Source organism: Lampetra planeri, chromosome 10 (genome assembly GCF_965212315.1).
Source record: "Lampetra planeri chromosome 10, kcLamPlan1.2.h2, whole genome shotgun sequence".
NCBI lineage: Eukaryota > Metazoa > Chordata > Hyperoartia > Petromyzontiformes > Petromyzontidae > Lampetra > Lampetra planeri.
The window spans coordinates 6,204,170-6,406,461 of record NC_136116.1 but is presented as its reverse complement, the minus strand read 5'-3'; the positions used below and the strand labels follow the sequence as shown (position 1 = coordinate 6,406,461).

The 202,292-nt window shown below is 47.4% G+C and overlaps 5 protein-coding genes across 10 annotated transcripts; all 5 read right to left on the bottom strand.

Moving 5' to 3' along the window:
• Window positions 1-9,023: 9,023 nt before the first annotated feature.
• Window positions 9,024-15,416, bottom strand: NIFK (nucleolar protein interacting with the FHA domain of MKI67). The gene is made up of 7 exons (XM_078598092.1): window positions 14,925-15,416; window positions 14,192-14,320; window positions 13,062-13,170; window positions 11,942-12,153; window positions 11,243-11,275; window positions 10,629-10,754; window positions 9,024-10,315 (listed from the first exon to the last, which is right to left on the bottom strand). The coding sequence occupies exons 1-7, from the start codon at window positions 15,042-15,044 to the stop codon at window positions 10,067-10,069; spliced, it is 978 nt and encodes a 325-aa protein (XP_078454218.1). The 5' UTR covers window positions 15,045-15,416; the 3' UTR covers window positions 9,024-10,066.
• Window positions 15,417-16,066: 650 nt separating this feature from the next.
• LOC144720922 (F-box/LRR-repeat protein 20-like) lies at window positions 16,067-55,302 on the bottom strand. The gene is made up of 15 exons (XM_078598091.1): window positions 55,125-55,302; window positions 52,196-52,260; window positions 45,173-45,227; window positions 44,468-44,542; window positions 37,727-37,821; window positions 33,853-33,921; window positions 31,647-31,742; window positions 30,813-30,939; window positions 28,596-28,670; window positions 23,155-23,285; window positions 22,731-22,791; window positions 21,680-21,724; window positions 21,130-21,186; window positions 20,092-20,304; window positions 16,067-19,343 (listed from the first exon to the last, which is right to left on the bottom strand). The coding sequence occupies exons 1-15, from the start codon at window positions 55,158-55,160 to the stop codon at window positions 19,236-19,238; spliced, it is 1,308 nt and encodes a 435-aa protein (XP_078454217.1). The 5' UTR covers window positions 55,161-55,302; the 3' UTR covers window positions 16,067-19,235.
• A 3,705-nt stretch (window positions 55,303-59,007) lies between these two features.
• Window positions 59,008-110,859, bottom strand: GLI2 (GLI family zinc finger 2). Of its 2 annotated transcripts, XM_078598088.1 has the most exons (14): window positions 110,668-110,859; window positions 109,805-109,840; window positions 94,302-94,407; window positions 82,653-82,861; window positions 81,903-82,169; window positions 78,798-79,011; window positions 77,667-77,838; window positions 76,628-76,741; window positions 76,028-76,186; window positions 71,451-71,600; window positions 70,125-70,289; window positions 68,134-68,472; window positions 66,237-66,582; window positions 59,008-64,971 (listed from the first exon to the last, which is right to left on the bottom strand). In XM_078598088.1, the coding sequence occupies exons 1-14, from the start codon at window positions 110,768-110,770 to the stop codon at window positions 62,171-62,173; spliced, it is 5,181 nt and encodes a 1,726-aa protein (XP_078454214.1). In that variant the 5' UTR covers window positions 110,771-110,859; the 3' UTR covers window positions 59,008-62,170. The 2 variants fall into 2 exon arrangements, with proteins under 2 accessions (XP_078454214.1, XP_078454216.1); XM_078598090.1 differs by lacking the exon at window positions 109,805-109,840.
• Window positions 110,860-150,656: 39,797 nt separating this feature from the next.
• Window positions 150,657-157,605, bottom strand: C10H7orf57 (chromosome 10 C7orf57 homolog). Of its 4 annotated transcripts, none has more exons than XM_078598084.1 (8): window positions 157,480-157,605; window positions 156,575-156,636; window positions 155,524-155,676; window positions 154,889-154,991; window positions 154,323-154,482; window positions 153,438-153,541; window positions 152,790-152,996; window positions 150,657-151,995 (listed from the first exon to the last, which is right to left on the bottom strand). In XM_078598084.1, the coding sequence occupies exons 2-8, from the start codon at window positions 156,603-156,605 to the stop codon at window positions 151,944-151,946; spliced, it is 810 nt and encodes a 269-aa protein (XP_078454210.1). In that variant the 5' UTR covers window positions 156,606-156,636; window positions 157,480-157,605; the 3' UTR covers window positions 150,657-151,943. The 4 variants fall into 4 exon arrangements, with proteins under 4 accessions (XP_078454210.1, XP_078454212.1, XP_078454211.1 ...); XM_078598086.1 differs by having other exon boundaries at window positions 155,524-155,673; XM_078598085.1 differs by having other exon boundaries at window positions 157,433-157,557.
• Window positions 157,606-185,985: 28,380 nt separating this feature from the next.
• On the bottom strand, window positions 185,986-198,046 carry LOC144720918 (contactin-associated protein 1-like). 2 transcript variants are annotated; one of them, XM_078598083.1, is made up of 7 exons: window positions 194,077-198,046; window positions 193,388-193,509; window positions 193,011-193,160; window positions 191,610-191,764; window positions 190,844-190,970; window positions 188,906-189,094; window positions 185,986-186,739 (listed from the first exon to the last, which is right to left on the bottom strand). In XM_078598083.1, the coding sequence occupies exons 1-7, from the start codon at window positions 194,343-194,345 to the stop codon at window positions 186,720-186,722; spliced, it is 1,032 nt and encodes a 343-aa protein (XP_078454209.1). In that variant the 5' UTR covers window positions 194,346-198,046; the 3' UTR covers window positions 185,986-186,719. The 2 variants fall into 2 exon arrangements, with proteins under 2 accessions (XP_078454209.1, XP_078454208.1); XM_078598082.1 differs by having other exon boundaries at window positions 185,986-189,094.
• Between the last annotated feature and the right edge of the window lie 4,246 nt (window positions 198,047-202,292).

Below are 202,292 nucleotides of genomic sequence, written 5' to 3'. Positions count from 1 at the left end.
TCACTCTCCCCTCCTCCTCTCTCTTACCCTCTCTCATCTCCCCTCCCTCTTCCTCTCTCTTCCCCGTGCGAGACACAGGGCGGCTCAATGAGGTCACATTTGGTAGCACGCACATCACAATCGCACGCGCAAGGCTCTGCCTATTTCGACGATAACACGAGGATTTTATATGTTTTATATTTTACTTCTTTCCCAGCGCGTTCTCCGTCTTGCCAAAGCCCAAAGCGGGGAAGGAAACGAGAGGGGAGAAGAATCGATGCCCTTCGTGCGTGTGTTGCAGATTAACAACTGCAATGCCATTGCAGAAACATTAGCATTTTTGTGGAGGGGGGTGAATTTGAAAACGAGCCATATACCTACCCCAAGACGGACAAACAATGTCAGTTTGCAGCCCTAATGATACATACAGCTGTACCACAAACGAGAGGATGGAATGAATGAATGTTGCTTGTGCGTGCTGAAAGAATGGTGTGGTGTGTGTTTATTTTTGTTATCAATTAGAAGCACTGTATTGTAAAATAGCAGTGTCTTGTGGAAATGAACACTCAACATTTACTGCATACATGTACCGCTAAAGTAAACACGCAAGCAGTGTGTAATTTCATATTTGCTGCGTTTATTGATATGTACCCACGCATGTATATTTGTACTCAGAATATGCACGCATGTTGTGTGTATACTACATGCAGTATATATGCAATTATATACTGTCTGTGTGCTTGCTTCAGCAGTATCCAGCATGCACACATCAAACACATGCAGTATATAATGTTATATGTTTACTGTATTTGTGTATACCTTAGCAGAAGGTAAGTACGCACATATGCAGTATATATTAAATTATATACTGTCTGTGTGTTTGCTTGCGCGGTATCCAGCATGCACAGAATTGACATTTAACTGCACAGAAAGCATGCAAATACAAATGCACTGTGCTGTATATTCATTTGTATACTGTCTGTGTGTTTACCTGTGCACTAAATACACAGCGGAGTAAAACACCCACACGCAGTATATTATTTAATATATTCCACATGTATTCATACACACTCAAGCATACATGCCTGGTGTTTTATTGACGTGTGGTGCATTATGCAAACAGCAGGCTTATGTATAGACATACTTATTTGAGCAAATATGCAACAGTTTGAAATTCCCAAATAATATTTATGAAAGCTGAAAATTTGCTAATCCGTCAGTATATTCCATATGGATCCCCGCCCTCCCCACATAACTTTTACAGATGTATTATTTACCATCAAAGGGAAATACATCTATTAATATAATCTCCACATCACTATTTAATTAATTTAATTTCCAAAAATGCCACGAAGATCGGTGGAGACGCGAACCCGAATTTGAATTCCCGCCTGCGCCTAACGTCGATGGTCAAAGTTGATACCTGAGCCGGCTCTGGTTAGGGGGGGGGGGCTCCTGCCTGGCCCCCCAACTCCCCCAACTTCTCTCGACAACCACCGTTCTGGGGTGGTGGGAAGCATCGCCAAACAACCTACTCCGTGGTGCCCTGCACGGGAGCGGTGGTGTCACGGTGAGCCATCATCGGCAACACCAAAATCGGCCCCAAGGGTGGCCGAGTTTCAAGTCTCAAGCAAGCCGCACCACAGACCCGGCGTGGGGAAACCTTCATCCAGCGGTGGATTGATGCTGATTGTTATGATTATTATTATTAGTTACCCTACATATTTTATGGCAGTCGCTTCGATGGTCACCGAGGAGGACGCGTGTGACCGTGGAGACGTTAGCACTACGGCCAAAGCGAAATTTCAGAAACCGGGTCGGATACCTGTAAAATATTTCGCACCCGCCAACCCACATTAAGTATATATTAAACATCAATATATTAAATACACACACACACCGCTCGCTACCGCTGTGGCATATTAGTCGCGTGGCCCCTTGCACGTTCAGGCTGACACCAAAACAAAAGCCGATGGACGCGTGAGGTCGCCGTTGATGACCAACGTGCGAGTGACCTCGGCCAAAGCGTGAGCGATAGGGGTCCATGAGCCCGCGGTGGCTTTGCGCCGAGCGTGCCGACAGCTGCCACAGCTGCCACGGCTTTCTGCGAGAATGGGGGGGGGGGGCAGGCAACACGGGATCGCACACGCGGCGTGACCACTGCAGTGAGCGGTGGTGGCGGTGGTTGTGGTGGTGGTGATGGTGATGATGATTTCGTACGGCCAATGAGAAGCAAACTCATGGTTGGATATTCGGTGCTAAGATGCCGGTCAACACGGGCGCCGGAGTCACGGTACGGAGAAGCGTGGGAAGCAGCGGCAAGGGTTGATGATGACGATGATGTTGGGAAAAGCTGAGCATGCGGCCAGCGCGCATTAAAAGAGATTAGGGGAAATGCATTTGCAGGGAGTTGTGCGTGGGGGTTAGTGGTGCAGACGATGCAAATGCGAGATTAAATGAGATGTTTTATTTATTTTATCGTCGTAATCGTCATCGTATGTCATTATGTACATGTACAGCCATTTTTGTCAATCCACTGCTGGATGATGGACTCCCCACGCTGATTATTTGAATCACCAGATGCGAGAGTAAATGAGAATGTCTTCATTTTGTTACGATCATCGTCATCATCAACACCACGTGCACAATGCCGGTGACCGACATTGCAATCCACATATACATCATTGATATTTAAAAGTGGATCATTACAATAATCATCAACAGGGTGGCGGGGTCTCAGCCTCCTGCAGGCCACCAGCGCTATGGGGTTTCAGATTCTCAGAGCACAATTATCTCTGCTTAATCTGTCAGCACAACAGTGCTTTCATGCATGTGGCATTTCGTGAAGTGACCGATGCTTGTGTTTAGTGACGTTTTTTAGCTTAGCAATGTGTATACATTATCCTATTAGGCAATTACATTTAGTCTAAGCGGTCATTAGAAATGCCCCACAGTCACGACCCAGATATTGTTTATTGACGTATGCTCCCCACCTTCGTCAACCTGAAGTGACCATCGTGGTGAAAAATTGTCAAAATAACTCCCACGACCCACACAGCGTGGGGAGGCCCGCATCCAGCAGTTTGAGTGACAAGAGAGCTGTGTGTGTACACAGCATGGAGCGTTAGGCTCTATGACAGCTACCAGCCATAGAATGTATGTGGGGGGTGGCAGTGTGCTGAGAAAATGTCAGTTGTTTATATGTACAGCATTTGATTTTCTAAGCATTTTTTAAAGTATATTTATAGTGAACATTACTCTTAAAATGTCTTGGTTAACTCAGGACACCAAAGTTAAAAGTTAAATCGCCACCTATAATAAATCAATATCACCTTGCCCTCTCGTTTCTAAGAGCCCTAGCCCAAACGTCAACCGACTATATATGTGTATATTACAAGGCAGTGTTTATGATTAATGTCCCTCAATCGTTTTTGTGTCCAAATGGTTGAGCTGCGACAGCTCGATTGCTTCTGGGGGCTCGTGTGCGGGACTGTGGAAGCAGAACAGTCAAGCGGAGGCGCACCATGATGGGAGGTGATCAGACAGAGGTTGGGGTGGGTGGCTTTACCCAAGGCAATTCCTTAAGCGGTGGCGAGCCATCTGCACCAGGCAGACGCTTACCTGCGCCGCTGACCACCATAACTTCGTCTGGCTTAAGCAGCTAATTGGATTTGGCAAAGTGGAGCAGACAGAAAGCAACAATAGCTGACAGACTGTCCTCAAATTGTTGAGCGGTGACTGCATTCGCATTATGCACCGCATCAAGAATTCAGCTCCAGCTGCTGCTGCTGCACGAAGGGTAGTTCTCTGCGGATGAGTAATGCATTTGGATACTCCAGGGCCTAATAACTAGAAATAGTCCTCACAAAAAAGTTAACTCTTGATTAGCAACTGTATTGACAATTAAGAACATTATGAGACCTCCTTTGCCAGTAGCAAGATGTAGTAATAGGTTTTTACCCTTTTAATCTGACACCAAAACTGACACCTTTATACAAGGAATCATGTTTGCAAATTTCAAGGACAGTGCAAATCATTATCAGAGTGTCTCTTTTTGTTTGCATTTTGACTGCTTGTGTTGTGGTTATTGCAAACATGATCCCCTGTATAAAGGTGTCAGTTTTGGTGCCAGATAAAAGGGTAAAAACCTATTACTATATCTTGCTACTAGCAAAGGTCTCATAATGTAAATGCTTACCCCGAGCTCTCAATACTCTGATAGTGCGCTTTTTTTGAGTTGTACGCCTTTTAGCGTCATCTGGTCCAACACTAGCGGAGACTAGGCTCTAAGAAAAGCCGTCTCGGGTGTGGACCAATCAACTTCAAGGACAGTGCATATCATTATCAGAGTGTTTCTCTTTGTTTGCATTTTGACTGCTTGTGTTGTGGTTATTGCAAACATGATCCCTTGTATAAAGGTGCCAGTTTTGGTGCCAGATAAATGGGTAAAACCCAATTAAGAACATCTTTAAATGTACACGAATCAAATAACAAATGAACTCCTGCTAATAGTTGACATGGTAAACAATGGGTTGGGTTTGCAGTCTACAACAAAATCACCATGAACTTTCCCGGTCTCATCAGATCTGGGAAGCGAAGCTGCGTTCAACCTGGTCAGTACTTGGATATGAGACTGCCTGGAAATACGAGGTGTTGTAGGTTTGAACTGTGAGCTGGCCAGATGACAGTGCAGAAATGGATTCTTGAATCTGTGTGGTCGTTTGAATGTCATCTACTGGTATGTACGGTTTTTCTCTGGGTACTCCGGTTTCCTCCCACATGCCAATTTCTCAATATTGGAAGAGGATCAAACATCCCAATGCAGAACCATTTGGACAGAATATTCAGACTCGGTGAGTCTTTCCTGGATAAAGACAATTACAGAGGCTACATTTCGTATGTTTTATGTACAGGAGAAAAAACGATGCTATTTTTGGGGCAATTCATGTTCAAGTATTTTACCATTTAATCAAGTTGCATTGCAAGGTTTAAAATGTAAAAACTGTACATCGTGTAAAAAACAACACATTCATATGTATTGATATTATAGCGAGTGCATTGCTATAGTTTTTCATTGCCAGACTTTTATCCTAAAGAGATATTCGCCTTGATACAATGACCCACTTGCACATATTCCGATGCGTGAATGCAGGCTATTTTGAGACTGCAGCGCATCAAATGGTTGGGTGGCACAGCGCTGCTTAGATCCTGGGTTTAATGCAGGCAGGATCCACCTGTAACTAAACAGGGGTTTCAAGTGTTCAGTCAATAATCGCATGTAAAAAAAACCCTATCACATTGCATTACTTCCAGCTCGGATAATTTAAAACGTCATCGGTTTGAATGAACATTCCTCTGTGCCAGAGCGGGTAGTGAAGTGCTGCCCCCTACTGTGTCAGTGGTCACTTGAAGGGATCTTCGAGGTAGCAACTGGTACTAGTAGGAACCTCCTGGTTACACCAGCCCACATGGAATTATTGTGTCCGTCCGTCGTGCAGGGAGGGGCTGGGTGGGTAGGGAGGGGCTGGGTGGGGGGAGCTGGGTGGGGAGGGGCTGGTCACCCCGTGGTGCCCTTATAAAACTCAACGTTTAACCTACTCACGCCGACTTGTGCCCGCCCTCAGTCGGGCATATTTGCGGAATACACCACGCCGCCGTTGACCCTGGCCATTGACCGAGCAACCCAACGTTCCTACCAGCTCCCTCCGCAGGAATGTTATCCAGTTCTCTGGACCATTCCGTAACATAAAAGGTTGCCCTCTAATTGGATGGAAAATATTGAATGAACATTGCAGCACATCAACCACATGTTTTTGCTGTGGCCAGTAGTCACCTGCGTAACCAGTGGTGTAACATCCCAACGTGGATATGGTCAAGGCTCTGCAAACATCACAACGGACAAGCGAATAAAAAGTTAAAGGACCTTTGGCGAAGTGGGGTTTAGGTGTAGGATTAATGGGAAGGATATTAACGTACGATTTAAAGCATTCGTGACTGCAAGGATTCATCTTCTTGGTTCTTTCGGTAAAGTCACGTAGAATAAAAATAATAAAATAATAAAAATAAAACATAATTAAATAATTCTCACCTGGTGCCAGGATGTTGAGTGGAGTTTGTCTGGTGCCAGGATGTAGAGTGGAGTTTGTCTGGTGCCAGGATGTTGAGTGGAGGTTGTCTGGTGCCAGGATGTAGAGTGGAGTTTGTCTAGTGCCAGGATGTTGAGTGGAGTTTGTCTGGTGCCAGGATGTAGTGTGGAGTTTGTCTGGTGCCAGGATGTAGAGTGGAGTTTGTCTGGTGCCAGGATGTAGTGTGGAGTTTGTCTGGTGCCAGGATGTTGAGTGGAGTTTGTCTGGTGCCAGGATGTAGAGTGGAGGTTGTCTGGTGCCAGGGTGTAGAGTGGAGTTTGTCTGGTGCCAGGATGTAGAGTGGAGTTTGTCTGGTGCCAGGATGTAGAGTGGAGTTTGTCTGGTGCCAGGATGTAGAGTGGCGTTTGTCTGGTGCCAGGATGTTGAGTGGAGTTTGTCTGGTGCCAGGATGTAGAGTGGAGTTTGTCTGATGCCAGACAAACTGATGCCAGACAAACTCCACTCTACATCCTGGCACCAGACAAACTCCACTCTACATCCTGGCACCAGATAAACTCCACTCTACATCCTGGCACCAGACAAACTCCACTCTTCACCGTGGCACCAGACAAACTCCACTCTACATCCTGGCACCAGACAAACTCCACACTACATCCTGGCACCAGACAAACTCCACTCTACATCCTGGCACCAGACAAACTCCACTCAACATCCTGGCACCAGACAAACTCCACACTACATCCTGGCACCAGACAAACTCCACTCAACATCCTGGCACCAGACAAACTCCACACTACATCCTGGCACCAGACAAACTCCACTCTACATCCTGGCACCAGACAAACTCCACACTACATCCTGGCACCAGACAAACTCCACTCAACATCCTGGCACTAGACAAACTCCACTCTACATCCTGGCACCAGACAACCTCCACTCTACATCCTGGCACCAGACAAACTCCACTCTACATCCTGGCACCAAACTCCACTCTACATCCTGGCACCAGACAAACTCCACACTACATCCTGGCACCAGACACACTCCACTCAACATCCTAGCACCAGACAACCTCCACTCTACATCCTGGCACCAGACAACCTCCACTCTACATCCTGGCACCAGACAACCTCCACTCTACATCCTGGCACCAGACAAACTCCACTCTACATCCTGGCACCAGACAAACTCCACACAACATCCTGGCACCAGACAAACTCCACTCAACATCCTTGCACCAGACAAACTCCACTCAACATTCTGGCAGCAGACAAACTCCACTCAACATCCTGGCACCAGACAAACTCCACTCTACATCCTGGCACCAGACAAACTCCACTCAACATCCTGGCACCAGACAAACTCCACTCAACATCCTGGCACCAGACAAACTCCACTCTACATCCTGGCACCAGACAAACTCCACTCTACATCCTGGCACCAGACAAACTCCACTCAACATCCTGGCACCAGACAAACTCCACTCTACATCCTGGCACCAGACAAACTCCACTCAACATCCTGGCACCAGGTGAGAATTATTTAATGTTTTATTTTTATTTTATTATTTTTATTCTACGTGACTTTACCGAAAGAACCAAGAAGATATTAACGTAGTAGCTGGTTGGTTAGAGTTAAGGTCAGTGGGAGGGCGAGTACTACCGGCAGGTTGGTCAATTGGTTCATGATTTACGTGGGAAAGGAAGCATTGGTGGACAGCTGGCTCGTTGGCCAAGGTCAGTTGAGGGCTCCGATTACCGACTGGTTTGCGCGTTACGGTCAGTGAAAGGGATAATTGGTCCCGTGTTTGGTGCTCGTCCATTCCAGCCCCACACTGCTGGCCTCTCCTCCCCTTTGCAATGCATAATCTTTTCGGCGCTTTTTGCAGTGCTCCATTGCACGCAGATGCCTACTCAGTCAGACCAATTTGATGCTCACAGTGTATACAATTTGGATCGTTTCGTTAGAATATATCCATGCAGAGTTTTGCTTACAGACTTACAGATCAGTGGAGCCATCACTGGAGGCCGCGTTCCCCGTGTGTACTGCACGTGGCAGCAGAAATTAAATAATGAAACGCACGAAATAAAAAATGCAATGTTGCACTTTTCCGAGACCATATCCTAATCATGAAATAACTTTCACCCCTTTGCAAATTCACTGGTGGCTGAAGGCATCCCGCACGCGCGAGGCAATTCCACGTAGCTCCTTCTCCACGACGGCCATCCTGTTGGGCATGTTTCCTCCTTCAGCTGCCAGTCCACCATTAGTCTTGACCACCGGCCCCCATCCTTTCAAGCAACGTGTTCTGCCAAAGCCCACTTTTCTTAACTCAATAAGTCTTGACACTTGTACAGTCTTGCATCTATCCATTCTTGTCAGCATGTGCGTCTCTAAGCTTCTTTGCACTGAATTTCGATTTAAAGCTTTCGTGACTGCAGGGATTCATCTTCTTGGTTCTTTCGGTAAAGTCACGTAGAAGGGAAGTAATAAAATAATAAAAATAAAACATAATAAAATAATTATCTCGACATTTCGGCTACAACGCAAGCAGCCGTCCTCAGGTGAGGAAATTCTTCATTCTTCACATGAAGAAGGCTGCTTGCGTTGTAGCCGAAACGTCGAGAGAATTATTTTATTATGTTTTATTTTTATTATTTTATTACTTCCCTTCTACGTGACTTTACCGAAAGAACCAAGAAGATTCTTTGCACTAAGTTTTTGTTCTGATGAATATCAACAGACCAATGTGGCTCTCAGCTTGTTTTCAGGTTGTCTGACTTGTGCCAAACACAAGGTAACCCAACACGTCCAGAGCTATAGAGCACAACTGCAAAAAAATCTAGGCAGCAGTAACATGCCGACGTGCCTAAAAAAACTTTCAATCATTGTATATTATCTATGAAATATTCATCATGAATTCAAAATACCGATAGAAAATAAGCTGCATTGACGTAACATTGTTGAAAGACATTTAATATGGGATACGTGGGTTGGAAAATGAGCAAAGTTATATATAAAATAAGGAAATGCATTCTATAATTACTGTATCATCATGTGACTCATCCATGACAAGACTCGGTATTACTCAGTGTAATTATTGCCTGGCACATGTCGGTGACACACACGACTACACACGAGAGGGAGTGCGGAGTTACAACTATGGAGAGCTCATGGCTCCACCTATCAGCTGAAGGAGGAAATGTCTATAATGCACTTGAGATGCGCCAATAAAATATCGTGCTTCAAGCCTGAAATGTAAAGAATCTTTTATTTTTAGCCTTGCTGCATACTTTAGTAAAAAGTAAAAGTAGATTTCCGCAAATTCATTTACACTGGGTATGATACATTATTCCAGCTTGTATTGATATGCTTAATCTATAACTCCATCACTTTTACACTTGCCAAACTTAGATCTGATTGATACATTGAATGTAGACCACAGTAAGTTATACCAAAAGTAACCGATAGAGTAATTCGGAGTCAGAAAAACATGAAAAACGTATGGTTCATAAAAAAATGGTTCATGCCAGGCCATATAATCTAAATTACTATTTCAGTCCAAGCTCAACACCTTTCTTTGTTTACTCGGCATATGAACAATTTTTTTTAATACTACACAATCAAACTTTTGCTGGCTGGTGCACGGGCAAACAATTGCACGTTGATGACATCACCCACATCCCTGGTCACGCCTCCACCAACCCACCCTCTACCCAGGCTGTGGTATCACATGCAAAATGCACTGCCAGTGCGAATCTCTCCAAAATAAATATGCCCAGTTTCTGTATAGTGTGATGAGATCCGGTTACATATACGTGTCACAGAAGTACAAATTATAATTGTAAGGGGCCTAAAACCTACGAACTACACACCCAAACACGTGGGATTTTTGTACACAAAGAGCAGCTGAGAGAAAGTAGAAGAAATTATCTTACATCAAAGATAGATTTTTTTTGCAAATAAAACTCTTCCCAAATCACACTTGAGCAGCAAAAGTTTTAATTTACTTTCTTTCCCTTCCCCTTGCGATTCGGAGTCTTCTTTCTTTGCATCGCTTTAGGTTTGAGTGGACTCGGTGACGGAGGTGTGGGTTCCTCTTGGGCTGGAGCGGCTTCCTCAGAGGTGCAAGGAGTCGATACGGCCACTTTTTTGGGAGGAGAGCGGAAGGTGATCTCGTCATCGTCGTGGCCGGCTAGCCAATCCATATCGATCTCGGCAGGATCCACCGTCTTCGATGTTTCCAGAGCCTACACAGACAATATTTCATTAAATGTAATATTTTGAAAAATAGACGTCATATAATAACTAAACAAAACCTCAACAATATTCATCAATAATACGGATGTATCGGACAATCACCCTCTTCATACTCAATTGCTATCAAATTCAGGTCTATCACATTTTAGATTTTTCCTTTTAAGGTGGTATTATTCATGTGTTGAGGGTTTTTTTTATTATACTTGTACAAAACTGCCAAACACAGCATCAAACAATGTGATAGATTAATTAAAAAGTTACTATGTAAATGGACACTAAATAATATATGAATATAAAGATTACTTTTTCAGTTTCCTCTGTCTCCTTGGATTCTTCGATGTCTTCAGTTTCATTCCCAGGTACTTCGGGTATTTCCTCAATGGTTTTCGTACTTGTCTCTCCTTTACTTTTTTTTGCTTTCTTGCCCGCCTTGAAGTACAAAATCATGTTTAGAAAAATATTAAAAATCACACACATGCAAACAAGTCTGGCTCCAAGTTTCCCGGATGGGGGCCCAGAGTAGAACCAGGGGCTGTGGGAGCCACTTTAATAATCTTATTTCATATGGCAGGAAAAGCTTACAATGAGATGCATTTGTTAGCAATGTTACATTCTGAGTGCCACAGAGTGCCAAGACATCACACCACGCATGCCATATGATGTCTTTAGCTTAGCCACTAATTCCTTTTGTGCTGGGTTTCCCACCATGTTTTGGACAACCCGTTTGATCAACTTATCCAGTTTTCTTTTCGCATGTCCTTAATAGGAAGACAACTTTACCCTAAAATTGTATTAATTGTAATTTCCTTTATCACAGAAAGACAAAATTGAATGCGTTTACACAGTGAATCTTAGTGAAAAATAAATTTCTACATTAATCTAAAAAACAGGAATATTAAATAACGAAATCTACTCACCGCAGTTGCGAGAATCTTTTTTGCATCCACTGCCTGAAAACGAGAAAAGGGTTAATGCTTAAAACATAAAATACAAGGCACATGGGATAACTGCTGAACATCGATTGGTAGTTTTGATCCACAAGTGCAAGTTCAAAACTTGCTCGTAAATGATATTATCAATATTATTTCATGTAACTTTTTATTCCCGATATTTTACATGAATAAAAAAAGCCTTGACGTGGCATAAAGTGACATTTTAGTTGAACTACACAGCACTAATGTAGTTTATATCGGCCAGCTTTACGACTACAACATTGGGGGGGGGGTGTAGTTTAACTATACCATTACATGAACGACGTCATATTAACATGACAAAAATATTAACCTAAAAATAGTCAACTCCCAATGATCCAGGAAAATGGTGGAAGGGGTGACCCAGATAGAACACCGATAATTAAAACACATAAATGAGACAATAGAAATATTTGATGACATTTGAATGACATACATAGAATGTACCGTCTGCTTTTTTTAAGAAATTGGTTCACTTTCCGGTCCCGCAGGCACCGAGTCACTGTCCCTCGACGAGCGAAGATTAACCCAGCGAGCTTCAAGATATAGTTTTTACTTTTATGCAAGCACGGTTAAACCGCGACCCAAGTAATCTGACCATAAATACTCAATTTTATTTCATTAAAACGATTGTAAAATACGTACAAATCCAGGGAAGTCATAGTCGATGCCACAGCTGGCCAGCTTCTTGCGTTTTTTCATCTCCTTGCTTAGAAGGCGCTTTGTCATGCGGACAGCCTGCTCCGGTGTACGTTGACGGTTGTTGCGCTTCACGGCTGGGAAGGTTGGCATGTGAAACTTTCGGTTGGCTCCCACAAAGAGCTTTTCGTGCACTTTGTCTGGAGGGATGTACTCGCCTGTTCAACATACAGAAACAGGACGCGGGTTAGTGTTTCCTTTAAACGATGTCGCGCAACATACGTTAAACTTCTTTCACACTGCAGTAGCAAAATATATTTTGGGAATAACGAGCATGCATCTCTGAAGGAGGAATACGGTTCTTACACTGTTTGCGACCGATAAAAACATATTAAACATGCGTGCCTTATGCAGATGCAAGAATCACATTTCACTCCCGTCAGCGATTTTCGCTGTCGGATTCACTCGGTGATCTGAGCTCAATTCCCGACCATGGATAACACCAGTTGCAAGTGATAGTAAAATCGGTTTCAGGTCCCCCCATTCACCAAACTCCACTTAACCTACTTGGTTAAGTATCATCGAACAATGTCCGATCAATGGCAGTATAAATTCTAAAATATGGCATTTAGGCCTTCTGTCAACAGGTGTCCCAGGCGTAATCACAACAAATTACTCCATTGCGTGTCCACCATCCAGGTCAGTTCACACCACCTAACTTTTTTTTTTAAACACGTGTTACAGCTAGTTTCATAAAACAAATCAGGAACTATCATGCAAATGTATTAAGTAACGCTTTCCAACATACGTTTGTTTTTGGTAATGGCAGGCTGGACGTTGATGCGTAGCCATCAGGGGAGGCAAATAGTATATTTTTTGCTCTGGTTTGGCTATCAAAGTTCTGACCAACCCTTCGATCAATTTGGTCAGTTTTCAAAAGGGCACGTCCCTCATAGAAACACAAACTTATACTATACATTCACTCATATTAGATCATCTTAATGGGAGTTACAGTGCCTTTCTTGTTACAATCAGACGAAATACAGCACATGCATTAACACTTTCAAACAATAAATGGAAAGCGTTATACAACAGTATGAACAGTCATTTGGAGCATCAAACTTACACTTCAGCAGGCGCTCGTAGAAAAGGTAGTTGTTCATAGTGTTTGCAACAATTTTGGCCACTTCTTCATATTCAAACTCCACGTAGCCATAGCCCTTGGGCTGCCCAGTCTAAAAGGAGAAAAACAATACATTTCTACAGGTAAACAACAAAGCATTGTGACATCCACGCAATTATGATGCGCTCTTGACACACACATACAGATTATATATACTGTAAGTGGTGCAATCAACAAAAGCTTAATTCCATTATATAAAATTCTCTATTCACAAAACTCAACTCAGAACCTGGCTGGAGAGCAAACAGTATCATTGACGCGAGCTACACTGGGACAGTGTTAAGGAGGATAGGACAGTACCAACATGTACATTGAGCCCAATTTGTACTGCGTTAATTGCGTTATGTATAATCAATATTAAATATATACATGTTCCCTTAAAGCCTTGTCAGACCCTGGATTGAAATTATTTTTCAGTACAGAAAAACTCGGCATTATGGTATTATAAATTCACGTATTTACTAAAATCCGTATGAAGTGACCATCTAGACGAGCAACTCGCACGTGCTTGGGATGAAACCATCCATCTCTCACAGCAAACAAGTTATATAGCCATGTCTCTCTCCACTTTTCTCTTGCCATTTCTGTGCTGTATATATGCTTAAATGCGGCTAATTCCTTGGCAAAAGCCGACTGGCCTATTCTGAAAAGCCAGAAATATCAAATCATAAGCTTTGTATTCCATGGGGGCCCAAAAGTAAATTTTCACGCATAAATGCATACCAATCAGGTGGATGAGTGGGGCATTGGCTAGCTGGAATCAAATTTCGATTTAAAGCTTTCATGACTGCAGGGATTCATCTTCTTGGTTCTTTCGGTAAAGTCATGTAGAATATTATTTTATTATGTTTTATTTTTATTATTTTATTATTTACATTCTACGTGACTTTACTGAAACAACCAAGAAGATAGCTGGAATCAATTCCAAGCCATGGCTAAAATCAGTAGCGAGTTAATTCTGAACCGGTTCTGAGTACCTCCTTCAGTATGGTCAATCAACCCCCGTGACCGACATGGCGTGGTGGAGCATTCGTCCAGTATCGGATTGATGTAAATGCATGAATGACAATTACCCGCTTGCTTCTTGAGAGGCGAATCCGCGTCACTTTGCCGAACTGATTGAAGAACTTCTTTACTTGAATCTCGGCGAACCCGTGTGGCATGTGGCCCAGGTAGACCACGCCGCGCCTGGCTATAGCGCCCTGCGCACCACACATTTCAAAGTGCACAGTTCAGCATTTGACACAGCGAGAGATTAATTTCTGCCAGCTATGCCTAGATGGGTGAGACTTGAAACATATTTCAGTATCTTACCGCTTGCGACGGCAGTGAATAAACAGACTATGCCCGTGCATGTTTATGTACGTGCGGGGTAGCGAGATGTTTAACGAGCAAGTTAATATAAACACATTTTTTTGGCTGCTTTCAGGGCTACGTCGTCAGCAGAGTGCATTGCAGATAATTCCGCTGCTGTACAGTATCAATTACTCTCGTCATCACCAACCCGCACAAGACCAGCATTAAGTTTGATCATACCTACGGCGTGGTGAGGCCCTCATCCAGCAGTGGATTGACAAATGGCAGTAGACACGTAACCAAAAAAAACCAGCACGTTTAACCCTTCACAAGCCAGGCAGCGAGAGCACGTTCAACCCTTGACAAGCAATACATTTGCAACATTACTCAAAGAAAATACATTGCGAATATACGATTCTAAAGGCCGCCCCCTAGGATCAAGCCCAGTCGGGCTCAGGGCCCGAACTTGAAACGCGCGGTTCGCGAGCGACCGTAGAGGGGAGATCGAACCGTGGTGGGGGGAGTGGGCTTCATCGTCTTGACTCTTCTCGAGACCTCGCGCTGCCGGTCGGGTTTCGGCGCCAGCTTCGCGTCTTGAGCCACGGAAGCCTCCTCCTTATGCGTGGCCATGGCTCTACTGTACAAGAACACTGTACTCCACGTGCTTCCCCGCCGCGGTGCACGCCGGGATTGTTCGGGCCCAGAGTGGGGGAGGGGCGGGGGCACCCGCGCCCTTCCCTGTGATTGGCTAATAGAGCCGAGGCGACTCGTGGTTGGCCAATCAATAGGCGCGGCTAATATAGAGATCAGTGATTGGCCGATTGCTTTTACGAGCCAGGCGTTTCATAAATCAAGAGGAGTTGTGGAACCGATATAATTAACAAAGGAAAAATTCTGACTTAAAAAAATAACAAAGGAGAAACAGACAATCTCATCTTCTCAATTACTCTACATACAAATAAAAGTCCTTACACGATCCGTCATGATCGGTTCTCCGGTCAGGATTATGTTTGTGATTGGACCACGCAAGAGGCCGCCCCTCTTGACTGTTGATTCGCTACTCTGACGGTGGATACACCCCCCCCGCCTCGTGAAGCCCCTCCCCTCCCCGACGAAGCCCTGCCCATTCCTCCATGAAGCTCCTCCACCACGAAGCCCTGCCCACTCCACCATGAAGCTCCACCCCCACGAAGCCCTGCCCACTCCACCATGAAGCTCCTCTCCCACGAAGCCCTGCCCACTCCACCACGAAGCTCCTCCCCCACGAAGCCCTGCTCACTCCACCACGAAGCCCTGCCCACTCCACCACGAAGCCCTGCTCACTCCACCACGAAGCCCTGCCCACTCCACCATGAAGCTCCTCCCCCACGAAGCCCTGCCCACTCCACCACGAAGCCCTGCCCACTCCACCACGAAGCTCCTCCCCCACGAAGCCCTGCCCACTCCACCACGAAGCTCCACCCCCACGAAGCCCTGCCCATTCCTCCATGAAGCTCCACCCCCACAAAGCCCTGCCCACTCCACCATGAAGCCCTGCCCACTCTTCCATGAAGCCCCCCCCCCCTCTCAAGCAAAGCCCCTCCTCCCTGGTTACACAATTCATGGAGCCAAGATAATTGTTACGGTTAGTCCCAGAAAAATAACCTACATCATTTCCGAAAGCTTTTTCTTTACTTTCCATTCATTCATGTACAACGCATTATGCACTCATGTTTGCACTTCCAAAAAAAATAGAGAAAATAAAAAATGCAAAGCTATTAACATAAATACAGCTACCAGTGTAATCAAATCTAATTAAATGAGTACATGTATACAGAATTGAAGTACACGTGACAGCAGATGCGTCATGGAGGGGGGGGGGGGCTTGAGCCCAGGCCACACGGAGAGCCAGTGCATTTAACATTTCCCTGCTCACATCATCATCAATCCACCACCAGTACACTTGACGATTACTTGATTACCACACACAAAAGGCATAGGGCCCACAAAGGACACTGGGGACTTCAAAAGCCAGCCAACCACCACATGTAGTTTTGGAGATCAGCGGCAGGTGGTGCTAGTGCACCGGAGTACATGGGCAGGGTCCCTAAAAGGAAAAGTTGGACGGGGGGAGGGGTTCTCCAATCAGTCCTTGCACAAAGGTCAATGTCATCACTGTTGGAGATGCTACTTCACCTTTGACACAATCTCGGTCGCTCCGCTTTAAGGGCGATAATAGTTTTGCGTCCAGCTGGGATGATGTCTGTGAAAGGGATGGTGTCAGCCGTGCCTGTAGCAGCTGTAAAGGGCTCTCAAGTGGCTTCAGGTAGTGGGTGGGCGGGCAGGGGGGAAATCGCTTTAAAGAAAGGTCCGCTCGGAGAGTAAACCCTGCCAAGTTGTTGACGGTGGCAAATGTTACTGCTCTGCAACATTCTTCACATTTTATAAACGGCGCTTTTTTATGGCTTGCAATGCTTCCCTCCTGTTTCCCCCCCCTACCATAAACCAACAGACGTAACAACACACCTTCTCATATTATAAAGTACTTCGTTTTGGGGAGCGTTTATGAACTATTTAGACGTGACATTCGGCAGTCAATGGCAACAAAGTGGTCGCCCCCACAGGATGTGTATTAATGCTTGCGTGTTAACCTGTGGCACAAATGCTTCTCCCCACCACCCCCCTATCTTGCATCAATCCAGTTGCCTGTTTAGAGCACTGCCTGGCCAAGGTGAAAATGAGAGATGGAGACAGCTCGGACATATATACAGCTGTTACACACCACAGTCGGTTTATGTTTTGGGCGGTCAGCTGCAGGTTTCATGAGCCAAACAGTTAATCTACCCACGTTGACTCGTAAAATGGACAAGTACTGTGCATGCCCGTTGTTGGTTTACATAAAAATGTGTCTGGCCATCACATGCAGGACTACGATCACTGCACGCCTCGACGTTCGAGTGTCCGTCCCCCGTCCCCCCAAGTCCGTGCTGCTCTCAACACAAATGTCTCACAATTTCCTTTGCTACCTTTTGATTGTATATATTTTTTTTACATTTGTTTGTAACATTTTATGGATTCCATCGTGAATGCTTGTGTTGGAAGAGTTTTTTTTGCTCACAAGATGGGCTCTCAATCTGAAGCCAAATGGTCCACACGGCATCTTAAGTGTTATATAAAAACTATAAAAATGCAAAGTGTACCAACATAAAACAGGATGAATACATGATGCTCGATGGTTCTTTTTGTTTGCTTTGAATTAAGTTCTATCCTGGCTTACATGTTATCATTGATGTTCAAATAATGTATATTTGTACACAGAACACGGTGCCATTGATTCAGAATGAGGTACCAAGACAGTAACACGGTCGTATTGTGCTGAATTTCAACACGCAGGGGATTGCGAGTGTCACATTATATCAGTCGTGCCACATTATTTCAGCAAGTGGCACCCTGCACACCAACATCAGCTGAATTTCAACTGCACAAAGCATTGGTTTCAACCAAGCTGAAAGTCAAGGGCATTGGAAGCCCTTCCACCACACCGTGCATCAGTAAATTGGCTTACCAAATGCTTTCCAGAATTACACGCCAGTATTGCAGACCACTATTGCATTAGTGACTGCTCTGAAAAGAACATTACGATAACTGCTCTAGACAGAACATTGAATAATCAATACCACCCGATAGCTACTGGGCCAACATAAGTTGTGCCGAATAAAACTCGCCCTTTCCTCCCATTATTTCAACACTAAATTTCAAGTTTATTTACTTCTCGTTTAAGGCTAACTAAACACATTTTATGTTTAGAAAAAAATGCAAGAGAAAATATTTTCTACATTAAATAAAATAATTGTCCCGTATATATTTGTTTCTAGTCCAAGTATAATGATGGTTTCTTGAAGCCTTAGCAGCATCTGATAACCAAGTTCGAAGTAAAAAAAACACACACATTTTACACACACAAACCAACAAACCACTGCTGCTTTTACAATGTTTACAGCTAAAACCACGTTATCCATCCACACTAAACTCTACACCTTAATGTCACTGTGCCTACTGGGACATGCGCATTAGCACATGCATTATTGATAATCTGAGCGAGTATGTTTAGGGTTAAAACACACGCGTGTGGCACCGCGTGATTCATTTGGACCAATTGTGTAGCTCGCAGTCATGAGCCACAGCCTTCAAAAATAAAACTGTATTTCTCAATCGGCATAATTACAGTTACACATCTCACAGCAGCTGTTAATGACCGTGATTTTCGAAGATGTCGGCAGACAGCTGTGTGTGCGAGGTGCTTTTTGTGCGGGTGAAGTTGCTTAAAGGTAAGGGAATCTGCTGTGCTACTTCGCAGTAGCATCAATTATTTCAGGGTGGCAAAGAAAGGCTTCCTTCACATTCCCTCTCCTCCTGCTTCTGTAATGGTGGTCACTTCAGCCAGCCATGATGTCAGTCAGTCGACAGTGTGCTACACCAATGACACATCGTTCTCAAATACTGAGACCATCACAGCACGGCCAATGTCAAAGACCGCTCTTGCGTGCACACAGGGCTCCTCTGTGACAAACCATGTTTGATGACAAACGAGAGCGCACTTTCCCAAGTCGGGGTCCCCCTCCTATCTTCGCAAAGCATCCGGCAATGAAGCGTTGGTGGCAAGAGTAGTTGTGCAGAATGATGCATAGTTCCAGATAACGACCACTGTCCTTTTTCAGTTCTTAATTTTGTCCCAAAATAAATTAAGCCGGTCGTGGAGAGCGCGCGGTGGTGGTGGTGGGGGGGGGCAAGGTGTCGATAGTATGAGCGCCGTCAACAACGCCGACCGCAGAACGGCGGCGATCAGAGGATGACGCAGCAGCGGCACAGGCGGGAGCGAGGGCCGGGCACCACCTGCGGGGGGGTGCTGGGTGCAAAGTACGCGTGCACCTTGATGTTGGGCAGATGAGCCTGCAAAAAGGGAGACAGCGTGGGGGTCCACGGTGAGTAAAAAAAAGAGTGAAATGTGACGCGACAGCTGCACGAACGCGTCTCCACATCAACTGCGAATGACTGTGACAGACTGGACACTCGCACTCTGACGGCATGTCAGTTCAGTAATTACTTCAACAGTGCGCACAAGCAGGCTCAGAGCTAGGGATATGCACCTAGGCTGTGATTTGCTTCAGGGTTGACATTAGAAATAGGAATTGTGAACAGTGGTTATGATAAAGATGGCATCTGTGCAGACTTCACACTTATAAATAAATAAAAATCACTGGCAGTCTATAATGTAGACTTATTCTTGGTTCTTTCAGTAATAAAAAATACAATTAAATAAAAATATATAAAAAAACACGACATTACAGAATGCCAATATGCTCACCAAGCTTAAAAACCAGGCTACAGTCTACATTATAGACTGCCAGTACACTCACTCCAATTAAGAACCAGGCTACAGTCTACATGAATGTTTTTTTTGTTTTTGATGTTATTTTTATCATTTTTATTCCCTTTACTCGTATTATTATTTTTCTATCTATGTGACTTTACCGAAAGAACCAAAGAATATGAATAGGGCTAAGATAATTTATAATCCTTTGTTCATCCACTGCTGGATGTAGGCCTCCTTCCACCGAGTCCCTTGGCGCTGGGCACTGCATGGGAGGCGCGGTACGAGCATGAAATGACGGTGGTCACGGTGAAGGTGGCAACGCACCCGCAGGCGTTTGATTCCGGCGCGTGTGATCTGCTGGCAGTCGTAGAGCTCCACGCGCTGCAAACTCTGGCACCCCTTGAGGTGCTCGAGGGAGGCGTCCGTCACCAGCGGGCAGTTGTCCAGCTCCAGCACAGTGAGCCGCTCGTGCGAGCACGCGCCGTTCGTGAGGTGCCGGATGCCGTCGTCCGTGATCAGCTCGCAGTGCGACAGGCTCTGCGCGGTAGGCGTGTAACCAATCGGGGATCAATTTGTCACCGAATATTTTCCTCGGTCACTGGTAGATTGGAGTGGCCGGAACATGACGAGTAGTCACATCCATAGCGAAGAATATGGATGCGGTGTGTTGAGTGTGGAAACATATTTTCGGATCGCTGACCCAGACAGACCTGGCTGAGATGAAGCCCTCTGTGTTACAGGGTAATTATTTGGAGATTTAAATCAATTATTATGCTCACAATATATATGTCACCATACAGCCCTTTTGTCAATCGACTGCTGGATGAGAATCTCTTCAGGTTATTTGATCATATTTCACCATGCTAGTCAATGCGCGTTGCAGAACGCGGAGAGAACAGACGTACAGTACAGCGATGCATTTGGCTGAACCACCCTCTGCTGACTACGCAGCCTTGAATCAGCCTACGCATGTCTTATACGTGGTGGTCAACCATGCAATCACTCTCCAGGCTGCTTAGCTTCCAAGATCTACCAAAGTAAGGAACATTCCAGGTGATTTGGGTGAAAACAATGCGCATGAATTGTGCGTGAATCGGTTATATTCCACTAGAGTGCGTTATACGTAAAGGCTTCACACGACCTCATGCAGCCACTGGAGGTGCTACATTCACCAATTCACCGACCCACGAAGGTGGCGATTCGTTACACACCTACTCTGCGGAGTGTGGTGCGAAGGAGACGAATGGGAGTGAAATCATATAAAAGAACCCTCACAAGCAGAGGGTGCAGATATATATTTGTCTCAATAACAAAGCCAGAATATATGGTCAAGACGTATGCAATTGGAAATGTTTTGCTCACCAGCACGGTAAGGCGAGGACAATTTATGGAGAGCTGCATCAGGGTGGCATCTGTTATCTGAACAACAAAAAATAATCAAAGTACAGACCTGAGATTGAAAACAATGAGGTTAGAATGTTTTGGTGCGATTCTACCTGTGCACAAATTTAATACATTTGGTAATCTAGCCATTTTAATAGCGAAAGGCTAAGGGCGAAGGTGCTGTTTCTCAGACATATATAGTCGGCTAGTACAAGGCGATGTTGGTATATGGTTTTTACCCAATTAAAGTGATTGTTGGTGTTTGAGAAACCAAAAATTACAACAGCAATTAACGTTCACCAAGCAAGCTGAAGAATGCATTTGGTACTTCCTGAAACAAAAATCAACCAAAAGGTGCATTTAGCACCGACTCTGAAAGGACATCAGTGGCTCAGTGCATTACTCCAATGCTCAAGGTGAAACATGTATCAAAGTAAACACATGTTTAAACTGTACTTCGGGGCTAATGTTCTTATCAGTTAAGTCATTGCTGTTCAAAGAGGCATGCGAGTTCTGTTATAAAACATACCAGGATACACTCTTCCAAGTCCATCTTCTCCAGCTCGTGGCAGTTCTGAAGCGAGATGAAACAAGTCATGTGGTTTACCATCATCCAAGTTGGAACAATCAATCCATCGTGTGACGGAGTAACCTGCGATAGAAATGTATAATGTGCTATTGTGGAGAGACGTTATGAGCAATAAATCAACCTCTGTTCTTGTATCTTTACAGAGGTATGTTTCAGTCTACGTGCCTATTGTTCTCTACCCTTGTTAAGCAAAAGCATCTAAACACATTCAAACACTCTCCTGTAAATGATATACTCTCATCAGGCAAAAGAGTGGGCGCAGGCTATAAACAAAATGTAATAACACACGCAACAAGGTGATTTCTAGACTAAAAAGGTCAAGTGACAATTACACAGGTTCTCCGATCGTCCCTTGCACATCATGTAAACTAAAGTGAAAACTGAAGTGAAAACTAAACTATTTCCACTGAGCTAAACTTCTCTTTTTCAGAAGCGACCTGGTCACAGATGATAATCAGGTGGAAATTTATAGCAGCCAAATACTCTAAAAGAATGTTCCTAAATGGAGTGAAAACTTGACGGAGAGAAAAATCCATGCGACCACGAGGGGGAACAGACAACCTCGAAATTTACAGGTGTCAGGGTCGGGATGAAACCCATTACTTCCTGTACACCGGGCGAGGTAGTTAATATCACGCCATGGTGGCACCTAGAAATCATCATCATATTGTGATGATATATACATGGTGGCAGACTTATTTTAGATCACCCAATCAATAGCCAAACACTAGGACTATACTTTGTACAGCAGCAAGACAAACTAGGCTGTGTGCATTGTACATGTAGTTTGGAAATTCCATGCGACATTCAAGACTTGATGGGAGGACTGATCCATTGGTCACGATCGCACGTTATGCCATCTATAAAGAACCTTTTGCGAGCACTATTACCAGCAGGATTTGTTGAAGCAAGCAAACAGTGGACTAGTTTTGACATACAGAGACTCATGAACAGTCAGCCATGCTGGTTTAGAACAATGGCACTGTCTTACCCGAGCCAGGACCTGGAAACCAGCGTCTGACAACTGGGAACAGCTGGACACCTCCAAGATCCTGAAACACAGAGCCAAATCACTCAGCCAGGCAACGTGTGGATAAAACCAGACCGTTTGACAAGCAATGGACAAGCAGCCGAGATTCTGTGCCTGTACCACAAGCAAAAGGGATGTCGGGTCGACTTTGATTTGATTGGTAACACACGTGCTCTTCACGTGGCTTTTTACGTTAATTGTTCATTAATGGGACCACCGATTCCGCCGCTCCCTTCCAGAGCGCCCAAGTGCTTCGAGACGGTGTTCTGCAGTCGGTGCCATTTACAGATTTCTGTGAAAGGCGTCATACGCGTAAACAAAGTGAGGACGAGAAAAATAAACTGACTTCGGTATTGGGGGGGGTGGCGGGGGTGCGGGAACGAACCGCAGCTGTGGGCAGTTGTGTCCCAGCGCGTTGAGCACGGCGTCCGTGAGGGCCGTGCAACCCGACAAGGAGAGCGACTGCAGCTTGTGGCAGCCCCGGCACATGGTGATCACGCCCTCGTCCGTGAGACGCTGCACACAGACACCGCCGCCACGCTCCGTGACACACCACCACGCACGACTGCATACCACATCACACCGCCATATGCTACGACATACCACCACGCACCAGCATACACCAGCACACACCACCACACACAACATACCACTACACACCACCATGTATCATACTGCACCAGCATGTACCACTAAAAACACACTACGACATACCACCATGTACCAACATGTGCCCCGATGCACCATGATGCAATACATAACTTAACATGACGGCCCGCCACTCGCTCACAAGCACGTGAGTGTCAGTGCATGACCCAGCGGTGTAATTTTGCGATGATTTGCTCACCACTGGGTTGGCTCTGACTGCCCGATTATTCCACCACCCACGCATTGTTGTGCAGGTTAATGCAGTGTCAACTGTGAGCCACGTGGTGGCACCAACGCAAGGCAAGATCCACTATCACTGCAGACATCGTAGTCGGTTCGTGATTATTTAGGGGCGACTTTGAAATGAGTTGTCAAAATTCAGGGTCACAATTTGATTAAAGAATCGATTCTTTTTTTATGACATTGCGGTAAATGTAGCGACATCTAGTGGTTGGAGAGTTGACACGAACCCGTAATATATTATGTGGACCAAAGGGAAAACATAACTTAAATCTTGACTCAAAGCTTTCGTGACTGCGGGAATTAATGTTTTTTGGGTCTTTCGGTAAAGTCATGTAGACCAAATTTTTTTTACAAAAAACTACGACGTTTCGATCACAACACAAGCAATCGTCATCCTCCTGGGCCATAGCTAACACGAGTGACGAGCGAGATATGAACCTAACCCTGACCTTCCACTGATGACGATTGCTTGTGTTGCGATCGAAACGTCGTAGTTTTTTTTATTCTACATGACTTTACCGAAAGACCCAAAAAATATGAAAAACATAACTTGTTACACACGTGATCTCAAACGTGTATTTTGAGCAAGAATCAACGTTATTCCTCTGTAATGCACATCTCCTATTGAGTGTTTTGCATGTAAATTAAGACTGTCTAGCACTGCGTAGGCCTGAATACATATTTTCTCACCTTATCCCTGTATAATATGCATAGTATTATAGATTAATAGCTTAAACTCACAATACATATAAATACATATACAAGAATCGTTTACCCCAAGTATAATACCAATGGTGGGGTGTGGTGGCGTAGTGGTTAGCAGCGCACTGAGCCATAGCTAACACGAGTGACGAGCGAGATATGAACCTAACCCTGATCTTCCACTTAACCCACCCACACTGACCAGTGTGGTGGAGTACGGGGTCGACACGGTGTGGGGGAGGCCTTCATACAGATCGACAAATGGTTGCAAATGTAGCCAACGTCTCTCGAGCTCCCCTAGGTGGAAGCTCTTCAACCAGCAGTGGTGTGAGAAGGTAATTGCAGGGCTGCACCTTTACCACCACATTTGTGTGTCAACATTGGGCTATGAAAACACACAAAGAGCCACCACGCATAGTGGCTCAGAGTGACTCACAATCGTCTTAAAGAACAAACACAGAGGCCCGCAACATTACTGCTAACCGAGGGCCAAATGTAAATCAGTGCCAATTAAAACTCATTAGCCTGCAAACCAATTACCAAACATGTTCTGTTCATGCCACGGTCATTATGGCTTTCACCCGCTCACTGGAGCATTGGTGAAAGTGAGAATTAACATACACATCGTCGAGCCTTGGAGAATAGGGGGGGGAAGAGGGTTCGTGTGTGCGGCGCGAGCCTCCGGAGCAAACCGACTGGCACCAGCTCTGCCATGTCAAGTCAGTTCGTTGGGTGTTCATTAACCTGGGAGCATTTGCGTGTATAAATACAGCTGGCCGTTCTGTTGACAAACAAGTCAGGTTCAGCAAAGGACATTCTCTCGTACCCCTGCTGCTGTGACTATGAAAGCAACAATTTCAGAATGTTTTAAGAGAGAAAAATGCTTAAATGTTTTATTTGTACCGTGAATTATTAACACTTTACACTGTGGGTGTGGAACACTGAGAAGTGGTACCCCTTTCACATAAACAGTCGACCCCTTTTAAAAGGTTCTGAGGCAAAAGCCATTGTATAGTTTGTAAGTTGGGTCTGTGTATATACACAGACATCCAAACCAGCACACAATAGCAAATTGTAGTTAGGATAAATGGGGCCGACATGAACTTCAATGGTAGACTCCCACTCCCATTCACTATTGCCGCGTTCACACAGCCAATGAAAGCGAGCTGGGTCCAGTTCATGTGCCTGGCCTGAATTCCCAAGGCAGCCTTACCAGACCAAGAGAACACTAACTAGGCCAAGTGGCTTAATTTGGGGTCACATGAAAGAAAGACTTCAAGTCAATGGTGTCTTCACTTAGGTCATCTTAAAGGCAGTCTCAAAATGAAAAATGTATTTGAACTTAAATCTTGTTAACAATAAAGTTGCTAACTTTAATACAATTTGAATAATTTCACTCGACTGTGAAGGTAAGGGAGATGTATGTTGAACTTCTTTCACACAACGTAGCCAACCATACCAATCAGAGTTGCAGTGAAAGAACAAACTAAACACAAAAAGCAGTTCTAAAGAAATTAGTTTTCAATCTAGATGTAAAAGTGCATAGCCCCAGTGGAAAAAACAGCATTCCAGACGGCCGCAGAAGCGCATCTGAAAGTGCGCGATGCAGTGACCATCTTTGTTCGATGGCGAGCCAAAAGCCGCTGCTGCGAGGATGACCGGAGTTTGCGTGATGGTTTATGTTCCTTGACAAAAGATAGAGGGGGCAGGGGGAATGGAGCAGGAGGGGCTGATTCCATAGAGTCCCCACATGGTTCTGGAAATGTTGCTGGGACCGTTCTGGGAACAGCTCAGCATGGCTGGGTCTGAATCCAAATGGTGGTGGAAAAACAGTGTGAGCGATGCACAAGCAGACCATGGGTGCTCAGCAATGACATGGGCACTGCCATGGCAGCTCTTGCTCCGATAGTACCGCCCTCCCTCAATGGCACTGCCTACACTAGCGAGTGCTTCGGGTGAAGTAATTGACCGGGTGGTGATTAAAAAATAGATTTATAAAACTCCCACGACGTAAATTTTTATCTAAACGAAACGTTATGGGTGTCCAAGCCTCTGTAGAGTTAAAACCTTAGAGAAAAGCAAAAGTGCGTTACCTCTGGCTAACCTTGCTATAAACACCGAGCAATTAGCCCAAGACTTTATGGCAGTGCCAAAAACTATAAAACTAAACAATATTTATTTTACCAGGTAAGGCCCACTGAGCTATATAGATATTTTTCCGAAGCGACCTGGCCACAGATGATAGCTTAACGAAGTGGGTTATCGTGTAGAAAGTAAAAGCAGCCAAAAACTCTAAAAGCATGTTTCTAAACGTGGAGGGAAAAACCGGCGGACCCGAAGAAAAATCTACATGACCACAGGGAGAATATGCAAACTCCAAATGTACAGGCATCAGGGTCAGAATCGAACCACTACCTCTCCTGTATACCAGGCGAGGAAGTTAACATTTCGCCACCGAAGAAAGATATTAACTGCACTGGTGCACCACAGCATACACCAGCTGCATCACGACAAGCACATAGATGGAGAATGATTTTAAAAAGTTGTTTTAGGACCACTGCTAATGTTAGAATTTTTAAGTTGAAATTTATTTTAACCAGGTGAGAACTGCAAGAGACCAGGATAAGTCTCATTTACAAGTGATCTGGGTCACCAAAATGTTCAACAACAACAAAGAGTTTAAAAAGCCACCGAGTGCCAGCATAAACAGTCAAAATGGATACTACCCTTTTTTAAACGACCTACAAAACTGCAATAATTAAGCAGGCACTTGTTAAGAGTGCTGTCGGGTTTTTTTATTAGACGAATAAATATGAAGGGTAAAAATATGTAATCTACAAAATAGAACCTGACAGGAACACTGCCTCATCACTTTAGCTTATTACACGGCGGCACGAGAGCCAAGTGTTGTTCTGCAACGAGCCACTCCAGGGCGGCTAATGAGCCTGCTGTGACTTTAGTTCGCACATTCAACCACGGCGGCTCCATCCATCTGCTTGTAGACTTGGAGGAAAGAAAATGCATTAGCGGCGAAGCTTCTTGGGCGATTAGTTTTTTTTTTCCTTCCCAGACTGGGTTACTCTATATCTCGGACAGGTCGTCAGTCTTGCACATGGCATTTGACAACCCTGATGCATGGAATTTCCAACGGAGTGGTATGCTCGCAGAGTCAGGGCGGCGCAGGCTGGGCAAATCCTTGTAAGGAAAGGATGCTTATGTTTTGTCCCATTCAGCTCCTTGTGTCTAAACTTAATGACTTTAATTGGCTTCTCTACAGCAATGCATTTTTAATTAAAACAAGATTGTGTGATGCATTAATCGGTTAAATGAGCCTCGCATTGGATCACGAGCTGTGATTTTTACACCGTTAATGAGCACACGGGGGTATTGGTGGTGCAATGGTTAGCGCGATGCGCTTTTGTGAACCTGGTGATTTTAGTTCCATTCCCGACCACGGCTAACATCAGTGGCGACTAATATCTGAACTGATCCTTGGCAAGACCTTTCACCAACCAGCACTGACTGGGGTGAAGTATAGTCACACAAGCTGCATGACAGATACGGCATGGGGAGAACTTCATTCAGCAGTGGACTGAAAAAGGGATGCAAATTACATTGCAACACAGTTTGCTTTTCTAAAGTGCTCTTCATGTGGAGCATCTCGGTGCGTTCATCAACAGTAATACAAATTCAAAAAGCTATTGACGAATGAATCCAGCTGAAAATCAAGTCAACTCAAATACGTAAAAAATAATTGGCTGAAAGGATTTGATTATGCCACTGATATGACTTGGAGTAGAGATGCAGAGGCAGTGAGCATCGCAACTAAAGGGCCTTGGTTTGGTGGTCATTCTTTCGTTGATAAATCCCTTTACCACTCATGATTTTACACTACTGGCTACGTGTTGGTGGTTGTGCTGTATATAGCTTCTCTGAAGTGTGTTTTCAGGTTTTCCACGTTGTTTGGCACGATGTCCGACGTTTCGGTTGGCATGCTGGGGAGCTTCTGTTCCCAAAGAGGCTCCCCCAGCGCGTGGAAGCAAAAGGCGAGACGTCCTCATGGCCAAACAAAGCGCGGTACAACCCGGATACACATCGGGGAAGACTACTACGCATTCTTAACCATCACCCACGCATGTGGACCCCGAAGCGGATCACCTAAAATACTGAACCGACATTGGCTATTTGCAACAGCTTTCGTAAGAAGGTTTGCATTATTTTAATTCAACTTACGGAGCAATTCTGCAGGTTAAGGGTGATGAGCCCAGGACTGTACTTGCCAACCTGCTTAAGAGCGCCATCATTCACCTTCACACAAACGGGGAACAGAAGGGTTTCATAGGAAACATTTACGGGTTACAACTAAACAAACAGCTCTACAAATATGCATGCTTTGCAGAGGAAATAATTAGTGATGTGGTCGCATTTTTTTATTCTGTTTATTCAGAAGAAGCCTGATTTTAAATATGTTCTGGATTTTATTAAAAAAAAAATCTTCATGGATCTGTATTTAGAGTGACATTCGAAGATGTTTTCCAAACATTGGATCGGAAAAACTAAGGCGTATACAACTCTAGAAATATTAACCATCTGATGATTGCCGATTGCAGTTGTGATGTTTAATGGGAATTACACTTCAGGAAATATTAGAAGAACGGAATAAAAATGGCTGCAAAGATGGGCTGAAGCTAAATACCGGCATTAACAAAAGTCATGTACGACAGGTTAACTCAACAATTGGTGAAATTTGTTTGAAGCAGACCAGAATAAAAATAATGAAAAAAATGTGGATGAGAGTAGGTTGTACTGCTTTTGGAGGACTGAACGTAATGATGAAGAGCAAATGTAAGTGCGCTTAAGGAATAATGTGTTTAGTCAGAGTAACCTACCCGCAATGACAACATAGATCGCATACATGGAGATTGGTGGAGAAAATGGAATAAATGCTGAAAGAAGAGAGGAGTTTAGCATGCTAGGAATACAGCGAGACAGGAAGAGGAACATGTGGACTTCATAAAATACGAATGTTAAAGACATCATATTGACTGTGAATAAGAACAAGTTGACTTGGGCAGAAATATGTCTAGAAGGGATGATGGCCGGTGGTAAAAATGAACAATGGAGTGGCAGCCAAACGAGAGAAAATGCCTGAGAGGACGTCAACTGCAGAGATGGAAAGTTAAAATCTGTTTGCGTACAGGTGCAAGAACGATTGTTATATCGCAAGACCATAAGAGATGGTGACAGCTTAGGGAGGCCTGCATCCAGCAGTGAATAATATATCATCGCAGATGTCCCTTATGAATAATCAGCCATAACACATCTCACAACTATTGCAAAAAGCAATCGGAAATAATAACAGCACACTGTGCTCATGGGAACAGAACAATGCCATGATCACTTTCCATATTACCACACCAGTTAGCGAGCGTGTACAAGTTTTCTGAATGAATGCGGTGCTTTTCTTCTCCCCTTGATCTCGCGCCGTTGTTTATTTTAGGTGATCAATTCCATCGTGCCACTCGCAATGCACCAAGTCATTTGTAATTATCGCCACTTACGCAAGAGGAGCACAAACCAACAAATACACTTGGGGCAAAGGCAACGGCATCGTGCCTACGGTTTAATTACAGTGCACAACACAATGGCAACGTGCTAACGTTTGTTCCAATTTTTTTTTTATGACAGTGTTAACTCGCTGATTTTTTTCTGCAGAAGGGGTTTATTTTATTAATTTGTTTTAAGATTTCACTGGGTGAATTTCACCCAATGCTGCATCTGATTTTAACATGGCAGTGTTGGAGCTGTGGCCGAGCGTATGCATGCTGGCACCCAATCGCAAGACAACCAACAGAAATAAAAACAAACACATGCGCACACCACGCACATGTAGTTTCACATTATTCAATCATACTAACATTACTATAGTGAGCCTGTCAGAACTTAGCCTGATTTACCTCAAAATAAAAAAATGGAGCTACTGTGATGGAAAGAGGAAGACAAACACAATAAACAAAAAACGTAATGCATTCGTCAATAGCACTGCCTTATACGGAAAAAATACATATCATAGGTAGTGACATTTAGGGCAATGACCCTTCTTCATAGCAGACATTACGGGTGATTGTTTGCAATCTAACCATATATATTTAACATTTTATGGCAGTATGATCGAATGTGTTGAGGCTTTGATCGTCCTCAAATAATGTCATCATCCAATGAAATGCAGTATTTTTGGTGAAATCGCCATGAAGATATCCAGAACGTTAATAACAAAATTGCAAAATTAAAAAAATCCTTCAATTCCAATTACATCCAAATGGGTTTCTTTCTGCTTGTATAGATTTTTTTTTCAGATGCTAAAAAACCATCCGAATTAACAAAAACATAAACATTGGTTAAAAACTGAATGACCTAACGAAGGGCAGGAAAATCCTCGGTGGGCCTCACCATGTGGCAGCCCTTGAGTAGCAGGACCTTCATGCCGGGGCACTCCCTCACAAGCGCCGTGATACCATCCTCCGACACGTTGTCGCACCACGACACGTTGAGATGCTCTAGTCCTTTGCAGCCATCGCTACACCAGGAGGGATAAAAAGAAAAAGAAAACAAAATCAGTCAGCAGGCGTGGTCGGGGAGAAATAAAAAAAAAAGATCAGCACAAGCAGCACTGGCATAAAAAAAAGCTCTCCTGATGGGGCACACGTTGTTTGTGCACATCTTTTCTGCTTACATTTTATTTTTCGAACGAAATATTCCGAGAACTATCAGCTCTATTGTACAAAATATTCCTCCTGGTAGCTTATTTGCAATTAACCTTTTGTGCGGACACGTAGATGCGGCTATAATCTTCATACAATGCCCCTCCAAGCACAGCCACGTCTGCCACCATATCCCTCCAGTCTTATTCGTTCCCTCCTTGCCTTGCGACAAGTAGCACTTTTGGAGAGCTCAGACTTTAATTGGCTTCATCCCTTGAGCGCTCCGCACCATCACCACCCCCAGCAGCCCATCTCGTATGGCCACAAGCCAGTTATTTTGTCACTGCCAATGCCAATGCCTATGCAGGCAAAACGGCACGGACATGAAGCCAGACATAATTTAATATAATCTTGTTAGGGAGAAGTATCTGCAAATTTAGTTAATTTGCTCTAAATGTCTTTTCCAATTAATTATTGCAAGCAATTTTCAAAGTTAGAGTTTAGCCTATGACACTTGGACACAAGGAGCTTTGCTCTTTTTTTGTCGATTACCATAAGAGCTGTGACAGGCATCGTGACTTGCCTGAGCGCTTTGAGCGAGTGGTTGGTGATGGAGGTGCAGGACGTGAGGTCAAGCTGCTTCAGTTTGGAGCAGAACTTGCCCAGGCTGGAGCACGTGCTGTTAGTGTCCGACACATGGCACCATCGCGGACAGGCACAACAGGGAAGAGCGGTCAGAGCTGGGGTTACGCGTCCTGGCACCAGACCAGGAATCCTGAAATTGCCCTGAATCTTTATACGTGTGCCGAGCCTGAACCCACTTTGAAAACGTTCCCCCGCCATCACCAACCCACACTGACCAGCGTGGTGAAGTATGGAAAAATAACCCCCACCCCACGAACCGCAATGTGTTGGGAGATCCTCATGCAGCAGTTGATTGACAAAAGGACTACACATGTACACAAATAAAATGTATTTACGTGAATTTGTGGACTTTTAATTAAGAAAAAAGACAATTGATTAGAAGAGTTCAAATTGAGATACTACAGAGAAACGATTAAGAAATGCCGAAACATAAGATGAACATATATTGAGGTGGTAAAATTACAAATGAAGAAAAGTTGTTAAACATTACCACTGAAAGGAAATTAACAAAATGACAAACTGTTGGCACACCGTATAAAAATAGAAAGGTCAACTTAAAAAAATTATGCTGGAGTGGGGGGGGGGAAGCAGAATAAAAATGAGTGGGAAGCAGCATCAAGCTTGGCTGGATGACATTGAGGATTAGTCAAAAAGGTAGCGACCAGAATTTATTGAGAAATGTAGGAATAGAAATGACTGAGCTCATAATGTTATCACCCTTAAAAGCGGCGATGGCACCATAATTTGATCAACTTCCAAAATGGAGATGGGCTCATAAAAAGTCAGATGATGAAAGCTATATTATTATCAAAATAGGTATTTTGCATCTGTGAGGAAACCAGAGTACACAGAGAATACTCCCTCGCACAAGGGTTTAAACACTCGAAGATCTGCACTGATGGGTTCACAACCAACTGAACTGCCATCTCCTGGACAACTTGCAGCCCAGTGGCTTTGAGAGTTTCACAAACCTACGTGATCCACCAGCGCCCCTTGCTTCGCCACCACGCCAAACTGAGGATAAAGGCAGCCGTCATACTGTGTTGTCGAAGGCCATTTAAAAGCAGCGAAACTCTTGTTGCTTTGGGACTTGCAGGACAAAACCCAGGCAGGCGCAGAGAGGGTGGAGGGACGACGCAATGTTACCCGCTGCATCTTGAGCCCATTGCATTTGTAATTACTCAAAGGATTATTTTTACAATTCATCGAATCGGTTTGCGGGGACGCGGAACTGTGAGTGCAGTATTTCCACAGCGTGGAAAATTACACAATAGGGTTGCATTGTATTTGACATCAGCATTAACCATGATCAATCAGCTGCTGGATGAAGGCTGTCCCGAATTCTCATGGTCTAGCGATGCGACAGTCCAACCCGTGCTCGCATACTCTGGGTCACCCGAATGCGAGTGGTGCGCTCCCCATGTCAGCGAAGTACATTAGAAAGATCCCTGTATAGCTTTAACAGACTGTTGGAGCAAGTACTGTTAGCGAGCACTTACGGAGGCCGGCACGGCACACGAGGGGGTGGGTGGCCAGCACCACACCCGGCCGCCTTTGTCTCCCCAGTGGCAATATTTAAACATCGCTCCATGTACACATTTGAGACCAAGTCGAACAAGGGGAAATCCAGGACCGGTTCAGATAATCGTCACCGGTGTAAATCATGAGAGCGGGAATCGAACTCGGGCCGCCAGGTTCGTAGCGCAGCGCGCTAACCGCTACATCTAGCATGGACTGAGCAGTGTGGCGAAGCACGGCCACGTATCCTCCGCCAATGGTAATGGGGGTCACGCAGGTCATTTAAAAAAATTATTATTCTTTTGGATGTAGGTATTGTTGCTAATCCATCATTTATTGCCCATCCCGAGTTGCGCCGAGAAGTCGGTGGGGCTGGGCCTTCTCCTTGAACCGCTGCAAGCCCCTGCAGCGAGGGTGGGGCCCACAATGCCGTTTGCCAGGGAGTTCCAAGGATTCTGACCCGGCAGCGACGACGACGAGCGTTTAGAAGCCCTCGAATTTACAGGTGGAACGAAATATTAGTGAGCAGAAAATAAGAGAGGTAAGACAACTCTGCTTGCATTACTTTGTCGTCAATCTGTACCGTGCCCCAACTTTGCATGTGAGCATTTGGCGTGCGCGCGTACTTGTCTGTGATTTTGGTGCAGCCGTTGAGATTCAGAATTTCAATGTTTCTGCAGTTCTGGGCAAAAGTCCTGCAAAAGAAGAAAAAGCAGAATGTGTTGGGGGGAGGGGGATGACTGATTATAAAAGAGATCAGCCCAGCAAATGCGCGATATATCAGCAATGCGGAGTGATCGGGCCCCGCTGCAGTTTAACTGCAACGCGCAATCCATCGAGGATTATGCAAAATCTAACAAATTCCAAACACTTCAACATTATTTAAGTTCATGTATTAAAGAACCACAGTAAATATTCAACGACATTTTTTAAAACGCTAAATTATTTTCCGATTTTTTTTTTATTAACAAGTTAAACTTTTGTTTGTTGTAAATTATGTTTAAAAAAACACACAAAAGTGCAACTGCTGGTAAAGTCAGCAAATTATGTGACAAGTATTACACAGATTTTTAAAATTATTTTGAACATAACCAAAGAATGTTTTACGTGCACGACATAAGTGGGCAAAAATATTAACTAATATGTAGTGGTTATGGAACTCTTTATGAACTAGAACATATTTATATGAAACCAAAACATAAACAACATCCTCCTTAAATCGGGGCCTCTATTGTCAGGCTTAGCCAAGTTCAAGCATAGTTTGTGATGAATTCTAGTTCAGAAATATGTAGCTACAACACTATTAATGGCCGCATGCAAATAATTCTTCAACACACCAACAAAAACATAATATTTCATTTACGGAGCTCGGAAGACATATTTTATAGCCGTCATCAGCAATCTCAACTTGACAGCCGCCTTTGACGCAGGTGACAATTTTTCTATATTGAAATTTGAAAGAATCAACCGGCAATTCAACAGCCGTCTATACTTCCGTAATGTAAATACAAAATAATGAAAAATGTTCAACCTTGAGTCCTGTTTAAAATTCAAGTGCAAACAAATAAAAAATAACCCCCCCAAAAAAAACCATAACCAGTGGTGTGCAGCGAAAGCTGGCTGCTCCCCCAAGAAGCGTGAATGAGCAGGCTGCATTGTGAATGCCAATATACTATTAGCAGGATTATAATAAAACTTTATATGGTCCAAATCTGTGTCAATGCTTCACATAATTACAGAGCACTGGAACACAAAATAGCACAGGACAAGTCCAATCAGCTAAGCCCACCATACATTTTGGAGAAGAGAAAAAAATTGCCAGAGATGCAAAACATCCCACTTCTGTAAGCAATTCAAATACGGATTAAGAGATGGGCAGTTTCTTACATTCGTAGTGTTGAATAACAAGGGTCATGTATTCCACTTACAAAGCCGAATGTAAGTAAACATGCTTTCGGATAAAACATTTAACCACGAGAGAATCCCTGTGTCTCAGGACTCCTCATCAGGAGGGTCCTGCATTGATTGGTATGATTAGTCATTAACGTGTGTTTTGAGTGATGCAGACAATTTAGAGCACCTCGATAAAAACCCAAGGTTGTAAAAAAGAAGTCACATTCAAAGCTCTACACAGATAGGCTCAAGAATCTATTGCATGTTTCCTGGCCACCTTGCAGCCCAAGCCTAAAACGGCTGGGATTCGCAGGCCATCTCCCATCCAAGACCTAAAGATCTATTGAAATTCGGTAAATTCGGTACATTCGGGGTGATCTAACCACAGGCAAAACAGCATAAACCTAGCCCGTCTTTAACAATTCAACCTTTATTAGGCAAGATACGACCCCCTTGTGCATGTCAAACAACGGATTAATTTGTAACCGCTCATTGAGTTTGGAAGCCAATGGATGGCGTTCCGGGGTCGCCAGATGGATTCAATTTGTACCTCCTGCAAAAGCGCATGTGGGACAATGATTGGTGATGCGAGTGATGGATTGCACTCCGCCGCAGTCACAATAAGGCGATTTTTTAGTTCGCCACTTTTGGAGGACGTAGCCTCACCTGCATGCATAATTTTAACATGGTTAAGTGCCATCCAGTGTCTTCGAGACAAGCAGGCAGGTAGTTCTTGTGTTAGGGCTTTGTTTGGGACATTACGGGCTGGCCACAACGTATCTCACCACTGGTTATGGATGTTCACACTGCTGTGGGTAAGCACTGCTAAAGACCATCAGCTTGACTGGCAATGTTCTGTGTGGCGAACGCACGCGAATCACCTGCCTGACATGATCACTCTGCACTCAGTCACGTGTAAAGCCCCAGATTAAAACGCGACATTTACAAGTCGATCATCCACAAGTGCACCATTGTGTTGCTTGCAAGAGCCTTTGTTAACGCCTTCCTATCCGGAGTCTACGGTGCAGTCTGCACTGTGGTGTAGAGCCAATGGTGTTCTTATTGTAGTTATTGCTGTTGTTTTTCCAGCAGAGCCAAAATGTTTAAGTTCTCACTTGTCTGAGCACCTGCAACCACATCTAAACACATTCTTCAATAGCAACGCACTAAAAAGAAAAAAATAGATATATGCACGCGGTGACATTTCAGGCAATGGTTCTGATCAAGTGTTTGTTATTTGTACTGTGCACAACTGCCAAAGTAGTATAACAGGAAATTGTTACATTGTGAGCTCTTAGAAGATTGGTCGATCTTCACAGCAGCCTTGATTTATTTTAGGAAAAATGTGGCGCAGGCACAATTAAATTAATGTTTCTGAAGAAATTATTAATTGCTAAATACGGCAATGACATAATATAGTTTTTATTAGTTAAATCGCGTAAATATAAATGTGTCGTTAAACCCGCCACCACCGGACACAGCCAATTAGTAAGGTTTGTACGTAAACAGAACATGCAAATTACATGTAACGAAACAGGCGGATTTCTCCACAAATGTGGCTGTCGCCTGATGATGCTAGTTGTAATTGTTGGCGAAACGTCGTACTCAGATTGTAAATGTTATGAATTTGCTCTCCAACACACCGGTGCTGTACTAGTGATGAATTGGCCACGTTGTGTTTACGTGACAACCCTTACTAGTTGGCTGTGTCGGGTGGTGGCGGGTTTAACGACACATTTATATTTACGCGATCTAATCCAAAAAAATAAATTATGGATGATATTGGTCGCGAAAGCCTACGCGTGTTAAACTGACGGCAATGACAGGCAATAACACAATTTAAATCCCAAAAGTTCCATCCAATTATATGTACATATGCTGACATTAAATTAATTATAATGAAATCCAAACCAAAGTACACATTTGAACAAAACAGCCAGTGATAATTACTGGAACATTGTGAATGTTCTATTTGTTAATTTATTATTATTTTTGGTTATTTCTGCAGCTTGCTCATAATGATAATACATTATTCCGGTGATCACAATTCAAGGCCCTATAGGTTAACATCAAATATAAACATCATCCTCGACTTACGAACACTGACTTAGTGAATGTGGCTCCGCAACAAGACACGTTCGCAAGTCGAGGAATATATGTAAATTAACTCATCCACATTGTTGTTCACCACTCATCAACACGACACTCACCGCCCCCGCTGCACATAAACACTACTGATGCTACACTCCCACGCTTACCCATATAGACAGAGCACTCCCACCAGCCAATTCGAAATGTCACACACACACATGCGCTCCCTCTCCCCTCAGAGATGCCTTCTCATCATGCTTCCTCCTCCTCGGGCCCACGGCCAATTGAAAATGACCCACAGATTGCGTTAATTTTTTCCAGTTATCCATCAAAAAGTTTATTTTCGACGCTTCCAACGAAAACAATAATAGATTAATCGCCCTGCTCCGCTCTGTTCCCCACTGTCATTTCATGGTCATGGTGACCACAAGATACCGGGGCCTTCCTCGAGTGAACTTTGACCATTCTGCTCGGGACGTGCGTTGGCAAGATTCCATAGCGAGCAGTCCTTGTTACCGCAGTGCGCTGTCGCCCACTCCCTGGCAGCCACGCAGGCCCAGCTGCCGGAGGAACCCGCCGCAGCGTTTGGAGATGTTCTCCACCACACGCCCCTGTGGGGGAAGGCACACACACACACACGTTGAAAGTCAAGCATGAGATGTTGGGACATCATAACACTCCAGCCTTAAATTGTGAGACCTTAACAGCTAGGGGTGGGGTGATACATCAATTAGTTGGTTAACATGAATTATAAAGCTCATGATTCCTGCACCGAATCAAGTACATTACGTAAAAATGTAATTCTTATCGAAGAAGTACAATAATGGTGATGTCTTTGACATGAAAATCACTCTGGAATATCTGTAATATATTTGCTGCTAAAGACACCTATTTGCATTGATATATATTATCATTGTAGATGTTGCATGTAATGGGTACATGCCACTCCTACAGCCACTAGAGGTGTTAACTTTCACTGCAATGTAAACAATAATAATTATAACAGAAGCACAACCAGACATGTGGTCAATTTCAATTGTAATTGTCATTAATAATGGATGGCAATCACAATTCGGGTGTAATTGTAACTTGAGCTTACAATGCTGAGCTGTAATTGTAATTATTATTGAACCCAGGTTTGACCACAACCCCGAATTACAAATCATGTCATTGCCAAAGGGGAAGGAAGGGGGGGTAAATTGTTCCACCAAATTGTTTCACCAAATTGTTTCACAAAATTGTTTCCGGGTTCCTGGTAGACTGGCCCGTGACTGGTAGCCACACACACGCATTGTGATGTCGTTATACTCCGTGCATAAATACATTCCAGGTCACCAATCGAACCAGACCTGGCAAAAATTTTGAATTTGTAACGCGTAGAGTTTTCGTTCACGCCGAGGAGGGAGATACTTATTTAGACACACGGGAAACCACAGACATGTAGGAAGGCAGCCAGAATTGGCAGCAACAATTGTCCAAGCATTTTGGTCCTTTATTGGGCTGTTTGGCCAACTCCATTGGTGGTCAAACTACTCAGACATAGCCCACAATGCCCTGGTGAGGCGGTGAAGGCGTACACGCTCCTGTCAGATACGTTGTGCCATACTCTGTGGTTCAGTCTGTAGTCAGCGTGGGGGGTAGGGGGCCCTCCTGAGGTCTCAGCAGGAACACAATGACACCAAGTGATGAATGATTCCCACCTTTGCACAGCAAGTGCTTAATGTGGCCATTCGAAGAGGACGAGATACTTTGTGGGAGAAAAAACCCAACATAATGAGAAATAATAAACTTGTGAAAAAGCCTCCTCAATATAATCCTGGTAAGTTGAAGCCCCAAATGTATGGACTTATCATAAAGAATAATCGGCACGTTCACATTTTGAATTTGCCACTTTGAAAAATAATGAAAATGATTTGTATTTGTGCCATATTCCGACTGGTACCTATAAAATCCCATTGTGCATGCAGATGGACGACGCCTTTGTTGAGACACATTAGGGGTGTAATGATCCGTCCCCTTGTCCCTGCGATCCAATGAATTGTGAAGAGAATGTGTAGAGATTTGCTTCCAAAATTGATTATTTGAATGTTGTGGTGAGTGCTGTGGCTGGAGGGGTCATATGAAACCACTACCGTACAAAATACATACCAATCACAGACAAGTTTAAGCTTACACACACGATTCAATGGAGTTAGCTGGGGCGTAACGGTCGATTTGAATCAATGCATCATTTACACAACTAATAGACACAGTGAAGATCTATAAATGTTATCTAAATATTAGACAAACATTGTTTATGAAATAACAGTGTAATGTGCCCGTATACGAGATGGTGGGTGTTGTAACAGTGATAGCGATATGTTGCCAATAAACCCGTGTACATTCAGTTCCCTGAACCCACTGCCACCGTTGTGCAAATGTAAAATCGACAATTACCACGAATGTAGTACAAAAACATTTGTATATTTTTGTCATCATCTGCCCAACCTAGCAGTGGATGCGGCTAAGTTGGTCGGCGAAGTGCCAATGGCATCGATGGTACCGGCGGATTACAACAGCCGGCGCGGCAACGCACGCACGTAATCCCATCACTGTCGCCCTCGATTTTATCGCCGAGCAGCAACGCATAATCTGCGGCGGCAACCTCAGCTCGATTCGTGGGAACACGGCATGGCCATTGAGCAAGGGACCAAAACATCCCGGGCAGATTTGCCGGTCAGTTAATAATAAGTAATATTTAAAAATGCTTTTTTTAAAACACGCTTTAATGAAATGTACCGTACTCGTAATGGCAGAACTCCACGATTCCAGGAAGTGGCCGCAAAGTTTGCCATAACGTAAGGGGCCCGTGGTGATTTACAACCAACGTCAGTTGAGCGTGGGCAATTAGACCCAAGCCGAAACATAACATATTAAAAAGAATGTTCAAAAATATTCTTTGTATTTTTTTTTATAGAATATAGTATTGTCATCAGTACGACATAAGTATACAAAGTTTGCAGTCGATACCACATTGGGAAGTGGGTTAAAATTGAGTTACAAAATTTGAGGAGATGCCAACAACAACAGAGTGAGTTAAATAAAAGTGTGTAAAAAGGAATGTGATGAAACACGAGTACAGAGTTGTTTTTACGATGTTTAAATTCGTTTTTGCTTACCCAACAAGAACGTTGAGACAGATTCGAGAAAATCTGTTGGGAGTATTGCTGCTGTGTGGCTCGCGATAATGGACGCTTTAGTTTTTGTCGCGTTATCAATAACTGTTGCAAAAAGGGAAACAACTATTTTACCATACAAAACTAAATATCTAACACATACCAAACACCCCGGTGACTGATGAGCCTTCCATACAGTTGCTGCAACTGACCAATCACATTGGAACGAGCCGTACGGTTTATATGTCCGCTGTGCCAATTACTTTCTTGCTAACACTAAACTGGATTCAATCATCAATTCCAACACTTCTTCAACGTTCAGGATTGTGAAAACGATTATCAGAAATCTATGATCTATCGAAAATGGATAATCTATTCACGACATCTCACAATCACCATCATACCCAATAAACTATGGATGCATTGAAACCACACACACATACAGGCTCTTCAGCCACCATCGAATTATTTCCACATATTGATAAAGATGCTTTGCTCTGAAAAAATCAAAGCTTAATGCAAATGTCCCTTGCTCTACACGGCTGTTATTCTTTAATGACATTGTGGTACTTCACATGTTTTCTTTTGCCGGTTAAAGAATTACAAATTTCAACCTTTAAATTGCCACTGGGCCACCAGCTGTTTAATGCATGGAGTGTCCCCTTTTATGTACCAATAGCTATTAAAATTCTGCCCCAGTGGGTGCTTAATGTGCTGGCTTGCTGCCAGGAATAAACATTTACCACTGCCACGGGTGTGCACACGTTTGGTGCAGGTGTCTCCGCATCAACACATACCATCCCATCGCACTCAACAGGAGTATTATCATCATCATCGTCTTCGGTCATTCTTACGCTTGCTCCTCCGTTTAATGCAAATACAGTAAATAACAAAACGTATCAAGAGGAAAGCAATAACCTCGGTTTTCGGTGGATGTACAGCCACTTTTAATGAATGTGTGCGGCCCATGGGGGTTATTTCCCCCCCCCCCCCGCTTCACCACACTGGTCAGTGCGGACGCGTGAAGGTGGAGTGCACAGACCGTGGGAGCATAGAAGAACAGCTTAACAATGAATATTTCTACACTGCCTCCTGTTTCTCACACAACCATCCAGCACAATATCCAGGCTTCAGGCCTGCTTAGGTTCCGAGATCTGACAACACTGGGCAGGTGATTTGGTCACAGCCAGGCCCTAAGTTCCTGGCTCAAACTCTGCGCAGTCTAATCCCAATATGGTTACAGCGATGTCGGCGGTACACTTTAGCAGGCTATGAAATGAGAGTGGGTACAATGAAAGACACTGCAATGCCCAAGCCTCGTATTGCGAGCACTCAAAACTATGTGGGCAATGTGCGCACTGCTATTATGTAAAAGACACCCACAACGTGGATATATAATAATAATGGCGAGAAACTACACCCAGGTGTTCATCATCACCAGGTGGCATTACGACACGTGTTCATTCCACCCCTTCCTGTTATTGTTAGATCTCACTGTGCCAAGTCGCTGTTTACTGTGTCTCACCATGTGCTCCTAGGTATTCCCCTTTTCCGTCTTCCCTGTGTCGGGGTTTCCATTCTTTCCGTTTTTGTGGTAACCGCCACTGCGGTATTCATGGCGAGTAGATGTTCGAGCCATAGGAGCCTCATCTTCTTGCCAATGAGACTTCCACTCGTCTCATCCTCTTTCCGACGTCTTCCGTTTTCTTCATTCACTTGTGTTTGCAGTGTCTAATGTGTTAGAGTGTTGCCCATTGTTCAATTGAATTAGTCAGCCTCCAGACACTGGTGAATGGTTAACCTAAACATCCAGTTTCACCCTGCACCGACCAGCTCAGCACTCGGCTATGTATAAAACAAAGTCAAATAGTTTGGCGTTTTTATACTGTTATGAACAATTCTGTATATTGTTGGTTAAAAGCATATGTACACAACAACGCAATTCACAGCCATGTTACGTGAAAGACCATGGAAATTAGGAGGGAAAGGCCTCAATATTTATTTATATAGTAATTGGACCCAGGAATGCACTGCCAAGGAGGGGGGTGGTGGGGTAGCTCCTCACAAAAAACAAACCTTCCCACATTGCATTGTGCCAGCAACATTTTATAAGTTTAAATGAGTTAATTTCGTAATATGTTTGCTCATTGAAGGATTTGTCTGGTACTCGATAGCTGCACTTAGGTAACCATTCATATGCCCATTTATGAACTGGTTCTTGGGAAAACATTTTTTAAATGTAATTCTCATCAGGCCCCATTGTGAGTGCAGTCACCCTCTCTGGTCTCTCTACATTTGTGCTATGAAGAAGGGCCATTGCTCGAAACGTCACAGATTTTAAAAATATTATTTTAAGGCAGTGTTGTACACCAATGTGTTTTTGATCCTTATATATCTATTTCTAACAATGAGCAGGGTGGGCAGAGACGCAATGGTTTGTACACTGTGCTACAAATCTGGAAATGTGAGTTTAATTCGTGGCCACGACTAACATCAGTGGCGTGCGATATCCGATCTTGACGTGGGCCTACCATGCTCATCACCAACCCACACTGAACAGCGTTGTGAAGTATGCTCAAATGATCACAAAGGTGTGGAGGGAGGCCCTCATCCAGCAGCGGAGAGCTGTAAATCATTACCATATAACTATAAATCATTAAAAAAACACCCAACCCATTTGGATACATTTGCAAAGAAGACCATGGAGCACATATGTCCATTTTCTATCATTATTCACTTGCCCCTGGCTGCAGTTCAGCGACCCCACGAGACGCTGTCAGGAGACCTTTTCCTGAGACCGTGGTGTTTGATGTTAGCCTAGCCCCAGCCTTGACGTGCATCCACATCAACCATACTATGCCAAGGTCGTTTCCAGTTCCGAGGTAGGAACATTCTACGAGGTTTATGCAAACGCTAATACAGGAAGATGCAACCCACAAAACAGCTCTCATCTTGTAGATACACACTTAGGGTGTGTGGTCGCAGGCTACTAAACACAACTGTGAGGTTTTGTTAATGATTGAGAACGTTACTGTTACAGGCAGGTGCTCCATCACAACACGTTCATGTGACAGCACTACCACTGATAGTGGATATGAATGTACACATCATGGCGCCTCCTCTAGTTTATAAACCGACATGCTTACCCCAAACCACCAACGAAGCTTTACGCTGTTGTCAAGCCTGGGTATGTACAAACTAGGCAAGTAGTGATTCACCATCCAGCAATTAGATATCATCATTATCAGCTATGACCTATCCACTGATTGATGATGCGGCAATCCGCCCAGTACCGGCGCATCAGCAGATTTAGCCACCCTCACCACGGTGGACGTCCTCTCAAGGGTGTTGGCTCGTTTGTGATTCTAACCGTTTTTTTAGGTTGCAAAATCAGTTAACAAAAAGCCACCCGATTAGTTAGTCTTGTTATTGCATCTGGTTTATATAGTGTCTCATTATTATTCCACCTGTGTGCTGCTCCATTAGACACATTTAAAAATTGGCACGAGATCTGCACAAACCATAAATCGATTATCACACACAGTAATTAATGCAGGTGTAGAAATTAGTTTTTAATTGATGAACGGATGTTTCGTTACACGCCTGTTATCTGTAAGAGATATTCCTTTTGTTTTGCATTTTAAAGCGGACAGAAGGTTTCTCACCGGGGTTATAAGTTTCTTGTTTTTGCACTATGGATAATCACATGCAAATTAACAATAAATAAAAAGCCACTGATTAGCATAGTGAAGCATATCCAAACAACCCTATGACCTTTACGGCATGATGAGACCTTCATCTAGCAAATGGACTGAGAAAGGACTAAGTTTATTTATATATATTGTATGCAGTGGGTTGCCGCCCCGTGACCAAAGCTATTTGAATACATCGTGCAATTTGAACGTTGTCACGGTTGGTTTCGATTATTGCTTCCATGACCTTTTTGAATTGATAATCGATTCCATAAACAAGTATACCAAAAGATAAATCGATTATCAATTCACAACCCCTAGACTCTTGAGGTGCAAGGCCACCAACGCTCCCTGGCGATTGGCTCACGGTGGTGCATGGTGGCGGTCACACGGCCCAGAAGGACACTTACCTCTATGTCCCTCTGAAAGTTGAAGAGGTCGATCCTCTGCCAGTTGCTGCCATCCAGAGCGAGGACGTTCCATGACTGGAGATGGGAAAAAAATGGTGAGAACAGCGCCGTCGATAAACATTTTTGCACGGTCACAAATGACGAGGAGGCTCCCTGGTTTGCTACGTGTTTCACAATGAGCAGGATGTTATTGTTATTACTAAGGTACCACTCTCCCGTGCTCTTGTGAGAAAGCTACCTGACAACGGTCTTGGTACGTAAGGACACAAATACACGCTCGTGCACTCCTGAGAATATACAATGTTGAAACCGACGAGCCAGGTAATGCTGTGCTTCTATTTATAAAAAAGGTTGTGCTTGAGAGGTTCTTTTGAAGATTGTCATCGGTGTAGAATTGCTTATATCAGTTTGTATCAAACAGCAGTCCCTGTGACCACCCATAAAGGTCACCCATCCAAGCATTACTCAGACTCAAGTTTCAAGTTTATTTTGTTTAACCAGGTTAGAACTCAAGGGACCAGGATACAGTCTTATTTTCAAAAGTGGCATGGGTCGCTAAAATAACCAAAGCATGAACAAAAATAGGACACCAATGAAAGAAATAGCAAGGTATCTATATATTGTATAAAACTGGTCGTGATGCTCAATGTTAAATCAGTCAAGAGTGACAGGTTGAGAAGCAACTAATGAAACGGCTTTTCTTACCCTGGACACCTGGGCACAGCGACAGAGTGTGACCACATCCAGGCAGGAGAATATCCTACAGAGAGCACAATCAATAATCATGGCCAGCACTCCAGTGGTGTCACACGCTGCAGGGCGGGTGGTGTTGTGCTCGCCGTTAAATCCCGCCTCTGTTCCTGTTGATACACGAGATTAAAATCCCATTGAATCCCTACGGCGCTCCTAATAGTGACAGGAACTTGAGAATGTCAGGGATCAATCACGCTGCACTCGTCACAGATGTGCGGAAAGGGGTGGGGCTCCCCACTCTCTGCTGATGATCTCAGAAGTCGGTGGCTGCTGGAAAAAAAACACATTTCACATTTAACTAAAGAAGTCTGCCCAAAAAGGCCCCATGGAGCTGTGTGTCAATCACGTGACTTGATGAATTGCAGGTCCATCAGCCTCTTGTCATGTGGATATATAAACTGTTCCTGATGATTAGAGAACTTAAAAATGGTCAATTTAGAGGTCAACCAATCATGAGGAAATTATATTTAGAAAACGTTTTTCTACCACGTCTACCACAAATCACACTCTAGAAGAGAAACGTATCAAATGCCACTATGTAGAGCTTTTGCAGATTACCATAAGGCATTTGATTCAATTTGGACTGATGCAATCACTTACAATTGATAAAAACACAAGTAAGGAACAGCGACAATGAGATTGCACAAGTAACAAAATAAAAATCAGAAGAGTCGGGCGAGGAGATACTACAACTAAACTTTGAATTTTACCAGGAAAGGCCCACTGAGCTATATAGTTCTTTTTCAGAAGCGACCTGGCCACAAATGAAGTGGCTTATCATGTTGACATTTTTAGCAGCCAAATACTCTAAACGCATATTTCTAAATGTGGAGGGAAAAACCAGGAATACCCAGAGAAAAATCCACACGACCACAAGGAGAATATTCAAACTACAAATATACAGGCATCAGGATTGGGATCGTACAAACGACCTCATGCATACCAGCCGAGATTGTTAACTACATCTCGCCACTGCAAAATGTTAACATCTCTCTCACCAAGGTAATTATAGCCACACTCGAAGACATGTTCCTTAAAATTAAAATTGTATTGGAGGAATCAAGGTACAGTAGAACCTCGGAGATCGGACGCACCAGAACTCGAACAAATCGGTGTTCAAACGATATCTCCGAAAAAAAATTCCCCCAGAAACCCAACGAAATTCGGAGGTCGAACGGGCAATCGCGACTTGAAAGAACCTGTACAGCTGAGACGCGTATGGCCAGCATTCATGATGCTTGCCCCAAGGTTTTACCGTATAAGAGGCTCAGTTAACGCGAAGCTCTCACCCAAACAATAACACAACCACCTCCTCCTCCTCACCACCTTCCACTCAAGCCATCAAATCTCCTTATTACAGGTATAGTCCAATGTTCATTTATTTCATTTATTCCATATATTTATTCATTTATTCCATTTATTTATTGTTTCTTGTTTTTTTGTATGGATTTATGCATGTAATTACTGTAAACTTCGTGTAAAAATGCTTTATAATGAGATTTCTTGTGTCTGGAACCAATTTATGTCATTTACATTAAATCTTATGGGGAACCTTAATTCGGTGTTAGAATGGCCTTTTGGAACGAATTAAGTTCGATCTCTGGGGTACCACTGTATAAAGAGAAATAGTGAATATCTTAATCATCTCAGATGTTACGTTATTATAACAATCAATGGGAATGAACCACAAGAAATGGATTGTGAAAAGGAAAAGTAGACCAAAAGACCTTTGAGAAGGGGCTCTCAGGAGCTCCCTGTAGTGGAGGACATTCTTGCAGCGGCAGCATGAACAATACTTTGCAGTGCTGCACCTTTACCTTCTATGGATACGTGGGTTCTCTAAATGCATATGACTTGGCATGAACAATGTGTGCGCGTGTGTGAGCGCATGTGCGATCGTGAATTTTCAAAGTGTCATCCTGCATTAAATGCCGCTTGTAAAGGCCCATCATCAGCATAACAATGCGGCGTGCTCGAAATGTTTAAAAAGACATTACCCATTTCAAACAGAGACAGCTCTGCCTCCATGTAGAAAAAAAAAATATCCATCCCACCACCCATTATTCAAATGATAAACAGCTCGGATATTAACATATCGTTTTTAAAACACCTCTATTCAGTCTCCCGATATTTATAGTAAAATAAACTGTGAGAAAAGCAAAGGGGCTAATGATTGAGCATATCCCTCATTATTCATGTTAATAACATTTTAAATTAAACATTGTCTCCTCGATTGCTGCCAAATGATAACATTTTGTCCCAGCGGGTGTCACAAAGAAGATGGGGGGGGGGGGGTAACCTCCCCCCCCCCGACACACACACACGTGCTCCAGCTGCTTGACGATTCAGGTCACCATCGCCGTGTCACTCATTCCCAGCCGAACGGATGGATTTTTAATTAATCTGCCATTTTTTCCCCCCATTGGTGCAGAGAGTTGGTTAAGTCCGGATGATAGAAAAATAAAGACCTCTCTTTCACTGCAATGGCATTCGAGTGATGGCTGCCCCGCAGGTCCGCTTTACTTCCTGCTTCCCTGCCACCTCATACCGCAGGCAATACAATCCGACGTGGTTTTTCTTCTCCTGCTCTCAGATGTATTATTTTCTTCTAAAAAAAAAGCAAGAACCCTGCAACATTTGAGACACATCGGCAAATTGATTAACATCGATGACGAAGCTTAAGGATACGTGCATCGAATCGCGAATTTAAGAATCAATGTTTTTGGATGTGTATGTTGTGTGTGTGGTTGTTCCATCGTTAGACGAGGATTTGATAATTGTATCAAGTCGTTGGTTTGTGAGAGGATAACTGCATCAGGTATTCTCACAATGGTATGTGAAATTCATTTGAATTTTTTTAGAATCTGATTGATAGTATGTGTTTGACAGCTTGCTGCCATTACTGTTGGTTGACCTGTAAATTGACCCATTACAGTATTGCACAAATAATTTGGCGATTCTGCATTGGCGGTGGTGCACAAGCACAAATATCAAGAATACACCTCACCGAAATCATCAATAACACTGCCTTCAGAGGAAAAAAGATATAATATGCAACATTTTGGGCAATGGCTTCTCTTCAGAGTACATAAACATTGAGACCAGAGAGGTGACCATCTGGCCTCTATTTACATGCTAAGAAGAAGAGCCATTGCCTAAAAGTCGCCTATTATATACATTCTTCTTTTAAGGCCACAGTGTTCTTGACGAATGTGGAGTTTTTCATGACAGTATTGCATTTTCTATTATTTTCCTGAGCACTATCTAGTTGAGTGAAATGGGGATAATGAGCCTGTAATTTTTCAAATCGATTGTCTTCCTTTTTGAACAGAAGGATCATGGAGGCATCACTCCAAAAAAACCGAGGCATTTCATTTCCGTGTAAACATACAGCAAAATAGCTCAGCTAACTGATCCAGCAGCAGTGAAGTGAATGTGTTCATGTATATGTTAAGTATTCACATGATCCTCGACAGCTGCCCAAGGCTGCTACATTCATCACTGTTACATTTTATTTTATAGATTCTTCAATCAAATCGAATCACAACAATTAATTGAATCTCTGGGAAGGGGGGGGGTGGTGAATATTTCCATTGTTATGACACAATCAATACAATTTGCTGCAGGATTATTCCCACTACAAAAAGCTGAGCATTTTAGGCCGTTTAAACTGCAATAAATACTCAGCCGACCTTGGGAGCATAAAATACAAGCAAAAGCAAACCATCTGTCATCCGCAAAAAATAACAAAGCGGCAAACACGTAATCCACAACATACATCGGACGACATCGTGGATTTCATTAGTTTCCAAGATTATGTTTTCCGAGGCAGATAATGCTCCCCCAATGTGGCTAATAACAAACATGTGTCTGTATAGGTCGTGACACACACAGTGGAGGATGTGATATGGCTAGAGGAGGCAAGCCACAACCCCCACATCCCCCCCAACGCACGAAACACAAGAGGCCCATAGTCGCTGTTCTTTTCCGCACAATGATGAAACCAGAGCAGAGAGAGGGGGAAAAAAACTAATTTGCTGGCCAAATGTAACGAGCAGAATAATCAAACGCCTTATTTGCATTGAAATTAGAGACGGACGGCATATGGTAGCTCGGTAGCTAGGCAGGTGGTCACTAACCTCGATTCAAGTCCCACGGCAAATTGAGTGGCTCCGACAAAATGCACGCACGCGTACACGAGCACTTATACATATTTCTTTAAATATCTGGCCTACAAAACGGCCTCAGCGGTCCTCATTATTTGGCACGCCACCAGCACACAGCTAACCACCATCCCTCGTCTTGTGGCTTAGGTCACTGACAAATATATATTTAATTTCAGCTTCCGTCCAATATTTTGTAGTATTCCTGTGAGAATTCTACTGGCCGAGCAAAGGAATTATAGATTTATTTACACCTCAACTGACACTTGTGTTAACTTAGAACTGTTATGGCACAGCTCATCACCGAAATGAAGACGTGGCATAACAAATCGTTAAAATCCATCTGACTACACTTGCAGAGTAGTGTGGAAAGTGGTACCAGTGTTTCGTTTATTACAAGCAACTGAGACCCAGCATACCGAGTTCATGACTAACATAAGTTGTAAGATCTAAACCGGTCTTGGGACCCCCATCCCTTCACCAACCCACATTGACTGGCGTGGTGAATTACGATCAAACAACCCCCATGACCAATGCAGTATGGAAAAACCCACAACCAAAAGTTGATTGAAAAAGGGCTGTCATTTAATTTTGGTTTTTTTACAAGTCACTGCCGAAACTGTGCAGGGACAATCTCCAACACAATTGGTGCTCTGTCATCACCTGTACATGCAAACAGAGCATGTGCTCAGCTTCAAGATAACAACAACACCCAATTATACATTGTGTAAAGGCAACTACATCTCAAGAGGATGTGCAGAAATATTGACAAAAACACTATCTTCAGAAAAAGAGACAGTCCCAGCACCGCCAATACAACCACGGCAAACATTGGAAGATTGCCGAAATCTGTAAGAGTGCTTAAAATTATCTGCGAGGCTTCGCAAATAGATTTAACAACAAATATGTGCTTTGCATGTACAAGGCTCTCTCACCTTAATCCAGACCACCTGTTCAAAATAATTGAATGCGTGGCCATTTTGTCACTTAGACCACCAACTAAAAAGAGTTGAGAAAATGTGCCCATCCCAACAAGCAGTGGTGAAACTAAGACAACTGTGGAGGTTTTTTTTTTAATCCTCATTAGGGCTCAATCAATACCGGCAGTCATCAATGTTCAGAGGCTACGCGAGCCGAACACATTGAGTTGTCGGAGCTACCATACAAAAACTCTTGGAAAACAGCAGCAACATCCGCGGCAGAATTTATTCCCAAACACGTGAACGGTATACACTGGGTGCAGCGGTGGTGCAGTAAATATTACACAGCGGAGAAAATCCGCCGAACAAAGTTTGATTTCTGGCCAGTACCGATGCCAGCGGTGAGCGATTTTACCAGAACTGGACCTGGTTTTCTTCCACCCCGCTTTTACCAACCCGCAACCGACCAGCGTGAAGTATGACCACAAAAAACCCCATGACCATAGCGGTTAGGGGGAGGCCTTCTTTGAGCAGCGGATTTGTTATTATTTTGATAAACGCTCCCGTACAATGTCAACTTATAAAGTGTCTTCACGCAACCCACGGCTAAAGATGCTGAACAAATAGGACGGTTCACGCGTGTTCAGGAGGGGTGGGGGTGTATCGGGACTTCAAATCATAATTCATCAAATTGTGGCGAGAGGGGGGATGGTGGCAATTGGTACAGGTCCAGCGCTGAGATGATTTAAGGGTTTTTTGTTTGTTATTGGGGGAGAAGAGAGCAAGAGGGGGGAGGAGGGAATTAAAACAAGTACAACTCCAAAAGTGCCCGGGGTCTGCGACGGCTCAAACAGGATCGTAGTCGCCCGGGGCCATGCAAAGCTACGATTTTTGAAAAAGACTGGTCCTAAAAATACTTGATCGGTCTCCCACACCCTCACACGCAGGCAAGCACCAGGCACTTTAGTACAATCATGAGCCCTTGCGGTCTAATGGTATCACAGTCCAGTCATTACACCTCATTAGGGCACCATGAGCTTGGGCAGTCCAAGTCCTTAAAAATAACTTCCACATAAAGCCACGACATCGAGTAGGAACGCAAACGCTCGAGTTCACTGCCATCTTTCATGCAGCTCTCACTGGAATTGCAAACTCTCAGTCGTCACTCGCCGGTAACCATGGGCACCGAACACGGCCTACAGTACACACCACACGTCAAAAAATGCCGAGCAGTGCAGGTATCATCAGACTTGCATTCTTAAGTCACCTGTGCAGGCCCAGAAATACCAAAGCCGCCTTCACTGAAACACCCACCGATTATGTAGGTTCAAGACTCCAGGACCATCCTCATTCCCCTCCCCCTCCAGCAAATACCAAGCATTCTCTTTAAACTCCCAGCTGTTACTCTTTTGTTGTCAGGCAGGTTTGAGGCTGCCGGCTACGTACGAAAGACCGGATTGAGGGTGGCACGTTCGTTTTAATGATATCAAGTGCCCCGTTTTCAGAAAGGCTGTCCCAGCGTTTCAAAGCATTTGCGAAAACAGATATTGTCCCCGGTGTAAAATGTTCTGACATCGTGCTCGACTCGTGATGCAGGCAGAGGTGTGGGGTCTACGTGCGACGTGGATGTGGGGTTGACACCAGAGGGGCCTATGAGCAGGCCGTGGAGCAAACGTCAAAAAAAATTCGGCCATTCACTGCGTGGATACTACCAGTTGAATTTGTGTAACTATTGAAACGTGGGTAGGGCTAACCAAGGAAGGGGCTGGCAGCTCGTCATGCATCCCAGTTGAGCCTGCCAGAAACGTGGCAGCTTTATGTTTTGGGCAACTGGCACATGTGTGCCATTACTGGACAGATGGGGGTCTCGTTTGCAGGGGCTCTTTGCATACCTTAGCAACAGCTCCTTGGGAAGCTTCTTGTTAATGAGTGCTTCATCGCCATCACTCGAGAACATCTGTTTTGCACAAATGAGGCAGGAAAACAAAGCAATTTGTCACCAAACCACCTCTGAATAGCAAGCCTCCCACCTGTTACACAGTAACACATCAGAGACATTCACACGAATACATTTACAATTTTCAGAATCAAAATAGTTATGCTGGAGGAATCCGATGAGCTGTAAAGCTCTACTTCACAGATATCCATTTGAGGAAACAGGGCGGCAGGGTGGCACCGTGGTAACACTCGTGTCACACGAAGAAGGGCCTGGGTTCGATTTTTGACTCAGGTGCCTTTATGTGGAGTTTGTATGTTCTCCCCCTGTTCTGCATATGGGTTTCCTTGAGATTCCATGGTTTCCTCCCATAGTTAAAACGAACTATGTAACTGGTATAGGCAAAACATCTCGTTGCAAATAACTAAATTTGGATTACGCAAAGCAACATCGCCCCCCCCCCCCACCAACAATACAGGACCCTACTGAAAAAGTGTTGAGGCTTTCCTGGGTAAACATGCATAATAATAAAAAAAGAACAAGTAATCCATCTATCATGGCGAGTACAGTTGTGAAACTACTCTCACATTTACAACCAAACAACTAACAATTGTTTTCTTCGGAGTATGCTCCTTCAAGGTTACTTGAAAACAGTTTATTCAAATCCATCTAAGCCAGAGCATCTCATCAGCCTTGTTTATTTTAGCTTTATCTCTGCTGACTAAACAAAACACCACCTTGGGAACATTCCTGCCCAGAATCATGGGAATCACGACACAAACAACCACCACCGGCTCATTATTTACTAATTATCAGCGAGAGTGAAGATAAGTCTGCTTTTCAGATGTCATGACGAGTGCATTGGGCGTGCAGTGTGGGGGAAGCCTTCATCCAGCAGTGGAATGACGCAGAGCTATACATTATTGCTATTCAAATGTGCCAGAAATAGTGCAAGTCATGAGGGCACACTACCGCAATCATCAAACACAATGAGGAACAGGGTAGGAATTCCATTTGCAGTTGAAATTGCCTGTCCTGCCACTGAAATCTAAAAAAAAATTCCTTTTGATGAGCATTACTTGAAAGCTCGTTATAACCAAGACCGCAGGGAACCCCATGCATGGCACAGACACAGTCCCTTTTGTAAAACCAATGGGTGAATGAGGGCTTCCCCATCCGCTATTTGACCATATTTCACCACGCTCGTCAATGGGAGGGGGGGGGTGTTCTCGTCTTAGAAGCAACACGTAGGCGTGATGCTTGACAGCCAATGACCAAATCATGCTGCTGCGTCCGATCCCCACCAGACCATGGAAGCTAAGCAGGGACTTTGTTTTGGAGCCTGGATAGCGCCTGGCTGGGCTACAACCAAAATGCATAACAGAGCCCTAGTCGGCGTTGCGGACATCAGAGGGCAGTGGCAGCAAATACCCAAGCCAGCGTCGTTCTCTAATTACCCACCTCCACCCCACCCCCCCAAAAAAACCCACAACTTTCGCCAACTGGCATTGACCAGCGCGGTGAAGTATGGCCAAAAGAGTGTCCACACTGCCTACAAAGGCGCGTGGATGTTCGCATCCAGCGGTGGATTAGAAAACGGGCTGTAACAACACACACAACCACCATATGACACTCTTTACACACTGAGACTGCTGTCACGATATTTATTGGACATCCCCCGCCACAAAGACCCCCTTATAACCTTCAGACTAAATTTCGATTTAAAGCTTTCGTGACTGCAGGGATTCATCTTCTTGGTTCTTTCGGTTAAGTCACGTAGAAGGGAAATAATAAAATAAAAAAAATAAAACATAATAAAATAAGAACCAAGAAGATGAGCCTTCAGACTGTTAGAGAAAGTGCTGGGTGGGAAGGGAACTAAAACTACGCCCGGCCGCCTTTGTCTCCCCTGTGGCGATGTTTAACACACCGCCCCAGCTACTCATTTGAGGCAGAGTCGAGCCCACGCACGCACACAACCTGTAATGTGTTAGCAGAACGATTATTACAGTGATGTTGCGTTACAGTATTTCGTTTCCACACAGTGTTTATGCACCCCCACAGCACGTCCGGTTTACACTGGAGATTGTTGATCTACAGCACACACACAGCACGCCGGGCTCCCGTATCGATCAGCTGTAGCCCCCCCATTAGCTGTGGTTCTGATCAGCTGTAGCATCGATCAGCTGTAGCATCGATCAGCTGTTACACCCAATAGCTGTGGTTCTGATCAGCTGTAGCATCGATCAGCTGTTACACCCACTAGTTGTGGTTCTGATCAGCTGTAGCATCGATCAGCTGTAGCATTGATCAGCTGTTACACCCAATAGCTGTGGTTCTGATCAGCTGTAGCATCGATCAGCTGTTACACCCACCAGCTGTGGTTCTGATCAGCTGTAGCATCGATCAGCTGTTACACTCACCAGCTGTTGTCCTCCTTCAGCTGTGGCTTTGATCAGCTGTGGCTTGTAAGTTTCAAGCCTCAATCAGCTGTAGCCCCCCCCCACCAACATCCTTACCACACACAACCAAATCTAACATCAATCAGCTGTAACAACGGCACAGGGATAGGCTGCAGCTTCCATCAGCTGTACTAGCCCCTGTGATCAGCTGCGGCTCGTAAAACCAAATCTGCAGTCAACTTTAAACAAGGGCTGTAAAACCGCGTGGGGGGGGGGCCTTTAACAACAACAACCACCACCACCCCCCGCCACGCTGTAGGCCTGACCAGCTGTAGCTCCGATCAGCTGTTCAGCCCCATTGCCCAGCCCGACTCGGCCCACCGATCCGCATGACCCCGGCTACCCACGGCGCTTTATCTCTCTCCTCTGCCCAGCAGCTAAAAGCTTCACTTCCCAATCGCCGTGACCGCGGCAGCCCCTCACCTCGAACCTGCTGCGCGAGATGCCGTTCATCGCCATGTCTCCCGCACGGGGTTAGACACCCACCACCACCGTCTGAACGCCGACTGTGGGAGACGAGCCGAGCTCGGCGCACACAAAGCGGGGCGAGGCGATGCGAGCAGACGGACGGACGGCCTCGTCTTCCACCCCAGCACGCCCCGACCCCGTCCCCCCTCCCCGTCGCCGCCAGAGCCCCCCCCGACTGAACACGGCCCAGCAGCCACCCCAAGGCAGCCACCCACACACCCCACCACCTTTCCGCAGGGGCAAGCGAACCCGGGACCCGCCTGGGGGAGTCGCTCTCTTCGAGCGGGGGCAGCGCAGGGGAGCCGCAGCCCGCTCGAACAACAAGGCTAAGGGCAGCTCATCGCCGAGACACGGACGGGCGTCTGGGCAGCAGCAACAGCAGCAGCGGTGGTGGAGGTGGTGGTGGTGGAGGTGGCGTCACGGGCCCAGGGCGCGCGCTCTCATTGGCTGTGCCGCCGCTCTCCCCGCGTTTCCGCACCGAGGTCGCGGCCTCCTCGCGAATGAGGGGGGAGGAGGGGGGGGTAGGGGGAGGAGGGGGGGGGTAGGGGGAGAAGGGGGGGAGATGGAGGTGGGGGGGAGGTGGGGAGCGGAGGGGAGGGAAGGGAGCGGGGGGAGGGAGGGAAGGGAGCGGGGGGAGGGAGGGGAGGAGGGGGAGGGAGGGAGGGAGGGAGGGGAGGAGGAGGTGGGAGGGAGGAGGTGGAGCGGAGGGGGGGAAGGAGCGTGGGAGGAGGGTATGGAGGGAGGTAGGGAGAAGGGGAGGGAGGAGAAGGGGATGGAAGGAGGAGCAGAAGGGGAGGGAGGAGGAAGAGGGGAGAGAGGAGACCATGGGACGCCTCCCACGACTCAGAACGCAAAGAGCAAAGGGGGTGGTGGAGGAGGGGGGGTGGTGGAGGAGGGGGGGGTGGTGGAGGAGGCGGAGCTTCGTGGGTGGTTGGGGGTAACGCCCCCCCCCCCTCCGGGTCCGCGGCTCAAGGCCCCCCCACCACCCCCGACCACGTGGCTCACATCGCCATGTGATTGGTGAGCGCGCGCTTTTTTTTGCCGCATTTTATGACGTCATAGGAGAGGCGGCCAATGACAGTGGAGAATGGCGTTGCGAAATGACGTCATTTTCGCGGGAAATTCCAGCGTGGGTCTTGTTTACATTTGTTTGTTTTGCTTTTAGTTTGGAGTTTACTTGATGTTGTTGGATATCTGACTTTCTCAACTGTTTGTGCATCCATTTAAAACTGTTCGTATGTCACCTTTCACGTTTTAATGCGACAGTGCGAAGTACGGTCTCCATCAACCAAACTATCGTGTGTTCTGAAGAGCCATTGCCTAAAACGTTGGCCCATAAATTATCGCTGTGTTGTTAGGCAATGCTCATGATGAACTTGGTGAGATCTTTTTTTATATTTGTGCGCGACTGCCAATGTCTTTTTGTGTTTGTGCTGTAATAAGTGGCGTGATATTTTTACTTTATTTATAACCGAGGACTAAAAACTACACTGCATTACACCTATCCGAAACCATAAAAAAACTCACCAATGAGATTATCTTTGCTGTATTGTACATTGCAATGTATGCGACTGATCAAATCACCCGTAATGCCCCGCGGATTAGGCAGCCCAATAGGACTGAGCCTGAATAGGCGACGTCCCTTACACTTGGATGGGCGACCGCCATGCATAACAGGTGCTATAGGCTGCGGGGCTATGTAGTGGGTAGCAGAGGGCAGTGCACCTCGTCTGTGCCCGCCGCACTGACCGACGTGGTGAAGTATGGTCAAATCCTCACAATCCGCCGCAATGCGTGGAGAGACCCTCACCCAGGAGTGGATTGACAAAGGGCTGTACGTGTACTCAGTTGATGTATGCCTTCATGCTTTCACTGGCCTCTCTCCACATAAGCTTAAGCCTTTAATGCAATTTATATTCATGACTTTTACAAAAATGTGTATAAAGTATTTTAGAGTCGAGTACTGCACGTATATTTATCCTCGCCATTACCCTGAATTTATGTCCATATGGCTAGACACATTTGCATATTACAGTGCTATGTAAATATCTGCAGGACCCCATCCTGTGTTTGTATTTTGGCGGTGTTTGTAATGACGTCTTTAAATGGCCCCACACAAACTGTCAAGAACAGTAGTCTGTAAAATGGGGTCAAGATAAGTCCACTAATGGATAAGCCAAGATGAACAAAATTTTGGTACAGTATACCTTTGTGTTGCTAGTAGGGACCTACCCTATAGAAACCCGGTCAAAGGGTTTGCCAAAACTTGGAAAAAAAAATCGGTGCCAAAATAACTAATTGCCCCGACTGCTAACATTCGGCTTCTGTACTGTTAAATAAATACTTCTGAAGATAAACCCATGTTGGAAAGCGTTCCATAAACCATGCATATTCATGATTTGTCTTGCTTTTTTATCAAGCCATTGTTTTTGAGAGCCTGAATTCCCTTGTCATGTCTACAAAAGCTAGACAATGGTATTTTACATTAATTTGTCATTTCAAGAATCTGATCATGCAGAATGTAGCCATCAAGAGAAACCCCTTTTCTGAAACCAGCAAGTATTGAGTACTAATTGGACATATAAGATGTGATTTTATAAGCCACGTGCTTGCTATGTTAAATAAAAAGCTGTGCATATGTAATTGGTAGTGAATCCATAAATCAGGAAGCAAACCGTCACATTGTTTTACCTTGCTTCCTTATTTGTGCTACATTGAGTGAGTCGTGATTGATGAAGCTGTCAGACCAGATCAAGTAATCCCAATAATTAGTGTCTGAGCTTATAGACTTCTGCTGGCAATTAAAATTTTAACATTCTAAAGCAAGCGAAAATAAAATCAATGAATGCCAAACATAACTTGGTAGTATGTGCAATAAATAGCAGCTGAACTGTCTTCTTGGTTCTTTCGGTAAAGTCCCTGCAGTCACGAAAGCTTTAAATCGAAATTTAGCAGCTGAACTGGTTACACATACTCTGCATATCCTGGAGCATTGTAGATTCTTTGTTAAATGTACAGTGAATCAAATTAATAGGCATACTTTTTTCAGAGGTTAAAATATTTGCTCAAATACATTAAACATTTGGCTGCATAAAAACTCCAGCTTACAACAAAATTGTAAAGATGGTATAATAGCATACTCCAGCCTGCGACTAAATCATCCAGAATGGGCCCGCCAGATCCTGTCAGACCTCAGGATCTAATCAAGTTTGAGCCTGGACAGTGCTTGGATGGGTAACCAGCATGCATAACAAAGCTGTTAGTGACAACTGTGCTGCACTGTGGGCAGCAAAGCGCAGTGCAGCAAGTGTATTGGTGTGCTGTACTTTTTAAATCCTTTATATTAAGTTCACTTGCTTGCTTGCTTGCGCGCTTACGACCGTGCAAATCTTTCGGTCGTTATTTTACCCACTTCCCGTGATCCAATCGAGCTGACATTTTGCACACAGACTCGTTGTGCGTGACAATTAATTTTCGTGAAAATTTTTTTCCAAAATTTTACACTTTTTAGGAAAAAAAAATTATATGTAATTACCAATTGCTTAATGGTGGCAAGCAATCATCTGACCCATAGGTGGCAGCCATCTCAAGCCAGAGGACGAGAGGACTCTAGCCGCCACGCATATAAAGGATTTATAGTGAAAAACTTAGTTTTTACGGGTTAATTTTTATCCTCCCATATCGGTTCCCCAATTTTACCATCTACACTGACCAGCGTGGTGAATTTATGAATTAACCCCCTACGGCCCACACAGCATGGGGAGATCCTCATACAGCAGTGTATTGGCAGAGGGGCAGCTGTATATGTACATAACAAAATGAAGGGGGGAGGGGGGAAATGTAGCAAAATGATATTTTTATTTTGTGTAAAAAAATGGGTCAAGATTTTGTAAACGTTCAAAGTTGCACAAAGAGAGGTCGTATAATTTATGCAAGCTCACAGAAGTCGGTGTGTATTAATGGGCCTTTTCACACGAGCACAGTTACTGTAATGTCGACTTAAAAGAGTGTGGACACAAGTTATGTTGACTCAACCGGCACGTGAAAATTATGATTTCAGTATAAGATGTCGAATTACACTTCATCCTCAAAGGGGTGGGTGGCGCTTGCGTTTTTGTTGCAGTGTAACGGCACAGCAAGGTTGCGCACTCTGGTGTAAGGAATATTACGGGGGCCCATATCCCAATTCTGCTCCCCCACCACCCACCACCACACCTATTTGCACCGAGCACCTGGGCCACTGACCAAATGGGCCCCGGTGAGTTACACCGGCTGCACACTTGAAAGCTAGGGGGCACTGGGGTTTCGTGTTGGTTTAACTGTGCCGAGTTGCGTAGCTCGTGTGAAAAAAGCCTCGGTGTGGTGCGGGTTAGCATCGAGTAATCCGCGACGCTGCGTGTTCATCTCACGTCTGTGTTGTATTTACAGGTGCTGTACGGTTTGCAAATCAGTCATGCGTCAAATGGTGCTTTTGCCAAATAGAAATTGATAAAAATCTAACGTTGATATAAATGACTTCCACGCGCGATTAAAAAAAGATGTCTTTTCCATGCCATTTTTTCCCATAATTATGTATGAACCATATTTTTCTCTCTTTCTGAATGCATTATTCTCAATATATAGACACACACGCACCACCGTGTGTCTTTATTTTCGGTACTTAAAATGGTAATGACATGGAACACGTCAGTCATTTTTAAATCAGTATTTAATATTGCTAAAGTTAAACAGCTGGTACCAGCCAACATGACTCGTGACGAAAAGTAAGGCAATGTTAGGTCATGGAAACAGAATAAACACGGGAAGACGGAGTAGAAATGCTGCTACGATCTGGAGTTTAAGGCACAAGCTTGAAAGTAAACCGCGGGTGGTGTTTGTAAGCTAAATTAAGGCATATTTTTACAAGCTGCTATAATACACGCAGCGATGAAGAACCATTACAATCATTGCGCATTTCTGAATGTAAAAAAAAACAGGCGATACAATGCTTAAAAAGTATACAGTATGTAATACAAGCATGCAGTACACAAAACATGGTTTGACATTTAACGTACAGTACACAGAACATAGGTAAAATAAACTGCACTGCGATAAAAAAAAAACCTATACACAGTTGGTAAGTAACGGTGTAACACGACCCCCTATTGGCATAATACATCATCTACGAAGACAAAACATTTGCATGGCAGTGAGCAAAGCATGTTTTTTGTCAAATGTGCTTGTATTTGGTGGTTGAGCGATTGGCAGCAGCTTGCTGGATAGAGGAGGCAGCTGCCTTTTGGCGCATGCCTCTTGTGAATTTGCCAGAGTAGAATGCAGCATGACAAGCACGGTCCACATCACTTGGAATGCACCTATCAGAGAACACCGCCTTCCGAGCAACAACCCTGCCTGAGTTTTAAGATCAATAGGTCGTGTGTTTCGCTTGTCACATTAAGGTTTCAACATCATCTTAAGATAGCTGCCAAACACTGCAACATGTGTGACTCTCGTTCGGTATTTCCTCCATCTGGCATACACAGGTTGGGAATAGTTTTACTCAACACGCAATGGAAGCCTCGTTGGGAGTCCACATTTTGAATGTTGTCAGCCGTTGAGGTTCTGAAAGTTATACAGAATTTTCAAAAAATGTTAAATACCATATTCGCATTTTTCCATTAGTTTGTACGAAAAAATAAACATTTTTGTCGAGGTAAGGCAAAGCACATGTTCAGGGCACACGCTGCATGTCCTGGGAGGCAGTGGAAATGCAATCTGGCTCCTTAGGCTAAGGTTGAGTTGCTCTGTGGATTCTCGTGCAGCAGCCGTAATAAACAGGAATGTCCCTGCGCCGGGCGACTTCACCAGAACGTGTCCCACGTGGTCGTAGTCCAAAAAGAAATTACGGCCATCCAGGCAATTACTTACAAACAGTGCATTCATTTTTATTGCGACGTAGGTTTTCCCGGTCGTGCTGTACAGCTTTCTGACAGTGTTCGCGGGTTGTTGGGCACAATGTCTGTCGTTTCGCTCCACGTGCTGGGGTGTTTCTTCAGCATTAAGAGGGAACCGTTATAAAATCACGCCAAACGAAACTTGGTACAACCCAAAAACGCACTCGGCGAGATCTCTATATTATTGTTTTGTTTATTTTTGAGATTTTTTTAATGCTAATTTTCTTTTATATTGTTTTTATTATAATTTCTATTACCACTGTATTTGGAATTTCATATATCATTTAGTGTTTTTGTGTCCGTGTGACTTCCGTGTGACTTACTCATGAGGAATGTGTTTTACAGGCGGTCATGAAAAGTTCCGCTTGCATAGGGGAATGATCTACAGACTTGCGTGTCACCTACTTTCGTGTCAGCCAAACCAGGGTATAGATTTTGCAATCCACTGGCCAGAAGCAAAATAAGGCCATTTTATTTTGGTGGTTTCTCTTTCATTTTATGACATTTCCACCCTTGTATCATCGGTCCTTCAAAAAATGCCTGCACGACGAACACAATCATGCGAGTACTTGTCAGCCAGCAGGACATTCCACCAGCAGTCCTGACCCTAACCCCTTCTTACAAAACAAAACATGTTCCCGATATTAAAATAAATTCTGCATTGTAAAAAAAAATGGCTTTACCACCTTGGTCAACAACGGCAGAATTATACAAAGGGTCCTTTTGACCAAGGTGTGTTCAAGAAAGCTGTTTAAATTCATCAAGTGTCAACATTCAACACTGCACATTTTTTATTTAATGACTCCTTAGCTCTTGAGGCAAAACGCATCGTTTGTAGACGCTCCCTCAAAGCAAGACCGCCACAGGCCTAGACTCTGCATTGCAGGGGACTAGGAATTAAGGCCAGGGCTTCATTTCAGCTGGGTCACATGTCCAGTCAGCGATTCGGAAAATATTTCCATGCTCGGTAAACTGCATCTTGTATAAGTGGGCCTTTGCTGCTAGTCCACCTGCCTACTCCAGTCAACCAGCGACCCGGAAAATATTCAGTGAAAAAGAAAGCACCGCCTAAGGCATCATTGTGAGGAACTTGCTCTCCTCCACCAGTGTTGACAGCATTGAGCTCATGTCTCCGATGGCCATGTTGGACATCCCGGGCGCCACCGGTGCGACGGGCTGGCCGATCCCGATGCCGGCAAGGCCCCCCGCCGACCCTGCGGCCGCCCTGCCTGGCGCCAGCGTGACAGAGCCGCGCGGCGTGGTGAGGCGAGATGAGGCCTGCGAGAGGCTCTGCAGCAGCCCTGGGCTCAGGGGACCGGACACGAGACTGAAGTGGTCTCCATCGTCCAGGATCATGGCCTCGAAGTCGATCTGCGATGGCAACGTAGCATCGAGGCTTGCCATCGCTGCCGACGTGCTGCTGCTTACTTGCCCAGTGCCTGGCGACAACATCGCCTCTGTGGGTTTCTGCAGACCGGTGCCCGCCATTGACTGCTGCGCAGCGCTGCTCTCCTGGCCGTGGTAACTCGGCGCGACGCTACCGCCGCCGCCATTCTGCTGCCCATATTGCACCATGCCCCCGTCGTACATCTGAATCTGCCCCGTGTAATGCATGGGCTGGCTTTGAATGTGCATGCCGCTGGAGTGCGCCTCTCCCTCCACCTGCATGGGCCTGTTGGGACTGGCGCCAATGGCGCTGTGCGCGGGGCTCAGTCCGTTCGTCAGCTGCCCGTGGCTCCCTGAGTAAGCCTGCTGCTGAACAGCAGCGCTGGTCAATGCGGTGGCAGCTTGGACAGTACCGGGTTTTCTGTAGGCAGGAGGGTGAGGCTGTATTGTGCTTTGGACGTGTTGACCTGGGCCATAGCTCTGCTGTCTGGGGCTCAGCATGGGATTGTGCGCATGCGGCGACTGGTAAGGCACGTGATTGGGACTCTGGTGCACTGGCGAGTTGTAGTTCGAACGAGCGGCTGCACCCACCTTCGCCTGCACGTTTCCTCTATGGGAACCCATCATCCCCGCATTCTGCTCACTGCCGTGGTTCGCCAGCAGCTGCTGCGACTGCGCAAAGCCCTGCGGAGCTTGGGAAAAGTTCTGGTTCACGAGCGGCTTCCCGGAGCAGACACCAGTCTGCGAGCAAGGCTGCACCCCGGTCCTCAGCGGCGACTGTTGCTGCTGCTGCATGCAGCTGGGATGATGGATTGGGCTCAAGTGGATGCCTCCACACGCTGTAGGTCTTTGGCCGGAGCCTGGATTCAGCGCCAGTCCATTCTGACATGAGCTCATCTCAGCCTGGGCTGGGCTCACTTGCATCACATAGCCCTGACCTGATCCTGCTGTGGCTCTCGTTTGCTTGTAGCAATTATACTGGCCCTGCAATTGCTGCTGCTGTTGCTGATGGTGCTGTTGCTGCTGTGCCATGTGATTCCCATTTGGCATGCCTTGTTGGTAGAAGTTCTGCTGTTGCTGCGTAGGATGTGGCTGGTATTGAATGAAAGCCTCGTTTTGCCGAACCAAGCCAAGGTTCGCCTGCGCCGGCCTGCGCGGTACTGCTGCGGCATGCGCGCAGTTGGCGCTGGGATTGTTCCTCACGCTGCCTGAGCTCACCTCGTTCCACTGTATCGGCAAGTTCTTATTCGTGTCCGCCGACATCATCTGGCCAGGCATGCGATATTGAGTCTGTCGATTGGCTGCCTGCCCCGACTGGCAATGGCCCATCATGGGATAGGCCTGGCCGTAGTTGGCGCCGCTGGACATCGCTATGGGTGACTGCTGGGCCTGGTGATTAGCCGGGTTGTACGGGCCGTGGCCCTGCCCGTTGAAACCCGCGTGGAAGCCCTGGCTCGGCTGCTCCCCGTACGCCATCCCGTTTCCCACGGCCCTGGCTGCCATGTTGCTCTCCTCGGCGGCGATGTACTGCATCAGGTCGTCGGGCAGAACCATGTCCTCCTCAGGGATGTGGGCTTCCGATTCCATGGCAACAGCCTCCATGACGACGTTCTCGCTGATGCTGGGCGGCCGCGGAGAGTACGCGCCCCGGTGCAGGCTTCCGTCGGAGCGCGCGTATCCCGTGGCCCTGAGCGGGCCCCCGTGGCGCTGATCCATCATAGCTGGCACCGCGGGGGGGTGCGGCACCAGGTTCAGGCTGTTGTACCTGTGCTGCAGCTGCGGGCCGTGGTGGAGCGGCACCGTGGGCAGGCCCTGCAGTCGGTGCGGTGCCCTCCGCACAGGGTCGCTCGCGCGTCTCGTGCCGATGCCCGGAATCTCGTGCGGCAGCGGCGTGTGGCTCGCGCCGTAGCCACACGCGCCGCCGTCACTGCACCGCCGCTGATGTAGCTGCCCGGCCACCGGTGCCGGATTGAGCCGTGCTCCTCCCTGGAACGGCGACTCCGTGCCCGGGTCGCGCGCGGCTTCCCTCTCGCCGTCCGTTGCGATCGTCGCCATCATCGCCACGCGCGTCCGCAGCGCCATCCTCTCCATGTGCGGCAGCGGCGTGGGCGGGGGCCCGCCCGTGGCCGCCGCGTACGTGGCCTTGAGCCGGTACTGCTGCAGCGGCGTGAGGCTGAGCAGGCTCGGAGGAGGCCCCCCACCATCTCCGCCGCCGTGGCTGGCTTGGCTGGATCGGCGCGACGTGTCCGTGGAGATGGGGTCGTACGAGTCGGCCGTGCTGAGGTGGCGGCGGCCCGTGGGCGGGTGGCAGGGCGATGCCCCCGACGAGCGCCGGCTGCTCATGTAGGCCGAGCTTAGGTCGCTGGTGGCACTGTCGCGGCGCTCGTTAAGCTGGTTGAGCGCGGCGACGTCGTTCAGGTACGAGTCCTGGACGCCCGGGTTCTCCGGCAGAATGGTGAGGCAGCCCGAGAAGTTCTGGCGGCCTGCGGAACGACGGCAGAGAAAAGTAAAAAATCTTTGAAAAGCAACAAGGTGTTAATACCCGAAAATTATACGCATACGTGATGCTCACTGTAGGTGTTTCAATATTGCAGTCGAATTTGCAAGTGTGTGCTAATAGATTGGATGCCTTTTAACAATTTATAGGTACGTGATACTTTACAGCTCTTTGCCAATCGACTGCTAGATGAAAACCTTCCCATGCTGTTTTGGTCATGGGGGTTGTTTGATCCGTGTGAGGTGAAATTGGGCAACATAGATGATGGAGGATAGTTCAGTATAACAATGGGGACCCACGGGCTGGTTAAGATATCATTAGCCACTAATGTTAGCTATGGTTAGGAATTGAACTCGTGTTGCTGGGACCATAGCACAATGCTACCACTCCACCTGATGCGTCAAGAATATTGAGGATAAGTGAACACATTGGTGCAAGATACGTTTCATTTCATTCAGAAAAACAGATATAATCTCACAGCCACTGACAAGACATTCTCTGTAAAATGACATCAAAGGGTAACTGCAGAATTCATGCAAACACCTGCACCCACACGCAGATCCGATGCTTCTCATCTGTTACAAGTGATAAATAAAAGATGGGAGCATACAGTCTCCCAAAACAAGAGCATTTCTATTGACAAAAAAGCCTCGCCGAGTCTCGAAACAATTTTTCACGAGGGCCCTGTAATGAGATGTTTGTCGCGTTACATTCGTGAGTGTTTGAAATGTGGGAGAAAAACGGATAATCTTGATAAAAAACATGCACGAAAGGGTAACACATGAAGCTCTGCAGGGACAGATTCAAGCATGACATTTGCTTCGCTGCCAAATGCCCGTGACCTCACAGTCCAAGACTACAATGCCTGGTATTTACTGTCCAAGTACTGACCTGGCAAAAACCACGCTTTGTTTTTAATATCCTACGAGATCGGGCACATTCAGATTGATTTGGTCATAGGCAATAGTGTGTAAACCCAGCCAATTCTTTACTAAATGTACCTTTTAAGTAAGCTGTGATCAGGTAAGTGCACGTGAGCTTAGAAAGAAATATGGGTAAGCGCTGCTGAAGAATATCAGCTTGACTGGCATTTTTCTATTCGGTCAAAGCACAGTAATCATCCTTACCAACGTGAACACTGTCCACTCGGTCACGTTATAAAGCCCTAACCTAGCTTCCGAGATCCGACGAGATGAGGTGCACCGAGGTCGATTTGGTCAAAGGCACCCTTGGGAATAAAAAAGAACGCACCGTTGATGGGAGGCAGCCGTGTGATGGCCGCGCCCTCGGGCCCCATCCGGCCGCGTGCGTCCGTCCCGCCGACGTGCCGCAGCCTTCCCAGCTTCAGCTGCTCCAGCCTCTGCGTGGCACACGTGGTGGCGGCCGAGCGGCGCGCAGGCAGCCCCACGGACACTCCGAACCCGGCCATGCCATCCGTCTCGCCCGGCGCCGCCCCCTCGTCCCCGCCGCGCTCGTCCGCGTCGTCTCCCGGCAGGTCGCCCTCCTCGCCCATCTCCGTCCCGTCGCCCTCCGTGGCCTCGTGCTGGCTGAACGGCGAGAGCTCGCTGCTGCACGACGACTGGCTGCCCGGCGACGTCTGGGGAGGAGGGTTGGCGGACGGCGTAAGTGGATTGCGAGATCCGTCACGCGCGGGAAGATGGAATGAGCGCGCGGGGCATCGCGCTTTCCCACGTGACGCGTGAAACAAACGACACCACATTTTGCTTGTCATGCATAAACACGTAAAAGTGAAATGAGCTTACGACATTAACGGGCTACTAGATGCGTGAATGAGCCGCAAAGTGCTCCCGCCGCCTACACCCTTGGACATCTGTGGAAACGAGCTTCATAGCTCATCGGATTTCTCCAGGATAAATAAAGATGTTGACTGGCTGAGCACCTCACACTGAAATGCAGCCAATTTAGGAGCTGCAGCAAACACACGGCCGAGCGAGCGAGCGACTGAGCGAGTGGCCGACCGACCAAGCGACCGAGCGAGCGACCGAGCGAGCGACCGAGCGAGCGGCTGAGCGAGCGGCGGAAAGAGCGGCTGAGCGAGCGGCCAAGCAACCAAGTGAACGACTGAGTGAGCGAGCGACTGAGCGAGTAGCCGACCGACCAAGCGAGCGGCCAAGCGACCGAGCGACCAACTGAGCGAGCGGCTGAGCGAGCGGCCAAGCGACCGAGTGAGCGGCTGAGCGAGCGACTGAGCAAGAGACCGAGCGAGCGGCGGAAAGAGCGGCCGAGCGAGCGAGCGGCCAAGCGACCAAGCGAACGACTGAGCGAGCGAGCGAGGGGAAGTGCGGTGTTGTTTTCAGCGCCAAGGTCTCCGGGGCTCGCAAGTCAAAATGTGCATTCGTTTAAGCAGGGCGCCGTGCCAGCAGCCACTCATCTACTAATTTTGACACATTCTGTGGTGGCCTCTGACAAACTGAGAGATTCTGGCACAGAGTCAACGCTACGATTTCTTAAGCCAAATCACAAATCATACTGAGGCAAAGGGGGGCAATGAAAACACATTAATATACACTATTGAGAAAATGTACTGTCATTTTTATGGTTTTAAACCGACTCGCATCAAATGAAGGCAACGGACGATGGAAACAATATTTACAGTAAGCGCTCTCTCATTCCTTATTTGGTCAGTGTTAAATAAACAAATGGTCAGTTATGAAATAGGACTGGTGACTAGCAGCCCTGTGTACGAGCTTTATAACTGTTGCTCTATACACTGCGATGCCGTGGACTGTGTGTACATGCAGAGCCCTATGGTCAGCATGAACATTCACATTTCTTTAACACAGGTGCTGGCTGAGACCACGCGTAGGTGATGGGACAGCGAGAGAGCACAACATCCTTGACTCGCTTTATACCCGACCCTGTAGAGTGATCTTTTTTTTTATTAAAGTGGGGGCATACGAAAAACTAAGCCACTCCGCTCCCCGTGCGGTCAATGCTAAGCAAACTTTAAACAAATCTAAATACAGATTGAGGAACGTTAAGATCTGTTTTGTTTTTGTCTATCGTGCATTCTGCTCTGACTCTCACCACCCCCTGCCTATGCGTGGATACCACAAATTTCGGTCTTGACTATAATAATCTAAAAGGGAGGGCTTAGCCTTCAGCACCCTCCAGCCCTCCTGCTCACCACAGACTTCTCCGTCTTCACCGATCGGATCTGCCCATCCTCCGCATCCCGTCCCCTCTGCTCCCCGTGTGCTGATCCCGGGCTGTTGATGCCAAGTTTCCCCGCGGTGGCACCGCCGCCACCCCCTCTGCCACCGCCGGTCGCACCGGCGCCGTCCCTGGTGCCGCCGCCGCCTCCGCCGGCCCCGGGGGGCGCGCGGGGGGTCGGGGCATCGCCGGCGCCGCGCTGCTTCTTGGTGACGTGAGCGTCGGGCCCGTGCACCGTCTTGACGTGCTTGCGCAGGGAGCTGGGGTCCGTGTAGCGCTTGGTGCAGCCCGAGATCTTGCACACGTACGGTTTCTGCGGGGCGGACGCGGGTGGGGGGGGGAGGGGGATGGCGTGCGGCCGTTGTTAGTGGAGGCGCCCCTCGCTCGCTCAACCGCTCTGTGTTGCCTGCTGGCCCGCATGGCACAAGCCATGGTGGAGACTATTTTAAATCAGTCCACTGCGGGATAAGGGCCTCCTCACACTGTTATTTCGCCATGCCTCACCACGCTTGTCAGTGCTGGTTGGGGAAGATGGGGAGCATCATGGGTGGTGTTTGGGGGGGGGCACGGGGAGGTAACAACCCCCCCCCCCCCCCAACTGGAAACCTTTATTAATATATTTTCAGTAGTTTAGAATTAAGATTAAAAATACATTTATTATATGCACCTACGATTCCTAATGTGAGGGACAAAGCGAACTCCTGCAAATGGACAAAAGCCGCGGCACTCAAAAGCCTTTCTTTGCCGGTCCTGCATCAGAGGTGGAAATTCCATATTTTCATGACAGGAACCGGTTTGTCCAGGAGTTGAGCTGCTCGTTAAAAGGACTCGCAAAAACGCGAAACTGTATCCACGGTTACCATTTTATGATGTAGGCTGAGAAATTACCACGTTGTAATCTGTTGTAAATAACGTACATGACGGTAATTACATTTTTTTGTATTATCGTAAAACACCGCATGGAACATTGTGGTTGCTCACAGCGTTTTTAAAAGTGTCTAGAGAATTCGAACAATCTATGTTGGCCACAATTAATTAATTTCTTTATTCATGACCACCCAGGGGGGGAGGCCCCTCTGCTTGTGATGCAATATCTAATGTAATTTTAACAATACGTAATAAGGCACACAGCCATTAGAGTTGGAATTATTCACCAACTCCCCAGCATCGTTAATGTTCATGACTTGAACTGGCAATCGATAAGTTTTTCTTACACCGTGGTGAATTTAGCAGCCGCTAGTGTCTAGCGGAGCTTGACGTGGACCTCACTGCGTGCAAACATTCACCGATTTCTAACGCGTGCAATTCGCAATTCAATTGCATGCATGATGAATCAAAAAATTCAAAAAACTATTATAATAATTGAACCAATGCATCATTACACCTCTAATAACCACGACCGCATATTGCTGATTATGGACAACAAATAACGCTAAGCATTATAGAAACCATGACTTAAAATTTAAAGGGAAATTATCAACGGCACCATGTGTCTCTTTGACAGTGGAAGATATTGCCGTGTCGTCAATCTTTGTCCGGATCAACATCACAGCGAACGCTTCGCTTCATCTGGACATATCACGTGAGCATAACGGATTTAGTGCGGGTTTAACGACACATTTATATATTACCTGATCTAACCCAAGAAACCTGTATTATGGATGACATTGGTCGCGAAAGCCTCCGTGTTAAACTTAGTGCCGGCCACGGAGACACCAGCCAGGTCTTAATATCTCACCGCATATTTCCAAAGGCAGACCTGCAGTAGGTGGGTGGCACGTGCCCAGCGACCAGAGCCACATAGCGACAAGTATAGTTCGTGTTGTGCAGAAATATTATCCGGGTCGCTGACCCAGACCAGACCCAGCTGAAATTAAGCCATGACGCTGGCACGCCGGGGTTCTAACAACGTGAAAAGGTTTCCGACGGTTTTGAAGAGGCGTTGGCGTCGGTGTGCGGAGTCACCTCGTTGGAGTGCGTGCGGTTCTGGTGCTTGGCGCGATCTGACGCGTTGGAGAAGGCCTTGTTGCAGCCCTCGTGCTCGCACACGTACGGCTTCTCGCCCGTGTGTGAGCGCAGGTGTGTCTTGAGGTTCTCCAGGCGAGAGTAGGCTTTGGCACAGCCCTCAAACTGCCAATGACGACGACAACAAAAAAATTAACCCGTAAAAACAAAGTTTTTCACTATAAATCCTTTATATGCGTAGCGGCTAGAGTCCTCTCGTCCTCTGGCTTGAGATGGCTGCCACCTATGGGTCAGATGATTGCCTGCCACCATTAAGCAATTGGTAATTAAATATAAAAAAAAATTCCTAAAAGTGTACAATTTTCACGAAAATACATTGTCACGCACAACGAGTCTGTGTGCAAAATGTCAGCTCGATTGGGTCACGGGAAGTGGGTTAAAAAACGACCGATATATTTGCACGGTCGTAAGCGCGCAAGCAAGCAAGCAAGTGAACTTAATATAAAGGATTTAAAAATAAACAGTCACGAATGCCGTCTCATCATTTCGGTAATGCGTGTTCATTTTATTCTTCTTGCCGTGTCAGCATAATGAAAGGAAATCGTTTCTTGGTGCGATTTTCTGAACGCTACACAAGCATAGGTGCAAGACACACACATTTCTGGCCATCAAGGTTCCTACTCGGCATGTTCATAGATTGAGATTGATTCTTATGCTCACGTTACACGCATTGAAATGCGAATGTGAGAACAGATTGTTTAGGCTATATACATATTCTAAAATGATCATGTGCTACCATGGCTTTTGGATGATAGTACTAACAAGTGAAAAGTAAGAACTTATCAGACAAACAATACAAATTACATGGTAGAAATTAGATTTTAAAAAGACTGCTGTATATTCTTGAATCGAATTGCCTGCGTGGATCATGACAATTCATCGAATAACTATTGACCGCGTACTGAACCACATTCAACATAGGCAATTAGCAATCGTTTGCACAGCAACTGAAGCCATTTCTTGGCAATTTCACGTGGACACGGACTTATGCACTGCAAGTCATCCAGCCATATTCAAGACACCATAAGCGGTAGACTGCCGATATTTAAACACTCTTTTACCGCTTACCTACTTTCTGTATTCGTTTTCAAATATAGCCACAATTTTTGTTACTGTGAAAATGGATATGCTGTAAAAGGGTTCAACAATTGACAGCCTACCACTTACAACAAGCGTGGCACCCCTAGTTCACGCGTGCAGGCCTAGTTCAAGTGTTGCACGCCTAAACTAGGCGTGCATGCCAAGTGAGCAGCGCCGTCATCTCACCGTGCACTTGTGTGGCTTCTCTCCCGTGTGCCGCCGCATGTGCACCACCAGCATGTACTGCGCCTTGAACGGCTTTTTTTCCCGGCTGCAGTCGCGCCAGCGGCACACAAACTCCTTGCGCTCCCCGTGGATGTGCTCGTTGTTGATGTGCTGCAAGAGGGGACAGGGTGGACGATGGGGTGTCAGCGTTTGCGCATTCTGAGCAGTCAATCTGACCGGTTTTCAACAGGGTAAGTGCCTAACAGCAACACAACTTGATACTAAAGTTGCATTCAGATTGGACCACCTTAACGAGATTTCCCATGCAAGAGATGGGTGTTTGGGAGGTGTAAGGAAAATGGAGTATGCAGAAAAAGCCACCACGAATATGGAAGGGATCTCTCATAGCTGTGCACAGATAGATTCAAGAATTTATGTAAAGCCATCCTTTGGCCACCCAGGCAGTCTCCCATACAAGCACGAAACAGGCTTCAATTTGTTTCGTTTTCGAGATTAGATGCATTCAAGGTGACTTGTTTGTAGTTAAAAATCCGATTGATTGACCAACAGCTTCTGGCACATTTGTGACAACAAACGTCACTGACGGATTAGCATTCAGTGCTGAGAGTTATTCTGCGTGAAGGTCACCGTGGAGAAAGTGAATGCTCAGAACCTTATGACTGATGGCTGTGTGCACCCACACATTCACGCACAGAAAACCAATCTGACTTTCTAGTTTGATCGCCTGCCACAAGAAAGCAGATGGAGAACATTAAAACATTGAGCCAGCAGCAGCAGAATGCATAGCTTCAACCCGACATGAAAAAAAGGAACGATGCTCACATGACGAGGCTGCTAATGAAGAACATTTGGTAATTTTCATAAGGTGATTGCACAGTGAATTGGAAGGGACCACATATAAGTTACTTGATTAGTATATTAAATTATTTCCATTTGTTCATCTCGATCCACAGCATAGGTGCACAATCTCTGTCCCAGTGTGTTGCCGCAGACCATGTCAAGCTGTGCCCAGGTGTTCCGTATTACCCTGAACGTGAACAAAAATGTTACTAGAGGAAGTAACCGGTTTTCAAAGAGCGCCAATGGAAACCAGAAGTTCCAACGGAGCGTTTTCCTCATTGAACACCGGGGCTCTGGAACCATCGTTCACGCTTTTCGAGATTCAAAATTGGCGCAGCCTTCAGTGCGGCCCTAAAGAACATTAGGTAACATAATCTGAGACTAAACCTGCGTTGCCTGTAACATTACCCACAAGCCACTCACTGTCAGCGCACTGCCCTTTACATAACAAAACTGCCGACAGCTGACCGGCACGCGGTAATTACAGTGGGATGAATGGGAGAGCGGATTGGTGGGGGGCAGGGGAGGTGGGGGGTGCTGCTCGCTCCCAAACAATTTCACATTTGCGCACGTAACTCGACTCCGCTGGCTTGGGCGCAGCAAGTGACCCAAAAAACAAATTAGCCTGTGGGCTGTGCGATCTCTCACTGAGACTCGGTGAGCGGGTACCGGGGGCCATGCTCGCCACCGCTCAATTGGCAGGGCTCGCTCGGTAATTATGAAATCACCACCGCTTGCATGGGTCCTTCTTACCGAGAAGCTCTGGGGCACGGCGCTGACGAGAGACTTGGAGGGTGTGAATTAATCATTTAAAAGAGTGCCCAAAGTTTAGATTGCCAATCTGACAAAGGTGGGACAATTGAACCGACTGATACGGAGTGGCAGATCATACTCCGACCGGGCTCGTAATGTGAAACCCCTCGTCAAGGATGCGTGGGAGCTGGGTTGTGTAGAAGCAGGTCCGATCTATTTTGAGGTCTTGTCAGTGTGGATTTTCCAAATCTAAACGTGGCACACTTGGCCTGGATGCAGACGGTGTCTCTGGGCTGAGGTACAGCCGAATATAGATTTGGCAAATCTGCAGTGACAGAAGCGTCTGAAAATAGAATTTCCCCTACTTTTAACCCCCTCTCCGTGGGAGATGCGTGTTGTGCAGGGGTTGAGCAGCCAGGGGTTGAGCAGCCAGGGGGTGGCAGGGGTCGGCTCATGTGTTGCGTTATTACAGCCAATGATGCTTTACACGCCAGGGAGGCTGACAGAGGTCAGTGGTCTCGCCCTCGCTGCCCCGGCCTCGTTTCCTTGTGTTAATCTGCCTAGTTTCAGTGAGACCATGAAACGCACACTTGTGCATGTATGCGGACAGTCTCGACTCACTGTGTCCAGTGTTGCCAACTCAGCAATGTTTTCGCTAGATCTAGCAACTTTTTGCATCTCCCTCTTGAGAATTTTTGCCAAAGTGACTACAGCGATAAATCTAGCGCCTCTCTGCAACATCATGCAGATTTTTGAGCGATTCCATAGAGCGTATTTTGGGTCCTGCGCCAGCTTACGATATGTAATACTTGCTGCATTGTCTGATGACATTTCTGACGAATTTTAGAAGGTCTGCCGAGCGATCATTTGAGGGTTTGTTTGGCGACCCTCACAGCTTTATGGAATTGGCAACACTTGCATTTGATGCCTGCCCGGGTGACAAATCGTCACCGACGCGAACGCCTAAAATGCCAGGGGGCTTCGGGGGGAGCGCGAGGGCTCGCCCTGTAACGTAGTGTCTGCAGGCGTGGAGGCCCGTGGGCAGGAGCTAGCGTTGAATATTTCCAATGAAAACAAATGAGCGTGACACAACAGCGCGGCGGCTTTTGTTTCTACTTCGCTCCGAAGTTGCCGTTTGTTTTCATTCCGCCGAGGATCGTGTCCAGCAGATGGCACTGTGTGTACACGGCGCAGAAACCTGAGAAAACAGCCTCCCACGTGCTTTTCGCTGAGAGTTGGGGAACTGGCAATGGGAGGGAAGGCAAGTGGCGTAGCGTGGTTGGCATGGGCCCTGGCGCAAGGAATGAAATGGGGCTGCCTGGGCAATCCCATCCCCCCACCCCACCACCACCATCAATACCCATCTTCATAGCCAGGTGCTGTGACCCCTCCGACCTGTTGGCCCTGGTGCGATTACACCGCCTTCAGACTGGATGGTTACGCAAGTGAGTGAAGGATGCCGTTTGCCTGTGTGTTGTGCTTCAAAGTGCTCGACTCAAAACGCTCGTGACAGTTTTTTTCTTCTTCTTCTTCTATAAACGACAGTGTACAAATAAATTCACAAGAATGATAATCACCATCATCACAACAAGAAAGCTCAAGTCTTCTTGGAATCCATTTGAAATCCCGAAATCCTGCCTTAAACTCTCTCCAAGGAAAATGTACCCAATGTGTATACTTTTTTCCTCACAATGTCCCTGGTGTATCAGAGTGCCCATGTAGTCCTATAAATATTCAGAACACTAATAGTGGCGGTCCCACGAGACCTCGTGTACAGAAATGTGCACCGGCGCAATCAGCGAGGTTTCCATGTTTAGCGCGGAAACGAGAGGAAAAACTGACACAGTTAATTTACGAAACTATTCCCATACTCCCCACCGCACTAAAAGGTCTTGCGGTGAGAAATCGTAAGGGTGCAGGGCACAGTGCGGGACGAGGGCATGTGCCTTTCAAGACATTGCATTCCTCGCACAAACAGTAAACAGCGTATCAGATTTAAACAGTAACTGCTCCGAGAAAGAGCCAATGCCCAAAATGTTATCCGCCGTATTTATTTTTTTCTTTCCTATGCGTCTACATGTACTGCTCGTTTTGTGATCCACTGCTAGATGTTGGGCTCCCCCCGTCATGCTGTCGGTTGAGTGGAGGAGCATTGATGCAGAAGCATATAAACGAACAGTACAACAAATGCATTTTATGCACTGCCCTCTGTTGGTGTTAGCACTGCTAACACCATCCGTCAAGTTTTATGGGTCAAGTTCGACGCGGCTCGTATTATCATGTCCATTTTTTTTATCTGAAAATTGTCCCCCCCCCCCACCATTCTATCCTCCGCATATAAACTCTCATGCTTCTGCTCGCGGTCCCCACCTGGATGGGCCAGTGAGCCCAATTTTCCCCCCTTCCTTAACCCAGGAGCACTGAGCCCTGGGCTTTTGTCTGTGGAGTTTGTGTGCCCCTTCTCTGCGTGGTCACGGTTTTTTTGCTCTGTACCGGGCTCCTGTCGAGTTACATAAAAAAATTACTAAAGAATTAGGTAGCCAAATGGCTCGGGGGTCAGAGCACAGAGCCGGCACCACTAAGTTTGAATCGAACCATAAACCGTGCTCTCAAGTACAGCAAGTCGTTTGGGTGTCGGCCCGGTCGCACTAAGGCTCCTGAAGTGGCCCGCTGAGCTGCAGCCCGCTGACAGATATGGCTCTTTGAGCCATAGACAGAGTGAGATGAGATAGCAACAGACTAGACTTGCAAGAGCTGTTGATACGAGGTTCAGGATACACGTTAGCGGTCATGTACAAAGGCTATAACGTCAAGACGCCATGTACATGCGCGAAATAAGACGGCACGTGGTTCTGCCAGCACGCGCCAAATATGTTGTGTGGCGCATTAGAACAACGCAGATGGAGAGCCCTCCCGCAGCAAATCGCGGTCTCGCCAGTCTCGGCGGTCTCGGCGGTCTGTGGCGCGCGGTGCCGGGGCCTCACGTGCACGAGCTGCTCCTGCGTCTCGTACTCGCGCACGCACTCCTCCCAACGGCAGTTCGTCTCGTACAGTGCCTCGGGCTCCTGCTTCAGCTCGTCGCGATCGCAGTCGTCCTCCAGCTGTCCACTCTGCTCCAACTCCTGCTGCATCCTCTGCTGGTGCTGCAGACGAAGATAACGTACGGGCAGGCAGGGTTTAGCGATCATATGACCACACTGGCCAGGGACAGCAGGTAATTGGAAATGTGCGCCGAGGTGCGGCGAGATGCCGTAAATATGGTGTTCACGTGCGCTGCTGCCCATGTCCGAATCTGAATGTCCATGTGCGATGGATAGAGCGGTGGTAAGCACACCGTGCTATGAACCCGGCTACTCGAGTTAGATTCGTGACCGCCGCGAAATAAAAAAACAAATACACAAATTTGTGGTGTACACAGCTTTCGCGAGATTCAGTCTGGGTCTCCCCTAGGTCAGCTCGCACTGAAATGAATACCAGGTGCGGTGTGTAAACACGAGTCACTCTGCATCTGGGAATCTAATAACCACCGGGAAGCGTACGCAAGTTGGACACCCCCAGCTGCCGCGCTGTGGACGTGGCCTGACCTGTGCAGCGCGTGCGCAGGCCAGTGCCCCCGCCTCGCTCTTGGCCTTGGAGCGCTTGGTGAACGCCTGCGGGTCGCCCGTGCTGCTCACCGCCATCTCGCCGCTCGGCTTGCTCTGCATGACACCAATATCAGGGCGAGAGGCGAGCGCCGGTCTTCAACGAGGCTCAGTGCGGACGATGTCATCATCGTCACGCCGAGAGCAATTGCAAGCGCCGCCACGTCGTATGCAAGCAGGAGCCGCAGCGAATAAATGTGGTATGAAGCTATAACTCAAATCCTTTATTAATGATACTCCCTGTAAGGTTTTGGCATACCGATGGGGTGACTTTGTGTAAAACCTTCATATTACTCTGGGACAGTAAAATGTGGTGTGGCTGCATGCATGATATGGAAGCACCAACTACGGCATTTTGAGCATTGTGTGTCTCGAGCTTCTCTATGATTGACCTCGTCCATCAGTGTCTCTCTGCTGGGACTTTGTGGTCATGTGTCTCTCTTCTCTGTGGTTGACCCTGCTTTTCTCTGTTGTGAGCACTTGGTGAGTGGAGAAGGTCAAGGTCACAGTCATGGGCCTCCTGGCAGCAGCGACTGACAACTGCTGTCAAGGGCTAGGGGGAAAGCAAGGGAAACTCACATGGTGGAATGTGCCAGGAAGGTCCCTGTGGGTTGACATATGACGGTGGATGTTACTACGTAATGTCTGGGCATACGTTCCCACCAGTGGCCATTCATCATTAGCGGCGGGTAGGGCCACGATTGAAACAAATATAAAAAATTACAATATTTATATTTTATAATATTGATAAGATTTACCTGCTCATTATAAAGATTACAACTGCTTACATCCCCCTCTGTCTGCCGCATTCTCCCATCCCCCCCACCCTCCCCTCCCCACCATTTCCCCACCCCCTCGGGTCTTGAGACATCCGTTCGCCACCAATATATTTACCCACCGGGTCGACCGCCGGTTCCCACACTCGGATTAATTCGAGACACTCAACCGCAAATTCCACACTCGTGTTTTCTTTCTTCGCTACCTCCATGGCCTCGGAGCAGGCGCCGGGCGGCGCCGGCGGCAGGCCAGTGAGCGCGTGCCGGGCGGCCGGGTGGTGCGGCAGGGGCGGCGTGTGTCCGAAGGCCGAGCGGTGCCGGCTCACCATGTGATGGAAGGCCGCTGGCGTGGCCGCGTGGGCGAAACCCAGGCTGGGACTGCGGCGAGAGTCGGCGCATTAGGAGCGGGAGGGGGGGGGGTTAGCGACGTGGCATTCCTGCGCGCTCTGCGAAGAGCGGCTCGCCCGCATATCAATCATCCGATATGTTTATACGTTTTAGCCCCTTAGATCCGCGGGTTCATTTGACTGAAGTGAAAACCGGGATTTATCGTACAACTGGTGACCAGGACCGAGCCTGTCAAAGTCGCTGCACGTGACAACCTGGTTTATATGAGACTGCGAAGGCCTGTGAATGATCCCACTTGTATATAGAGGCGGTCCAGCCCTGGCGGCTATTAATCACGCCACTGCTGGCAGAAGGGCCTCCACAAGAGAGATCTCGAGAGAGAGCGCCCTTCGCGAGGGTATTCCGTCTCCTGACCAGACGTCTTGGGAGAGGTGGCGGGGAGCCTGCACGTTACCCCACCATACCACACCATACCCCACGTTACCCCACGTTACCCCACCATACCCCACCATACCCCACCGTACCCCACCGTACCCCACCGTACCCCACCATACTCGATCTACCGACACGACGAGCTGCGGTGGTAGCCCCTGTTCGTACTGCTGGGTGGGCGAGGGGGCGAGGGGGATTTGCAAACGATGATACCTCTGTGCCAACCGTTGCATGATGGCAGCATCCCACATCTAAATATCTTTCTATAAATTACAGACTTCTAGAAATCCACTGCTGGACGAATGCCTCCTCATATTGTTCTTTTCATGGTGGTTGTGTGTGACCATACTTCACCACACTGGTAAGTGCAGATTGGCGAGGGGATATGGAGGGGGCGGGACCAGTTGAGACATTAGCGCTGCGGAGAAACATGTGGCCAAGCGTGGTGCCCTCTCATGCACTGTGCCGGCCTTCACCAGGGGCTCGCTAACAGCACTTGCCCCGCCAGCCCAAAGTCGGCTAAACCAGTGGGAGAACTTTGCCTCTGTGCAGCGCACCTGGCGGCGCCGGCCGACAGGTGTCCGTAGGAGCCACTGGCGGCGGAGCTGCTGCGCGAGCTGCTGAGGAAGGCGAGGAGCGAGTTGGGCGACGAGCGGATCATGGCGTGCAGGTCCAGACTGCCCTCCGAGTGCGGCGAGATGGACAGCGCGCGCTTGCGGCTGAGCCGAGCGCCGATGCTGCCGGGGCGAGGGCTCGAGTAGCGCGATGCCACTGCGTGCGGAAAGTTCAGGGGGCGGCAGTCAACGCTTGCGTGCGTGCGGGCAGGCGCGGGCAAGAACGCGCAGGCACGCCACGCGCGCACACCCACAGCCACGGACAGACGCACGCACGTGCAGCCACACGCGCAAACACACGGGAGCACAAATAAGTGCGTGCAAGCACCAAAACGCACAAGCACTGTGTGAACACGCGTATAATCACACGCAGCCACGAATGTGCACACACTTACAAACACATGCACCCACACATGCCGACATGTGAATACACTTAAGACACAACGTTTGCAAATTTGATCAATAATAAATAAATATAAATCCACGTCTCTGAACACGCGATATGCATATCCCACTGTTTCCTACAGCGTCCAGACATGCGGTTGGTTGCATTTAGAATTTAATCCACAATGTAAATTGCCAAATGTGCTGAACAGGACCGACGTGAAAACTGAGCCCTGATGCTTGGTGACGCTTTTGCTAGGAGAGGTAAAGGTTTATTAGATGGAAATCCTTCCTCTTGATAATTGTAAAACTAAATATATATTTGAATTAAAAGGCATTTTACTTAGATTGATTTGGTTTTATTTCTTCAGTTCGTAACTTTGCTTTTCATCAACTTAATTAATTCACCCACAAATTATCAACTCCTGCCTTTATTAAATGCTAATCCTCCCTCTTGATAATTATATTGAAATGTAAAACTAAATATAAGTTTGAATAAACGAGACGCATTTTACTTAAATATAATTGTTTGGTTTTTATTCTTCAATTCATAACTTCGCTTTTTATCAACTTCATTAATTGACCCACAAATCATCAACTCCTGCCTTTATGTTCACCATAACGTTTATTTAGTTTCGGTATTAATGCATTCATCATCTTGCATCATAACTTTCCCTGCGGGCCGAGCCCAGCGAGTGCTGCGAGCTAAGGTCACGCATTGCGGCGTGCGGTATTGTGCCAGCAACCGATTACTCCGCGAGGGAAACGCAGCGCGCTCGAGTTATGACAAACGAAGGTAAGCGTTCCCACCGCTGCGCCCGGGGTCCCAGCGACTTGCGCCGGGCCACGGGAATGCGAGGGGCGATTAGAGAGCGCACCACCTGCATTGTATTAATAACGACGTCAGCTAACCCGGGCTGAGTGACTCCAGGCTGCTCGCCGGCATTCCCGCGCCACGGTCCCCCCCCCCCCACCACTTGATTTACGATCGCGTTGCAGCGGTTGAACGCCTCCATCATTAATTCAGCGTAATTCAGCCGAACTCAACGCCTGCCTCTCCCCACCACTCCTAAAGACTTCCACCCCCCCACTACCACCTTCCAACGCCCCCCACCACCACCACTTCTCCCACGCCACCTCCTCTTCTCAACGTCTCCACCGATCTCCTTGCCCCGAAAAGAAAAAAAGGGGGGGGGGGGGGAAGAAACCCCTTGCCAAGCGACTATATGCACGCGGGTAAAGGCAGGCCACGCGTCTGCTCGCTCAGATTGAGATGTATGACCCTGTCACGCGGGGAATGGATGTAATATTAAGGATTTCAAATTCGTGGCAGGAACACGCTATTCGGAGGTGATTGGTTACAGAAAGAAATGCACGGGGTTATGCACGGAGAGCAGCGCCAAGCACTCCAAAATGCCACGCTTCACATACCTGCCACATTGGCTTATTTTTCACGATAATTTATTACCCGCCCAAATAGTCTTTGCCAAAAAATCGTGGGTCCGCCGAAAACTAGTGTATAATATTTGCCTTTGTTTTATGGTAATGTTATAATAGGTTGAAAGGATTAAATAATTCTAAAATAACAAATTGCATTTTCATTTGTGAAATGCACGCTCCCTGGAGCGATGAAGCAATCGTTACGGTAATTTCTACTTGACTGGGCTGGTGGTGGCAATTAACCTACTACACGAGGAGGGCAGACCCTTGATTTAAAGTCCAGGCTATGAGACCTCGTTGCCGTCTGCCTATGACTGACCGCTACCATCAATTCAAAAGTCTCGCTCGGCACAGAAGTAATTTTCCCCAGGAATTGTTTCCTGCTCAGCTGATTCCATGGAAAAACTAAACTTTTGGCGACAGAGATGAAACCGTTATCTACTCTGCTCCTCCTAACTTCTCCTCCCCTTCATTCAAAATACTAAAAATCATCTTTATACACCAGAATGTAATAATGCCCATGTTTTTTGGTTTACAAAGCATTTTGAGATGCAGTCGCATTTATATGCTTCATAAATTCAGACTAATAATTTGGAGCGGACTGATCAACGCCTTGGCTCCCAGCAGGGCCGACATCCAAGAGCGGGGAAGTGTCGTGAAATAGCTTTTGGAATCCGGTGAAAGATTAGCACAACCCTCCTCCGCCCGTTGTGTACAATCAGCAGCCGCCACCACCGCCGCGTGTCTCCTACACCCCTATTTCTCGACCCCAGTCCTCTTGACCACCACTCCCCCACCCACGGTATGGCCTTCTCTTTGATTACCACTTATCAGGTGTGTACAGTGTGAACTAGCATAATTTGCATATTTGTGAAGCAGTTGCGCAATGATTAGTGCGCTGCGCTATGAACCCGGTAACTTTAAGTTCGATTCCGGGCCACGGTTGCTAATATCAGTGGAGAGCAATATCTGAACCAGTGCTGGGCCGCCATCCTACTGCAACCATCATTCATCAGCGAGGTGAAGCTTGGTCGTGACCGACACCCGTGACCGACACAAAGTGGGGAGGCCCTTGTCCAGCAATGGATGAAGAGTTATTTTTGTCCATGGTCATCGTACGGCCAAGGGACCATGGGAGATCGTGAGGCCTGGAGTTGAGAAAGCCCGTCTTAAACGAGGCCGGGAGCCAAAGAAAATATCCGTGGGGCTCAGCCAGCGTCTTACTCTCCAGGTGGCGCATGAAGTCGAGCGTGGAGGGGGGCGGTCCAGCAGCGGCGGCAGCGGCGGCGGCGGCGGCAGCAGCGGCGTGGTGCGGCAGAAAGCCGCCCGCGTAGCCCGCCCCCCCGTGGCTCGCCATCAGTGCCAGCTGCTGGTAATATTCGGCGGCCGTGCTGGCGGACGCGGGGTGTGGTGGCGGCAGCGGCGGCGGGGGTGGTGGCGGCGGCGTCGGGAAGGGGTACGCTCCTCGCTCCTTCAGGCCGTCATGGGGGGCTGGCGCAAGGAAGGGAAATTGGGGGGGCGTCGATGAGCCACAGGCGTAATCATCAACCTAGATCGGGACGAGATGTCGCGGCAGCGTTTGTTTTCTTTACGTTAAGCCAGGTGAGGAGACATTGAGAGAAGGGGAACCTTCCGCTCTTGCCCTTGTGGGCTGTGACGCATGAGTGTGCATGTGAGCGAGCAGGTAAGTGGGTCATTTGGTAAGTTTCATGATTGAGTGAGAGGGCTCATGAGTGAGTCAGTGAGCGAGTGTATGCTGTAACAAGTAAGCAGGTTAGTAACTGAGTGGGTGAGTGAGCAAGTGAGCCAGTTGGCAAGTCAGTTTGTGAGTGAGTGAATTGGTGAGTTGGTGGGTGGATGATTGAGACAATGAGTGGGTTTCCGAGTGAGCAAGCAAATTAGTGAGCGAGTTAGTGAATGTGCAAGTGAGGAAGCGAACCATTAAGTGAGCGAGCGAGCGAGCAATTACACTACCATGCGCGGGGCTGAGTCCCCGGGCAGCCGAGATGACAGACAAGGATGGGCTCCCATGCACGGAGCGCAGGTACTGGTCCACATAGGGCCCCACGAGCGCCTGCGCATGGGCGCTGCTGAACGGGGTCTCCAGGACGGGCGCGTGGTGCGGAGAGAAGCGCAGGAGGGACACGTCCGGGAACACCGGGCTCGCCGAGATCACGGGGGCCCTGCCGCCATGACCGCCGGGGAGGAGATAGTGGAGGTGGGGGAGGGAAGCAGGGGAGGGGGGGGGTTAAATGCGAAAAACAAGGAGCGCGTTGACCAACTCTAAAGGAGCCCTTGCCAGGTCGAAACAATATTCCACTCCGGTACCCGATTGGTGTGGCTATATTCTTCCATAGTGATGGATGAATATCAATCATCGGCCATTTCGAAGTAGTTGGCCTCATGTGCCCGTAGGTCATAGGGTTGCCACCTGTCCTGGTTTTTCCAGGATGGTCCTCTTGTCAAGGCAGCTGTCCTGAATAATATCCAAGTCTTTCCGGGATATTAAAAGTCCGTTTTTTGTCAGTTCCGTAAAATAACACACCACTCACGACAACGCATGTCCACTTAGTTTTCCCCTCGTCGGGTATTTGTGGAGATATTCTTCTTCCCACCCCACCTTCCCGTTTGTTCCACCTCAGAGGTGGCAACCGCGAGCGGGCCCGCACGCAACGCAGCTGCGGGGAGCAGGTTCCCCACACCGGCTCTTGGCCAGGAGTCGAGTGCCGATGCGGTGACGGCTGACACAGCGCCACGAGAGGAGGGGGGTGGCCGGACGCAGTCGGGACTTCGGGACATCGGGGGCGACAACGACCTTCACACTTCCAACGCGAGATTTCACGAGGAGGACGCCACGAGCTCGAGAGGCCGTGCATCGCGACGCAGCTCCAGGTGACAAAGACGAGGTCGCAGCGAGTGAAATCGATTGAGCGTCGCGTGACGCTGCGTTTCGCCTGCGACTAAATCATCCCAAAGGCCCTCCCCCTGTCTCGACAGATCTCGCAAGCCAAGCAGGTTTTGCAGCCTGGATCGTAGCTTGCATAGGTGGCTGATGACGTGTATGTAACTTGTGTGATAGCAGAGGGCGGATGTAGCAAAATCCATTATTGTACTGTACAATGGGCCAATATCTATGCTCCCGTCCCCACCTTTACAACCTGCACTGACCGGGGTGGTGAAGTAAGGTCAAGCAATGCCCACGACTGACAGGGCATGGGAAAGCCTTCAAACCTGAAGTGGACCAACAAAGGGCTATACATTATTAGTAGTCATATTAAAATAACTCGTGTGGCAGATGGATTATATTTTTTAAGATTGAGCAGAAAATATTCCAAGGGTAATTAAAACCGGATTAACATATTTTGCTCCAGTTGGTATATACTCTTTCAAGCATTTTTATATTAATTTCCAACAACGCATGTGCCACTGTGAAGCAGCATTCAAAATCGCCAATCCATGGAATCCGTAGAAATGCCATTTGTGAGCACACCAAAAACAACACAGTCACATTCCTCACATACACTTTTCAAAAACATATTTTGAAAAAAATGGCACGACTTTGAAGAAAGACTCTTGTTGGGAATTCTTTCCACCCGATGTTAGGATGAAGTCACGGGCCGTGTTTTCTGACCCGTGTCGGAAATTGCCTGGAAACCCACGGCAGTGACAGCCAGATTTGTGCCTCACAGTTTGATTGGACGTTTTGACACCGACCGAAATTGCTGAAGGCTATTACGTGAGGCTACATGGGGCCTTCATCTCCGCGGCCAGTGAGAGCCGTACTCTTAGGTTTTTTCGGTAAAGTCACGTAGGTAAAAAGAAATTAAAAGTTAATAAAAGTAATAATGGAAATAAAATAAAATAATAAATAACGACGTTGCGGAGGCAACACAAGTCTCCGTCATCAGGTGGGACCGTCACAGCTGAAATTACTGCATCAAGTGACGGTCCCACCTGATGACGGAGACTTGTGTTGCCTCCGAAAAGTCGTGATTTATTATTTTATTTTATTTCCATTATTACTTTTATTAACTTTTAATTTATTTTTACCTACCTGACTTTACCGACAAAACCTAAGAGTATGAATCCTTGCAGTCACGAAAGCTTCAAATCTAGAATTAAGTGGGAGCCGTGTTGGTATAGAAGTTGAGCCAGAATGGGGCCCAAAATATCTCATTTAGACTACAGCCTAGACCAGGGGTCGGCAACCAAAATAACAAGAAGAGCCATTTCTTTCCAATTCGGTACAAAATTCAGTATTTCAAGAGCCGCAATGCATCTGAGTACATACTGTACATACGTACATATTGTCAAGAAGCAGCCCGTAAAGAGCCGCATGCGGCTCCGGAGCCGTAGGTTGCTGACCCCTGGCATAGACTGTTCATCATCAGCCATGATATCTCGATTGCTGTATCATGGCCTCCCCAAGCCGTTGCCATCTGTCATGCACTCACGCACTCCCAATGCAACAATCCACCTGGCAACTGCACACGAGCGGATTGCATCACTTCATCTCCATGGTGGACGTACTCTCCCATTGCACGTTTCCTACTCTGTCCATACCAATTCCAGTTTAGCAACAAAAACAGCCCAACACGTTCATCAATAATACTGCCTTAAAAGGATATATAGAAATAAAATATATTTAAAAAATTATTTAAATAATATAGAAATATTTCACAGGTGATACTTAAGGCAACAGTCCTTCTTTATAGCACACCATATAATGATAACGCTGTTTTCTGTATTCAGGAAAGCCTTGTGGATTCTTTTGAAATCTCATTTCTTGAGAACTGCTTTTTATGTTTAGCCAACTATCGTGGTTGGCTACGTACGGTGCGAAAATAGTTCACATTAATACAAGACTCCTGTTCAAGAGGAACTTTCACGGAGATGCTTGGGTAATTTAATTTCAGAGCGTGTACCACCAGCACTGGTTAATCAATAGGTGTTCCTATACTGATCCATGAACCTAGAGCTGGGATGATCCTGGAACCAGTCGCAATGTCACAGGGTGAACAGGAGACGCGTGCACTGTGACACCACTCACATGATTTACCTTCCCGGCCATATCGCAGCGTTGAAAATACAAAACGTAAGAATAAAGATGAAGATGAATAAAAATGATTGTCACATTGCAGGATCATGAGATGGCGACAGCATGGAGAGGCCTTCATCCAGCAGTAGATAGATCATGACCGATGAAGATGATAAACTCAGAAAAGGAGTGGGGGGGGGGGGAGGGGGCGGATTGAGCCCATTGAACCTCATGGTTCATTGATTGACCATTGGCACATGGACCCAGATCCTAGTGCTGTTCCTGGGGCATCACTGGCCCACCAGTGCCCATCTTAGATAGCCATTAACATAAGGCATCAGTAACAGAGAAAGCCACACAGGCTCAGCGAAGTGTTTTCTGTGGAGCATGAAGCGACGCCTCGTGTCCTAACTCCAGTGTGCTCTGGCTCCAACTGAACCTCCTTAAGGAAATCGTTGCGGCTTCAGGGAGGCAACACACACAACTGGAGACCAACAAAGTTAATACAAATATTTTGTCTTCCTTTGTTTTGTTTTTCCACGCTTGGAAATATCGATTCAGATCGCTCGCACAGCAGCGCAACAGTTCGAGTTAGAGCGTGCTCCCCAAAAGCAGACATCACAGGGCTATTCATAATAAAGGTTCTTGGGTAAATATAAACGTGTCGTAACCCTCCACCACCCGACACAACCAATAAGGTTTGTCACGTAAGCAAAAACGTGCCAATTAGTTACTACTGCAGCCCACCAGTGTGTTGGAGAGTAAACGCACCACATTTACAATTTGAGTACAACGTTTCGCAAGTAATTGCATCCAGCATCATCGGGCGATTTGCAAGAACAGTGAAGCAATCCACCTGCTTGCGTTCTTAAATAGAGCGAGATGACGTCGTCACCGTGAGCCAATCGCGCCTACTTCGGACATCGCTTGAAGCGACCTTTTCGAAACGTTTTGCAATGTTAGAGCAGTGTTCGTCGTATTACGAACCGACATTTTATATAACTCAGAGCTGGCATTTAACCAAATTAAGCACACATCGTATTTTTTTTAAGAATAGATTTTACCCGAACACTTTCAGACGAGGCTCTAAAGGAAGCTGTCTCTGGACCAATCAGTTTCAAATACAATGCCAATATATAATTATCAGAGCATGTGTTTTGTTTGCATGCTCACCACAAGTACGTGTGGTTAATGCAGGCAGAATTCCTTGCAACAAAAGGTTTCTGTTTGGTGTTTAAACATCTTAACACCTGTTTTATTGCCAGAAAGGGTAAAACCTATTCTTATGTTTTGATACTGGCATGAAAGGTCCCATATTGGGGTTTTTTCTACGCAGCAATTGATTACCCGGGTGAAAACGTCAACTTGCTACACTTCAGAAGCTGGCTTAATCATAAAATGCTGCCTGGATTCGAACCCAGGATCTCATAGACACCAGCTCACCATTTGGACTTGTGAGACATTTGGTTACCTCTGGCTAAAATAAAAATAAATGTTTATGAACATATATATGCAGTACTGTATATATGCACGATTTTTAATAAATTTGTACATTAGGCATCAAATGTGGACATTTTACTACCTTATACAATTTTTTTTCCTGTATATCGAATATTAACACAGAAGTTAATGGTTTTCAAATGTGAATAATCCTTCGAAAGCCGATTTTTTTTTTTGTTAATATTAAATACTAAACACCTTAGCAACTCTACAGGGCAGGACTATAAAACAATTACCCCATTTAAGCTGCTTTAAGCAAGCCCTGCGGTAAGAAGGGGCTTGTGATTTTAACACCACATCAATGAGAAGCTAGCAACAGCTAAATCCATGCCAAGCTGCATATCAAAGCTCTTGGCATGCTCAAGACAGCAGGAGGAGCATCACAAGAAGAGTGACGGGTTAAGAGAGGGATCCCACGACATGTACAGACCCTTTCCAATCCACTGCTGATTGAGGGCCTTCCAGCGTTGTGCGGATCACGGCGGCTACTCGGTCACATGTCATCACGCTGGTCAGTGTGGGTTGCTGCATGAGAGAGGGCATAGACGTGGCAGAACAGAAGTACTGTGGAATACATCAACACAATTTGATGCACCATCCTCTGCTGTCCACCACACAGCCATGTAGCAACCTATAGCACCTATTTTATGCATGGTGGTCACCCATCCAAGCACTATTCGGGCTCAACACCTGCTTAGCTTTCTGAAATCTTATATCGGGTACATTACGGGAGATTTGGTCACAGGCAAGCTGACACTGAACATTAAATAAACCACTATGCTTTGTGCGTAATGCTAAGTCTCATCCGCAAGTCAGCGTCTTCAAAACGAATTCTGCTTCACGTGCGCGGGTGGAAAAATTATCAGCGACGCATTCCGTCTCACTGCGCTGTGGGAACAGCATCGCGGATTTCATCAGCGGTGGTGAACGAGCGATTCACACAACGTTAACTTAAGAAAGTGCCTGACTCGGAGACAGAACCTTGACTAGGAGGGAGGGCCTAATTCATCTGCCTCACATCCCAGGCCATGTTGTGACTTAACAGCTTCCAAATTCCATTCCAAGCCCCCAAGTTGACCCTTCCCTCTCCCCTGCCAACCCCATGAAAACTCCGTTCTCAGATCCCCTTCTGCCCCCTCCCCACCCCCTAACCCAGTAACACCCTCCCCCCCCCACCTGCTCTGCCCCCCACACGTGTCGGAATGATCACGGCGAGCAGTGGGGCCGTGTGGGAAAGCGAACCATCAGGCCGGGTGCCCAGTGCGAGACAGCTGTGTCCCTTCTGTCACACGGCACTGACATCTCTCCCGCACTCCCGCCGGATGGCTCTATCCTGTCGCAGCGCGGTCCTCAGCGCCCTCTGTGACTCTGTGATCTCAGTCGAGTGTCTGAAAGAGGCTGCCAAGGGCCCAATAGCTACGTCAATGAGAATCAAAGATTGTCTCTTTCCCAATTTTATTCCCATTGTGCTCTCCAGCGCTATGTAATGAGATGAAGAAGTGCCTATTCAGAGCACTCGCAGGCACAGAAGAGCCACAAAACTACTTCAGGGATCCCGTCAAGTGACCTCTCAGCCACACTATGGACAATGCACTTTTCCACGTGTCCAGCATTTATCAAGTGGATTTTGTAAAAAAAAAAAAACTGTAAATCAGGAATTCTTGATGTAAAAAGGTCCCATGGCATAATAGGCAGTCTCCCATTCTTATCCACCCTACTTCTCTGGCATATGTGCTATGAACAAAGGCCATTTCTATAACATCACCTGTTTCTATTTTTCACGTTAAGGCCATGTCATTAACAAATGTATTGCATTTTCTACTTAAAGAGATGTTCATAGCATATCCATCAACCCTGAAATGTGTAATTCTCAAAGCTGAAATCTTCTCAAATTAAGCGACTAGGCAAATTTAATATTGTGGGGATGGGGGGTGTGTAGAGAGTCATTAGTGACCTGGCTGAGACCAACAATTGCACTATGGATTCATATTCTTGGTTCTTTCAGTAAAGTCACGTAGAAGGGAAATAATTAAATAATACAATTTTTACTATTAAATTCTCACGACGTTTCGGCCACAACGCAAGCAGCCGTCCTCAGGTGAAGATCAGGTCTGTCGAAAAGACAGCGTCATTAGGACGTTGTGGCCGAAACGTGGTGAGAATTATTTGACTGTTTAATTTTTATTATTTTATTATTTCCCTTCTACGTGACTTTACCGAAACAACCAAGAATATAGTTGCACTATGCTTGAAAACCAAGTTTCATGCGACAGACTGAAACCCGGACTCGGAGGGATGCAATATCGCAGTCATGCTCGCTCAGTCTCTCAGATCTCCGAGACACCCGGCCACCTCCTAAGGATTAATTTTAACTAATTCCACCAAATCGTTTTGATGAAGCATCTTCGGCCACTAAACCATGGCATTTTGATGATCATCAAATAACAGGAAGTTGAATCAGAGGTAACCAACATTGTGTTGCCGTCAAAAAAATATTGACGATCCTGAAAAGTAGAATATCACTGGCAGTGCGCAAACGGTGTTCGGCCACTGAACAGGCCTAATACCGTATGCTGTGCAAAAAAACTTACTTGGCTTCTGTCTTTTTTCCTTTAAGAATAGAGTCAAGTTTTTACTTATTGTGCAAAACATCCTGAGAATTTTGACCGCAAGGATTCAACGGAAGGATGGTCGAGTCACCGCTCATCACCTCCGTGAGTTAACGCAATGGTTTTCAGCAGTGGAAGAATAAGGGACACGTTTAATGGAGCGTGAATCGGTAACGGTGCCATGCTGTATCGGCTAATCGCGCAGCTTGGCGAGTCACGGTGAACGGCACCATTCATCGGACAAGCAGTTCTCACGAGCTGGTGAGAACGTGGGACTCGTGCACGCTTCAGCGGGGGGGTCATCACACGCGTGGGCTTTCTTTTCCCCTTCCTCTTTATGTTTCTCCATCACGGCCTGACAACGCAGCCACGCACTGCTTATGACTCGTGAGTAAACCATGTCACGGGGATGCAGTGAGGCAGCGACGGTGTCGGCGGGGATGGGGTTTGCTGCACGCAGTCGATCAACCTCACGAGGTAATTTACCACAGTATCAGTAACGCGCGATTTCTCATTGGGTGCGGCCACTTTCAAAAGCAACTGTATTTCAACTGCCCGACAGATTGTGAGAGTGAGAAAGCGTTTGTGCGCGATACAGTCGATGTTATTTCAACTAAACTGTAGGTAACTCCAACGTCTCCCAAGATGTCTGGCCAGTGTGTGATGAGCAAACTAAAATCCTCACAAGGGAGGGCTCTCAAGAGCTCCCACAGTGGCTGTCAGCAGCAGCGTCAGCAAGTAATTGCAGAGCGGCACCTTTACGTTATATTATTAATATGCAACTTGTTTTAATCTTTGTATTATTTCATTCGCTTGTACTTTCATAAAAAAAAACATAACTTCAAGTGCTCCAGGAAGTGTTTTTTTGTCCTTGCTAACAAAATGATCAGACTTACCGCGCGCAGCTTATTCTACGCACCCTCTGTTAGCAATACCACCGGCATTTGCAGGACAACCCCACAATGCACCCCAAAAATAAACAGCTTCAGGCACGGCTTCCTCGGTTTTCAACCTAAAAATCACAAATTTTCGTCGGATTTTTTTTTTCCCTCCCAAGTTGTTTCTCTTTTGCTCAGCCTCAACTATTTAAAGATTTGCGTTATATATTTTCTTGTTGTTTTTACCACTCGCCAAAAGATCTCCGCCGCTTTTCTTTTGTGGCCATCTTCCCAGGCCGGCTGAGGAGGCGGCGGCGGCGTCATTACGTAAACGCTCACAGTGGGCCCCGGCAGGGGTCACCAGCACGGCCACTTGGCGGGAGGAATGCGAGTAATGGTGCAAACGGGAAGGAGCAGATCTTAAGAGCAGATCTCAGGCGCTGATAACGAACGGGCTCTGGTGAAAAACCGACAACTAAAACAAAATGATACATACGGCCACCACTTGCTTGTAACGAGTAAACAATTCATTTTACGGGCCTAATTTTTCCCCCTTTTTTTTTACCCCAACGTTTACTCCTGCGATTTGTGCATTTTTTTATATTAAAAAAGAAAGATTGACATTGCTAAGACAATCGTGTAACTTTAACCGCTGATTGTTGGCGATAGTCTATCCAAAAGCGGACAGTATGTTTATAACGCGTAACTCTTGCTTACATGCCATTAGCTATTGAACACGTAATGATGCACATATTCATCGATGAATATCAATTCTTAAGTTCACGATATGTCCATCAGGAGCGTCGTTTTTTATTTGTAAACGTTGTGTTGGTAATGGGTTTGTGCGACACCTGCAGCCACGAGTGGCCGCAATTTTCACCGCGATGCAAAACAAAACATCGGTTTCAACTCCTGTTGAGGACCGCGATTCATGACAATTCATCCAAAGGTCTGCATCGTTACACCTCTCGTAGTTGCTATTACTTTATATCCTGACTCCGATTGACATTTTCCTATTGAGTAAATAGACACTGACGTTTTTTGTTGTTGTTACACTTTCTTCAATGTCTCAGCTTATCTCTATGCACTCTCCTGGCCTCGATTAAACGATTAGCTCTTAGTTTCTATCCAGACCTTAAGCTTTCACTGCGTGGCTACAGACAATTTTCCGCAGTTACCTACTCTGTTTCCCATTAGAGCAACGAACACTCAACTGGTGAACAAATACCACCCTCACAGACAGACCACTATCCTGTGGTGGTGCAGCGGTTTGTGCACTGCGCTATAAACCACCCGAGTTTGACTCCCGGTCACGGCCAACGTCATTGGCAAGCGATATCCAAGCCTGTTTCTGAGCCCCCTTCACCAACCTGCACTGACCAGTCTGGTGAAGTATGGTCAAACAACTCCAATGACTGACATGGCGTGGGGGAGGCCTTGATATACAGCAGTGATTTGACACAGAGCTGTCGGGTTTGGAAGCGTATACATAACAGACTACAAAAAAAACATCACTGCATTTTTTTTTTCCCCCTTGTCGATTTAAACACGTTCACTCTGATAATGAATCATGGTTTCCCCATGAGCTGACACTAATGGATGGGGAAGGAAGATGTTAACAGAGTGTAGGACTGCTGCGTAGAATAGCTTGTCAATAGCACGTCTGCTTATGCTCACACAAGTCCGTGACCCCGGAGGGAGAATTTGGATCCCGAGTCCCTGGACGTGGTCAAGAGACGCAGCCAAAGACCGCTCCTCTGCGGGGTTGTCGTGCAGCTCTTCCCACAGCCACACTGCCCCTCCTGTCCCGTCGTCAGACTGATACTGGCGTGGTTGATCCGGGGCTACAAAGCCAAATTCACATTGAGAGCAAAAGAGAAACAGTTGCCCCTTTCAATGTCTCCACACATCTATATATAATATTGTTTAGTTCACAGGCCTATTGGCTTTCCAGACCAATTTTATCAAGCAGCATTTTGTTCCAAGCTAGCAAATCCTGCTCTGGTTTCAACCTTCTGGGTCTCATCAGCAGAGCCACAGACGTTAAACAAATCTGGGTTATCAGATGTTTTTGGCAAGAGCACTCCTTAAGCCATTTTAAGGAAGATTCAACCCCAAAAAACTAATATTTATTATCTTGTGGATAAACAGCTCTTATCTTGTCGATAAGGACCAAGAAGGACTGTGTTTTGCAGGCTGTCCAACACAGAGTTTGAAGCTTTGATGAGGAATACTGCTTTAAGTTACAGCTGGATGTCCAATTATAGCACTTTTGTGATGTCACTGCAATGACACTACCATAACATTTGAATGTCAGTGAATTGAGGTCACCACAATGCTTTGGCGGTGCACCGCATTGCGACTTCAAAGTCTTTCTTTTCTTATTAGTTAAACTTTAAACCCAGCGTTGGACAGTTGAGGTCAGACCCAAGCTACGTGTCTAAAAGACAATAGCTTTTAATATTTCGAATAATATATCCATGTATATATAAGTAAAATTAATTTTACTTAAAACTTTCGTGACTGCAGGAATTCATATGTTTGGTTCTTTCAGTAAAGTCATGTAGATAGAAAAAAAAATAAAAAAATAAAAATTATAAATTGAAAATAATAAAAGCAAAAAACCCACGACGTTTCGATCGCAAAACAAGCGGTCTATCTACGTGACTTTAAAGAAAGAACCAAGAAGTAGAATAAACTTCACGAAAGGCGGCTATGTGTCTCCACGACATGAAGCTTAAGCTTGTGCTCGGAGCCAACCAATCAAAATGCCTTCTATCCATAAGCATAGAGACACTGAATAGCCTCAGAATGTCCATTGCCGTGGATCTACAGGAACATGCAGGGAGATACTACACAAAGCAGAATCATGAACTCAAAATAAACACGCGTAGAGGTTTATACGATGAATAATTCTAATGTGCAATAGTCGTGGTGCGGCTGCCTAATAGTTGGTTAAGCACACTGCGCTATGAACCTGGCAACCTGACTTAAACTCCAGGCCATGGTTAACATCAGTCACGATTAATATCTGAACCAGTCCTGCACTGACCATTTCACTGCTACATGCCTTCATGTAGCAGTGAGTTTACTTGGGGGTTGTACATTATTTTTAGGTTATCAATACGAACTCGCACTTGGACAGCACTCGAAACGTAGCAACTGACGACAAACCCACCTGCAGAACGGGCAAGCCAAGATGACCCCAACAAGAACATGTTTTTCTCTTTGTCATCGTCTTGCATTCCCCTCCCCGTGGCGGTATTTATATGAAAAAGGTTGCGTGTGCGTGCTGCAGACATAGTTGCCACCTATCCTGGTTTTACCAGGAACATCCTTTTTTTGAGGCAGCTGCCCTGGAAAATTGTACAAGTCTACCCAAGATATTAAAAGTCCACAGTTAAGGTCAACCACATAACACTACACTACTCAGCACAATGCACGTACATGTGGTTCTCCTCCCCGCATCCGGTACTTGAGATATATTCGTCTTTTGATGACACGCCCCAGTTGATTACGTATCCAAGAGGTGGCAACCCCGAGTGGTCACAGAGTGTCGCAAGCGGGCAAGCGGCCGAGGCTCGGCCGCGCATCTTACCCATGCAGCGGGTGTAGGGGGGGAGGCTCGTAGAAGTAGCGGCCCTCCTGGTGGCGGCTGTTGATGGGGATGGGGGCGTGCAGCGCATGCAGCAGCGGGTGAGGGCCTGCCGTGGTGGTGGGAACGCACACACACATCATCGCACCTCGTCAGTCCGAGCAGCTAAAGTTGAGAGCAGTGCAAGTATGGGGAGGGGGGGGGGAGGTGGGTGGTAGGGAGGGCGTTCAATGTGTCACATTGCTTTAACCCCATCGGCCTTCTCCTCCTCCACGGCTCCTACCTCCGCCATCGACCCTCCCTCCCTCCGAGCTGTGCCCCACCGTTCCCTAAAATTAGTTACACAAGTGGCGCTTCAGTGGTTGGTCTGCAAAGTGAATGGTGGGGGTGAAAAGAGGTGCAAAAGGTCACCAAGAAATAACTCCCCCCCCCCCCCACAGTGCTATGAAAATGAACATTCCGCAGCAAACTCCCAACATGTGCGTCGTCTACAGGTTTGGGCAGTGAGTGAGAGTCGCGTTCAATATTGAACCCTAGCTTTTAACATCTCTCCCAGCGGTTGATTGGTCCCCCCTCCCATATCCTCACTCCCCTATCTATGAACAAATAATAATTGTGTTTCTTCTCTCTTTAAATCATTCACGACATTACATCGTGACTCAAAATCACACCATAATTAAAACAAGAAGAGTGATGCCTTGTTATAACAAAAAAAACCCGTCTACAATACAAGCACTTTGCAACCGCTAAATCTCTCTGCCACCTTGTGAGGGGTTGCGTTCATTATTTGTTTGTGTAAAGTTTTACGTTTCACTCTCGTGCATGGGCCACACAGCTGCCCTATCTCATGTCCCAAGTCACATTCATCACATTTAATGCTCACAGAGACACACAGACACACGCACACGGCCCCACGATCAATCGGTCTGCAGCAGACAGGGTGCCTGGAGGCTCCCCTGGCAGAGAGGCAGGAGGGCCTTCAGCCAACGTGGGTGTCGTCAGCGTCCAGACACCCCTGACGTTTTTGCACGTGGCTTAGAGATGCCCGTTTAACGTACACAAATCTCGGACATATTTTTCCCATAAACATACATATTTATCCCTTCAACAAGGCGACATCAATGCTAATTATGCCGATGTCTCAAGCACACAAATAGGTTAGTAGACAGTAGGTACATAGATTTTACATAATTATAGTGCATTAGAACTCCTCTCGTCTGCGATAACATCGGGGGTGAACTTCATGGACACTATCTGTAATCTGAACAATAACAACAGGGAACCAATCACTCGTGGAATCCCCCCCCCACCTTCCAAAGTGTGAATGTGCCCCTGCACCGAGGCCCACATCAAGACCGTTGGACTCCACCACACAACAACAAATTCTTCCTAAAACTGCATACATGCACCGAGTTCAGCCATACCCAGTTCTGAGAGATATACATAAAGAATTTGCCCGTGACAGTGAAACTTAATTTCCTACGCAGATAAAGATCGCCTACCAGCGGAGCAGGTCACTGACTCGCTGAGCAGCTCGTCTAATCAGATGATTCTGGAGTTGTTTTCTGTTGGGTGCTTTGGGGTGAAATTCCATCGGCATATATAACTGTTGGTGGAGCAGTGGTACAGTGGTTAGTGGACAGCGCTATGGACCGAATTACCCGAGTTCAATTCCTGGCCAGGGCAAACGTGAGTGGCAAGAGATATCAGCAGTCATAGCCACCCCTACCCCCTCGTCCCCACTACTTCACCACGCGCTGATCAGTGCGTGGTGAAGTATGTACAAAAAATCCCAATGATCTATATGGCATGGCGAAGCCTTCATCCAGTGGAAAATTGAGAATGGTTGGCATTTATTTTTGTGATATTTTATGCAGCACTCCTGGCATGCAATTAAAAAACAATAAAATAATACTGCATTTGTGAAAGGTGTTAATGAAAGACATACCGCACATATGGCACTCCATTTCGAAAATATGAAGTTCATTTACCGCGAGTTGGGCTGAAAATGCAATCCAGGAATATTTGACAAATGTGTGAACGATTCACACACATTTCCCCCGTCAGACTTGCACCTGGCCAGGCACCCCTATCACAAAGCAGCAGCAACAACGTGGAAACCACGGGGCGCTCCAAAGCCCGCAAATATTGAGTGTGCCGTGCCGCAATAAGATTGTCACACGTCTTTACTCCGTTTTCTAATCGGGTTCGTCTACCGTACCTCGTCCGTGCGGTGCTTGCGAAGGACCCCGAGCGAGACTCTCACGCCCGCCCTGCGGGTCCCGTGGGCTTAGCTGCTCAAGGGCATGTGGGCGCACAGATGGTGCTCGTGAATGTACCCACAAGCGGGGTCCCGCTCGTTTACTCTCTCGCTATCCGGGCTAACGTGTTCTCACGGGCGGGCGGTGCGAGCACTCTTTCGTGCTCACACGCCGCAAAGCTGGCTCGTGCGAAGCTACGTTACTGATCATGAACCGGATCAGTGAGATAATTTTGGTTCATTGTCAGTGCTTTCCAGCTACAGTTAAAAACGTTAATGCATTAGCGATGCATGTCCACCCGTACGCCCATCCGTCTGGAACTACCGAGGGGCAAGTACAACTCCCGTAACGATGAGCGAACGTGAATGAATCTGCAGTACAAGGGTGTGCTGGTTTCACGGACTTAACTTCTTGAAAAATGGCCAAATTGATAAAAGCGCTGCCCGAAAAGCACGGAGACATAAATCAGGATAAATAGGACAATTTTCAAATATGCAAACGCATTTCACCCTGACGGCTACCCAACCAGCTTCGATACTGCAAAAATAAATACTCACAAAGACAAACGCATGTTGAAAAACATTACGGAATCTACGCGCATGCATGATTTTTCATAATTGTTGTTTATTTGTTGCTTTCCCCAGCTTTATTCCGACTGTGCCACTGTAGTCACGAGGTGAAGTGTCAGTTGGGAACGCTCAGAGCGAAGTGCCACCCCCGAGTGTAAGGGAGGAGGAGCAGGAGCCGACCTCTGAGATCCATTCAAGTGTCCTTTGTAATTATAGGCCGGGATGATGGGAGGATAGAAGGATCTGGCCAAGATCGGCCACCACAAGAGGGGGAACAACACTCAGACTCACGAGAGCTCAGTGTTTATCAATGCGCCCACCTTATGTAATAAGGCAACATGACGATACTTACATTAGCAGGGTGCGGGCGTTAAATAGGAATTCAAAGGAAGGAAATTCCGACCTCAAACTCCTGTGAGCACAACTGCCCTGCCTGGCTACTCAAGGTACAAAGCAGCGGCACTGGCAATAATTAACCAATTGAGTGAGCAAAGCCCTTGTAAATGAGCATTTGTGACCCGGCTGTGAGGAGGACAGATAGAAGGTTTTATTGGTGGGGGGGGGGCTTGTCCTCTGGGCCCAGGGTGAGCAACAGCACCCCATTAATTCAGCCGAATATATAAATAAATAACAAAGTTAAATAAAGCAGTCCCAGGGTCCCCGTAATTGTTTTCTCATGTGACTGGGTTCATGACTGCCCCTGACCGAGAGGGCTTCGCCTGCTGCCATAAAGCGCCAGGCAAAGGGGGGGGTAGGAGGTTGGCGAAGGCGTGGGTGGTGCATGTGATAGAGGGTGGGGGTGGCTGTGGGAGGGTGGGGGGGGAGGGGTCATAGGTGCGTGCACAGAAATGGCTGTGAAGTTCAGGATAGGTGCTCACATTGGCTGTGCCCTCGGGCGACGAGCCAGCCGGCAGCTGTATTGGCACTTCCTGCAGCTGTGTGTCGGTGGCTCTCTCTCTCTCTCCATCGTCGGCTCATTTCAGCCAACCCCTGCCCTATATGGCCAACATTCCATTACATTAGTCGGCCTTTTCTTCTCCGTCTTCCCACAACCCCTTGAAGTGTCAGTAGCCACTAAATGTCAGCTAAAGAGGCGCACAACTAGTTTGGTTACAGGCCCCCTAATTAGCCTTTTGGTCATGATTATTAATCGTTGGCGATCGAGGCAGGATTGACAATGTTGACATTATTCCAAACGTTGAACAAACAGGAGGAAGCCATCGCTCATTGATGAAACATTCCGCGTTGTTTAAAGAGCCACACTGCTTCCAAATTCAGGACGTTCGGCAGAACCATGGCATTCGCAAAAATCAACCTGAAATGTGCCAAACATCAACCTGAAATATGCCAAACATTTTCCTTTCTATCCTTGTTCACGTTTAAACCGCCATTGCTATTCGTGTTTCGGCACAAGACCGGCAGCGCTAGGAAGTAAAGTGTATATTTGTAAATTAACTATAAATCCAACATTGCACCCAGGTTATATAATAAACATCATTGGTTTGTATGTTTTTACTTTTTCCACAGCAGATATTTTCCTGCAATTTGCTCTCAAAAAAACATCCGCGGAGGCAATTTTTTTGGTTCCTCCCCGAGGTTTATTTCATTCACCTTATTTTTTTTACAGCTTCAGTGAAGCTTCCTCTGCTTCCCACTGTCCATGGTCTCCTTCCCCCCCTCCCCCCCCCCTCAAGTAATCGTGATCAGAGCACAGGAAACGGCCTCGGAGAAGGCCCTGCGTGGTCCTGTCCAAACAATGGCTGTCGAATTGCTTCCTGAAAGCTGCTGGTGATGAGAAGCAATAACGTTAGGGCCGTCTGCGGGGGGGGGGGGGCGTCTGCCCTGCGCGCCTTCGCCCCCCCCCCCTGCCGCTCCCCCCACCACGCAAATTCGATGCGAGGCATTGCAGCTATTTTCTCAAACATTTCTTTAAAAGGTCAAAGAAGGAGAAAAAAGTACAACCAAAATTTCAACATCCTCGGAGAAACCACAAAAGCGGTGCAGAACAAGCAAAGCCTGCGCTGACAGGGCGGTGATGAATGGGAGGTCTGATTTTTGCCTCAAAGCCCCCGTGATTAGGGAGAGAAATTAGGCTGTGTGCTGCAGCAGCATCACTGCCAGTGACCAAATCGCCCGGCATTTGGCCGATCTCGTGCAGATCTCGGATGCTAAGCAGGACCCAGCATGGTTAAGCGCTTGGACGGGCCGCCACCATGCATACAAACACAGGCGTTGTAAGGGTGCTGAGGAGCTAGATTATGGGCAGCAGAGGCCAATGCTGTCAATTCCGTTGCTGTACTGTACTTCTATGCTCCTGCGTCCACGCTCCGCTGCTTGCAAAGACCAACCTGGCGAGGAACGGTCATGTGACCCTCATGACCCCCACAGGGCGTGGGGAAAAACCTCATCGACAAAAGGGTTGTACGTATGTGTGTGTGTAATATTACCGTACTCGATCATTATTAAATGTTTCTTTTCAGGAGATATTTTTGTTTGTAATCCATCATTGACGACTTCAAGAGCTCACAGGGCAGTATATACGCGTGGACTGCTCGATTCGGCTTAAATTCAACGGATGAAGTTGTCACGGTCGCTCGTGGCCCAAGAGCAGCCGCCCACAGATGCGTGCGGGAACACAAAACATGCTGCGTGTTTTAACAAAAATACGAAAAAAAACTACAGCAGCGCTGGGGGTCGGCATGTCGGCCGCAGGGCCTCGCATCGGAAACCCAACCTCGTGCTCACGGGAAGTGGCCTCATAAGGAAAACAAAACTGTTAATGAATGGGTGGCGATCGGCGCTGCTGGCTTACCCACACGCAGTGCCACCTCATCGCTGAAACGTTCTTCTCTCTCTCTTGATATTTCTATCAACATGTTGATCGCTGGAAAGCACGTGACTGTATCCTTTAATCAATGTAATTCTGGATAAGGGCCTCCCCATGCTTCTGTGAGTTGTGGGGGTTACGTGACCTTACTACAACAACGATGAACCAACTCCTAATCGGTAAACATATAGGCTCACAAAAACACGACCTGTTTAATGTATGGTGGTCACTCACCAAAGCACAAATCTGACTCAAAAATTCTGCTTAGCTTCTGAGATCTGATTAAAATCGGGCGAATTTCTGGTGAATGATTTGGTCATGGGTAGCCACTGAGATACTATGTACTAATTGCGCTAATTAGCCCCGGACAATTCCGCTGCTGGGAGAGCCACGGTAACAGCTGCAATCTCTTGTCGCGAAGCTGAGGGCCACATCAGTTTAAGTAAGTGAACCGTTAGTCAATCCACTTACGTGTTAAAAATCCAACCGCAGGCCACCCAATTATGGCACCAACGCTGCATCTCTATTGTTCTCATGTTCCGAACACGGCCAAAAAAAAACACGGAATCTCTCTCTCTCTCCTGTGGGGGAACGATGCTTTTGATCTTGTTTGCAAGCCGCCGGTGGAGAACTGGCGGTTTGGGAATTTTTTTTTTCCCGTCCCGTTTCCCCATCTTGACGTTAATCGCCGTGAGGCTTTAATTGCAGGGGGAGATGCAGAAACGCACAGCCTCGCTCTCACTGTTCTCATGGTCTAATTGTCTCAACGCTGGATTTTAATGAGTCTCCGCGATGTGCGCCATGCTACATAATCGCCGGATGCCACGAGCCGGATGGCGTTACTGGGGGGGCTGGAGTAGAAGTGGTGGTGGTAGTAGTGGGAGTGTGGGGAAGATGGCGTTACTGGGGGGGCTGGAGTAGAAGTGGTGGTGGTGGTGGCAGTAGTAGTGGGAGTGTGGGGAAGATGGCGTTACTGGGGGGGCTGGAGTAGAAGAAGTGGTGGTGGTGGTAGTAGTGGGAGTGTGGGGAAGATGGTGGATGGTCGGTAGGTACAGAGGTGGGGGAGGGGGGGGGGTGTGGGGGCAACCAGTGAGGGAAGAACTCGGGGGGATGTCAACCAGAAGATTGCAATGTGAACGCCAGCAGTTCTCCCAACATCTGCCAGGATTATCACAAGCGTCCCCTGAGTACAGCAATTACCGTTCTCCGACAAGCCCGCAGTTTACAAACCACGGTAACCGCTTCTTCATCGCAACAGCGGCTGACAACGTTTGTCAGATCCCCCCCCTCCATGCAAACACAAACACACGCGCACGCACGCGCACGCACGTGCACGCACGCGCACGCACGCACACCAGCTGAGAAACACTGGTCACGTAATGTGTTATTTAGTTTTGGTAGATAGCGGAGTTAAGTGTATCTGTACAACTAACGTAGCTCTGGAATATATAGATTTGTTGTTATTTCCACCCCAAGATAACTGCGACAACGTAGATACTGAATTGATCAACGTGCTTATTTTGCACGTGAACATTTTTGGAAAGGTGCTTGCTCACGGTATTCACTCTCTCATTTAAGATTGTATTTTCGCTTTTTATTTTTTTAATGTAGAAATATTTAACTCTATATTTTTTTGAAGTTGAAGTTGTATTGCTTATTTTCAAATATGCATAGTTGCTGATGTGCATGTTTTCACTTCAATCTATTGCATTTTGGGTATTCCCCCCCTCATAGTTGACTCCAGGTTTCTTCTGCAAGAGGGATTTATCTTCTAAGATATAAAGATAGGGTGGCTTTTTTTTACCGGGTAAGAGCCAATTGAGACCAGAAGTATTTTCAACAAGCGACCCGAATTTAATAAATATACCACACAGCAAACCAATTTGCTCTCATCTGCTTCAACATTATCAATTTCATTTGATTCCACAAACATCATGCTGGGTCATTAGGTCCGGGTAATTAGCTTCGCTGTTTCAGGTGAGCCCGTGAAATCAAGAAGCCCTTTACCCCGCGCAAGTGTGTGTATGGGGAACGGTGGGCCCAGTGGTTGGCGCACTGCGTCCCAGACCCGGTGAGATCCCAGGTCGACTGCAGCTCAAAGCCAATGTTGGTGATAAATGTCTGAAACGATCAGGAGCCTCCTCAAAGTTGACTCGGCCTTAAAATGAGTACCTGGCACGGTGTGTCATAATCAGTACTATGTCGACAAAGGTGGCCACGTGTGGTCCTGGACACCCACGGCCCCCTCACGTGCCACTCCAGCCTTGAAAGGCGGTCGCTACCAGTAAAGTACTCGCCTCAACGGTCTACGCAGGCTACGCGGCGGGTGTCTTTGCGATCACTGAGGGCACCAGAGAGTCCGAACGAGGACTTTACTGAGACAGCAGGGGCTGCCTCATGTCCAGTGGCAGCATGGAGCATTACCAAAGTCATCTCATACTGGGGGTCCCAAGAGGCTCAAGGGGCCCCACCAAATGCATGAAAAATATTTAGTCAACTTTCTGCTCAAATTCAAATCCAAATTAACATCAACATAAAAAGCGAATTGACGATGAAAGTGGATTAACCCCTCGTTCGTATCTAGTCCGTGTCTCACTTGTCTCATCAAACTGCACCGTTGTCCGATGTCTACATCTCTACCACCGTATTGTTTACCTACATTCCTCAACATTATCTAAATGTGTCTCATCGCACGACATCTAAAACTCACGTCTCTATGCCTTCTGTTATCTCACTTGAGAACGTATCAATCGAAAGGGACGCCCCCCAAACATAATATCTTAGAGCCCCCACCCCATGCCCCCAATGTGCCAGCACCGCCACCGCTGCTCGTGTCCCGGGGTCAGTCGGGATGGGGGGGGGGGTACGGGGGGGGGGGTGCCCACCCAGAGACTGGACCACGTGGGCGAGCGCCGTCACTCCTCGGTGACGCTCCCAAAACAGGGCATGGACTTTAATAAGGAGCCAGCACCTGCTCTGGCGAAGATGAATCATTCTGTTTGACACGACTTTCTGCCACGTGTTAATTGCAATGACCATTACTGGCGCTGAGGGCTTAAAACAAATAAACAAAAACCCAGCAGCAGCCTTCTTATAACAACATGAGAATTGTTTTAAATAGGCTTTGCGAGAAGCGGATTGCTGGCACGGGGAAATGTCGTGTGCATTCCTCGTGCAACTTTGCATTGTTTCAAATATAAAACTGCGTTTGTGGAACGTGAAAAAGGCGGGGGTGAAAAAAGTGTCCTTTTTATGAGATGGCTGTGTTTTTGAACCCCGCTTGGGATTTCAATGAGACGTCTGAAGAGTTTTTACAGCAAATGCCCCTCTAATCTGAATAACTCACTAAGCCCTGGCGCTTTATTTAAACACTTCTCCCACCCCCCCACCCCACTATTAGTTTGCCAAAGTCATAAACGAGTGCTCTGCTTGTCCATGTGAAGTGCTCTCCGTTGACACAACGGCATTAATCAGCTTGCCAAAAGGCTGGCACAACAGCGTTCGGGGAGAAAAAAAATTGGATGAATGAAGCGGGCAAATGCTCGTTAACAGAGGGACGGACACCGGTTATGTTTGGTCTTTGTCAATATGGCAAAGCAAACACGCGTCGGTGGCATCTCCAGTCCCCGCTCTAAGCCAAGCAGGGCTGGGCCTCTACATGAGCACCACAATTTGACACTGGGACACCCACACTGACACGCCTGGGAAGTTGGGAAATGGTTCCCAGAGGTTAATGGTTAGATTACAGATGCGAAGGAACCCGGTGTTTGATAATACGATCAGACATCGATGACGATACATGGAAATCTCCTTTTTAGCTAACAGATCTCTCCATGAGATTGAATGAGGTCGCTTTATATCTTAATAGATGTATATGCAGGCAAACAGCCACACAGTGGAAGTTGTGGGAATCCTACCAGTGACTGGTTCCTGGTGGTCATTGGTTAAATTACACATAGGTTCCCCAAAGCTTGGCGCCCAACTTTGTCACACATGGGGAATTCTAATGCACTATAATTATATAAAATCTGTGCAACCACTGGCTACTGACTCAAGCACCGAGCGGACTGTTCATTGCGCGACTGTTTATGTATTTAAAAACTTCCGTCATCAGCATATAATCAGCATTGTAAAACGCGGGCCCAAAAAAAACCCATGATTTTTGTCCAAAACATTTTGGGCGACTCTTAGCTGTACCTTAACACGCTTGTGGTTTCTGGACGCTCACGACACCCACAGTGGCCATGCCGCTGAGTCCGCCACGCCGACAGTGGTCTCTCCCGGGTGGACACGGAGAGACAGTGGCCTCTCCCGGGTGGACACAGAGAGAGTGCATTTGCGACTGGACGTGCAGAGCCGTGCGTGCCAGAGTCGCCGGGAAAACCCAGACCGTTTATAAACAACCCGCCAGAGAAACTTGTGGCGACCAGGCACTGAGCAAGGTTTTTTTTTGTTTTGGCTGAGCCGGAGATGCAGGCGAGCTCGCAAGGTGTTAAAAGACGGGCAATGCCACCGCTCGCTCGCTCGGTCGCTCGGTCGATCCGCTCGCCGCGCGACATCGTGCAAGCTGGTGGCCCGCTCTCGGTGGAGCGCGACGCTACGGGTGGGACGTCACGTCGGTACGGAAGTGAAGACAACGACGACAACGTTGCCTAAGCCGCGGAGCTGAGTGACTCACTTCATAGCTGTGATGTCACCCATTTAGCTACGTCTCTCGTCACTGATTCGTATTTTAACCTGCTTTGTCCCGTCATCACAGTGTACAATCCGCCGTGTAACGTGCATATTACATTCAGATAACAGTCAATTTGCGCTAAGACCGTGTGTGTAAGTGTACCTGTGCATGTGGATAATTGTTATAAACTATGTTCTTATTTATCATTATTTTCTTCGTTACCTGTCACCATTTGGATCAGGAGTATGGAAACCGACATGGCAAATAGAACAAAAACTGAAAAGTGTCCAAAGAGGCACGTAGAGATGCACGGTTGGAATAAAATTGAGACACAGAAAGAAGGACATATTGATTAGAGAACATGCGCCAATTCGAGACATCTCATTGACTGCTGAGAAAAATAAGTAGGGGCTTGGGCAGGATAGGTAACTAGTGGGGATGATGGCCGGTGGTCGAGACTAACAATGGAGTGGCAGCAAAAGGACAGAATGCGCTCACGAGGACGTCCATGGAGTGATGAAATGAGCTCTCGCGTGCAGAAGCCGGATGCATCGTTACATCACGAGACTGAGAGGGATGGCAATGGCTCTGGGGGTCCAGTCAGTAGTGGACAGAGCATGGCTGATGATGACGACTACCGTAATTATTGTGATTCGAAGCTTTCGTGACTGCAGGAATCCATACTCTTTGGTTCTTTCGGCAAAGTCAATTTTATTTTATACCTACGTGATTATACCTACGTGACTTTACCGAAAGAACCTAAAAGTACGTAATCATTGTCTTTATTTACACTGGAAATCCCCATCAAGTAGCAATGGGCCAATGCCCTGGATATTTTTCCATGTGGGAGGAAATTGGGGGAGCCTGTTGAGAACCATGCAACGAGGCACGTGCACTATAATTGCAAGGTTACAGGTTACAAACCTCTTTGCTCTCTCGTCTCATTCAAGTCTCACACATGATGGGTTCAATCTCTATGCATTCCACCAACCCCACTGTCAAGTCACCGGATAACAAACATTTGTCACCACCAACACGAAACTCGGTACAAATCCATGGGGCTGATAGGGACACAGGCACACTCTTCATCTCTCTCACAACGCAGACAAATCAGTCTGGCACAGACGTCTGTGGCTTATCGTACAGTGTATCTTGCACTTTCTCTCTGTTGCCTTTCACCTGCGCTTGCCTGCCTGCCTCTCGGAACTGACAAGAGGGGGCACACGTCAAACCCCAAAGCCACGAACATGAGAACAACTCTCTTCACCACGTGAACCCGCAGCGAGGGTTGAATCGATTCACCTTTGGTAGATTCGAGAGGGTGGACAACATTAAAACGAGGCGGAGACACAAACGTGTGAGGGGGGGGGGGACACCTCTGGGCAACCCTCGGTGATCGCCCCAACCTCAAGGCCGCGCAACAGTGAAAGTCTAAGCCCTCCTTGCGCTCGCAGGAAATGTCCTCACGTGTGAAGGGGGCCACTGGAGTTGAGCAAACAGCGGTCGGACAGACCATCCCTTTAGCGATCGGTGGCGGCCGGCCGTAGTTTATTTGTGCTTCAATTGGCGACAGCCTTCACGTCGTTTGAAACTTGTCACTCGGTAATTTTTATGGCTGGCGGTGGAGAAAAAAACTGCCCCCCCCCCTCAGGTCCTCAGTGTGCACTGGCAAGCGGGCGTGATAAAGCAAACGCAATAGAGCCACTCTTCAACAATTATATAAAAGGCCAGCACGCCACAATAAACCTGCCAATTGATACCTTCTTTTGCAAATACAGAGAGCAGCATTTCTTGCGATTCCCTCTGAGGGCACGGTTGTGACAATGCAAACCTGCAGAGACGTATGGTGACAAGGAGGCCTTTGTTGAGCCTCTGCTTTAATATCCTGGGAAAGAATGCATCCTTGTGGTGCGCACTCCGTTTGGTTTGGCGCTACGAAAGTGGAGCAGGATTTTTTAAAGTTTCTTCTGGCCAAAAACAAAGAAGAGATCCCCTTCAGGTCGACGCTTACATTTAAGTCTTACAAGAGCTTTTGTGAATTGGGATTTTTCTTTCGGAATTACATTGAAAAACTGTACGTTGTTTTGAAATAAAAAGGCCAGCTCTGCATACTTGAACAAAAAGGTGAAACATCCGGGCAACGATGAACAAAATATTCATTTCGTGACATGTTAGATTTTGATTAATTATGAGTAATTAAAAGATGCCAACATATAACTCAAAAGCAGTGATTTAAATTCCGATCAAAACCAAGCAATGCTACATTTTTAGCCACGTTAATGTTTCACCGTGTTCATGTTATCATTTTCTGGCATCAATCCCTTTGCTTATCGTGCCAATTACACATCCTTTGCCGCAAAAAAACCACTTGTAAATGAGCAGATGAGATTAAATGCCGATACACCTCATCGGAGCCACTTACCGACAGACGCGGCAGCAGCAGCAGCAGCAGCCTCAGCTCACAGCGATCCAGAGCACACGGCAACGGTGAGAATTAAATCCCCGTCTCGGGCGACACGGCCCGGGTGACACGGTGCGGATGGGCAGACGGCGGACGGGACAAACCGGGCGGACAGCGCAGGAGACGAGGGGCCGTGCGGCTACGCGTCCACCACGCCGCCGCCAGTAAGAGAGCGCCTCGGCTCGCGGCGGTAACCCCAGTGCCTGCCGCCGCCCCCTTTCCAGGCGGCCCCCTCCCCCCCCCCAGCCTGTCCCACATGTTTTTTACTTTGGCCTCAGATCGGCGGCGGGGCCCTCAACGTGGGTGTTCTCGTTTAGACTCGGCCCTGCCCCCACGCGACCAATCCCGCATTTCTTTATAAAAGCTCCTCCCACCAGCCTCCTCCGCTCCTCAATTCTGCACCCCGGCAGGGTCCTTGCCACGTTAAGGCCAAGATTCCAAATTTGGCCAGAGATGAACATTGTTTGTGGCTGATTTACAAACCGGCACTCTGCCCTTGGCGCAGGGCCACGGCGTTTGTTCTCCCCTGTCCCGAGAACGTCTTTTCTGCAAATCTGCGTATTTCATTTGCGGCTTTTTTTAGTGCCTCGCTTTTACGGGGGCCAGATCCAGTTTCCGCGTCGCCGCTAAACGCGGAGTTGCGCCAGCAGCTGAGGGTCGACTTTGCCAGAACGGCAGTCCAAGCACGGCGCTCGACGTGCAACGATCGTTGCAAAAAAAGCGACGTTAATCAGCCGCCCACTGCCCAGTCGATATATTTCAACAGAACCACTATTTATAAGGCTTTCGATGAAAAATTAAAATTTGACTTCAACGGTACATTTCGGTACAGCGGCATTGTTCAATATGCCGCTGTATATTTTTTCCGCACTCCAGTGCTTGCCGAGTAAACCCTAGCTCATCTGATTTGGCGGACTCCCTGGAGCAGGCGTGTTGTTATGCGTGTTAGCATTTGGAAAAATTCACGGGCAGGACATGCCTAAGTGACACCGCGAAGCCTCCTTAAACCAAAACCGACGGCGAGCCAGCATTCCCCAGGGGCAATTGACTCCACAATGTCTTCATTAGCTTTTGTAACAATCCGCAGGCTCCTTTTTTTTTAGCTCGCAAAGTTTTCGTTCCTAAACATAGCACAACGAGCAATTTGGAATATTTCTCATGAACCATCATGGCGCTTTCCATTAAAACAAAAGCAACCAACGGCGAGACGAGATAAGTGCAAGCTGTTAAAATTCCTCTTCGTGTGCAACAAATTGTTTGCGGTTTTCCGGCGTGCTGCCAGAATATGACGCAAATTCAAGATGAAGTGGGGGGGGGGGTGGGGAGGTGGGAGAATGAGAAAAAACAACACTCCCCTTTCCCAACCTCCCCCTCCTCTCCCTCAGAGGTACGGGTCAGAGTTCAGAGTTCGTGACTGCATCTGTCAAAAAATGGCCCCCAACCCCAATTACCAGGCTATCCCCGCTGAGGCAGCGCATCAGCGGGGCGAGCCCCTGAAAAAACCCCGCACCGCGATCTTGCCAAGCCAGGATGCGCCGCCAACCGCCACCGCCGCTGCTGCCGCCACACGTGCACGCGCCGCCTTTCAGTTCAATCGGCCCCTTTTTTCGCCGGCCGCCCCGATTGCAAAATAAATAATTGATTCACTGACCGCGGCTTTACAAGTCGCACAAAAATACGGCGTGTTGAGATCAGAAACGCACGCAGCGCACGGCCGTCTGCTGGCATACCGCGCGCGAGGCGCTACGTCAGAATGGGCGAGCGCCGCGGCACTTTGCTTTGCGTTGCCTTTTTGAAAATTTGCCATAAAACCCATCTGCGCGAAGGACTTATTGTGGAGATAAACAAAGAGCAGAGTCTGCCCACAGGGGTCTTGGCCTCACGTCTTTGAGCTCCCAGCCTTCGACCAGCCCCAATTTCCGAAGTCATAAAGTTAACAAAAACCCCGTGTTGTGCCCCCTTTCGTGCCTGCGTCTTTCATACAAACACACATATACACGCACATACATGCAGTGACAAAGAGTTACACATATACGTACGGAAATATATACACACATGCGTGCATAGACAGACACACCCTTGCACATACTTACATGCACACGTAGACACAGACAACATACGCACAGTCATAACGGCCCAAGTAAGGGGTCAAGAGCGGTGATGCTTCACTCACAAGTTTCTTTTATAAAAGGCCCCCCCCCCTCCCCAAGGCCTGACAACATCACGCCGCACTGACCTTCAACGCTGGCAGAGCTAAACACTCAGTTTGGCACCCACCAAAGGGCAGGATGGGGTCATGTTATTAGACGCGGTCAATAGGAGGGGCACGAGAGAGTGCGGGTTTGTTTCCTTTCTGCTCATGTCCTCTTTTGGAGGTTTGTATCCCCCCCCCCGCCTCTTATTATTGTTAAACACGAGGCTGTAAACAGCTGAAACTGCCAGCAGCCCGCCTGATGACCTCACAGCTGTCCCTGTTCCTTCCCGCCTCCCCAACTTAAATCTGCAGGAAACTTTCTATTTCCAGGTATCACGGGCCTGGTAAAGGCAGAGCGGCAAAAGCCCCGATTTGAAACGCTCATCGGTAAACAACCCGATCAATCTCTGCCCTTAGCGGTGGCAAGAGGCAGAGTTCAAACTTGCTCAGGTAATGTGGTAAAAATGTTATAATGCTATTTGACGAGGGACGCTTTTCATTCAGTGTTGCGTGTGTTACCTGCGAGGACATATAGATCAGAAAGATGCGTGGAACCTGACAACAACAAAAAAGCAACAAAAAGCTGAAACGTTTGCAAAGCAGCATGGAGCAATGCCTGCTGGGAATTACACTGAACAATATCGAGGGAAAACACATGGGTCGTATTACGCATACAAATTTGAGACGTCGCGTTAAATGTTACGAAATATAAAATAGGTTGGGCAGTACACGTCATTCGAATAGATGAGGGCTGATCGTCAAGCCTGGTGATGGAATGGCAGCTAAAGGAGGGAAAATCACCCGAGAAGGATGACCACTGCAGACATGGAGTAGAGAGGTCAGCCACTGTGGATGAGACCATGATGGATTGGTGCCGGCATGGGGATTCCTTCATCTAGCAGTGGATTTATTACGGCTAATGATTACGATGAAGCACAAGCATGGAATGAAGCAAATCATACAAATTAAGTATACTGACGTACAACAATGGCAGGCATGTTTCATCAAATAATCACCGCCGATGACCGATGCTAAGCTGCCGTGCATTCTTGACGCTGTATGTATTCCCATTCCTTCTGATGTCGATGCAGAGCAACAACTACAATGTCACATGCAGGTGGTCAAGCAAGACAACCGTGTCAGGAGCAGCTGAGTGTATCGCCGTGATGCCTCCTTTGTACTTGTGAATCGGGCATTGCATAGTTACATGTTGTATGGTCTATTCTGGAAAACCATTTTCGATTTGTGCATCAGTCCGGTGAGTGTGGACTCTGCGGACAGCGAAGCGGACACCGCCGTCCCGTGAGACTGGCCCAGCGGACACCGCCGTCCACTCCTGGGACCCCCTCGCGTGCCAGCGGCGGTGCCGAGCGCTCTCTCACCGTAGGGCGAGTCGAGGCAGGTCGCGCGCGGGTCGGGAGGCGGGTACCCGGGCGGGCGGTACACGGCGTGCGGGCTGCCCGCCGCCGGGACCGACCGTCCCATCGAGGACCTCCGGGCCGACTCGGACGACAGCGACGAGGTGGAGGAGGACGAATGTGGCCCCACGGAGGGCTTGGCCGGCGCCGCGGCGCGATGCGTGGTCGTGCCCGGCTCCTCGCGGGTCCGGCCGCTGCCGCCGCCGCCGCCACCGTTGCCGTCCTGGCCGGTGCCGGAGCTGGAGGAGCTGGGGCCGGGAGCGCCGGGAGCCAGCGTGGGGAGGGCATTGCGACGCTCGCGCACGTAGCCTGCGCCCAGCGCCTCGTCGTCTGTAGTGGAGGAGGGCAAGAGAGCACAGAGAGGTTATGAGCACGGCCTCCACGTCTCCCTGGTTGAATGATAACAACAATTCAAACGCATTTGTCAATAACACTGTGGCCTTAAGTGGAAAACATGTTTAACAAGGGCAATAAGCCTTTTTTAACGGACGTATTTTTGGTTAACAAATGTAACTGTAATAACAATTAACTGTACATTAGTTTACGTATACAAAATATGCCTGCTAAATACAATTATTTTCAGACATTCTCAAATTAATAAATGTAGGAAGGCTTCGCCACACCATGTCCAGTCATAGGAGTGTTGTTACCACACTTGACCGAGCTGGTCAATGCGGGATTGTGAAGAGGAATGAGGCCCGGACCAACTTTGATATCACTCATGTGCCTACTAATTATAATGCAGCTAAAACTTTAAATTTTAGAGCCGATGAAAAAACTAATTCAGGAAAGAAAAAAACATCTACGCGCCTGCAGACGTCTCAATTTATTTTCAAATGTTTAAAATGGTCCACAATTTTGGCGATTTGGAATGTTTTGTTTTAAAATGAACATGCAAAACAAACAGCAAAGACGTAGCTCGTCGAAATCAAAACATTACATGTGGCAGCGCAGCCTGACGCGGCGCTAAAAAAAAGAAACCCACTCAACTCAGAAATAAACAACACTGGCACCAAACGTCGTCCCAAAAAAAAAGTAAATTCAAACATTCGGGGGCCACGTGACCACGCGCAGTTTCCACCTCTGCAAACGAACGTTAAAGGCGCGTTCGCCCGATGAGGCCATGAAAACGTGGCTCTGTGCCCATAACCACTTCATTATTGCTTTTTTTAACAACTGCCCCAATCCCACTCACTACCTTAATCCTAATGCATGCGAACAGATGTGTTTCCTTATTAAGTCATTTTTGCAGATTTAATGTTACATGACTTTCCATTCCAGGGGAGTTATTTCAGAAAGACGCTGTCGCCGGGGGTTTTGAAGCCAAGCCCGTTACATTTTGAAATCTGCACCGTGCACTCTCCCTACTCCCCTCCCCTCCTCCACTTGTCCCCTTACTCCCCCGCCAATCACTGCACACCGAAACCCCAACGCTCTCCTTTCAATGCGGGCGAATGGTGCCTGCGGTTTTTTCTTTTAAGGATCCTGCAGTCTTTTGTTTTGTTTGATGTGTTGTGCATTCCAGCTGTTGATAAACGCTCTTCATAAAACACTTTCCCGACCACCTACTTGTCTCCAGCCATCGTCTCATTCGCACTCGGCCACACATTTCCTGCGGGGTGCGTATTTCACCGCGCCACAGTGCGATGTGGGCGAGAGCAAAGCACGGCGCGGGGACACCCACTGGCGTCTTCGGCAGTGGTGATGTGGGTCGCAGTAAATACGGATATTTACGTCTAGACAGCGAGTGCCATCACACGAATAGTCGTCGTCATCATCGTCGTCGTAAAACGCGTCTGCGGTGTCCGTTGGTGTGGCAATTCGCTGAGGTGTCTCGCGGTTTCAAAACAACAACGAAACGAAGCCACGACGAGCAATACTGCTAGCAGGAGATTCAATAATGCAGATCTTCTCATCTTCTGAGCACCTGTTTTATTTCCGCATTTTTTGCTTTTGCCGTTGTTAAATGAGAGAACAAATACATGTACAACGTTAAACACGAAACGGAATGAGTAACAACGCGATCTGATTATATCCGTCGTGCATTCTGCCCAAGCTCTCACCTCCTCTGTGCAAGAGCAAAGGCGGTGGCGCACATCCATTAACTTCAAACATTTTCGTATTTTTTGCAACCCCAGTTCATATTCCAATTAACTTGGCCATAAGAATTGACAGAGCGGGGTGGGAAGGCGGAGGGGTGGGTGGTGGTGTAGCCTCCTCCGTTCCTCCACGCCCTGCCCACCCCCGCCGAAACAACGTGGCTGGCGACGGCACTTCATCAGAGGAACGCTTTGAGCAGACGTCGTGACGGAGGTGCCACCGGGCTGCAGTGCGCACGACAGTTCCACAGCGGTGATCACAGAGGCGCTAAGCCCCCCGGCCTCTCCTGCACCAGAGTATCTTTCAGCCGAACAATCTGGCACATTTCCATATGAAGTCCGCGCGAGCCCTGATCAGAATTCCGAGTTCTTTTGTTCGCACCCGGGGCTCTCTTTCCGCGCCTCTGCGCTCTTTGCCGCGAGAGAGGCTTGGCGGCCAATTATTAAATCAAGTCGCACTCCCAATGGCTGTTTAAGATTCATGCCAAACTCAAGAGAGACACGCAGAAAGAGAGCATGAGAGGGAGCCAATGGGAAGGCAAACCCGCGCCTGTGTGCGGGGAGAAAGAGGGTCTATTATCCTCGTTTACTCCAGACAAATCACTTCACAAACGCGCGGAAGGAGAGGGTCAATAATGGACCTCAATGGGCAACACAAACTTTACAAAAGGACGAACCAACGCTGCAGAGCACGCGCGCGCGCATGTTAAGTGTGCACGCACACATGCTTGCTTGCTTGCTTTGCCCACGCGCGTGTGTGTGCGTGTGTGTACGTAGGCGATAAACGCGTGCGGATCAGGGTAGCATCGTCGCCAGTCGATGTGGCTGCAGATGAAGCAGCGTTTCTACTCGGCGAGATGTTGAAGGAAAAAAAAAAATTCCGGCGCTGTAGGTTTCCGAGAGCTGACTCATCATCATCAGCTTATCCTGGGCCGCTCCGCACTTTTACAGAACCTTTTCCCAGGGGTCACCCTTTTTTTTATTCTCCACGTCCTTTCTTCCGCGCACCCCCCACGCCCACCCCACCCCTGGGCTCCCTCATTCTCGAGCTGGCACAAACTACCCACAGCCCCCCCCCCCCGGCGTCAATGGAGCAGCTCATGCATGAGAAAATCTCTTTGGCTTCTAATGGCGGGGTGGGGGGAGGGAATGAGGGATTCCATCAATGTCTTTTCATTGCTTGCAATTTTTTTTAATAGTCACAGCTCCCCATTGCCCCCCCCCCTCCCACCAACGTCTCTCCATCACCCTACAGCTCCTCTTCCCATCTGACTCACCCCGAATCTTCTTCCAAGACGGCACCTCTCGACCGAATTCTTCCGACAAAGTCGGTCTGCTGGTGGGAGATGACCCCCCCCCCCACACACCGCTTGTTGCGTGTGCGCAGTGAGAGCCGCGTACGAAGAGGGAGACGCGAGCTCATCTCCCGACGCGACTCACGCCGCTCGTTTTCTGGGGCGGCGTTTTTGTTACGGGGACCGATGCGAGCCACTCGTGCGGCTGTTAGCAGCCTCTTGAAGGGCGCGCGAGGGCTACTTGGTGCCACTTTTGACCGCGGGTGTAACGCTCCCCCGCGCGCTCTCGCGCTCTCCGGCCGGCAGTGTCTGGCGACTGCGCACGCACGCGCACGGGCGGCATTCCTCGGGGAAGTGTTTAACGCAGGGGAACCCTTCCCTCCTGAGGCTTCTTCTTATTTCCCCCACTGCAAGCCAACCGGCACAAAGACACGTTTGGAAACACCCACGCTTTGCCAGAATGACCCTTATCTGATCAATCATTAACGTTCCAGCAGCATAAATTGCCCCTTATCCCGTAATTGCGAATTAAAGTGTAACCCAATCAGTAGGTGGTGGTGGTGGTGGTGGAGGAGGCATAAATGAGGGCTGGCTTGGGGTGTGTTCTCCATTCAGTAACGAGAGCAAGAGATCTTCTCGCACATTTATCTTCCTATTCTCTCTACACCGATTACACTCGGAGGCCATGCACATATTACATTACTGCCTTTAGAGGGGATTAGCCCAAAGTAATAACATTTAAAGGTAAATAAATTATTGAATTATATAGTTTTTCTTTGCAGCTGCTTTCAGGAAATGGAGGTGACGTTATTGATGGCAGACCATCCTGCGTGTTTCAACACTCGTAGTCCGATAGCCAGGAGCAAAGCTAAATGTTTTATTTGGCACTCGAAAGAGGATTTCATGTTTCTATTATGTGATTAATGTAATGAAATGTAATGAAAATCCAGAACCTCGCTACCGGCTCGCAATAAAGTGTAATTTTACTTTTGGAGCGAATTCAAATGTGCACGGCTCTTTTTAAAATTCTTCTCAGGTTCGCTGGCATCTTCCAAAACTCGCCACTGTTACAATTAAAAGTCCTCCTTCATTGTTGAATACGTTACGCACAAACATAAATGGTTTACTTTCCACGCTTAGTTTGTGTTAGGTACCAGCCAAATTTATAATAAAAACCAAATGCAGTCGATCATTCTTCTTCTTGGGGAAACTACCATGAATACGTGTCCAGTAATGTGAATCAAAACGATTCAAATAAAATGGTGTGAAATTTAATACTGCGACTGGGAAATTTGTACTGAGTAGTATAGACGTTAAACCAAATTAGCAAGCGCTGTAGATACGAGAAAGTGAAATAAAGTAAAAATCTAAACTGTTTTTTTTATGACACTTTACATTCCTGAAATTAAAAAAAAATTAAGCAAGGTGCAACCCAAAAACAAACAGCCCTTAGCTCTCAAATATGTGACTAAGCTCTGCATCCTAATCTGTCTGGCACGAGGGTTTAAGTTTTGTTAATAAGAAAATAAACTTTACATCGTGGTCAAACGCTCACACAGAGCACTCCATTGACATCACTGGACTAACATGCTATTAAATAATATGGAATGATGTCACTATAGTGTCATAATTACGTGATTGACCGCAACTTGAAAGTATTTTTATCCATGGAAAAGAAAGCTTCTCTCGGACAGCCGGGGGACACAGATTGTCGAGGTACAGGATCTACAAGATAAGAACAGTTTGTTTTTCGAGTTGAATCTTCCCTAAATACATTAAACAAACTCCAATCCGCTATGCACTACTCAAACTCATTGCTTTGTGAGTTGAACGGGGGCCCCATAATTTCAATAGAGTGCTCTTGCCAATAAGATCTGGTAATCCAACGGCCTTTGTTTAACAAGCCTGGAACTGCTGATGAGACTCAGAAAGTCAAAACCGCTCCAATTTGCTTAAACTAATTCGGCTTAAAATGATTGGTCTGGAAAGCCAATGAACATGATGGACTAAACCAGGGGTTGTGCACCAACTTAACAAGAGCCATCTTTTCCCGAATTCGGTAACAAAAACCCTCAATATTTCAAGAGCGGCAATGCACTGTGTGTTGAATACGAAACGGTGGTCCTTAATAAATAACGTCACGAAGCAGTTCTTAAAGAGCCGCATGCGGCTCTGGAGCCACAGGTTGCAGACCCCCTGAACTGAGCTAAACTAAACAAAGTATGTTGTATCTTAATTTTGGAGCTTTCGTGACTGCAGGAATTATTCTTTGGTTCTTTCGGTTAAGTCACGTCTAAAGATAAAATAATAAATTAAATAATAGCATATTACGACGTTTCGATTGCAACACAAGCAATCATCATCAGGCATCTGCTTGTATGTCTGTCTATAGTTTTCTAGTTAGATTTTTGTTGCTATTTCTTTTATGCCTGATGATGATTGCTTGTGTTGCAATCGAAACGTCGTAATATGCTATTATTGAATTTATTATTTTATCTTTAGACGTGACTTAACCGAAAGAACCAAAGAATAAAGTATGTTGTATTTTGTATTTGCTACACTCTCGTCGGTTTCATCAGGGTGACGCGTCGGGCCCGGAGACGCGGCATGGCCTGGTAGTCCCGCTCAGGGCCCACAAGGCTCTTGAGCTCAGCACACGGGGAGGCCAAAGGTCTGGCACCCAGTCAGGGGAGGAGGCAGCGAGGGGGTAGAAAGCTTTGCAGAAACTGGATTAACTTTTATTTAACGCGGCCATTCCAGGCTTTACTTCTTATTGGTGGGGGCGGGGTGAGGGGGCGGGTGGCACCGGGAGGGAGCGAGAGAGCCGGAGACGTGAGCCCTGGATAATCCCGCATTCCTGACTCCAGCAAGCAGCGAGCAGCCATCGCTGACACCAACTTCGCGAACCCCGGCAAAAGGTCATCTTGGATGAATTCAAAACTTGATTTGTGATTAGTAAGGAGAGAGTCAGCTCTTGGCAAAAAAATGTGTCCGTATGGGGAAGAAAATGACAAAAGAAAAGCTGAACCGCCACAGTAAAAAAAAAACCTTAAATAAAAATCTGCCATGGAGAATTCGCTCGTAAGGGATGTTTCTGGCGATTCCGTTATTAAAAGCAGACTTTCTCAGTGCCGCTCATTGTGCTCTCGGCTAGACGGGCTCGCCGCTGCCACACAGCGCCAGAGGTTTTATAAACACGGCCGGCGTAACTCTTATTAAAAACGCCACGAGGTCGGCCCTGGACCGGGAATGCAGAGCCCTGATCGAATTCCAGCTGTTAGACATTTCCTACTGTCTTCTCAACAAGTCCCAAAACTATAAATACACGCAGGTCCGACTCTTGCTCACAGTAAGCAGTCTCAGAAATCAGCAGAAAGCTGATCTGGAGTCTACTAAAAAACCTCTTGGAGCCATTCTGGCTCTCAACATGTGTCTCGACTTTATGAATTTGCGATGATGAACGACAACACGAGTGTTTATTTCTGCTGGATGCTTAAATAGCGTGCGGCTTTGAAAGTCTGTTGACTCAGTGTGTTTAGTCACTTTTTTTTTCATATAAATATCATAACAGTGTTTATTGGTAAAACATTAAACTGTTATACCGGCTCATTAACACGTAATAGTTGAAGAGCTTTGCATATCACTTTAATTGTCAAAATATGTTATTTGCTTTTTCCCTCCAATTATATTTCAAGAGCGTTATCAGAACCACGTCATGGGAAGAAGAGCTTTCAATTCAGATGCTGTGCAGCCAACGGGCAATGTAACACCGTGACAGAGAATAGCCCCAGAAGATGACGTAAAAAATACTTTTGAAGTCACTTTAATAAACATCTGTATCCATCTTCTTGGTTCTTTCGGTAAAGTCACGTAGAAAGGAAGTAATAAAATAATAAAAATAAAACATAATAAAATAATTCTCACGACGTTTCGGCCACAACGCAAGCAGCTGTCCTCAGGTGAAAACCAGGTCTGTCGAGGCGACAGCGTCTGAATTCATACCAAGAGGACACATTTTGCATGCCCTGCAAAGAATGTCATGTCATTCAAAACTGAATTTGTTAATTCTCACGGCTGGAATAAGTCAACTGAATTGACGAGCAATAAAAACACTTTTTTTTAGGATGATGCCTTTTTTCTATGGTCATTGTTGGCTGATGAGGCCATATATTCGTACACTAATCATGGGTGACTCAAACCCAGAATAGAACCCAGGACCTCCACAAGAGAAGTCAAATGTAGGTGGACACGTTGCGGCGAGCACACGTTGCGGTTATATTTAGTTTCTTCACATGCTGCATTTAGGGAAGGTTTATTTTTATTTTCACTGAACACACATTTTTCAAGACGTACTTTTTGTTTTGTTTCATCGCTGCCACGAGAGGGTAGACCAGGTCTCTTGGCAGAACAAGCAGTGAGCAAAAAAAGCAAAGCGTTAAACCGTGTTGGCATTTCGGGCAATTGCTCTTCTTTACAGTAGAGAATTTCACGTCAAATCCTGTAGGAAAATGCTAAATAAATGATCCACAGGAGAGACTCAAAGCTGGCACGGGCTTCCGAGTCAGAGTTGATCACTTTCACCCTACGATGACAACAATGGAAACGCAGTGCACGGCAAGCGCATTCTTGGTGGAAAAAGAAAAGGTTTATCTTTGAACTGTACCAGGGGGGTGCAGAGGACAGACAAAGCAAAAAATACGAGGGATATTAATATTTCTGTAGGGAGATGGGGGGGAGGCACGGGGGCGACCACTGGGTGTCCGGGAGGAAGAGAGCTGGTGGGGAGGGGGGGGGTCTAGGTACAGAAGTCTGCCCCACGGCAGGGTGCTCAGAAAGGGAGTCTCGTACAAAGGCAGAGGATGTCGGCGTTCATAAAAATTCCCTCCTTTCGCCACCATCAATACCTGGGCAACGTGCGGTAGCGGACAGCCTCCACGCCACAGACCATCCTGCGGTGACACTGACGTGTCGTAAACAGAATCCTTTCGCCATTGAAACCGAGTGCATACTCACGATTCTCTAATAACGTTTTTTCATGAAGAACAAAAACAAATGCATGCTTTAATTGTTAACGAATCGTCAGGATTCTCATTTTTTTTTACTTGTTGAAGAATGCTTTTTTCAACTTTCCTCTTTACAGATTTTTAGGGGGCTGTGAATCAAGGTGTTTTATGACAATAGGAGGCGGTGGTGAGATGGCCCATGAGAGGGTGGCTATAAATCTGAAGGCCCTAGTCCTCGATGCTATTTCCTGACTTTGATGTACATGTGCGTGCACTCCCTCGCCTAGCGAGCAGGGAGTCAGCCCAGCGAGTGAGTGTGGGGTGAGTGATCGAGGCCCCCAGTGAGTGAGCGTGGGGTTAGTGGACATGGGTGACTCTTGTGTAACCATGGGAATGGCCGCATTACTTGCACCAGCGTGGCTTTTGCCCCCCCCCCCACCAAACACCCACCCCGACAACGAGCAGACTCTGCAAGCAGATTAATTTAAATTTTTTTGCAAAGAATTTCAGATGAAATCCTGGAGAAAAATGCTTTAACAAAGGGTCTACAAGAGAGGGCCCAAGCCAGCGCACACTTCACTGCACCCACTGCATCAATGAGCACGAGGGTGGAGAGAATTCAAGCTGTTTTGCGCACCCAACACAAATATTTTCCTTTGTTTACAAAAACGTTCCATTTTTTCTCGTATTTTTTTTCTTTCGTGGCGACATATCGATAGGTATCATTTTTTGCTCTCTCTGTGAAGCGTAAACATTCATACCCAAAATAACATTTTAAAAAGGCTTGCAGCTCTCGCGCCTTCTTGTTTTGCCGTTGCAAGCACGTTGCCCTTATTGTCACGATAACCAAGGTTTGATTCCCGCTCTGTGGCATGACCAATAACAATAAGAGTCCAGCAAAAATAATAATGATAATCGAGGACATCAACGCGGGTCTGTCCTCTGGATGCGGAGGCGAAGCTGTGACCTGAGCCCCCTCCGCTCAGTCGGCCGAGCAAGCGGAGCAAACAGCAGCCGCGTTCTCCGACACCGCTATTTACAAGGCCACTGACAGACACGCCAACGGGCAGCCCCGTCACGCTGCCTTCACTCGCTCCCAGCAACACGAGTGTTGAGTAAACCCTGCCGCAGGTCGTGCGCGTGAGGCATGCGGAGCATCTGCACCGAACGTGTGTCACATGGTCACGCCGTGCAGTGGCGGCAACCGGGTAGGGCCATGGATTGGGGCGGCAGGCGGAGGGGAGATGGGGGTTGAGTGGTGGGGGGGGGGAACGGGGGAAAGGTAGTTGGGGGGATAGGGTTGGGGGAGCAGGGGGCACAGCTTTCCGGAGTCGGGGGGGGGGGTGAACGAGCTAAATAAAACCCCACAAGAAATTGAAAACTAAAATCTCTTAAGAATCAAAAATCCTAAAGAAAGCCGATGGGATTGTGTGGGAGTTCAAAATTTAATTTCGATGCTCGGGGGGACTGCTGTGAAAACCAAACCAACTTTTTTTTAAACTAGAGACAGCGACTTCAGATAAGAGATGTATTCAACAGTCTCCGTGGAGTTGCTTCAAGAAGAAAAAAATATTAACCACCAGCGACCCCTATGCCTCCGAGTCACGCCCAGGACACACATGGTGGAGAAGCCACTGCATGCATCACGGGATGAAGTAAACACTTTGCGGTGTGTACGTGTGTGTTGAACTTCTTTTGCAGCGTATATAGCAGACCCCGCTAATCGGAGGTTGCTCATGAAACCGGAGCGTTGAGATCAACTCGTCTGGGGCAGACCTTCGTCCGGTACATTTCACCATCGCTGCGACAATTTTACACGTGGAAAAGATTACGGAAATTAAATAAACATTTAATTATTACAACAATAACTATTCAACAAGTACTGTAAACATCTCCAATGTAAAATAATCGCCTGTGCAGCAACGCGGGAGATTGCGTGCCATCGTTGCATTTGTATTACCTCCTCTTCTTCTGCACGAGTGCTGCTGACCCAGAGTATTACATATACAAACAATGCAGAGAATACTGGATTAAGTAAATATTCAAATGTACGCCATGAAGAAAAACTTTGATTTACAAAAATGTATGCCTACATATTTACATTTGAGTAAGGGGCAAACGAAAACATCCAAAGTAAAATTAACTTGAGATAGACATTTTTACAGGGGCCCAACATGAGCTATTCATTACTTACTAAGCCTATCACAATAACGACTGCATTGACGAGAGGGAGAGAGAAATAAATACTCATTGAAAATAAAGCAATAAGATCCATCCAGAGCCCACTTTTAATGAATATTCTGCCAGGAAAAGCTCTTTGGCCACCGTTCGCGACTAGATCGCGTGCCCTTCAGCAGCAGCCAGCCACTTATACAACCGAGGGTCAACGCGAGCTCCTCCATGCAGTTCCTGAAGATGTCAGCACGTGGAGCGAAACGTCGGACATCACGCCAAACAAAGCACGGTACAACGTGAAAACACGGTACAACGTGAAAACAACATGCCACTGATGCTATCCTGCACACACACTGTACCAAACGGCCGTCTGGAGGCACACAGCCAGGATCACACATTCGGCCCGTCGCAGTTTATTTTAAAAGTTTATGATATTTTTCTTTCTGTTATCAACGGTGGCGAGTCAACGTGCCCACACCAGCCTGGGAAAGCAGTGCAGGCTTTCCTTGTGTGGAACTAATGGAGCATGAGCCGCCTCTCTGCTGGGGGAATAATTTATTGTGGTGAAGCATCCAGACTTTGTTGTTTTTTTTTCTCTTTTAGCCAAAAACAAGCCTCGCCACCTCCCTTGTGACTCTCCTTAAATCTTTCCAAAAGGTTTGTTTTGCTTTAAACGATCCAGGGGGATGCGGAAGGGGTGGGTGGGGGATGCGGGTAGCCTGGGGGGGCGGAGAAGGGAGCAGCGGTTTCTGTCTCACACCAGTGCCATTAGAGAGCGGGCGTCGAAAAACATTCCAGCCTCCTTAATTTTTGGGGGGAGAAGATTGACAAGGACGATCGGGGGTTAGCGACGCCCGGCGCCATGCGCTGGATGCTCAGCTTCCTTCCCAGCTGCTGACCTCCAAGGCTCTGCCAAAGCCTGGCAATTAATGGTTGTCAGCAGAGCTTTTAAATTTCCCCACCCGGCATAGCACATCCAGTATACTTCTCACGGTGGATGTGGGTACTAATGAGTCATGTGTCACCGACTCCAGTTTACCGGCGACCCGGGAAATATTCAATGAAAAGTTAAGTCCAGGCCATGAGTGTGGAGGCTTCAATCATCAACATCTGTCAAGTGTGAGAGAATATGCAACAGACCGCACAGTGTTCACGATTGGCGCTCATGATTTGTTGCTTCTGATGATGATGATGACAGCACATAAGGATCATAACAATGATCATTATGATATATATTTTGCAACCAACGCAGGAATGGGATTTTTTTTTCACTGAAAAATGTGTTTTTTATACTGTACAAGCAAACATAAGCCAGCATATAAAATGTCTGGAAAAGCTCATAAAATATAAAATATGTGTAAAAATGTATTGCCAAGGCAGTAAATGACAAAGGAACATGGAAATCAAAACAACACAAAACTATTTTCTTTTTTAAAGTATTCGCAACCGAATACTGTACTCGTTGGCCATAAATTTCACTTAATCTCCGCACATCTGCAAATATCCCTTGAGTCAGATACCGCACGTCAAAGCCCACTGTGTGCGAGGCACGTTATGCGGCTGTGCACGATCAAACTTATAACACTCGTGCTCCAAACAGTCAAACACTCCCATCAATAGTCACACTACGTTAGGAAAAAGTTTAGCCGGCTGGCTGTAAGGATGGACGGACAGTCACATCCAAAGGACGCGCGGGCTGCTGTATTAGGAATACGTTTTGCTGGCTGGCTGGCTGGCGGGACGGATGGACGAATGGACGGTCACATCAGCAGAACCTGGGGGCTGCTAGCTGTAATAATAAGAATGATACAGAATTACATTCCAAGTTGGCTGGAGGCTGTTCATCCTTGCAATACAGTATTCAATATCAACAATACAACTGTACGAAGAAAAAAAAACCCGTAAAACATTACAACGATGATCTTTACTTTGGGCCCGTCGCTCCACCGCCGTGTGTTTTTTTTATTAAGGGTTTTGCCACAAAATCTCATGCGGGGCTCCGCATGCGGCGAGGAAAGCATGCCCCCCCCTCCGCTCCTGCCTCAGCTCTCACGAACGCCTCCCCCTCCACGGTAAGTTCCGCCGTAAGCTCGGCAAAAGAATGCGGGGAAATTAAAAGCACCTGTCGGTAAAAACGAAAGGGGGGGGGGGAAGCCAGGCCATTACCCTAGTCCCAAGTTGGAGAAGACTCGGATCACAGCGGCGAATTTCCAGTAACCTCTTACCCATCGACGCCTCGTGACCAAATGCAACAATTGAACGCTATGGTGGCCACACAGCATGCGTCCGAGATCTAAAACAACGAACTCGTTGCTATTATATTTTATCGAGGGTTGCTAAGCGCATGCTCCCAAAAGCCCACAACGCCAAATGGCCAGAAACAAACAGCACCAATGAAGATGTAATAGATAAGAGTGAACGCGTTTCTTGAATTGAGCAAGGTTATTAGAAGAGATCAGGAACAGAGATGATGGGAGGGAATTCCGAAGTCGAGCAGTGGTGGGTAAGCAGCAGACAGAGAAGTGTTTTGACCTGCAGGGTGAAGGTTGAACACAGTGTGGAGGAGACAGACGAAACAGTCAGTGTCCGGTGAACCAACATGAGTGGAGGAAAATAATAAAATAATAAAAATAAAACATAATAAAATAATTCTCACGACGTTTTGGCCACAACGTAAGCAGCCGTCTTCAGGTGGAGAACAGGTCTGTCTGCCTTCTCGACAGACCTGTTCTCCACCTGAAGACGGCTGCTTGCGTTGTGGCCGAAACGTTGTGAGAATAATTGTATTATGTTTTATTTTTATTATTTTATTATTTTCCTTCTACGTGACTTTACCGAAAGAACCGAGAAGATGAATCCCTGCAGTCACGAAAGCTTTAAATCGAAAATTAGTGGAGGAATCAATGAGTGAAGCTCATGTGCAAAAGTAATCACGGTAGAAGAGTGATAGGTAGGCGACTGACCACCGGTGTGTGAGTGATCAGAGCAATAATGCAGCAGCAGCAATAATAATAATAACGATGATTAAGAGAATGGCAGTCCCATTGAATCATGCAGTTTAATATCTAGAGTTTCCAATGTAACATCTGTTGCTTTTAGAATTGTTGGCACGAGTAACAAGGAAAACAGAACACGGAATTGTTTTGCATTAAATGTGTAGCCCATTTCTCTTGTTCCTCTACATGGAGAGTATTTCCCCTCAGTCTACCTTGGCAAAGAAGACTTGTCTCAAAAAGCTCTCACGTGGTTATAAATAAAGGATAGAGACTTACTGCGAAACAACTCACACTTGCAAGGGGGAGTTCCGGGGTGCAGTGGTTAGCACCCTGCGCTGTGAACCCAGAGAAATGAGGCCTACCTCGAAAATCTTGATTTCATGCCACGCCTAACATCAGTGGCGAGTTCTATCCGAACTGGTCCATGGAAAGTCCTGGCCCAACCCAATTCTCTTCACCGATCCGCACTGAGCAGTGTCGCCAGGTTACGGTCAAACTACCCCCACATCATCACAGTCTTAAGCCAGCAGTGGATCGACAAAATGCTGTAAATTATGAAGCATGTGTATTTATCACCATCATCCATAAGCAATCCACTGCTGGATGAACGTCTTCCCAAGCTGTGATGTCATAATCCACACACCACCTCCTGCACACGAGCCGATTTGATCACTCAATCTCCAAGTTGGACCCCTCTCGGACGAGTTCCATTCCTTGGCTGCCACTCCAACGTTGTTTCTTGATCATCATCCACCATCCCTTCTAGCGGCAATGTGTCCTGCCCAATCCCACTTCATTTTTTTGTATTATTAACATCCCATGCGATGCGACCGACCTGCGTATGTTCTCTAAACATTAATTACTTTGGAAGACAAACGCATGTTGAAAAGCGTTACAGCATCCATGCAGAGGGATGTTTTTTGTGTATTATTTATATTTGCCTCATGGTGGCGGACCGTACGGCCGTGAGGTTGACGATGAGCTCTAAAATATATATATATATACAAGAAGAGATGTCCCTAAATGGCTGCTGGCAGTGGCTTTGGCTCTCAGCGTGGGTCTGTTTTGTGCGACGCAAAAGCCCGATCCCTGTTCCATGGACACAAGGGTACGAGCGAGGGCGGTGGGAAGGGGGGGGGGGCAGAGGGGTGGGCGGGGGGGAGTGGGCGGAGGGGAGAGGGGTGAAGACTCTGGATTTACTGCACCTTCAGCCACAACCGGCACAAAGCGGGAGCCATGGCCTGGTCTGGAACAAATCGCATTATCCCGGCCCACGTGGACTTGAAAAGCTTATAATGAAAAATCCCTTTTTTTAAAGCCCGTTTTTTTATTTTATTTTTTTGCTCCTTAAAGGGTTTGGACATTTTTAAGCAACTCTTCCAAGAGAGGGCCACACACGACGCTCATTCACTCACAATTAGAGAGCGCAGTCAAGCATAAAGGCAAAAGGTCTGCAATAAAGTATTTTTTGGGGGGAATTGAATACAAATAAAAGGTTTTGTTTTGTGTTCCTTGTAAAGTGCTCTATTTATTTTTTTTAAAACGTTTTCACGATTAACAACTGATGCAACATCTCATTTACGAAGTGGTCTGGGCGTTTTAATAATTAGCAATGCGTTGTTGCCACTCATCAAAGGGTCCGAGTTATCTACAGTTGCCCTAATTGGCAGCTCAGGCCCGTTGTTTGATACTAATTATTATCAATTATCCATAATTACTGATCTGAAAAGATTTGAATTCAGCGGAGCAGAAAACTTCAGCGCAATGACTTTTGGGCATTTGGCCATCTCACTGAAGTCAGACTGCGGTCATTCGTTTAGGCATGTGTATGTACGTGTATGCCAGGCGGTTGCTGGACTTGACAGCAGCTGTTCTACAGCAAATTAACCACACATCAAGGCGCGCAGTCATATTTCAGCCACCGAGATGAAAAGTGGTTGCATTTATCGATATCGCCTGTGTGTTGGAGTTGCCGAATGCATTTGTTAAACCGCAAGCTGTGAATTGCCCATTTGATTTGCAAGTCCTACACACATCTCGCTCGATTGGAAGAGCAGGCTGTAACTCAATTGGGTGTCAGAGGGTCCACAGTTTACTTTGCAAAAGTCTTTGCGTCATTGATAAGTTCCTCGGAAGAAAAAATAATTCAGTTGGTTGACCACAGGTTGAGCTTCCAACAATCTGATAAATAGAAATGTGCATTCGTACAAGGGCCAGGGCGGAGGGCGCATTTCATAATTCCCTCCCACGCGCAATCGAATTAATTTGCGCGCACGTGAAACTGCCGTCGTGGTATTCTCTATTCGGCACTTGATGCTCGCGATCCATCTAACCCCCCCCCCCGCCCTTGGCTGCCCCCCCACTCTCCTCGCCCCTTCCGTGCCCTTAGCGCTCGCACACCCCAATGCCTCTGAGCTGAGAGCCAGACAGGCCCTGTTTACTGTATCGCGTTTCTCTCCCCCAACCCCCCGGAACCAACAACACCGGGGCGGCCCGTGAACACGAGCCGCCTGCCGCGGCGCCCTCTCGCGCCGCCGGCCAGCGGCTTTGTTCTCACCTCCTGATGGATGAGCCGTGTTGTTTTAATGGAGAACACAAAGTGTTTGGGAGTTCAAATGTTTTCTCCAACAAGGCCATGTTTTTCCCCCTTGAAAAAAAATAAAACATTACTTAAGCTGTCGGTAAACACCCACAATATATTTCAACGCAAGCACAATAGTGTTTTTTTTTTTAAACAGACATAACGTGGAAATGGCAGCATCGTAAAGTATTTTGGTATTTGACAATTTTCAAGTTTGTGCGGAGGGCATTAAAAAAATGTATTATTTTAATTACAGCAGGAGGATTTATTTACGTAGAATTATGCAAACTAAACAAGTCTCCACTATCCAACATTCAAACTAAAATTGTGACGTCTGGCTGAGAACATTTAATGTTCTGCAACATTGCACTCCAAGCACAAAAATAAAAGAAAACGAGTTCACACAAATTTACCACAGCCTGCGTAAAGATTGACTTCAGGGTCTCTCAGTGTTTTTCAGCCATAGTCGATTTATTTTATTGCTTTTCTCAGTAAGGTCTCACTTAAGAGCACACAGTGCATAAAGGTAAGTGTTTGTTGACCGTCGGACTGTTTAAAGAAATTTAATCCGAGTTGACCACTTGGAGGGTTCAGCAACCCCAGAGCTCAGGCGAGATTAGGGCTCAGAAAACGCGGACAGATATCCCGCGCCTGCTCGCTCGTTAGGGTTTTAGTGCCTCGGACTATCGGCCATCTCCACGTGAAGCCGTGTCCGTCGGCTCGAGCCTGGGATCCATTATCGAGATATTCGGGGTCGGTCCCCCAGACCGCAAGAAGCGTCTGGTGTCTGGTCTCTCCCGTGCCTCACCCTCGACGGGTCAGCCTCAACATCAATCGCACGTCAAGCGATAAGCGCACCTTTAAATCCAAACCCAACAGCCTTTGCCAAAGTCACCGCGCGAATGTCAGAAGAGACAACGGCTCGTCTGTCGCCACTGACGGCGCGGAGCACCGGGGGTGAGCGCCGCTTTGAGCCTGTTTTTTTTGCAAGAGCCGGCGGAATATCTCCAAGTGAAAGCAGGCGGAATGAAGAAGCCAGAGCCTTAGCGGGGGTTACCATTATTCTTGAGAAGGCAAGGGAGGCGAGAATCAGGTGGTTTGGGCATGTGTTGAGAAGGCACAAAGAAGATGCAATTAGAAGGACTACATGGATTAGAGCATGCAGAGACTCACACAGAGACCCACAGATGCGCACAGAGACCCATAGATTAGAAGGGCTATTGGGATGTCACCGGTGCAGGGGCAGAAGGAGTAGAGGGAGAATGAGGGTGACGTGTAAGGATGCGGTGGAGCGAGATATAAGAATGGATGTGAATGGAGAAGAGGCACGAAACAGCAGCACGTGGAGGAATATGTTTGGCTTACAAGACACAAGTGACTACAGTGGTCACTGCTTAGCAAAAACGTCATCAATATGACATTACTCCACTGCGGGAAACACTTCACATTAGTGGAGAGAGAGTTGGGCACAGTGCGACTTTCACAGAGTTGCTAAGGACCAACGACCTAGCACATCTCATGCCACTGCTTTGATTATGCCAGAGACAAGACGGGAGCAAATCCGTACAGCCCTCTTAACCTCTTTATTAGGCGAAATGCAACACCTCCTTTGACCCCGGCCGCACAATGCTTTGCGATGACGGCGGACATGAAAGACATTCTTTAATTCCCTTTTGGGCGCGAGCCCTGCTGCAGCGTGAGTAATGAAATTTGCACAGGTGCGAGCTGAATGCGCCCTCCAGATTCAGCTCCCAAGTCACTGATGAATGGGTGGCGCATTTCCGAACTGGTATTTTTTAATAAAACAGGGTCAATTACCTTCTATTTGTCCTTCACCATTCCCCGTGTTTACCTTTGAAGTACGCACGCGAGTCTTTGGCAGATAAACACATTACGCACCTAAGCGAGCAGAAAGCGGCATTTTGTATCGTCGCGTAAAGCCGTAGTGGATGCCTTCTGAGCGAGCGCTGCCCAGTTGGGAACTGTTTCTTGGCTCGGCACGTGAGATTGTGGGTGGGCAGCATCACGCATGCCCCAGCGCGCTCATTCCATCGCCAGCAGCAAGCACGACGCTGGCTTTCGTGTTTCAGCCCGAGGTGACCCCCAAAAGCGGTCGGTCCTCGGCAGGTACAATAGCTGGAATGGACCCCAGTTTTTTTTTGTACAAAACAAGTGCTACACCAGCCTTGGCTGAGCATACAGAATTTAATTTGTGGGGAAGGGGGGGCTGCCTTTTCTGCATCCCCTCATTATCGACAGGAGCCGAGTGTCCTTACAAAGTACGATCGTAAACTTTTGTTCTAACGTCTCCGAGGTGGCAGGAGAGATGACATTGTGTCAGCGCGTTCACACTCGAGTGCAGTTTCACCTGCGACTTGGGCACGGGTTTTATGGTCACAAGTCAGTTCGTATTTAAATTCAATGATATTCCAACATACCCATATAACCCTGACCCAAGCACCATCATGATGAGCAGGGAGACATTGGGAGAGAGTAAAACGGGAGAGAGAGAGAGAATGAGACGATGAGAGAGATGGGCAGTACGAGATTAAGAGTGATTGAGTAAAAGAGATGACAGAGAGCTGGGCAAGGGGAGATGGGGAGAGAAAGATGCATAGAGAGCAATGGGCAGAGAAAGCTGACCAGGGAGAGATGGAAAAATGAGATATTCCACAAGAGAAAGAGAGATGGTCAGGAATTGTCAAATTCTTTTTGCGTTTAGTTTGTTATACTTCCCCCGGCACCTACGATTTGCACAGTTGGCTACGCATGGTGCGAAAACAATTCAACACATATATACACATGCATAAAGAATAAAGAGATGGGCAGTGTGAGATGGACAAGGATAGATGGACGGAGAAAGGTTGGGCAGGGAAAGATGGGCAGGGAAAGATGGACAGGGAAAGATGGGCAGGGAGAGTTGGGCAGGGAAAGATGGGCAGGAAAAGTTGGGCAGGTAAAGTTGGGCAGGAAAAGTTGGGCAGGGAGAGTTGGGCAGGGAAAGATGGGCAGGGAAAGATGGGCAGGGAGATGTGGACACTGTGATGTAGCCAGACGGAAGCAGAAAGCCGAGTGTTGGGACAGGCGTGAGGTGCAGCGCTGCGATGGCGTGTGGGGGTGACGGCCGTGCCGGGCTGACCGTGAGGCGTGGTGCTGGAGGCCGGGGCCCTCTCCGCCGCCACGTCCTCAGCCTTGCACCCGCCTGGCGGCGCTGCCGCCGGCCGCTCCGCCGTCTCCATGGTAACCGGCATTGCTCAGGGCCCCATCCCAGAGGGCAGTAGGCCTCAAAGGACAAGAGAAAACAACAAAGACTGTAGCAAATGCCGAGATAATTATTAGGCAAATGTTTACTTTTGAATTTTTCATATATACACAAAAACAGTGTAGTGTTTTCACAGTGGTTGGTGTATTTCACCTTGATCCCAGCGACCTGCGTTCGATTCCTGACCAAGGTAACATCATGAGCGAGTGATATCTAAATAGGTGATGTTAATTCCATTCACCAACCCACACTGACCAGCATGGTGAGGTCTGGCCAACAACCCTTATTCACCCATAACCAATATGTTGTCGGGAAGCATTCATCCAGCAGTGAATTGACAAAGGATTGTAAATTGTATATACAGTATTCATTATAAAAAGACCTTTGCACGGGGATATGTACTCAGCAATTACTTAAGAATGTACCTTGGAGAAATTTGATTCACATCGCATCCGAATACAACGACGCCTCAAGATTACGTTAAAGACTGTTATTCTAAATAGAGGTTCAGGTTAAAAAAGTGAACAGATGTTTTGTTCCCAAGGGAAATGTTTAGTTTGTGGAGGGAAGACAATTACTGCTAAAAACCTATCCAGAAACCTACTTACTCTACTGCCTCCTACAGGCACAACTCTGTCCCTGCAAGCGGGTGTCTCATGAACACAATCTGCTCACGATCCACCTACCCCATCGGTCAAGTCACAGCACTTTGCAAACCATTTCTAAACTGCGTCCCTTTGTAGAGAAGAAAAGCAAATCCCCCATACAACCGTTTCGAGTCAAACACTCCCCTCCACCAGTCACTTCGCCACACACGCGCACACACAGGAGCTGTGACCTTTGAGAAGAAGCGATTGGGAGCTACTCGCCATAATTAAATTTCATAGCTGTATTGAGGAAATTAAAGGCGAACGGAGGGGGGGGGGGTTAAGTCAAGGGCCATTCTCCTCAGCCGCTGGAGAGCCCTCACACGTGTTTGCTCTCCGTTCTGGTGGCGAGTGGCAGGGCGGACGTCACCCCCATTGTGTCTCCCGAGAAAGAGCAAACACCGAGATCATCGCGCCTCCTACGCATCGGCATCGGCGCCGCACTCTGCATAATGACGATACGCAGAGGTGGGACAAAGTCATTGTTATGCAAGTCCAAGTCGAGTCGCAAGTCATCAAATTCATGACTCGAGTCTGACTCGAGTCCAAGTCACATGACTCGAGTCCACACCTCTGACGATACGTGCCCTCAGTCGCTCGCTCGCCCTGCGGAGTGTCTGCCAGCCAGCCACACAGGAACCACCGCACTCGTCATTAATGCCGGCGGATAGCGGGGGGAAATGTATACAGCCAGCCAGATGTTCCAAGCAATGGCCCTTCTAAATCAGAGGGCCAGAAAGTTTGACCGACTTAGAAGTAAAACGGCACTCATAGTCGGAGATAGCTCCCGCAGTGTAAATAGGTTTTCCCCCTTTTTTCTGGCAACAAAATAGGTGTTAAGATGTTAAAACAACAAACTGAAACCTTTTTACAAGGAATCATGTCTGCATTAACCACAATGCTTGTGGTCAGAATGCAAACAAAAAACACTCTGATAATATATGCATTGTCCTTGAAACTGATTGGTCCACACCAGAGACAGCTTTCTTTTGTTTTGTTGCCAGAAAAAAAGGAAAAACCCAATTATCATATTTTGGTACTGGCAAAGGAGGTCCCAGATGCTCACCCCGAGCTCTCATTACTCTGATAGTGCATTGTCTTTGGGCTATATGCCTTTTGGCGTCCTCTGGTCGAACACCGTTTGAGACAAGGCTCAAAAGAAATCTGTCTCTGGTGTGGACCAATCAGTTTCAAGGACAATGCATATATTATCAGACGCTGTCGCCTCGACAGACCTGGTTTCACCTGAGGACGGCTGCTTGCGTTGTGGCCGAAACATCGTGAGAATTATTTTATTATGTTTTATTTTTATTATTTTATTACTTCCCTTATCAGAGTATATTTTTTGTTGCATTCTGACCACAAGCATTGTGGTTAATGCAGACATGATTCCTTGTAAAAGGTTTCAGTTTGGTGTTTTAACATCTTAACACCTGTTTTGTTACCAGAAAAAAAAGTGGGAAAACCTATTATCATGGGAGCATAGAATTACCATACAACAAAAATTTTTTGGCGGCAATGCCCTCTGCTGACCACCAAAGTGCACGGCCCCTCAGCCACCTATGACAACCTGGCATGCACAATGATCACCCATCCAAACACTTATCCAAGCTCAAAGCCTGCTTAGCTTCTGCGGCCTGATGAAATCGGTTGCGTTCTGAGTTATTTGTTCATAGGCCAGTAAACTATTCTCAAACATATACAGTATTAATTACAAATATGCTGAGTAGCTTTGAGTTGGGCCTCTGCACGACTGCCAGTGCAGTCCATTACACTTCTACCACACGTTGCTCATCACACAACACATGGCCACATCACGACCTCAATCGATTTATATTTTAAATGTAGGTTAATTTGCTCTGGAAGTTCTCAGCATGTCAAAGCGAAGACAATTTGTATATACATTCAGATGTACTGTAATTATGTTGCTCTTAGACATATTTTCCTACGTGGACTCGAAATTTTAGGTCTGGCAGAAAAGGGAAAAGCTGATAGAAGCGAAGAGAGCCAAGGACAGATTCATCGTGCTGGGAATTACACTCAAGAGACAAGAATCTGAATGCAGAGAGCACATGCAATTCAGACACATTACATTGACTGTAATAAATGTGGGCTCGATAGGGATGATGGCCGATGGACAAGAGACTAATGATGGCATGGCAGCCGAAGGAGAAGAACACATCTGAGAGTGCTACCATCAAAGAGAGGCAGCAATGAGGTTATGCAATGCACAGGAGTGAGATGGTTTGTGGGGTCAGAGTAATAAGTAATCAGTGGCGTTATAGGCTGGAGCCCTCGACACAACATTGCAGAGCTTGTTCAGGGCAATGGGGAGACCTTCATCCAGCAGTGGATGGACCATGGCGGCTGATGATGATGATGACGATCCGGACTCCACCAAGACAACTTACAGCGCGTTATTTAATGGGCTGTGCAGAAACGTTACGATTATTGCCACAAATGTTTAGGTCTTTTTTTCGTAATTTTGGATGTTTCGCCAATACCGGTTCCATTGTGTGATTGTTGTTTTTATTTAGTTGTGGGAGGAAACTGGAGAACCCCGAGGAAATCGATACATAGCGGGGGGGAGAACATAAAGACGCCACACTGAACGGTAACCGAGCCAGAAATCGAATCCAGGGCCTCTCTCACCACGACGCACAAGCGTTCCTGCCACGTCTGTTACTGCTGCGCCACCCTGCTGCTCAGAATCACATGCCCTTTCGCTTACGAGTGCCAAGTAAGTTCTGCAACAACTTGCTTAAAACGCCGGCGTATGAACAAATACAGATCTGTTCATGGGCTGGGCAATGGTTAGCCCTGCAAACTAGAACTGCCCATTAACAATGGTAAAATCCAAGTGTTCCAAACCTAACACTGCCACCTCACACGTGCCCCTGTCCCCCGGTGGATTCAAGAGGCAGTGCTGCAGGTGCGAGGGCAGGACAGCGCCAAACTGGAGCACATTGTTGGGGCTCCTCCAGCACCACGCGTTAACACCGGTCCAGAAAACATCTCTTGTTCGCCGTGACATTCCAGGCAGTAAATTATTGGGGCACCGTCGGCACGCACGCAGTAGCTGTGCATGTGTGCGCGTGCATCATTGCTAGAACAACACGTTACCCCATACTGCCGACATAAACTATTGCACCAAGTGCTATTATCGAGCACCTATTAAGGCTTGCACAGTATACGACGGGGTGGTGTGGCCGAAAACAACGCCCGGCCACCTTGATCTCCACAGTGTTGAGCTATAAACACCACACTAGGTACAGATTTATGTCCGAGCCGACTGAGGGGGGACTCAGGGCTGGTTCAAATATTCACGCCGCTGATGTTCGGAGTGGCTGCGAATGAAACTTGGTTAGCCGGGGTTCATAGCGCCGTACGGTTTTAATATGTTCAGCACTTGACGCAACAGCCTGTGTCGGCTACATGGGATATCGTTGTCTTTTCTAAAAAAAAGAACAGAGTGGGTTGGTATTGCTGTGGCTAGCATTGCATTGCGAAAGGAACCAGGCCACCTGCTACGACTAACAATCAGTGACAAATATCTGGACTGGTCCTGAACCTCCCATAGCCGGCCGAAGCACTCAGGAGACAGTCTGTCCGTGCCTGGAACTGGCCACACCAACCCGCTCGCGTGCACTGCCAACCTTCATCGCCACGCACGAACAGCACTTGCCCCAACAGCTTGTGTCGGCTACACTGGGGAACTTTGTCATTACTTCGTGCTGGTGGCGGTGGGAAGGATTGGGGGAGTGGAGGGGGGTATGGAGGAGTTGTTGCAGGGGGCAGTCCCAAGTGGGAGTGAAGGGGTAGGCGGAGTGTGAAGGATTTGAGGGGGTAGAGGCGAGGTGGGGGGGAGCGGTCTTTGTGAGCGCCTGCCCGGGTAGGATTATTCTCACGTCGTTCACCCCGAGCAGGCATTGTCGCCACTCACCAGGGTGGAAATAAAAGGCTTTTTTTTAATCGGAATGCCAACGCCTACACTTTGTTTTATTCGGTCAGAGTCCTATTAGGGCTGCACACTGGGCTGAAAACAGCAAGAAGCACAATTTTCGTAGCCGAATAAAAAAACAACTCCCGCGGCCGCATCTAAAAGTATAAACTCGTACATTAAGCACGGCGGCATCTGAGAGGTGGTACCGTGGTCCCTGGGACAGTAGGTAACGTCAAACTGAAAACCCCTAAAAGATATCATGCGCAGCCGCATTCCACTAGAGCAGGATAAGATCTCCTCTCTCTGTGGGTGTGAGTTTGAGCGCGGGCCGCGTTCACAGAGGCTGGTGGTGCGGTCTAAGCCTCTGCCGTACATCTTGACTAAGTTTGAGCCAATTCCCGGCAGCACCCCAGCACATCAGCGCTCACTCCACCCATATGGTCAGCGTTCACCTCCAGCGAATATTAAAAATTCATATCGCGTGACTGGGAATTCATCTATAAAACCTGACTTGCTACAGAGCCAATGTGTGTGTGATTATATATCCAGTGGCCCAAAAGTTAATTCCGTTGCAGGTCTTTGCGGTTGTTCTGTATTGCTTTCCGATGGGTGTTTTTTTTCAAGGTTGTACTGTGTGTGCTGCGGTTGAGTGTGATGTCCGACGTTTTGCACAACATGCCTAAAATGTTTTTTTCAAGATGTGGAGCTGATTGTTGGACATCGTGCCGTATTTATTCCCGGTGTGCTATTGGCACCATGTCATGAGACAAATAATCAATTTAGAAATCGTACAAAAGCAGTGTGCCCTGTGCATCAGAGAAGAGATCTTTTCACAAGACATCACGGCAGACTCTTTATCCTTGACACACTAGGGACGCACTTTGTCAGCCTCGTGAGATTTTCGCAAGATAGTTGAAACGAATGTTTTTAATTCTCGTCGTTGGTATTTACACAAATTCGGAACAAATGCAAATTTGACAAGATGGCTTTTTTTGCACGACTCAGCTAGACACAAACTAAGCGCTCGAGTCACGAGACTCAGCGAGGTTCTCCTGGGTAAACAAGCATAATAAATTTCGATTTAAAGCTTTCGTGACTGCAGGGATTCATCTTCTTGGTTCTTTCGGTAAAGTCACGTATAAGGGAAGTAATAAAATAATAAAAATAAAACATAATAAAATTATTCTCACGACGTTTCGGCCACAACGCAAGCAGCCGTCCTCAGGTGAAAACCAGACTCTGTCGCCTCGACGGACCTGGTTTTCACCTGAGGACGGCTGCTTTCGTTGTGGCCGAAACGTCGTGAGAATAATTTTATTATGTTTTATTTTTATTATTTTATTACTTCCCTTCTACGTGACTTTACCGAAGAACCAAGAAAAAGCATAATAAAAATAATAAATAATAATCACTAGACTTGAGAACCCAATTTACATCACGGGCGGCTGCTTGGATTCAAATCCATGACCTCAGCAACTCAGCGCTCTGACCTCTGAGCCACCCAATTACTTATCACCCCTTCCCTAAAATGTGAGTGCGACCTATATCTAGGTTTCCAGTTCGTTTGCTTTTATACACAAGTGGTATTTTTCCCAATTGAAAAACGCTGACAAACAGAAATGTGTAGTGTCTTCCACAAAACATGTCCTACTCGAGAACAGCATTCAGACAAATTACAGTATAGCCTTTATATTTGCTCAATTAATGAATTTTTAGTTGAGAAAAGCTACTCCATGTAACATATCTATTCCACACAATCACAGACAATTAGTACTAGTACACAGCTGTAAAGGACGCAGGAATCAAAGGACACAAAACTAGCAGCGGCTACTAAAGAGAAATAATTTTGTTTTGCAAATGGCGAGGTGCCCATCTTATATAATAAATACAGTACGGTACATTTTTACAGGGTGGCAGGATGGCGTCGTGGGAACACTTGGTGCCTCAAAGCAAGAAGGGAATGACTTCGACTCGGATGTCTTCCTGTGCGGAGTTTTTATGCCCTCTCACTGTGCGGCATGGGTTCCCTCTTGGTTCTCCAGTTTACTCCCAGCACTCTATAGAAAACAAAAACCCGTGTGTCACAGCTGTTGGCCAAACATCCCAACGAAATGGACTGCAAAGTACAAGATTCGAATTACACATCGCAACATCGCCGCCCCCTATTGTGAGACCTTAGCAGGGTCCTCCTGTAAAAGGAATCTTCAGACTCAGTGAGGCTTTCCTGGATAAGCAAGAGTAATCAGAGAAATAATTAGAAAGCGAGAGAGCTATTTCTTCAAAATATTTCATGGAAACCCAGCATATGGAAAGCCACGCCAATATTCGAACCACAAGCTGCTGCAGGGCTCAACGGTGCAATGTGCTGGAATCAGTGCAAAATCTGGGAGAAAGTGCCTCTGCAAAGTTGATGGCATTTTGTTCAAAGATCCGGCGGCTACTGTTTCGCATTCCTCAGAGGAACAGGCATGCGGCAAAACGCACCTATCGTTCTCGTTAACTCCGTCCTCGTTCCCAAACTATTCTCGAACTGACCCCTGCTCTCAGCACTACAGGCAATTATTTAAGCAGAAAATTAAGGTCTAGACCAGGTACACATTTGCCGCAAACAACGCCTTCTAACTTGTTGCAGATGCCACCAACTGGAGCAAGCCTGACTCGAGCCATGTGTGACTCGTTCTCGGGTGGCTCCTCTGGCCCTCTGACTCTCGGGCTGGTGGAAAGACCGGTGTCAAAGTTCAGAGGTCAGGGCCTCAGCCATGAGCCAATAACTCAGGGCAGCAGTAAAAAAGAAGCTTTCATCTGGGCAGAGGTTTCAGGTCTCCATCCAGCGGGTCACATTGTCATGGCCGAGAGCAGGAAAGAAAAAACGCTGCTCCAACTACAAACTTCACGTTTCTCAAACCACAATGCGGTGGGGACTTCAGGGTCAAATTGTTACACAGTCCTGAAAGAATTTGTTAATTTCCAGATGTGTGCAAAATAAACACTTAGGAATACTGTAAACAAATAAAATGCTTCAGCCTGGTATGCAGCTAGTATTATTTCTGTTACCCTAATTTAACCAACTGGTAATCATATTAATGAGTCTTTAAATCTGCCGTACAGCGTGCATACTGGATTTTTCATGGGATGCAAGAGGCTTAATTTACGAGTTTCTTCAAATGTTATAAATAACAACATGCACAAAATATGTCCAGCACCAACAACAAAAACAAACATTTTTGCAACCTCGATTCCAAGTTCAAGAATGGCTACAAACACACTCACTCTTTCTGCCCAGCGACAAGATATTTATTCACTTTGTAAGACCATTTGGCAGGTGAACTTGGGGCCAGAATTTTTCAAATACTAGCTTGTCAAACTGTAATGCCAACCCATGGCTTGGTCAAAAAGGGGGGAGGGGGGGGGGCTAACAATAAATCATCATTAGCAAACTTTCCACCTAGAGGGAGGTCTGGAATTGCCATCTCGAACGCAACCACAAATGCGTAGACATCCGACACCGTTAATTCACTTAGCAAGTGCCCTTGTTGTTCGGCGAGCTTCCTCAAGTGGATATCTCACTTCGGATCCTACTGTACGCGATCATTTCAAATGATCGTCCCGTAAAATTATCAGACGTTTTGGGTAAAAAAAAAGATACAGTTCCGTAGTTTAAAGTACGCTAATGTAAAGCTCGTTCCTGCACACTTTCGGGGTTAATAAGGTGGACACCGCAGTTGGCGCCATCACTAATTAATTTGACGCGCGAATATTTGACACGCAAAATCTGCCACTGCAGATTTGCCACAACCAAGTTCAATTCATGGACAACACTCGTTCGATTTACTCTTTTCTTGTAAGTTTAGACAATTCTCCGTGCATCTTAACCATGCATTTATGTATCATGTTGCACGCAACAGAGGGCATAATCATCATCTTCGTGGGCAATCAGCGGGTGGGACTCAAATTATAATTTGCCACTCCTTTCACCATGAGCAAAGAATACACCTCGCCACCCGTGCCCTGCTCGATGACACGAGCTGCGATTTCGACAATGAACCACGGGGCAAATGGCACTCCTCGGCCACAGAGGCATCCGACTCGACGACTGGGTAAGCGAGCGAGCGGCCTGTAACCCAGAGGTCGCAACCGGGTACCCGATACCCGTACCCTACCCGATACCCGGCTACCCGTACCCGGCCGGGAACGGGTACGGGTAGCCGTCTGCGACCCTGGTGCGGCCGGGTACGGGTAGGCCGTGAGTCACTGGTGAGTAAGCGTTTGTCACTCATTTCGGGTAGGGTACGGGTAGGGAACGGGTACCCGTACCCGGCCGGGTACGAGTACGGGTACCCATTTGCGACCCTGGTGCGGCCGGGTACGGGTACGGGTAAGGAATCAAACGCCGTTTGCGACCTCTGCTGTAACCCCACAAAACCCAAACACAAAGAGCAAAGTTGTCTGCTCGACCTTACCCCCGAGCGTACCCCACACCAACCCTCAGCCCCGTCTCCCAGCCTCGTGCACCCCAAAGAGCAATAACTCGGCTGTGCTAACCCTGCAAGGGAGGGGGCAGAGGCTGGAGCGCAGACCGGAGACGGGCGGAGGAAGTGATCTCAGATTTACTGAGCACTTGAGCGGACAAAGGCGGAGCTCAAGCAGGCTCTTTGTGGCTGCCTTCATTTCTAAAGGTTTATTTTTATTGTGCGCTTTTTTTTACTTTATTGAACTTGGGTCGCGCTTTTCAAAACGAGCCGTTTTTTGTTTGTTTTATTTTTTTCCTCTCTTCCAAAATTGTGATTCAATCGGGAGATCACTACTAAACGAAAACAATCGCAAGGCCAACTTTAAATGCGCTTGGAAAAGTTTGCGCAGAGATGTTTGACGCGTAACCCGATACAAATTCCGTAATGTCAGCAGGGGTTTCAGAGATAAACTGACCATCTCATCCCATGCTTACCTCGCCACCAAACCGCGATGATTTAACGCAGAAAGAATGCTTTTTTTTTTCGCAAGAGCGCATATCACCACCAATACGGTCTGTCATGGAGACAAACCACAAATGTGCCACTTTGTGATGCACAACATCAGATGATGCTTTGTCCCATGGGCACGCATGCTTCTGTCATTCATCACCAAACATCCCACTGGGGAGCTTTGAGCGCAGCTTTACGTCCTGTAGGATTATCAATTCTATCAAATGGTCCAGACAAAAAGTGCAGGCATAAGTGTAGGTGCACCATCTCACTGATTGTAAGCGTTATTAATATGCAACACAGTGGGGGTGGAGTGGTTACATGGTCGTTAGCGCAATGAGCAATGAACCCGGCCACCTGAGTTCAATTCCCAGCCACGATTAACATCACTGATACCTCAGCTGATAATGGGCCGCACCCTTCACCAACCCGCACTAACCAGCGTGGTGAAGTATGGTCAAAACACCCTCATGACCGTCTCAGCATTGAGAGGCCTTCATCCAGCAGTGAACTGACAAAGGGGGATGTAAGTAAATTACACAACAAAGGGGATGTTTTATCCAGTGGGGCTGGAGCAGGTGGGCATGGTGCATAGGCGTGTTGAGCCCTTAACTAGGCTGAACAGGAGCTCCTCCTGGGATGAATTGACCTTGGGAAAGGACCATATTTTAGGGCAAACATTTACTTAACAAATATAAGCAGCACGTGTTAAATGCATTTATATATGTGGGCAGAGCAACACAGAGGTTTGGGCACTGCACTGTGAACCGTGCTGCCTTGGTTCGATTGCGGTGTTTGAGTGACTCGCAAACAAGTCCTGCGAGACCCCCATCCCTTCACAAACGTGCACTGGAGCTGCGGTGGTGACGCACGGCCAAACAACCGCCGTGATTGACACCGCACGGGGACACCTTTGTCCAGCAGGGGACTGATGAAGGATGAATACGATTGGCTAATCTGGCAACGCCACCAATACACCTCTGCTGCGAATGTAAACCATCATCGGCAGAGCACCGACTGCACACGACCAGTGAGAAAGTTGCATTTAAATGAAGAGTACCTGTACGCAGACTTTGCTCCTCCTCGACTCAGTAGGGACCATGAAAGGCACTCGAATGCAGAGGTCCTTGCCATCCCATGTGTGCGCAAGGGGCATGTGCAGCCCCTTTGTGATGCCACTGCTGGATGAGTGCCTCCCCACGCCATGCGGGTCACGGCGGTTATACGACCACACTTAACGATGGTCAGAGCGGGTGGGTCGACGGCGGGGAGCACAGAAGTGGGACCATAGAAGTACAACAACAGATTGCGCGGCACTACCCTTTGCCGCCCATCACGCAGCCCCGCAGCCCGTAACACTCGACATGCATGGAGGCCGCCCATCGACGCACTATCCAGGATCAGCCCTGCTTAGCTTCCAAGATGTGACGAGATCGGGGCGCATTCCAGGCGATCCGGTGCGCAGGCGCGCAAGGGGACACCCTAGCGAAATATCACAACAAGCTCAAGAGCACGACGGCGCGACGCAGAACTCTGTGGAACGGCGCATGACGAGCGCTCGCCGTGCCCCCCCCCCCCCGAGTCGGGCGGCTGAACACCTGTCATCACCTCGTGGGGCTGCCACGTTGGGAGCGTGGGGGAGGGATGCGACGATGCTGCCTTTCTCATGTTTGTAATTGCACCCAGGGACAGCGTGCAAGTATCTTAATTACACTGAGCTGAAACAACATTTGGCTGCCTTTAATTCTCTCTTTCCCCCCCCCACCACCACCACCCCTTGTGCAGGATGAAGCAATTTGTTGTTCGCGTGTCACGCTGCAGTGCGTGCGGGATGCGACGGCAGCTGCCTCGGCTCTTCTGGTTGTGGCGAGGTCAGGAGGAGGCCGAGGGGCAAGCGCACAGCCCTCGGAGAGCACGTTCGATCTCAGTCGCGAACCCCAACACAGAAAGTAGCAACATTTGCTGATGGTGCACGCAGCGTGTCAACGTAACCAGCGAGATGCACAACGCGTGGCTACAGCGGCCGGCCAGTTGGGACCGCAGACTCAGCATGGAGGCAGCCTGCTAAAAGCAAAGCTTATGAAAACCCAACCAGCAAAACCGAAAAGATCTGCTCAGGAATGTGAGTAATCACATGACTGCAAGCAGCCAACCAATGTCCTTATTTTAAAACCTCTGGTTTCCTGAAGGAAATAGCTCATGGAGTGTAGATCCGTGCCCTAGAAGCAAAGGAACTGCAGTGTGCAGCATGGGAACACACTTTAGGATTCAGATAGAGCTGATAAGTGCCCTAGTGTTCTGCACGCTATCGGGTTTGAGGGGGTAGAGAGTGGACGGCTGCAGACAGCAGGTTTGCCTCCTAACAAAATACGTCCATGCTGAAAGACAAGGACCGAACGGATAATGGACGTTTATTTCTTTAGCTTCCACAACCTCGCTGAAATTTGTACAAAAAATATTATTTATGAGCTAAACTAAACACTTATATCTTTCCTCAAAGGGATACATTTTTAGATAACGTATATATTTAAAACATGTTGAAGACAAACCTCCAAAAAATGAACCCTTGCTGAATCATCTCGTAACCATGGTGCAAATTTTCTAAATTAGGAAATGCGATCGCATGGATGCTGATCAGTGGCTCGCGTAAAAGTAAACCTTTTGTGAAACAATGCTTTCCGGTTCTTTTATTTCCCACGTTTTGTTTTGGGTTCTTTTTTATCGCCGACCAACAGCGCTTCGCAAGGGAAAGGCTAAACATCCTGACGGCAATGCTTTTTCTCAGACTTTAACAAAAACCTAAATATTTACGAAGCATTTCATAATTCTATCATGCTAAATATAATTGGCAAGGCTCGGCTATGATGCAGGCCCATCTACATGACCAGTGGACAGTGGTAGACCAAAGGCACAAACGTAAATGTGTGAAGCATTACTGCGGTTACCAATAACTGTTCAAGCAGAGGCCCCTTTGCAGTTACTTTGCATGCCAAGCTCACCGTTACACGTTTACATCTCGTTGTGATAATTAAAATGTATAAATTGTTTCATTTAAAGCTCTTTGCCAATTAATTGCTGGACGAAAACCTCTCTCTCGCCAAGTCGGTCACGGTGGCCGTGTGACCATACTTCATCGCTGCGGTCAGTGTGGGTTGGTGTAAGGGGTTGGGAAGTCCAGGACCAGTTCAGATATCATCGTGGCTGGCAGTAAAACTCAGTGCAGCGTGCTAAGCACTGCACCACCACGTCTCCCACTACCAAAGAATACAGAAATAAGCAGCCATGACTGCATCTCTCCACATACAAGTAAGTAAATTGTATCCATTATATCCATCACGATGCCCCATGACGGTGCACGGTGGGTTTTTTTTATGAATGACGGTCAGACATGTGGCAAAATTATCGTAAATCACGAGCAACACCTGCATTTTTTATTGCAAGTTCCTAAAGCTGAGAATTCCAAAAATTGCCTGCCAATGCTGAAAAACAAGCGGGGGTTAAATGAATATCTGAGGGTAATGCAGTTGTGAAGTTGCCATCGTAAAAGCAACACAAGGCAGACGCTTGTTTCACACACACACACGCGGCACCGCCATCGCAATGGGCCGAACAACCGCAAATCACTCTTCACACTTGTGCCAAGTTTGTAGGTGTGGGAAGCAGTTTTCCTAGCCCGATGCCTCAAGGGAAAATGGATAACACAGTTCTGAGTTTGATCGCCACTAGGCAAATTGGCGGGCGGCTGGCAGTTTGTTTCCCACCGTCGGCGTTATAATTTCTAGAAAGAACGACCAAAACGTGACGTCTGGCAAGGTTGGTGGCACACGATGTGCCTTCCAACCGCGACACAATTCGCACATTTTAGAGAAATTTTTGAAGCCAGATTCACTCCACAAATTACTACTTTGACAATTACCCGGAAACAAAAACCCAATACTGTCTGCACGATATCTAGGTCACCCTCATAAAAAGAGAAAAGTAATCCAAATTGGCCCTATTCCCTAACCCCTGGGGCCTGCCAGGTTAAATAAAGAACATTGCAGTGAACGCTACGTGTGCGCTAACGTTGCGCTTTCTGCTTCGCAGCATGCCTTTGGGTCTCCAGCGGCCCGAGAGTTTGTGGGGGGGGGGTAACACGGGGAGGAGGCCGAGAAGGATTGAATAAGTAAATAAATACAGAGCGAGAGAGAGAGAGGAGGGAAGGCACGGTGGTGATCCCAGGAGAGAACTGGTGGCAAAGTCAACTGAAAACGCAAACGGGTGGAGCGAAAAAACTAATAAACTCAAGCGCATCCCAAGGATGACCGAGAGCGAGACTCGACACAGTGACGAAGACAAACAGTGGCCAAGGGCGGCGTTCTGGGATTAGGGTGCCTGCATCTGCTTGTGATTACAAGACTCAAGCACAACTTGGCTCCGCCAATTGAACCGGAGTCTGATCTGGTCCTGGCTTTATTTTCCACGGCCGGGGATGGGGCGAGGGTTAGGGGATAAGGAAGGCTGTGGAGTCAAATGTGTTGAGTTACATTCGACCATCGTCTTGTTTCAAATGAGATGCCAAGAGTTTAATAAACTGCCCAATTGCAGCCTGGGCTAGCGTATCAAGTGGGAGATACAGAGATATTTTAATATATCCCTGTAATCGTAGCATTGTTAGTTATCCACATACAATGTATGTTAAACATTATAGTTTTACATATCATTGGCAGTGGTGCACAAGCACACCGTTCGGCACTATGCAGTCTCCAACTTGTATCCACTCTATCGGCCTGACCACTCTCGATAATGTGCTATGAAGAGGGGTCATTGCCCGAAACGTCGCTTATTATATACTTTCCCTTTCAAGGCCACAATGTAATTGCCAAATGTGTTGAGTTTATTATACAACTCAAGTCGGGTTTTATTTTCTCTCAAAATGTGCACTTATGCTACGAAGTATTTAAATGATTCATAATCAACGTTTTTTGGGTTTAGATCGCGTTATTTACAATTTGTAAATGTTGTGGTTTCGCGCTTCAACACACCGGTGGGCTAAAGCAGTGAACTAATTTGTCTTTTGTCAACGTGACACTTTTTTACTGATTGGCCGTGTCGGGTGGTGGATGGTTACGACACATTTATAAATAACGCGATCTAAACCCAAAAACGTTGATTATGAATAATATTGGTCGCGAAAGCCTACGTGTTAAACTATTTAAATGATACACACTTAATCATTATCAATTTCGTTTTATCAAAATATCAGTTATATATTTTAAAAAATGACATTTAAACCATTACACAAGCCATCATTTCAACATCAATTTACAGAATGTGATATAAAAAAGATAAAATCACAGTACTCACAACGTCGAAACAAGATAATATCCGGCAACTATATTTTAGACGCTATTTGTTGTATCATCCCACCAATGTTGGAATCGATATCTGCAAATCTCTTCATCCGGATACAAACAAGGGCGGGCAGGCCGGCTGACACAGGGCTCGAGACGACGACGACAGTCCAACTGTGGTCGGGGTGGCTCTGCAACTTCACAGAGTGAAGCCCCGGGTGGGGATGATGGAACGGGGATGGATCATTGGACATCCATAGATTCGGCGCCCGGGGCCCCCTCACCCGTCTCTTGCTTCCACACCGATGTCCCCTTCACGTCAGCCACTTAATGGACTCCGCAGTGAGCTCGGCGCTTCCCTCGCATTTACATAGCCCCATTGTGACACTCAGAAAAGTGACAAAAAAAACAGAAACAAGCACACACCGCCCCCCCCTCCCCAACACGGCACGTCCCTTTGTTACTCAACACATCCCCCCCCCACCGCCTAACCCCGTCGCTAAACGTGGGCAGCAGCAACAAAGGCACCGCGAGTGTAAATAAATAGTGAGCTCAGAACCGCGAGTCAGACTATGTCGATATTTCCCCCCTCTCTCTCTTTCTCTCTGTTCTGACAAAGAGTCATTGCCCGAAACGTTGGTCTACTTAGATGGGAAGCGGAGCACTGACGAGGCAAGTTGGAGCACAGCGGGGTCTTTTATTTAACGAGTTGTTTATATTGCAACAAGGCACGAAGATCAGAACCATCATCAGTCTGGTGATGAATTATCAATTTAATCATCATACTTCAACGCGACTGCGTATAAATCACGCTGACGATTATCACAATATCCTCCCAGCAGACCCAAACGAGTTACTTTGCTCAGATACAAAACTCGATTTTTTTTTTTACGAAATGTATATGTTCTGTGTCAATGATGAACGCGGTGTGAGCGTGGAGCTTGCGATGTGGTTGATGGTGGCAATGGTGCCTTACCTGTCCCCTCCTCGTGGGCACTGCAAACGACGACGAAGAATATGATGATGATGGACGTGGCGGAGGAAAAGAGGAGCCAACCACACCGGCAACTCCACCACCATAAAACCCCTTCTTCTCTCTCCCAATGCCTCAGCCGCAGCAAACTTCAAGCACTTGGCTAGACTCAATGAGCGCACTCATTGATCCTCATCCCCTAGCACGCGGTGTCTCGCACGGCACTCTCTCGCTGTGCCTCTCGCATTGCAGACACGCACACACACAGAGCCACACACACACAGAGCCACCACACACACACAGAGCCACACACACACAGAGCCACACACACACAGAGACACACACACACACAGAGACACACACACAGAGACATACACACACAGAGCCACACAGAGCCACACACAGAGAGCCACACACACACAGAGCCACACACAAAACCCACCGCCCGCTTCTACACAGAGCCACGCGCAGCACTGGCAGCAGTGATAATCCTCATAACTCACGGCGCTCGCACGCACCCCCGTGTGCCGAGCGCGACACGTGGAGTTTGTAGCTTGGTCCGAAACGCTCTCCGGTATGGGAGCACTCTCTACAAAGTACTTCCACCGACCAGTCGCTTTTAATATCGCTGCCACTCCGCCTTTGCAAACTTCTCAAACTGCTCCGAGTTGACATATACCCTTCCCCGCAGTGAACAACCCCCCTGCCCACAACTACCACCACTACCATCACCACCCCCCTCCCTACCAGCCAGCCCACCCCGTCCACCCACTGTGAGATCCCGTCCTCCTCCCGTCCGCGCCACGCTTTCACCCAGAAAGCTCACTCCTCCTCTCCCTCCTCCTCCTCTCTCCCACCACCCCCACTCCCAACGCGACCTCCATCCTCCCTGCACTCCCTCTCGTCACCCTGCCCCCCATGCACACCCATCTCCTCCTCCTCCCCCCCTTCCTCCATCACACAAATGCCTCCACTGCCGCCGGCACGGATATCCAAAGCCAGGACAGACACATTAGCGCCCGGACATTACGCGATTTCAAAGGGCAGCAGCAGCAGCAGAAACGAAGCGCTTGGTCACGGGTTTGAACTCATGCGTGTGTCTGGGCGTTTGTGACAGACATCTCAGCGAGTCAACCCCGTGGCACCTGGGTCTGTTCCGTGGACCCCCTGCCAGCAACGAGCCTTCGATTGTTCACGTAGACTCAAGGTGAACCTAGCCTGGCACAAGCGCCGTGGTGACATCACCGCTATTTCGTGGAGAACGGCTGCTGTCTGTATACATGTTCCATTGATTTAAAATGTTGTAACACAGTTGCTGAGCACTGGCCTAAAACATCAAACGACCAGCAATAAGTAGCACTATCATCATTCTGAATATGCGTACTGTATTCACACATGAGCGCCTGAGTCTCAACTCCCTTTCAGGAGGGTCCTGCCAATATTTCGCAGTAGGGGGCAATGTTGCTATCTTTAATGAGCAATTGAGTAATGCGGAGCTCCTCTTTCGGCAATGGGATGTTTGGCTAACACACCAGTTACATTGCATGTTTGTTTTAGTATCAACGGTGTTAGAGGTAAGAATAAACACGTACGAACTTCTTTCGCACCGCACGTAGCCAACCGTGTTAATCAGAGGTGCGAAATTGAGCAAAGTTATAAAATAACTTGGGACAAAATACGGCGGGGATGGAATTCAAACGTCTCAGCGGTGGGAGGGAAGACCCAGCAAGGGAAGCGTCGTGCCCTGCAGTGCGGTTCGTGGTGGTTGGAACAGAGTAAGGATGAGACGAAACATTCAATCTGGTAGACCAAGTCCTCAACATTGGTGGATGAATCAATGAGTTCAGTTCGTGGAGAAAGTAACCACGGCAAGAGTGACAGGGAGGTAACAGGTCGGCGGTGAGCGAGTGACTTCAGTGCATTAGTGAGTGATGGATGCTCGATCAACACAACTGCTTAACATTGAATCCTGTCCAATACGGTGTGGTAAGAAATTGGTACCCGACCCCAAATAACAGCAACAGTTTTCTAACTTGGGCAGAATTTGCGCTTTGTGTCAGTAATAATTACTCAGAGCTCCAGAAAACTTTCCAACGGAGAAGAAACCCACGCGTATTCGGTGCCCCTTTGGTCAGATTGGTAATATAACCGTGACCGGTATGATGAGATTGTTGTCCCAAGCAAATTCATGATTTTACTGTGGATAACTGGCGAATATTGTTTAACTATGATGATAGGAAGCGTGGAATTGCCAGTCTTGAGTGAATTTCGAAACAACACACGCGCACAAAGAAGCAACGCATGGTTTTCCGAGCCGTGCAATGTTTCCGTTGTGATTGGGTTTCTTGTCATTTACAGATGTGATTGTTTACTTGGGCCACGTTTACGGGCCCCATCGTGTAGAGAAGTCGGGACCCTCCATATGGTTCCCAGAGGCAGACTTTGCAGCGTTAAACATTGGTGACTAAACTGTGCTGATGAGTCCTAACGAAGACAAAAACGGGTCCGCAGTTGTCTCTCACTTGCTGAAGTTATTTGCTCAAAACTTATTTGACGTGTCACGTAAGACCAGAGGACCACGATACGGGTATTTAGTAAACGCTCATGATTTTGCATAATGCACAATGGCTGAGAGCTGTTCATCATATTATATATGTAACGTTTACGAATATATAACTTGCAACCCTACATCAAACACCACTGTAGGACGAAAGCCCTCCTCCCCACGTCGTGACCATCTACTTCAACACGCTGGTCAGTTTCGGGTTTGTGACTGGAAGAAGCTGGGCCAGACCCATTCGAATATCAGTCGCCACTTGCCGTGGGTCTATTGCATTCAGTACACGTGGCTTTAAAACTAGGCTGCATCACCAACGACCGTGCGTCAATCAAATTAAACGTTATCCCGTATTATCCGGACCACAAGAAGCTGCTTTGGAGGAAGACGGAACCCCGAAAGTGCGGATGGGGTGTCAATTGAGTTAAGCGCTCGGTAACGCACTTCACCTACCGGATTATAAGAACACGCACTTGAAACTCTTGCTTTATAATAGGTGGGGGGGGGGGGGGTCTTATAATCGAATAATACTGTAGACATAGTGTGCCATTTCACGTGTGCATGAAGTTTACTGTGTCTATTCTGCACACACAAACTCACGTGATGATGCAGCGTGTACATTACTGGTGTCTGTCCAGCCTCCATACGATCGAACTTCTTCTCATCATTTGCAGAATCCGTTAGAATTGGGGTTGAACTGAACGTAAACTGAAAAGAGGGGGGGGGGGCCCGCACATTCCAGCGAGCACGCTAAGACGCCGCGTGGTTTCGCAAATCCATCACGGCCTCTTGTTCCCCACCTTTGGTCACGGCGGCTCCTTCTCAGTGGGGCAGGTACGTGGGGGGGCATTCATCACGGCCCGACGCCTACCCGCCCCCTGTGCTACTCACCCAACCACCACCAACCCCCCCCCACCATCACCACCCCACCACCACCAACCCCCCCCCCACCATCACACCACCCCCCACCACCATCACCCCCGCCCCACCACCACCAACCCCCACCACCACCATCACCACCCCCACCACCATCACCACCCCCCACCACCACCAACCCCCACCACCACCAACCCCCACCACCATCACCACCCCCCACCACCATCACCACCCCCCATCACCACCCCCCACCACCAACCCCATCCCCTCGGGCGGCGCGACCCCCACGGGATGACAATGCTTTGTTTGGCTTCGTCTCGTACAATTGTCTTCTTTGTCGCCGTTATATCCTAAAATTGTGCTGTAAAATTACGTATTCTAATTATATGATAATAATCGTGGGTGGAGTTGTGGTGGGGGGGGGCACGTGGGAGCAACGCACTCCCCCAAACTGGACACCTTAATTTATTTTCAGTAGTTTACAATTAAGAGAATAAATTATATTCTCCCTCGATTCCAAATGTAAGGGACAAAGCAAACTCCTGCTACCCGCCCCCAAATATAGAAGTCAAACTCCGCCTATGATAATCATAATGAACGCCTAGATAGTAACGTCATTCGTGCAAACTGCATCTCGCAGCGCGACGCAATCTGCAAACAAGGTGGTGCATATATGTCCAGATGTGTTTTTCAGCCAATTACTGGGCGTTGATACGATGCTATATCGGTGTGTCACGTCGCGGCACCGCACAATGAAATGCTGTGACATCTATTTGTAACGTTGTGGTCGCGGGCAGTGCCCAACTACCTCGTGTCAGAGAACGGCTTCAGACGATGGCGTCAGTCATGGAACTACTCTTGAAATCACTTCAATCAGCCTCTTCATCCAGCCACGGGGCAAGCCTCGCGTTTGTTGATCGGCAATCAGAGCTAGCTTTACAACTGGTGTTGGACAACAATGCACACACTGCCCCGATATGCATATATAGTAAAAGATAACATTCTATGGCTACGTCTCATAAACAATACATTTTGCTCCGAGAGTCAAGTGCCCAACATCTTTGCCGAATGAAATCTATTTTTTGCCAGGCAGTGTTAATGATACGCTTTTAAAACGTTGTACAACACTGGCAATGCAGTAAATGTTTGTATTTATATTTTAATGGGATTGCCTCAACATTTAATAACGTGGCTCTATAACAATATAAAACTTAGTGGTTTCTATATATCAAAACAAGACTTCACACGTCGCGGTATTTGCATACATTTTATTTTTGGACTTTTTAACGTAACATACTTGTTGTTATAGTTGTGTTATACAGTAACATACTAAACATAGCTTTAAAAATCTTTGATTAAAAAAAAATTTAACATTAAATATTTTACAGCATATGTCGTACAGTATTTGTCATAACATCCATAGGTGGCAAAGTGGCTAACAAGCTACCAAGGCTTGAGCCCCCTCGAACCCGTTCACCAGCTCCAGCATTCACACAGCCTCTAACCACGCGGTCCGGCTTGCGACAACCTCGCACTCTCGATTTTTGGACATTTAATTTTCAAAATAAATTTTATCTGCCCCCCAAATAGTTTTCACCTGCCACCTAAAAAAACACGCGTGTGCTTAACTCAGAAATGTAATTAAATGCTTTGCGTGGGTATTGGTGATGAAATTGAATAAAGTTATCCTAAGCAACTCAACGCGTTTTAACATGATGTCTTACGGTGCCAATGGCGCGTGCCATGAAATGAGTTGGACAATTTTATTAGCACCTTTAAACAAGCACAATGACCATGGAAACAACGTTGTTGAGTTAAGAAACCTGTGTGCAGTCACGCTTGGGTGCTGCGCGCAACTGGGTGTGCTAGCGTGAACCGATAAGTGCTCTGAGCAGATGGCAAAGCTGGTGCCTATATCCAACAAAGATTTCCACTTTCCAAAAACATTCTAGGCGAGGTCACTTCGGGTGGAGAGGTCACACTGGTTTAGCTACTTTTTTGTTTGTTGAATATTGTGACTTATCAACATCGTTACGTGCACTCTATTACATCATCATTGTCTGATAGATGCGGTCTTCTGGATAAATGGAACATTTTTCACCCATAAAATTTGCCCATCCCATCGAAAGTTATTCCACGTGCATTACGGGTTCAGCACGTCATGTGTTTCATTCGGGAAGTGGTGCATTAACAAGGCACGCGCGTATACATGTGTGTTCGGTGTTTCATCCGACCGGCGGGATGATTAATTCCACCTGAAGGATTAGCACGTGGGGTGTTGTTTTATTCATTACCTCCGTACCTTCGTAAGCCAAGTCATGTGAAGACGGCCACACAGACAAGGTGCCGTAAAGTTGTGCTCTAGCCCCGCCTGCCGGTAAAAAGCCTCACACTGCCTCGAAAGGGGGCTCGCTCATAAACACAACACAACCTGGAGCGAGCGCGCAGTCCCAATGCGGCATGTATGGTCGCTACGTGGCGCAAGGAATGCAGGTCGGGGGGACAGCTCCGTCTGCCATGGAGCTGGGAGTCGTGTAGCTTAGAATGTGGGCCCGGCACTGCGGCTCCCATATCTCTTCACCAAGTCATTCCTGCTTGACACAAAGGAAGACGCGAATGTGAGCACAAGAGCACAATGTACGTCGCAGCATCACACACTGCACGTGACGTGAATACTTAGCAAAGCATTATAAAGACGGAAGTGTGACTCCGAGTTGCAGTTTTCCTGTAACATATTCCTGCGGAGGGAGCTGGTAGGAACGTTGGGTTGCTCGGTCAATGGCCAGGGTCAACGGCGGCGTGGTGTATTCTGCAAATATGCCCGACTGTGAGGGCGGGCACAAGCCGGCGTGAGTAGGTTAAACGTTGAGTTTTATAAGGGCACCACGGGGTGACCAGCCCCTCCCCACCCAGCCCCACCCCCCACCCAGCCCCATCCTCCCCACCCAGCCCCTCCCCACCCAGCCCCACCCTCCCCACCCAGCCCCTCCCCACCCAGCCCCTCCCTCCCCACCCAGCCCCTCCCTGCACGACGGACACAATAATCCCCTGTGGGCTGGTGTAACTAGGTTCCTACCAGTAAAATATATTTAACCTAAGCTTCATGTTGTATATTATTAAGTCACTCCGATATAAGTAATTGTGCAAAAGCAGTAATATAAAATAAAATCTAGGCATGAATGGAATAATTTCTCTCTCAGCACAATTAAAAGTTAGAATCCTAACACCTTCTCATTCACTCATGCAGACAAGCAGGTACCTGGCATTTATTCCATCCCCACCGTTCGTGAGAAGAAAATGCCACCACCCGCTTCCTCTCGTGGCCTCATTATTGGCACTCCAGCTCTTGTACCATCCTGTACCAACACCTGCCTTGTATACGCACCTCTTGAGATCATCGTCACCCTTGGCCTGCTCCGCTCCCTTGGGGGAGGCTGGATCGGTGGCCCACGGTCGCTCCGTGTTTCCACCCTGGGACGAAAGGGCTTCCGACTCCTTCGCAACGCTCTGGTGCGGAGCCGAGTCACCCGTGTAGCCAAAACTCATCAGCGTCCACATGTTGGTCTCCTCTCTCTGCCGTCTGGGCATGGCACTACAAAGCAAGACAAGTCAAATGGCGAGGTTTACGTCTTGACAACAGTGACATGGCATGGTTGGCATGGGTCATGGTGCAGGGGCCGAAATAGAGCATCCTGTCCAATTTCACTCCCCCCTACTTCATAGCCCAGGGCCTGAGCCCTTCCGGCTTGTGAGTCCTGGTCTATTTGTACCGCCTGCACACTTAATAGCGACAACGCTGCTGGACAAAATGGCTTAAACACCACCTTGGAGATTTATCCGTTGACTTTGGCGATTTGTTTGACACGTTTTTTTTGGCAAATGCCAATGTGCAGCTCGGGCCCATGCTCAGCTGAGCATTGAGCATTGCTTATCGCTGCAGTGTGTCCATTGATTGAAGGCAGAGTTTACGGTAATAACGGTGCTGCAGTTTTGTTTCTCTCACTCACATTTCACTTTATCATCCCAATCTTACTTGGATTTCAGGGGAGGTGGTTTCCCCTCGAATGCATGTGTTGTTGAGACTGTATTCTCCGGAATGGAGCTGATGCTCCCACTCCTTTCATTGGCACTTCCAACCTTTGGCATCACAGACAGAACGAACCCTGCATTACTTCCAAACGTAACACTGCACACCCGTGTGTATGATTCATGTGTATGATTCACGTGTTAATTTCTCGACAGCAATGGGTGATGTTTGTGACCATAAGCTCAGTTTTCCCATGATAACGTGCGTGTCACGTGACATCACCATGCTGCATGTTTAGTGCACACAGCCTTGTTTTAGACCACCTAAGATTGTCTTTGAAGTCACTCTTTGGGTGTATTTATTTTCCAGTGTGCAGTAATTCTTCTGTTTAAAGAGTTCCTCATTGTTTACAGAACGTGACAGAGACTAGTTTAATTCACATGTTGGTGGATAGTCATCTAAGTCTGACCGGTGTCGATCTTTGTACAACACACGTTGTAATGCACCCAATGTACACTCTGCCAAGTTTAAACGGTACTCACCAGTTCTGTCAATCACATCCATGTGTGTTTTTTAAATACTATGCTTCCAACATGACTTTGCATTAATATTTACTCAAATGACAGCACTATTTATAGCTCATCCGTATTTACTTCAATTGACTAAAACAATTACAGCTATTCAGCGCTGATTCTATTAATGAGTTTATTATTTATTTTGTTATCGCTCTTGTTCACCCAGGAAAGCCTCACGGGAGGGTCCTGCCAAGTTTTCACAGTAGGGGGTGATATTGCTGCTGCAGTGTATTCCCAATTGGGCAATTTGCAGGCAATATTTAGTACCATTTGGACGTTTATCTAACACCAAATAATATAATACAACCTCCCATACCCCGTGAGTCGTTAGCTTATCCGCGCCTGGCGTCTGCTGACGCAGAGACACAGGGTCGGTGGCAAAAGGCGCCTCCCTCGTCATGTACTTGGCCTTGATGTCACTCCAGTTCAGATTCTCCTGCGCAGGGATTCCCATTGCCCTGGCAGTTACGGATGTTCTAAACAAACAAAAAAACAAGACAAAAGTATGCAACCTATTTAGCAACGATCCCGTTTTATGTGGAAAATGTAATACATTGTACAGCCATGGATACAATTGTGACCCAGCAATTAGGCTTTTAAAATCCCAACATCAAAATGTCACAACACAGTGGCCTGGAAATATATATTCGATCACAAACCACGTGATGAATTAAGAACTATAAATCTCGTAAAGATAATGTGAGCCAACCTGCAGTATAAAGTGTCATGATATTAGGGACTTACCATGACAACTGGCCATGATAAAAGGTTTTCCCAACTTATCGACTAACACTAAAACAAAGGGATATTTGCCAATACACAAATACATTTTATGCTTGGGTACTCGTCATTTTTCCTAACTTGTTCATAATCTTATCTTACTCCTGTCCACTGCGAGTTGGCGGGTTATGATTCAGCCAGCCCGGCCGGTTGTATGGAACGGATGGGTCAGCCTCTCCTGAGTTGTCCGGCATCTTGAGCAGATCTGTGGCCAATGAGAGTAGCAAAGTAGCAATACAATTTCACGATTAACTCTGCTATTATATAGATTTTTTTGGTTATTTTTCGATAATTATGTCGTATATCAAACAAGCAGTGGCGACTAATGCCACTCCCTATTTACTTAGATAATCTCCAATTAGTCTCAAGACTCTTAAAGAAGGGCCCTGCAATACGATGTCTGGCCAAATCCATTTGAAATATAATTTTGCATGTTGGAGGAATTGCATCCAGGGAATGCCGATACATCTGAGAGGACAACTCTCAATGGTCTGTACACATTCATTAATGAACCCACTTTGCTGTACTGCCATCTGCTGGTCACCTCACAAATGAGGAGTAACGGCAAATGAGTGATCCCACCAAACGTTTCCTGAGTGCACCACGAGACATCAACCTTTGCTGAAGTTGCACATATTTAAGGTGGCCATGCAGCACACGAGGGAAATGACAAATAAGCCTCTGCCGTGGCACCATTATAAATGGGCCCCGTTTGCCACCTGAACCTTGACGCTCACCGCGCTGGCCGCCTTGCCTTGCCAGCTTCACGTAATCGGATTCGGGTTCCCCGATGGGCCCGCGCCTGTGCCTCACGACTCCAAGATCCTGTGCTCCTGCCTCTGGGTCGTCAATCCCACCGATGGCACCCAGCGATAACTCACTTCTACCTGCTTGGGGGGGGGGGGGGCACAACACAAGTTAGGTTGGTGGTGAGGGTTGGTGATGGTAGTGGCAGTTGCTCGAGGGGGCCGAGAGAAGAGGAAGACAACGCGACCACAGCTCCACCGTGCTCTGCATCCGACAGTGGCTATCAGTGGTGTGGCGTGGTTGGCATGGGCCCTGGCGTAATTAATTAAATGAGCCCCCCTCCTGTCCAATTTCCCCCCGTCTTTGTAGTTTGGCATGTGGGCCCTTCCGTCATCGCCTTCACACTCGATGACTACGCCACTGGCGGTTAGGTTTGTATTCATGCTGCAGTAGCATTGCTGGAGAGTGTGCATGAAAAACAGTAATTTGTTTACTCAGTAAAGCTTCACTGAGTCTGTAGAGTTTTTTTTTTGTCTGGAGGGTCCTGCTTTGAATGCTTGGTCAGTTTCTTTAGGAGTACTTATTTTCATGCGGCAAGAGACGGTTGCAACCGGAGAACACCGATAAGTACTCTGGGAAGGCACTCAAACTGCACAGATTTTCAACATCACTGCAAAGAGTGTCTCACATGAATGAGCTCAATGAGCTGTTGGGTTACAAGCATGCCGTCCTGGCCACACCTGGGGCGTAATGCATCAACAATACACTGGCAACCCTCCATAAGATGAACTTTAAGGCGTCAAAAGTTTTAAAGAAAGCCGTCCCTTGGTGTGGACCAATCAGTTTCAAGGACAATGCATATATTATCATAGTATGTTTTTGTTTGCATTTTGACTGCAAGTATTGTGGTTAATGCAGACATGAATCCTTGTAAAAAGGTTTCAGTTTTGTTGCCAGAAAAAAGGGGGAAACCCTTATTATTACGTCAAAAGTTTATTAAAAGTGTTTGACCATGTCACAGGTGCTGCGAAGATGTCTAACCTGCATTCTGTGACCGCTCTGCAGGCATCATGAACACTCACGGATCTGTAACACACACGGATCTGTAACACACACACAGCACGCAATTACTATGCATCATCCATGGTCAATCCACTGCTGGATGAAGGCCTCCCCAAGCCCCCAGCACCGACATCTCTCGCGATCAGGCGATGATACCACCTAGCACATCCATACCACACGATTCATGGCTCCATCTCTCAGGTGGTCATCTTCTCTGATGGTTTACTTGGCTGCCAATCCGTTGCGCAATTATTGCAAACACCCAATTGATCATCTTCAAAACTCCACACATTACATAATTGTAACATGCATGCACACACATGTCGATATAATATATATTCACAATCACACTCACACAAATGCAAAGACCCCCCCATATAGCCTTAAGAGACGGATGGTGAGAGGCCAGCACCACGCCCGGCCGCCTTTGTCCCCCCAGTGGTAATGTTGACACATCGCACCAGGTACTCATTTGAGGCTGAGTCGACCTAGGGGAGGCCCAGCACCGGTTCAGATAATTTCTCACTTGTTTCTGGAATCGAAGCAGTTACACACGGCTATGTAAATTAAGTGTATATATATAGTGCCTTATATACTCTACAATGTGCACAACGTTACAGCACTAATGCCAATCTAAATCCCCGACGCTTTGCAGCATATCTCTCTGCTCTGAAGAAGGGCCATTCACCCGAAACGTCGCCACTAACATCGACAGCACACTGTACATGATTCTGACGACTGTGAAATGTGTTGGGTTCGCGCAGCCGCTCTCAACGTTAACGCGGTCTGTCGCATCGACATCGCTTTGCCGCGTTACAACATTTACATCAATCGTGCCCCCGACAGATGAGCCAAGAGCCACTGGCGTGGTGAAGGCGACTCGCCTGCGATGGAAGTCGACACGATGAAGTCGCACGCGAGAAAGTCGCACGCGATGAAGAAGGTTGCTGAGGATCTGTAACCTGCGACTCGTGGTCTCGAACCGCTCAACCGTCTGTGTTGTCGTCGCTGGTTGCCGTGGAGACGGCGTGGGTTGTGGTGGGGGAGGGGGTGGGGGGTGGCGTGGGTGGGGGGGGGGGTTGGGGGGGTGGTGTGGGGGGTTGGGGGGGTGGTGGGGGGGGGGTGGTGGAGGGTGTAGGTGGGGAGTTAGGTGGTGGGGGGTGTAGGTGGTGGGGGGTAGGTGGTGAGGGGGGGGTAGGTGGTGGGGGTGTAGGTGGTGGGGGGTAGGTGGTGAGGGGGGGGTAGGTGGTGAGGGGGGGGGTAGGTGGTGAGGGGGGGGTAGGTGGTGGGGGTGTAGGTGGTGGGGGGGTAGGTGGTGAGGGGGGGGTAGGTGGTGGGGGGTGTAGGTGGGGGGTGTATGTGGTGGGGGGGGGGTGTAGGTGGTGGGGGGTGTAGGTGGGGGGGGTATAGGTGGGGGGGGGGTGTAGGTGGGGGGTGTAGGTGGGGGGGTGTATGTGGTGGGGTGTATGTGGTGGGAGGGTGTAGGTGGGGGGCTGTATGTGGTGGGGGGTAGGTGGTGGGCCTGGCACAAGCGTCGTGGTGACGTCACCGCCACTTAGTCGCGAATGGCGGTTGTTGGTTGTTGGTGGTGGGGGGTGTAGGTGGTGGTGGGGGTGTAGGTGGGGGGGTGGTGTAGGTGGGGGGCTGTATGTGGTGGGGGGTAGGTGGTGGGCCTGGCACAAGCGTCGTGGTGACGTCACCGCCACTTAGTGGCGAATGGCGGTTGTTGGTTGTTGGTGGGGGGGGTGTAGGTGGTGGTGGGGGTGTAGGTGGGGGGGTGGTGTAGGTGGGGGGCTGTATGTGGTGGGGGGTAGGTGGTGGGCCTGGCACAAGCGTCGTGGTGACGTCACCGCCACTTAGTGGCGAATGGCGGTTGTTGGTTGTTGGTGGGGGGGGGGGGTGTAGGTGGGGGGGGGGGCTTCTCGCGCCACCGAGCGCGGGCTCAGTGCCGCCCGGGGCGGTGACCCTGGCGAGTTGAGGGCCTCCAAGTGGCGCCCGCGTGGCGCTGACGCACCTGAGATTCGGAATCTTTATTTAGACTGCAGGAGGAATCCGATGAGCTATAAAGCTCTTTTTTTCCACAAATGTCCAATCACGGGGCGGGGTCAGAACGTTACGACAACAACAAAAATACAAACAACACGATAGCAGATGCAAAGTATAGGAAACAACAAATATATAATTAAAACTAAACTCTTTTTTGTTATCTTATCAAGTAAAGGCCACTGAGCTATTGTCTTCTTTTTCAGAAGCGACCTGGCCACAAATGATGATTAGATGCTTTCAGTATTTTGGTTAAAACGAGGTGCATGAGAAGTCTAAACACCGAGGAGGGTGAGTTGCGTTTTCACGAGTGGGTTTAACTTGAGCTGGCACACCCAACACATGTCAGAAGTAACAACAAAAACAACTGTTAATGTCCAGCAAAGAAGCAAATAGAAATCGGAAACAAAAACAACTGTGCCACGTGACAAATCAAAAATGTTTACAAACATGTAAGTCAGTGTTAAGTAAAATACATTCTCTCGAATGTATGTCGGCTCAGACACGTTCTTATTTTAAATAGGAACATAGTAAAATTACGTTATTAAGTTACATAAACATAGAGTGAGTAAAGACGCTCTTTTAATAGAAATATATATTATACGTAAATGTAATTGCGAGTGAAGTTCTCAGGGAATCGACAGCTTAGCATCAAATTGTAATTTCGATGGTCGAGTAACCAAGGGCATTTGTGAAGAGATGGAATTCCAGGTATTTTGGGGATTAACAGAATAAGTGAGAACCATGTGAATGTGTTCTCCTTCCTACAATGCGCTTTAGTGTTGTGGGGAATCTAAGATTTAGGGGATTTTGGTCCTGAATAAATACTTTGTACATAGGTATGTGGGTGTATGCATTACATAAGAACTTGGAACATTGAATCTCCCTCGGATTTGAAAGAGGATGATGCCAAGATACTTGAATGAGTAAAGTCAGGGCTCATAAATTAAACATCGTCTTGTTTATATTCTGGTGGAGGTTCAAGACGATTAAAAACAAATGTAATGGTTGTAAAGTCAACCATTTAATCAAATAATGCAATTGGCAAAAAAAATTGAATTAGATCTATGTAATGCTATATTATCCATATAGATGAACATTAGAATATGACCAAGCACAGAACCCGTTGGAACACCTGAGTGGAGGGAAATGTCAGAGGAAAGCTTTCCCAAACACAGTAAGGGGCAGCACTTTCCCACCCACTCTACCGCCGAGGTTAATGTTCATCGCACAACAGTCATGCTGACATTGTTTATTCTCAGGTCGAATTCAGCCAAATTAAGTGCAGAACCAAATTTAATGTTACGCGTTCTTTTGTGCGGTTTATTAATGAGTGGGCTCAGGTCATCAACTGACTACACCCGATAACCCATTTTAATCACAGGTGGGTGAAACGTGGATTCGAATCCAGGATCTCAGCGATTCCAGCTCAGCGATCTGAACCACCCTGTCACGTGCACTATGAGTTCATTTCTAATGGAAGGAAGGAGACTCAAAACAAATTCCATGAAGGTCATTGCTTGCTCAGCTGTATTGAACAACTTCCTTCCATTGATCCTGATGTGGAAGAGTGCAAGAGGCAAGGCATTCATGCTTTGCGAATTACACTCAACCATTTGTAATGACTCAACGCATGAGGATGCTGATCAAGTTCGAGGACATAATTGAACCTTATGGCGGGACCCCAGGGTCCCGAATAAACGGAAGTCAAAATCGTAATTAATCCATTTCTTTTTGGCGACTCCGTCCCACCGCGCACATTAACGCCACAGATCATTCTGTTGTCGTGAATGCCGTAGTCATAAACAACAATTTTAAACACTGATTAGCGCATCGTGTAGAGCCGTATTGTTCGCCTTCAACAGACATACAATAACGTCGCAACGCAGTTTATGCGAGAGCCGGGGGCTTATGGGACCCCGAGGTCCCGCCATAAGGTTCATTTCGACAAACGCGCGATCGTTATAGCTTGAATGCTGTAAACGCCCTCGGATATAGATATAGATGCGGACCTAAGCTCATGCTCCCCACTAAGTGGTAACACCATTGCATTGCATTCCAATATCATCCTGGAGGACTCATAGACAGCGTGTGATAGAACAAGAAGAGAGGCTTAATTGTACTCGCTATTGATCATTCGATCATGTGCTCCACACGAGATGGTGTGTCACCGATGTCATTCTGTAACCATTGAATGCGTCTCACGGTGACCTTGGCCTCATGCCCGTGAGGGTTATTTTTGTCATGAAAACACATCATGGAAAAAAAAACACCTTTCCCCGTTTTCATTGCAAACTCTCTCCTATTGAATAAACAATCTCTCATTTGGCATTTAATACATATGTATACCACTTTGTAAAGATGTACAAAGTGACACTTTACCGTGTTAGGCCTCGGCAAATAGCATCCGATCCAAAGCAGAATGCACCACTATAGACGCTAATGTTTTATATACAGATATATACAATACTCAATGTGCACTGAACAACGCTATGCCGAAAACGACCACTATGACAACCACAACAGCAGCAGCACCAACATTGCAGGCTTGATGTAAACTCGCGTAACTGCGTTTGAGTGGCTGCTTTAATGTTTCTCGACTGCCTGAGCACTATTGTTTACATTATATCATACCGTTTCTGCAATTCCGTGGCTACTATCTGCCTAATCTAGCCACTTTCCTTTCAAAAAAAGATTTTCTTTTGTATATACTGTATCCATAATGTTGACTTCAATTAACCTTTTTTACTTTGCCTAATTCACATTGTACTGTATAAATGTATTGTTAAATGAATTATTGTATTAATTGTTGTCTACATTTGTTACATTTAAATAAAGAAATTGTGTACAATTGTTATCATTCCAAACCAGTTCCCACTTGCAAAAGAGGCAATAATTCATGCATATTAATGCATTCATTTAATCTCCTGGCTAAATAATGGATACAAGCAAAAATAAATAAACATTATCTTAAAAAGTATGACTTGTGTCTTTCGGGTCGATACGGACGTGGTCTTAGCATCCCACAGGTATCGGCTGATGTTTCAAATAATGATGGGTCGCGTTACTCGCTTTCTATCGTGTGTCATCGTGCAATTAGACCGGACTGCTTTCAAGTTTAGAGCGGCTGCCAAGGACTTGATGGCCGGCCACTCTCCCACTTACAGAGAGGGCAACTATAACTCTCCTAAAGGTGATCCGATACAACGCACAACTTGGATATAACGTTGTGCTGTCATCAGGGACTTGCCCGATTGAAAACCGGACAAATTGACGTAAGAAAAGGTTGGGGGGGAAAAACTGTAGACAAAAAGCGGAGCACAAAGGCTTTCACAAATAAGCAAACGTATTTTTCACCGACAGGCTGCTAGCCAGCTTTGGTACCCATAATTAATTCAACTATTACAGACTTGGAAGACAAATGCATGTTGGATAAGCGTTGGATTCTCCATGTGTATGCCTTATTTTTGTTTCTATCTTGTGCGCACATCAATACTAAGACGAAAGACCACCCATTCACTGCGTACAGCTTACATAGACAAATGTTGCGACTGTTGTTAGCGAGCGCCTATTAAGGCGAGCACGACGCACGAACGGGTGGCGTGGGCACAATCACACCTAGCCTTTGTCTCTCAAATTCTGCTGATCACACAGCACCGGAGTACTCATTTAAGGCTGAGTCGACCTATGGGATTTTCAGTAAGGAGCTTATTCATCCGTTGTATTGCACCCACCACATGTAGCAATGCGATGCTGTACAATTGTTCGCTGCAATTATGATATTAAGCATTACCATCAAACTATAGATGCACGCATTTAACAAAGCAAATAGTGATCGTAGTCAAGTGAGTATAGATGGAAAGTTGAATTATCTTTAAGGTGGTAATGTAAAACGATTTGCCAATGGCAAATCATATTTGCATATTGTGGCGAAATAGAGGTCCTTGCCATTTGATGTCGCTGTACATTACTCAAAATGTGACCACTTGTGAAGTGAAGATGAGATGGCCAGGAGATGGCAGTGCAGCATTGGATTTTTTAAATCCATCTTTGCGAGGTTTGTTATCTTCTTGTATGCGTGCGTTCCTCTGGGGTTCTCTCCCACACACAAAAACATCACGAATGGAATTTGTCAGATATCGCAATGCAGGACCCTCCTGAAAATATGTCTCGAGACTCACTGAGAATGTCTTGGGTAATGGGAATACGACGTTAAAACATTATCTATTTTTTTTTATTCCACAGCAAATAATGACCTATTTTATATCATACATGACGATGTAATACATCAATATATACAGCCCCTTTGTCAATCCACCGCTGGATGAAGGCCTCCCCACGACGTACCGATTGTGGAAGCTGTTTGACCATACTTCACGTTGGTCAGTGCGGTTTGGTGAATGGTGGGGGGAGGGGGGGGGGCAGGACTGGTTCAGACATCATTTGTCGCGGATGTTAGCCGTGAACGGGAATCGAACTCGGGGCTCCAAATTCATGTAGATGCCCTCTGTTACGGTCACTAATTGCTCGGCCCTTGCACGCCCTTGCTATCCAATCACTCTATTTTTGTACCGCTTTTAAACTATGCAAAGTGCCTTGAGCTAAGGCGGTCTATAAATATGAAATAAGATATATACCATGTCTGGTATATATCCAACTGTTCATAACTAAAAATCCATAATCTAAACTCTCACACGCGTACACGCTCTGGAAACAAAAACAATCGTGACACACGGCACCTGTTGAAGCAAAGCAACAGGTACTTGATGATTGCTTTTGAGATAGGAGCCAGATAATATAAACCCTTCCTCCAAGACAAATCCTCTTACTGGAACCTTGATTGGCGTTGGATGGATAAGAGACAGGCGAGAAGAGATAAAGATACGGGCGGGTGTGGGCGCCAAGGTGGAAACCTTGTCCGGTTTTTTCCCTTCCACGATTCTCCCCTCCCCATTCACTCTCCCCCTTCCCCTCCACTCCCCTCCCTCTTCCCCACACCGGCACCACAAACCCACCTCACCCGCCTCCCTCTTCACAGGCACGGGTCTCCTCCTCCTCTCCACCGCTCCGCTCTCCTCTCACTCCCCATGCACGCCTCTCTCTCTCTCTCATGCCACACCTGTTTATTGCGCTCAACAGCTCTGACATCACCAATTCTATTCTGTATATTGCCAAGCAAACAACGAATGAAAAAGGGGGCTTAGCGGAGCGCCACAGATGATGATGATGATGGGGTTAGCGGTATAATCACAGCCAGCGTGAGGGTGACTCGTACTAGCGGCCAATTTGGTTAGAGTTAGGGTAGGTGCCTTGTTGGCGAATTGATAAGTGTCAGGGTCAGTGAGAGGGCGAGTACTCGCGGCTGGTTGGCTTGAGTTAGGGGTAGGGCGAGTGCGTGCTCCTCCTCTACATTGTCAACGCATCATCATCATCACATTTTCACTTTTTGTCGCGCTTAGATCGCGGTCCTCGCAGCGCCCGTGTCGCGTCACAGTGGAGAATCGCTCTCGCTGGAAGGTTCAGAGACAATATCTAAAAGCCCTCCGAGTCGCGACGAAAAAAAGACCCGGTTCAGCCACTCCGCATGGTTGTGTCACCAAAGCCATCAACCATCCCTCTTCTTCCTCCACCCATCTCCTGCGGCTCCGAGTGTCAGCTTGCGTGTCGCCGCGTCGGCTCATCACAGTAATCGAGGCAAATCATCGGCGGCGGCAGCAGCAGACCCGAGCGTTCGGTGATAAAAAAAAGAATATATAATAAACAAAACATATCTGTGCTGAATTCTGGACGGGACGAGAGGATGGGTCAACCGATGGCAATTTTACGCGCGACCGCGTGAAACGGTCAGAGACAAGACGACAGCGAAAACCCATTACAGCGACAGTCACAACAATCAAGGACATCAACAAGCCGCAGAGGAAGCAGAAACAAATCATCACGACCAGCAAGCAACTGTCCAGTGTCTCGCATCAATCCTCCTCCAGCCACCGACATGGCACCACCTCCTCTTCATCTGCTGCCCCGTACGCCTCTGCTGAGCGCTGCTCCTGCTGCTGATGGCGGTGGCGACAGCGGAGCGTCTGGAGGACACCTCCTCGGGGACGCGGTTCGCGGCTCCCTGCTCAAGGCGATGCGGTCACTGCTGGAGGCCACGGGTGAGCCCCTGCAAGGGCCCGCGCCGCGAGGGCTGCCCTCGTCTTTGACAGAGGCCGGGGGACAGACCGCTCCTGGCGCGTCGCTCGCCGCCACCACGGTGGCCACCACGGAGCTGCGGGAGATGACGCAGGAGACACTGATGAACGGGGTCGCGAACGGGCCCCAGGACCAGCTGCCCTTCGCGCTCATCAAGGCCATCGTGCTGGTGATCGTGGTCACCATTCTGCTGCTGTCCACCTGCAAGCTTCTCTTCAAGGTGATGACCAGCTCGCCCATGATGCGCGACATGAAGGACTGAAGTGGGAACGCGTGTCGCCGTCCGCGCGCAGACACACGGCCAGAGACACACTGGCAGAGACACACAGACACACGACCAGAGACACACAGACACACTGGCAGAGACACACAGACACACACGGGCAGAGACACACAGACACACTGGCAGAGACACACAGACACACTGGCAGAGACACACAGACACACTGGCAGAGACACACAGACACACACGGGCAGAGACGCACAGACACACTGGCAGAGACACAGAGACACACTGGCAGAGACACACAGACACACTGGCAGAGACACACAGACACACGACCAGAGACACACAGACACACTGGCAGAGACACACAAACACACACTGGCAGAGACACACAGACACACTGGCAGAGACACACAGACACACACTGGCAGAGACACACAGACACACTGGCAGAGACACACAGACACACTGGCAGAGACACACAGACACACTGGCAGAGACACACAGACACACACGGGCAGAGACACACAGACACACACGGGCAGAGACACACAGACACACTGGCAGAGACACACAGACACACGACCAGAGACACACAGACACACTGGCAGAGACACACAGATACACACGGGCAGAGACACACAGACACACTGGCAGAGACACACAGACACACTGGCAGAGACACACAGACACACACTGGCAGAGACACACAGACACACACGGGCAGAGACACACAGACACACTGGCAGAGACACACAGACACACGACCAGAGACACACAGACACACTGGCAGAGACACACAGACACACACGGGCAGAGACACACAGACACACTGGCAGAGACACACAGACACACTGGCAGAGACACACAGACACACTGGCAGAGACACACAGACACACACGGGCAGAGACGCACAGACACACTGGCAGAGACACAGAGACACACTGGCAGAGACACACAGACACACTGGCAGAGACACACAGTCACACGACCAGAGACACACAGACACACTGGCAGAGACACACAAACACACACTGGCAGAGACACACAGACACACTGGCAGAGACACACAGACACACACTGGCAGAGACACACAGACACACTGGCAGAGATACACAGACACACTGGCAGAGACACACAGACACACTGGCAGAGACACACAGACACACACGGGCAGAGACACACAGACACACACGGGCAGAGACATACAGACACACGACCAGAGACACACAGACACACTGGCAGAGACACACAGACACACACGGCCAGAGACACACAGACACACACGGGCAGAGACACACACGGGCAGAGACACACAGACACACGCCGGAGCAGGTGGAGGTACAGACACAGAAGGCCCCCACCGAGACCCACACACGGAGGAGTCGCATTTTGTCTACACTCACACCGCACACCAACACATGCCGACAAAGACATATACAGAGGACTCATTCTTTTTGGAAACATCAACACCTATCGATATACACACAAAGACACACAGACATGCATGCACACAAATAAAGACACACGCAGACATAGAGGGAAAAAAAGGATCCCCCGTATAGTCACAAAGAATGTTGGAACAAGTGCTTTTCCTAACCAACTTGATAAAAACTGGAAAGGCGCACAAGCAGATTGTGTAGTCAGCACCACGCACGGCCACATTTGTCTTGTGTGCTGGTGTAAATGAATACGCCCCATCACACCTTCATAGTTATATTTTAAGTGGCCTAGCAATCGGACCCAGTTCGCTGGATTTGTGGCATACTGTGTGCCACAAAGTCAAATACTCCAGGCGGTGGTAATCCAGAACGGTGGAGGCAGTGAAGGGGGTTGGTGGGTCACAAAGATGTTGCAAAAACTATCTTCCCGTGGGCGTTGAGGACCCATACCTCTAGTTCGCCAGGAGTAGGCAGTACAGCAAAAAGGTGGACTCCACCTGTTCCATCTTATATGGTATAGAGTGTTGCCTCCTCGCCCAAGTGGGGTTTCTCCGGGTACTCCAGTTTCTCCTTCCACATGTAAACACCAACAATCTTAATATGTAGGGGACTGCTGAGCTTGGGAAATTGTTGGCGCCGGCTGACCGCCTGTGGCTGCCTTGCCGCTTGGTTTGTAGCTTACAAAAGCGAATACTTTGAGCGTTACAAGTTGAATGTATTATTATTCTCACACCAAAAGATGTTAAGACAGTCAGAAACACGGCACATCATTTCCGAATATACCGACAGATACCAAAGAGACGCCAAACAAACAAACACCGAGATAACACACACGCACAGAGTCGACAGACACTGGTAGACAACACACACGAGCAGACAATAAACAAACACGTAGGACAGATAATTTTGGACCCATACACAAGCGCAAACACAAATCCTAAGAGGGCATTACATGCCTTTAAGCTACGCGCCTGTTTCAGGAGTCGAACCTGACGTATCGAGCTCAGCGGCTGGACAGCGACAGAGCAAACCTGGCCTCGCATCTCGGTCGTCAATTCAGCCGTCACAACGCCTTCGTCAAGGACTGAAGCTCTTTTTCTTGGTTCTTTCGGTAAAGTCACATAGAAGGGAAATAATAAAACAATAAAAATAAAACATAATAAAATGTTGTCTTTTATTTATTTTATTATTTCCCTTCTAAAAACATAATAAAATGTTTTATTTTTTTTATTTCCCTTCTACATGACTTTACCGAAAGAACCAAGAAGATGAATCCCTGCAGTCACGAAAGTTTTAAATCGAGACTGAAGCTCTCTTGAAGGTTCTTCATGCTTTTAGTGTCAACATATAAGGCTCGTAGGGCCACGTGGGTATGCCCATAAAGTTGCATTGTACTGTGTGTGAAACTGGACAAATCGTCGTGGTGTATGTTACTGTACATAAATAGTTGTAAACACTATTAATGTTAATTAATTATATCGTGTCTATAAAAGCACCACCCCCTGTTATGGAACACGTGGTCTCACCCGCTGTTAAACTAAAGTCGCTGATCGATACGTGGCTGTGTAATTATATTCCGGTGACGTGTAAGAGTGTAACCAAAGTCGTGTGCCTGGCGCCGATTCAAGAGCAACGTGACAGAGACGGCCCTGAGAGCTGAGTCGCATGGGGCCACAACAACCACCACCACCACAAAAAACCATGACAACAACCACGACAAGAACAACCACCACAACAACAAGTTCAAGTTCAAGTTCATTTATTAGGTATAGCCCTGTGAGCCATTTGGCTCTTGAATCGGGTGCAACCGCAACAAACAAAAAACAAAAACATGAACAAAAAACATCTTAAAGTGAATATGTGACTAAGTGCAAACAGAAAATCCAAGAAAAGACAGCAAAATATTGCAGAAAAAACACCGCACACCAACGGTGTGTGCAAAAAAACAACCGCCACAACCACCACCACATAGCGCCGCGCATCTCCGTAAGCACGCCCAATCGCGTCGGTGGTGGACATTCCACGTTCATATGACGGGGACCTGTTGTTTGATAAGAACGACTGTTGACTTCATGCAGAGTGCTCAAGCTTTTACCATTGCCAGTGGAGTACGGGTTACTCATTGTACCGACTGGTGATGATGAGTTTCCCATTGTCAGGATACGAACTCGCGTGTGTATCCCGGTTGTCCCGTACCACCACACTCATTGTGCAATGCGTATGTGATGTTGCTATGGTATTTTATATATATATACCATATGATTCAACGTAACAAAATAAAGCATTGTGTCAAGCCACTGCTGGATGAAGGCCTCTCTGCGCCGTTTCGGACATGAGATTTGACCCATACCTCACCACGTCGGTTTAGTTATGGGTTGGTGTATGGAGAGGGGATGTGGTGATAATGCCCCTAACGGTTCAGATATCTCTCGCCACTGCTGTGAGACGTGGGCTGGAATTGCCGTCGGGGTGGGCCGGCTCATAACGCAGTACGCGAACCACTACGCCATCGCTCCCCCTACCCTAGGCAACAGAGAATCTGAATATTTGGGAACCTCATTTGCCAGTAAAAATATGATAATTTGTTCTTTACCCTTCTATCTGGCAACAAAACTGACACCAAAAGGCGCCTTTTGGCGTCATCTGGTCCAACCCATGTGAGACTAGGCTCTAAGGAAAGCTGTCTCGGGTGTGGACCAATCAACTTCAAGGACAGTGCAACATACATTATCAGAGTTATGTTTTTTGTTTGTATTATGACTGCAGGTATTGCGGTCTATGCAAACATGACTCCTTGTAAAAAGGTGTCAGTTTTGTTGCCAGATAGAAGGGTAAACAACCAATTATCAATCGGAATATTTGTTAAAACTGGAAGAAGCCGATGAGCTCTAAAGCTCTTTTTCACAGATGTCCAGTGGTGGTGGACATCTGTTAACATTGCTTCGATCACAAAACACAGCGTGGTGCAGTAACACACCGTGTATGAGGCTGTACGTAAGGTGCGAGCTTGGCTCTGGGATGTATATATAAATGGAGATTTGCATTATGGATGTATTATGAATATATTAATGTTGAATGTTGCGTGGGCGTGTAGCAGCACGATGCTTATCTGTACAGCCCTGTACAACCTGTGGCTCATATAGGCGTTACATTTACTTTTAATTTAACGCGTTTGGGTAGTGTAACACACATATAAGTCGTAGGTTGTACAGGCTGTCCATAAATGTACCATCCATCATTGGAGATTATATTGAATTATAATATAACGGAAGTTTGAGCTCGGTTGAAAAAATATACTACGCACAAACACAAACTTGGTAATGTGAAGATGTTTCATGAATATCTGTAAACCTCCCCGCATCTGCCATGGAGTTGGTGACACACGCAGCATGGACATTGGAGAGCGTCCCAGGTAATCCACATCTGTAAATGACGAGTGCAACAAATCATCGTGACAGGGACATTGTGCAGGTCGGAAAAAACCCATACGATTCAAACAACACAGAGACGCGTGTAAATAGCACTCCGCCCTTTTTTTGCATTGCACACTCTGCATGGTTCCCAGAGGCAGACTTTGCAGCAGCGAATATTGGTAACCGAACTGTTCTGGTTAATCCTAATAAGTACGAAACCGGTCACTGTTGCCTGTTGGTCGGTCGCATTTTGCTCAAATTTATAGCTGATGGTGGCCCTAAGAACAGAGGATGACAACCCAATTATTCAATAATCGCTGATGGGTTGTTTTTTTTGCAAAAAGGCTGAGTGCTTTTGAAGCGTGGCAGGTGTTCGCCAACATATCTGGGTGCGATTGTCTCGAATGCTTCTCGAATGCAATGTTGCCGATCATTCCAATCTTGTTGGTAGAAAAACAAATAACTCAAGGAACATGTTGCCAAGATTGAAATCACGCTCACGACACTCACTTCTGGTGGATAATACATTTAATAGACTCTACTACGAGGTGGACTTGCATTGCAGGACCTTGGGCGATGGTGGTGACAACTTGGGGAAAGCCTTCATCCAGCAGTGGATTGACCGCTGCTGATGACAATGTTTAATGGACACTCTGTATTATTGAATCACTTAACTTGCTGTATTACATGTGATACGCGGACAAGTAATTGTGGTCGTAAATCGTGAATTACGCATTAAATTGTGGACATCCCAAGCAAGCTGATGAGATGTCGTTTGTCTTTTTGACTCGTCCAGTGAATGAACTTTGCAACACCTCCCCTACCGAAATCAATAGCCGTGTAACGATGCATGATCGATTCGTCTGTGTGTTGTTTGAATCATCGAGTCATCGTTATTCACACTCTTAGGTTTTTTCGGTAAAGTCACGTAGGAAAAAATAAATTATAAAAGATACATAATAATAAAAATAGAAATAAAATAATAAATCACGACGTTTCGGAGGCAACACAAGCTTCCGTCTTCAGGTGGAACCGTCACAGCACGATTGCTGTATTCACTTCACACGATACACGCATCAAATCACGCGTCTGATTTGAACTCTGTAAATCCGAGCCCTTTGTCAATCCACTGTTGATGAAGGCCTCCGAAGGGCAGTGTCGCCATGAGCGGGGGAGGGGATATTTGACTTCCACGTCGGGTCAGTGCGGGTTGATGGAGTTAGGAGGAGGACCCAGAACCGGCTCATCTATCACTTGCCACTCAGTTTCAGTTTATCTCAGTTGATTTATTACTCATGTTATAGTCGTGCCCGGGAATCGAACTCAGGTCGCCGTCAGGTTCATTTGCGCAGTACGCTGCCGCTCACAATGAAACACATCCACAGTGTAAATTTCGATTGAAAGCTTTCGTGACTGCAGGGATTCATCTTCTTGGTTCTTTCGGTAAAGTCACGTAGAAGGGAAGTAATAAAATAATAAAAATAAAACATAATAAATAATATAATAATATTCTATTTTATTATGTTTTATTTTTAATAATATTATATTTTATTATGTTTTATTTTTATTATTTTATTACTTTCCTTCTACGTGACTTTACCGAAAGAACCAAGAAGATACATCCACAGTGCATTTGTCACACGATCACGCCCAGAGCAACGGGAACATTGTCCTGCGAGTGAAAGTTCGCGCACACAACACCGCGCAGCGCCACCTCCACACTTGAGAAAGCACCACCCGGGGCCACGCGGGACCACGCAGGCGCTTCACGTGACAACTTGCCCCGAGGAAGTGCTTTCCTATATCACTCCATTCGAGCCTTCACTGTGCCTGTAATGTATAGTTAATGACGCGGCAAAAGAGATCCTCCATATCAACAGGCGTCGGTGACGGATGGAGGGAGTGGTGGTGTGGTGTCAACAGCCGCACGCCTCAAACCGCTGTGCCCTCTGCGGCGATTTTGCAACACAAAGCAGCAGCTAGTATTGATGGGCCATCATTACTGAGGACCAGGGCTTAATGTTTCATGGAATATATATCCGAGGCTCCTCAACTCCTGACCCCCCGGATCGGTTGGGGTGGGTGGGGGGGATTTTCCGGAGCTCAGCCCTGGACAGCTCCTGCTGAAATTAAACCGAGCCGAAAGCAACATTCAAGATGGATGAGCCATCATGCCATCGTCACCGAAAACCCCCTAATGTCTCTCGCGCCCAGAGGTTCCGGCGCAAGCTGTGGATTTGGGGAGCTGCGGATGAGATGGATCGTGCGAAACGCAATTAGCGCGCATTAAGCGGCGCTCGAGTTACGGACGTACTCTGTGTGTTTGAGTGATTTACGAGCGCGCCGAGGCCAAACACAGAGCCGCAAGTCTCTTCGTTTTGAGAAAATAATATCTCAATAATTATTGGTAAAATAAAACAGCCCTGGATATGTTTAAGTTTGAGCATTACTTACATGATTATAATAATGATCCTATTTTATATTGCGCAATTCATGCATAATTGCATCTTAAAGCGCTGTAGAATTTGTAAAGCTCGGAATTTTCATCCGGAGGCAGGGGTGAGGGTACCACGGACAAGGCTGCCAGAACTAGCGGCAACAATTGCCCATCTCTGCTATCCTATATTTGTATGATTAACCTACCACATCAATGAGAGTTTATACGTGTGGGTGAAACCCAGAATGTCCAGAGAAAACCCACGCATATACGCGGGGTCGGGGCAACACTCAATCCCGGTATACATGGACATTAATAATCAACTTTCTGTACTGCCATCATACCCTGGCAAGCCAGGAGAGGGTGACCTGGACGCTCACGAGTGTGGAGGGAGTTTCACCAAAGTGTGTGTGATCCACCAACCGTCGCTGCCTCCACAGTTCTGGGCTACACGCCACATGGAGCATCACCACCATGCAGTGCCCCGCAAAATGTCATTTTCGTGTACCACCAGTCTGTGTATTGTTTATCGTGGCTTGTGATCAGGTCACCTGCAATGTTGCTGCGAGCATACACGTGGGAGCATAGGACTACAGTACAGGGTGGTCAAGATGTATTGTGCCCCCCAATGAATTGACCCCTAATTATGTTTTTGCCGTGCATATTAATTTCTGTTTTAGAGAAACCCCACTGAACAAATATAACATTTTAGAGAGTTAAATGGGAGTCAAAAGACATCTGGACCCCCCTGTACAGATTTATGGAGATAAGCAATTTTGAGCCTGGATAGCCCTTGCTTAAATGGGTGATCATCATCTATAACACCGGTGCTAGCGGCTGCTGAGTGAGAGCGTTGTGGGCAACAGAGGGCAGTGCCGGAAAATCCATTGTGTAAAAAAAAAAATCCGTTGTACTGTACTTTCATGCTTCCGCGTCGATCTATGCTCCCCACCAACTCTCACTGACCAACGTGGTGAAATATGGTCAAACAACCCCAACAACCCGCACGATCTCCGTGGGAGGGCGGCTTCATCCAGCAGCCGACTGACAAAAGGGCGGTTACGTGTTCCTGTTGCTCCATTGCCCACTCGCAGTTCAGTGGCAAAACACAACAGTGTCTTTGCTTATGAAATGTTCTCTTCGCATTCGCCATCCTTCTTGTTCACGCACACCGCTGAAGGCGTGGACGCTGCAAGGCTGCCTTTTGTTCGATTATATGCCGATCGCAGGCATTTATAGACGCTTGTCAATCCACTGCTGGATGAAGGCCTCCCTACGCCGTGTCCGTTATGAAAGATGTTTGTGACCACACATGTACTTCACCACGCTGGTCAGTGCAGATGTGTGATGGGTTGGAGTGCACCAAGGACCGGTTCAGATATCACTCGCCACTGATGGCTTGTATCGATGTTCAGGGTGGTCCAGATGTCTTGTGGGCCCCCATTTGAATCTCTAAAACGTAATATGTGTGTATACCACTGCGTGTAAATGCAGAAATGAATATGCAAAGGAAAACAAATGTTCGGGGTCAATTAATTTCGGGTCATAATACATCTGGACCGCCCTGTATGTTGAACTTCTTTCGCACCGTACGTAGCCAACCGTACTAATTGGAGGTGCGGGATGAGGACAACAGACTATAAACATCATCGACCGGTGCGCTAACCACTACACCACCGCTCCACCTCCGTCCTTGTTAGATTACCCCGCGCGTCTGGATTTTCAGTGTAATTTCTGGAAAAGTGGAAATTATATCCGCACCGCACGATATAAACGTTTCTTCAAACCACGGCTGAGCAAAGCCAGGCGGTTTTGTTATTTTTAGAGCAGTCTGTTTTGCAAAAGACGTCACCGTTCTCGCTGCTCCCACTCGCCTGTGAATTCGATCAGTGGCTTTTGTTGTACGCGTCTGGTAATAGTAATGGCCTCACGTCGATGGCTTCAAGTGGAACTTAATGTGGCCGTAGTCTGGCGAGCGAAACTTCGAGTGTCAACTCCCCCCCCCCCCCACATAGAAATTCGTAAAGTGATCTAACGAGGCCACGTTCATCAGCGTATTTTCAACGAGGCCACAAGGTTGGTCCATTAACGTCTGAAAGGTCCATATTTCATTGTAAGCGTGTAGTGTCGTTGTCAGACTGTAAAATGCTTGTATCAATTAGCCAACGACCAGGATTTGTAGAGCACGCGGAAATGAATATGTAAGCTATGGCATGGTAACGAAAATATATAAGACCAATGCAGTTCATATGTCTTCATCAGCAGCCATCAGCCATGCGCTGCTGGATGATGGCCTCTCCAAACCCTCGCCATCCCTCTTAGTTCTGCGATGTAACAATCCATCCGGTACTTGAGCAGAGTACCCATAGTTCGATGCCATTGGCTCTTTTGTGCATTGCATCAAGCTACAACGTAAGAACATTTAAAATAAGTACTGTATGTACATCTTGACTTAAAGCTTTCGTGACTGCAGGAATTCATATTGTTTGGGTGTTTCGGTAAAGCCACGTAGAGAGAAACATTTATTTTTCTATCTACGTGGCTTTACCGAAGGACCCAAAGAATACTGTTATGTACATTTCTTTAAACTATAAAAATTCTATATTATATTCATGGTATATTATGTGATAGGTCTCGTCCCAATCTCTCATTCTGTTGCCATGGAACTGATCACATATATTGGCCACACTGCTACACTTGGATAATTACACCAGCACTGATGGTTTCATTATCAGCCCTGCTCTATCCACTGCTGGGTGAATGACTCTAGCACCGCCTCGCGAAGCAACAGTGCATCTCGGCTGAGTCCATGGCCCCCCATCTCCGCGGCCGACGTCCTGCCAATATCGTTCTCTCCCATGACTCTCACTCCATCGTTAGTCTCGGCCACCAGCCACCACAATCGTCATCATTTCTCGCAAACTCCTAACACCCAACCTCAATTTACTTTTTTCGTACCGATTAAATGTGACGCATCTAACTCTGCGTAAGCGCTATAATTCGCGTGCTCTATCTCCCGTCTCTCAGTTAGTCCGAGCGTGCATCTGCTTGCCGCTTTATAGGCTTTAAAACGCTCTGTGGAAAATGTTCAACATCCCTGCGTTGCTCGGAAACTGACCAAAAGCACAGGCGCCCAAAGGGGTCGAATCTCTCCCCCCCACCTCCCCCGATGCAGCATCTGGCATCGACTATCGCTTGCTTGCAGAGCGGGCTTGTGCAAACCACACACAGCTTTGCACGTGTCAGGCTAATCAAGCCCACACGTGTAGTATTTACTCTGATGTAAAAATCACCTGGAAACTATTGCACACGCCCGTTAATGAAAACACACGCGCACGCACATGACGTGAGTGTTTTAGTTACTTCAACATCGAAGAGAGGTCATTGAACCCTGCACGTTGAAAGGGTAAAATGTGTCCTTAATTATAGATTTGAAGCTTTCGTGACTGCAAGGATTCATACTCTTAGTTATTTCGGTAAAGTCACGTAAGTAAAAAATGAAATTAAAATTAATAAAAAATAATTTAAAAATGTGTCCTATGAAGTCATAGCAATGTTATTATTATTATGCAAGTTACGTGATTGTATTTTTCAATTCTGCGTCACGTGGAACGCGCGTACACTGAGATCTTAATCTTACTTTGAAGCAGCTCCGTTAAACCTGCGTTCATTGTTTAGAGCGTCACGTGGGACGTGTTGGACCGAGTTAAGCTTTATGTGAATGCGGAGGAGTACATTGGTAAATGTGGAAAGACGTCGTGTGTGGGTGGATCGCGAGCACTGGAGTTTGGGAAATCTATCTATATATATAAAATCGCAAATCTGTCTGTCTGTCTGTGTGTGTGTCTGTGTGTCGCCGGACCATACGCAGTTTCATTGGACGCCGGTTGCCCCTGGCAACGGGTAGCGACGCATTCGCTGCCGGGTGGACGCCATTTTTAATTCCCGTAAAAAATATGCGCACGCATTAACACGCGACTGTGAGGTAAATGCATCAAAGTTTCACGTCCTCTTCACTCCCCCCCACCACAATGTGTGTAATTACTATTATAGGGTCGGTAGATAATACAATTATAGCGATTACACAGTATTATTGTAGCGCGGGGGGGGGGGGGGTAACGGCCCCTGTACCCACCCTCAGCCGGTTGGGCAATCTAGGCGAGGCCGGAGGCTCTGCACGGTACTAGGCCTCTACACCCCACCTGTGTCAAGCGACGACTTTGTGCTATAAACTCGATATACCCGGCGTTGCCCGGGGTGAAAATACATTTAAAATCTCATGAAAACTTTAAAACATTACATACCAATGAAAATACAACTGTGTAATTACTTTTACACCCGACGTGCCAAGAATCGATTCTCTGAATCGCGCAAAGGAATCGAAGGTTGTAGTTCCTTTAGATTCGGACGATTCCCATTTACTATAAGTTGGTTAAAGTCGATATAAACTGCTACGAACGGGAAATATTCGGCGTTGACCAGGGCAAAACTGTAATTAAAAACTCTCTATCATTCAAAATGTAACCCCCCAACATGCCAGGACTCGATTCTTTGAATCGCACAAAGGACTAATCGAAGGTTGTAAATTACTTTAGGATCGCGCTTCCTGTTTAATATAAGTTCGTTATAGAGTTGATATAAACTGCTACGAATGGGAAATATCCGGCGTTGACTGGGGCAAAAATATAATGGTGAGGGCGGTTGTGAGTGGCGATTGTGAGTGGTGATTAGTGAGTGGTGAGGGGACGTTGAGTGGTGAGGGTGAGTGGTGAGGGTGAGTGTTGAGGGTGAGTGGTGAGTGGTGAGGATGAGTGGTGAGGGAGAGTGGTGAGGGAGAGTGGTGAGGGTGAATGCTGAGGGTGAGTGGTGAGTGGTGAGGGTGTGTATATATGTAAGGATATTAAGAAATATATTTTTCACCCGGGCAACGCCGGGTACTTATGCTAGTGTTAATATACATGTTAGTGATTGATAAGAGTGGCATTGCATGATCATTGATGTCAACATTTTCGAATTTGTTTAGCATGCAGTAGGCTTTCCCGACCAATATTATGCACAATAGAGTTTTTTTGGGATAGATCGCATAAATATAAATGTGTCGTTAAACCCGCCACCACCCGACACAGCCAATTAGTAGATAAAACATGCAAACTTGCTACTAGTACAGCACTCCGGTGTGTTGGAGAGTAAACCCACAACATTTACAATTCGAGTCCGACGTTTCGCCAGCAATTTACAACAAGCATCATCAGGCGACAGCCAACTCTTTAACGACGCATTCACATTTACGCGATCCAACCCAAAAACCTCTGTTATGGATTTTCGAATTTGTATTTCACCTCAAGTGACACCTTAAACGACATCATCTCATCGCCGACGCCATTAAAAAGCCGGCAGATTAAATACATCCACATGAGCTCACTCCCTGGCTTTGACTTACCTGGCTTGTTTGTGTGCCGAGGATTGGGATTACATTTGCAAGTAAATATTTGGTCACCAGCTTTACATTTCAGCCGCCTATTTATAGGCAAAGTGGACACTTATCATAATATAAAGAATAGGTTTTACCCTTTCTGGCAATGTGTTAAGATGTTAACACACCCAACTGAAACCTTTTGCAAGGACTCATGTCTGCATTAACCACATAAACTTGTGGTGAACATGCAAACAAACATGCTCTGATATTATATGCATTGTCTTTGAAACTGATTGGTCCCATGATGTAGCTGCTCACACCGAGCTCTCAATGCCTGACAGTGGCATTGTCTTTGTGCTGTTCGCCTTGTGGCGTCCTCTTGTGGCGTCCTCTGGTCTAACTAACACTGTTTGAGACGAGGCTCTAAAGAAAGCTGTCTCTGGTGTGGACCAATCCGTTTCAACGACAATGCATATAATATGTTTTTTTGCATGTTCACCACAAGTACATGTGGTTAATGCAGACATGGTTCCTTGCAAAAGGTATCAGTTTGGTGTTTTAACATCTTAACACAACTGTGTTATTGCCGGAAAGGGTAAAACCTATTTTTATGAGTTGTGCATATTCAGTTGCACAATTATTTTCTGTAAACACGAGCCATTTTTGTGAAAGATACTTTTCTAAAAATAGAATAATAACCACCTTCCGCTGCATTACCTCGACTTTCCACTCCCCTTCTGTGCATTGAAACATATGAATTCAGTACAGTGTATATCCATTTCCCGATATTATATTCCAATGGTACACAACCATGCTTTAATTGATTTTGTTTTAAATACACGTATTAAAGGTTTACTCTGGAAAACAAGTAACAACACATATACTCATTGAGCACATTTTATTTATATTCTTGGTTCTTTCGGTAAAGTCACGTAGAAGGGAAATAATAAAATAATATAAATATAAAACAATACAAATTCTCACGACGTTTCGACTGCAACACAAGCAATCATCATCAGGTGTGAAATCCACAAATTTTCTTGCTGTGGATTTCACACCTAATGATGATTACTTGTGTTGCAGCCGAAACGTCATGATAATTTTTTGTTGTTTTATATTTATATTTTATTATTTCCCTTCTACGTGACTTTAACGAAAGAACCAAGAATATGAATCCCTGCAGTCACGAAAGCTTTAAATCACATATTATGTATTGTTCTTCTCATGCACCTCCCATTACCATGGTTGGCTACGTACGGTGCGAAAGAAGTTCAACATACATATGTACAATGCCCAGTCGCTAGCGTACAGCACTCTAAACTTAGCGTGCTGAGTTTGACTCCTGACCCCCACTCCACCACCCACCGCCCTTCACCAACCCACGCTGCCCAGCGTGATTAAGGACTGTGTGGTCAAACAACTCTCAGGGATGATGTAGCCTGGGGAGGGCTCCATCCATCAGTGGATTGAAAAAAAATGGCTGTAAAAAATGTATATATAACTTGTGCATGATGTGTGTAGTACACACATTTTTCACTTCCTACGTCTGCAAAGATCAATACGATACACGTCACGATATTCTTAGGTTTTTTCGGTAAAGTCACGTAGGTTAAACATCAAAATTAATAAAAATAAAATAAAAAATAAAAAATCACGACGTTTCGGAGGCAACACAAGTCTCCGTCATCAGGTGGGACCGTCACAACCAGATTAGCTGCATCAAGTGAGGCAATGATTCAAGATGTAATCCCTTAAAAGCAAGTTGAGGGGGGAGGAGAGGGGGGGGGAGCTCATCAGAATGTGGTAGCCAATGAATGGAACGTATCGGGAGGAAGGGGGGCGGGGCTCAAAGACGGCACGGAGTGCCACGTACAACGCATCGGGAGGGGGAGGGGGCGGGGCCTAAAGGATGGACGACGGCGTGGACGCGGTTGTGCGCAAGCAACTACTGCTGCACACGCCAACGCATTGGACAGAGAGGGGGAGGGGAGGCCTGATACACATAGAAAAGAACGAAAATGCCCATGTTTATACCAATGCTGGCTGAACAATGAAGAGAGTACTGTTAAACACTGGGGATGTTAACACTCGGTAAAGTAAAGTAAAATAGTGCCTGCCAGATAAGATGGTCCAAAAAAGTGTAATTAAGTCTTTTTTGCGTGGTTGATAACATCTTTCCAATGATTACTAAGTTTGTACCCATCATCATGGTTGAAATTATGTCTGTGTTTGTATATTTGTATGGCTTCGTGTACAAACCTTTGATGGTAGCCAGGAGGTTTGCAGAGAACCTTGGTCACGACATTATAAGCACATTTTGCCGATGACCCAAGTTGACCGGGTCCCCCTAGTCCCCTCCCATGCACAAACGGCTTTTGGCGAACCATTGAACAAAGGTGGTCATTGCTTCGCGCACCTTCAGATGGGCTTCTACGCAGTGCAGGATTATCCTAGTAGCACAAGTAGCTACATATGCTACGGTCCCCGCACTTTCAAGGGCCCCGCGCTAAATGCTTTCAAGCTATCAATTCCGGTTCAGTGATTCTGCACTTGCTCTATTTCGATAGTACTATACTGCCTTCAACTTTTATGAACGACTGGGTGTTTAATATTAGCGATTTGTCGTATTATCTGGCTGTATAGCAAATGAAAAAATACAATAACTTTACAATGCAAGTAAAAAATGTGTGTTTTTATATGTATGTGTGTGTTTTTAGGGCCCCTTTATAACACATGCTACAGGCCCCACACTAGCTTAATCCGGCACTGCTTCTACGGCCGTCTGGAATGCTCTTCCTTCCATAATTAGGAAGCTCCTGGAGCTATGCACGTTTTAAATCTAAATTGAAATCTAATTTCTTTTGAACTTCTTTTGTATTATTTTGTTGTCCTTCCCCTGCACCTCCGATTAGCACGGTTGGCTACGTACGGTGCGAAAGAAGTTCTACATAAATACATGAGGATGAGCTTGTGACCTGCATCTCACAGTGAGCACCCAGTGCCGTCCCCAATTAACCACCAAAATGATATCGATCATTAAGAAAACGTCAACGTTAGTTTTTTGTTCCAGTTACAGAGTGGAGACGGTTAGTGTACGTTCAGAAATCTAACGATCACTGACAGTATGTATATCGGGCTTGGCTTGCCAATTGGACTTGTATATATAGATGAAGCCAATCATCAATCACCGAGAATGCACCTGATCTCCCAAGATCTCGGTGTTGAGGCTGGACGGTGCAAACCCCATCGGTAACAAGGCGCATCGGCTGCGGGGATGAGCGGCGGGCAGCAGAGGGCAGTGCAGTAAACTCAAAAATGTGTCCATAATACAAGTTTTTGTTGGGTTAGATCGTGTAAATATAAATGTGTCGTTAACCCCGCCAGAGCCAATCAGTAAGGTTTGTCACGTAAACATTAACAACCTGTAAATGTTGTGGATTTACTCTCCAACACACTGGTGTGCCGTACTAGTTAACGAATTGGCATGTTCTCTTTACGTGACAACCCTTACTAATTGGCTGTGTCGGGTGGTGGCGGGTTAAACGACACATATTTACGCGATATAACCTAAAGTATACCTGTATTATGGATGAAATTGGTAGCGCAAGCCCACGTGTTAAACCGACTAACCTTTATTTTGCACTGTGCCTCTATGTTCTTTGCTCCCCACCTTCACCAACCCTCACTGACCAGCGTGGTGAAGTATGGTCAGATAACCCCCACAACTAACATGGGGCATGATGGGGGGGGGGGGGGCATTCAGCAGCGGATTGACAAAGATCGACACGTACGCTTGTAATTGCAACGAATATCGGCACCTTCACAATGAGTCCATTATTCACTTTTGCCGTCGAAAGAACCGAGCGTGTGGAATCTGTGCACAAACACACCATTTTAATACCCGACTTCCTGACCTTTGAAGCGAATATTCTAAATCTTTGTTGCCATTTCCTGCGGTTACCATCGGGGGGAAGGGGGTGGGGGATGGTTTATGACCCCGACAGCGTTTACTCTCAGCGTGTTTATACGAGTAACAAGAAGCCACGTGAAGTTGCGTTGAGACGAAGCGAAGCGCAGAGCCGGTCTCCTGCCACCACGTCGCCCGTGGCACGCTCCGGCGAGCTTCCCTTGCAGCCCCGAAGAGCCAGACGCGGGGGGGGGGGGGGACAGACGGCGCCTCGTGGAGGTCCATGTGTACGCTGAACTTCTTTCGCACCGTACGTAGCCAACCGTGCCCATCGGAGGTGCGCAACAATCGCCGCGTGCGCGGCAGACGAGGCACGGGAACTGAACGACTGAACAAGCGGCTCTACCGCCATCTCTCTCTTTCTCTCTTCAGCACCGGCATTGACAAACACATTCCTGCGGAGGGAGCTGGTAGGAACGTTGGGTTGCTCGATCAATGGCCAGGGTCAACGGCGGCGTGGTGTATTCCGCAAATATGCCCGACTGTGAGGGCGGGCACAAGCCGGCGTGAGTAGGTTAAACGTTGAGTTTTAAAAGGGCACCACGGGGTGACCAGCCCCTCCCCACCCTCCCCTCCCCACCCAGCCCCACCCTCCCCTCCCACCCAGCCCCACCCTCCCCACCCAGCCCCTCCCCACCCTCCCCTCCCCACCCAGCCCCTCCCTGCACGACGGACGGACGGACACAATAATCCCCTGTGGGCTGGTTGGGACCAGGTGGTTCCTCCCAGTATAATTATTATTACGTGTCTTTTGCCTGCGCAGAAGACAATATTGTCGAGGGCTGTGCCTAATAGTGTTCAAATAAGACACGGGACATGCTGCTGCTCTTCGTGTCCGCGCACCTGGATAATGAAAAAGTATGCCCATTTGCGAATGTGTCGAAGTGCAATCCGTTCATCGCTCGAGCGTGCACTGGCCACTCATTTCGCATCTTACACGGGGGTTGGCACGAGCGCGAGGCATCGAGCTGCCCCCGATGCCCTCGGGTGGAATTGCCAAGACTCAACACGCGCCTTTGGCCATTCTGCCAGTTGCTTTTGAAATGAGTAAGAAGTAAGACAGAGGAAGAGCACAAGGTGACCCGGGACATTGATTGCATCTGGAGAACGAGCCACTTTATCCTGTTTCAAAATGGGAAACCGCCTTGGCTAAAGATCGCACAGCTGACGACATTGTGCAAAAAATACTTTGAACTCTTGGAAGTTTCACTTTGGGTAGATGTCAAAGTGTCGCGCCACGAGCTGACGGGATGCTGATATTGCTTCCTCTTAGTGCCTTTCACGCGACGGTCAATGGTATAGTGTATAGCAGATTGTATAATAATAAATCGTATAAAAGTGTAATGTTTAATATAATGTATAAGGTAATATATAGTATCGTAATTGTATAGTGAATATACAGCAGTGTGGTATACAGTAGGGTGTGTAGAATAATGCATAGTGTAATATTACAATGTATAGTCTAAGGTTGTAGTGTGGTGTATAGTAACGCAGTGTATAATTTAATGTTGGGTTTGTCTATGGCAGTGTATAGTACGGGGTATATCCGTGTGATGTAAGAAAAAAGTTTAGCTGGAGGCATATTATATTTTTTGCGACATGGAAGTGTAATGTATGACTTACTGTTAGTAGCTCAGCTTGTTGGAGAGTATACGTAGTATATTGATGATTTTGATGTGGTTAAAATTTTAGTTTTTTACGTGGTGGTTTGGCTGCTGCAGCTCCTTACTATTAAAATTCCCCTCCCTGTATTACTGCTAATCCTACTTCCTCCCTTTATGACTGCTAATCCTACATAATACACGAGAATAATATGACTTTGAGACCCCCCCCCCACCATCTACACATTCCACAAGTAGTGACTAATCCCATATCTGTATTTTCCATAAACATGCTAAATTCCTCTGTTGGTATGTAAATTTCTTTGTCAAGGCGCTCTCCTCCTCTAACCCAGCTTAAATATACGCTGCCAAGCCTGGTGGTGTTCATTCGGACACTGCCTTTCCGACAGACCTGTTCTTCACCTGAGGACGGCTGCTTGCGTTGTGGCCGAAACGTCGTGAGAATTTTATTTTATTTAGTTGTATTTTTATTATTTTATTATTTCCCTTCTACGTGACTTTACCGAAAGAACCAAGAAGATGAATCTCTGCAGTCACGAAAGCTTTAAATCGAAATTTAAAGAGCTCCTGTTCAGAAGCGACCCGCTATCACAAATGATCGCTCCACGAAGTGGCTTATCTCGTGGAAATGTATTGCAGCCAAATACCCCAAACGCATGTTTTTAAATGTCGAGGGAAAACAACCGGAGGACCCGGAGAAAAATCCACGCGACCACAGATTTTTAATCCTTCGAATAGAAAAAGGAAGCCGTTTCGTCTTTTTTTTTTATATAACATACCGTGTAACAAGGTAGAAATGGTATATTAAAAGTAATGTTATGCATTCATAATTTTATATATCACATCAATAATATACTTAATCTCTTACTGTGTTATGACATCATATGCACACCGTATAGGGAATGAATAATACTGGTAGGATCCTCCTGGTTACACTAGCCCACAGGGGATTATTGTGTCCGTCCGTCCGTCGTGCAGGGAGGGGCTGGGTGGGGAGGGAGGGGCTGGGTGAGGAGGGGAGGGTGGGGGAGGGGCTGGGTGGGAGGGTGGGGAGGGGCTGGGTGGGGGTGGGAGGGGTGGGGCTGGGTGGGAAGGGGCTGGTCACCCCGTGGTGCCCTTATAAAACTCAACGTTTAACCTACTCACGCCGGCTTGTGCCCGTCCTCACAGTCGGGCATATTTGCGGAATACACCACGCCGCCGTTGACCTTGGCCATTGACCGAGCAACCCAACGTTCCTACCAGCTCCCTCCGTAGGAATGTGTTGCAGCACGATTTGGATTCACAGAGCGTCGAAATACAAGTGCGGTGGAGCGGTGGCGCAATGGTTAGCACATTGTAATATGAACCTGTCGACCTGCCTTTGATTCCAGCCAATGGCTACCATCAGTAGTGACATCTTAAGCGTCTATGGGCTCTCCCCAACACGCGTACTGACCAGTGGTGTGGTGAAGTGTGGTCGAACAACCCCCACGACCAACACAGCGTTGGGAGGCGGCCTTCATTCAGCAGTGGATTAGACAAAGGGCTGTGACTAATTACAGTATTTATAAATGCAACGGCATGAAGATGGGGTACCGTATAAGGTGGCACACGCACATCATGAGGGGAAAGGTGGTATTTTATTTGGCATATATATAAATATAGATGGGCAAAGGAGATGAGACACGTCTTGAGTCTGGACTTGAACGGGGCAGAAAACCAGCAGTGTGGATGGATAATGAGATTGGGTTGTGGCTTTTTTTTTAATCATCGTAAAGCAGGCGCTCATCGTATGCATGTCAGATAATCTCATCAGATGTATGAGCAGAGCAGATGGAGCAGATGCACTACTCTGGGTGTGATTTTACACGTTGAACACTAACGCAGGCTCCACTGCACACGATCGGTGGGAATGCTGCAATCTACATTCCTCCGCAGAATCAAAATTGCTCTTCATTCACGTTACGCAAGAGCGTAATGAGAAAATTGCAGGGAAAACAGACGTGCTTTGACGCAGGAAGCCGCTGGTTAGGCGCCCGCAGTCGTGAGAATTCAGGAATTCCAAAGGCGTTCGCGCAACCATTGGTCAAGCAAGTCGCTCTCGTCACGCTCAGGGATGGATTGACCTTGAGGGGGGGGGGGGCCTAGGCAGTTGTAGTTTTTGGGGCCCCCTCTTTGTACATTCAGTTTATTCCCTCTGCTGTTTCACCACCACTACCACCACCACTGCCGCCCATGGTTGATGCCAATCACTCCGTTGTTATTCAACTTGGTTATTTCCGGAGCGTTTTTTTTTTCAAATGTGATGTACGATTTGAAAAAGCTAAATCTAAGGACAAAAATTACGATCAAAGCTATTTTTTTTTTCGCACGTAACCGGTAGTAGTACACGCGGTGACACTACGGCTTTAATTAAGAAATTACACTGTAGGGATTATATCATAGTGCTACATTATTGCGTGTCAACTGTTATAAAGCAATGCATTTATATGTTTTCGGGAAGGGGGGGGGGGGTCATTCACAATCTGAGGCCTCATGTTGCACCCCCTAAAGCCGCTGCGTGAATCCGGCTCCGCCGCTCACGATCGTCCGAATACCAGCGCCGACTCGGCTATTCCTTTCGTAGCATGGACGAGTTGCGAACACAATATCTTTATTATAATCTGTTTATTGGTCGCAGTTACACAACAACAAAAAACACTAAGTAAGGTGGTGCATAAAAAACTCTCTGAATAAAACTGCACAAGACAAATAAATATCGGCTCACGTCTTTTTTTTGTTGGAGGGGGGTACAAGCTTAAAAAAATAAATGACGACAATGTTAGGAAATCAACAAAACAGCTGATCATTTTCTTGCGTGAATTCGATGCAGGGTTTGTGAATTTTCCCCTTTCAGCATATTTGTGTCATGATTTATTACGTGCATTTGAATGACGGTTTCCCAATATGTTATTTGCATTGCACTCGGTGCAGTTAAAGTGGAGCTGGAGACACGCGTGTGTTGTGTGTGTCCGTGTGTTGTGTGTGTCCGTGTGTTCCACCTGCATGGGGAATGGGGTCATATTGGTCCATGCCACGCAATCCTGACTATCCAAGTTTAACTCCTTGTTATGTACAACACCGGCAACAACTGCTATGCATGGAACGATTCAACTGTCTGTATACATTTTATAAATTGTCATGACTCTAGGTTGACTCAGCCCAAAATTGTAACTGCGTGCAGCGAGGTCCGGCAGCAGCACTTGGAGAAACAAAGGCAGCCAGGCGTGGTGCTGGCCCCTTGTGCTCGCTAACAGTCCTTGCACTGACAGTCTATTGTATTCAGAATGCGTGCGTGACACCACGTCACTTGTCAACATCCACTTGTGCAGACAGCTGGCGAGTCTACAGGCCCCCGTCAGGATCTGGAAAAATAACACAAAATGGGAAAAATAAAAAAACTGAATGCGCAAACGGAATTACTCTTTCCAACGTCTTCTTCGATATCACCCATTACATACGTAGACCATTGCTAGCTTCACCAGAACACATTTCAGGTCGTCCAAATGAACAAGGGCGCCACGGTGGTGAGATGTTAACTACACCTCGCCCAGTATACAGGTCGTGAATTCGATCCCGACAATGACGCCTGTATATTTGGAGTTTGCAGGTCATTTTTCTCGGGGTCCTCTGGTCAGAGTATTTGGCTGCTATACACTTCCACTTGATAAGCCACTTCATTGAGCTATCATTTGTGGTAGCCAGATCGCTTCTGAAAAACGGGCTACGGTATATATCTCAGTGGGCCTTACCTGTTAAAATAAAATAAAAATGTTAAATAGTTAACAGCATTGCAGTGCCAAATAAACCACTAACAGTGCCCTCTGGGGAGGGCACGCTCAGAGGCAGTGCAACACAAAACCACGACAAGCCTTCACAACAACCAACTCACGCTTGCGTCCCACGCCAAGAGAAAGAGCACACCCCAGACCAATGCTTCCAACTTGAGTTGTTCACACAATTCGTTTCCTGAGCATACACCCCCCCCCCCCAAAGGCACAAACACGTCAAGCGGCACTATCGAGGTTGCTAATGGGTAAGGTGTAAACAAAGCAAAGTTGTTGTTAAAACTTGATTTGAAGCTTTCGTGACTGCAGGAATTACTCTTTGGTTCTTTCGCTAAAGTCACGTAGAAAGAGAAAATAAATTAAATAATAGAGTACGACGTTTCGATTTCAACACAAGCAACCGTCATCAGGTAGAACCAGATTTGAGAGAGAGACAAACACAGACACGTTAACTGTGTGTGAGCCATTACATTACATTTCTAAAATATTTGCTACATTTAATTTTCTCAAACTATTTCTCTCTCTAAAATGTACCAGGCTCTCATAGGGCCAATCGATCTTCTTGCCCTCGGTCGCTTCGGGGTGGAATCATTGACATGCTAATTTATCTGCTCCAGCAGCTGCCCCAGCAGACCCACCTCCCTCTCTCTGCACCAACCAACCTCTATCTCTATTTAAGGCCTCGACACAGAGGCATTGGGTCTCTGTGTGTCTATGTTGTGCGTCTCTCTCTGTGTGTCTGTGTTGTCTCTCTCTGCCTGTGTGTCTGTCTGTGTGTCTTGTTATAGGAGCTTGGGAAATGAGACGATGGGAGTCAATCATAGAGTGGCGCAGCGCGAGGGACGAAGCTAATCCTACATAATGCACGGGCATAATATGACTGAGACCCCCCCCCACCTCCTACGGATTCCACAAGTAGTGACTAATCCCATATCTGCATTTACCATAAATATGCTAAATTCACCTGTTGATATGCAAATTCCTTTGTCAAGGCGCCCTTCCCCCTCTAACCCAGCTTAAATATACGCTGCCAAGCTTGGTGGTGTCCATTCAGGCGCTGTCTTTCCGACAGCCGTGTTCTTCACCTGAGGACGGCTGCTTGCGTTGTGGCCGAAACGTCGTGAGAATTGTATTTTATTATGTTTTATTCTTATTATTTTATTATTTCCCTTCTACGTGACTTTACCGAAAGAACCAAGAAGATGAATCCCTGCAGTCACGAAAGCTTTAAATCGAAATTTAGATGACAACAATAACACATCCAGACAGGTCTTGTAGATACAACGTCTAGGTGGTTTAATTCGCAGCAGTTGTGCGTTGTGTTAATGAGAACAATACGTAAAAATGTGCTGCCAATCGCGGAATTATAGCGCCGTGGTGTGACATCACCGTGACATTACTCCTAATACACTTTATCAAAACGTCAATGCAGTGACGTCGTCGGAGTGATAGCCTCTGGTGGGGATCCGCCGTCCGACTGCGTTCAATCCAGTCATAGCTGCTGGGTGGAAGAGAATTTGGGGGAGATTAAAGAAACTTGCCCCCATCACATCAACCTGCCGTATCGCCGGAAGATCAAACTGAACCGACGACCTCGGATTACAAGTCCAGCGTGATAATCAAAGAGTTAACTCCACACGTGTTCCGTTTTACATAAATAGAAAACAAATAGCCATTAAGATGGCATTTGTGTCACGCCGTTCTCCCCAAGGATCGCTGCGGCGGTGCCCGTGAGGTCGTTACCGGCCCTGCCGCGGCACCGCAGCTTCCCAATGGTGTGGTAGGCCATCTCGAGCGGCGCGTCGCGCGTGTCCCCCAGGTGAAGGGCGCGCAGCGGCAGCGCTGCCCGCGACGTCAGCAGGCCCTCGTCCCCACGCCAGATGTGGTCGTTGGCGTCGCAGTTGCACGGCTTGCCGGGGGCATAGCAAGAGTCTGCAGCAGCGGCAGCAGACGTTGGTCAACGTTCACTGTTACTTTTGCATGCATGTATGTCGAACTTCTTTCTCACCGTGCGGAGCCAACAGTGCTCAAGGTTGAGGTTCAAGGGGTTATCAAGTCCTCTTAGTTGAAAACGCAGGTGTTTTTTTCTTTGTATTGTGTTTCATATTAATGCACCGGACTCATCTGAGTCGATTTTATTTGCAGGTAAAATAAGTTCGCTAATGAGGGCATGTCGACGCGTCGGCAGGAACAATAACAATCACGCACGACTGGCGATGTCTCTGGCCCTGTTCCGCACCAGTGCACACTAAAGTGTCTGAGGAGAAACGATGGATTAATTGACAAAACATTGAGCTGAACTGAGATAAGCCGATTGCCTTCAGACCACACAAACCCAGAGGCAACCCCTGATGTATATTGACAAACGAAGACCAAGAACTCCCGTATGTCCTTAACAGGCATCTGGGGCAAGTGCTGTTAGCACCTATGAAGGCCGGCATGGCGCACAAAGGAGTGGATGGCCAGCACCACGCTCTGCCGCCTTTGTATCCCGAGTGGCGATGTTTACACACCACACCAGGTAATTGTTGGAGGCTAAGTCGACCTAGGGGAAGCACAAAACCGGTTCCGATAAACGTCACCGGTGTTGGCCGTGAGCTGGATTTGAACCCGGGTAGCCAGGTTCATAGCAAAGCACGCTAACCTCTAACACCGCTGGTGTCCCTACATGAATCCACCCTTCCCCCCCAGTCAACCCTGGGTACAATGTCAGAAACTTTTAGGAATTTTACTTTGAATAAAACTGTGTTAATGCATACGTGTTTTACTTTTGCACGGTTTTTCTGTTACTCAATGTTTTTGTTCATGTAAGACTACTCATCTGGACACAATATTTAAAGTGTATTTATCTCAGCACCCTGTGGTGTATAGCAGAGTCTCCAACTATTACTCACTCTCTTTGACCTCTCGATTACATTCGTGAGTATGATGGCAACATCTTCAGGAGCTCAATGCCAACATTGAGGTCTGCGAGCCACGAGTGGGCTTCAGGAGAGAGTTTGTGCAGTGTTGCTATTCCTCCATTGAAGGAGCTATAACTACGGTGGTCCATTGTTTGGGTTGCATGGCCAAAGTCGCATTGTGGTTATCTCTCTGTTTAAGTGCTACGAAAGAGGCCTATTGCCCGACACGTCGGCCATTATATTTTTGTTCACCATCAGGCATGCTCAATCCACTGCTGTATGAAGACCTCGCCAAACGGCAAACACCTCTCACGACCCTGCGATGCAAGAATCTATCCAGCAGCTACAAATGAACTGATTTCATTGCTCCATCTCAGAGATGGACATCCCCTTGGACGCGTTCCATTCTATTTGGCTGCCACTCTGTTATTATTCTTGACCATCTTCCAAGTCCACCTTTTTTTCTTTTAGGAAACACAAATCACGGAAGATGCGGATACCGAATGCGCAAGTGGAGAATAAGACTCCTGTGTGTGACTGCATCTACAAACTCCAATACGTGGGCCACATAACTTGACACTGCTCAAAAATATTAAATTGAAGGCCGTGTGTTTTTGCAATTCACCAACTCTCAGACAAAGCAACTGAATGGCTAAATTCCTTAGAGATGATTCCCAAATAGTGGCTCTTCATTGACCATACGAACTCATAATCATCATCATCAGGGCAGTGTTATTGACGCACGCGTCGAGTCTGTTGGTCTGACGCTACGTCTCACCGGTCATGCCGCACGCACACTTCCCGCTGCCCGGCTCGGCCCCTCCCCAGTGGAACATCCTCCGTCCGTCCCACGACACCCACCATCCCCAGCCGGCTCCCAGGAAGCGGATGTGGCGACAGTGGAGCTGCGACGGAGTGAGAAGGTTTCGCTCATCCTCGGCCGCTCCGCGTATTGCTGGATCGATACGACGACGACGCGCGTGTGTGTGTGTGTGTGCGGTGTACGAGCACCAATGAGAGGGAACGTGCAACCGGGAAGACCAAACTCAAGTTCAAATTGAGGTCAATACTAGGAGAGCCAATTCCACGGCTGTCCAGTCGCATACGGCATATCCGCCGTCAACGATTGACAAGGAAGACAGCCGTGCGAAGAAAGCTGTGTTGTTTATGGAGCGTAATATGTGACAGTCCGCTGCATGAATGCCGGGAGCAGGAGAGCGTGGAGCACATTGTCTCTGGCTGTGAAGTGGGTCATTGCGTGCTGGGCGGACTCGTTGTCCTGCACGTGCTGGGGGCGGATGCTGTCACATGGCTCCGTGGCTACCTACGTGTGCTGACGTCCACTCGCATATAACACCGACATACATATGCGTTTATTGAATTATATATATTTTTTGTGTATCTTGTGCTCCAACTGTATGAAAGTCACGCGTAAAAGCATTCGCCAAATAAAAATATGGAAAATAGAGGTGCGAACTTTTGATAGCAGATGTCTCGAGTCTGGCGCTGGCACAATAATGACGACAAATTATTGGCGCGGTCACCTTGACGTGCTGCTCGCAGTCGCTGGAGACGGCGACGAGTGCTCGGATCTGGTGGAACTTGGCGTCGTAGCGAACGTCGCGCCGGTAGCAGCCGGCCTCCTCGCACGGGGACACGCGCATGCGCGCCTCACTATCGTGGCCGACCTCTGTGACCCCTGGTGGACGCACAGGCAATGGAGGATCCGAGTTTTGATCAAGAATCCCCGATTTGAGTATTGGGTTTAACTACGTAATGATACAATTAATTACGTGTCGTGAACCCCTCCTCCACCCGACACAGGCGTTTAAATGCACCAATGATTATATTTATTATTACTGAGCGGGTAGAGTCAACGTTTAAACAGCAGGCGACGTGACACCGGCTTAGTGGAGTGGTGGAGCAAAGTGGTGTTGCGCTTCAGACCATGTGACGCTACAGCACACGGGCCGAGTGCTGATAAATAGTTGACGCTGTAAATTTTGAAGCGGAACATGCGTGTGAAGTATTCTGTGAGGTTTCTATGAACCCTGTAAAAAGGGAATCTGATTCAGGAAGGCATGGAAAGAATAACCCCCTCCAGCAAACTGATGCATTGTCACAATTCAGGGTCTTAAAATCAACTGAAGAACTTATGATTGTTTTTTTTTTGTCTCGCTCAGGGGTCGGCAACCAAAATAACAATAAGATAAAAAAAATTCGAATTCAGTAAAAAATGCTTGTGAATACAAGACGGTGGTTCTTGATAAAGAACGTGACGAGGCAGTCCTTAAAGAGCCGCATGCAGCTGCGGAGCTGCAGCTTGCCGACCCCCTGGTCTTGAATTTCGATTTAAAGCTTTAGTGACTGCAGGGATTCATCTTCTTGGTTCTTTCGGTAAAGTCACGTAGTAGGGAAGTAATAAAATAATAAAAATAAAACATAATAAAATAATTCTCACGACGTTTCGGCCACAACGCAAGCAGCCGTCCTCAGGTGAAGACCAGGTCTGTCGGGGAGACAGCGTCATTCAGACTTATTTTATTATGTTTAATTTTTATTATTGTATTACTTCCCTTCTACGTGACTTTACCGAAAGAACCAAGAAGATGAACCCCTGGTCTTGCTTCGAATATTTAGTTTCGCATTTTTTCCTCTAGTTTTTGTGCTTCGTTTGTTTAATTTTGTTCCCTTGATTAAACTGAATGGAGCATTACCGTATTATTTTTCCTATGTTTTGTGTAAATTCTCAACAAATAATTCTCACAATCATTAATCGATGCGTGCACAATGAGCGTAAGAGATTGATTTAAATTGCTCCATTGATGTATCCTTACAGCCTATCTGCAATTTTTTTAAATGTATTTGTGTGGTGGCAGCGGGCATCTGTCTGGGCTGAAGCATACACTCTGCCCACGGCTGCCCACAGCCGAGCGCACGGGCACCTGAAGCGGGGTCGGAGGTCATGTCACAGAACACCTCGAACGGCGCCGCCTTGCCCCTGGACCCGTCCGGGTCCACGGTGTACCTCCCGGACAGCAGCACGCCGGCCTCCCTGAGCGCGGCGCACGACTCCAGCACGGCCGGCCTCGGCCCTGAGATGGCAACGCGACACCGCCGCATCACGCGCCGCTGCATCACGCGCCGCCGCGCGCTGCTCGACCGCGCGCTGTGCCCGTCGCATGCATTATTCACGGCCGTCAGACGCCGCCGCCGATGCTGCCCCCCCGCCCCGCCCCGGCCTCCCCTCCTTCACCCCGCGCCCCACGGAGCGGCGGAGGTGGCGGCACCACCACCGCCATCGGCGTCGTCCCTCGCGTACGTTTCACGAGGGTGAGCTTGGCCGAGAAGCCCTCGTGCTCCACGGAGGCGTCTGACTTGAGCACGAGGGTCAGAGAGTTCCCCGAGCTGTGCAGCGGCAGTGGCAGCTTGAAGCCACAGAACCTGGAGCCAGAGACACAAAGAGACACAACGAGACACAAAGAGACACGAAGAGACACAAAGAGACACAAAGCAAATTAGAGCCAGCAGCGAGAGCCGAGGCCATTAATCCGTGACGTCTCCACAGCGCATGTGCCAGGCTCGAAACACTTTGAGGTCGTCACGTGAAGTGTCGAAGGCTGACAGGTCATGGGACAGACAAGTGCCATGGGTTGACTGTCCAGAACAAATCTGGCTGTGACGGTCCCACCTGATGACGGAGACTTGTGTTGCCTCCGAAACGTCGTGATTTATTATTATTTTATTTTTTATCAATTTTAATTTCATTTTTTACCTACGTGACTTTACCGAAAAATCTAAGAGTATGAATCCTTGCAGTCACGAAAGCTTCAAATCTAGAATTGTCCAGAACAACTTGCAGACGTGCCACCTGTGCTCCCGACTGTACCAACTCGCTGCAGTTTAGCCACCCGTCCCCTCCACTCGTTGCCGTAAGCGTCACTTCAAAAGACGCACACACGCTCGTGCACTGCACCGCCAGTAAGCGGCAAGTCGGTGGGTGGCGAGTACCTCCCAAGGAGCCTCCTGCCGGCCCCCGTGCCGTCGTAAACGCTGAGCGAGTCGTAGTCGCAGTGGCGCCGCTCCTCCAGACCCAACGCCTGCACGGCCAGGCGCAGCGTAAACTCCGGCGGCGCCCGCACCTCCCACGTGCAATCGGCGCCGCTCGGGTAGGCGCGCGGAAACCCCGGACTGCGGATCTCGCCGGCCCGCATCCAGGCCAGCACGCCACCACATGTGTCTACCGAAACACGGTCACCGTAAAATAATTTTCGTTGCATCAAATTTGGGAAATTAATTACCGCGGCTGAGACACCCTGATTTTTCAGTTCAAGCCGGGTTCACGTTTCGCATGTAACACGTGCACAGGTCACGTTGTGCGGCCCTCTCGAGAAGGCGTCTTTCTTTAGTTGAAACTTTGCAAAGTCAGCCAGAATTAAAGCATCACAGGAAACAAAAACTGTGAAGTCAAACAAGGCTTAAGAGCTTAGTGAGTAAAGAGTAAATATTGGTTTTGTCATAACCTGCCATTGCGCGTTATTACGCGTCACTTTTTTTCACGGCCCTTTGTCAATCCACTGCTAGATGAAAGCCTCTACTCACGCCGATGTGGACAGGGTGATTGTTTGACCATACTTCACCCTGATTAGCAGTGCGAGTTGGTGAAGGAAGGTTGGCCCAGGACCGGTTGAGATATCACCCGCCTGCTGATGTTATAGCCCAGAATAGAACTGAGGACGCCGGGCTAAGAGGACAGTGCGTGAACCACTACGCCACCACTCCACCCCCGTTATATCACAATACGTGATTGTGATACTGACAGTGTTATATAATTTATAGCGTCCAGTATTGCCAGCTCTTCTGCCATTTCGTGAGAATGAAAACAATTTGCCAGCTCCCCCCCCCCGCCCCGAAAACCTCACAACGCGCACACGAGCCCCCGCCGGCCGCGTTTTACCGACGGGGAGTGGCTCGGCACCGTCGGGTGGTGGCTCCGCAGTGCTGCCCAGCGGAGGCTCCGGATGCCCCCGGGACGAGTCCGTCGGCGCCAGCAAGGCGGGGGTCTGCGTGCCACCTCCGAGATTAGTGCCAGACTCCCAGCGGAGCTCCGCTCCAGATGTGCTTGAAGCTAATTTCTCGGCGTCCGTTGTCGGGCGCGGGACGGCAGCGGCGTGCTGCGTGCCGTGCGGCCGCCGGCTCGTGAGCGCAGTCGCGCTTTGCCGAGCGGTGGTGCCGAGTTCTCCTGCGATCGGGCCGGACGGGCTCGTCACAGGCGGCTTCCCGTGGGACGCGGCGTGAATTTCTGCCGTGGAAGCGGCGATTAGGTCAAGTTTGGTGCGAGTTCTTGGGAGACTGGTGCTCACCGCTCGATTCAAATGCGGCTGTAAATCTAGAGTGGGTTTGGAGGTGAATTCTGACGTTTCCTGTGACCTCGCAATTGGTGTCCGCAATTCAGGCATATCTGGAGGCTGTGTGTTTAAATGCTGCTCAGAGAGACGTGGTTGAGTAGTATCCTGAGGGTTTTCTGGTCTTTCAGATCGCTCATGGAAAACACTTTCCTCCATGCGTGTAGCGAAAGACCCTGTGAGCAGCCCAGGTGTAGTAACACTGATCGAACTGCCCATGCGGTCCATAACATCAGAACTACTGTTTTCTATTGCGCCTGCAATCGGGTGGAGTGTGGTCTGCGATGCTCCACCATGAGCGGGACCGGCCGAAGCTGTTAGGCCGGGTGTCAGTGCCGCCACCGTCGGGGTCACGACGCTGTTGTGTTCATTCGTCGTGACCGCTTGCGCCTGCACCTGCGGGACGGAGCCGAGCGAAACGCGAGCCGTCGCGTCGTGCCTTGGCGCAGCCCAAACTTTCGATCCGCCTGAATAATTCACGTTGCCCCGAGGGCCGCCGGTCTCGAGTCGAGTTGCCTCATCCGCCCGCGCGGGAGCAGCAGCAGCAGCTGCTGTTGTTGTTTTTATGAGACGCGAGCTCGCCTGCTGCGTGGGACGAGGGGTCGGCCACACGCGTAAACGTGCGGCCGCGGTGCGCGCACTCAGCGATGCCGCTCCGAGAGACGTTTCATCGTCAGCGTGTTTCTGCGCAAACTGTGGTACCTCGCCGTCCTTTGCTCGCGCGGACGGCGTTACCGTTGGACACGGTGTTTGTGCACGGGTGTCCGGGGTCGACACGGTCTCACTGCTGTCAGTCGGCTGTGGTTTTTCTTGCGCCGCTGTTTGTGGGGTCGCGTGGCGACCCGCCCACGGCAGCGTCGTCGGCGCCGGCGCAAATGTTTTGGAAATGTTGCCGTGGCTGTCGATGACAGACAGCCGAGAGACTGTGGGCTCAGACGAAGGTACAGTACTGCGGGGCGCTGTGCCACTTCTGACGTCCTGCCACGCGAGCCTCCCAGGCCTGAACAAAGCAGACATCAAATGACCTCCCGTGACACGAGCAGGCACAGTTGGGTGTGCTTGAAGTGACCTTTGTAGGGTTGTGTTGTCTTCCAAAACATTACCCAACAAACGATCATTAGCCCCAGACTGACGGCTAGATGCTAAATGCTCATGGCCATGAGAGGTAATTAACAACTGAACTGACTGCGTAGGCTTAGAATCATCTGCCGCAATCTTTGCTCCATCACTTAGCCCAAGGCGGGACTCGACGACACCCGCTGTCAAATGAACCTCGCCGTGGGCGTGCGTGACCTCGTCAATCGAGGCTCTTCCTCTGGGCCCTCCTGGGTGTTTGACCTGAACCGGCGCCGCTGTCCGTGACGGCGTGGCGGCCTCGCGTGCCACTCCGACCTCGCTCGTTTTGACAGCGTCCAAAAAAGACAAGCGCAGCTTTTCGTAATCGCTGGCAGCTGCTCGTGTGATTTCGCGAGCGGTTCCCCATAGGATATGTGACGTCTCCTCGCTCTTTGTATTGGTAGCAGCAGCAGCAGCTGCACCGCGATGCTCAGCCGACGAAGGCTGCACGAGAGGCGCCGCGTCTCCACTGGTAAACGACGGCACCGAGGGCCTCCCCCTCTGCTCAGTGGCCACGACATCCCGCGCCGCTTGCAAATCTGCGTGCGATGCAGAAAAGGGTGACGTGGGCGGTACTTTGTAGATTTCATTCAATTTGTTAGTTGTGGGCACCGTGACCATAGTGGTTTCGGGATCAGGCATTTCTTGACCCCATACATCCTCTAATTTTCGAGCAAGGGGAATGCCAGCAGCAGCAGCAGCTCCACTTTGCCCATCAGGATCTGGAGAGGCTACCATTGTGACTGAAGAACTTTCGCTCGTGGCCCCAGTTGTGGCGCAGCATTGAGAAGCGTGCAGGACCCTCGAGCTCTGACCTCGCGTCGGGTGCGGAGGTCCGGGCGGATTGTGCGATCGCTGCGCTGGCGTTTCCGTGGTCGTCGAGGTTCGGTCGACGATCGGGACGGAATTACTGCGGCCCTGCTCGTCGCCACTCGAGAACAATCTTGCTTCCTCCCGAGCATCTCCCGGTGCAGTGAACGCGCGTAAATCTGAGTCACCGGTCACGGTCAGATCCCGTGAGAATTGGGCCGGGGCCTGCACGCTGTTGGCAGGGCTCTCTGGGCCGAGCGGCTCAGTCGTTGTCGCTGACGGTTTGCGATTGGCAAACGTCTCAGGCCTACTGGATTTGACATCGGTTTTCATTGCTCGCGTGATCGTGGCGAGTAGGGGCTGCGGATCAACCGCAGTGAGGGCAGATGGCAGTGACTCTGCGATCACCTGCTCAGCTCCCGCGAACATGGGCGAAGTGTAGGGGATGTCATCCTTAGGCTGTGGCACAATGCCTGGAGGCAGAACCATCACTCGGGGCAGGAACGTTACTGTCTCCAGCAATGATTCTGTCACAAGCGATGGTTCTGTCAGCACCGATGGTTCTGTCAATAGCGATGGTTCTGCCAATAGTGATGGTTCTGTCAATAGCGATGGTTCTGTCAATAGTGATGGTTCTGTCAATAGTGATGTTTCTGTCAATAGTGATGGTTCTGTCAATAGCGATGGTTCTGTCAATAGCGATGGTTCTGTCAATAGTGATGGTTCTGTCAATAGTGATGGTTCTGTCAATAGTGATGGTTCTGTCAATAGCGATGGTTCTGTCAATAGCGATGGTTCTGTCAATAGCGATGGTTCTGTCAATAGCGATGGTTCTGTCAATAGCGATGGTTCTGTCAATAGCGATGGTTCTGTCAATAGCGATGGTTCTGTCAATAGCGATGTTTCTGTTAATAGCGATGGTTCTGTCAATAGCGATGGTTCTGTCAATAGCGATGGTTCTGTCAAAAGCGATGGTTCTGCCAATAGCGATTGTTCTGCCAATAGCGATGGTTCTGTCAATAGTGATGGTTCTGTCAATAGTGATGGTTCTGTCAATAGTGATGGTTCTGTCAATAGTGATGGTTCTGTCAATAGCGATGGTTCTGTCAATAGTGATGGTTCTGTCAATAGCGATGGTTCTGTCAATAGCAATGGTTCTGTCAATAGCGATGGTTCTGTCAATAGCGATGGTTCTGTCAATAGCGATGGTTCTGCCAATAGCGATGGTTCTGCCAATAGCGATGGTTCTGCCAATAGCGATGGTTCCGTCAATAGCGATGGTTCTGCCAATAGTGATGGTTCTGTCAATAGTGATGGTTCTGTCAATAGTGATGGTTCTGTCAATAGTGATGGTTCTGTCAATAGCGATGGTTCTGTCAATAGTGATGGTTCTGTCAATAGCGATGGTTCTATCAATAGTGATGGTTCTGTCAATAGTGATGGTTCTGTCAGCACTGATGGTTGTGTCTCTAGCATTGGTTCTGTCAATAGTGATGGTTCTGTCAATAGTGATGGTTCTGTTAATAGTGATGGTTCTGTCAATAGCGATGGTTCTGTCAATAGCGATGGTTCTGTTAATAGTGATGGTTCTGTCAATAGCGATGGTTCTGTCAATAGCGATGGTTCTGTCAATAGTGATGGTTCTGTCAATAGCGATGGTTCTGTCAATAGCGATGGTTCTGTCAATAGCGATGGTTCTGTCAATAGCGATGGTTCTGTCAATAGCGATGGTTCTGTCAATAGTGATGGCTCTGTCAATAGCGATGGTTCTGTCAATAGCGATGGTTCTGTCAATAGCGATGGTTCTGTCAATAGTGATGGTTCTGTCAGCACTGATGGTTGTGTCTCTAGCATTGGTTCTGTCACAAACGAGGATTCTCTCAAGATTGAAGGTTCTATTACAAGCAATGATTTTGTCATAATCGATGTTTCTGTCACAAGCGATGGTTCTGTCTCCCGTGATGATCCCAGTGATAATCCCGGTGATGGTCCTGCCCTTGGTGACGGTCTTGTCTCCAGTAACGATTCTGCCTCCGGTGACCTTGTCGACAACGGCATTGTCATCTGCAGTGACGGTCCTGCCTCTGTAGAAGTCTCCACTTCTGGAGATGGTTCTGCTTCTCGTGATGGTGAAGATGCCATTCCTTTTCCCGGTGAAGGTCCTGCCACTGGCGATGGCCCAGCATTCAGTGATGGTCCTTTCTCTTGCAACGCTTGCCTTTCCACAAAAGATCCTGTCCCGAGCAATGTTTCTGTCACAAGGGACGATCTCGTCTTCGCCGTAGGTCGTTCCGCCCCTCGTGATATCACTATTGACGCCGGAGAGCTCCTGGCCGGCACGTTGTCCGGCCGCGAGCTCACGTCGCCGACGGTTTTAGCTGTTGACGCGAGCCCTGTCGTGGCGGTCGATGCGACGGCCATCTCGTCGTCATCGTCGCCGCCGTCGCCAAAGCCGTAGCAGAACGCGTCCCACCTCTCGGTGCTTGCGTTGCGCACGCCGTACGAGATGATTCCGGTGCGGTGCTGCCCGCAACGCCACGTGGCGTGGATCCTCGGGTAGGCCACCTCGCGCGACGCCAGCCAACCGGCGCGGCAGTCCTCCATGCCGGTGCGCAGGGCGGTCGCCAGCTGCTGGTGAGACGCCAGCTCCGCCCCAAACACCTCGGCGCACGCGCGCCGTGCCTCGGGGAAGCTCAGCGAGTAACGGCGGCCCTGGTCATAGTGAAAGACGCCGGCCACGCGCCCTGCCGCACGCACACAGAGAGACACATCCGGACAGCTATTTTGACGAGGAAACTTCATGCGTAAGTATCATTGTCCTCTAGCAAGACAAGTTTCTCTGGTCTTGCAACCAGTGATTAATTTTATCCGGGGTCTATCCAGGTTAGCAAGCTAGAACTAGTCCACACGGGCACACCGCATCCACATTGCAAGGAAGACCGCAAGCAGGTCGTCATCTTCTCCCCGTTTTGGACTCGTGAAAATGTCTGCGCGGAGCTTTGAGTGTTCCACAGGTTTTCCGTTTTTCTCGTTGATGTCTAAACACTCAATAGATTCAGCCAAACGTCGCAATGCAGGACCCTCTTGAGAAAGTGTTTTGAAACTCTGAGGCTTTCCTGCATGAGTAAAGGGCATTATTATTATTATTATTTTTGCAATAGGCACTTGGCACCTTCCCTGGAGCAACGGCTCGCACGCATTTCTTCGTCTCGTCTTTTAACTTTTTTTTTCTTTCGCTCATAAAAAATCATGAGCAAAGTTACTCAAGGGGCTATCATAATTTCAGAGCACTTAGCAGGGTTCAAATATGGGCACAGCTACCCACGATTAAAGGAGTTTCTCATGTGCAGCAATGTGATGGTTTCAGCCAGGTCACAAACTACAACACAAGAGCATGTTTTTCCTCTACAAGTTTGGCTCATTTCAGCGGAGAATAAAACACAAATGTGCTTTGATATGCAATGAATATCCCATTTTCTGGGCATGTAAAGTACGTCTCTAGTGTGGATGGAGTTCTATTATATTTAAGTGACTTCCCATGTAATGCTGTGAAGTTCTCTTCTGGGCTCATTCTGTCACAGGGTGATACACCGTTAGCTATGGGAGTTCTAAACACAACTTCTCACGACATTATGCCAATAGCATGTCATTATAATGGTAACAAAATGGTTCTGCAAAAAATAAGTTTTACGTTTCAGTTTAAACAACACGTTGTCGTAACTGACAAGGCACAAACGCATCATGCACATATGTATAATAAAAAGTGATCATTGTTCATGGCAATGGCGATGCATTTCAGTATATTGCAGCTCAAATGCAACGTTCCCATTACACAGCAAAACATTACCCCGATTTGTAAAGGCACCCAGTCCTTACTTTTCAGGTAGAATTTTGCAGGCAGCGCCGCGCTCTCCGTCACGGGCACCAGCGCAGCCAGCAAAAGAGCACATGCTAGGGCACCCATCACTTCGCCACCACCACCTCACGGCACCCGCACGCCGCTGATGCACACTGCTGCACGGGCGCCTTTACGGGTGAAAAGTTCACAGTGCCGCGGTGCGGTTTGGATGAGCACGCTTCTTCACAAACCCTCGTCACATCGACCAGCTTCCCGTCGTCAGCATCCAGCTCCGAGCACAGGCGAGCGGTTTCATCAAATCCCCAAGAGAGGCCGTTTGCGAACGACTGCTTCGCTGGGGAAGCATCAGAATTGGCGAGCGCCGCCACCACCACTGCAGTTAAGAATTGTGAAGCAGTGCTCAGAAACTTTGGCTGCCCCCCTTCGTCAACTCGGGCTCCTACCCTGCGCTTACCTCATCGGAAACCCCTGCCGATGCAACAGCCACCCACGCAGAACAGCAGCACGCCACGTGGCCTCCGAGGGGAGGCTAAAACGCGCACACACACAATACAAGGCACAGACTGAAGCAATTTGAAGACATGCGAGCGCTCGATGAGGAATGTAGCGATGCTGGGTTAAAACACAGGCGACTGTGGATTAGGGCTGAGACAAGCGAGCGGCAGAGCCAGTTCAAATAACGCTTGTTTGCCACCGAGGTGCTAATTAGGAGCTTTCCCAGAGCTGTGCGGCAGCACTCAAGGCATTCCATGTGGGTGAGAACAGAAGCCAAGGCCAGTTCACTGTTTTCGTGGGAAAATTCTACCGGTAACCATACATTCAGTCGTGTACTTGACGATATATTTATATACGTGGAAATGCAAGACCAAAACCAGCTGGAAAACAATATCATGCAACGTTTTAGCGCTAACAGAGTGCGGCGCTCGACTCGGCGCTTTGGCGGCAAGGTTTGGGGGATCGAGCAGACGTGTTAAAATTCCCAAACTCAATGAGCGAAATGCAACTGAAGAGGAGAGAGTAGTCAAGCAGATGGGCGA

What these genes read in the sequence shown, in the direction of transcription:
- NIFK (XM_078598092.1), bottom strand. Translation starts at nt 15,044, where the DNA reads ATGGCCACGCATAAGGAGGAGGCTTCCGTGGCTCAAGACGCGAAGCTG. An exon ending in ACTATGACTTCCCTGGATTT is followed by an intron (nt 11,276 to 11,941) that starts GTACGTATTTTA and finishes TCTCGTTTTCAG; the next exon opens with GCAGTGGATGCAAAAAAGAT. An exon ending in AGACAGAGGAAACTGAAAAA is followed by an intron (nt 10,316 to 10,628) that starts GTAATCTTTATA and finishes TTGTCTGTGTAG; the next exon opens with GCTCTGGAAACATCGAAGAC.
- LOC144720922 (XM_078598091.1), bottom strand. Translation starts at nt 55,160, where the DNA reads ATGGCGATGAACGGCATCTCGCGCAGCAGGTTCGAG. An exon ending in GCTGTGCCCAGGTGTCCAGG is followed by an intron (nt 44,543 to 45,172) that starts GTAAGAAAAGCC and finishes TCCCATCTCCAG; the next exon opens with TCATGGAACGTCCTCGCTCT. An exon ending in GTCCTCGCCTTACCGTGCTG is followed by an intron (nt 20,305 to 21,129) that starts GTGAGCAAAACA and finishes CCTACCGCGCAG; the next exon opens with AGCCTGTCGCACTGCGAGCT.
- GLI2 (XM_078598088.1), bottom strand. Translation starts at nt 110,770, where the DNA reads ATGGGACGGTCGGTCCCGGCGGCGGGCAGCCCGCACGCCGTGTACCGC. An exon ending in TGATCTATATGTCCTCGCAG is followed by an intron (nt 94,408 to 109,804) that starts GTAACACACGCA and finishes CCACCACGGCAG; the next exon opens with GCCCTCACCCGCTGCTGCAT. An exon ending in ACGGCTGCCTCCCATCAACG is followed by an intron (nt 64,972 to 66,236) that starts GTGCGTTCTTTT and finishes GTCGTTCCGCAG; the next exon opens with GCCGCCAGAACTTCTCGGGC.
- C10H7orf57 (XM_078598084.1), bottom strand. Translation starts at nt 156,605, where the DNA reads ATGATGCCTGCAGAGCGGTCACAGAATGCAG. An exon ending in ATAAGCTAACGACTCACGGG is followed by an intron (nt 153,542 to 154,322) that starts GTATGGGAGGTT and finishes GTGATGCCAAAG; the next exon opens with GTTGGAAGTGCCAATGAAAG. An exon ending in CCACCTCCCCTGAAATCCAA is followed by an intron (nt 152,997 to 153,437) that starts GTAAGATTGGGA and finishes CTTGCTTTGTAG; the next exon opens with TGCCATGCCCAGACGGCAGA.
- LOC144720918 (XM_078598082.1), bottom strand. Translation starts at nt 194,345, where the DNA reads ATGCAACGAAAATTATTTTACGGTGACCGTGTTTCGGTAGACACATGT. An exon ending in GGCAGGAGGCTCCTTGGGAG is followed by an intron (nt 193,510 to 194,076) that starts GTACTCGCCACC and finishes CTCTGGCTCCAG; the next exon opens with GTTCTGTGGCTTCAAGCTGC. An exon ending in ACTGCGAGCAGCACGTCAAG is followed by an intron (nt 190,971 to 191,609) that starts GTGACCGCGCCA and finishes ACTCCGTCGCAG; the next exon opens with CTCCACTGTCGCCACATCCG.